The sequence below is a fragment of the Oncorhynchus tshawytscha genome, linkage group LG18 (assembly GCF_018296145.1).
Source record: "Oncorhynchus tshawytscha isolate Ot180627B linkage group LG18, Otsh_v2.0, whole genome shotgun sequence".
Taxonomy (NCBI): Eukaryota; Metazoa; Chordata; class Actinopteri; order Salmoniformes; family Salmonidae; genus Oncorhynchus; species Oncorhynchus tshawytscha.
In genome coordinates, this window is record NC_056446.1 from 2,305,155 (window position 1) to 2,593,512 (window position 288,358).

Consider the following 288,358-nt stretch of genomic DNA (forward strand, 5'->3'; position numbering starts at 1 on the left):
ACAGTGGGGCAAAAAAGTATTTAGTCAGCCACCAATTGTGCAAGTTCTCCCACTTAAAAAGATGAGAGGCCTGTAATTTTCATCATAGGTACACTTCAACTATGAGAAAAAAAAATCCAGAAAAAATCAGACTGCATCCAATTTGCTGAGTAGAGTGTTGGAGGCTATTCTGTAAATTACATCGCCAAAGTCACGGATCGGTAGGATAGTCAGTTTTACGAGGGTATGTTTGGCAGCATGAGTGAAGGATGCTTTGTTTTGCGAAATAGGAAGCCGATTCTAGATTTAATTTTGGATTGGAGATGCTTAATGTGAGTCTGGAAGGAGAGTTTACAGTCTAACCTGACACCTAGGTATTTGTAGTTATCCACATATTCTAAGTCAGAACCGTCCAGAGTAGCGATGCTGGATGGGTGGGTAGGTGCGGGCAGCGATCGGTTGAAGAGCATGCATTTAGTTTTGCTTGCATTTAAGAGCAGTTGGAGGCCACGGAAGGAGAGTTGTATGGCATTGAAGCTCGTCTGTAAGTTAGTTAACACAGTGTCCGAAGAAGGGCCAGAAGTATACAGAATGGTGTCGTCTGCGTAGAGGTGGATTAGAGAATCACCAGCAGCAAGAGCGACATCATTGATGTATACAGAAAAAAATTCGGCCCGAGAATTGAACCCTGTGGCACCCCCATAGAGGCTGCCAGAGGTCCGGACAACCAGCCCTCCGATTTGACACACTGAACTCTGTCAGAGAAGTAGTTGGTGAACCAGGCTAGGCAGTCATTTGAGAAACCAAGGCTGTTGAGTCTGCCGATAAGAATATGGTGATTGACAGAGTTGAAAGACTTGGCCAGGTCGATGAATACAGTTGCACAATAATGTCTCTTATTGATGGCAGTTATGATATCGTTTAGGACCTTGAGCGTGGCTGAGGTGCACCCGTGACCAGCTTGGAAACCAGATTGCATAGCGGAGAAGGTACAGTGGGATTCGAAATGGTCGGTGATCTGTTTGTTAAATTGCCTTTCCAAGATCTTAGAAAGGCAGGGTAGGATAGATATAGGTTTGTAGAAATTTGGGTCTATAGAGTGTCTCCCCCTTTGAAGAGGGGGATGACCGTGGCAGCTTTCCAATCCTTGGGGACCTCAATAAATAGGCCATAGAAGCGAAATAATTACAATTTAACATTAACACTGGAGTGAAAGATGTGCAGATGATGATGTGCAAGTAGAGATACTGGGGTGCAAAAGAGCAAGAGGGTAAGTAATAATATGGGGATGAGGTAGTTGGGTGTGCCATTTACAGATTGGTTGTGTACAGGCACAGTGATCGGTAAGCTGCTCTGACAGCTGATGCTTAAAGTCGGAGAGGGAGATATAAGACTCCAGTTTCTGTGATTTTTGCAATTCGTTCCAGTCATTGGCAGCAGAGAACTGAAAGGAAAGGCGGCCAAAGGAAGTGTTGGCTTTGGGGATAACTAGTGAAATATACCTGCTGGAGCGAGTGCTATGTGTGGGTGTTAATATGGTGACCAGTGAGCTGAGATAAGGTGGGGCTTTACCTAGCAAAGACTTATAGATGACCTGGAGCCAGTGGGTTTGGCATAATAGAGAGATACAGTGTACAAAACATTAAGAACACCTGCTCATTCCATGACCTAGAATGACCAGATTAAATCAAATATATTTGTCACACACATGGTTAGCAGATGTTAATGCGAGTGTAGCGAAATGCTTGTGCTTCTAGTTCCGACAATGCAGTAATAACCAACGAGTAATCTAACCTAACAATTCCACAACAACTACCTTATACACACAAGTGTAAAGGGATGATGAATATGTACATAAAATCTATGAATGAGTGATAGTACAGAACGGCATAGGCAAGATGCAGTAGATGGTATCAAGTACAGTATATAAATATGAGATGAGTAATGTAGGGTATATAGGATATATAAACATATAAAAGTGGCAACAACGGTTGCTTTTTTGTGTCAACCAAAGATTTATTTATTTTTTATTTAACCTTTATTTAACCAGGTTGGCCAGTTGAGAACAAGTTCTCACTTACAACTGCGACCTGGTCAAGATAAAGCAAAGCAGTGCGAGAAAAACACAGAGTTACACATAAACAAACGCACAAAAAATAACACAATAGAAAATAAAAATTGAAAAATCTATGTACAGTGTGTGCAAATGTAGAAGAGTTGGGATGTAGGCTATAAATAGGCTATAGAGGAGAAATAATTACAATTTAGCATTAACACTGGAGTGATAGACGTGCAGATGATAATGTGCAAGTAGAGATGCTGAGGTGCAAAAGAGCAAGAGTGTAAGTAATAATATGGGGATGAGGTAGTTGGGTGTGCTATTTACAGGTTGGCTGTGTACAGGTATAGTGATCGATCGGTAAGTTGCTCTGACAGCTGATGCTTAAATAGAGAGGGAGATCTAAGACTCCAGCTTCAGTGATTTTTGTCATTCGTTCCAGTCATTGGCAGCAGAGAACTGGAAGGAAAGCAACGGGTGGGTGTTGCTATGGTGACCAGTGAGCTGAGATAAGACGGGGCTTTACCTAGCAAAGACTTATAGATGACCTGGAGCCAGTGGGTTTGGCGACGGATATGTAGTGAGGGCCAGCCAACGAGAGCATACAGGTCGCAGTGGTGGGTATAATATGGGGCTTTGGCGGCACTGTGATAGACTACATCCACTTTGCTGAGTAGAGTGTTGGGGGCTATTTTGTAAATGACATCAACAAAGTAAAGAATCATCAGGATAGTCAGTTTTACGAGGGTAAGTTTGGCAGCATGAGTAAAGGAGGCTTTGTTACGAAGTAGGAAGCCGATTCTAGATTTGATTTTGGATTGGAGATGCTTAATGTGAGTCTGGAAGGAGAGTTTACAGTTTAACCAGACACCTAGGTATTTGTAGTTGTCCACATATTCTAGGTCAGAACCGTCCAGAACCGTCTAGCCCAGATGACTTGTGGGGATCCAGATTTTGCAGCTCTTTCAGAACATCAGCTGTCTGGATTTGGGTGAAAAGAGTGTGGGGCTTGGGCAAGTTGCTGCAGTGCTGAGATGTTGGCCGGAGTAGGGGTAGTAGGGGTAGCCAGGTGGAAAGCCTGTCCATGCCGTAGAAAAATGCTTTTTGAAATGATCGATTATCATAGATTTATCAGCGGTGACAGTGTTTCCTATCCTCAGTGCGGTGGGCAACTGGGAGGAGGTGCTCTTATTCTCCATGGACTTTACAGTGTCCCAAAACCTTTTGGAATTAGTGCTACAGGAAGCACATTTCTGTTTGAAAAAGCTAGCCTTTGCTTTCCTGACTGACTGAGTATATTGGTTCCTGACTTCCCTGAAAAGTTGCATATCGCGTGGGCTATTCGATGCTAATGCAGAACGCCACAGGATGTTTTTGTGCTGGTCAAGGGCAGTCAAGTCTGGATTGAACCAAGGGCTATATCTGTTCTTAGTTCTACATTTTTTGAATGGGGCATGCTTATTTAAGATGGTGAGGAAAGCACTTTTGAAGAGCAACCAGGCTTCCTTTACTGACGGAATGAGGTCAATATCCTTCCAGGTATAACGTGTAAGATCAATTAGTAAGGCCTGCTCGCTGAAGTGTTTTAGGGACAGTGATGAGGGGTGGTCATTTGACTGCGGACCCATTACGCATGTAGGCAATGAGGCAGTGATCGCTGAGATCCTGGTTGATGACAGCAGAGGTGTATTTAGAGGGCAAGTTGGTCAGGATGATGTCTAAGAGGGTGCCCATGGTTACGGATTTAGGGTTGTACCTGGTAGGTTCCTTGATAATGTGTGTGAGATTGAGGGCATCTATCTTAGATTGTAGGATCCCCGGGGTGTTAAGCATGTCCCAGGGCACAGCTGGGGGCTGAAGAGGGTCGAAAACAACGGTGAGAGACGTGTTTCTGGAAAAGTGGATTTATTAAAAGTAGAAGCTCGAATTGTTTGGGCACAGACCTGGATAGTATGACAGAACACTGCAGGCAATCTCTGCAGTAGATTGCAACTCCGCCCCCTTTGGCAGTTCTATCCCGTTAGAAAATGTTATAGTTAAGGATGGAAATTTCAGGATTTTTAGTGGCCTTCCTAAACCAGGATTCAGACACGGCTAGGACATCCAGGTTGGCGGAGTGTGCTAAAGCAGTGAATAAAACAAACTTAGGGAGGAGACTTCTAATGTTAACATGCATGGAACCAAGGCTTTTACGGTTACAGAAGTCAACAAATGAGAGCAACTGGGGAATGGGACTGATGCTGAGGGCTGCAGGGCGTGGGTTAACCTCTAAATCACCAGAGGAACAGAGGAGGAGTAGGATAAGGGTACGGCTAAAGGCTAAAAGAACTGGTCGTCTAGTGCATTTGGAACAGAGAGTAAAAGGAGCAGATTTCTGGGCATAATGTACAGACAAGGGTATGATATGATGTGAGTACTGTGGAGGGAAGCCAAGGCACTGAGTGATGATGAGAGAGGTTTTGTCTCTAGAGGCACCATTTAGGCCAGGTGAGGTCCCCTGCATGTGTGGATAAGATTAAGACGAATAAGAATAAGAAAAAGAAAAATAAGAAGGGGAGACCAGATGAGTTTGGTCTGCAGTATGCATGTTGAAGGTGGTGTGGCATCTACGATCATTCACTTCTGGAGGTTTACTCAAAAGATGAGTGAACTGTTCCTTCACCTCATTTTCTTATATCATCTTTGGACAGACGTTTACGTGACACCCAGAATGCATTGTTTAATGTCAACAAACATGGCCCACAAACATCTGGCAAATAGCTTAGCATTAGTTCATCATAATCAGTACAACCCTCAAAAAAGTATTTTACACACATCATTGGTGTCCATTACAATCTATGCAGTAATTGAAATGCATGATTTGTCACCAAACATGTGAATAACACTGCAAATACATTATTCTCCATATATAAAGTGCATTTGGAAAGTATTCAGACCCCTTGACTTTTTTTGCACATTTTGTTACTTTACAGATATATTTTAAAATGGATTAAATAAATGTTTTCCCTCATCCATCTACACACAATACCCCATAATGACAAAGCGAAAACAGGTTTATAGAAATGTTTGCAAATGTATAAAAAAGCAAAAACAAAAATACCCGATTTAGTATTCAGACCCTCGAAATTGAGCTCAGGTACATCCTGTTTCCATTGATCATCCCTGAGATGACTCTACAACTTGTTTGAAGTCCACCTGTGATAAATTCAATTGACTGGACATGATTTGGAAAGGCACATACCTGTCTATAAAAGGTCCAGTTGCGGTTAAGGTTCACCTTTCAACAGGACAACAACCCTAAGGACACAGCCAAGACAACGCAGGAGTGGCTTCGGGACAAGTCTCTGAATGTCCTTGAGTGGCCCTACCAGAGCCCAGACTTGAACCCGATATAACATCTCTGGAGAGACCTGCAAATAGCTGAGCAGCAATGCTCCCTATCCAACCTGAGAGAGCTTGAAAGGATCTGCATAGAAGAATGGGAGAAACTCCCCAAATACAGGTGTGCCAAGCTTGTAGCATCATACCCAAGAAGACTTGAGGCTGTAATCGCTGCCAAAGGTGCTTCAACAAAGTACTCAGTAAAGGGTCTTAATACATATGTAAATGTTATTTTCTGTTTTTTCATTGTAATAGATTTGCAAAAAATTCTAGAAACCTATTTTTGCTTTGTCATTATGGGGTATTGTGTGTAGATTGATGAGGAGAAAAAAAACAATTGAACCAATTTTAGAAAAAGGCTGCAACCTAACAAAATTTGGAAAAAGTCAAGGGGTCTGAATACTTTCTGAATATCCTGTACATACGATAAGCTACAGTAGAAGCAACAACATGATTTACAGAAAATAAGGCACTTACTTGGATATGAATGCACAAATGTCCAAAGTTATCATTTGTAAGGAAAACAACAATTAACGCAATGCGAGCGCCAGACACAAAATGTGCCAGGGGGAAAAGTTTGTTCAAGACTGCGCAAATGTCTGCATACTTGATCTGCTCAGCAAAACCTCAAACATCAAATCAAATTGTATTGGTCACATACACATGTTTAGCAGATGTTATTGTGGTTGTAGCAAATGCAACAGTGCAGTAATATCTAACATTTCACAACAATACACACAATAAAGACAAACCTAAAAGTAAAAGAAAATTGTCTGCAATAGTGATATGGACTACTTCTATGTAAATTAATGAGCAGGTGGAACACACCTCAAACTGTTGTTAGAAAATTAAACTTGTTAAATTGATAAATTGAAATATAGACTAAGTAATTAGTAGGCAGCCTCTCTTGGTTTGAGGGCATTCTGACATCACGTGTATAAAAAAACTGTTTGAGATATTTGTAACTCACGCGTGAAATGGTTAATAGCTGCATATAGTGAGAAAGCCTGCCAACCTATAGGCTGGAGATTTTCTATCAATCTTGTTTTTTAGTCTAGGACTAGGCTTAATCTGTGTCCGGGGAAACCTCCACATAATGTTTAAATGAGTGAAATGAAATAATGACTTACATGAATCCTAATCAGCCCATCCAATGTGAGTACATCTATTGGTGAAGTACAGTAAATGAATAAAGCTACAGTACTCTAGCAATATTCAAGCTGTTAATGCTGAAAAGCCTTGTTTGTCATGGTTCCACCTGTCACCAGAGGGCGGCAAAGACCGTTCTAGAGACATTAACGACACTTACGTGTGTCCTATTTACTTATTACCTTTTCATTTTAAGAGGTGTGTTTTCTGTTGTCCTTTGCTGAAGCTTGAATTGTGTACCGTGTGCGTTTGTCTCCCGAGTGAGATTTCGAGACAGTGTTTGGTGTTTTTCCAGTGTTACTGTGCTTTTCTCTGCACCTGGGTCCAACCTCACCATGTCACAGCAAGCTTCAGCCAACACCATGGACCCAGGAAAGATCACCATGATCAAGCATGTTGTAACCCACCTTAAGCACTGCTGGGGCGGCAGCAAGAACAACTCTTCCAGATATCAGAAACCCTCTGGGCACTTACCAACTCCCTCCAACCACAGTCAGACCCCAACCCAGGAGGAGCCAATGTCCAAGTCTCATCACCCAGTGCTACAGGCATCGCCATAGTTCCTCCAGGGAACATGCACGGGCAACTCAAGATCCCAGCTCCCGGGCGGTATTACAGACACCCGGGAGGATGCAAGGGATTCTTCACCCAGTTCTCTCTGGTGTTTGAGATAAAGTCCTCCTCGTTCCACACTGATCGGGCCATGATCACCTACATAATCTCTCTACTCTCGGACAAGGCACTGATGTGGGCAACGGCAGTGTGGGAACAGCAGCCACCATCCTGCAGCTCCATATTAACCTTCACTGCCGAGCTGGGACGAGTATTCGACCGTTCAGTTGATGGACGAGAAGCAGCCAGCCGACTGTTCAGCAACCGCCAAGGGGCCAGACCAGTGTCTGACTTTGCCATTGAGTTCTGCACCCTCGCCGCCGAGAGTGAGTGGAATACCTCAAGTCAGGACCTCACAAGTCCCTGATAACACTGGCAATCAGGATCGACAACCGCCTCTGAGAATGCGTGAGACAGCGCTTTTTTGACACCACCCAGTATCCCCGTTTCCTGAGCACCCCAAACCCCCCCGAACCCAGCATTGAGGAGCTCATGTCACGCGGAATGATGCTGGAGAGTCGAAGCAGGTACGGGGAGTAACATTTAATAAATAACGACATATAACGAGACAGGAACAGCGTCAGCAAACAGAAAACAAAGACAAAAAACAAATCAATGCAGCAGCGAGGAACAGAGCTGGGGAACAGACAAATATAGCAGAGGAAATTAATATGTGATAAATGAGTCCAATAACGCTGATGCTAGTGACGAGGGAAGGCAGGTGTGGGTGATGGATGGCAGGAGTGTGTGATGCAGGGTAATCTGGCTCCCTCAAGCGCTAGGGGGAGGGAAGAGCAGAGACGTGACAGCCCATGCAGCTGAGACGCACACATTTGAGCCCACAGCAGTGTGACAGGCGCATGCGTGAAGGCTGCTGACTCTACTGCGGAGGTCTCGGCCCCCTCTGTGCTACTCGCCCAGAGCTTATGGGAAACGGCAGGGCTCGCCAGGACAGGGGGAGACCCTGACGAGCTGTGCAGTTACCTCCCGGCTATCCAGTCACGGACAACCGTCAGCACCAGATTCAAGCCTTTGTGGACTCCGGGGCCGCGGATATTTTCATTGATCAAGACTTCGCCAGAGAGTTACAGATCCCCTGAGTGAAATGTACCATCCCTCTGCAGAATCAAGCCCTCAATGGATGCCCCATTGGCTCCGGTCAGGTGGAATATCAGCCCAAGCCCATTCTACTGCAGGTTGGGGTGAACCACTCTGAGCCTTAGTTTTCTGTTGATCACTGCTCCCGAGAACCCCTATATCCTAAGGTACCCATGGCTAGCGCTACATAAGGTCAAGAAACCCCACTCATGCGCCTTTCTCTTCAAGTGGTTCTCGCCAGCAGAACACAACTACGATGTAGGCAACCGGGAGTTCTTGGCAGGTAAGTGGGCTCTTGAGGGGTGGAGATCCACTAACAGACTTTACATTCCGCGATCAGCCCAGTCCCAAGTACTACAAAAGTGACACTCCACTAAATTAACTGGGAATCCAGGGGTTAATCGGACACTGGAGTTCCTGAGATGGAATTTCTGGTGGCCCAACATGGAGGATGTGAGATCCTTTGTTGCGACCTGTTCCATCTATGACCAAAAAAAAGTCTTCACGTTGCTCCAACCTCTGCCAATCCCCATCCGGTCCTGGTCTCATCGGTCTGTAGACTTTATCACAGGGTTACCTCCATCTCAAGGCTCACCACTATCCTGGTGGTGGTCAATCGGTTCTCCAAGGCAGCCCATTTCATCGCCTTACCCAAGTTGCCTTCAGCAAAGGAGACTGCTGATCTCATGGCTACCCATGTCTTTCGACTACACATACTTCCCCAGGACATTGTCTCATATCATGGGCCCCAGTTCGTCGCACGGTACTGTTTCCTGAACGAGAGGCCGAAGCGGGGGTGCCATCTGCCGGGGCGTCGAAGTTGCCGCACCTGGGTCAGAGCACAATCCTCCTTGCTCTGCTCATGTGCCCAACACCAACACCAAGCAAACCGGCAACAAAGGCCTCTTCGGCTCCTCCGACCGGGTCAACGTGTCTGGCTGTCCACCCGGGATCTTCCCTTAAAGGTGGACTCGTGGAAGCTTGCTACATAGGACTATTCAAGATCCTGAGTCTCATCAACCCGGTCAACTATCATCTCCAGCTTCCCATGTCTATGAGGGTATGTCCATCCTTCCATGGCTCCCGTCTCAAGCTGGTAAGGACCAGAACCTTCTCTCCCCCCACACCTGTCCCTCTGCGCCCTCAACTTGTCGATGGTTGCCATGGCCTACACCGTCCGGAGTCTGTTGGAGGCTCATTGGGTCCGAAGCACTCTGCACTACGAGGGCTATGGCCCTGAGGAGCGGGCATGGGTGCCTGCCCAGGACATCCTGGATCCGGGTCTTCAACCAACTACGTGGTGGTCTCCCTGGCTCCGCGGCTGGAGACACTTCTAGAAGGGGGGAGGGGGGTACTGTCAAAGTTCCACCTGTCACCAGAGGGTGGCAGAGACCGTCCTAGAGACATGAACGACACTGTGTCCAATTTACACTTCATGATTTCTTTGTTAAAAGAGGTGTGTTTTCTGTTGTCCTTCACAGAAGCTTGAATTGTGTGCCGTGTGCGTTTGTCTCCTGAGTGAGATTTCGATACGGTGTTTGTTATTTTCCCTGTGTTAATGTGATCCTTCCATTACCGTTTCTTAGTAAAGTATTATGTTTATCCTTAACCACTGATTCCTCGTCTGGTCTCTTCTCTGCACCTTGGTCCAACCTCACCATGTCACATTGTTAGGTCAAATTAGCTTTTAAATTTCCTGTACTTTTCAGCTTCAGACAAAAGCTAGTATTTGCAAAACAGAATATCCATCCATTTCAGTTGCTCAACAAAATAAGATACCAGAACTGGGTCAAATATGTATGTCGAATAAGTATTGGGTTTGTACTTTTGAGACTATTCCATTGGTTCAAGCTGACGTTTTTGACACAGGTCTGTAAGATGCATGTTGTGCAATTGTTTTGTGTAAAATAAAGTTGGACTATGCAGCATTTCGAATTGACCATCTGTTTACCTCAGCCAGTCAAAATAAACAACTACATTCAGATATACAAAACGTCCATACTATCTGCTAACCCACTCTAGCTGTCAGGGAGAATAGGCAGACAGATCTAACAAGCTCGTGTCAGATGCAAGACGGAGCTGTCTAGGCGGCTGGCGCACATTAGAAGTTTCCACATAAAACAAACATAAATAAACTAAATAAAATACTCCATTGGGACAATGTGTAGAGTGCTAGTAGCTAACGTGAATCACTTAGCAAGCTGTGTTCTCCCACTCTGCTGCCATCCCACCACATCACGTCACAGGAAGAGTACATTCCTATGTGAGGGGAGTTAGAAGCTTTATCCTTCCCCTGAGCATGTGTGGGAAATATATTAACCCCCATGCAGGAACAGTGAATACTGCAGATAAACACAAACAACGGCAGACACACACATGCGCGCGGACACAGGGGCAGGCAGGCAGGCAAAGCACACACACACACACTTTTAAATCCATTTAATTTATTTGTGTGAGCCTAATGGCTCCTCCACCGTTGTCCCCATGCTATCTCTGCTCAGACACATGCTGCTGCTAAGAAAACCCCTAATGCGTACCAAATCATCACATTTAAACCAACAGTGCTTGCCTAGCTCAGCTAGCTGCTGCAGCAATCCCCCTTTCTATTGCATTTTCAAATTGAAAATGCTGAACCATCCCAAAATGGAGGAAAAGCATATTAACAGACAGAAAATGGCTGGGAAAGATGTTGTCATGCATGCATTGTTTGAGACTGACTTGGACATCTATCCTAATGAAGTATTCTATGTCACTATGTGCTGACATATTTAAGCATCACTTGTGTCCTTCCAACCTACCAAAACAAATCAAAAGATAGTTCAGGCCATTTTTCCTGGTTTTTAGAATGATAACTGCAATTTCTCAATTTCTCTTTCTTCTCTGAACTTTTCATGTTCTTCTTGGTCATGACCAGTTGGTAGGCCTACCAATTGGGAACATTATTAACTGAAAGACATATACGGCACTTGATATCCTGCCTGTTTGTGTATAACGAGGATACTTTCACAAGGGTACTTTCCCAATAGCAGCCCACAGAGAAGCCATAATGTGATGGAAATAAGTGTGACGGACTCACTCGCTCTCCACCGAACGCCTTCTCTGACCTTCCCTGTCATTTTGGAGGGCAGAGCGGGTGGCGATGTCTGTTCCTGTTGCTCTCTGTTGTTGTGCCTTGGAAACGCTTTTAAATCATTCATTTCAGAATGTACACTGTCAGAAAACCCCTGAACTGCCACCCATTTGATGGGAGAAATAACAACCTTCAAGATATCCACTTCTCAGATTACACTTACCTCGGCGGCTGCACAGATGGTCAGACTGACTGACAAACAGACGTGAAGACAGTTGGATGAGCATAGATGTAAACAGGCAGATAAAGAGACAGACAGAGACTATTTCCATTATCCCTTATTTATATGTTAGGCATGATTTTCGTTAATACATGACATCCATTGTGGTGGTGATGCAACACCATAGAATAAACAGTAATCCCGCTGGTTATATAAATGTATCCTGGGAGGCATGTTAAACACCTATGGGCTCAGCGACCACGGAGAGGATATGACACAATGACCCGTATCCCAACAGTGCATTCTGGGAGATGTTTCCACAGAGCCCACAGGCAGTGGCAGGTGGAGTGTGGCTTCAGACACCTGGTCCACCTAGAGAGGCCTGAGGGCCTGCCACTGGACCACTTCCCCCAGCTCACCTCTCACCCAATCGTAGTGGAGGACTACAAAACCCCCAGCTGGATACAAGTGCACCACTTCCTGGCGGTGTTCAGGGACGTTCATGCCAGAGGGGAGGTATGCATGTGCTTATTTGGTACCACTTTAGCTGAAGCTTACCTACATATAGACAACATAACACATTCATGTAACATTGCATATTGGATTCATAAGCATAAACATACTTTTCCCCCAACCTCAATACATAATAAACAGCATAAACCTGCTGTTGTGGACATATGCATTTCAGAACTTTGTACTGCTTATGAATGTGGTATGTTTGGGTTATGAATGTGTTATAAAACCGTATGTAGTTGGTAAGTACCCTCCATGTAAAGTGGTACCACTATGTATAGGTACTCTTCCCATAAACAAATCAATACATTTCATAATATGACATTACTACCCCCACCCCCCTCTGATAAGTAACTGTTCTCTGATGTTGTTTCCAGCCAATGGCTGTCCTCCACTGTAAGGCTGGTGTGGGGAGAACAGATATTTTACTTAGTTGACACAATTGATTTGATCTCAGGCACGCACGCACGCACACACAAAGAGACCTAATAGTATCAAAGGTTTGGAAACAAATGAATAGTTATTACTTTTTTAATGATTACATTTTTTTGTAAAACCTTGCATCAATGTCAAATACATTCTATTATCTAATGTTTTGGTTGACAATACAGTTGGATATTTTCTGATGAATATTCCAAATTATTCAACCATTTACACTTTGTACCACTGAATCTAGCAGGGTAGAAAATGGCAAGCAATACTGGTAAAAAAAAAATGTAAAAAAAAAAAGCAAACTAGGTCTCCCCCTGTATATTTTATTAATGGTTTCTTGAAATTACTAAAATTCTACATTAATTTATTAATGTACAGAAGAAATATTTTAAGAAACATGGACCTTGTATTGTTGTATTTTCTTTTCTGGGGATGGACCCATTTGGGCATTTGGGATTGTTTGAGACACTCCAGGATGAAGTTTTCCCTAGGCACAGATGTAGGATCAGCTTCCCCTCCCCTGAACCTACACTTAACCTTTAGTGTGAAAATGCAAAAGTGACCCAAGATCAGCATCTACGGGCAACTTCACCCTACTCTGAATGAGCACTCTGACTGAATGCTCATCCTTCAATATCACTGATAGATAAGAAAAACTGGATAGGTTTCTGCTATATTGCTTCCACCTGTCATGTCCTACAGTATCAGTGGTCATAGAGGAAAGTACACAAGGAATGGAGAGTTAAAACTATTGAGACACAGTCACTGTACAGCTACAGTATGTAAGCTAGGTTTAGTAGGGAGATGAGGGCAGCTCTAGAACGTCCAGATATGCTTGTCATCTCACAACAGAAACATGGGCCCTATTGAGGAGACAGTATGGACGACAGAGGAGAGAGAGGGCATGGCACAGTGAGGGGCCCCCGGAGGCCCCAGATCGGGGGCACCCCTAAATCACCTGTAGTCAGAATGAGGGTGGAGGGGAGCTCCCACCTGCTACATATGTGAAGTCCACAGAGAATGCTAGACTGATAGAAAGCACTACAAAACGTTGTCCGTATACAAAAACAAACATATCTTTTTTTGTAGAAATCTTGCCTTTAAACAGTAGATATTAACTCAAAATGACAGACTGTCATGTGATTTTGGACACCGTACAGCATGTTTGTGGAGTCATTGAAAGTAATATGTCAGTGCCTTACGTCGCCGAACTTTGGCACGATAAACGCATTACAGAAGATAAACCATGAGTATTAGGGAGGTCAAGCCAAATCAATGATTACAAATTAAATAAAAACATTATCATCTCTATTTTCTTCATACAGTTCTTATTCAACATTGTGGCACTTTGTAACATTCCTAATCATAACGACCTGTTATATGAGCTCCTTTTTTAAAAATCAACTGGACACACACATGGAGATTTGACAAAAGTGTAATTGGGGTCTCAATTGGGGTCTCAAGATACAGTGTGATGCTCTGAACAGGTGTGTGTGCATGTGTGGCAAAGTCACTGACTGTGAAGTGAACTCAAAGGCAGTCTCAACAGACATGCATTTTGAGTTCTCCTCTTCGAGTCCCTATCGAGATCCATCTCAAAGATCCATCATTCTCACAATCCTTCAACTTGCCCCCTGCAAAAGTCCCTCTTGAAAACTGTTGGCCACCATGAGGTGACGCATCATCTCCAGGCATGTCCACACATCTACATTTCCACAGGAAACATGTCTACCATACTACCAAAGCTGGGGGCCAATGCAATATAGTTTCAGGTTACGTTAACATTACATTAAAGTTCATTCAATCCCTCCAGATCTTCTGGCTGTTTTTGGACCTTTTCAGGGCTATTTTTGACCTTCGACCCCAATCACGCCATGGTCTCCTTGCCTGGCAGTCTCCTATCATTAAATGTGTGCATGTTGATGACCTCCTCAGTTTTGACGATGACTGGTGGCTGCGGCTTCTGCTTGAGCCGCCGCTGGCACTTCAGGGAGCCACGTAGCTCTTCCAGCATGGCACCGCAGAAAGAGCGCTGAAGAGGGGGAAGGAGTGGAGAGGGAGGTTGGGAGCAAAATACAGACAGAACTGGCAACAGTAACTGACAGATATAGTCAGTATACAGTATGTGGTCCATGCAAGAACAACGCTAGAGGTAAGTTACTAAATATAGTCTAACATTCTCTATGAATTGGGCTTTTAAATTGTGTGTCATTTAATGTAGTGAACTTTGAAAATATTGATGTATGTCCATTTTAAAGTGGTTAAAATACATTGACAGTCTTTTTTTTGTTATGGATCCCCATGCTGCCAAGGCAGCAGCTACTCTTCCTGGGGTCCAGCAAAATTAAGTCAGTTTATAACATTTGTTATGATAAACTAAAGAAAATGTACATTTTCATAAAGTTTTTTACATTTCTATGTTTACCTTTTGAAAACACTTCATATTAATCGACCAAAATACCAACACATTTCCAAATCTAGATGCAAAAATGTAATTTCCGCCTTTGGTGCCTGGCGGTAAAAAAAATTCTAATATTTGTGGTGTTTTAAGTAGTTAATTACTTTTTTTGCAATGTAGTGGTGTAGCTAACTACTGGAACTACACACTACTTTTTGTGTGAAAAATAACATTCTGAATTGAAACATAGTTGTTGTGTTTAATAGGCTAAATTACATATTCTGTTAACATCTGACTCCAGAACCAGAGTGATCTGTTCTTTCAATGTGTGGTCTATGTCATTTCAGTTTTACATGAGTGCTTTAGTGTAGCTTAACTTCTTCCAGTGTGAAGTAATTTGTTATCAGAGAAGCTTTCCCAACACTAATACATAGTTTGGGAAGCATTTACATCAGGGCTCTCCAACCCTGTTTCTGGAGAGCTCCAACCCCAGTTGTAAATAACCTTTATTTATCACATCACGGACAAACTAAAACGGTCCATCCACACAGACGGTGTGGTGAAGAAGGCACAGCAGCGCCTCTTCAACCTCAGGAGGCAGAAGAAATTTGGCTTGTCACCAAAAACCCTCACAAACGTTTACAGATGCACAATTGAGAGCATCCTGTCTGGCTGTTACACCGCCTAGTACGGCAACTGCACTGCCCTCAACCGCAAGGCTCTCCAGAGGGTGGTGCGGTCTGCACAACACATCACCGGGGGTACACTTCCTGCCTTCCAGGACACCTATAGCACCCGATGTCCCAGGAAGGCCAAAATGATCATCAAGGACATCAACCACCTGAGCCACTGCCTGTTCACCCCGCTACCATCCAGAAGGCGAGGTCAGTACAGGTGCATCAAAGCTAGGACCGAGAGACTGAAAAACAGCTTCTATCTCAAGGCCATCAGACTGTTAAACAGCCATCAATACACAGAGAGGCTGCTGCCTATATACAGACTCAAATCATTGGCCACTTTAATCAATGGATCACTATTCACTTTAAATAATGCTACTTTAATAATGTTTACATATCTTACATTACTCATCTCATATATATATATATATATATACTGTATTTTATAACTTCTTGCTTATGCTGCTCAGTCATCGCTCATCCATATATTTATATGTACATATTCTTATTCCATCCCTTTAGATTTGTGTGTATTAGGTAGTTGTTGTGGAATTGTTAGATTACTTGTTAGATATTACTGCACTGTCGGAACTAGAAGCACAAGCATTTCGCTACACCCGCATTAACATCTGCTAACCTTGTGTATGTGACCAATAAAATTTGATTAGAACTAGGCAAGTCAGTTGATAACAAATTCTGATTTACAATGACGGCCTACTCCGGCCAAACGAGGATGACGCTGGGGTAATTGTGCTCCCAATCACAGCCGGATGTGACAGCCTGGATTTAAACCAGGGACTGTAGTGACACCTCTTGCACTGAGATGCGGTGCCTTAGACCGCTGTGCCACTCGGGAGCCCTGAGCACTTATTAACAAAACACCTACAGGAAGGTAGCTCTCCAGGAACAGGGTTGGAGAGCCCTGATCTACATAGTGTTTCAGCAGACTTCATAAATATTTGACAGTCTCTTTAAGGCTACATAAACCTCACCTTCTCTAGCTCTGCGTTCTGTTTAGACTTGTACAGGACCTCCCCAACGGCCACGAATAAAGACAGGACCAGCCCTGCGGCCAGCACGATGAAGATGCCCCCGATGTTCTGCACCCCCAGAGCGCTGGCCTCCTTATTCTTCTCATCCTCCGGACAGCCGTTTCCCCTCCACCACTTCTCCTTCATCATGTGCAACTTCCCTTCTTCCTGCAGTTGCAGGATTGCTATGGTGATCTTGTCCCGGTACGGAGACCCTGCGGGGTACAAAAAGGACAGAAAATCAGATGATCAAAAACTATATGATTAGATTTATATACTGAACAAAAAATATAAACTCAACATGTAAATTGTTGGTCCCATGTTTCATGAGCTGAAATAAAAGATCCCAGAAATTGTCCATATGCACAAAAAGCTTATTTCTCTTTTAGTGAGCATTTCTCCTTTGCCAAGATAATCCACCCATCTGACAGGTGTGGCATATCATGAATCTGATTAAACAGCATGATCGTCACATAGGACAGTAAAAGGCCACTCTAAAATGTGCAGTTTTGTCACACAACACAATGCCACAGTTTAAGGAGCGTGCAATTGGCATTTTGTCTACCGTAAACCGTCTACATCGTTTTAGAGAATTTGGCAGTACGTCCCACCAGCCTCACAACCGCAGACCACGTGTAACCACGCCAGCCCAGGACCTCCATATTTTGGCTTCTTCACCTATGGGATCATCCGAGACCAGCCATCCGAGACCAGCTGATGAAACTAAGGAGTATTTCTGTCTGTAATAAAGCCCTTTAGTGGCTAAAACTTATTCTGATTGGCTGGGCCTGACTCCCCAGTGGGCAGACCTGGCTCACACGTGGGTGGGCCCATGCACTCCCAGGCCAACCCAAGACAGCGCCCCTCATGAAATCCATAGATTAGGGCCTAATGGATTTATTTCAATTGACTGATTTCCATATATGAACTTTAACTCAGTAAAAACATTCAAATTGTTTATATTTTTGTATAAATAAAACGTCATAGAGTGAATTAATTTGTTATGAAGTTAATTAATTCAAAGACTATTCATTATTCATGCTTTCATTAGTCATTATTCATGCGATTCTGTCCCGGCACAGAGAGCTTGCAGGGACCCAAAGGACAGGAGATCAGAAAATGTAGAAAGAAAGATCATTTTTTTGCATCAGATTGGCTTATTAAGTGAATAAATGCATGTTGACAAATTTCCCCTTTGGGGATCAATAAAGTATTAATATTATCTTATTTGATTTAGTCAAAAGGTATTAAGTACCAAAGGTATTGTTCAAAGGCAATTTTTTTGCATTCAATGGTGCACAGCAAATTTGCAATCATAATTTTAACACCCCACAGTGTTAAATTGAACCCTTTCTTAGAAATTATGTGACCATCTCAAGGAGTGTTAAACTAACACTTTTCAAAGTGTTGATAAACTAACACCTCCAGAGTGTTGGGTCCCTAACACCGTGGGTGTTGCAAATTCGGATTTAGAGTACATTTAAACTGTATTACAGCTGATGCTATGACACTTTTTCAGTGTTAGGGAATTAAAACCTGAGATTACAGTAACAACATTTTGTGTGTTGTTATAACACTGTTGCATGTAAAGCCTTACTTGTATATTTATTTCCTAGGGTGCCTTTTCAGTACCACCCATGACTAGTAACAGAGACATGATTGTTGCATTCATTGGTTTTCAGTCCTGTAGCCTTCACCAAGTGAGTGCCTAAGTAAATATTTTATCATAACATTATTATTTTTTTAATGACAATTACATTCCTGTTCTTGACAATACCATACCCGGACAGCGTATAGTCTTAACATAACACAGTGGTCTGAAACTCCTGGTTGGCAGGCCACATCAGCAAGTCACATTATGCTGACTTGCGAAGTGTGATATCATTCCTATTGGAATCCAGACAGTTAGAATATCCAACAATTGGAACTATTATTCACCTGCAATCTGCAGTCAGAATGACTGCCAAGGTAGGGAAGAATGACACTGCATCTCAGAGCAAGAGGCATCACTACAGTTCCTCGTTCATATCCAGGCTGTATCACATCCAGCCGCACGGGGGTAGGCCATCATTGTAAATAAGAACTGTTCTTAACTGATTTGCTTAGTTAAATAAAAGGTCAAATAAAAATATATATAAAAAAATGTTTTAAAATGAACTGGAAACACAATCTCAATAACGGGTGAAATAATTCCCACCATTTACAGATTGGATTAGTTTAGAGAAATGTATGTTATTTATCTTTGTGTAGTATAAGATCATTTAATCAATCAATGCATGCAGAAACAAAGATATTAAAACAAACTATTCTAAAAAGCAATCTGCAACAAAGCATGCTGGGAAATATGATAGAGGCCCCTCCCATGTCTTTTCCACTCAGAGTGAAGTCTTTTTCACTCAGTCGAGTAACAACAACGCCATGTGGTGTTGATTCCACTGTGATTCAAATAACACTTCATTTATTCACCGCAGGTGGCGTCAATTTCAATCCCACTGGTGTTAACGCCACTAGAATCCTTATACCTCAAAGCCAACTTTTTTACACAGACCAATTTGCTGTGTGGGTATGGGGATCAACTTGTTGGCCTCTTTAGTTTATGAGCATAACCTGTCATGCTATTGTGGTGTCTTCATAGAAACACTCCCTTGTAAGTCCTCCATCCTCCTATTCATCGCTAATCCTCAGAGTATCTTGGACAGGCTACAGAATTAGCATCTTGTTCTCAAGCGGGCATTACAACACTACAAGGCGTTGGTGACAATGGGCTTTGTTCCGGAGGAGCAGAGCTCCCGTTGATTCTGATGAATAACCACTGTGTGTGTGTGTGTCATAAATGGTGTACGTAAACAGAAGAGCCCGGTAGGGGGTTCACAGTGTGTGTGTGTGTGTCCATATGCGTGTGCCAACTCCCCAAATCTGCAGACAGTGGGAGAACGCTGGAATTAGCAACAGCGTATTGGGACACAGCGGGAGCCTCAGTGATCGAAGGAAAAGTAATCACTGAGGTTACCGAGTAGAACTGCTGCCTCACTCCCTCTCCTCTCCCTATTCCAGAGCATAACACTTCAACAACCTAGGCAGCTACTACACGCAGTCTCCCTCTGACGCAGTCAATACTCAATGAATGCTTACTGGGGTTTTTATTTATATTTCATGTTAGTGTTTTAGTGTTTTGTTTTTAGTGTTTTGTTTTTTGTGTTAGTGTTTTTATAATGTGATTATTTAACTTCTTCAGTCTTTTTTCTCAATTTGTTGGTGCTGAGTGGATCGTGTGTGTGATTGCGAGTACATGTGTGAATGCATACCTGAGTGTGTGTAGCCCCCAGGTAAGAGGCACCACAGAGGCTTTTGTTCATAAGACAGTTTACTATTGGGTCCTATGCTTCCCTCTACACCCCCCTCCTTCCATCTCCATCTTTCTTCATTTCATCTATCACTATCGTCATATTTTCATCTAATCTGCTCAAAAGTATTGAGCGCCTTTCTGATCTCTGACTGTTATAGAGACCTTGATTGGATGATTGGTTCAACAAGCTCTCACAGACTCAAGCAGAATTAGATGTGTTTTTGTTTCTCCCGTTGCCCTATATCGTTCTATTTCTCCAAACATCAAATTTCAAAGTTAAAGGTTAAGTTTAGGCACTCATTCCGAATAGTTAAGGTAAGGGTTAATGTTTGGGATAGGGCTAAACATTGTTTTTTTAAACAGCCTCCCTGACTGAGATCAAACACACAGCCTTCTGAGTCATGGGATTATACCCATCCACCATGCCCCTCACGTGGTGAACTTGAGCCCAAGGATCCAACCAGTTTTCTAAGTCTCCTGATACTTCTCAGCTTCAAATTATTCATGATGGGGGGTATTTTCCATGACGCAACGCGGAGTGCTTGGACACAGCCCTTAGCCGTGGTATACCACATACCCCAGAGGTGCTTAGTGCTATTATAAACTGGTTACCAACTTAAATAGAGAAGTAAAAAATACATGTTTTGTCATATCCATGGTATACAGTCTGATGTACCACGGCTGTCAGCCAATCAGAATTCAGTGCTCAACAACTCAGTTTATAAAAGCCTTGAGGGTTTTATCCCTACAACAGAGTGCAATGGGGATTTTAGAAAACAGCTAACAAAAGCTAACCAAGTTACATCAAACTCTGAAATGACAGCTAACATTCCCTTTTCATTTTCTTCAGCTGTTTTACATTGACATTTATATCCATATTAATGATGCTGCTGCATGATTTTGCCTGGTCAGAAAAACGGCTAGAAGACATCCGACACCCTTTGCTTTCTTTGGCAAGGGGAAGATCGAATGAATATTTTGCAACATTGTTGCCGAGGTCTGAGTGGCAAACATCAAGGTTCATACAAACACAGTCACACCCTGATCTGATAAACCTGTCTTTGTGCTGGTCTCCACCTAGCTCCAGGTGTCACCCATCTTCCCCATTATCCCCTGTGTTCTCTGTTGCCAATTCATTTTGTTTTGTAAAACCTACCGGTGGTTGTTCCCCTGCTCCAGTCTGTTCTTGCTCCTGTTTTCTAGTCCTTCCTGGTTTTGACCCCTCCCTGCCCTGACCCTGCCTGCCATTCTGGACCATTTGCACCTTCTCTGGATTACTGACCCCTGCCTGCCTTTGACCTGTCATTTGCCTGCCCCTGTGTTAGAAATAAACACAAATAAATTCTTTCTTTGACACTGTCTGCACCCAGAGCGCTTCAATGTAGAGTCGGGCACCTGTCGGGCATTTCTCGCTCAGTGTTCCCTAATCATCCAGCTGCAGCCTTCCTCCTTCCCGCTGATGTCCGGGAGGGCTCTCGCCTGGGCTACGGCAGTACGGGAACAACAGGCGGCCGTATGCTTTAATCTGGAGGAGTTCGTTGCAGAGATAAAGAAGGTTTTTCAATGCTCCATTGCCCGGGAGAGAGGCTGCCCGCAAGCTACTCCAGCTTTGGCAAGGCTCCCGCAGTGTGGCCAACTACGCAGTGGATTTCTGCACACTGGCAGCTGAGAGTGCCTGGAACCCGGAAGCCCTGTTCGACGTGTTCCTTCACGGATTATCGAAGGTGATTTAAAGACGAGCACGCAGCCCGGGAGCTGCCCCTGGACCTAGACTCTCTCATAGCCTTGACAATCCGGATCGATGAGCGGCTACGGAGACATAGGAGGGAAAGGGAGTCTGTTCCCTGTCGCCAACATTCGTCCTCGATTTCCACCTCGCCTCGGGAGGGATCATGGAAATCCCCGAACCCCACATTTCCAAGTGGATCCGATGTCCCCCGAATTCTCTCGGAGATGATTCTTCGCTGCCTGGTCCCCGCCAATCCCAACACCTGGAGACAGCCGCTCGTGTGGGTAGAGTATACGGGCAACACCCTCTCTTGCTCAGCCACTGGTCTCTCGCCTTTTGAATGTTCTCTGGGATATTAGCCCTGCTCTTCCCGGAGCAAAAGGTCAGCATACTTTCGGCCCAGATGTTCGTCTGTCGCTGTACCTGGAAGAGAGCCCAGTCGGCTCTTCTCAAGACTCTCCTGTGAAGATATGAAGGATCAGGTTACAGTAGGTCCGCTATACAGCACCCTTTCTCTCCCGCAGAAATGGAAGTTAAAAATCTCTTTGTTACAACAGAGAGATATTTTGTAGTACTGTAACATCTCCCCAGACCTGACTGCCCTTAACCAACACAAAAACATCCTATGGCGTTCTGCATTAGCATCGAACAGCCCCCGTGATATGCAGCTGTTCAGGGAAGCTAGAAACCATTATACACAGGCAGTTAGAAAAGCCAAGGCTAGCTTTTTCAAGCAGAAATTTGCTTCCTGCAACACTAACTCAAAAAAGTTCTGGGACACTGTAAAGTCCATGGAGAATAAGAACACCTCCTCCCAGCTGCCCACTGCGCTGAAGATAGGAAACACTGTCACCAATGATAAATCCACCAAAATTGAGAATTTCAATAAGCATTTTTCTACAGCTGGCCATGCTTTCCACCTGGCTACTCCTACCCCGGACAACAGCACTGCACCCCCAATAGCAACTCGCCCAAGCCTTCCCCATTTCTCCTTCTCCCAAATCCATTCAGCTGATGTTCTGAAAGAGCTGCAAAATCTGGACCCCTACAAATCAGCCGGGCTAGACAATCTGGACCCTTTCTTTCTAAAATTATCTGCCGAAATTGTTGCCACCCCTATTACTAGCCTGTTCAACCTCTCTTTCGTGTCGTCTGAGATTCCCAAAGATTGGAAAGCAGCTGCGGTCATCCCCCTCTTCAAGGGGGGACACTCTTGACCCAAACTGCTACAGACCTATATCTATCCTACCGTGCCTTTCTAAGGTCTTCAAAAGCCAAGTCAACAAACAGATTACCGACCATTTCGAATCTCACCATACCTTCTCTGCTATGCAATCTGGTTTCAGAGCTGGTCATGGGTGCACCTCAGCCACGCTCAAGGTCCTAAACGATATCTTAACCGCCATCGATAAGAAACATTACTGTGCAGCCGTATTCATTGATCTGGCCAAGGCTTTCGACTCTGTCAATCACCACATCCTCATCGGCAGACTCGACAGTCTTGGTTTCTCAAATAATTGCCTCGCCTGGTTTACCAACTACTTCTCTGATAGAGTTCAGTGTGTCAAATCGGAGGGTCTGTTGTCCGGACCTCTGGCAGTCTCTATGGGGGTGCCACAGGGTTCAATTCTTGGACCGACTCTCTTCTCTGTATACATCAATGAGGTCGCTCTTGCTGCTGGCGAGTCCCTGATCCACCTCTACGCAGACGACACCATTCTGTATACTTCCGGCCCTTCTATGGACACTGTTAACAACCCTCCAGGCAAGCTTCAATGCCATACAACTCTCCTTCCGTGGCCTCCAATTGCTCTTAAATACAAGTAAAACTAAATGCATGCTCTTCAACCGATCGCTACCTGCACCTACCAGCCTGTCCAACATCACTACTCTGGACGGCTCTGACTTAGAATACGTGGACAACTACAAATACTTAGGTGTCTGGTTAGACTGTAAACTCTCCTTCCAGACCCATATCAAACATCTCCAATCCAAAGTTAAATCTAGAATTGGCTTCCTATTTCGCAACAAAGCATCCTTCACTCATGCTGCCAAACATACCCTTGTAAAACTGACCATCCTACCAGTCCTCGACTTTGGCGATGTCATTTACAAAATAGCCTCCAATACCCTACTCAACAAATTGGATGCAGTCTATCACAGTGCAATCCGTTTTGTCACCAAAGCCCCATATACTACCCACCATTGCGACCTGTACGCTCTCGTTGGCTGGCCCTCGCTTCATACTCGTCGCCAAACCCACTGGCTCCATGTCATCTACAAGACCCTGCTAGGTAAAGTCCCCCTTATCTCAGCTCGCTGGTCACCATAGCATCTCCCACCTGTAGCACACGCTCCAGCAGGTATATCTCTCTAGTCACCCCCAAAACCAATTCTTTCTTTGGCCGCCTCTCCTTCCAGTTCTCTGCTGCCAATGACTGGAACGAACTACAAAAATCTCTGAAACTGGAAACACTTATCTCCCTCACTAGCTTTAAGCACCAACTGTCAGAGCAGCTCACAGATTACTGCACCTGTACATAGCCCACCTATAATTTAGCCCAAACAACTACCTCTTTCCCAACTGTATTTAATTTTAATTTATTTATTTATTTTGCTCCTTTGCACCCAATTATTTTTATTTCTACTTTGCACATTCTTCCATTGCAAAACTACCATTCCAGTGTTTTACTTGCTATATTGTATTTACTTTGCCACCATGGCCTTTTTTGCCTTTACCTCCCTTCTCACCTCATTTGCTCACATTGTATATAGACTTGTTTATACTGTATTATTGACTGTATGTTTGTTTTACTCCATGTGTAACTCTGTGTCGTTGTATCTGTCGAACTGCTTTGCTTTATCTTGGCCAGGTCGCAATTGTAAATGAGAACTTGTTCTCAACTTGCCTACCTGGTTAAATAAAGGTAAAATAAAATAAATAAAATAAACATCCAAGATTGGATTACAGAAATATTGCTTCATTATCCAAACAGTTGGAATGGTCCATTGGTTCCAATTATGTCAGATCAGTTGTTGTTTTGGAATCTCATTAAGGACAGTATAACAACATAACTGTCTCTCTGAATGTGTATATTTCCCATCCAAATGTTGTGGAACTTATAGGATTACATATGAAACTATTTGTGAGAAGATGAAATGTGATCTTGGCCATCTAAATGAGAAAATGTTTTTTCATGTAAAGTTTATCCAGTCAGTAACCACACCCACAGACATTATCCCGAACGTAATGGAACACCCTTTTCCCCCCAAGTGTTCAAAAAGGACCTGCTGAAGAACTCTCTATAGACCAGTTAAGTGCAGCACCAGCTGAATATGTTACAAATGGTTAAGAAAACTACAAGACTAAAGACCAAACAGGCGGGGGGTGTTGAACAGGATGACACGAATGGTTAGACTATGAGACCAGAAAAATGTGGAGAGTGGCTGCACGTTGAAATGGTAGGAATTGAAATCTCTAGAGACCAGTTAATTACCAGGTTGCTATGGGCGTGTTTCAATGGTTCTAGCTCTACAATAGACCAGCGTGACCGACAGTGAGCTGAAAGGTACGGAATGGTTAGAAACTCTGAAACTCTCAAAGAAGACTACACAGGAACATTCAGTTCATTCAGTCAGCTAGTTAGTTAAGTAGTACTTTAGTCTAGTAAACTCGACCAAAGACGAGAAGACAAAGAACAATTTACTCTCACCACCATAGATACCTCTATTCTAACGAACAGAGCCTGCTGAACAATGCGGGGTAGACCTATGGAGGATCCGTTCTCACAGACACTCCGAAACCTACAACTGCAAAGGGCAAGGTGACCTCTGGTGGACAACCAGAGGCTTTCTGTTGAAGTACTCCCAGTAGATGGATCGACTGTTTTCAGAGACAGCAAAGCCATACACATGTAAATATGTACATTGCAATTATTTTGAAAGAGTGACCATTCATGTGTATTCGTATTCCAATGATCAGCTGTATTTAGTGGAAGTCCTTTGTCTCCCCCTTTCTCTCTCGTTTGAATCCGACATTTTGTGTAACAAGCCGTCATATTGGTTTTGTCCACTAGGGACCTTTCATTGCAGTGTTAGTAACCAATAAACTATACCACGTGTAAGCTATCTTGTTTGTGTGTTTATGCAATTCTGTGTGATTATTTAGTTAGTAAATAAATAATTTAGCCAATTTGTATATTGCTGATTCATCATTTATGTTTGGGTTCGTGCAGATATCCAAGGGTTTTTCGACATTCAGAATGAGACTTAAGGTAAATAAAAATTAATTAATTGACTGATGTAAGAGATATTTATATCTTTAGAGTTTAGTCAGGAGCTAGTAACTCGTTAAATAACCTTTCCCGTGGTGCCCCAGATTACTACTTAACTAGTGTAATAATTGAATGTGGTATGTAATTATTGTATAAAATAACAGTCAAACACATTGATGATAGTCAAGACACCACAACCACCTCCAGGAATCGATGACAGGCGGACAGCCACAGGACCCCGGCTCCCCATTATCATCTCGGGCAGAGGGTATGGCTGTCCACTTGGGATCTGCCCCTCCGGGTAGAGTCCTGCTAACTTTCATCGGCCCTTTCCCCATCTCCAAGATTCTTAGGTCCTCTGCTGTTCTTCTTCTGTTGCCCCGTACACATCCTACTTTTCATGTGTCTAGGATTAAACCTATTTCTCACAGCCCTTTGTCTCCCATTCCCCTAAATCCCTGAGCACACTAGGTGAATAATCTGTTCATGTGCCCTTGAGCAAGAGCAAGGGACTTAACTGCTCATGTATGTCACTCAGGATAAGAGCATCTGCTTAACAACAGATGTAAAATGTAGGTGGGTGGGGGGGGGGGGCAAAACCAAATCTTTCTAAGGTTCCCTAAAAGGAAAGAGGCGCCCCTGTGTGTAATACATAAATAACTTAACTATTGAAATGCAAGCAACAGGTGATGAGACCAGCAACAGAAAGTATTACAATACAAGAACACAATATTTCCCTCAAGTCAACCATACCAAGATGATTGTAATACAGTCATCAGTACCATTCATATTTTTAACCTACTGGACCTCCTTAGCACAAACAAACAAGAACATTAAACAAATATGAGTCACTTTATTTTAAATGATGACGTAATGGTGAATGAATCACATTGTAAATGTGGTAGCTGCAAGCTGTCTTTACATCCCTCTCAGTCCAATCCCCACAGACAGCTATAGTAGAGGGGTTGAGATTACAAGAGAAGAGGGTGTGGGGACTAGGTGGAGGTTCAGATCTGCTGGAGAGTTACACTCCTATAGCTTATCAACCAGTTAGTTATTAGAATCAGGTCAAGTACACTGGATAAGGGTTGGACAAAACCTACGAGACGGTTACGCTCCAGGAGAGCCCTGTATCAGATCAAGCTGGATCTTGTGTCGAGTCTGTAGGTTCCATAGAGATCTGGTCATCCTCAACGTGGTACTCCAGCTCTCGGGGGCCTGACTGGTGTCACACTTTTTCCACTACCCCAGCTAACACACCTGATTAAACTAATTGCACTCCAAGGAATAGAGTCCTCTAGAGAATCACCTGAAAAACATAAAATGGTGTCACAATTACTTTGTAAAAGGTAGCATCATTGAAACTTTTTAAAAACCAAGCAATGTTCTCATATCGAACCAACATGCTTGTGGTTGGCAAAGAAAGCAAACAGCAAACATCCATTGAAGTATAGTCAATGTGTTCACAGAGTTGGATCATGTCCACATATGGTAGCCTGGGAGTCTAAATGTGGATTCTCTAGGGTCTTCTCTCTGGTCACTGCATGATGAATCATCAATGCTCAGGGTGGGGACCGACAGCCCATGTCAGTTTGTGGACCTATGATCTCATCGTTGCAATGTGAAAGGTAGATCTATATTTGCTGCAGCATAGCCTATGCTAATGTACAGTTGAAGTCGGAAGTTTACATGCAACTATATTTAAACTCAGTTTTTCACAATTCCTGACATTTAAACCTAGTAGAAATTCCCTGTTTTAGGTCAGTTAGGATCACCACTTTACTTTAATAATGTGAAATGTCAGAATAATAGAGAATGATTAATTTCAGCTTTTATTTCTTCCATCACATTCCCAGTGGGTCAGCAGTTTACATACATTCAATTAGTATTTGGTAGCTGATACTGTAATTTAATTATGCCAATGTGCTTTCATCAATTGAAAGCCCTTAATCTATTTTATGAGAATTTCTAAGATTTCTTGTTTGCATAAAATAGACGCAGACCAGTCTTTCAATAATAGGTAATTGAATTTATTCTCGGAGCGCGCTCCCACTTAATCACGTGTAGCAGTTTATATACAGATCATGACGTCATTTCATTGCTTTAACAGAATCCCCTCCTCTCGACCGGGACAAAGTAAGGTGAAAAGTTAATTCTAACTTACTAACACACTCCCAGATAACTTTTGACCCCTCAACATTATCGATCACCACTGAACTGACAGTTTTAATTAACAGAAAACCTAGGAATGCACTCACTGCCTTATCTAAAAACCCCAGAGCTAAGTTTCTGTAGGTCAACCATAGGCTAACGACCTTATCTGTTTTCACAGTCACAACCCATTAGTTTATTCCTAGTTGGAATGGTGTTCATTAACTTTTTATTACTCCTTGTCCGTGTCACACAATCCCTTCTTATGAACTCATATTGTTAATCACTTATAAAACAGAGTATAAGTTTACTTAGTTACAATTCTATTTAAAATGGGGATATTGTTTATTCATTTATCCATAATAAATCCAACAGTAGCATTGCTTTTAAATTGTTTAACTTGGGTCAAACATTTCCGGTAGCCTTCCACAAGCTTCCCACAATAGGTTGGGTGAATTTTGGCCCATTCCTCCTGACAGAGCTGGTGTAACTGAGTTAGGTTTGTAGGCCTCCTTGCTCGCATCCGCTTTTTCAGTTCTGCCCACAAATTTTCTATGGGATTGAGGTCAGGGCTTTATGATGGCCACTCCAATACCTTGACTTGGTTGTCCTTAAGCCATTTTTTTACAACTTTGGAAGTATGCTTGGGGTCATTGTCTATTTGGAAGACCCATTTGCGACCAAGCTTTAACTTCAAGACGGATGTCTTGAGATGTTGCTTCAATATATCCACATCATTTTCCTCCCTCATGATGCCATCTATTTTGTGAAGTGCACCAGTCCCTCCTGCAGAAAAGCACCCCCACAACATGATGCTGCCACCCCCGTGCTTCACGGTTGGGATGGTGTTCTTTGGCTTGCAAGCCACCCCCTTTTTCCTCCAAACATAACATTTTTTGGCCAAACAGTTCTATTTTTGTTTCATCAGACCAGAGGACATTTCTCCAAAAAGTATGATCTTTGTCCCCATCTGCAATTGCAAACCGTAGTCTGGCTTTTTTTATGGCTGGTTTGGAGCAGTGGCTTCTTCCATGCTGAGCAGCCTTTCAGGTTATGTTGATATAGGACTCATTTTACTGTGGATATAGATACTTTTGTACCGGTTTCCTCCAGCATCTTCACAGGGTCCTTTGCTGTTGTTCTGGGGTTGATTTGCACTTTTCACACCAAAGTACGTTCATCTCTAGGAGACAGAATGTGTCTCCTTCCTGAGCTTTATGACGGCCGCGTGATCCCATCTTGTTTATACTTGCGTACAGTCAACTTAGTGTAGGTAAACTTCTGACCCACTGGAATTGTGAGGCAGTGAATTATAAGTGAAATAATCTGTCTGTAAACAATTGTTGGAAACATTACTTGTGTTATGCACAAAGTAGATGTCCTAACTGACTTGCCAAAACTATAGTTTGTTATTAACAAGAAATATGTGGAGTGGTTGAAAATTAGTTTTAATGACTCCAACCTAAGTACTATGTAAACTCTTATTCACTTTTTTGGTGCCCACTCCTGAAAGAGAGGTTTTATTAGACTCCATTGAACAACAAGATAGGCCGGTCCAGTATATTACCCTCCAGCAGTCTCTAATAATGGTCACATTGTTTGACCATACACTACTGTTATACAGTCTGCTACATTAGCTTGTAACACCGTCCACTACATTAGACTAACTGATAATAAGTCTACATCATCGCATATTATAGTACATTCCCATTGACTTCCATTAGCCCGCTGTGTGCGTCAGTGGGCATGGCCGGTCGGTGTGTGTTCTTACACCAGCTCAGTTTGTACACCCACATCCACCCTCCTAGTAACAGTCTGACTGCAGGAGTAGCCTACCTCTCATTGTTGGTCATCCTATTCCTCTCCTTCTCCTGTGGTTGGTCAAAGATAGACTCCATCTCCTCCATATAGCCAGGGGTGTAGTGGGTCACCTCCTCCAGAACCTTCTCATAGCTGGCTCGAACCTGGGGGTGTCACATTGGTGGGAGATGTACACATTCTTACACACACCCACGTACGTAGATAAAGGCAGGTTTCCAGTAGAACATCGTGTTATTACACTATTGAGAAAAGTGTAAATATACAACAAAAAATGTATTCTGTACTTACTTTGATAGGGGGTTGTACTGTATTTTCAAATGTGTTGATAGATAAAAGGTGGATATCGATATCCTTGATCTAGAAAACTATTACAAAAAAATTCATATCAGATCTAGACTGCTAGAAACAAATATAACTTTCTAATACCAATGTTAATTAGCTATTTATTCATCTCTTCAAGTACTTAAAAAATAGGAAGTCAACCCGGCTGTTTACAACTAACAGACAACTAGCTAGGAATCGTAGCTAAGACCTCTCTGGTGGATGAAGTTAACTAGCTATGTCAAAGCAATGTATGATCATAAATAGCTAGCTGGCTACATAACTGGCTAGTTAACTAACGTCATAACTTTTAGGACCTAGACGTGTTTGCTGACAGGAAAAACTATTATTGGCTACTAGGAGGAGGAATGTAAAGCTAACTAGCAAGCCTGTAGCTAGTTGTTAACGGTGTGGCATTGCCGAAGAAGACCGAAGGTCGCCAGGGCCGGTTTCCCGATAGCGATGGAATTTAGACTTACCACTGTTTTAACAATGCATCTTTCCTACAACAGCCGAAGATGTAACATGCATTTTCCAAAACACCATGCAGAGAGAATATTCGCTAAGTGGGTCATTGAGTTGTGTCCATTCCGATAGGATCAAAAGAAAGGAAGCACTGCTCTCAGATTACCATTCTCCATCTAACCTTAGTGGCAATCAGCAGTTGCTACAACCATTTTTGGACTTATAAATTAATGATATGCACCCATTGATTCTTGAAGAATATAACTTATAGATGCAGTAGCTGTCGTACCCTATCAGAACCCAACATATGTAAACAAACACTATATAGACTCAAAATATGGTTAAAACTATCATTTTGTTATCATGGATAACTTGCATCCATAGCAAGGTTACATTTCTCCAGCCACATACCTCCGTTGAATCAGGGGTGGGGTGACGGCTTTCTTATTGTTTCTACTGCTGATTGCTGCCTTAACATGAGAATTATTCTACAAAACTGATGACGGATCAGCTCCTAGACAGATATAACCTATGGTTACAAATATTGAGACAACTTATTCCTATGCTTACCCTATAATAGTCAACTAAATCAAGATTTGGCACATCATTGCACACGTTACACATCATGAAATGCACTCAGTTTATTAGGTACACCCATCTAAACTCAGCAAAATAAGAAACGTCCTCTCACTGTCAACTGCGTTTATTTTCAGCAAACTTAACATGTGTAAATATTTGTATGAACATAACAAGATTCAACAACTGAGAGCTGCATTAAGTACTGCAGTGCATCTCCTCCTCATGGAGTGCACCAGATTTGCCAGTTCTTGCTGTGAGATGTTACCCCACGCTTCCACCAAGGCACCTGCAAGTTCCCGGACATTTCTAGGGGGAATTGCCCTAACCCTCACCCTCCGATCCAACAGGTCCGAAATGTGCTCAATGTGATTGAGATCTGGGCTCTTCGCTGGCCATGGCAGAACACTGACATTCCTGTCTTGCAGGAAATCACGCACAGAACAAGCAGTATGGCATTGTCATGCTGGAGGGTCATGTCAGTATGAGCATGCAGGAAGGGTACCAAATGAGGGAGGAGGTTTTCTTCCCTGTAATGCACAGCGTTGAGATTGCCTGAAATGACAAGCTCAGTCCGATGATGCTGTGACACACCGCACCAGACCATGACAGACCCACCACCACCACCAAATCGATTCCGCTCCACTGTACAGGCCTCAGTGTAACACTCATTCCTTCGACGATAAACGCAAATCCGACCATCACCCTTGGTGAGACAAAACCACGACTCGTCAGTGAAGAGCACTTTTCGCCAGTACTGTCTGGTCCAGCGACGGTGAGTTTGTGCCCATAGGCAACGTTGTTGCTGATGATGTCTGGTGAGGACCTGTTTAAAATAGGCCTACAAGCCTTCAGTCCAGCCTCTCAGCCTATTGTGGACAGTCTGAGCACTGATGGAGGGATTGTGCGCGTTCCTGGGGTAACTCGGGCAGTTGCTGTTGCCATCCTGTACCTGTCCCGCAGGTGTTATGTTCAGATGTACTGATCCTGTGCAGGTGTTGTAACACGTAGTCTACCACTGTGAGGATGATCAGCTGTCCGTTCTGTCTCCCTGTAGCGCTGTCTTAGGTGTCTCTCAGTACGGACATTGCAATTTATTGCCCTGGCCACATCTGCAGTCTTCATGCCTTCTTGCAGCATGCCTAAGGCATGTTCACGCAGATGAGCAGGGATCCTGGGCATCTTTCTTTTGGTGTTTTTCAGAGTCAGTAGAAAGGCCTCTTTAGTGTCCAAAGTTTTCATAACTGTGACCTTAATTGCCTACAGTCTGTAAGCTGTTAGTGTCTTAAGGACTGTTCCACAGGTGTATGTTGATGAATTGTTTATGGTTCATTGAACAAGCATGGGAAACCGTGTTTAAACCCTTTACAATGAAGACCTGCGAAGTTACTTGGATTTTTACGAAAGACAGGGACCTGAAAAAGGGGTGTTTCTATTTTTACTGAGTTTAGTACAGGGTTGAATTCTTCAGGGCATGGATTCTACAAGGTGTGGCATTCAAACGTTGCTCAATTGGTATCAAGGGACCTAACGTGTGCCAGGAAAACATTCCCCACACCATCACACCACCTCCACCAGCCTGTACTGTTGATACCAGGCAGGATGGGGCAATGGAATCATGCTTCATATGCCACAATCCTGACTGCCATCAGCATGACGCAACAGGAACCGGGATTTGTTGGACCAGGCAATGTTTTTCTACTCATCAATTGTCCAGTGTTGGTGATCACAGGCCCACTGGAACCGCTTCTTCTGGTCTTTAGCTGATAGGAGTGGAACCTGGTGTGGTTGTCTACTGCAATAGCCCATCCGTGACTAGGACCAACCAGTTTTGCGTTCCGAGATGCCGTTCTGCACCACTATTCAACTGTGCCATTATTTGCCTGTTTGTGGCCCGCCTGTTAGCTTGCACAATTCTTGCCATTTGACCTTTCTCATCAACGGGTTTTTGCCCACATGACTGCCGCTGACAGGATGTTTTTTGTTTGTCGCTCCATTCTCGGTAAACCCTAGACACTGTCATGCGTGAAAAGCCCAGAAAGCTGGGAGTTTCTGAGGTACTGGAATGGCGTGCCTGGCACCGACAATCACACCATGCTCAAATTAACCTACGTCACTTGTTTTGCCCATTCCCACATTCAATCGAACAGTCACTGAATGCCTCAATGGCTGTCTGCCTGCTTTGTATAGCAAGCTACGGTCACGTGACTCGCTGTCTGCAAAGCTAACCATTTTTGTGAATGGGGTGGTGTACCTAATTACAGACAGTAGCATACAAATCCCTAAATAAAACTTTTATATGAATATTCAAATATATAGGTCTATGTAGCCTATACTGTATTTATATTTTAATACAGACATCTCGGTCTAAGGCACTGCATCTCAGTGCTAGAGGCATTACTACAGACCCTGGTTCAATTTCAGGCTGTATCCGAACCGGACGTGATTGGAGTCCCATAGGGTGGTGCACAATTGGCCCTGCTGTTTAGGGTTTGGCCGGGGTAGGCCGTCATTGTAAATATGAATGTGTTATTACCTGACTAGCTTAGTTAAATAAAAGGTTAATTAATAAAGTATTTTTTTTTTTTATCTTTGCAAAGAAATGAGAAGCTTTTTATTTGTAGTCTGTAGGCAGGTTTCCAATGTTCCAGGTTTATTCAAAAAAAGCAATGTTGCAAAACAAAATGTTCTAAATGTGTAATCTAAACGGCAGGTGTAGGAGAAATGTTCTAAATGTGTAAAGGAAACGGCAGGTGTAGGAGAAATGTTCTAAATGTGTAAAGGAAACGGCAGGTGTAGGAGAAATGTTCTAAATGTGTAATGGAAACGGCAGGTGTAGGAGAAATGTTCTAAATGTGTAATGGAAACGGCAGGTGTAGGAGAAATGTTCTAAATGTGTAAAGGAAACGGCAGGTGTAGGAGAAATGTTCTAAATGTGTAAAGGAAACGGCAGGTGTAGGAGAAATGTTCTAAATGTGTAAAGGAAACGGCAGGTGTAGGAGAAATGTTCTAAATGTGAAACGGCAGGTGTAGGAGAAATGTTCTAAATGTGTAATGGAAACGGCAGGTGTAGGAGAAATGTTCTAAATGTGTAATCTAAACGGCAGGTGTAGGAGAAATGTTCTAAATGTGTAATGGAAACGGCAGGTGTAGGAGAAATGTTCTAAATGTGTAATGGAAACGGCAGGTGTAGGAGAAATGTTCTAAATGTGTAATCTAAACGGCAGGTGTAGGAGAAATGTTCTAAATGTGTAATGGAAAAGGTGGAGAAATGTTCTAAATGTGTAAAGGAAACGGCAGGTGTAGGAGAAATGTTCTAAATGTGTAATCAGGTGTAAATGTTCTAAATGTGTAATCTAAACGGCAGGTGTAGGAGAAATGTTCTAAATGTGTAAAGGAAACGGCAGGTGTAGGACAAATGTTCTAAATGTGTAAAGGAAACGGCAGGTGTAGGACAAATGTTCTAAATGTGTAAAGGAAACGGCAGGTGTAGGAGAAATGTTCTAAATGTGTAAAGGAAACGGCAGGTGTAGGAGAAATGTTCTAAAGTGTGTAATCTAAACGGCAGGTGTAGGAGAAATGTTCTAAATGTGTAATCTAAACGGCAGGTGTAGGAGAAATGTTCTAAATGTGTAAAGGAAACGACAGGTGTAGGAGAAATGTTCTAAATGTGTAAAGGAAACGACAGGTGTAGGAGAAATGTTCTAAATGTGTAAAGGAAACGGCAGGTGTAGGAGAAATGTTCTAAATGTGTAATGGAAACGGCAGGTGTAGGAGAAATGTTCTAAATGTGTAATGGAAACGGCAGGTGTAGGAGAAATGTTCTAAATGTGTAATCTAAACGGCAGGTGTAGGAGAAATGTTCTAAATGTGTAAAGGAAACGGCAGGTGTAGGAGAAATGTTCTAAATGTGTAATGGAAACGGCAGGTGTAGGAGAAATGTTCTAAATGTGTAATGGAAACGGCAGGTGTAGGAGAAATGTTCTAAATGTGTAATGGAAACGGCAGGTGTAGGAGAAATGTTCTAAATGTGTAAAGGAAACGGCAGGTGTAGGAGAAATGTTCTAAATGTGTAATGGAAACGGCAGGTGTAGGAGAAATGTTCTAAATGTGTAATCTAAACGGCAGGTGTAGGAGAAATGTTCTAAATGTGTAATGGAAACGGCAGGTGTAGGAGAAATGTTCTAAATGTGTAATCTAAACGGCAGGTGTAGGAGAAATGTTCTAAATGTGTAAAGGAAACGACAGGTGTAGGAGAAATGTTCTAAATGTGTAAAGGAAACGGCAGGTGTAGGAGAAATGTTCTAAATGTGTAATCTAAACGGCAGGTGTAGGAGAAATGTTCTAAATGTGTAAAGGAAACGGCAGGTGTAGGAGAAATGTTCTAAATGTGTAATCTAAACGGCAGGTGTAGGAGAAATGTTCTAAATGTGTAATGGAAACGGCAGGTGTAGGAGAAATGTTCTAAATGTGTAATCTAAACGGCAGGTGTAGGAGAAATGTTCTAAATGTGTAATGGAAACGGCAGGTGTAGGAGAAATGTTCTAAATGTGTAATGGAAACGGCAGGTGTAGGAGAAATGTTCTAAATGTGTAATGGAAACGGCAGGTGTAGGAGAAATGTTCTAAATGTGTAATGGAAACTGCAGGTGTAGGAGAAATGTTCTAAATGTGAAATCTAAACGGCAGGTGTAGGAGAAATGTTCTAAACGTGTAATGGAAACGGCAGGTGTAGGAGAAATGTTCTAAATGTGTAAAGGAAACGGCAGGTGTAGGAGAAATGTTCTAAATGTGTAATGGAAACGGCAGGTGTAGGAGAAATGTTCTAAATGTGTAATGGAAACGGCAGGTGTAGGAGAAATGTTCTAAATGTGTAAAGGAAACGGCAGGTGTAGGAGAAATGTTCTAAATGTGTAATGGAAACGGCAGGTGTAGGAGAAATGTTCTAAATGTGTAAAGGAAACGGCAGGTGTAGGAGAAATGTTCTAAAGATGGACAACATTTGTATCCATTCAACGGTGGGGTTTTTCTTTATCTAACACAAATGAGGATGGAAATGGTGTTTTCCTAATAATTGTGATTGCTGAATACTTTTGAAGATGTCATAATGTCATCACGTAAGCTCCACTCTATATTTAATTCTAAATGCCTACCATAAAACCTTTTCTTTGCAGGACAAAGATTGTCCTGACTTTCAAGAATGCTTTAATTGATCCACCATGTTTTTCTGGTTGCAATTTTCACCATCCAGTAATTTCAGGTCTACAGGAGTGCCAGTTTCACGACGGCACGAACTAGCCTAGGCAGCTGATTGTTTATGCTCATGGGCGCTAGATCAGTGGCAATACGTTGGCCCATGAGAATGATTAGAATATGGCAAATATTTGTCAATTATTGCATTCTATCCATGCTGGCTTTCAAGGGCTACCTGTGACATGACAGGTTGGTTGGAGGGCATATATGCTGTTGCCAATGTATTAATGAGTAATTTGCATAAATTGATTATTGAATCTTCAGCCACTACATTCTACGCTGTCATTAAAAAAAATGTGTAAACACACCCTAGCAGGCATTTGTCACATACATTATCTATTCCAATGTTATAAATATCTACAACAAAAATGTACTGGACAAGTTAATGGAAACATAGCTACTGTCACATTCATTCTGAAGCTGTCAGCTTGATTTTTTGTTTGGTGGAGATCTTGTGTGTTTAATGCGGCTGGGCAAAAAAATCTAGCTAACGATGTACTTAGCTGTTCTACGAGTGGTCTGAGGCAGTCGCTAAATAATTCACGTTTTCATTAGCATCTTTAGCATCACTTTAAACACAGAAGATCTCCACCAACGATGGTTATGGGAAACAGCTCGGAGACCTAACGATGATGCAACAAAGGTTCTAACAGTGAATTTAGCCTTAAGATGCTTTGGGAAACCAGGCCTAGCTAGTTAGATAACTAACTAACTAGCTAGGTAGTTGGACAAGTTGTCTGTGACCTAACATTAGCTAGATAGCTAATTTGTTAGCTAACGTGTCCGCTAATATCGGCAATACAACGTCAGTACCCAGCGACAAACAAAGCAACACATTTTTACCTTAAATAATTATTATCTTAATAAAATAGCTAGTTATCTATTTTAGTTTGGATTATTGTACCAGTGTTGAATATCCAATCTCTGAAGATGTCCTAATCTTATTTTTCTATGGTATTATGTTGGTCCGCAAGCAACGTTAGAGGTGCATGCCACACAAGTTGCATCAGGTTAAAAATGACCCTCTCCAGAAATAAGTCTCTCATTGTTGCCGTCTGCTATCGACCCCCCTCCGCTCCCAGCTGTGCCCTGGACACCATTTGTGAATTGATCGCTCCCCATCTAGCTTCAGAGTTCGTTCTGTTAGGTGATCTAAACTGGGATATGCTCCCCCCCGGCAGTCCTACAATCTAAGCTTGATGCCCTCAATCTCACACAAATCATCAAGGAACTCACCAGGTACAACCCTAAATCCGTAAACATGGGCACTCTCAGACATTATCCTGACCAACTTGCCCTCCAAATACACCTCCGCTGTTTTCAATCAGGATCTCAGCGATCACTGCCTCATTGCCTGTATCCGCCACGGGTCCGTGGTCAAACAACCACCCCTCATCACTGTCAAACGCTCCCTAAAACACTTCTGCGAGCAGGCCTTCCTAATCAACCTGGCCCGGGTATCCTGGAAGGATATTGACCTCATCCCGTCAGTCGAGGATGCCTGGTCATTCTTTAAAAGTAATTTCCTCACCATCTTAGATAAGCATGCCCCGTTCACAAAACAGAACTAAGAACAGATATAGGCCTTGGTTCACTCCAGACCTGACTGGCCTTGACCAGCACAAAAACATCCTGTGGCGGACTGCCATAGATTCGAATAGTCCCCACGATATGCAACTGTTCAGGGAAGTCAGGAACCAATACACGCAGTCAGTCAGGAAAGCAAAGGATAGATTTTTCAAGCAGAAATTAGCATCCTGTCGCTCTAACTCGAAAAAGATTTGGGACACTGTAAAGTCCATGGAGAACAAGAGCACCTCCTCCCAGCTGCACACTGCACTGAGGCTAGGTAACACAGTCACCACTGATAAATCCATGATAATCTAAAATTTCAATAAGCATTTCTCAATAAGCATAGCCTCCTGGCTACTCTAACCCCGGCCAACAGCTCTGCCTCCCCCGCAGCTAATCGCCCTAGCCTCCCCAGCTTCTCGTTCACCCAAATCCAGACAGCAGATGTTCTGAAAGAGCTGCAAAACCTGGACCCGTACAAATCAGCTGGGCTAGATAATCTGGACCCTCTCTTTCTAAAACTATTGTTGCAACCCCTATTACCAGCCTGTTCAACCTCTCTTTTGTATCGTCCGAGATCCCTAAAGATTGGAAAGCTGCTGCGGTCATCCCCCTCTTCAAAAGGGGGAGACACCCTGGACCCAAACTGTTACAGACCTATATCCATCCTGCCCTGCCTATCTAAAGTCTTCGAAAGCCAAGTTAATAAACAGATCACTGACCATTTCGAATCCCACCGTACCTTCTCCGCTGTGCAATCACAGGTGCACCTCAGCCACGCTCAAGGTCCTAAACGATATCTTAACCTCCATCGATAAGAAACAATACTGTGCAGCCTTATTCATTGACCTGGCCAAGGCTTTTGAATCTGTCAATCACCACATCCTCATCGGCAGACTCGACAGCCTTGGATTCTCAAATGATTGCCTCGCCTGGTTCACCAACTACTTCTCTGATAGAGTTCAGTGTGTCAAATCAGAGGGTCTGTTGTCCGGGCCTCTGACAGCCTCTATGGGGGTGCCACAGGGTTCAATTCTTGGACCGACTCTCTTCTCTGTATACATCAGTGATGTTGCTCTTGCTGATAGAGTCTCTGATCCACCTCTACACAGACGACACCATTCTGTATACTTCTGGCCCTACTTTGGACACTGTTTTAATAACACTCCAGGCGGGCTTCAATACCATACAACTCTCCTTCCGTGGCCTCCAATTGCTCTTAAATACAAGTAAAACTAAATGCATGCTCTTCAACCGATCGCTGCCTGCACCTGCCCGCCTGTCCAACATCACTACTCTGGTTGGCTCTGACTTAGAATATGTGGACAACTACAAATACCTAGATGTCTGGTTAGACTTTAAAGTCTCCTTCCAGACCCACATCAAACATCTCCAATCCAAAGTTAAATTTAGAATTGGCTTCCTATTTTACAACAAAACATCCTTCACTCATGCTGCCAAACATACCCTTGTAAAACTGACCATCCTACCAATCCTCGACGATGTAATTTACAAAATAGCCTCCAATACCCTACTCAATAAATTGGATGCAGTCTATCACAGTGCCATCCGTTTTGTCACTATATACTACCCACCACTGTGACCTGTACGTTCTCGTTGGCTGGCCCTCGCTTCATACTCGTCGCCAAACCCACTGGCTCCAGGTCATCTACAAGACCCTGCTAGGTAAAGTCCCCCCTTATCTCAGCTCGCTGGTCACAATAGCAGCACCCACCAGTAGCACGCGCTCCAGCAGGTATATCTCTCTGGTCACCCCCAAAACCAATTATTGCTCTGGCAGCCTCTCCTCCTAGTTCTCTGCTGCCAATGACCGGAACGAACTACAAAAATCTCTGAAACTGGAAACACTTATCCCCCTCACTAGCTTTAAGCACCAGCTGTCAGAGCAGCTCACAGATTACTGCACCTGTACATAGCCCAGCTATAATTTAGCCCTAACAACTACCCCTTTCCCTCCCTACCTATTTATTTATTTATTTGAGTTCCTTTGCAACCCATAATTTCTCTCTACTTTGCACATTCTTCCACTGCAAATCAACCATTCCAGTGTTTTACTTGCTATATTGTATTTACTTCGCCACCATGGTCTTTTTTTGCCTTTACCTCCCTTATCTCACATGCTCACATTGTATATAGACTTCTACTGTATTATTGACTGTATGTTTGTTTATTCCATTTGTAACTGTGTTGTTGTATGTGTCGAACTGCTTTGCTTTATCTTGGCCAGGTGGCAATTGTAAATGAGAACTTGTTCTCAACTCTCCTACCTGGTTAAATAAAGGTGAATTTTGTTTTTGCCGCATGTGACAAATAAAAACTTTGATTTGAAATATTTTTACTTAAGTATTTTACGCCACTGCAATTTCAAATAGTAATAATGTTTGGTGGCAGGACTATTATCAGCCCTTCTGGGGAAAAAACCCTGCAAATGAATACAAAAAAACTGCGTTTTAAGTGAAATATTAGCTTTTGTTTGAAGTCGAAAAAAAGACAGGCAATTCAAAAGCTAATTTGAACTATGCACTAACATGGCTTTCATTATAAGCAGCTAGAGTACTGTAACTTTACTTCAACAACAGATGGACTCATATTGGATGGGTTGATTAAGATTCAACCTTCTCTCAAACAGCTTAATACTCTTAGAGTAGGTTTACACCATCAATGTACCAGTTAATGTAAACAGGTCTTTATGTAAGACACACGCAATCTGCCATCTGGGATTCTGTTCAACGTTCCTAAGCTTGATATACCCATTGATTCTTCAAGGATCAATCTGCAGTTCAAACAACAAAGCCAACACCCCACCCAAGAATTGGTGGTGGAGAAATAATAATAATATTAATGTAACCACTCAAATTCATCGATAGCGCTATGGATACAAAATGATCATTTTAACCATATTCCGAGGCTAAAGTGTTGGTTTCTAATTACATTGTTTACAAACAATTGAGTAGACCAAGCATATATTTTTGGGTTCTGATGGGATATGACAATCGGACTAAGCTCATGAGGCATTTATTATACAAGTTATATTCTTAAAGAATCAATGGGTGTGTGTAAATCATTTTAAAGTAAAATATATATTAAGCAATTACAAATTTACCCTTTAAATACTATAACTTATAAATGTCTCAAGTGCACAGCGCAACTGCCTGTCACGACTTCCGCCGAAGTCGGTCCCTCTCCTTGTTCGGGCGGTGTTCGGTGGTCGACGTCACTGATCCATTTGTCGATTGGTTGGAACACGTTGTGTATTTAAACCTGTTTACAACTCTTGTCCTTGTCGGAGAATGTTTGATTGTATGTATTATGTGTTGGTGCGCAACGTGTTTTGTACCCACTTTTTAGTTATTGTGTAATTTTGGTTTTGGAGTTTTGTTAAGTTTATTAAACCACTCCATTTATACCAAGTTCGATTCTCCTGCTCCTGACTTCCCTGCCACCAACACACACCCATTACACTGTCTTACCCTATCATAACCCAAAATATAAGGTTGCATTACTCCATTGTTTATAACAAGAACATAAACCATGTGTAGCTTCAAAATACTGTATGTACAAATGCTGTCAACTACCTTGTCTCCGTAGGCTTATGTATTAGGCTTGGTCAAATGTCGGGTAAAGGAGCTGTTTTGCAGACACAGATTACACCTAGTCTTGGACCCTAAATAATTTAGATTTTCCATTGATCTGGATTTTTTTGTCCAGAACTAGGCTTAATCTGTGTCTGGGAAACCCTCCCCATAACATTTAAATGAGTGGAGTGGGATTGAAATAAGTTTACATTACAAGTACATTATTGGGGTAAACCTACTCTAAAAGCATGTATTCGGCCATTTGAGAGAAGGTTTGAATCCTAATCAACTCATCCAATGTCAGTACATCTGTTGAAGTACAGTAGATCAGTAAAGCTACAGTACTCGAGCAGTAGTTCAAACTGCTAAAGATGAAAGCCTTGTTAGGTCAAATGAGCTTTTGAATTTCCTGTCTTTTTCGGCTTCAGACAAAAGCTAATATTTCACTTAAAAAAGCTAATAACCTTTATTAATAGATGTATAGAAGAAAAAACATGTCACATCAGGCATGCAATAGGAGATAATTTAGCAATGTGTGCGATGGAATTCCTTTTTTAATGATTATTTTGTCATTTTACCCAATTTTTCTCATCGCTGTAACTCTGCAATGGGCCACGGAGAGGCGAAGGTCGAGATACGTGTCCTCCAAAACATGTCCCACCAAGCCACGCTGCTTCATAATAAACTGCTCGCTTAACCAGGAAGATAGCCGCACCAATGTGTCAAAAGAAAAATCTTTGACTGATGACAGCTTGCAAGCACCCGGCCCGCCACAAGGAGTCGATAGAGCGCGAGGAGCCAAGGAAAGCCCTCTGGCCGAACCCTCCCCTAACCCAGACGGCGCTGGGCCAATTGTGCATCACCCTATGGGATCGAGCCCCAGGGGTAGCAGTGGTCTCTGCGGCCCCATCATGAACACAATAACCCCAGTGACACTGGGATTAGAAAACACCAGCAACAGCTGTCCCGCCCGTTTCCCCTGGAGTCCATGAGATCTGACACAGCATATAAAGGGCCTTCGGAAAGTATTCAAACCCCTTGATTTTTCCACATTTTGTTATCAAATCAAATGTATTTATAAAGCCCTTCTTACATCAGATGATGTCGCAAAGTGCTGTACAGAAACCCAGCCTAAAACCCCAAACAGCAAGCAATGCAGGTGTAGAAGCATGGTGTGTAGGAGAAACTCCCTAGAAAGGCCAGAACCTAGGAAGAAACCTAGAGAGGAACCAGGCTATGAGGGGTGGCCAGTCCTCTTCTGGCTGTGCATGACATCATTTTTGGGAATTTTCCAATCTGTTTAAAGGCACAGTCAACTTAGTGTATGTAAACTTCTGACCCACTGGAATTGTGATACAGTGAATTATAAATGAAATAATCTGTCTGTAAACAATTTTTGGAAAAATTACTTGTGTCATGCACAAAGTAGATGTCCTAACCGACTTGCCAAAACTATAGTTTGTTAACAAGAAATTTGTGGAGTGGTTGAGAAACAAGTTTTAATGACTCCAACCTAAGTGTATGTAAATTTCCAACTTCAACTGTATGTTTATTTTTTTATTTGACCTTTATTTAACCAGGCAAGTCAGTTAAGAACAAATTCTTATTTTCAATGACAACCTAGGAACAGTGGATTAACTGCCTGTTCAGGGGCAGAACGACAGATTTGTACCTTGTCAGCTCGGGGGTTTGAACTTGCAACCTTCCGGTTACTAGTCCAACGCTCTAACCACTAGGCTACCTGAGCTCAATTTAGAGTTTCATTACGAAGCATCTGAATAAAGTATTTCAGTTTTTTTATTTGCAAAAGTTCGCAAACATTTCTGCAAAACTGTTTTCCCTTTGTCATTATGGGGTATTGTGTGAAGATTGCTGAGAAAAAAATCTATATTTAATCCATTTTTAGAATGTGGTAACGTAACAAAATGTGGAAAAAGTCAAGGGGTCTGAATAATTTCCAAAGGCACTGTACATTATGGGCCGTACATATAAAGCGACAGAGTAGGAGTGCTGATCTAGAATTTGGTACCCCCTTTCGATGTGATCTTGTTCATTACATTCCAAAAGCTAAAACTGATCTTAAATCAGCAATCATACTCTGAGATGCTCCAGGAATACGGAACCAGAACCTCCTCTGTGGTACATCATCTTTATATGCCAGGCAAAAATGTTGCCCCAACACAAAAGGCTGGGTATGTCTGGTGTATTATGATGCACTGTATGTGTCAAGTGGAACAGTGTTTACACATACCAACTGAAATGCCAGAGAAAAAACTGATTTGTGATCCTGCAGCTATCTATGTCAGGCATGGTATTTTCAAATGTCAATCTGTACAATTGTCTTAATGTGTGGGGAAATACTAGATTCTGTGTAGAATTCCTATAAATATTGTCCATTTCCCCTTCACTTGAACCCTTACCTCTAAAAACTCAGTCATAACAATTCAGTCTTCTACCCTTTCAAGTATGCATAGAGTACATTACATTATCCATATCTGTCTCAAACCTCCAAAGTCCAACCTTTATCTGCTTGCCCTGATATACATGGTCATTGTCAGGTAGAACGTGAAATGGGTGATATGGTCAACATGGGCAATATAGGAGATCTGGGTGATTCAGGAGATATGAATGGTGTAGACAATAAGCAATATAGGTGATAATAGCGATAATAGCGATATGTGCGATATAGACGATACAGACTATAAGGACAATATGCGTTACCCATGGGTGTTCCCACTCCGTAGGCCTTGGAGTCGATGAGGCCCCCTATCTGGGTAAGGTTGCAGTTGCGCTGGGTGACAAACTCAATGGTTGTGGACTCCATGAGGAAAGCGTAGTCAGAGGTGAGCACGCGCTGGATGCCCGTGTCTATGTTTTTCACAGACGTTCGCCGGCTGTTCATGAACTCCCACATCTTGTCGTAAGTGGAGATCTTCGTCTTCTGTCAAACCACCGGAGGAAGAAAAGGAAGATTAATGAAATCCACCTCTTCTAATAAGAATTGATTTGGTTCATATAGCATTGGCCTTTCCAGTGTCAATCAATCAATAAAATTGATTTATAAAGCCATTTTTACATCAGCAGATGTCACAAAGTGCTTATGCAGAAACTCAGCCTAACACCCAAAAGAGCAAGCAATGCAGATGTAGAAGCACGGTGGCTAGGAAACACTCCCTAAAAAGGCAGGAGTCTCGGAAGAAACCAGAATCAGAGGGGTAGCCAGTCCTTTTTTGGCTGTGCCCGGTGGAGATTATCCATGGCCAATACTTAAGTACCTTGAACAGAGGGGTTTATTATATTTTCTTGCTGTCTTTCCCTACAGCAGGTCGCTATTTGAGTGAAACCCACAACCACAACACCGCAGATGACCACTTATCCCAGTGAGCCCAATGGTGTGCTAGCTACCTTGAAAAAGGTCATGGTAGATCCATCCTCCACCACTCCGTACAGGATCTTGGTCTGTTTGGCCAGGTCATCGGCCGAGTTGATGGGTGACTCCATGCGCTCCACGGTGAGGAAGGCAGCCAGGTTGGCCGTGTAGGAGGAGATGATAATGAGGGTGAAGAACCACCAGATGCCCCCCACGATCCGGGTGGACAGGGCCTTAGGCATGAGCTCTGAGCCTGGGTACAGAGGGGAGGATAGGGGTGTAGGGAGTGGAGAGATAGAATTCCAGAAGTTACAGCAAGGGTGTATGGTGAAGAAGTCTACATAGGCAGCATCCACAAAGGACTTAGTGAGGGGTGATATTGTGCTCTGTGGATCATCCGGAGTAGCCTGATTGGGACTTGAATCCAAGCCACTGGGACTGTCCATCGATTAGTAAGAAAGGTTGCTATGTGTTGTACTTAAGCCGCACCATTATGTATTGGGAGTTGGACAGTAGGGGGTTGGTTTCACGGACCCAGATTCAACCTACTCCTGAACTAAAAAGCATGTTGAATGGTGAATATCCATTGACAGAGCGTTTTACACATCCTTAAAATAGGATTTATCTGGGTCCAGGAAACTGGTCCTAAAAAGTATACTCAATTAACTTACCGTCCGTCAACACAGATCAGTCACTTCTTTAAAGTTACACGTTTACATTTCAAAATAAAAACTTTAGTGGAAACTGACAACCTGGTTGGGTCTGACTGTCATGTACCCAAGGCAACCTCACATCCTGACCCCACATCCCACTACTCTATGGGCACTGATTTGTTGCGGGCAATGGGGAGAGGACTCTGGGTAGTGGCACCTGACACAAAGCTGTTCTTGTTGAATAAGTGCAGCATGGCTAGTTGGTAAGAGATAAGTTATACCTAAAGGATAGTTCACTGGTTCGTCATTCTCCTTTTCACACTATCATGTTTTGATAGGAAACTATCACTTTGTCCATTTCAGCATGGTTCCAGCAAATTTGTTGGATGCGTAACCAGGCCAGCACAGACTCTGCTCAGTCATATGAAAAGGGTATCTGTTACACTGAGACCCTTACCAATTATTATAATTTTGTTTTATACTGGGGGGAGGGTTGCAATGCAACCCCACTTAATCTATATACAGTTGAAGTCGGAAGTTTACATACACCTTAGCCAAATATTAATTATTGACATTTAATCCTAGTAAAAAACCCTGTTTTAGGTCAGTTAGGATCACAAATGTCAGAATAATAGCTTTTATTTCTTCCATCACATTCCCAGTGGGTCAGAAGTTTACATATACTCAATTAGTATTTGGTAGCATTGCATTTAAATTGTTTAAATCGGGGCAAACATTTTGGGTAGCCTTCCACAAGCATCCCACAATAAGTTGGGTGAAGTTTGGCCCATTCCTCCATGCTCACCTGAAAGAGCTGGTGTAACGGAGTCACGTTTAGAGGCCTTCTTGCTCACACACGCTTTTTCAGTTCTCCCCACAAATTTTCTATAGGATTGAGGTCAGGGCTTTGTGATGGCCACTCCAATACCTTGACTTTGTTGTCCTTAAGCCATTTTGCCACAACTTTGGAAGTATGCTTGAGGTCATTGTCCATTTGGAAGACCCATTTGCGACCAACTTCCTGACTAATGTCTTGATGTTGCTTCAATATATCCACATAATTTTCCTTCCTCATGACGCCATCTATTTTTGAGAAGTGCACGAGTCCCTCCTGCAGCAAAGCACCCCCACAACATGATGCTGCCACCCCCGTGTTTCACGGTTGGGATGGTGTTCTTCAGCTTGCAAACCTCCCCATTTTTCCTCCAAAGATAACGATGGTCATTATGGCCAAACAGAACTGTTTTTTTTTTCATCAGACCAGAGGACATTTCTCCAAAAAGTATGATTTTTGTCCCCATGTGCCATCGCAAACTTTATTATGGCGGGTTGGAGCAGTGGCTTCTTCCTGGCTGAGCGTCCTTTCAGGTTATGTCGTTATAGGACTCGTTTTATTGTGGATATAGATACTTATGTACTTTCCTGCAGCATCTTCACAAGGTCCTGTGCTGTTATTCTGGGATTGATTTACACTTTTCGCACCAAAGTACGTTCATCTCTCGAAGACAGAACGTGTCTCCTTCCTGAGCAGTATGACGGCTGTGTGGTCCCATGGTGTTTATACTTGCAAACTATTGTTTGTACAGATGAACGTGGTACCTTCAGGCATTATGGAAATTGCTCCCAAGGATGAACCAGACTTGTGGAGGTCTACAATTGTTTTTCTGAGGTCTTGGCTGATTTATTTAGATTTTCCCATGATGTCAAGCAAAGAGGCATTGAGTTTGAAGGTAGGCCTTGAAATTCATCCACAGGTACACCTCCAATTTACTCAAATAATGTGAATTAGCCTATCTTGGGATAGGATAAATGCTCACCAACAAGGATATAAACAAATTTGAGCACAAAATTTGAGAGAATTAAGCTTTGTGTGTATGGAACATTTCTGGAATCTTTTATTTCCGCTCATGAAACATGGGACCAACACTTGACATTTATTTTTTTTGTTCAGTATATTTCCCTCTGTACATTCATTTCGATCAGAAAACGAGGTAGCAACATTATTCTTGTTCCCACTTTAACCCAACTACAACGTTTAAGGTTAAATGGTGCCTTCCTAAACCCTTTCTAAGTCTTATATAGATGCTTCATAACTTTTCCACCATGCAGCACACACCCAGAGGCCCCTGTGTCGCCCGGAGCCTGGCCTAAAACCTTGGACCCCAGAGAGAGTGGGACACGGAGATAGCCACAGCACCAGCAGGCTGAGGCAACTACCTTGCTGCATGAGAGCCCCGACGCCGAACCAGAAACTATTGAGCAACGTAAAATTGTTTTCCACCACGTCCGAGTCTGGGTTGCACGGATGGGGGTTGTACCACTCGTACGGGCTGAACCTGTGGTGGAGAGAGCAAACAAGACACTAAGATCAATCAAACAAAATAACATTAATGGCCAGATGGTCTAGTGGTTAGTGCCTACACATCTGTCGGTGTCGGCATGGGTTCAAATCCGGCCGACTGCTTTTGACACACACCCCATCTCCTTCAACAACCTGTCCAATAGAACACACACACACACACACACACACAATAACTTTACATTAAAAAAACAAACAACGTTGAGCTTCCCTAAAAAAAAAAAAGTGAAAATCGTGTTATTGTAAGGCGACCAAAACAGCTCCTATGATCCTCTACTATGCCCTATGGGTCCCTCGCTCCTCTTGAGACCAAACACAAATCATTTCCCCCAACATATTGACGTATTCAAATGCTTTCAGTTTGTTGTGAGAGGCCCAATCGATGGAGTGGAATAACATTGTCACTGGAGAGAACGTCCCCATCCCTGATAATCTTTGGAGCTCATTGAGATTTATCGACTGGAGGATCCTTTCTGATTCCCCCTTGGTGGTTTGAGACCCCATCACCCCTCCCCAATTCAGCCAATATGCCTTCTTCCATCCATAGACTTCCTTGTGTATGTCTAATCCTCCTCCCCCTCCATTGCCTGACTCACCCTCTCCCCTTTTCCTCCCCATCACTGCCTCCCTCCCTTCTGGCTTCTGTGCCCCCTAAGGGTGACTAGGGATATTCCTCATTTAATATCTGAAGTGAGAGTGGAGTCACATTAGCAGTGGGCAATTGGGTTAGCATTAAGCATCAGAACCTGATTCAGTTTGTGCTAGAGGATTGGAGGGAAGAGCAGAGCACCCGGCTCATATTTGTATAATTTTTTGGGCAGATGCGAATAGAGTGACTGTCACACCCTGATCTGTTTCACCGGTCTTTGTGATTGTCTCCACCCCCCTCCAGGTGTTGCCCATCATCCGCAATAACCCCTGTGTATTTATACCGGTGTTCTCTGTTTGTCTATTGCCAGTTTGTTTTGTTCGTCAAGCCTAACAGCGGTTTTTCCCTTGCTCCTGTCTTTGCTATAGTTCCCGTTTTCTTGTTTCCCGGTTTTGACCATTCCTGCCTGACTGCCCGCCCTGATCCTGAGCCTGCCTGCTGTCCTGTATCTTTGCCCCATCTATCTGGATTACTGACCTCTGCCTGACCTGACCCTGCCTGCTGTCCTGTATCTTTGCCCCACCTATCTGGATTAGTGACCTCTGCCCGCCCTTGACCTGTTCTTTTGCCCACCCCTGTTCGACAAATAAACGTTTGTTATTTTGACACTGTCTGCACCTGGGTCTTACCTTAAACGTGATAGTGGCAATCGTCACCTACAAAACATCAAACATACAGAGAGCTATAGACACCCATGGGGCTGGGGATTTGAAAAAAACATCAGGGCTTTGTTCCAATCTCCATACTACCTCTAGAATGAATGTACTCTAAGTGGTAAGACAGTATAGACATTGGAACACAGCCCAGGTGTAATGTCCTGCTCATTGTTTCAGAATAAATTCCTAGTAGTAACTGATGTTTGACATTGATATATATACTAGACTATGCTGTTTGCTTCCATGAATAGGATCAGGGAAGTAACAGAGGGTAAATGCATGTAAAAAATAGTTTATGCACCTTTTACACCAAGTTAGTGTTGTTTGGATTAATGTTGTTGAGCATTTACCAACCTTTGCGTTTACCACTACATCCCTGATTAGCATACATTGTAAACTGTAATCAGAATTACTTTGCCAAGTGTTTATGGTTCTCTGTATAAAAAAAGTTTATTACACAAAGAGGCTGTCACGTTCTGACCTTAGTTCCTTTGTTCTTGTCTTTGTTTTAGTATGGTCAGGGCGTGAGTTGGGGTGGGCAGTCTATGTTTGTTTTTCTGTTGGTTTTTGAGTTCGGCCTAGTATGGTTCTCAATCAGAGGCAGCTGTCAATTGTTGTCCCTGATTGAGAATCAAATCAAATTTTATTTGTCACATACACATGGTTAGCAGATGTTAGTGTGAGTGTAGCGAAATGCTTGTGCTTCTAGTTCCGACAATGCAGTAATAACCAACAAGTAATCTAGCTAACAATTCCAAAACTACTACCTTATAGACACAAGTGTAAGGGGATAAAGAATATGTACATAAAGATATGAATGAGTGATGGTACAGAGCGGCATAGGCAAGATACAGTAGATGGTATTGAGTGCAGTATATACATAGGAGATGAGTATGTAAACAAAGTGGCATAGTTAGTGGCTAGTGATACATGTATTACATAAGGATGCAGTAGATGATAGAGTACAGTATATACGTATACATATGAGATGAATAATGTAGGGTATGTAAACATTATATTAGGTAGCATTGTTTAAAGTGGCTAGTGATATATTTTACATCAATTCCCATCAATTCCCATTATTAAAGTGGCTGGAGTTGAGTCAGTGTGTTGGCAGCAGCCACTTAATGTTAGTGTTGGCTGTTTAACAGTCTGATGGCCTTGAGATAGAAGCTGCTTTTCAGTCTCTCGGTCCCAGCTTTGATGCACCTGTACTGACCTCGCCTTCTGGATGATAGCGGGGTGAACAGGCAGTGGCTCGGGTGGTTGCTGTCCTTGATTATCTTTATGGCCTTCCTGTGACATCGGATGGTGTAGGTGTCCTGGAGGGCAGGTAGTTTGCCCCCGGTGATGCGTTGTGCAGACCTCACTACCCTCTGGAGAGCCTTACGGTTGTGGGCGGAGCAGTTGCCGTACCAGGCGGTGATACAGCCCGACAGCATGCTCTCGATTGTGCATCTGTAGAAGTTTGTGAGTGCTTTTGGTGACACTCATACTTCGGTAGCCCGGGTTTCACTTTTGGTTTGTGGGTGTTTGTTTCCGTGTGAGTGTTTGGGCCACACTGTACTGTTTCAGTTTTGTATTTCACGTCATCGTTTATTGTTTTGATTCAGTGTTCAGTGCTTTCTTTTATTAAAATCATCATGAACACTTACAACGCTGCACTTTGGTCTCCAGACGACATTCGTTACAGAGGATGAATTGCAGGCTATTTATTTAAAAACCAGTTTGGTACGTGGATGCATTCCAAATGGAACCATGTTCCCTAAATAGTGCACAACTTTTGACCAGAGCTTCATGTTCAAAAGTAGTGCACTATATTTGGGATGTGGATAATTTAGCCTTTTCTTTACTGCTTCTCCATATACACTCCACATGGGAATCATTTCTCTGGACTTCCTCGGCCCCATCGGGCCGCCTGATTGTCTGGAATGTCAATGAGCTCTGTCTACTTCTAAACACCAGAGACCATGCGCTGCTCAATGTCCCCTGTAGTGTGGTGTGTGACATTGTGTGACAGTGTGAAACTGTGTGTGAAAGGAACCGATTGTGTGCGTGAGGTTTCTCTGTGAGGTTTCTCTAAACTAAGTCTAGTAATACGAGAGGTGCGTCTTTTTCTTTTTTGCATCGACGTCGTCATCCCCACAGTGACCGTACGAACATATTCCAACCAGAAACCATGGATTTACAAGCAACATCTGCATCGAGCTAAAGTCTAGAGCTGCCGCATTCAAGGAGCGGGAGACTAATCCGGACGCTAATAAGAAATCACGCTATGCCCTCAGATGAACCATCACAGGCAAAGAGTCAATACAGGATTAAGATTGAATCCTACTACACCGGCTCTGATGCTCGTCGGATGTGACAGGGCATAAAAACAATTACAGACTACAAAGGGAAACCCAGTGACGCGAGTTGCCCAGTGACACGAGCCTGCCAGACAAGCTAAATGCCTTTTATACTCGCTTCGAGGCAAGCAACACTGAAGCATGTATGGGAGCACCAGCTGTTATGGATGACTGTGTGACAATGCTCCCGGTAGCCGATGTGAGCAAGACCTTTAAACAGGTCAACATTCACAAAGCCGTGGAGCCGGATGGACTCCCAGGACGTGTACTCAAAGCATGCGCGGACCAACTGGCAAGGGTCTTCACTGACATTTTCAACCTCTCCCTGACCGAGTCTGTAATACCTACATGTTTCAAGCAGACCACCATAGTCCCTGAGCCCAAGGAAGCAAAGGTAAAATGCCTAAATGGCTACCGCCTTGTAGCACTCACATCTGTAGCCATGAAGTGCTTTCAAGGGCTGGTCATGGCTCACATCAACAGCAGCATCCTGGATACCCTAGACCCACTCCAATTTGCATGCCGCCCCAACAGATCCACAGATGACGTAATCTCAATCACACTCCACACTGCCTTTTCCCACCTGGACAAAATGAACACCTATGTGAGAATGCTGTTCATTGACTACACCTCAGCGTTCAACACCATAGTGCCCACGAAGCTCATCCCTAAGCTAAAGACCCTGGGACTAAACACCTCCCTCTGCAACTGGATCCTAGACTTCCTGACGGGCCACCCCCAGGTGGAAAGGGTAGGCAACAACACGTCTGCCACGCTGATCCTCAACACTGGGGCCCCTCGGGGGTGTGAACTGAATCCCCTCCTGTCCACCCAAGACTGCATGGCCAAACATGACTCCAGCACCATCATTAAGTTCCAAAACACACCATGACAGTTGTGAAGCGGGCACGACAAAATCTTTTCCCCCTCAGGAGACTTAAAAGATTTGGCATGGGTCCCCAGATCCTCAAAAAGTTCTACAGCTGCACCATCGAGAGTATCCTGACCGGTTGCATCACCGCCTGGTATGGCAACTGCTCAGCATCTGACCATAAGACGCTACAGAGGGTAGTGCGTACGGCCCAGTACATCACTGGGACCAAGCTTCCTGCCATCCAGGACCTATATAATAGGCGGTGTCTGAGGAAAGCCCATAAAATTGTCAAAGACTCCAGTCACCCAAGTCATAGATTGTTTTCTCCGCTACCGCATGGCAAGCGGTACCGGAGTGCCAGGTCTATGACCAAAAGGCTCCTTAACAGCTTCTACCCCCAAGCCATAAGACTGCTGAACAATTAATAAAATGGCTACCAAACGTTTTACATTGACGACCCCCCCCTCCCCTCCATATGTTTTGTACACTGCTTACTACTCGCTGTTTATTATCTATGCATAGTCACTTCACCCCTAGATACATGTCCAATTACCTCAACTAACCTGTACCCCCGCACACTGACTCGGTACCCCCTGTATAAAGCCTCGTTATTGTTATGTTACTGTGTTACTTTTTATTATTTTTTACTTTAGTTTATTAGATAAATATTTTTCTTAACTCTTCTTGAACTGCACTGTTGGTTAAGGGCTTATAAGTAAGCATTTCAAGGTAAGGTCTACACTTGCTGTATTTGGCACATGTGACAAATAAAGGTTGATTTGATACGAACACACACACGCCGAGTTCCACACAGAATAACAAAATTATTCCTCTGCCTCTTCTCCTCCTCTGATCTTCTCTCATCATCCTCCTCTCCTATCCAGGGTCACAATAACCCAACAGGCATCAGCTGTCGGCTGGATTAAATTACTCTAGCCAGCTTTATAGATCGGTTTCTTTACTTGTCTCAGGGCATCTGAGGAGAGGTGTGTAAGAGAGAGAGAGAGAGAGCACGAGTGTGTGTGTGTGTGTGTGTGGTGTACATTGTGCGGCAGGCGCACGGTCGCCAGCGGTTACAAGGAGACAGTGTGTGTGTGTGTGTGTTGAAGAGAGAGCCCGAGGTGACACTGATATATACTTATCTAGGGTGTAAGCTGGCATGAGGAGCAATTACATGTTTACATGTAATGACAGGGGCCTTATTGCAAATGTCACATGCATAGTTTTCTGTGATATACACTGCTCTTTAAAATAAAGGGAACACTTAAACAACACAATGTAACTCCAAGTCAATCACACTTCTGTGAAATCAAACTGTCCACTTAGGAAGCAACACTGATTGACAATCAATTTCACATGCTGTTGTGCAAATGGAATAGACAACAGGTGGAAATTATAGGCAATTAGCAAGACACCCCCAATAAAGGAGTGGTTCTGCAGGTGGTGACCACAGACCACTTTTCAGTTCCTATGCTTCCTGGCTGATGTTTTGGTCACTTTTGAATGCTGGCTGTGCTTTCACTCTAGTGGTAGCATGAGACAGAGTCTACAACCCACACAAGTGGCTCAGGTAGTGAAACTCATCCAGAATGGCACATCAATGCGAGCTGTGGCAAGAAGGTTTGCTGTGTCTGTCAGCGTAGTGTCCAGAGCATGGAGGTGCTACCAGGAGACAGGCCAGTACATCAGGAGACGTGGAGGAGGCCGTAGGAGGGAAACAACCCAGCAGCAGGACCACTACCTCCGCCTTTGTGCAAGGAGGAGCAGGAGGAGCACTGCCAGAGCCCTGCAAAATGAACTCCAGCAGGCCACAAATGTGCATGTGTCTGCTCAAATGGTTAGAAACAGACTCCATGAGGGTGGTATGAGGGCCCGACATCCACAGGTGGGGGTTGTGCTTACAGCCCAACACCGTGTAGGATGTTTGGCATTTGCCAGAGAACACCAAGATTGGCAAATTCGCCACTGGCGCCCTTGTGCTCTTCACAGATGAAAGCAGGTTCACACTGAGCACATGTGACAGTGTGGAGACGCCGTGGAGAACGTTCTGCTGCCTGCAACATCCTCCAGCATGACCGGTTTGGGGGTCAGTCATGGTGTGGGGTGGCATTTCTTTGGGGGGCCGCACAGCCCTCCATGTGCTCGCCAGAGGTAGCCTGACTGCCATTAGGTACCGAGATGAGATCCTCAGACCCCTTGTGAGACCATATGCTGGTGTGGTTGGCACTGGGTTCCTCCTAATGCAAGACAATGCTAGACCTCATGTGGCTGGAGTGTGTCAGCAGTTCCTGCAAGAGGAAGGCATTGATGCTATGGACTGGTCCGCCCGTTCCCCAGACCTGAATCCAATTGAGCACATCTGGGACATCATGTCTCGCTCCATCCACCAACACCACGTTGCAACACAGACTGTCCAGGAGTTGGCGGATGCTTTAGTCCAGGTCTGGGAGGAGATCCCTCAGGAGACCATCCGGCACCTCATCAGGAGCATGTCCATGCGTTGTAGGGAGGTCATACAGGCACGTGGAGGCCACACACACTACTGAGCCTAATTTTTGACTTGTTTTAAGGACATTACATCAAAGTTGGATCAGCATGTAGTGTGGTTTTCCACTTTAATTTTGAGTGTGACCCCAAATCCAGACCTCCATGGGTTGATAAATTTGATTTCCATTGATAATTTGTGTGATTTTGTTGTCAGCACATTCAACTATGTAAAGAAAAAAGTATTTAATAAGAATATTTCATTCATTCAGATCTAGAATGTGTTATTTTAGTGTTCCCTTTATTTTTTTGAGCAGTGTATTTTGCGACTGTATACGTATGTGCTCTATGATTGAAAACACCCTCTGAGTGAATAAAGAGAGTAAAGAAATAACAAAATGTTGGAGGAAACCGTTTAGGAATGTGAAAAAATAGAATTCTGCCGATTATAGGAAAATAAGTTAGTTCCTTTTAGCCCTTCAAATGTAGGTGGAATGAGCTTTTAAACCCTTAGAGATCTGAAGTTTACCTGCTTTACCACTGACATATCTCCATCTATGGCTACACTACCGACTCTATTTGTAGGGGGTTAAAGAAAACGATATCCTTCACATATAGGGACTCAACCAGTCTGTCTGTAGGTCAATACTACAATTATGAGAGAGCAAGTTGACGCCTGGGCAGAAATCAGTACATCAGGCTTAGAGCTATTGCACATCAACACCCATATGGAGGACAGAGAGGAATAGTTATCTGATAAAGAAGACTATAGTACGGGCAAGATTGGTGTGATTTACTGGGTTCAAACCCAGGTTCCCTTAATTGCCATAGCACTGTTTAAGCCTGCTGAGCTAAAGTCTCTAAGACCAAGTCATCATGTTTCAAGCAAGGTTATTCATCACTAGAGTGTGGTTAAGGAAGTTTGTTATAATAAGTGAATCTGTTATACTAAGCACACTTTCATACACACACAATGTTGACACACAAACATGCTTGTACGCAGACAATGTTGCAGCTATATCTGAGTTCATTTGACTGTGTTTACTGTGTAAACTTAAAACCATGTAAAGGCTACATTGAACATATAGAGAAGCTTACTCAACATACCTTTGATAAAGATGACAATAAAATAAGTGCATATTCTGAACCAACTTAGGTGACAGTTGTTGCCTTCCTTTCAGGTGATCAAAAGGCCAGTAACATTTGGAAGACGTGTATTAACCACAAAACTCTTGGGGTCTAACCAAAGATCAATCAACAGCTGGCAACCTAGAGTTCTGGGGTTAATGAACACTTTTCTACACTAGCAAAGGCTCCAGGGGAATTCTACCAAAAAGCGGGCAACATTGGGCATGGGATGTCATAATGGCATCATATTGTTATTGTAAACTGGTTTTACGGATGCCGAAACGTCAGATAACAACCATCTAAAGATGTATTTTTTGCAACCAGAAAAATAAGTATTACTCTACTTATAATAGCTGTATAAACACACTGTACTCAGATCCTAACACTGAACAAACCAATATATAACCAAAGGCCAGGCAAGGTCATAGGTTACTTATATAGTGCTTTAGCTCTACCTCACTTGATTGTTTCATATTTCCCTCAGTCTGGGGTTAAGCCAGGGCATGTCCACAGTACTTTACATAAGATAGCTTTACATGAACTTAAGGGCATATGTACTGCCTCAGTCAGCCGGACTTAATCCACACACTGTCAAAGCTTTCCTGTGGGGCATAGAGTTGGTTTCACAGGTAGAATAACTTCACACTCTGAGCTTGTACTAGTATCGTAAGACAGAGAGAAAAGCCACTGTCTGGGTTGTGAAAGCGAGCGGTGAGGGATGCATGTTACCTGGCTATGACAAACAGCACACAACTGACACCCAAGTAAGCCAGCAGAATATACATCCAGATATCGGGTGAGAGGGGGTTGAGGAAGGAGAAGACACCCGGGTTGGTTCCGTTGGGCTTGCGGTAGAGGATACTTATCCCCAGGGTCATGAAGGGCTTGGAGAAGTCGATGACCTTCTCCCTCACATAGGTAATGGCCAAAGGAGCCACCACTAGGTCTGCTTTCTGTGGACAGAGATCAGGGAAGGAATTGGAGTCCACCAATCAGAAGCTGTGGTATCACATCAAAACCAATCAAATTAGGACACACATTGGGAGGTGGGTGTAGTCCACCAATTAGGGGATATGGTATCAAATTAGAACAAATACAATTTGGACATAGATTGTGGGGTGGAGATAGTCGACCAATCAGGGGCTGTGGTATCACATTAGTTTCTTGTAAGCCCCGGTTTCTATCAGATATAGGATCTCCTCTCTGTCAACACTTTGACCAGTCACTGAGAATGTGTGGAAGATCCTAGGACAAGGGAAAAATCAGTGAAGTCATTTAAAACTAGGTTGTTATTGTAAATTAGTTTAGGTCCTGGATGCTGATTGGCTGAAAGCCATGGTACATCAGACAATATACCACGGGTATGTCGCAAAAATACATGTTTACTGTTCTGTTTATGTTGGTAACCAGTTCGTAATAGCAATAAGGGAGTGTGTGGTATATGGCTAATATACTGTGCCACAGCTAAGGGGTGTATCCAGGCACTTCACTTCGCGTCGTGCCTAAGAACAGCCCTTAGCCGTGGTATATTGGCCATATACCTCACCCCCTCTGGCCTTATTGCTTGAATTTAAAACTTGTTCTCAATGACTTACCTTGCTAAATAAATATGCAATATGAGAAATGTGCAAGACTTGGTGGGAACTGGGAAGTCAAAGGACTAAAAATCGTCCTTATTATAATTGGTGCACTGTAGACCCAAACAGACCCTATAAAGTCAAAATCTCTGGACCTATTCAAAGCCCATTCTCCATTGTATCCATTATCTTCCAAACCGTATCCATTATCTGCCAAACCGTATCCTCATCACCACAGCAACACACCAATAACCACCACAGGAACCATGAGACTCCTCCACTCCACTACTCACGTGGTCCATGAGCTCCCTGACCATGCCATTCCACTGGCCCGTGCTCTCCTCCAGCGCCCCATACTTGCCGTCCTCCACCAGGTGCACCTAATAATAATAATATTATTATTAATTAATTATTATTATTATTATTATTATTATTATTATTATTATTATTATTATTATTATTATTATTAACCCTCTATTATTAATAATAATAATAATAATAATAATAATAATAATAATGTGATATTAATTATAAAAGTAACAAGAAAAATAATATATGCCATTCAGTAAACACTTGTAGTATGTGCATTCATTTTCATACTGTTCCCCCATGGAGATCAAACCCATAACCCTGGCATTGCAAGCCCCATGCTCTACCAACTGAGCCACATGGAAAGCCACTCACCTCATAGTGAAAGCCCAGGATCCCCGAGAGCTCGCGGAGCAGGTCGATGCAATAGCCCTCGAAGCGGTCGTTTCCGTACAGTGGCTTGTCGGACTTTTTGAACATCACATAGGGCTCCACCTGTTAAGGAAAGATGGGGGTGGGAGGGATGGGGAGAAGGTAGAGTGAAAGAGGGAGGAGGAAGAAAGGAGGGAGAGGGTGGAAAGGGGGCGAGAGGTAGAGACAGAAAGGAGGAAGAGGCAAAGGGAGGGGTTATGAGTAGAGAGAGGGGGATGAGAAAAGACCAAGGAGAGTGATAGAAGGAGAAGAAGAAAGGAAGGAGAGGGAAATGAAGGGGGTAAAGACAAATAGAGTCGGTAGGAGGCGAGAGAGAGGTAGAGATAGGGATGAGAAAAGACAAAAAGGACAAGAAAGAGAATGATGTCAAAAGAGAGCAGAGAAAAAAATACATGATACTCCAGCTATGGGGCAGCAGGTAGCCTAGCAGATAGCATGGCAGTTAAAGTGGAACTGACAACATTTTAGAAACCTGAAATTATATTCAAATATGTATTCAGACCCCTTCCCTTTTTCCACATTTTGTTACGTTTCAGCCTTATTCAAAAGGATTGTGTCAAGGCACAGATATGGGGAGGGCACCATGTCTGCAGCATTGAAGGACCCCAAGAGCACAGTGGCCTCCATCATTCTTAAATGGAAGTTTGAAACCACCAAGATTCTTCCTAGAGCTGAGCAATCAGGGAGAAGGGCCTTGGTCAGGGAGGTGACCAATAACCCGATGGTCACTCTGACAAAGCTCCAGAGTTCCTCTGTGGAGCTGGGAGAAACTTCCAAAAGGACAACCATCTCTGCAGCACTTCGGCAATGATTGTAGAGTTGCCAGACGGAAGCCACCCCCCAGTAAAAGGCACCGGACAGCTTGGAGTTTGCCAAAAGGCACCTAAAGGACTCAGACCATGAGAATCAAGATTATCTGGTCTGATGAAACCAAGATTGAACTATTTTGGTCAGGTTGAGGGAAAGATGAACAGAGCAAAGTACAAAAAAATCCTTTACATTTTTTTTTTTTTTCGTGGTATCCAATTGTTTTTAGTAGCTACTATCTTGTCTCATCGCTACAACTCCCGTATGGGCTCGGGAGAGACGAAGGTTGAAAGTCGTCCGATACACAACCTAACCAAGCTGCACTGCGATCCAACCCGGAAGCCAGCCGCACCAATGTGTCAGAGGAAACACTGTGCACCTGGCAACCTTGGTTAACGCGCACTGTGCCCGGCCCGCCACAGGAGTCGCTGGTGCACGATGAGACAAGGATTTCCCTACCGGCCAAACCCTTCCTAACCCGGACGACGCTAGGCAAACCTCCCGGTCGCGGCCGGTTACGACAGAGCCTAGGCGCGAACCCAGAGTCTCTGGTGGCACAGCTGGCGCTGCAGTACAGCACCCTTAACCACTGCACCACCCGGGAGGCCTACAGAGAGATCCTTAATGAAAACCTGCTCCAGAGTGCTCAGGACCTCAGACTGGGGCGAAGGTTCACCTTCCAACAGGACAATGACCTTAAGCACACAGCGAAGACAACGCATGCGTTGCTTCGTGACAAGTCTCTGGCTGGGCCACTCAATGTCCTTGAGTGGCACAGCCAGAGCGTGGTCTTGAACCCGAACAAACATCTCTGGAGAGACCTGAAAATAGCGTCATACCCAAGAAGACTACAGGCTGTAATTGCTGCCAAAAGAGCTTCAACAAAGTACTGAGTAAAGAGTCTGAATACTTTTGTAAATGTTATTTCTTTTTTTCATTTTAATACATTTGCAATGTCTAAATACCTGTTTTTGCTTTGTCAGTATGGGGTATTGTGTGTAGATTGATGAGGGAAAAAACGATTGAATCAATTTTAGAATAAGGCTGTTACGTAACAATATGTGGAAGAAGTCAAGGGGTCTGAATACTTTACGAATGCACTATACATTGTTTACATTGTCTGACAAGCAAGCACTTGGATATGGTCATTTTCACGTTTTCATAAAATGTTTGGGGATGACGAAAGTAAAGCATTGGTGAAGATTCTATAGCAATATAGAGTGGGAAAGCGGTTGTGCATTTGGACAATTTATAGACACCGCAGTAAATAAAACCTAATAAAAACATATCAGTCTTGTCCAGGACTGGACTCAGACTGGTGCGCCATAGCTAATCAGAGCTTCAGTAGGCCTATATGCATGCATTACGTTTGGGGGAGAGGAGGTAACATGAAGATCCTACTACTACAAAGGTTGGCTTACTGGATATCCTCTAAAAACATTGACCCCTAGTGGTCTGAATATTGACTTGGATCTCAGGCCCTTCTTATGACCACATTTTCCTATATGAACAAGTCTTATAAATGTAAAAAAAACATTTTTACATCTTATTAGAGTACACCTGATAGGCCCCCTGTTGATGCTCATTATATTTTAAAGTTGAACCAAAAGATTACAAAAATGAAATACCACATTATGTGAAATTGAATGAAACAATAATATGTTGATGCTAATATGACGTACAATATTCCATTATGTTTCTATATGATAACAGTACCGTAATATATTTAATATGTCATATACTATTTTTTTAACAGTTTCACTAATTAATTTTAATGAACTTAATCATTATGACACACCCCTCACTACTGTCATTGGTTCCACTAATTGCACAGTGTGTCTACATAACCTGGTTCAAGTATTCATGACATTACCCTGAGGAAGACACAGTGATGCCGAAACGTTGGTAAATACCCATTAAATTGCTGGGAGATTATACATGGAGTGTGCAACTTTTTGATTTTGATAGTTTAGTTTATTCGCCGTTAGTAAGCACCTCCACACAAACTATTATTCTGGGTGTGGGCCAGCTCATGTTTTTTATTTTTATGAAATACATTTTACCAAGACAAATAATATTCTTCATGTCTTGAATTATTCAGTAGAGTCTCTCTCTAACATGGGATTAACATTATATCCAAAAAGTCATATTTCGTAACCTAATACATCCGACAATAAGCACCGAGCTCTGTTGACAGAGCGGTGCTGCTCCCTCACAACTTTTAAATTTTACATGTTGTGGTGGTTGTCTGCAAAGTTGTTTCCGTGGGTCACAAAAAGCTAAATTAGCATGAATTAAGCGAGCTGAATTAAACGTAAAAGGCTTTGAAAATAAAAAGTACGCTCAGTGCCTAATTTACATTTCACCGAGATACAAAAACAAGCGAGAGACAACTTCTAAAAAGAACAGGAATTTAGCATAAAGAAAAGTACTGAAATATGAAAATACAAGTTATGTCTCAAAATCTTACTTCTACACAACTGTTAAAAATGAGAAGGCACTTCACTTTTAAAGAAAAGCACATTTTTGGTCCAATTAAATAACATCAAATTGATCATAAATACAGTGTAGACATTGTTAATGTTGTAAATGACTATTGTAGCTGGAAACAGCTGATTTTTTATGGAATATCTACATACGAGTACAGAGGCCAATTATCAGCAACCATCACTCCTGTGTTCCAATGGCACATTGTGTTAGTTAATCCAAGTTTATCATTTTAAAAAGCTAATTGATCATTAGAAAACCCTTTTGCAATTATGTTAGCACAGCTGAAAACTGTCTCTAACCAGAATAGAAAGAGTGGGAGGCCCTGGTGCAGAACTGAGCAAGAGGACAAGTGCATTAGAGTGTCTAGTTTGAGAAACAGATGCCTCACAAGTCCTCAATGAGCAGCTTCATTAAATAGTACCCGCAAAACACCAGTCTCAACTTCAACAGTGAAGAGGCGACTCCGGGATGCTGGCCTTCTAGGCAGAGTTGCAAAGAAACTTCCTCCTACAACAGGACAATGACACTAAGCTCCAAACTATGCAAGAACTATTTAGGGAAGAAGCAGTTATCTGGTATTCTGTCTATAATGGAGTGGCCAGCAGTCACCAGATCTCAACCCTATTGAGCTGTTGTGGGAGCAGCTTGACCGTATGGTACGTTAAGAAGTGACCATCAAACCAATCCAATTTGTGGGAGGTGCTTCAGGAAGCATGGGGTGAAATCTCTTCAGATTACCTCAACAAATTGACAACTAGAATGCCAAAGGTCTGCAAGGCTGTAATTGCTGCAAATGGAGGATTCTTTGAAGCACATTAGCACATTTCTTTGACCAGGGTGCATAGCATGGTGCCATTGACAGAGATATTATAGAAAGGAGATAGGAACCCACTAAATGAAGGAACGTGTAACACCCCACACAGCAGACTGTCGACCAATCGCGTGCAAATGGTCATGCTATGTCATGCGGTTGCTAAACTAATCCCCTCTCATATGTCGAGAAACGTGCCTATTTTCCTGGAAAGTACGTAATGTCACACTTCCAAAGCTATACGATATTACACAGCAAGTTCATTATCTCACATCTCGGAAAATATTTGTAATGTTGTACTTCTTGTTGATGAAATTCATGCTAATGTTGGGTTTTTGAGCTAGCGTCCAATAGACAACCATGCACTCCTTGTCCCAGATTCGCCCAGAATGCACCGCACGACCAATACCGTAGCATGGGCATTGTTTCCCATCTCCTCAAAAGTATATCTGCCACTGTGAATGTCACCCTGTTGGGAACATCGACCTGCAGGTTGAACATGGTGAGATTGTAGACTCCTAAATTGATAGTGCAGTTTGTTTAGGCGATTTTACGTCACCAAAATTAAACATTTGTTCACAAAAAATATTGTTCTGACATATTAGTGTTATTTAACACTGTAAATCAAAGGAATGAGTTGTTTCGGGTGGATTTTCCCCCTAAAATACTATTTGACCCATTTGTCGTTTTTTGATTGGGCACCCGACTGATTCACTCTCTCCTCTTAGTCGTCATGACTTCAGTGATCCTGCTGTGTGCAGATGTGAGGCCGCAGAAAGAAAGAGAACTAGCCAAATGTACGTTTACCAGTATGGTGGAGACGCGGAGGGATTTGTTAGCCAGAGAGTCAGTGATGTTAGTCGTCTTGCTCTTGTGGTTCTCTGTCATGTTCAGCCCACTGGGAGGGTCCCATGTTCCAATCTGTTGGGGAAACATATGATCCCTGCATGTGATAAAATGGTACTGTATATGCATACACAGACAGACATGAGTTGTGAACACACGCACCAGTGGTATAAAGTCGCTAGGGAAAGTCTACACACCCCTTGCACGGTCTTCACATTTTAATGCCTTAAAATGTCATCTAAAAAGGGATTACATTGGATTACTCCTACCAATCTACTCCACATTTTCAAAGTAAATGACAAATTATACAACATTTTCCAAATGAATAACAAAAATATAATTGAAGATGTATTGATTGATTGAAAATACAGACGATCAACAACACTGCATTCACTCCACATTACTGGCCTGTATGGCAAAGTTAAAAGGAAGCATGTGTTAAAGAATCCACTCCAAATCTTTCATTCTGTTTGCAACAAGGCCCTTAAGTAATAAGGCAAGACAACATATGAAATATGGTTTTTGGGGGCCATAAAGAAAAAAATCCAATACAACACAAAAGCCTACAATACAAATGCCAGGAAAGCCTGTCTTTTCAAGTATTGTGGTGGCAGCATCGCGATATGGGTATGCTATCACCAGCAGGGACTGGGGAGTTTGTCAGGTTCAAAATAAATATGAAAGGAGCAGAGGGGGCTGCAAATGTTCTTATTTTACAAGTTGGATTTGAAGATGAAAATTCAAAATACACAAAATAATAAGAACATTCATATTTATTCAATGATATCTGTATGTATTTTGTTGTGCTTGATATTTGAGCGATTTAATTAAGCATTTTCTTTTTATAAAATCGCTTTTTTAAAATAAAAGCTACAATTCTAAACTGTTTGAATGACAAGAGTGATGATCAAGGGGGCAGAGTTTTTACCACCATCATTGGGCTTAGGGCCAAAGTTTGGCCACAGCCTCAGTGAAGCAATGGCCAGTGAAAGAGTAGATACTGTATGAGATCTAACCTCCACATCATAGAAGGATACCTGACCCTCCTCATAATCCAAAAATTCTCCCACCTTCTGGGGCTTCTCTCTGAGGAGTGGGACAGCATGTTTATCAAGAGCTTCATGCTAATTTCCCTTCATCAGCCATATCGTCCAGTAGCCATTCTCAAGTCTCAGACAAATGTTTCTCTTCCTGTTGATGGACTCTTTTGTCACTCCTAAACCCCAATCAGTCTCCCCCTGCACCTCATAGTAAAATTGAGGAGAAGCCCTTCTTTCCTAGGACACACACACACACTCTTTTGGGGTTTTCAATGAGATTGTCTTCTGGTTGAAAACGTCTTTACTGTCCTCAGAATAAGAGTGGGGTGTGCTGTACCAGGGTCAGCTCCAAGTGATTTTCATTTTCAAAATCTGTTCCAAATTATTCCCACGCATTTGTTTTTTTTGTTTTTTTTCACCTTTATTTAACCAGGTAGGCCAGTTGAGAACAAGTTCTCATTTACAACTGGCCAAGATCAAGCAACAAAAACAACAGTTACACATAAACAAAGTCAATAAAACAAAAGAAAAAAATAAATATGTACAGTGTAGTGTGTGCAAATGTAGAAGAATAGGAAGGTACGCAATTTTTATTGATTTATTTCACCTTTATGTAACCAGGTAGGCTAGTTGAGAACACCTTTATGTAACCAGGTAGGCTAGTTGAGAACACCTTTATGTAACCAGGTAGGCTAGTTGAGAACACCTTTATGTAACCAGGTAGGCTAGTTGAGAACAAGTTCTTATTTACCACTGTGACCTGGCCAAAATCAAGCAAAGCAGTGCAACACAAACAGAGTTACACATGGAATAAACAAACACACAGTCAATAATACAATAGAGAAAGTCTAAATGCAGTGTGTGCAAATGAGGTAGGATAAGAGGGGTGAGGCAATAAATAGGCCTTAGTGGTGAAAAAATGACAGTATGGAAAATTAAACACTGGGATGATGGATGTGCAGAAGATGAGTGTGCAAGTAGAGATACTGGGGTGCAAAGGAGCAAAATAAATAACAGTATGGTGATGAGGTAGTTGGATCGGCGATTTACAGATTGGCTATGTACAGGTGCAGTGATCTGTGAGCTGCTCTGACAGCTGGTACTTAAAGCTAGTGAGGGAGTTAAGTCTCCAGCTCCAGTGATTTTTGCAGTTCGTTCTAGTCTTTGGCAGCAGAAAACTGTTTGGAAAGGCGGTCGAAGGAGGAATTGGCTTTGGGGGTGACCAGTGAAATAGACCTGCTGGAGTGCGTGCAATGGGTGGGTGCTGCTATGGTGACCAGTGAGCTGAGATAAGGCGGGGCTTTACCTAGCAACGACTTATTGATGACCTGGAGCCAAAGGATTTGGCGACGAATATGAAGTGAGGGCCAGCTAACGAGAGCATACAGATCGCAGTGGTGGGTAGTACAGTGGGGCAAAAAAGTATTTAGTCAGCCACCAATTGTGCAAGTTCTCCCACTTAAAAAGATGAGAGGCCTGTAATTTTCATCATAGGTACACTTCAACTATGACAGACTAAATGAGAAGAAAAAAAATCCAGAAAAATCACAGACTGCATCCAATTAGCTGAGTAGAGGGTTGGAGGCTATTCTGTAAATTACATCGCCAAAGTCAAGGATCGGTAGGATAGTCAGTTTTACGAGGGTATGTTTGGCAGCATGAGTGAAGGATGCTTTGTTTTGCGAAATAGGAGCCGATTCTAGATTTAATTTAGGATTGGAGATGCTTAATGTGAGTCTGGAAGGAGAGTTTACAGTCTAACCTGACACCTAGGTATTTGTAGTTATCCACATATTCTAAGTCAGAACCGTCCAGAGTAGCGATGCTGGACAGGTGGGTAGGTGTGGGCAGCGATCGGTTGAAGAGCATGCATTTAGTTTTGCTTGCATTTAAGAGCAGTTGGAGGCCACGGAAGGAGAGTTGTATGGCATTGAAGCTCGTCTGTAGGTTAGTTAACACAGTGTCTGAAGAAGGGCCAGAAGTATACAGAATGGTGTCATCTGTGTAGAGGTGGATTAGAGAATCACCAGCAGCAAGAGCGACATCATTGATGTATACAGAAAAAAAAAAAAAGAGTCGGCCCGAGACTTGAACCCTGTGGCACCCCCATAGAGACTGCCAGAGGTCCGGACAACCGGCCCTCCGATTTGACACACTGAACTCTATCAGAGAAGTAGTTGGTGAACCAGGCTAGGCATTCATTTGAGAAACCAAGGCTGTTGAGTCTGCCGATAAGAATATGGTGATTGACAGAGTCGAAAGCCTTGGCCAGGTCGATGAATACAGCTGCACAATAATGTCTCTTATCGATGGCAGTTATGATATCGTTTAGGACCTTGAGCGTGGCTGAGGTGCACCCGTGACCAACTTGGAAACCAGATTGCATAGCGGAGAAGGTACAGTGGGATTCGAAATGGTCGGTGATCTGTTTGTTAAATTGCCTTTCCAAGATCTTAGAAAGGCAGGGTAGGATCGATATAGGTCTGTAGAAGTTTGGGTCTAGAGTGTCTCCCCCTTTGAAGAGGGGGATGACTGTGGCAGCTTTCCAATCTTTGGGGACCTCAATAAATAGGCCATAGAAGCGAAATAATTACAATTTAACATTAACACTGGAGTGAAAGATGTGCAGATGATGATGTGCAAGTAGAGATACTGGGGTGCAAAAGAGCAAGAGGGTAAGTAATAATATGGGGATGAGGTAGTTGGGTGTGCCATTTACAGATTGGTTGCGTACAGGCACAGTGATCGGTAAGCTGCTCTGACAGCTGATGCTTAAAGTCGGAGAGGGAGATATAAGACTCCAGTTTCTGTGATTTTTGCAATTCGTTCCAGTCATTGGCAGCAGAGAACTGAAAGGAAAGGCGGCCAAAGGAAGTGTTGGCTTTGGGGATAACTAGTGAAATATAGCACTGCTCCAGCAGGTATGTGTGGGTGTTAATATGGTGACCAGTGAGCTGAGATAAGGTGGGGCTTTACCTAGCAAAGACTTATAGATGACCTGGAGCCAGTGGGTTTGGCATAATAGAGAGATACAGTGTACAAAACATTAAGAACATCTGCTCTTTCCATGACCTAGAATGACCAGATCAAATCAAATGTATTTGTCACACATGGTTAGCAGATGTTAATGCGAGTGTAGCGAAATGCTTCTAGTTCCGACAATGCAGTAATAACCAACGAGTAATCTAACCTAACAATTCCGAAACTAGTACCTTATATAAACACACGTGTAAAAGGGATAAAGAATATGTACATAAAGATATGAATAAGTGATGGTACAGAACGGCATAGGCAAGATGCAGTAGATGGTATCGAGTACAGTATATACATATGAGTAATGTAGGGTATGTAAACAAAAGTGGCATAGTTTAAAGTGGCTAGTGATACATGTATTACATAAAGGTGCAGTAGATTATATAAAGTACAGTATATACATATGAGATGTGTAATGTAGGGTGAAAGCTATGACCCCACATTGATGTCACTTGTTAAATCCAATTCAATCACTCTGAAGGGGAGGAGACGGGTAAAAGAAGGATTTTTAAGCCTTGAGACAGCTGAGACATGGATTGTGTATTTATGCCATTCAGAAGGTGAATGGGCAAGACAAAATATTGAAGTGCCTTTGAACGGGGTATGGTGGTAGATGCCAGGCGCACTGGTTTGAGTGTGTCGAGAACTGAAACGCTGCTGTGTTTTTCACGCTCAACAGTTTCCCGTGTGTCCCTTCCCGGATAACGTAGGCTAATACAATTAGCATTAGGTAACAAGAACTTTTCCCAGGTCATAGACATATTCGATATTGGCAGAAAGCTAACTGCACTGTCCAATTTACAGTAGCTATTACAGTGAAATAATACCATGCGATTGTTTGAGGAGAATTGAGGAGAGCACAATCTGGAACATGAAAAGTTATTAATCTTAGAACTACCCATCCCGGATCCGGGAGAATTGTCATCAACTACCCTAATTAGCATAGCGCAACGGTCAAAAAAATATTACTAGAAAATATTCATATTCATGAAATCACAAGTGAAATATAGTGAATGTCATCTCAGATTTTGAAATTATGCTTTACAGCTAAAGCAAGACAAGCGTTTGTGTAAGTTTATCGATAGCCTAGCATAGCATTATGTCCAGCTAGTCCAGCTTATTGACCAAATACTTATTTTCCACCATAATTTGCAAATACATTCATTCAAAAAATCCAGAAAATCACATTGTAGGTTCTCTAATTTTGTCTGTCATAGTTGAAGTGTACCTATGATGAAAATTACAGGCCTCTCATCTTTTTAAGTGGGAGAACTTGCACAATTGGTGGCTGACTAAATACTTTTTTGCCCCACTATAATAGGCAGTGTCAGAGGAAAGCCCATAAAATTGTCACCCAAGTCATAGATTGCTACCGCACGGAAAGCCGTACCGGAGCGCCAAGTCTAGGACCAAAAAGCTCCTCATCAGCGTCTACCCCCAAGCCATAAAACTGCTGAACAATTAATAAAATCGCCACCGGACAATTTACATTGACCCCCCCTCCCTTTTGTACACTGCTGCTACTCGCTGTTTGTTATCTGTGCATAGTGACTTCACAGCCAACTTTTTTACCTTTATTTAACTAGGCAAGTCAGTTAAGAACAAATTCTTATTTTCAATGACGGCCTAGGAACAGTGGGTTAACTGCCTTGTTCGGGGGCAGAACGACAGATTTTTACCTTGTCAACTCGAGAATCGGTTACAAGTCCAACGCTCTAACCACTAGGCTACCTGCCTCTCCACCTACATGTACAAATTACCTCAACTAACCTGTACCCCCGCACACCGACTCGGTACCGGTGACTCTTGTATATGTTATTGTTATTCTTAGTGTTACTTTATATTATTACTTTGTTTGTCTACTTGGTAAATATTTTCTTAACTCTTCTTGAACTGCACTGTTGGTTAATAAGGTCTTGTAAGTAAGAATTTCACGGTATAGTCTACACCTGTTGTATTTGGCGCATGTGACAAAGCTTGATTAGATTTGATATCCTCTGTTGCTCCTCAGAAGCAAAACGAGGAGGCAAAAAGAGAAATAGCTCAAATCTAAGGACACGTAGGCCATAGTGATGACTTTCAGGGCAAAGGCCACATTTGGGCAAACTGAGTACAGGAAGGGCGTAGGGAAAACGTGTGGATGTCCCAAACAACTTTAGCCGAGGCCAAAGCCATGAGCAGGGAAGCTGTGTAGGAGATCCACCGACTCCAGAGGCTCAAAGGGCACACTATGCCTCAAACTAGCGGCAAGCCCCATGTGGGTGTGATAGGTTTACAAACTGGCGTGACCCAACATACACCTTATAGGAACCACACAACCTGGGGGTGAGCCCCCATGTGGCTCCATCAACTCCCACATGACATGTGGAGATAGCGGCCAAGCACACTTTTAAAGAGAAACCAGCTCTTTATCTTGTCACCAGAGCTCAAACACTTGCCACTTATACACATACAGCCCTCTCGTGGAAGACGCCCAAGCGGACTGAATGGTAGAAATAACATTCGGAAGTAAACCTCTAGCTATCAGATTGGCCCTCTCAGGGGCCAAGCCCATAGGAACCAAATATTTGGCTTGGGCCCCCGAAGGCATGTTGGGGACTGGTTTAGGTGGTGAGATGCATCCAAGCGCGTGGCTAGCACCCAGAAATGAAACAGCCACATTAATAATAGTCCCAGGGGAATGACCAATATCTTAGAAGCCATCATCTCCAGTAGGCGCAGGAACTGGAGACCCAGGAATGGAATGCACGGCAATGGGGTTAAACAGCTCTTTTTCCCTTTTTTTTTTTTTTTTTTTTTTTAACAGAAAATGGGACACCACCCTGGATGTGTGTAACACTGCTTGATCTCTTCACTCTGTTGCTATTAGCCAATCGTCCAGATAGGCCAACACCCCCTCAGACCGTGGCCCCGAACGGGTGCCAGAGCCGCCTCAATCACCTTTGAAAAGATGCAAGAGGAGAGGGACAAGCCGAACAGGAGGACCAAACACACAGAAATATTCTGTAACTAGGCCACATGCAATTATATATCCTTTTGAGCCGGGACATATGGACCGTAACAGCCGCTGGTTTGTGAGCATTTTGGAGGTGCAAACTGAGATGCTCGCCGAGGACACATTCGTCTCGGAAGGGGAAGAAAAAAAAAATTGTCCCGACCCAGAGAAACTCTGGAGCTATGTCAGATTGACAATCGGGTTCTTGGTCACCTCCCTGACCAAGGCCCTTCACCCCTGAATGCTCAGATTGGCCTTGCAGCCAGCTCTAGGAAGAGTCTTGGTGGATCCAAACTTCTTCCATTTAAGAATGATGGAGGCCACTGTGTTCTTGGAGCCCTTCAATGCTGCAGAAATGTTTGGGTACCCTTCCCCAGATCTGTGCTTCAACACAATGCTGTCTCATAGCTCTACGGACAATTCCTTTCACCTCATGGCTTGGTTTTTGCTCTGACAACTGTGGGACCTTATAGACAAGTGTGTGCCTTTCCAAATCATGTCCAGTCAATTGAATTTACCACAGGTGGAATCGAATCTCATAGCAAAGGGTCTGAAAAAGCAAAAACGGGGTTTCAGACATTTTGTCATTATGGGGTATTGCTGATGATTTTTATTTAATCAATTTTAGAGTGTGGCTGTAACATAACAAAATGTGGAAAAAGTCAAGGGGTCCTTAGACTTTCCGAAGGCCCTGTATTTATTTTTAAATTTACAGTTCCGTTCAAAAGTTTGGGGTCACTTAGAAATGTCCTTGTTTTTGAAAGAAAAGCACTTTTTTGTCCATTAAAATAACATCAAATTGATCGGAAATACAGTGTAGACATTGTTAATGTTGTAAATGACTATTGTAGCTGGAAACGGCAGATTTTTTAAATGGAATATCTACATAGGCGTACAGAGGCCCATTATCAGCAACCATCACTCCTGTGTTCCAATGACACATTGTGTTAGGTAATCCAAGTTTATCATTTTAAAAGGCTAATTGATCATTAGAAACCCTTTTGCAATTATGTTAGTACAGCTGAAAACTGTTGTACTGATTAAAGAAGCAATAAAAACGGGCCTTTTTAGACTAGTTGAGTATCAGCATTTGTGGGTTCGATTACAGTGTAACGGTTTTGACTTGAGGTTATTATTTATAGGGGTGCCAGGTAGGTTGTGCCTACCAGAGAAAAACATTGGTTTCTCCTTTTGGTTTGGGAGGGAATGAGTCCCATCTGGTCCGTCAAGTCTACACCAATACAAAGGACTTATGTAAAAGTCAGGATGGAAATAAACTTTTCATAAACTTCAAGAACAACTATTCTTTTGCGTGGGTTGTATTATCAACATAAATGATTACACATACATATAATATAACACAATCAGTTCTGGTTCCTCCAGAAATGTCCTGTACCTCGGGCTTAAAAAGAGTCCAGCCCGGTAAAGGAGTTCAGGGAACTCAAGTGACCTTAGTCACGCAATGTTTGTCCGTTCATACAAGTGTAGCGTAAACCCAGTATTAAACATACAATCAATATAACAATTATTTTACCACAACTATAAAGCGTATCAACTCTTACTAAGTCCTCAACTACAACTAACTACACAAATTATCACAGTATACATCAAATCAAATGAAATACCGTATACAAAAAGGTTGTAGTCAGACAATCCAATCCGCCAACAGATCTCCAGCGGAGAAAAGGCCACGAAGAACAGAGAGGTGTAGTCCACGGACGCAAAGAGTGGATCCGATCCTGGGTAAACTCTATTAGGCTACAAAACACACGTTAAAGGCAACAAAACAAACGGAATAGAGACGCTTCGGAACTTAGGGTTGAACTCATTCACGTCGTCTCCATCACAACCCCACTGTTGCGCAGCTGATGCTGGCTATTTAATTGGGACTTAAAGGGAAAGCACCCCATTGGAAGGAGCTGCACTGAGACGGTTCAGAAACATTCAGGGCCGTCACAACAGGGTCAAAATGGCCAGAAACAGATATATTTCTTCTGAAACTTGTCAGTCTATTCTTGTTCTGAGAAATTAAAGCTATTCAATGTAAGAAATTTCCCAGAAACTGAAGATCTCGTACAAAGCTGTGTACTACTCCCTTCACAGAACAGCATCAACTGGCCCTAACCAGAAGAGAAAGAGGAGTAGGAGGCCCCGGTGCACAACTGAGCAAGAGGACAAGTACATTAGAGTGAGAACTAGATTGAGAAGCAGACCCCTCACAAGTCCTCAACTGGCAGCTTCATTAAATAGTACCCGCAAAACACCAGTCTCAAAGTCAACAGTAAAGAGGCGACTCCGGGATGCTGGACTTCTAGGCAGAGTTCCTCTGTCCAGTGTCTATGTTCTTTTGCCCATCTTAATCTTTTCTTTTTATTGGCCAGTCTGAGATGTGGCTTTTTTTTTGCCGCGAAGTGGAAACGTCTAGGAGCAACAACAACTCAGCTGCAAAGTGGTCGGCCACACAAGAGCATAGAACGGGGCCGCTAAAAATGGCCTGTCTTTTGATGCAACACTCACTACCGAGTTCCAAACTGCCTCTGGAAACAACGTCAGCACAAGAACTGTTCATCGTGAGGTTTATGAAATGGGTTTCCATGGCCGAGCAGCTACACACAAGCCTAAGATCACCATGCGCAATGCCAAGTGTCGGCTGGAGTGGAGTAAAGCTCGCCACCAGTGGACACGGAGCAATGGAAACGTGTTCTCTGGAGTGATGAATTACGCTTCACCATCTGGCAGTCCAATGGACAAATCTGGGTTTGGCGGATCCCAGGGGAATGCGACCTGTTCCAATGGATAGTGCCAACGGTAAAGTTTGGTGGAGAAGCATTAATGGTCTGGGGCTGTTTTTCATGGTTCGGGCTAGGCCCCTTAGTTCCAGCGAAGAGAAATCTTAACGCTGCAGCATACAATGACATTCCAGACAATTCTGTGCTTCCAACTTGGGGTAACAGTTTAATGAAGGCCCTTTCGTGTTTCAGCATGACAATGCCCCCTTGCACAAAGCGAGGTCCATACAGAAATGGCTTGTCGAGATTGGTGTGAAAGAATTGACTGGCCTGCACAGAGCCCTGAACTCAACCCCCTTGAACACCTTTGGGAAGATTTGGAACGCCGACTGCGAGCCAGCCCTAATCGCCCAACATTAGTGCCTGACCTCACTAATGCTCTTGTGGCTGAATGGAAAAAGTCCCTGCAGAAATGTTCCAACATCTAGTGGAAAGCCTTTCCAGATGAGTGGAAAGGCTTCGCCTACAGTTCTGACTGTTCTACTGTAGCATATAACCTATTTCAGAGAAATGTAATCATACAATATTGTAAGAGCTTTCACTGTCTTATATGCCCCTTTTTTCATCCTATGGTTCTAACTTGGTGTACATGGTGAACACTGTAATAATGGCCTATGTTCTGAATTCTGTCACTGTACATTTAAAAAGTACTAAACAAATAGTTATATTGGAAAATGTTACGTCCGGATTGCCTCTTATCCACTTGTCGTCCCTTTAGGCCATAGTTTGTACATTTCAACTGTCAGTAGAAACCACATTTGTTTAAGGAAGTCAGTCATTTCAGCTATGTTTTTTTTAAAGGAAGTAAATGAGGATGAATGAACTGTTTCGCTGCCAGACAAGGCTGCTCTTATAGCCAGGTGTAATAGTGGTAAGGTGTTGGGGCTGCTGTTGGGACAGCTTTATGTAGACCCTTTGTGGGTTTGTGGGCACCGTTTGTCACCGTTATAGTGCAATTAATGTATTGTTTAGTGTTGTGTAGTGGCTTTTCTGGCATGCATTCCACTTTTTTGTTTTTTGCCCCACCAAGATTTACGTGCTAAAATGGCCAATGAACATGCGTCTGGTCAGTCCTTCAGAACAACTCAAGGAGTTTGTTGTGCTCCTTACAAAACCTGTTTTCTAGGTTCTCCACAGGGTTGATGTGTGTCTTCAAGTCTGCAGGGCTGGGGCTATCTGATGAGGCTGCAGGTGAGTCTCACAGTAATAGGTCAAGTACTCCATGCATACGTATATACTGTACTCTATATCATCGACTGCATACTTATGTAATACATGTATCACTAGCCACTTTAACTATGCCACTTTGTTTACATACTCATCTCATATGTATATACTGTACTCGATATCAGCTACTGTATCTTGCCTATGCTGCTCTGTACCATCACTCATTCATATATCCTTATGTACATATTCTTTATCCCCTTACACCGTGTATAAGACAGTAGTTTTGGAATTGTTAGTTAGATTACTTGTTGGTTATTACTGCATTGTCAGAACTAGAAGCACAAGCATTTCGCTACACTCGCATTAACATCTGCTAACCATGTGTATGTGACAAATAAAATTTGATTTGATTTGATTTGATTTGACTTCAGGGCCTTGAGTTTCGTCCCGGTACATGCATCATAGGCCACTTCTCCAGGGCCGGCATGGCTTTGGTCTGGGCTGCTTGTAGCTTTTACTTGACCTGACTTCCTGAACGAAGGAGCAATCTCAGAAATGAAAGTATTGATGCGAAGCTCAGATCTCCTGTAGAATTTATCCTTAAACAGTGGACACTGGCACAGGCCATTACTGTCCCAGTACTTTCTGATGCAGACCATCCAGAAGTTGTCTCCACATGAAGTGGAGAACACAGGAACTGTGCTTCTGACAGGAGACTGCTAGAGGATGCCATATCTAGACAATGAGTCCAAATGTGAAACCATGAAGCAATTCCTTGAATCTCTCGCTCTTGATATGTATGACAATTTCCAATGACACTGAAAATGGTCATTAAGACAACAGGTTAAGACACGAACACAGTAGTTCATCAGTTGTCTCGGCTTACCTGTGTGTGTCTGTGACTGCGATCTCTGTTCATTCTGTTTGTGAAAGAGGTCTGGAGAACCTATAGTTACTTATCACTAGAAATAGCCATAGTTTTGGTTAATAAAATACATTTTTATATTAAATGTAGGAACTGGGTTCTAAATTTTGAACCCCTGCTATTTCTTGGGTTCGATCCTTCAGGAGGACAGGCAGATGCTATCGGAAAAATAATATTTTGGTTGTGTTTTTTAAGGTCTTGGGTCACATTATATTAAGACTTATTTTTACTGTAGGTTATCTATTGCCTCGTGCTCAAGTGTGGAGCTCATGGAACAGTGTTCTTTTTTTGGAAAAAGTGAGATATTGAAACCTCATAATCTGCACTTTCTGATGCTATATAGTAATCAAAACATCTTACCTGCATGTGACTCTATAAGAGGATTAGAAAAAGTCGCATTTTGGTGCTCACAACAAAAAAGATATCCTCTTAAAACAATTCTGTTTAGTCGAGGTAATTGAGATAATATGTACGTTGGTAGAGTTAAAGTGAAAAGTGACGATGCATTGATAATAAAAAGAGAACAGCGTAAAAATGGAGGGTGGGGGGGTCTTATGGCTTGGGGGAAGAAGCTGTTAAGAAGCCTTTTGGAGCTCAGGTACCACTTGCAGTGTGTTAGCAGAGAGAACAGTCTATGACTAGGGTGGCTGGAGTCTTTGGCAATTGCTAGGGCCTTCCTCTGAAACCACCATGTATAGAGGTCCTGGATGGCAGGAAGCTTGGCCCCAGTGATGTACTGGGCCGTAGGCACTAACATCTGTAGTGCCTTGCGGTCGGAGGCTGAGCAGTTGCCATACCAGGCTGGGATGCAACCTGTCAGGATGCTCTCAATGGTGCAGCTGCATAACCTTTTGAGGATCTGAAGACCCATGCCAAATCTTCTCAATCTTCTGTGGGAGAATAGGCATCGTCGTACCCTCTTCACGATCATCTTGGTGTGCTTCGACCACGACAGTTTATTGGTGATGTGGACACCCAGGTACTTGAAACTCTCAACCAACTCCACTACAGCACCGTCAATGAGAATGGGGGCGTGCTCGGCCCTCCTTTTCCTGTAGTCCACAATCCTCTCCTTTGTCTTGATCATGCTGAGGTAGAGGTTGTTATCCTGGCACCACAATGCCTGGTCTCTGACCTCCTCCCTATAGGCTGTCTCATCGTTGTCTGTGATCAGGCCTACCACTGTTGTGTCATCGGCAAACTTAATGATGGTGTTGGAGTCGTGCTTGTCCATGCAGTCATGGGTGAGCAGGTAGTACAGGAGGGGACTGAGAACGTACCCCTGAAGGGCCCCCATGTTGAGGATCAGCGTAGCAAATGTGTTGTTACCTACACTTACTACCTGGAGGCAGACCGTCAAGAAGTCCAGGATCGAGTTGGGGAGGGAGGTGATTATTACCAAGGTCCTTGGCTTAGTGACGAGCTTTGAGGGCACTATGGTGTTGAATGCTGAGCTGTAGTCAATGAATAGCATTCTCAATATAGGTGTTCCTTTTGTCCAGGCGGGAAAGGGCAGTGTCGAGTGCAATAGAGATTGCATCATCTGTGAATCTGTTGGTACGTAATACGTATGCAAATTAGGTGGGTCTAGGGTTTCTGGGATAAAGGTGTTGATGTGAGCCATGACCAGCTTTTCAAAGCACTTCATGTCTACAGACGTGAGTGCTACAGGTCGGTAGTCATTTAGGTAGGTTACCTTGGTGTTCTTGGGCACAGAGACTATGGTAGTCTGCTTGAAACATGTTGATATTACTGACTTGGTCAGGGACAGGTTGAAAATGACAGTGAGGGCACATAGAAGTAATTTAGCTCATCTAGTAGGCTCGTGTCACTGGGCAGCTCGTGGCTGTGCTTCCCTTTGCAGTTCGTAATAGTTTTCAATCCCTGCCACATCCAACGAGCATCAAAGCCGGTGTAGTAGGATTTAATCTTCGTCCTGTATTGACGCTTTGCCTGTTTGATGGTTCGTCCGAGGGCAGAGCGGGATTTGAAGGAGTGAGTTAGAGTTCCCACTCCTTCAAAGTGGCAGCTCTATCCTTTAGCTCAGTGTGGATGTTGCCTGTAATCCATGGCTTCTGGTTGGGGTATTTACGTACGTACGGTCACTGTGGGGACGACGTCATCAATGCACTTATTGCTCCTCAATGCCATTGGAAGAATCCCAGAACATATTCCAGTCTGTGCTATCATCTGCGTCATCTGATCACTTCCCTATTGAGCGAGTCACTGTTACTTCCGGCTTTAGTTTTTGCTTGTAAACAAGAATCAGGAGCATAGAATTATGGTCAGATTTGCCAAATGGAGGGTGAGGGAGAGCTTTGTATGTGTCTCTGTGTGTAGTAAAGGTGGTCTAGAGTTTTTTCCTCTGGTTGCACATGTTACATACTGGTAGAAATGAGGTAAAACAGATTTAAGTTTCCCTGAATTAAAGTCCCCGGCCTCTGGATGAGCATTTTCTTGTTTGCTTAGGGCCTTATACAACTCATTGAGTACGTTCTTAGTGCCAGCATCAGTTTGTGGTGGTAAATAGACAGCTATGAAAAATACAGATGAAAACTCTTGGTAAATAGTGTGGTCTACAGCTTATCATGAGATACTTTACCTCAGGCGAGCAAAACCTTGAGACTTCATTCATCTTAGATTTCATGCACCAGCTGTTATTGACAAATAGACACAGACCGTCATCCCTTGTCTTTCCGGAGGCAGATATTCTATCTTGCCGATGCATGGAAAACCCAGCCAGTTGTATGTTATCCATGTCGTCGTTCAGCCACGACTCTGTGAAACAAGATATTACAGTTTTGTTGGTAGGATAGTCTTGATCGGAGCTCATCCATTTTATTATACAATGATTGCGTGTTGGCTAATAGGACTGATGGTAGAGGCGGGTTACCAACTCACAGTCGGATCCTTACAAGGCACCCTGACCTACGACCCCCATATCTCTGTCTCTTCTTCATGCAAATTGCAGGGATTTGGGCCTTGTCCGGTTTCTGAAGTAAATCCTTTGCGTCCGACTCGTTAAAGAAAAATCTTCGTCCAGTACAAGGTGAGTAATCGCTGTCCTGGTATCCAGAAGCTCTTTTTGGACTTAAGAGATGGTGGCAGAAACATTATGTACAAAATAAGTTACAAATAATGCTAAAAAACACAAACCATAGCCCAATTGGTTAGGAGCGGTTAGGAGCTAAACTGCTTGTCGTAAGCTGCTTGCTTTACGCTGTACTGCGTGATAGTAAACCCACAATCCCATCCATGTGTTCAAACGGGCTAGTTTTAGTAGCTATGTTGGCTATAACACTAGTTAATATGGTGACAACAATGTAGGCTGTTTAGCGGTTATGGTATGAAGGTTTGGCCACATTTGAAGGGAAAAAGTTAGAGGAGGACAGTACGTAGATGGGAAAAGGAATTATTCAATGAGCAAAGTGATGATGCTGTACGTGGCTGCAATGAAAGTGAATGTGTGTGCTGTTGATCAGGGGTATATTGATTCCGTCAATTCCTTTGCAAAACCTTTCTTAAATGTAAGCAAATGGAACAAAACAGGGATGGACGTACCTGACTTTGTCCAATAGAAACGTTGGTTGTAGTTGGGCTAATGATAACACCCAAGATCAGCTAGACACATGCGAGAGTGTGCAAGGTAGCATTGCACACTGTCTGTCACCTTGAGTACTCCAATTTGTCTGCCGACCTGTGCACCTTCGTTATAAACTTTAATTTGTAGGCTAGGTTGTAGTAACCTCATGAAGGGTATAGGGCAAATTTGAGTATAATGTAGTAGCCTAAACCTATCGATGTTACGTTGAGCTGGGTGAATAGAATATGAATTACAATCATCCAATATGCTGTAATAGAAATAAGGTCATGTTAATAAAAATCCTCCTCCTAATCTGAAACACCCCCGACCACCACACACACAAACTCACTTTTTCCAGTCCTTCCTCCTTTAGACTGATTACATCCAGGTCGAAGTCTGTCCTCAATCCGTTAGTTTTGTTGAAGAGGATGTGTCCAGTCAAGCCATCCCAATGGGCCTATAGAGAGGGGCATACACACACACACACACACACACACACACACACACACACACACACACACACACACACACACACACACACACACACACACACACACACACACACACACCAACCACCTAATTAAACTAAAAAACAAAGTTCAATGTGTCCAAATTGTATCCCTCAATTACCCATAATACCACATATACTCCTTCATTATATTTTGATCCACAAACCAAAAGCCTACAATGTTTTAATTTCAATTAGCTAGACCTTCCGCCTGGCTCTCTCCACACAGTCTGCATTTAAATACAACAATAAACTTTGAGAGACGAGTACCACAGAGGCTTGTTTGACAGGTATTGGAGTTCATTACACTCTGAAGTTGGTTGTGTTTGAATTTTTACTTCAAAGTGATTGGAGGATCAGAGAGACACGTCGCTGGGAGAGATATGAAAGACTAAAGTGGGGGGCAGTACATTTGTATTTAAGCAGGGAGTCAAGCTGAGACCATGGCATCTTTTCCAGCTCTGAATGAACACATCAATAAACAACAAGTACACTTTTTTTACACAAGTTTTGAGAATACATTAATTTTCACAAAGTTTTCATTTTCACAAAGTCTGATGCCTTAGTTTGTATAATGGCAATTTACATATACTCCAGAATGTTGTGAAGAGTGATCAGATGAACAGCAATTAATTGCAAAGTCCCTCTTTGCCATGCAAACTGAATCCCAAAAACACATTTCCACTGCATTTCAGCCCTGCCACAAAAGGACCAGCTGACATCATGTCAGTGATTCTCTCGTTGACACAGGTGTGAGTGTTGAGGACAAGACTGGAGATCACTCTGTCATGCTGATTGAGTTTGAATAACAGACTGGAAGCTTCAAAAGGAGGGTGGTGCTTGGATTCATTGTTCTTCCTCTGTCAACCATGGTTACCTGCAAGGAAACATGTGCCGTCATCATTTCTTTGCACGAAAAGGGCTTCACAGTCAAGGATATTGGTGCCAGTAAGATTGCACCAAAATCAACCATTTATCGGATCATCAAGAACTTCAAGGAGAGCGGTTCAATTCTTGTGAAGAAGGCTTCAGGGCGCCCAAGAAAGTCCAGCAAGCACCAGGACCATCTCCTAAAGTTGATTCAGCTGCGGGATCGGGGCACCACCGGTATAGAGCTTGCTCAGGAATGGCAGCAGGCAGGTGTGAGTGCATCTGCACACACAGTTAGGTGAAGACTTTTGGGAGGATGGCTTGGTGTCAAAAAGGGCAGCAAAGAAGCCACTTCTCTCCAGGAAAACATCAGGGACAGACTGATATTCTGCAAAAGGTACAGGGATTGGACTGCTGAGGACAGGAGTAAAGTAATTTTCTCTGATGAATCCCCTTTCCGATTGTTTGGGGACATCCGGAAAAAAGCTTGTCCGGAGAAGACAAGGTGAGCGCTAACATTAGTCCTGTGTCATGCCAACAGTAAAGCATCCTGAGACCATTCATGTGTGGGGTTGCTTCTCAGCCAAGGGAGTGGGCTCACTCACAATTTTGCCTAAGAACACAGCCATGAATAAAGAAAGAATGGTACCAAAACATCCTCAGAGAGCAACTTCTCCCAACCATCCAGGAACAGTTTGGTGATGAACAATGCCTTTTCCAGCATGATGGAGCACCTCGCCATAAGGCAAAAGTGATAACTAAGTGGCTCGGGGAACAAAACATCGATATTTTGGGTCCATGGCCAGGAAACTCCCCAGACCTTAATCCCATTGGGAACTTGTGGTCAATCCTCAAGAGGCGAGTGGACAAACAAAAACCTGCAAATTCTGACAAACTCCAAGTATTGATTATGCAAGAATGGGCTTCCATCAGTCAGGATGTGGCCCAGAATTTAATTGACAGCATTCCAGCGCGGATTGCAGAGGTCTTGAAAAAGAAGGGTCAACACTGCAAATAGTGACTCTTTGCATCAACTTCATGTAATTGTCAATAAAAGCCTTGTGACACTTATGAAATGCTTGTAATTCTACTTCAGTATTCCATAGTAACATCTGACAAAAATATCTGAAGACACTGAGGCAGCTAACTTTGTGGAAATTAATATTTGTGTCATTCTCAAAACTTTTGGCTGTACACACACACACTACCGTTCAAACGTTTGGGGTCACTTAGAAATGTCCTTGTTTTTGAAAGAAAAGCATGTTTTTGACCATTAAAATAGAATCAAATTGAAATACAGTGTAGGCATTGTTAGTGCTGTAACTGACTATTGTAGATGGAAACGGCTGAATTTTAATGGAATATCTACGTAGGCGTACAGAGGCCCATTATCAGCAACCATCACTCCTGTGTTCCAATGGCACGTTGTGTTAGCTAATCCAAGTTTATCATTTTAAAAGGCTAATTGATCATTAGAAAACCCTTTTGCAATTATGTTAGCACAGCTGCAAACTGTTGTTCTGATTAAAGAAGCAATTAAACTGGCCTTCTATAGACTAGTTCAGGCTCAAAATGGCCAGAAACAACTATCTTTCTTCTGGGACATTTCAGTCTATTCTTATTCTGAGAAATTAAAGCTATTCCATGCGAGAAATTGCCAAGAAACTGAAGATCTCATACAACACTATGTACTACTCCCTTCACAGAACAGCACAAACTGGCACTAACCAGAAGGGAAAGAGGAGTGGGAGTCCCCGGTGCACAACTGAGCAAGAGGATAAGTACATTAAAGTGTCTAGTTTGAGAAACAGACCCCCCAGAAGTCCTCAAATGGCAGCTTCATTACTCACTAAACACCAGTCTCAACGTCAACAGTGAAGAGGTGACTACGGGACGCTGGCCTTTAGTGAGTCACTAAATAAACTGAGTAGTGGTAACTTAAACACAAGCCATAGGCATATTAACTTAATTACATGAAGTCATACTTACTGAATTCCTCCTAATCTGTATTTCAATGAAATGCTAACATTTGAAGTTTTACGGTACCTCTTTGATGAGGCTTATAAAGCGCGCTCCGAAGCGCCAGGGTTTGTGGCGGTTGCACTGCAGCGAGCTGACAGTGATCTGCTGCGACTGCTGCACTGCCACCGCTACCACGTGCACCGCGTCGTACATCAGCGCTGCGTCTGTCTGCACAGAGAGAGAGATATGATGTCAGAGCATTATTACATCATGAGACAAAAAGGTGTCTCTTGCTAAATAGATTTGATTAGATTTCCATTACACAACCTGTATAAGGTTAAATACAATACATTGTTATGTCAGAGCATGATTACATAATAAAGTGCATTATGATGTCAGATCATTATTATATCATGAAGGGCACTATAATGTCATAGCATGTTTTATTAAACCTGCACTGCGTAACTATGTGGGTACAGGTGTTTTTGGACCCTTCTGACAAGAATGTAGTATTTCTTTGAGATTTGAACACGTATCCCAGAAACCTCAGCTCTCATTGGTCGGATGACGTAGCATCAACATCCGCTCTGAGACTTTGTGGCTATTTTATCTCGTGGAATCCCAGTGTTGCCAATTTTGACATTTTCAGGAAATATGAGACTGTGGATGCATGCGATGTGATAACAGTTATGGACAACATTGAAGATAACTTGATTCTACTTGAGAAACAATGTCTTACAAACAAGTGCATTATTTTTTACATGTTAAAATATTCACGTTGTCAGCCAAAAAGGTAGGTAACGTTAGCTAGCTAAATGGTTGTCAATAGCTACAGTGAATTTCCCTGTCTGGTAAAATATATCAATATGACAATAGCTTTTTACATTAGTTAACAGACTTTTGTAAATAAAAAAGTGTAAAATAATGAATTTTGACTATCATTGCTCTGCATTCATTGAAAATAACTTTGGTTTTGGCTAGTCCTTTGCCCTTCATGCACGCCTCCAACTCAATCGACACAACAGTAGTAGGCTTGATTACCAACAACAATGAGACAGCCTACAGGGAGGAGGTGATGGCACTCAGTGTGTGGTGTCAGCAAAACAACCTCTCACTGAACGTCAACAAAACAAAGGAGATGATTGTGGACTTCAGGAAACAGCAGAGGGAGCACCCCCCTATGCACATAGACGGGACAGCAGTGGAGAAGGTGGAAAGTTTTAATTTCCTCGACGTACACATCACGGACAAACTTAAAATGGTCCACCCACACAGTGTGGTGAAGAAACCGCAACAGCGCCTCTTCAACCTCAGGAGGCTGAAGAAATTCGGCTTTTCACCAAAAGCACTCACAAACTTCTACAGATGCACAATCGAGAGCATCCTGTCGGGCTGTATCACCGCCTGGTGATACACTGCTCCGCCCACAACCGTAAGGCTCTCCAGAGGGTAGTGAGGTCTGCACAACGCATCACCGGGGGCAAACTACCTGCACTCCAGGACACCTACACCACCCGATGTCACAGGAAGGCCATAAAGATCATCAAGGACAACAACCACCCGGGCCACTGCCTGTTCACCCCGCTATCATCCAGAAGGCGAGGTCAGTACAGGTGCATCAAAGCGGGGACCGAGAGACTGAAAAATAGCTTTTATCTCAAGGCCATCCGACTGTTAAACAACCATCACTAACATTGAGTGGCTGCTGCCAACATACTGACTCAACTCTAGCCACTTTAATAATGGAAAAATGTATGAAATAAATGTATCACTAGCCACTTTAAACAATGCCACTTTATATAAAGTTTTCATACTGTATACCATCTACTGCAACTTGCCTATGCCGTTCGGCCATCACTCATTCATATATTTTTATGCACATATTCGTATTCATATTCCTTTACACTTGTGTGTTTAAGGTAGTTGTTGTGAAATTGTTAGGTTAGATTACTTGTTAGATATTACTATTATATTATTATTATATTATATTGCATGGTCGGAACTCGAAGCACAAGCATGTTGCTACACTCACATTAACATCTGCTAACCATGTGTATGTGACAAATAAAATTTGATTTGGTCTGATGAAACAAAAATAGAACTGTTTGGCCATAATGACCATCGTAATGTTTGGAGGAAAAAGGTGGATGCTTGCAAGGCAAAGAACATCATCCCAACCGGGAAGCATGGGGATGGCAGCATCATGTTGTGGGGGTGCTTTGCTGCAGGGACTGTTGCACTTCACAAAATAGATGGCAACATTAAGAAGGAAAATGATGTGGATATACTGAAGCATCATCTCAAGACATCAGTCAGGAAGTTAAAGCTTGGTCACAAATGGGTCTTCCAAATGGACAGTGACCCAAAGCATACTTCCAAAGTTGTGGCAAAATGGCTTAAGGACAACTAAGTCAAGGTATTGGAGTGGCTATCACAAAGCCCTGACCTCAATCCCATAGAGAATTTGTGGGCAGAACTGAAAAAGTGTGTGCGAGCAAGGAGGCCTACAAACCTGACTCAGTTAGACCAGCTCTGTCAGGAGGAATGGTTCAAAATTCACCCAACATATAGTGGGAAGTTTGTGGAAGGCTATCCGAAACGTTTGACCCAAGTTAAACAATTTAAATGCAATGCTACCAAATACTAATTGAGTATATGTAAACTTCTGACCCACTGGGAATGTGATGAAATAAATAAAAGCTGAAATAAATCATTATCTGTACTATTATTCTGACATTTCACATTCTTAAAATAAAGTGGTTATCCTAACTCACCTAAAACAGGGCATTTTAGGTGAGTTAGGCTAAGGCTAAGGTGAATATAAACTTCCGACTTCAACTGTATCTAGCAGTCTAGGCACACTGAAATCTCTTAGCTACAAATGTGTAAAATGAATTTAAAAAAATGAAAAATACTAATATGCTGCATCCTCCACTTCCCTCTCCATATCCGTTCTGCCCCTGAACAAGGCAGTTAACCCACTGTTCCTAGGCCGTCAATGAAAATAAGAATTTGTTCTTAACTACCTTGCCTAGTTAAATAAAGGTAAAATAAAAAATAAAATAAGAATCCTTTGGAGGAATATCAGGCTCTCTGGCCGGCCAGCTTGTCACCGTGGAGACTAATGGCTCCTGATAGCCATGCCCACTCCCTGGAGAGCGTGGGTAGAGCGGGTGCTGCTGCAGATGGCACAATTGGCAATAGTGCCAATCAACTCCACTCCAAAACAACACACTCTACATGCCATATCATGTGCACTCTGAATGATACCATGTGAGTGTATGATCCTAGAAACAGACAGGCAATATGACTTGATCAAAAATAAGTTTCACAATGGTTAGGTTGTTCCTTTTTCTCACCAATGTCATGGTATCCAATTGGTAGTTACAGTCTTATCTCACCACTCCCGTATAGACTCAGGGGAGGCGAAGGTCAGGAGCTGTGCGTCCTCCAAAACACAACCCAACTGTTTTGATACAATGCCCACTTAACCCAGGAGCCAGCCACTGCACCCAGCCCGCCACAGGAGTCGCTAGTGCACAATGGGACAAAGAAATGCCTGCCAGCCAAACCCTCCCCTACCCCAGATGACGCTGGGCCAATTCTGCAGCGCCCCATGGGTCTCCCGGTCATGGCCGGCTGCGACAGAGCCTGGACTCTAACCTAGAATCTCTAGTGGCACAGCGATGCAGTGCCTTAGACCACTGCGCCACTCGGGAGGCCAATGGTTAAGTTGTTACGAATGCACTGATATAAGTGGACGCATGTGGCATTTCTGCAACTTTGAAAAAAATATACTTTATATCAGAGTTGTGCATGTTGTTCACATGCATATCTGCCCTCCCATTGGCTAAAATGGTCCCACCTGCTCTCACCTCACGCCTGCCTTCCATCTTTGAGGACATGCATTTCCATTGTTAGAGTGGTCACTCAAGACTAATAGAAAATCTTTGTAGTGGGAAGCCATCTTGACTAAAGGCTGAAGTCAGAAATGATTTTAAACTAGGAAACTAGTAAGGGATATTGTATTTTTTTTGTGTTGACTAGTGATGCGTGGGTTGAATCTTAAAATTGCGTAAGCAGGTTTAGGGTTGTGAAAAGCTGGAATGGATGAAGGGCTGTGGGTTGAATAAAGAGAATAAAGAGAAAAAGTTCACGTTGATCCACTGATACAAAAGTGACAATATCAGCGTTTAATTCAACAAGAGAAAAGCTGCGAAATTGATAGATGAAAATAAATAGAAAGGAAAAGAATAGTCTCATGTTTGGAAAGGCTTTGGTGAGGTGGTGAAAGAGGATGATAGCAGTGTTATGTGTGATGGTTGTGGTTGTGACAGTCACAAGACGGTGACTTCAAAATGTGTGTGCAGTTAGGGACCATCTATAAAGGTGCTATCTTTTATATATATTTTTTTTAAATCTTTATCAGTGGCATATTTCAACCACATAAAAAATGCTTCCAAGCCGACCGATCTTATCAAAAACATGTTGGGTCGTCCTAACAGCTTTTCATTTGCTTAGAACCAGTCAAACTAATGTCAATTTGAAATTATGCACAGGACATTTTTCCATAGATTTTTTTTAACTGCATTTTCTCCCCACTCCCTTACTGTCTTTGCTGCAGGAGAGAAGAGATAAGACATGACAGGAAAGAGAAAGACTTCAAGTCTACAGATGATAACTAGATAGCATTCATTCTATCATTTATGACATTCTGGTGACCAAGGGTTTATTTTACACTTCTAGTGTAACAAGTAGGCTAATGACAGAAGTTGACTAACAAATAGCCTACCAAAATGTCAGAAGTTCAAAGCAGGAACGTAGGCCTATCTAAAAAAAAGAAAACATGTAAATAAATAAAACCGGTCCTATATCTGACTAGTCTGTGTGTCGTCTGTTCATTGGTTATTTGATTAAAAATATGACGTGGAAAAATGGAAAACTGCAAGTTTTTTCATTTTTGGTTTCTGATTTTTAAAAACGAAAATCTGAAAAATCTACTTGTTTTCTAATTTATGTCAAAATTGGACATGTAATGACAGAAAACAAATCACAACAACATTTAATACATTTTAAGATTTGAAACATTATAATTATAACAAAGCAATAGAACAAACTCAACAACAACGAAACAAAGTTAGTTTATTTGGCTAGCTAGCACTGGATGGCTACGTCTGTCTGTCTGTGTGTGTGTCTGTGTGTCTGTGTGTTCCAAACCTCTTTGTGTACAGTTAAGGTGTTGGATAGACAGTCACTGCATTTGGGTTCGAGTCCCTGTCGAGAATACCCCCTGAATTCGCTACAATATACTCCAATGGTTGGTTTCAATGACCCTTCCCTTTAACTACCCCCAAATTGACCCATTTTTAGCTACAACTTCTGAGTCTGTTGGAGAGGATCAGCTTGAGCAAAGTGAGGTAATCACTGATCTACAAATAGTATTCCCTGCCAAATAATCATTTTTTTATGTGATTAAGACTCACCTCACCAAAAAAAAACAGCCAAAAAGCACAGCCCAATCCTGGGTCAGATCTCCAATATGGCTGAATTGTAGTGTATTTACTCCTATGTTGTACACTTCATAATCAACTATATTGCAGTAATGTGCTACTACCTCTACTAAAAGTTGACAGATGTCACTTGTATGTAGTTAGCTGTTTCAAAGTGTAACATAAGCACAATGCCCTTGTTTCAGTTGGTTTTTGGCTCAGAGTAAAATAAAACACACCAATCCCAGTCATAATTTCAATGTAGTAAATCTGGTTCATTTTCCCCTGGTTGTGAAACGGAGCCAAACTAAATTATGAATGGGAATGTATTTTTGTGCCAATTTGGAGAAAAGTTTGTCTCACTATGGCTCTGCCACTACTCACACCTACTCAGTGCATTATTTATGTTGCTGCTAATGGATTTATGGACAGTTTCTCAGACACAGATTTAAGCTTAGTCCTAGACTAAAAAGCAAGATCAATGAAAATGATGAATTGAAGGTGCTTTTTAGTCTAGGACTAAGCTTAATCTGTGTCAGGGAAACCTGCCTGACTGTAGTGTACCACTAGTGTATCTAGTTGTTTTCTTGACATTTCCTGGTGCAAGTATATAGTGTTGAATATTGTTGTGTCTGTTTTTGCCCTTTTTACGGTTGAATTGCTTTCTTCTTGAGACCATGGGTTCCTTGTACTAACACTGCATTTAACCCTTTAGACCCCAATATAATTCTAGAATGCTGCTGTAAATGACTTAGAATTTTCAAGATAAAATTGCTTTATCACACATTTCAAATAAACAGACATAGCTCAAAAATAAACAAATGACATTTACAAGTTAACTTACAAGTTAAAGCACAACCTAATCTTTAATGACACCACTTACATGTCAATAGGAATAACACTCATTTTGTCATCCATTGATTAAAGATACTCACTATCAAAAAACAATTAACACTCAACACAACAAAAAACATGACTATTTAAATTGCTGTACATTTGACTAAATTACTCACTTAAAATTGACCAAGTATAATATATTATATGGTGCATTCAGAAATTATTCAGACCCCTTGACTTTCTCCACATTTTGTTCGGTTACAGCCTTACACTAAACATTTATTAAATAGTTTTCGCTTGTCAATCTACACACAATAATACCCCATAATAACGAAGCAAAAACTGTTCTTTAGAATTTTTGCAAATGTATAAAAAATTTAAAAAGGGAAACATCATGTTTACATAAGTATTCAGATCCTTTACTCAATACTTTGTTGAAGCACCTTTGGCAGCGATTACAGCCTCGAGTCTTCTTGGGTATGACGCTGTAAGCTTGGTACAGCTGTATTTGGGGAGTTTCTCCCATTCTTCTCTGCAGATCCTCTCAAGCTCTGTCAGGTTGGATGGGGAGCATCGCTGCGCAGCTATTTTCACGTCTCTCCAGAGATGTCTGGGCTCTGGCTGGGCCACTAAAGGACATTCAGAGACTTGTCTCGAAGCCACTCCAGCGTTGTCTTGGTTGTGTGCTTAAGGTCATTGTCCTCTTGGAAGGTGAACCTTCACCCCAGTCTTAGGTCCTGAGCTCTCTGGAGCAGGTTTTCATCAAGGATCTCTCTGTACTTTGCTCATTTCATCTTTCCCTCGATCCTGAATAGTCTCCCAGTCCCTGCTGCTGAAAAACATCCCTACTGTAACGATGTGCACTGAGAGTTGGGAAGCAAGTTCAGGGAGTGAGTGCTTTAGTAAATAAACACAACATAATACAAAATAAGAAACCGGAACAACGCACAAACATGACACAGGAACAGAAACAATAACGCCTGGGGAAGGAGTGACATATATAAGGAAGGTAATCAGGGAGGTGATGGAGTCCAGGTGAGTCTGATGACACGCAGGTGCCCGCAAAGATGGTGACAGGTGTGCGCCATAATGAGCAGCCTGGTGACCTAGAGGCAGGAGAGGAAGCACACGTGACACCTATAGCATGATGCTGCCACCACCATGCTTCACCGGTTTCATCAGACCAGAGAATCGTGTTCCTCATTCCCCACTCTACCATAAAGGCCTGCTTGATGGAGAGCTGCCGAGATGGTTGTCCTTCTGGAAGGTTTTCCCATCACAACAGAGGAACTCTGGAGCTCTGTCAGAGTGACCATCGGCCTGACCAAAGCCCTTCTCCCCCGATTGCTCAGTTTGGCCATCTCTAGGAAGAGTATTGGTGGTTCCAAACTTCTTCCACTGTGTTCTTTGGTACCTTGAAAGCAGCAGAAATGTTTTGGTATCCTTCCCCAGATCTGTGCCTTGACACAATCCTGTCTCGGAGCTCTACGGACAATTCTTCCATTTAAGACTGATGGAGGCCGCTGTGTTCTTCGGGACCTTGAAAGCAGCAGAAATGTTTTGGTATCCTTCCCCAGATCTGTGCCTCGACACAATTCTGTCTCAGAGCTCTACGGACAATTCCTTTGATCTCATGGCTTGGTTTTTGATCTGACGTGCACTGTCAACTGTGGGACCTTATATAGAGGTCTGTAAATCATGTCCAATCAATTGAATTTACCACAGGTGGACTCCAATCAAGTTCTACAAACATCTCAAGGATGATCAATGGAAACAGGATGCACCTGAGCTCAATTTCGAGTCTCTTAGCAAATGGTCTGAATAGGTTTGTAGATAAGGTATTTCTGTTCTAATTCTTCATAAAAGTGCAAAAATTCATAAAAACCTGTTTTCGCTTTGTCATTATGGGGTATTGTGTGTAGATTGATGAGGAAAGAAAATGATTTTATCCCTTTTAGAATGAGGCTGTAATATAACAAAATGTGGAAAAGTGAAGGGGTCTGAATACTTTCCGAATGCACTGTACTTATAAATATTATTTACATATAAATAACAATTATCCCACATGTGACAAGAGGACAAAACCCACACAAAGTAGACTATTTGTTACTTCTGTAACAATGTAAAAATGCAAACACCTATTCAGTGTCTCACCCTGATCTGTTTCACCTGTCTTTGTGCTTGTCTCCACCCCCCTCCAGGTGTCACCCATTTTCCCCATTATCCCCTGTGTATTTAGAACTGTGTTCTTTGTTGCCAGTTTGTTTTGTTCGTGAAACCTACCAGCGTTTGTTCCCCTGCTCCTGCCCGTCTCTTGCTCCTGTTTTGTAGTCCTTCCCGGTGTAGACCGTTCTGCCTGTCCTGACCCTGACTGCCATTCGGTACCTTGCCCCACCTAACTGCCCTGACTCAGCCTGCCGTTCTGGAACCTTTGCTCCCTCTCTGGATTATTGACCCCTGCCTGCCCTGACCCTGCCTGCCGTTCTGGGCCCTTTGCTCCCTCTCTGGATGATTGACCGCTCCCTGCCCTGACCCTCCCTGCCGTTCTGGACCCTTTGATCCCTCTCTGGATTATTGACCCCTGCCTGCCCTCACCCTGCCTGCCGTTCTGGACCCTTTGCTCCCTCTCTGGATGATTGACCCCTGCCTGCCCTGACCCTGCCTGCCCTGACCCTGCCTGCCCTGACCCTGCCTGCCCTGACCCTGCCTGCCCTGACCCTGCCTGCCCTGACCCTGCCTGCCCTTCTGGACCCTTTGCTCCCTCTCTGGATTATTGACCCCTGCCTGCCCTGACCCTGCCTGTCCTGACCCTGCCTGCCCTTCTGGACCCTTTGCTCCCTCTCTGGATTATTGACCCCTCCATGCCCTGACCCCGTGCCTGCCGTTCTGGACCCTTTGCACCCCTCTGGATTATTGACCCCTGCCTGCCCTTCTGGACCCTTTGCTCCCTCTCTGGATTATTGACCCCTGCCTGCCCTGACCCTGCCTGTCCTGACCCTGCCTGCCCTTCTGACCCTTTGCTCCCTCTCTGGATTATTGACCCCTCCATGCCCTGACCGTGCCTGCCGTTCTGGACCCTTTGCACCCTCTCTGGATTATTGACCCCTGCCTGCCCTGACCCTGCCTGCCCTGACCCTGCCTGCCCTGACCCTGCCTGCCCTTCTGGACCCTTTGCTCCCTCTCTGGATTATTGACCCCTGCCTGCCCTGACCCTGCCTGTCCTGACCCTGCCTGCCCTTCTGGACCCTTTGCTCCCTCTCTGGATTATTGACCCCTCCATGCCCTGACCGTGCCTGCCGTTCTGGACCCTTTGCACCCTCTCTGGATTATTGACCCCTGCCTGCTCTTCTGGACCCTTTGCTCCCTCTCTGGATTATTGACCCCTGCCTGCCCTGACCCTGCCTGTCCTGACCCTGCCTGCCCTTCTGGACCCTTTGCTCCCTCTCTGGATTATTGACCCCTCCATGCCCTGACCGTGCCTGCGTTCTGGACCCTTTGCACCCTTCTGACCTGGACCCTTTGCTCCCTCTCTGGATTATTGACCCCTGCTGCCTTTGACCTGTCGTTTGCCTGCTCCTGTATTATAAATACTTGTTTGTTTGTTCAATACTGTCTGCATCTGGGTCATACATGAAACGTGATAATTCAGAGACTATTTCAACATTTAGGTAACCTATCTAAATAAGATTTAGAACAGACCAGGCCTGACACAAAATGTAGAAATAGTAGCCTACTTTGACAACAATTCAATGAATGCAACAAGTATTAGATAGAGACAGATAAAGATAGAAGACAAACAACTGTTCAGTGACAATAACATATTAAGGAAAATGTCATATTTCACACTGTCACTTTAGTGTTTGCATTTAGCCTACAACATGTCATTGAACTTCCGGAAGCACGCCCCATCCTGCAAAGCGGCAAAGAACACCTAGAGCACCCTAAGGAGGTACCTAGGCTCTTTGCCTAGTGTCCACTCTGGATGCACACCACACTCTTGGCTCCCCTCTACCTGCCACTGTGGCCATATCACAAAGTGAACACACGAGCTGCATTTTGAATGCCTTCAGGGACCTGCAGTTTCTGGGAAGGGGCCTTTGCAGGGTCCACAACACAAAGTATACATTTATGACAGAAATGTTGAGCATCCCCCAAAACACATACTTCCATAATTTTAATAGGTCCTCAGTTTGTCAAGATGGTCAAACCTGCCCATTTTCTTGTTGTAATCCATTACAATCTCTGGAACAGATATAACTTCCTACCACTTTTACAGCTCTGGTCAGGAACATAACCTCTCTCTCTCTCTCTCCCTCTCACACTGTCAATTCAATTTCAATTTAAGGGATTCAATGACATGGGAAACATATGTTTACATTGCCAAAGCAAGTGAAATAGATAATGAACAAAAGTTAAACAATTACAAATTAACAGTAAACATTACACTCACAAAAGTTCCCAAAGAATAAAGAATAAGAATTATGTCTATATACAGTGCCCTTTGCCCTTTTCTTGTGGCAACAGGTCACAAATATTGCTACTGTGGTATTTCACCCAATAGATATGGGAGTTTATCAAAATGTAATTTGTTTTTGAAATCTTTGAGGGTCTGTGTAATCTGATTCTCTTCCTTACTCTTTTTCCTCACCTGTACCAACCAAGTTATCATGACATGACTTGCTAATCTGCGAGCTATTCCCCAAGTTTTACAGAATCAAACATCGACAACACCAAACATATATCTGCTGTTTACTTACTTCATTCAGCTTGACTTCATCGCCTTTCAAAGTGCAAGGACATGTGCAAATCTGTATCACCAACCAACATAGATAAAGCCTCTTTCACAGTGAAAAGCCATGTTTGCTTCGGCGCTGTCATTTTGAGTAATACATTTTTTTTTAACCGTAGAAAACTCAAATGACAGCATGCCCTGTTTACAGTTTCTGGTTGATGACAACAGCCACGCAACTACGACAACAGGTTGTTAGCAAGTTACTTTTGCCATATTGACACAGATATTGTTACAAATACATTTAGGTTAGTATTGTGTAGTAACGACAATGTTGGTGATCCATCCTCAGTTTCTCCTCTCACAGCCATTCAACTCTGTAACTGTTTTAAAGTCACCATTGGCCTCATGGTGAAATCTGAGAGGTGTCCTTCGTCTCCGGCAACTGAATTAGGAAAGACACCTGTATATTTGTAGTAACTAGGTGTATTAATACATTTTCCATGCTCAAAGGGATATTTAATGTCTGCTTTTGTTTTTTTTACCCATCTACCAATGTGTTCTTTGTAAGGCATTGGAAAACCTCCCTGGTATTTGTGGTTGAATCTGTGTATTTGATTTTGGACACAGGTCAAATGCAGCAATCACATCCACTTGTATTAGTCATCAGGAGAAGGAAGGGAGGTAGGGGGGGACCAAGGGTTAGTTCAGGGAGGTAGGGGGGAGGGTTTAACCAAACACATCTACACCCATTTATTCCCCCCACGCCCACATCCCTCCCATCTGTCAACTTCCAATAAAAAACCCTTGTATTAGTCATCAGGAGAAGGCAGGGAGGTAGGGGGAGAGGGTTTCTTTAACCAAACACATCTACACCCATTTATCCACTCCCCCCACGCCCACATCCCTCCATAGAAGTGCCATCTGTCAACTTCCAATAAAAAACACACTTGAAGATTTACATTGAATTAAACTGATTTAATCAAAGAGCAGTTTGTACTCAAAATGTAGGATGAGGAGGTGCCAACAGCAAAGAAGCTTCTCCTAATGTATTCTGGAGAGAAAGAGAGAGAGAACATTTGAGGGATCATTCATATTCGGTGAGAGGGACACACTAGGTAAACACACAAGTAACAATTAAATAGCCTGATGTGGACAACCATTCACCGGGAAACAATTTGAAAGTGTCTAGTAGTCATCTATAGGTAATACTACACGACATGAGAGAGATACACCTTGAACACAAAACGCCATACCAGGAAGTGTAAAGGGGTTTTCCTTGAACGACAGGGAAGGAGAGGATCTCAGCTGAGGTCCAAACATTTTGATGTTCTGTGAGTGAGAGAGGTGGTAGGGAGATCAGTAATCAATTCATATCAGATTGTCTCCGTATCATTGATCATCAGCCTCCCCCTCCCCCAGAGAGAAGTATGTATACATTCTGAGAAGTAGGCCAATTGACGTAGCAAAGGTCATGTTCACAACAGAAGAGTGTAGCCTGCACCTGCCTTTCAGTGAGCAGGAAAGGATGTTTGAAGTATACCCGTACCAATAAAAAGGCACATTTTAACTGTATTGGCTAAATTAAGCTTTATGATGATCTGCTCAGATGCCATACTGTGCCCCTTCTGTTGGAACACACACACACACACACACTTCATTGGATAGTGTTGCATATGTAACAATAGCTAAATTAGCTATGCAAAGTGCCAAATAGGTCAAAGTGCCAGATAGTAACTGCAGTGCATTATTACTCAGTCAAGAAGCACAGTAATGAAGAAACCTCACCTTTCTTCAGCAGGTAGATCTGGCCTGGCAGCTTCATCTTCTAGCATGTTGAGGGACTAACTTACTTCCACTAGCTAGCATGACTATAGCCAGTAGACAGGTAGGCCCAGCTAGCTAGTCAGTAGCCAGCCTGCTAGCTCGTCAGTAGCCAGCCTGCTAGCTCGTCAGTAGCCAGCTTGCTAGCTAGCCAGTAGTATAGCCAGCCAGTGCTAGCCAGTCAGCTAGTGCAAGCCAACTTTGTTCAGTTGTTGTTGAGTTTTTCTATTGGCATGGTAACTTCATGATAAATTTGATATCTTAGCTAACATTAGTGTTTTTATCTTCCTGTCACACTCACACATTCTAATCCATTCTTTGTGCTGCCGACCTAAACTGTAAACACACACCCTAAACCATGTGAAAATTGCATGAGGGGCTTTCTTTTATTTCATGTTCAATTTTGACACAATAAATTACAAAACGAGTCGATTTGGTTGCGGATGGGTTATTAACAATTGCGGGCAGGTGCGAGTAAACAAACATCTGATTATTTAGATGTTTGCTTATTTGTGATTCTTTTTTCTGCTGAACTTTGGGACTGAACTGAATTGAACATTTACTTTCATTGGGAGATAGGCATTGTTGATAAGCTAAAACGGAGACAAGATTTTGCATTTTCATTTGTGAATCAGACACTGAAACTATATATTGATTTTGGGGAATTTTGCTTTGATTCTGTATGCCAGCTGATTCATTTATGAATACATGTCATTCTTTACATACTCGTCCCCTTCCTAGTTTTGATTAGGTTTAGAGCTAACTGACCGTTATATTGTCTGATTTAATCTTTATATCCAAATCATATAAACTCCAAAAAACTCAAATTCCATGTTGACAAGTGCCTTTTAATTTTTGGGTGTTGGACTCATCGAGAAGCTGTTCCTTCTAAAATGAGAAGTGCCTCGTGCCTCTGCCATCCCACATGAACTCTAGTGAAATCATCCACTTCCAAACCCCAATTCAACTGAAGCTATTGTGGGCGTAGCTCCTTGGAGCTGTCATTGTAAATGGATCCATCAGAGGAGGGTCAGGCAGAAGGTCGGGGTGTACAACAGGGAGTCGACTCAGCCTTGGCACAACTCTGCTACTCCATTTTCTAGTTTATCTCTATAGGCACAAAGGAGCCCCCATGTTATCTGACAGCTTGAGAGGAGAGAGGAGGGATAGAAGGGAGGGAGAGCGAGGAGGAGGGAAGGAGAAGGAAGGAAGGAGAGAAAGAGGGGGGGACAGAAGAGGGAGAAGGAAGGAGGGTGAGACAGAAAGGCAGAGATAGAGGGAGAGACCGGAGAGGACAGTCAGCATTCATCCCCTTGCCAGTCTTCCACTGTCGGCTTTGCTTTGGAGTTTGAGCCCTCGTGTCAGAGCCCATATCAGACGTTCTGATATCCATTTGTCCATCACTCCTCCATCCCCATCCCTTGTAATGAGGCCAATGGTGACTAACACAGTTACAGAGTTTAATGTCTGTGATAGGAGTAAACTTAGGATGGATCAACATTTTAGTTTCTCCATAATACTAACCTAATTGACAGAGTGAAAAGATTTTCCAAACATGCATCCTGTTTGCAACAAGGCGCTGAATGAAGCATTACTGTAAAAAATGTGGCAAAGCAATTCACTTCATGTCCTGAATACAAAGTGTGATGTTTGGGGCAAATCTAACACAACACAGAGTACCACTCTGTATTTTCAAGCATAGTTGTGGCTGCCTCATGTTATGTGTGTAATCATTAAGGACGGGGGAGTTTTTCATTATTAGTAACAGAATGGAGCTCAATCAAAATCCTAGTGGAAAACCTGGTTCAGTCTGCTTTTTTACCAGATACTGGGCCATGATTTCACCTTTCAGCAGGAAAATAACCTAAGACACAAGGCCAAATCTAAACTAGAGTTGCTTACCAAGAAGACATTGACTGTTCCTGAGGGACCGATTTACATTTGACTTAAATCTACTTGAAAATCTATGAAAAAAAAATCTATGAAATGTCTGTCTAGTGATGATCAACCGATTTGACAGAGCTTGAAGAATTTAGAAAATAACTGGGTAAGTGTGGAAAACACTTGGAAATTTACCCAGAAAGACTCTCAGCTGTAGTCGCTGCCAAAAGGTGCTTCTACAAAGTATTGACTTAGTGGTGTGAATACTCTAATGTCTGTATACATTTCTTCACTTTGTCATTATGGGGTTTGTAGATGGGTGAGAATGCCATATGTAGGAAATAGGATGACATTTGGGATTCAGACAGGATCAAGGGTGAGATAATAGCTCACAGCTCTGGCAGATTGAATTCAATTTAAAAACCATCTCTATATTTATTACAGAGCCCTGTTACCGGGTCCTGTGAGGCCCTTCAAATGCTTTGAGTGAAAGTGATCTTGGCCCACCGACAGAAGTGTCATCGTTGTATGAACGATTGGAGATAGGCGCAGGAATAGGAAATAGGAGAGGGGGGAGGGGGGGGTGTTTAATTTCTCAACCCACAATTACAACATGCCATGAAAAGGCACGGGGACGAGCCCAAAACTAAAACACACAGGGATGGGACCCGTAATAACAACTGTACAAAACACGCAGCACGAAAGCCAAAACACAGGTACTCACAGCACCAACGGACATGGTAACAATAACCAACCAGGACAAAGGGGAACAGAGGGCACATATATACAATTACTAATCAGGGGAAATGGGAACCAGGAATGCGTAATTAGACAGTTCAGTGAAGCCTAGAAGGCGGGTAATGTTGAACTCTGGAACTGGTGCACGGGAATGAGCAGCAGTACCTGGGAATAATGGTAGCTGGCTACGGCCCAACCCCAACCATTGTTCTGCCTTGGCAACTCTCTTTCACTATTCTTTCTTTCTTTCTCTCTTTTTTATGTGCCTATGTAGCTCCCCCTTCTCTCTCTCTCTCTCTCTCTCTCTCTATGCACCTCTGTGACTGCATTTCTTTAATTCTCTCCCTCTCTCATCCACTCTCTTTCTCTTCCACCACCTCTTTCCTTTCAACCTTCTCTCTCTTCGTACCTCTAAAACTCCCTAGCTCTTTCTCTCTCTTTCCACCTTTCTCTTCTTCTGTATCTTTATGATACACACACACACACACACACACATCAGGGTTTGATTAGGTTGGAGCGAAACAGTATAATGTCTTAAGTGCATGACTTAACTGTAATGGCCTACTACCACTCCTAGGAAACCGTGTCCCTGCTTTTGAGTAATGCTGCCATCTGTGAACATATTTCATATAGGATAGCTGAGCAGACAATGCAACGCTCTCATAAGTTCATGGCACGCAAATAAAATCGAAAACAATCTCATTTTATTGATTGAGTACACATATTTTGCAGGTGCAGCAGAATGCTTGTGTTTCTAGCTCCAACAGTGCAGTAATACTGAACATTACAAAACAATACACCCAAATCCCCCCAAAATAAATTAAGAAAATAAGAAATATCAGGATGAGTAATGTCTGAGTCCGAGAATATATATACAGTGGGGCAAAAAAGTATTTAGTCAGCCACCAATTGTGCAAGTTCTCCCACTCAAGATGAGAGAGGCCTGTAATTTTCATCATAGGTACAATTCAACTATGACAGACAAAATGAGAAAAAAAATCCAGAAAATCACATTGTAGGATTTTTCATGAATTTATTTGCAAATTATGGTGGAAAATAAGTTTTTTGCCCCACTGTATATAGGATGAGCCTGGACTAGAATACAGTATATGAAATGAATAAAACAGTATGTAAGCATTTTTAAAGTACCAGTGTTCAATGACTATTTATTCCCGGCCATGAACAGTAATTATGGTTCAGGGCAGGGTAATGCACAGAGGCCAGCTAGTTGTGACTATTTAAAGGCCGATGGCCTGGAGATAGAAGCTGTTTTTCAGTCTCTCGGTCCCAGAATTGATGCATCTGTACTGTCTCCACTTTCTAGATAGTAGCTGGGTGAACAGGGTGTGGCTAGATCGTCTTGGCTTTCCTGTGACACTGGGTGCTGTAGATGTCCTGGAGGGCAAGCAATTTTACCCCTGTAGATGCGTTGGGCTGACCTCACCACCTTCTGGAGAGACCTGCTGTTGAGGATGGTGCAATTGCCATAACAGGCAGTGATACAGCCCAACAGGATGTTCTCAATGGTGCATCTGTAGAAATTCACGAGGGCCTTAGGGGCCAAGCCACATTTCCTGAGCCTCCTGAGGTTGGACGTATCATTTCAGGTGGTCAGTGATGTGCATGCCGATGAACTTGAAGCTTTTCACCCTCTCCACTGCGGCCCCATTGATGTGGATGGAGACGTACTCTCTCTCTGCTGTCTCCTTAAGTCCAGGATCAGCTCCTTCATTTTGTTGATATTGAGGAAGAGGTTATTTTCCTGGCACCACTCCGGCCTACCACTGTTGATGATTGAGTTGGATATGTGCATGACTGCATGGCCACGCAGTCATGGTTGAACAGGGAGTACAGGACGGGGCTGGAGCCCCTGTGTTGAGGATCAGAATAGAAATTAGCGCTGCGAGGTGATAGTCATTTAGTTCAGTTACCTTCGCATTCTTGGGTACAGGAACAATGGTTGACGTATTGCAACAAGTGGGGACAACCGACTGGGGTAGAGAGAGATTGAATATGTCCGTAAACACTCCATTCAGCTGGTCTGCACATGCTCTGAGGACGCGGCTTGGGATGCCGTCTGTGCCAGCAGCCTTGCGAGGGTTAACACACTTAAACGTCTTTATCATGTCTGCCACAGAGAACGAGAGCTCACAGTCCTCGTGAGTGGCGGTGGCCCGCGTCTGTGGCTTTGTGTTTGATTCGAAGCGAGCGAAGAAGATGTTCAGCTTATCTGGAAGTGAGGCGTCGGTGACCTTTCCCTTTATAATCCGTGATTGTCTGGAGTCCACATGTCTCGTGTCTGAGCCTTTGAATTGAGACTCCACTTTGTCCCTGTACTGTTGTTTCGCCTTTATGATTTGCCTTACGGCGGACATAGCTGGTCTGCTTGTAAACGTCCATGTTCCCAGTAACATTGCTGTGGTTAAATGCGGTGGTTCGCGCTTTCAGTTTTGTGCAAATGCTGCGATCTTTCAACGGTTTTTGGTTTGGATAAGTTCTAATCATCATGGTGGGAACAACATCCTCTATGCACTTAATGATGAACTCAGTCACAGAGTCAGTCAATATTATTTTCAGTGGCAACCTGGAACATTTCCCAGTCCGCGTAATCAAAACTCACTTATGGGGCATTACATCCATTCTAACCTGATTAGCCAATTTCCAGGTACAGAGTACGGAGTTCCCTCAGTACAGTGTAACCAGTCTTGGCTTGGGTCTATTGTGTCAAAGGGACTATGGTTTTTTGGCTGACCCCAAGGTGGATGAACAACCAGGCAGTCATTTTTGGGACATCCTTGGGCTTTGGCATCATGTGTTTGGGTGAGGCTAGCATGTCCGTGGGGATCAGTGTCTCTAAAATGCCTTTTTCTCTCTCTCTCTTTTTTTCTGTCTCTGTCTCTCCTCCCTCGTTTTCTCTCTCCCCTTTACTCTCTCATACAATTCAACTCATTGCACCATGTCCGGATATCTGAAAAGAAAAGGATGACTGTGAACATCCTCATCTAATCCTCTGGATCCTCTGTCTCTCTCTCTCCCTCGCTCCCCCTCTCTCCACCCATCCTGTTCTATGGTTTTCCAAGCTTCCACTGTCCCTGTCAAAAACTGTTGTATTCTCTATAGTGCATTACTTTTGACCAAGTCCCATAGCTAAACCCACTGCCCAGTCGTATGCAGTTTCCTCATTTAGGTAAACCGCAGACCCCACAGTGCTGGCTGCCAAGAGTGTCTCTGTGTGGGTGTGACGGACCTGCATTTTGTGTGTATAGGACCTAGATTTGTGTGTGCTCTCTGAGAATATGTACAGTACCAGTCAAAAGATTGAATGAGTAGGTGTGTCCGTTTTTTAAACTATTTTCTGCATTGTAGAATAACAGTGAACACATCAAAACTATGAAATAATGCATATGGAATCATGTATTAATCAAAAAATTGTTAAACAAATCAAAATATATTTTATAATTGAGATTCTTCAAAGTAGCCACCCTCTGCCTTGATGACAGCTTTGCACACTCTTGGCATTCTCTCAACCAGCTTCATGAGGTAGTCACCTGGAAGGCAGTTCAATTAACAGGTGTGCCTTGTTAAAAGTTAATTTGTGGAACTTATTTCCTTCTTAATGTGAGCCAATCAGTTGTGTTGTCACAAGGTAGGGCTGGCATACAGAAGATTTATTTGGTAAAAGACCAAGTCCATATTATGAAGAACAGCTCAAATAAAGAAAGAAGAACAACAGTCCATCATTACTTTCGTTTTTTTTCACATCACAGCGTTTTTTATGTTTTTGCGACTGCACTTGAAGAAACGTTTAAAGTTCTTGACATTTTCCACATTGACTGACCTTCATGTCTTAAAGTAATGATGGACTGTTGTTCTTCTTTCCTTATTTGAGCTGTTCTTCATAATATGGACTTGGCCTTTTTCCAAAAAAGGACAACAATAAGAAGAAGAGACTTGATTGGGCCAAGAAATATGAGAATTGGACATTAAACCGATGAAAATCTGTCCTTTGTTCTGTCGAGTCCAAATGTGCAATTTTTGCTTCCAACCACCGTGTCTTTGTGAGACGCAGGTGTAGGTGAACGGAGGATCTCTGTATGTGTAGTTCCCACCGTGAAGCATGGAGGAGGAGGTGTTATGGTGTGGAGGTGACTTGCTGGTGACACTGTCTGATTTATTTAGAATTCAAGGCCCACTTAACCAGCATGGCTACCACAGCATTCTGCAGCGACACGCCATCTGGTTTGGGCTTAGTGGGACTATCATTTGTATTTCAACACCTCCAGGCTGTGTACGGGCTATTTGACCAAGAAGGAGAGTGATGGAGTGCTGCATCAGATGATCTGGCCTCCACAATCACCTGACCTCAACCCAATTGAGATGGTTTGGGATGAGTTGGACTGCAGAGTGAAGGAAAAGCAGCCAACAATTGCTCAGAATGCCAAGTGTGTGCAAAGCTGTCATCAATGCAAAGGGTGGCTACTTTGCAGAATCTAAACTATCAAATATTTGTTGTTTTGTTTGTCACGGCCCCTCCTCTGCATTGCAGGGGCGGTTCCTCCTGCAGGCAGAAGAGGGTCGTTAGTGATTGGAGCCACCTGGGCTAAGGGTATTTAAACTGCCCCACTAACCACGTGTCTCTCTCTCTGCTCCTTCAGGTATGATCCTGTTTAGTTTGTTCCTTTGTAGTTTTGAATAGTTTTCACTCAGTCATATTCACACACACAGATTCACGCATCCCTGCACTTTACATACACCCTACATTATGATACTTTCACACCTCATTCATTTTTCTTTGTTTAGAGTTAATCGTTTTTTGGTTTATAATAAAGAACCTTGTAGATTGGCCTATACCTGTTGTTCGTGTCCCCTCATTTTTTCCACAGGCTATGAGCCAGCCTGTGACATGTTCAACACTTTTTTGGTTACTACATGATTCCACATGTGTTATTTCATAGTGTTGTTGTCTTCACTATTATTCAACAATGTAGAAAACAGTAAAATAAAGAAAACCCTGGAATGAATAGCTTTGTCCAAACTTTTGACTGGTAGTGTATGTGCATGATTATGCATGTGCGCATACTGTGTGTGTCTGCATCAACCATCACATTAGTATTCTCACCCGGTCCACAGTTGGGTGCATCATTTCATCATTCCTGCATGATAATGCAACTCGGTGAATAATGACATGCCCCCCTCCTTACCGGTTCCCCCCTCATACTAAAACACCCCTCCCACAGCTTACAGAGTCCTGTATGTGTGTGTGTATGTCAATGACTGTGTGTGTGTGTGTGTGTGTGTGTGTGTGTGTGTGTGTGTGTGTGTGTGTGTGTGTGTGTGTGTGTGTGATGGTACTGTGTTTGTGACTGTGTGGGTGTGTCTGTGTCTGTGGTATACAGTACAACTATTTAACTAACCACTTAGCAGTCTTATGGCTTGGGGGGTAGAAGCTGTTCAGGGTCCTGTTGGTTCCAGACTTGGTGTATTGGTACCGCCTTCCGTGCGGTAGCAGAGAGAAGAGTCTGGCTGACAATTGTTAGGGCCTTCCACTGACACTGCCTGGTATAGAAGTCCTGGATGGCAGGAAGCTCGGCCCTTGTGATGTACTGGGCAGTATGCATTACCCTCTGTAGCACCTTGTGGTCAGATGCTAAGCAGTTGCCATACCAAATCAAATCAAATCAAATTTGATTTGTCACATACACATGGTTAGCAGATGTTAATGCGAGTGTAGCGAAATGCTTGTGCTTCTAGTTCCGACAATGCAGTAATAACGAACAAGTAATCTAACTAACAATTCCAAAAAACTACTGTCTTGTACACAGTGTAAGGGGATAAAGAATATGTACATAAGGATATATGAATGAGTGATGGTACAGAGCAGCATAGGCAAGATACAGTAGATGATATCGAGTACAGTATATACATATGAGATGAGTATGTAAACCAAGTGGCATAGTTAAAGTGGCTAGTGATACATGTATTACATAAGGATGCAGTCGATGATATAGAGTACAGTATCTACGTATGCATATGAGATGAATAATGTAGGGTAAGTAACATTATATAAGGTAGCATTGTTTAAAGTGGCTAGTGATATATTTACATCATTTCCCATCAATTCCCATGATTAAAGTGGCTGGAGTAGAGTCAGTGTCATTGACAGTGTGTTGGCAGTAGCCACTCAATGTTAGTGGTGGCTGTTAAACAGTCTGATGGCCTTGAGATAGAAGCTGTTTTTCAGTCTCTCGGTCCCAGCTTTGATGCACCTGTACTGACCTCGCCTTCTGGATGACAGCGGGGTGAACAGGCAGTGGCTCGGTGGTTGATGTCCTTGATGATCTTTATGGCCTTCCTGTAGCATCGGGTGGTGTAGGTGTCCTGGAGGGCAGGTAGTTTGCCCCGGTGATGCGTTGTGCAGACCTCACTACCCTCTGGAGAGCCTTACGGTTGAGGGCGGTGCAGTTGCCATACCAGGCGGTGATACAGCCCGCCAGGATGCTCTCGATTGTGCATCTGTAGAAGTTTGTGAGTGCTTTTGGTGACAAGCCGAATTTCTTCAGCCTCCTGAGGTTGAAGAGGCGCTGCTGCGCCATCCTCACGATGCTGTCTGTGTGAGTGGACCAATTCAGTTTGTCTGTGATGTGTATGCCGAGGAACTTAAAACTTGCTACCCTCTCCACTACTGTTCCATCGATGTGGATGGGGGTGTTCCCTCTGCTGTTTCCTGAAGTCCACAATCATCTCCTTAGTTTTGTTGACGTTGAGTGTGAGGTTATTTTCCTGACACCATACTCCGAGGGCCCTCACCTCCTCCCTGTAGGCCGTCTCGTCGTTGTTGGTAATCAAGCCTACCACTGTTGTGTCGTCCGCAAACTTGATGATTGAGTTGGAGGCGTGCGTGGCCACGCAGTCGTGGGTGAACAGGGAGTACAGGAGAGGGCTCAGAACGCACCCTTGTGGGGCCCCAGTGTTGAGGATCAGCGGGGAGGAGATGTTGTTGCCTACCCTCACCACCTGGGGGCGGCCCGTCAGGAAGTCCAGTACCCAGTTGCACAGGGCGGGGTCGAGACCCAGGGTCTCGAGCTTGATGACGAGCTTGGAGGGTACTATGGTGTTGAATGCCGAGCTGTAGTCGATGAACAGCATTCTCATATAGGTATTCCTCTTGTCCAGATGGGTTAGGGCAGTGTGCAGTGTGGTTGAGATTGCATCGTCTGTGGACCTATTTGGGCGGTAAGCAAATTGGAGTGGGTCTAGGGTGTCAGGTAGGGTGGAGGTGATATGGTCCTTGACTAGTCTCTCAAAGCACTTCATGATGACGGATGTGAGTGCTACGGGGCGGTAGTCGTTTAGCTCAGTTACCTTAGCTTTCTTGGGAACAGGAACAATGGTGGCCCTCTTGAAGCATGTGGGAACAGCAGACTGGTATAGGGATTGATTGAATATGTCCGTAAACACACCGGCCAGCTGGTCTGCGCATGCTCTGAGGGCGCGGCTGGGGATGCCGTCTGGGCCTGCAGCCTTGCGAGGGTTAACACGTTTAAATGTCTTACTCACTTCGGCTGCAGTGAAGGAGAGACCGCATGTTTTCGTTGCAGGCCGTGTCAGTGGCACTGTATTGTCCTCAAAGCGGGCAAAAAGTTATTTAGTCTGCCTGGGAGCAAGACATCCTGGTCCGTGACTGGGCTGGGTTTCTTCCTGTAGTCCGTGATTGACTGTAGACCCTGCCACATGCCTCTTGTGTCTGAGCCGTTGAATTGAGATTCTACTTTGTCTCTGTACTGGCGCTTAGCTTGTTTGATAGCCTTGCGGAGGGAATAGCTGCACTGTTTGTATTCAGTCATGTTACCAGACACCTTGCCTTGATTAAAAGCAGTGGTTCGCGCCTTCAGTTTCACACGAATGCTGCCATCAATCCACGGTTTCTGGTTAGGGAATGTTTTAATCGTTGCTATGGGAACGACATCTTCAACGCACGTTCTAATGAACTCGCACACCGAATCAGCGTATTCGTCAATGTTGTTGTCTGACGCAGTACGAAACATCTCCCAGTCCACGTGATGGAAGCAGTCTTGGAGTGTGGAGTCAGCTTGGTCGGACCAGCGTTGGACAGACCTCAGCGTGGGAGCCTCTTGTTTTAGTTTCTGTCTGTAGGCAGGGATCAACAAAATGGAGTCGTGGTCAGCTTTTCCGAAAGGGGGGCAGGGCAGGGCCTTATATGCGTCGCGGAAGTTAGAGTAACAATGATCCAGGGTCTTTCCACCCCTGGTTGCGCAATCGATATGCTGATAAAATTTAGGGAGTCTTGTTTTCAGATTAGCCTTGTTAAAATCCCCAGCTACAATGAATGCAGCCTCCGGATAAATCGTTTCCAGTTTGCAGAGAGTTAAATAAAGTTTGTTCAGAGCCATCGATGTGTCTGCTTGGGGGATATATACGGCTGTGATTATAATCGAAGAGAATTCTCTTGGTAGATAATGCGGTCTACATTTGATTGTGAGGAATTCTAAATCAGGTGAACAGAAGGATTTGAGTTCCTGTATGTTTCTTTCATCACACCATGTCACGTTGGCCATGAGGCATACGCCCCCGCCCCTCTTCTTACCAGAAAGATGTTTGTTTCTGTCGGCGCGATGCGTGGAGAAACCCGCTGGCTGCACCGCTTCGGATAGCGTCTCTCCAGTTAGCCATGTTTCCGTGAAGCATAGAACGTTACAGTCTCTGATGTCCCTCTGGAATGCTACCCTTGCTCGGATTTCATCAACCTTGTTGTCATGAGACTGGACATTGGCAAGAAGAATGCTAGGGAGTGGTGCACGGTGTGCCCGTCTCCGGAGTCTGACCAGAAGACCGCTTCGTTTCCCTCTTTTTCTGAGTCGTTTTTTTGGGTCGCTGCATGTAATCCACTCCGTTGTCCTGGTTGTAAGGCAGAACACAGGATCCGCGTCGCGAAAAACATATTCTTGGTCGTACTGATGGTGAGTTGACGCTGATCTTATATTCAGTAGTTCTTCTCGGCTGTATGTAATGAAACCTAAGATGACCTGGGGTACTAGTGTAAGAAATAACACGTAAAAAAACAAAAAACTGCATAGTTTCCTAGGAACGCGAAGCGAGGCGGCCATCTCTGTCGGCGCCGGAAGTCTGTTAAGCGGTGATGCATCCAGTCAAGATGCTGTCAGTGGTGCAGCTGTATAACTTTTTGAGGATCTGAGGGCCCATTCTGAATATTTTCAACATCCTGAGGGGGAAGAGGTGTAGCATTATTCTTGACTGTGTTTGTGTGGACCATGATAATTCCTTAGTGGTGTGGACACTGAGGAACGTTAAGGTCTCGAACCGCTCCAATACAGCCCTGTCGATGTGGATGTGGGCGTGCTCTCCTGTTGCCCACAATCAGCTCCTTTGTTTTGATAACGTTGACGGAGAGGTTGATGTCCTGGCACCACACTGCCAGGTCACTGACCTCTTCCTACAGGCTGTCTCATTGTCGTAAGTGATGAGGCCAACCACCGTCGTGTTGTCAGGAAACTTAATGATGGCGTTGGAGCCGTGCGCGGCCACACAGTCGTGAGTGAACAGGGAGTACAGGAGGGGACTAAGCACACACCCCTGAGGGACCCCTGTGTTGAGGGTCAGCGTGGTGGATATGTTGTTTCATTCCCTCACCACCTGGGGGCAGCCAGTCAGGTTGTCCAAGATCCACTTGCCGTGGGAGGTGTTCAATCCCAGGGTCCTGAGCTTAGTGATGAGCTTGGAGGGCACTATGGTGTTTAACGCTAAGCTGTTGTCAATGAGTAGCATTATTATGTAGTTGTTCCCTTTGTCCAGTTGGGAGATGGCAGTGTGGAGTCCAAAAGAGATTGCATCATCTGTGGGTCTGTTGGGGTGGAATGTAAATTGGAGTGGATCCAGGCTGTTTAGGATGATGGTGTTGATGTGAGCCATGACCAGACTTTCAAAGCACTTTGTGCTACGGGGCGATTGTCATTTAGACAGTTTACCTTAGCATTCTTGGTCACAGGGACTATGGTGGTCTGCTTGAAACATGTAGGTATTACAGGCAGGGGCAGGGAGAGGTTGAAAATGTCAGTGAAGACACTTGCCAGCTGGTCAGTGCATTCGAGGAGTACATGTCCTGGTAATCCGTCTGGCTTTGCAGCCTTGTGAATGTTGACCTGTTTAAAGGTCTTACTCACATCCGGTGCGGAGACCGAGATTGTCACACCCTGGTCTGTTTCACCTGCCCTTGTGCTTGTCTTCACCCCCTCCAGGTGTCTCCCATCTTCCCCGTTATCCCCTGAGTACTTATACCTGTGTTTCCTGTCTGTCTGTCTGTGCCAGTTTGTCTTGTTTTGTCAAGTCAAACAGCGTATTACTCCGTGCTTCTGCTTTTTCCTTTTCTGTTTTTGGTTTTGACCCTTGCCTGCCTGGACTCTGAACCCGCCTGCCTGACCATACTGGCTACCCTGACCTCGAGCCTGCCTGCCACTCTGTACCTCCTGGACTCTGACCTTGTTATGATCTTTTGAGTGTCCACGACCATTCTCTTGCCTGCACGACCATTCTCTTGCCTGCCCCTTGGATACTAATAAATATCAGAGACTCGAACCATCTGCCTCCCGTGGCTGCATCTGGGTCTCACCCTGTGTCCTTTCAGTGATCACATATTCATCCACAGCAACTGGTGCTCTCTTGCATGGTTCTGTGTTGCTTGCCTCGAAACGAGCATAGAGGAATTTAGTTTGTCTGGAGTCTTGCCTCACTGGCAGCTCACGGCTGGATTTCCCTTTATAATCTGTGTTAGTTTGCGAGCCCCGTCACATCCGTCGAGCGTCAGTAGGATTCGATCTTAGCTCTGTATAAGTGTTTTGACTGTTTGAAGGCTCATCGGAGGTCATTGCTGGATTTCTTTTAAGCATCCTTTTTAGTTTCCCACTCCTTGAATGCCGCAGCTCTTGCCTTTTGCTCAGTGCGGATGTTGCCTGTAATCCATGGCTTCCGGTTGGTGTATATACGTACGGCCGCTTTGTGTGTGTGCTTCTGTGTGTGTGTTGTGCATCATCCTCCTCCATGTTAGACCACTGTTTATACATATCACATACTGTGAATAGATACAGTAGAGCCCGACCGATATGGGATTTTTGGATTCAATACCGCTTTCCCCTTTTATAGTTGAAATATTCACAATAAACAATATATCTGCCGATATTTATGTTATTATAGCTGGAATGAAGAAAAACACTTTTTTTATGGATTGTGCTTACAATATCCGTACAAAGACACTCAAAGTTGAGTTCCTAATTTTGAGGAAAGAACATTAATGTCAGCACCACATAAAATTTAGGAGCACCAGAAAACAAGATATTATTATGGAAAAACTATGTTACTCTAGGGAAAGGAAGATAAACTGCTCCGATTCCAGCAAAACAATGACAGAGGACACATTTTAAATGTATTGGTATTTAGCTATGTTTTTATCAATTGTATTGCTGTAGCCACGGAATTCTGGTGGTTGAAAGGAAAAACATCAATCACAAAATTTGTCCCTGGCACTGCGTTGCCTCTTGCTCCAATCATTGCCTCAGTGAACGGTCCTTGCTATCTCGGGATCCTTGGGACGTCCCTACCCCATTGCCTCAGTGAACGGTCCTTGCTATCTCGGGATCCTTGGGACGTCCCTACCCCATTGCCTCAGTGAACGGTCCTTGCTATCTCGGGATCCTTGGGACGTCCCTACCCCATTGCCTCAGTGAACGGTCCTTGCTATCTCGGGATCCTTGGGACGTCCCTACCCCATTGCCTCAGTGAACGGTCCTTGCTATCTCGGGATCCTTGGGACGTCCCTACCCCATTGCCTCAGTGAACGGTCCTTGCTATCTCGGGATCCTTGGGACGTCCCTACCCCATTGCCTCAGTGAACGGTCCTTGCTATCTCGGGATCCTTGGGACGTCCCTACCCCATTGCCTCAGTGAACGGTCCTTGCTATCTCGGGATCCTTGGGACGTCCCTACCCCATTGCCTCAGTGAACGGTCCTTGCTATCTCGGGATCCTTGGGACGTCCCTACCCCATTGCCTCAGTGAACGGTCCTTGCTATCTCGGGATCCTTGGGACGTCCCTACCCCATTGCCTCAGTGAACGGTCCTTGCTATCTCGGGATCCTTGGGACGTCCCTACCCCATTGAATTTGAAATGTAAAATGGTTATGTTAAGGCTTAAGTTTTGGTTTAAGTAAAGGTTATGGTTAGGATTAAGGTAGGGTTTAGCGTAGGGACATCCCAGCGAGCCCGGTCTTACTCACATCCGGTGCGGAGACCAAGATTGTCACACCCTGATCTGTTTCACCTGTCCTTAACACTAATCGTCAGTGTATGGCGTGAAGTACTCAGGGTGTTTTCACATCATTTTTTGTGCAGAGTGAACACTCCAAAGGAACTGAGACCCCTCAAAAGAGCCCCCTATCAGGGCACAAGGTGAGACCCAGATGCAGACACAGGAGGCAGAAGAGACTCTTAGATGTTTATTGATCCAAAAAGTGATAGGCAAGAGAATGGTCCTGGACAGGCAAAAGGTCAAAACCAGTTCAAAGTCCAGGAGGTACAGAGTGGCAGGCAGGCTCGAGGTCAAGGCAGGCAGAATGGTCAGTTAGGCGGGTACAGAGTCCAGAAACAGGTAAGAGTCAAAACAGGGAGAACTAGTAAAAAGAGAATAGAGAAGGCAAGAGAACGGGAAAAACACACTGGTTGACTTGGATATACAAGACGAGCTGGCACAGAGAGACAGGAAACACAGGGATAAATACACTGGGGAAAACAAGCAACACCTGGAGGGGGTGGAGACAATCACAAGGACAGATGAAACAGATCAGGGTGTGACACCCCCCTTTTTTAGGGCAATGTGAACTCAAAGCTCCCCAGGTTCGCTTGTCATTAGTCCTACACCACACAATAGACTACTGCAACACCATTTCCCCTGCCATAACCCCTCACATTGGTATCACAAAAGAGAAAAGATGATGATGTGCGGGTTCACAGAAAAAACGTGTGCGGTTTTTAGTTCAAGGTGATTTGTTTGTAATATGTGATCTATAGGCTAAGAGCGCTTCATAAGCTGCTTATTCCATTGTCGGGTTTGAATAGTGTGAGAAGACAACATATTTGGCAAGACTAACAGCAGGGTAAAAAAATCAGTTCTAGCTCTTAAAGGGGCAGTAGCCTACATTTGATGTTGAATTTTAACATTATTTAGTCTTCTGCTATTTATTTATTATTATTATTACCAATAATATTCACATTTTAAAACCTCTTGGGGCTAGGGGGCAGAATTTTCACTTTTGGATAAATATCGTGTCCAATTTCAACTTCCTGCTACTCATGCCAACAATATAAGATATGCATATTATTCATAGATTTGGATAGAAAACACTAAAACTGTTTGAATCATGTCTGTGAGTATAACAGAACTTATGTAGCAGGCAAAATCCTGGGGGCTAACTGTTCAGAATTTTTTTACCTCTCTCTGTTCCCTTAGTTGTCATTACCAAGGGATATTTCTTAGGAACCTGTTTTCAGTTCCTACCGCTTCCACTGGATGTCACCAGTCTTTGGAATTTGGTTGAGGTTATTCCTTTGTGCAATGAAGAATTAGGCCAATTAGGCACTGGGTAACACTTTTGTGAGTTGCACAAGATGTGAAAAGCAGTGCTGCACTACCGAGTACAGCACTTCACCTTAGTGACTGTTCCCTCTGCTCTATACAATACATATCTGTTTATTTTATGTGATGATAAAAGGCTCATACAATACAAATATTTTTTTATGTTTTCTTTCACAGTGATAGCGACTCCGACTGGGAGCCCCCGGTGCCAAGCTGCCCGCACTACCTGTGCCCCCAGTGGTGTTCATATGCCACAGTTCATTACTGCAGGCATGACTGTGCCTCAGGGCCAAAAGGGCACAGCATGGAGGCGTCGTTGTGTTCTGTGTCACATGAAATGCATCACTTGTTCAGTTTGCCTCTGCTTTACATCAGAAAGAGACTGCTATGGGACATGGCACAGGCAGCAAAATATTATGACGAGGACTTCCAAGGGGTGTACTGTTTTAAAAATATATATATTTTCTAGTATAAAAAAATATAAAAAATGTTGTGTGTGTGTTAGAATTGCTTTTTGATATGTTGTATATAGTTATTTGCACTGCTGTATATAGTTATAGGTCATTTGACCAATTCGGCCACTTGGGTACATTTGGGCAACTTGTGTGGGACACCTGGGTGACTTCATGCTAAATGTCATGTAGCTCACCCATTCCTGAAGTTATCAGTTTGAAACTTTGCACACCTACAGTTGCCCTCTTGTGTTATCCATCATAATGATCTTCAGCATCCTATCTGACTGTGTGGCTATTCTAGTACATGTGAAAGATGATGCTACAACAATAAAAAAACAGAACATTTATGCTCTTTCTCTTTTCTTCCACCAGATCTACTGTGTTATATTCTCCTACATTCAATTAACATTTCCACAAACTTCAGAATGTTTCCATTTAAATGATACCAAGAATATGCATATCCTTGCCTCTGGGGCTGAGCTACAGGCAGTTAGATTTGGGTATGTCTTCTGCCTCTGGGGCTGAGCTACAGGCAGTTAGATTTGGGTATGTCTTCAGGCGGAAATTGAGAACAAAGGGATGCAGCCATAACAGGCTAAAACCCAGAGTGCATTGAGCGCAATGTGAACACAAAGAGGACTCGGACCACAAAACAGGTGAAGTGAACTGGCAAAAGTTCAAAACTCATTCAAAGTTACGGGCAGTGTGAATACAAAGATAACTGAGTTATTTAGCTTTTTCTTACCCCAGGGATCACTTTAAATAGGACTGAGAATGATTATTTTAAAGAGGACTACATGAAAACACCCTCACACAGATAGTTAGCTGGCTAGATGGGGGTGGCAAAAATGTCGACCAGTCCCTGACAAGTGACAACCCATACATCAAAACATAGCTATTACGTGCTGTTTTGTAACCATGTTTTGTATCTGAAAAGCTCTGTCATTCAGATGTTGAGGAATACCCTTCTGTAAAGAGCAAATATAACACACCTGTCACGCCCTGACCTTAGAGAGCCATTTTATTTCTCTATTTGGTGAGGGTGTGATGTGGGGTGGGCATTCTATGTTTTGTATTTCTTTGGTTTTGGCCGAGTATGGTTCCCAATCAGAGGCAGCTGTCTGTCGTTGTCTCTGATAGGGAATCATACTTAGTTAGCCTGTTTTCCCACCTATGTTGTGGGATCTTGTTTTTTGTTAACTCTGTGAAGCCTGCAGAACGTGACGTTCGTTATTCTTTTTTGCTGTTTTTGTTTGGTGTTCTGAGTAATTAAAGAATCATGAACACTTACCACGCTGCACCTTGGTCTCCTTCTGACGACAAACGTTACAACACCTGATTTCGCAGGCTTCACTAAAGGGCACAAACATTAACATTACCACAGAGTTCTCAGCATGGCACTTGCTTTACATTTGTGCATCCATTGTTTGTCATGACACCCTACCCTACCATGACACTTTATGTAACAGTATATGGCCAGTGCTCATTTAAAGTACTACTTAAGTCGTTTTTATGGGTATCTGTACTTTACTTTACTATTTATATTTTTGACAACTTTTACTTCACTCCATTCCTAAAGGAAATAATGTACTTTTTACTCCATACACTTTCCCTGACATCCAAAAGTACACCCAAATTTTAGCAGGACAGGAAAATGGTCCAATTCATGCACTTTTCAAGATAACATCCCTTGTCATTCCTACTGCCTCTGATCTCGCAGACTCACTTAACACAAATGCATTGTTTGTAAATGTTGGTGTGTGCCCCTGGCTCTCCGCAAATGTTAAAAAACAGGAACATTAGCTTAATATAAGGAATTTAAAATGATTTTCTACTTTTGATGCTTAAGTATATTTAAAACCAAATACTTTTAGACTTTTGCTGAAGTAGTATTTTACTGAGTGTCTTTCACTTTTACTTGAGTCATTTTCTATTAAGGTATCTTTACTTTTACTCAAGTATGACGTCTGGGTACTTTTTCCACTTCTGGGTTCATGGTGATTCCCTCTTCCCTCCAACTGGTGTAGTTGTGTTGGGTCACTGGTAATATGTCAGAATATAAACAATGCAGTTATTCACTCCGCAAGGCAATCAAACAAACTAAATGTCAGTATAAAGACAAAGTGGAGTCGCAATTCAACGGCTCAGACACGAGACATATGTGGCAGGGAATACAGACAATCACGGACTACAAAAGGAAAACCAGCCACATCGCAGAGACCGACGTCTTGTTTCTGGACAGGCTAAACACATTCTTCGCACACTTTGAGGATAACACAGTGCCACCGACCCGGCCCACTACCAAGTACTGTGGGCTCTCCTTCTCCGTGGCCGATGTGAGTAGAACATTTAAACGTGTTAACCCTCGCAAGGCTGCCGGCGCAGACGACATCCCTAGCCGCATCCTCAGAGCACGCGCAGACCAGCTGGCTGGTGTGTTTACGGGCATAGTCAATCTCTCCCTATCCCAGTCTGCTGTCCCCACATGCTCAAGATGGCCAACATTGCCTTCTTGGGTAAAGGAACAAATGTAACTGCACTTAATGACTATCGCCTGTAGCACTCACCTCTGTAATCATGTCAAACTAGTCAAGGACCATGTCACCTCTTCCTTACCTGACATGCTAGACCCACTTCAATTTGCTTACCGCCCCAATAGATCCATAGACGATGCAATCGCAAGCACTCTGCACACTGCCGTATCCCCATCTGGACAAGAGGAATACCTATGTAAGAATGCTGTTTATTGACAGTAGCTCAGCAATCAACACCATAGTACCCTCCAAGCTCATCATTAAGCTCGATGCCCTGGGTCTGAACCCCGCCCTGTGCAACTGGGTCCAGGACTTCCTGACGGCCGCCTCCAGGTGGTGAAGGTAGGAAACATCACCTCCACTCCGCTGATCTTCAACACTGCGGCCCCACAAGAGTGCTTGCTCAGCCCTCTCCTGTACTCCCTGTTCACCAATGACTGCATGGCCAAGCACGCCTCCAACTCAATCATCAAGATTGCAGACAACACAACAGTTGTAGGCTTGAATATCAACGATGATGAGACAGCCTACAGGGAGGAGGTAAGGGCGCTGAGAGTGTGGTGCCTGGAAAACAACCCCTCACTCAACGTCAACAAAACAAAGGAGGTGATCGTGGACTTCAGGAAACAGAAGAGGGTTCACCCCCCATCTACATCGACAGGACCGCAGTGGAGAAGGTGGAAAGCTTCAAGGTTATTGGGGTACACATCACTGACATACTGAAATGGACCACCCACACAGACAGTGTAGTGAAGAAGGCGCAACAGAGCCTCTTCAATCTCAGGAGGCTAAAGACCCTCACACATTTTTACAGATGCACAATTGAATGCATCCTTTCGGGCTGTATCACAGCCTGGTACGGCAACTGCACTGCGCGCAACTGCAAGGCTCTCCTTGGTGGTGCGGTCAGCCCAGCGCATTACCGGGGACAAACTACCCGCCCTCCAGGACACCTACAGCACCCGATGTCACAGGAAGGCCAAAAAGATCATCAAGGACATCAACCACCCTAGCCACTGCCTGTTCACCCCGCTGTTCATCCAGAAGGCAAGGTCAGTACAGGTGCATCAAAACTGGGTAAAGCATAAATTTAGCATCAGCAAAATGACTGGAAGTCTAAAGGAACAGCTCGCATGCTAGCAATTGCTATAATGCTAGTTAGAAACGTCCTTCAAATTCAACGCAGAGACATAAAATGGTATCCACTAGTTAATTTGACTCTGAGGAAGTAGATAAACGGTTTCATTGCCAAAATCCCAAAATATCACTTTAACACTAATGACATCATTGGTGACCTGCAATCCACCCTGACTAACCAGCTAGCTACTGCCTCGGAGGGAAGTGAGTGTACACTCAACACCATATATTACTTTGTACAGGGGAAACGTAAACAAGTGAGTGCATAGAAGGGGGAAAGTGGCTCATTATAATAATATGGGGATTATTATTATTATTGGAAGGTGTTTGGTAAACATCGCTGTCCCCTTAGCATATACAGTAGCTCCTGGACAAGTAGTGTGATGAAAACAAAGGGAACAGTTTTCCTAATAAGTAGAATTGTGTCTAGTTTACCTATTTCTATGCACACAGCATACCAAACATTTAGAACACCTTCCATATATTGATTTGCACCACCCCTTTTATATACGACCACATACACTGAGTGTAAAAAAACCTTAAGCCCGCCATGGACTCAAAAAGAAGGAGTCTGTCACACCCTGGCCATAGAGGTTTTTATTCTCTATTTCGGTTAGGCCAGGGTGACTAGGGTGGGATTCTATTTTTTTTATTTCTATGTTGGTGTGGTTCCCAATCAGAGGCAGCTGTCTATCGTTGTCTCTGATTGGGGATCATATATAAGTTGTCCTTTTTCGTTTGGGTTTTGTGGGTAGTTTTTTTCTGTTTAGTGACTGCACCTGACAGAACTGTTTCGGTTTTCCCGCTGTTATTTTGTTTGAGTGTTTTGAGTATTACATTTATCATGAGAACTTACGATACTGCGATTTGGTCCACTCCTTCATCCCATGACGATCGTTACAGAGACTCCAATGCTTCCCACAGTTGTGTCAAGTTGGCTGGATGTCCTTTTGTGTTGTGGACCATTGTTGATACACAAAAGGAACTGTTGAGTGTGAAAAGCTCAGCAGCACTGCAGTTCTTGACACAAACCTACTATCGTTTGTCTTGCCCATTCACCCTCTGAATGTCCCACATACACAATCCATGTTTTAGTTGTATCAAGACTTAAACAATGATTCTTTAACCCGTCTCCTCTCCGTCATCTACACTGATTTGAAGTGGAATTAACTAGTGATAACAATAAGGGATCATAGCTTTCACCTGGATTCACCTGGTCAGTCTTTGTCATGGAAAGAGCAGGTGTTCTTAATGTTTTGTATACTCAGTATATATTTTGTGACAGTGACATTTCTTCACAATCTTCGTTATGAGAAAAATATTATCTATTTTATCTAGTTTATCAATTTATATGTCTATTCTAGAATAGTTATTTCTAAACATGTCACTGTACATTTACTTGCAGAGACTTGATGGTTCTCTCGTAAGTACATCATAATAACATAGTAAGTAAATATAAAGAGTAGAATATTCTCTAGGTCTTATCTTTTTCTAACCCTATTCTATTTCCAAACATGTCACGTGACATTTCCTTGCTGAGACTTGATGGTTCTCTAAGTACATACAGTACTGTAGCATGCTGTTTTTCTGACCATCAAAAGACCGTTGATGTGACGTAAATCTTATGATGAATGTGAATTATGGAGAATGTCAGAGCTGTTTCAGATAAGAGAGAAGACGAGAGCTCTCTCTCCATTGGCTCTGGTAGATTGTTTCGGCGGGAAACAGCCCCAGAGTGACAGGAAGTATTTTGGGGGGGGCTGGATCACCCTTTTTCTCTTCTCCCCTTCTTTTGCTTAATTCTCTTTCATTCTCTCACTACCTGTCTCTTGCTCTCTCTCTCTTCTTCTCTCCCTCCCTTTCTCTACCCAGTCTCTATCTCCCTTCCCACTCTATTTCTCTCTCCCCCCCATCCTCTCTCTCTTTTTAACTGAGCTCAAGGCTGAATGTGAGAGCGTGTGGATGAGAAGGCCATCTCCTTTTCTGTTGCATAATCCCTTCATCACATTGTATTTCCACATGCCGTAACAGAGCAGCCCATCGCGTTTGCTTACTCAAATTAGTTCTTCCCTTTTGCTTACTGATATGATGCATAGGGAATCAAGGATAAGCAGCCCCTTCATTGAGCAACCCAGGGGGAAAAAACTATCTGTTACCTGGAAGAATGTGAGGAAGAGCGCAAAAGGAAGAGAATAAAAGAATACATTTTGATAGACAGATTAAGAGAGAGAACAGGGAGAGCACTTTGTGAGGGAGAGTGAATTGAAGATCGGCATTGAGGAACAGAGGTCATGTGTTTTTTCGTTCGCTCGCTTGTTCATTCATTCGACTGAGTTAGACAAAGGGGCTTGCCAGATTTCAGAGCTCGTTTCCAGTCCCTTCCGGGGACAGTGTGTTATTTGGCAGTGATGCCCACTTCCGCGGCCTTTGTCCAATTAGCATTATGCTGCTCAGCCTGTCTCTGATTAAGAGGGCATTTAACCATGCAACCTCCCTTCCATGCTAGCCTAGCGAAGTTAGCAGGTGCTTAAATCAAATCAAATAAATGTTTATGTGTCAGATGTGCCGAATACAGCAGGTATGCTTACTTAAAGTGAAATGCTTACTTACAGTGAAATGCTTACTTACAGTGAAATGCTTACTTACAAGCCCTTAACCAACAATGCAGATTAAAAATGAATACCTAAAAAAAATATGAATAAACAAATGTAAAAAAAGTAACATATTCCAGTCTGTGCTAGCAAAACAGTCCTGTAGCTTAATATCTGCCACTTCTTCTTTTCTTTATCTGCCACTTCTTTAACATCTGACCACTTCTTTATTGACTGAGTCACTGGTGCTTCCTGCTTTCATTTTTGCTTGTAAGCAGGGATCAGGAGGATAGAATTATGGTCAGATTTGCCAAATGGAGGGCGAGGGAGAGCTTTGTAAGTGTCTCTGTGTGTGGAGTAAAGGTGGGAGCGGCGCCTAGGCGCCTCTGGATGAGCGTTTTCCTGTTTTCTTACGGCGATATACAGCTCATTGAGTGCGGTCTTAGTGCCAGCATCGGTCTGTGGTGGCATGTAGACAGCTACGAAAAATACAGATGAAAACTCTAGGTATATGGTGCGGTCTACTGCTTACCATGAGAGACTACCTCAGGCGAGCAAAACCTTGAGTCTTCCTTAGATATTGTGCACCAGCTGTTGTTTACAAATATACATAGACCGCCACCCCTTGTCTTACCAGAGGCTGCTGTTCTATCCTGCCGATACAGTGTATAATCCACCAGTTGTACGATATTCATGTTGTCGTTCAGCCATGACTCGGTGAAACATAAGATATTACAGTTTTTAATGTCCCTTTGGTAGTTTAATCTTGCTTGTCGGTCATCGATTTTATTTTCCAATTATCGCATGTTTGCCAATAGAACAGATGGCAGTGGGGGTTTACTCACTCACCTACGAATTCTCAGAAGGCAGCCCAACCTCCGCCCCCTTTTCTTCTGTCTTCTCTTATCGCAAATGATGAGGATTTGGCCCGGGAAAGCAGTATACTCGTCTCTCATGGACTCGCCAGAGTCACTGTCCATGACAATGATAACACTGGCTGCTCCTATGGGTGGTGAGAGAAGAAAGGGAATGCATTCAGTTGCACAACTGAATGCATTCAACCGAAATGTCTTCCACATTTAACCCAACCCCTCTGAATCAGAGAGGTGCGGGAGGCTGCTTTAATCGATGTCCGCATCATAGTCGACCATGGAGCAGTTGGTTGTTGGGGGTTAACTGTCTTGCAGGAGGGCAGAACAACAGATGTTTCCACCTTGCCGGCTTGGGGATTCAAACCAGCGACCTTTCAGTTACTGGTCCAACGCTCTTAACCGCTAAGGCGAGAGGGATGGAAGAAGAAGAGGGTCAGGACTGTCAGTGGGTGACTGTGTGCTTCTGAGCTGATGATGGCTCTAGGCCAGTCGCTGTAGACCTAACACACAAGACCACTCTTCTTTAAACAAGCAGGATGACTCTCCTCATATAGTCTTTTTGAGATGTGTGTGTCTGTGTGTGTGAAGCAAGGGGGATGCTTAGGATTCTCTCTGATACTCTATTTTTTAACACCTTTTTGCTTTGACTAAGGTCTCTCTCGCTGTGTTCTCTGTCACACAAAGGTTCTCTGGAGTGAGGTGCGTGTGCCACCAATAACGTTGATGCTCTGCCAAGCCCAGCTGGTGGCGCCCAGCACAGGGCAGAGTGTGTCTGCACTCCGCAGTCATTCGCTTTAAAAGGAGCCACATCACAGGAACCGTAATGGCCGCAAAGAACCCCGCCAGTCCAGCTAAAAGATCCAAAGCACATATCACAGGAACCGTAATGGCCGCAAAGAACCCCGCCAGTCCAGCTAAAAGGTCCAAAGCACACATCACAGTCCGCAAAGCTGTCGCTTGTTTTCTAGCCTGACAGAGGGTGGGCTTGGGTCGGACTCAGATCAACCGAGCGTGGGTTGCCATGGCAACGGGAGTGCTCCGTTACATTTCCCCATTCAGTAAACTGTTGCTGCATGAGGGCCCAAGGCCTTACACGGAAGGATGGAGAGTATGGAAGCCAGAATCTATCCATGTAAGTTCCAGGGAGGGTAGGGTCTGTGCCAAGTCCTTCCCCGCCCGAGGACACCTCGTGCTGGGGGAACATCTCCCCCTGCTTGGCATTGAGTAGTTGTAAAACCCAGTATATCCCATCTCCTCCTCTTCCTCCTCCCTCAAAAAACTATGGTGGATTCATTTGCAATTTTTCTTCAGCAATATTTTGTCAGCAATCTACCTCCATATCAAACCTCCAGCTTGTTTCAGGTTAACGCTGCTAATCAGAGCGTGACTGTGGCTGTAGCTGTGGCTGTGGCTGTGGCTGTAGCTGTGGCTGTGGCTGTGGCTGTGGCTGTGGCTGTGGCTGTGGCTGTGGCTGTGGCTGTGGCTGTGGCTGTGGCTGTAGCTGTGGCTGTGGCTGTAGCTGTGGCTGCCATATAGAGCAGGTTCCTCCATCTCTCACTGTGTGGGTGGTTCTCCTTCCCTCCTTTTCCTCTGGTCCCAGCAGGGCTTGTTAATACTGGGAGGAGAGCTTGTTCTCCCCAGCTAGAGCCCTCCCTCCTGCCATCTGTGTTTACTGTACTGGAGGCACTGCATGAGGCGCTATAGCTGTAGTTTCTCTACACTCTGGTGGAACGCACACACAGTCACGAAAAGGAGGGATGTTTACTCTATCGTGTTGTCGTATTGACACATTTTTACAGTTATTGGTCAATGCAATGTATGTGTGTGCTAAATTTGACAATGTTTTTATAGGTGTGGTGTGGCCAGGTGTGTTTTTTTTGCCTGTTAAGCGTTTCACCTCGTTAGCATGGTGCACATGTCTGTGTTGTTTAGCTACACTGTGACTTTAGGGTCGAGAGCACTGAGGAACACTAACAGCTGCTGTAGGATGAAGTATACACACATATACAGTACACAAACACACACGCATATACAGGCACACACACACATTCAGCAACACATACCTGCATTCATAAACACACACAAACAGCCACCCAAAACACACAAGTTGGTTTAATTCGTATCCCTACCTGCATGCATGTCCACGCACACATGCACACGGACACACACATGCAAGCGCACACACACACACGCGAGTTGGTGTAATTATGATCCCTGCTCTTATTATGCATTCATACATGTCATAAATATCAAAACATGACAATCTGCCAAACAAAGTGTGTGTATGCTCTAATTTGCTTTTGTGTGTGGGCTTCTTGTCCTGGCTGAAACACACAGTATACACACAGTTTATTATACAGTTTATTCACACACTGTTGGACTAACCCAGAGAACTCAGCATTCATGTGATTATACAGTATATACTGCATCAATTCAGGGGCCAGTAGAGTGAGCCAAACACTGCATGCATATCTGCATGTTTTACTGAGACTGAAACAGAATAAGGAGGACGTCTATAGTCAGTCTATCAATCAGCCATGACACCACAAGGTGACTCTGGGATGGTGTTGTCCTGGCAACCATCTGCTACAACACTGGTCACTGGATATAGAGAAGCGTTAGGGAGGCTTGACACTCTGTATTCTGGAGATGGAACAAGATATGCTACGGATACTTTGGAAGGTCATATAAGTTTGTTCTGCACATTTCCTTCGGTTCGTTCCTAATTTACTGATTCCCTTCACGATGACAGAAGGCTACTGGCCACACACTAGAAAGTGCTGCTGATTTTAGAACACCTTTTCCAATCCTATTCCTATTTTTTATTTTTTATAAAAATATATAACACTGAAAGGATGTTATTTCCAAGGACCGAACAAAGAAAAAATAGGTAGATGTTTATATTTTTGAAAGGTTTGGATTTGGGTTGGATAGAGCAGTATTGTTGTTGTGCCTTAAATGCTGTGTGTATATTATGGTGTGTGATTACCATTTCTGTGTGATCCTGCATATTGGCAAGAATTGTCTAAATAATTCCTGGGAAAAAAAAGAAAAAACTCTCTGTAGTCAGAAACAGTGAAGATTAGTATTCCTGCAACATCATTGTTAAAATATATATATATATATATATCTCTGAGAAAGTAAGCTAAATGATCACGCCCAAACTGGCCATTTTCATTTATAGGATTCATATACTTTTTTCCAACAATGAGTAAGGAATCCACAGAAATGGTGAAAAGCCACCCGCGAACACTCCAAACCAATTCCAACCAATGGTGGAAAAAGTACCTGTCGCGCCCTGACCTTAGAGAGCCTTTTATTCTCTAATTTGGTTAGGTCGGGGTGTGACTAGGGGGGGTACTCTAGTTTTTGTATTTCTATGTTGGCCTGGTATGGTTCCCAATCAGAGGCAGCTGTCTATCGTTGTCTCTGATTGGGGATCATATTTAGGCAGCCTTTCCCCACTGTTTTTTGTGGGATCTTGTTTGTGTGTGGTTGCCTGTGAGCACTGCATGAGCGTTCTGGTTCGCTTGCTGTTTATGTGAGTTTCCAAATCACGCTGCACGTTGGTCTGAGTATATTTCCAGTTCGTGCGACGAGCAGTACCCTTCTTTTCTTCTAAAGATAACTTACAAGAAAATGACTCAAGTAAAAGTCACCCAGTAAAATACTAATGTACTTAAGTATCAAATGTAAAAGTAAATAATTTAAAATGCCTTATATTAAGCAAATCAGACAACACAATTTTTTATTTTTTATTTACAGATAGCCAGGGCCACAGTTCAATTTAAAAACAAAGCATTTGTTTTTAGTGAGTCTGCCAGATCAGAGGCAGTAAGGAAGACCAGGGATGTTCTCTTGATAAGTGCATGAATTGGAGAATTTTCCTGTCCTGCCAAGCATTCAAAATATAATGAGTACTTTTGGGTGCCAGGGAAAATGGGGGGGCTTGCCTGTTTTGCATGTTATTTTGGCATTAATACGTGTCACATATCAGTTCGCAAACAATGTAAAAATATATATGTATATATATCATTGAGTTATTAAAGCCGGACACGGTTTCTTTTTTTGTTTTCTTGACTGAGGCAGCTCCAAAATGCAGGTGGTTCAGCCTAGCTCAGTGCTTTCTGTGGTGGTGGGGCGAGCCAGCAGAAAATAGGAGCTTCGCTCTGTGATTGGCTCAGTGTTCTGTCACTCATGGGGACACTACGTCATCACCAAGTTTAAGTCCTTAGTAAGGACAGACATCCAAAATTGTAGCCCTTTGGGTCCTGCCATAGAGTTATATTACAAGTGCCCTTCCAAGAAGGCTCAAGGTCATTGGCCACAGATAAAATGACGTGTAATCACGTTATATGTACGGTAGCTTTGATTGGACTGATAAATGTCAACATCATACTTTCAATGTCTTAGCTAGCAGTCATCATCATGAAACAAGTCGGCAATCTACTGGCAAATCCTTTTTACTACATTTTTTTAACTACATGATTCCATTTGTGTTATGTTATAGTTTTGATGTCTTCACTATTATTCCACAATGTAAAAATTTGTACAAATAAAGAAAAACCTTGGAATGAGTAGCGGTGTCCAAACTTTTGACTGGTACTATAGGTGTTTGTTTTGTCCAGGTGGGAAAGGGCACTGTGGAGTGCAATTGAAATTGCCTCATCTGTGGACCTGTTGGGGCGGTGGGTCTAGGGTTCCAGGTGAAAGCAATGATCACTTATTGATGTCCATCGTTAAATCAACTGTGTAGATCATCAACCAGACCCAGTCCATCACAGCAAATCTCTACCAGACCAGTTCGCCTCAGCACAGCTCTGCCAGACCGGCCCATCACAGCATAGCAAACCAGACCCAGCACGCCTCAGCACAGTTCTATCATACCTGGCCCATCACAGCACAGCTCTAATAAACCAGGCCCACTTCAACTCAGCCCAGCTCTACACAGCACCGACCACTACCCTGTTGAGGGTAGTGCACCACATGATGCAGTCTATACCATGTATCATTCTAATAATCAGCCCTTATACTGTATACTGAGAGTTTGGAGCTTCGCCACAGTGCTCTTCTCCCCACACCCTCCTTCCCAGGCTAGGTTTGGTTACCCTCCCTACTCTACTCCCATCCCCATGGCAGGCCACTGACACTTCTGCCCCCAATGGCAGCACTAACCCTGCAACAGAAACAACACCAAGGACTCCTTTGCACACCCAGAATGGAGCATTGGCAGCCACTCCGGTCCCCTCCAGCAACTCTACTCCTTTGGCGGGAGCTTCATCCAGGTGGACTGAGCTCTGCCAACACTGCTCTCCCAGTTCCAGCCCCAGCATCCAGCAACTTGAGGGAGGTCTGTCAAATGCTCAGTCTGCTCTGCTCACACGCTGTTAGCCAGTGACCTTGGAAAAGTCTCAGCTCACTCAACAAATATCTGATGACCCTATGCCTGTTAGCTCTAATGGGAATGAGCTGCATATCCCCTCTGACTTTAAATCTTGTAGGGAGGTTGGGCTAATGCACCTACATGTGCAAAGTATGATTTAAAAAATGGGGGGACTCGAAATTGAGCTCAAGTGCATCCCGTTTCCATTGATCATCTTTGAGATGTTTGTACAACTTGATTGGATCCAGCAAAATCCGTCAGTTTAAGCTAGAGATAGTTTTTAAAAAATGGGCTGCGTCTCAATCGACCGCATCAACTTATGCTGGCCTTCCGCATCTGTCATGGAAGATGACCGATCTACAGCAGTGTATGTCAGGCCACGAGACAGCCCAAAAATCTGTCTTCTCACAAAAACGTACAGTGGGGCAAAAAAGCATTTAGTCAGCCACCAATTGTGCAAGTTCTCCAACTTAAAAAGATGAGAGGCCTGTAATGTTCATCATAGGTACACTTCAACTATGACAGACAAAATGAGAAGAAAAAAAAGACAGAAAATCACATTGTAGGATTTTTAATGAATTTATTTGCAAATTATGGTGGAAAATAAGTATTTGGTCACCTACAAACAAGCAAGATTTCTGGCTCTCACAGACCTGTAACTTCTTCTTTAAGAGGCTCCTCTGTCCTCCACTCATTACCTGTATTAATGACACCTGTTTGAACTTGTTATCAGAATAAAAGACACCTGTCCACAACCTCAAACAGTCACATTCCAAACTCCACTATGGTCAAGAACAAAGAGCTGTCAAAGGACACCAGAAACAAAATTGTAGACCTGCACCAGGCTGGGAAGACTGAATCTGCAATAGGTAATCAGCTTGGTTTGAAGAAATCAACTGTGGGAGCAATTATTAGGAAATGGAAGACAAACAAGACCACTGATAATCTCCCTCAATCTGGGGCTCCACGCAAAATCTTGCGCCGTGGGGTAAAAATGATCACAAGAACAGTGAAAAAAATTCCCAGAACCACACGGGGGGACCTAGTGAATGACCTGCAGAGAGCTGGGACCAAAGTAATAAAGCCTACCATCAGTAACACACTACGCTGCCAGGGACTCAAATCCTGCAGTGGCAGACGTGTCCCCCTGCTTAACTTCTTGCGACTCCAAACCCGTATCCGGGAGCGTAATCATAGCCTCAAGCTCATTACCATAACGCAACATTTCCTATTCATGAAAATCGCAAATGAAATTAAATAAATATACTGAAACACAAGCTTAGCCTTTTGTTAACTTCTTGGATATAGGGGGCGCTGCCCGTTTTAAGCGCAATATTTTGTCACGAAAAGATGCTCGACTATGCATATAATTGGCTTTGGAAAGAAAACACTCTAAGGTTTCCAAAACTGCAAAGATATTATCTGTGAGTGCCACAGAACTCATGCTACAGGCGAAACCAAGATGAAACTTCAACCAGGAAATGGGCAGAATTTTTGAAGCTCTGTTTCCCATTGTCTCCTTATATGGCTGTGAATGCGCCGGGAATGAGCCTGCACTTTCTATCGTTTCTCCAAGGTGTCTGCAGCATTGTGACGTATTTGTAGGCATATCATTGGAAGATTGGCCATAAGAGACTACATTTACCAGGGGTCCGCCCGGTGTCCTTTGTCTAAATTGGTGCGTAATCTACAAGCTGCACGCAGTCGTCCAGTGATTGGGAGGAGCGAGGAGGCTTTCAACGAACGATATATCATGAAGAGATATGTGAAAAGACTGAATTTTCGGATTTTTTTGGAAGCCAAACGTGACGCACCAAACGGAGCAATTTCTCCTAAACAAATAATCTTTCAGGAAAAACTAAGCATTTGCTATCTAACTGAGAGTCTCCTCATTGAAAACATCTGAAGTTCTTCAAAGGTAATGATTTTATTTGAATGATTTTCTGGTTTTTGTGAAAATGTTGCCTGCTGATGCTAACGCTAAATGCTACGCTAAATGCTACGCTAGCTGCGCTAGCTGTTACACAAATGCTTGTTTTGCTATGGTTGAGAAGCATATTTTGAAAATCTAAGATGACAGTGTTGTTAACAAAAGGCTAAGCTTGAGAGCTAGCATATTCATTTCATTTCATTTGCGATTTTCATGAATAGTTAACGTTGTGTTATGCTAATGAGCTGCGGGGATAATTACACTCCTGGATACAGGTTTTTTTCGTAGCTAATCGTGACGCACCAAACGGAGCGATTTCTCCTAAACAAATAATCTTTCAGGAAAAACTAAGCATTGTTAACAAAAGGCTAAGCTTGAGAGCTAGCATATTCATTTCATTTCATTTGCGATTTTCATGAATAGTTAACGTTGCGTTATGGTAATGAGCTTGAGGCTGTATTCACGATCCCGGATCCGGGATGGCTCGACGCAAGAAGTTAACACTGTCATCTCAGATTTTCAAAATATGCTTTTCAACCAAAGCTACACAAGCATTTGTGTAAGAGTATTGATAGCCTAGCATAGCATTAAGCCTAGCATTCAGCAGGCAACATTTTCACAAAAACAAGTAAAGCATTCAAATAAAATCATTTACCTTTGAAGAACTTCGGATGTTTTCAATGACGAGACTCTCCGTTAGATAGCAAATGTTAATTTTTTCCAAAAAGATGATTTGTATAGGAGAAATAGCTCCGTTTTGTTCATCACGTTTGGCTAAGAAAAACCCCCGAAAATGCAGTCACTACAACGCCGAACTTTTTTCCAAATTAGCTCCATAATATCGACAGAAACATGGCAAACGTTGTTTAGAATCAATCCTCAAGGTGTTTTTCACAATTCTATTCGATGAAAAATCATTCGTGGCAGTTGGTTTCTCTTCAGAGGCAAACGGAAAAATACTGCAGCTGGAGATTATGCAATAATTGCGACGGAGGACACCAAGCAACCACCTGGTAGATGTAGTCTCTTATGGTTAATCTTCCAATGATATGCCTACAAATACGTCACAATGCTGCAGACACCTTGGGGAAAACGTGGAAAATGTAAGCTGACTCCTAGCTCCTGCACAGCCATATAAGGAGTCATTGCCATGAGGCGGTTTCAAAAAATGCGGCACTTCCTGATTGTATTTTTATCTGGGTTTTTTCTGTAACATCAGTTCTGTGGCACTCACAGACAATATCTTTGCATTTTTAGAAACGTCAGAGTGTTTTCTTTCCAAAGCTGTCAATTATATGCATAGTCGAGCATCTTTTCGTGACAAAATATCTTGTTTAAAACGGGAACATTTTTCATCCAAAAATTAAAATAGCGCCCCCTAGTTATAAAAGTTTAAGCCAGTACATGTCCAGGCCCGTCTGAAGTTTGCTAGAGAGCATTTGGATGATCCAGAAGAAGATTGGGAGAATGTCACATGGTCAGATGAAACCAAAATATAACTTTTTGGTAAAAACTCAACTCGTCGTGTTTGGTGGACAAAGAATGCCGAGTTGTATCCAAAGAACACCCATGAAGCATGGGGGTGGAAACATCATGCTTTGGGGCTGTTTTTCTGCAAAGGGACCAGGACGACTGATCTGTGTAAAGGAAAGAATGAATGGGGCCATCTATCGTGAGATTTTGAGTGAAAACCTCCTTCCATCAGCTAGGGCATTGAAGATGAAACGTGGCTGTCTTTCAGCATGACAATGATCCCGAACACACCGCCCGGGCAACGAAGGAGTGGCTTCATAAGAAGCATTTCAAGGTCCTGGAGTGGCCTAGCCAGTCTCCAGATCTCAACCCCATAGAAAATCTTTGGAGGGAGTTGAAAGTCCGTGTTGCCCAGCAACAGCCCCAAAACATCACTGCACTAGAGGAGATCTGCATGGAGGAATGGGCCAAAATACAAACAGTGTAGACTTACAGAAAACGTTTGACCTCTGTTTGACCTCAGATAAACTTTTGTTATTGACCTAATACTTGTTTTCCACCATAATTTGCAAATAATTTCATTAAAAATCCTACAATGTGATTTTCTGTCTTTTTTTTCTCATTTTGTCTGTCATAGTTGAAGTGTACCTATGATGAAAATTACAGGCCTCTCAACTTTTCAAGTGGGAGAACTTGCACAATTGGTGGCTGACTAAATACTTTTTTGCCCCACTGTATGTAGTAAACATCAAGCACTATGATTAAACTGGCTCTCATGCAGTGGGGACCAGTCATTCAGAGCAGGTGGGGCAGAGCCACCCTTTGCCTTGATTACAACTTTGCACACTCTTGGCATTCTCTCAACCAGCTTCATGAGGAATGCAATACAAAAGTCTTGAAGGAGTTCCCACATATACTGAGCACTTGTGGGCTGCTTTTCCTTCACTCTACCGTCCAACTCATCCCATCTCAATTGAGTTGAGGTCGGGTGATCGTGGAGGCCAGGTCATCTGATGCAGCACTCCATCTCTCTCCTTCTTGGTCAAATAGACCTTACACAGCCTAGAGGTGTGTTTTTGGGTCATTGTCCTGTTGAAAAACAAACGATAGTCCCACTAAGCTCAAACCAGATGGGATGGCGTGTCGCTGCAGAATGCTGTGGTAGCTATGCTGGTTAAGTGTGCCTTGAATTCTAAATAAATCACAGAAAGTGTCATCAGCAAAGCACCCCCACACCATCACACCTCCTCCTCCATGCTCCCTGATGGGAACCACACATGTGGAGATCATCCATTCACCTACTCTGCGTCTCACAAAGACATGGCGGTTGGAACCAAAAATCAGAGGTCCTCAACTGGCAGCTTCATTAAATAGTACCTGCAAGTCACAACGTCAACACTGAAGGAGCGACTCCGGGATGCTGGACTTCTAGGCAAAGTTCCTCTGTCCAGTGTCCATGTTCTTTTGCCCATGTAAATATTTTATTTGTATTGGCCAGTGTGAGATATGGCTTTTTCTTTGCAACTCATCCTTCATCCAGCATCCCGGAGTCACCTCTTCACTGTTGACGTTGAGACTGGTGTTCTATTTCTCAGAACAAGAATGGACTGACGAGTTTCAGAAGAAAGTTATTTGTTTCTAGCCATTTTGAGCCTGTAGTCAAACACACAAATGCTAATGCTCCAGATACTCAACTATTTTAAAGGACAGTTTTATTGCTTCTTTAATCATTAATTGCAAAAGGGTTTTCTAATGTCAATTAGCCTTTAAAAATGATAAACTTGGATTAGCTAACACAATGTGCCATTGGAACACAGGAGTGATGGGGGCTGATTATGGGCCTCTGTACGCCTATGTAGATACTCCATTAAAAATCATCGGTTTCCAGCTACAATAGTCATTTACAACATTAACAATTGTAGTAGTGGAAATTACCACAATGTTCCCACCCTCAATTGCTGAATATGTATTAGCAGCCTGCGTCAGCCTTCGAGAATGAACCTAAACAAAACTTTTTGCTCTAGGATAGGAATTACTCTAAATAGGTGTGGCAACTTTAATCCTTGCATACATGAATAACATAACAGCGTTGTTGTTTTATCTTGGGTATACGCCTAGGGGAATTGCTTTAGGGGTGGTATGCTTCCTTATGTGGCAATGGGTCTTTCTCTGGCAAGACATCAGAGCAGATTCCCGAATGAATGACCCGAATGAATGCAGTTAAATGTGCATTGGATAAGCTTGAAAGGATAGTTGTAGAGCCTACAGTGTCTTTGCTTTGAATAAGCATACAGACAGTGTTTGACATGCATGTGCTCTAGTTTAGGGGTGGCAGCTTCCATGACAAACAGAGAACTACAGTATGACATGATATCACATTGCACATTGTGCAACCATAAGTAAGCAAGATAAGGGTAAGACTAAAATTCCAGTTCACAAGCATACATTTCAGTTTCTGACACTGTGTTATTGCTTTCTGCATCTCTAAAGATTCACCATGGATCTACTGCCATCCTATACCCAGACATAGGAAAGAGATACCAAACAGAAAAACACAGGCACACATCTCCCAGGGACTTCACATCATGCTAGCGAAATTAGGCAATTGGAGGTTTCAGACAAATAAATACAGAGAAAGACCTTGAATGACCATGCCTGGGTTCCACTTCTTTTTTTCCACTTTCAAATTACCTCACCGTTGCTGGCTTTTTTTTGGATGGCACCCCGAAAAAAAGGTAGAGCCCATCATTACCGTCCAATTTGCTCTCTCTCTCTCTCCTTACACTGACAGATTGTCATATTTTGGCAGGGTTCCCAGCAAGGAGGCGAGTGAAGGAGTGCAGATAAACGTCCATTACCATCCACATCGTCTCATTAGAGCGCATTTAGACCCAGGAGCTTCAGCCCCAAAGCTCCAGACGGGATTACTTCCCAACCTTGGTGCCCTCCCAGAGAGCCTCTCACTGGACTAAAGCCCTGGCTATCCTGCCCTGTTACCCCTAAAAGTAACTCTCTCCTTACATTGTCATATTTCACATTTCATATAAACTGACCATTCCATACACAATGGCTTTACAAAGTGTGTGTACTAGAAAAATCCCATAAATGTAGCAATATAAGTTGATTAAGTACCGCAATAAACATGTTTGTGCATGCACAGCATAACAGAGGCATGAGCAGTTTGAACCATACCGTCATGAATCCGTCCAGGAGGCCTGAGTCCGCTTTGGGTGGGGCTTGAAGGCGTTCCATGGACCACTTCTCGATGATCGATGACACCTGAGAGTTTTCAGTGTTTAGGATCCGGAAACCCGTCAGGTTGACTCCGCTGTACCGATACGGCTCCATATCCAAAGCGAAAAGATCCTAGAATAAAAAATAGTTGATTCATGCTTGATACTTAATTATTATTTTTATATAAAGGACAAGTCAACAGTCTGGACACACTCATTTCAGGGTTTTTATTTGAACTATTTTTTACATTATAGAATAAGTCAAAATATATTTTATTTTGAGATTCTACAAAGTAGCCACCCTTTGCCTTGCTGACAGCTTTGCACACTCTTGGCATTCTCTCAACCAGCTTCACGAGGTAGTCACCTGGAATGCATTTCAATTAACAGGTGTGCCTTGTTAAAAGTTAATTTGTGGAATTTCTTTCCTAATGCGTTTGAGCCAATCAGTTGTGTTGAGACAAGGTAGGGGTGGTATAAAGAAATAGCCCTATTTGGTAAAAGACCAAGTCCATATTATGGCAAGAGCAGCTCAAATAAGCAAAAAAATAAATAATCCATCATTACATTAAAACATGCATATCAGTCAATGCGGAAGATTTCAAGAAATGTTAAAGTTTCTTCAAGTTCAGTCGCAAAAAAACATCAAGCACTATGATTAAACTGGCTCTCATGCAGTGGGGACCAGTCATTCAGAGCAGGTGGGGCAGAGCCACCCTTTGCCTTGATTACAACTTTGCACACTCTTGGCATTCTCTCAACCAGCTTCATGAGGAATGCAATACAAAAGTCTTGAAGGAGTTCCCACATATACTGAGCACTTGTGGGCTGCTTTTCCTTCACTCTGCCGTCCAACTCATCCCATCTCAATTGAGTTGAGGTCGGGTGATCGTGGAGGCCAGGTCATCTGATGCAGCACTCCATCTCTCTCCTTCTTGGTCAAATAGACCTTACACAGCCTAGAGGTGTGTTTTTGGGTCATTGTCCTGTTGAAAAACAAATGATAGTCCCACTAAGCTCAAACCAGATGGGATGGCGTGTCGCTGCAGAATGCTGTGGTAGCTATGCTGGTTAAGTGTGCCTTGAATTCTAAATAAATCACAGAAAGTGTCATCAGCAAAGCACCATCACACCTCCTCCTCCATGCTCCCTGATGGGAACCACACATGTGGAGATCATCCATTCACCTACTCTGCGTCTCACAAAGACATGGCGGTTGGAACCAAAAATCAGAGGTCCTCAACTGGCAGCTTCATTAAATAGTACCTGCAAGTCACAACGTCAACACTGAAGGAGCGACTCCGGGATGCTGGACTTCTAGGCAAAGTTCCTCTGTCCAGTGTCCATGTTCTTTTGCCCATGTAAATATTTTATTTGTATTGGCCAGTGTGAGATATGGCTTTTTCTTTGCAACTCATCCTTCATCCAGCATCCCGGAGTCACCTCTTCACTGTTGACGTTGAGACTGGTGTTCTATTTCTCAGAACAAGAATGGACTGACGAGTTTCAGAAGAAAGTTATTTGTTTCTAGCCATTTTGAGCCTGTAGTCAAACACACAAATGCTAATGCTCCAGATACTCAACTATTTTAAAGGACAGTTTTATTGCTTCTTTAATCATTAATTGCAAAAGGGTTTTCTAATGTCAATTAGCCTTTAAAAATGATAAACTTGGATTAGCTAACACAATGTGCCATTGGAACACAGGAATGATGGGGGCTGATTATGGGCCTCTGTACGCCTATGTAGATACTCCATTAAAAATCATCGGTTTCCAGCTACAATAGTCATTTACAACATTAACAATTGTAGTAGTGATCAATTTTATGTTATTTAAATGGACAATTTTTTAAATTTTCTTTCAAAAAGAAGGATGTTTCTATGTGGCACCATACTTTGAACAGTGGTGTACATATTCAAACCAGAAGCCATGGATTAAAGGCAAAATCAACATCGAGCTAAAGGCTAGAGCTGCCGCTTTCAAGGAGCGGGACCCTAATCCGGACGCTTATTTGAAATCCCGCTACGCTCTCAGACAAACCATCAAACAAGCAAAGTGTCAATGCAGGATTAAGATTGAATCCTACTACACTGGCTCTGACATCGTGGGATGTGGCAGGGCTTGAAAACTATTACAGACTAAAAATGGAAACCCAGACGTGAGCTGCCCAGTGATGTGAGCCTACCAGATGAGCTAAATGCCTTTTATGCACGCTTTGAGGAAAGCAACACTGAAGCAACACTGAAGCATGCATGAGAGCACCAGTTGTTCTGGACGACTGTGTGATAACGCAAGACCTTTAAACAGGTCAACATTCATAAAGCCACGGGGCCAGACAGACGACCAGGACGTGTTCTCAAAGCATGCGCTGAGAAACTGGCAAGTGTCTTCACTTTTCAACCTCTCCCTGACTGAGTCTGTAATACCTAAATGTTTCAAGCATACCTCTATAGCCCCTGTGCCCAAGGAAGCGAAGGTAACCTGCCTAAATGATCACTGCCCCATAGCACTCACGACAGTAGCCATTAAGTGCTTTGAAAGGCTGGTCATGGCCCTCATCAACAGCATCCTCCCGGATACCCTAGACCCACTCCAATTCGCATACCGCCCCAACAGATCCACAGGTGACGCAATCTCAATCGCACTGCACACTGCCCTTTCCCAACTGGACAAATGCAACACTTATGTGAGAATGCTGTTCATTGACTACAGCTCAGCGTTCAACACCATAGTGCCCACAAAGCTCATCACTAAGCTAAGGACCCCAGGTGGGGGTCCACGCTGACCCTTAATACTGGGGTCCTTCAACCTCTCCGTCAATGTGAGCAAGCAAAGGAGCTGATCGTGGACTACAGGAAAATGTGGGCCGAACGGGCCCCCATTAACATCGACGGGACTGTAGTCCAGTGGGTCGAGAGTTTCAAGTTCTTTGGTGTCCACATCACCAGCGAACTTTCATGGTTCAAACACACCAAGACAGTCGTTAAGGCATGACAACACTTTTTCACCCTCAGGAGACTAAAAAGATTTGGCATGTGTCCCCAGATCCTCAAAAGGTTCTACAGCTACACCATCCTGACAGGTTGCATCATCGCCCGAGGTGGCAACTCCTCAGCATCTAACTGTAAGGTGCTACAGAGGGTAACACATACAGTCCAGTACATCACTGGGGCCAAGCTTCCTGCCATCCAGGACCTATATACTAGGCGGTGTCAGAGGAAAGCCCAAAACATTTTCAGAGACTCCAGTCACCCAAGTCATAGATTGTTTTCTTTGCTACTGCACGGCAATTGGTACCGGAGCGTCAAGTCTAGGACCAAAAGGCTCCTTAACAGTTTCTACCCCCAAGCCATAAGACTGCTGAACAATTAATCAAATGGTCATTGGACTATTTATATTGACCACCCCCCCTATCTATTTGTTTTGTACACTGTTGCTACTCGCTATTTATTATCTATGCATAGTCACTTCACCCCTACCTACGACTTACCTGTACCGGTACCCCTTTTTACTTTAGTTTCTTTGGTAAATATTTTCTTTACTCTCTCTTGAACTGCACTGTTGGTTAAGGGCTTGTAAAGTAAGCATTTCAAGGTAAGGTTGTATACGGCGCATGCGACAAAAAGTTTCCTTTGATTTGCTTTGAAGAAACTTTCAAAGTTCTTGACATTTTCCAGATTGATTGACCTTCACGTCTTAAAGTAATGATGGAGTGTCATTTCTCCTTGCTTATTTGAGTTGTTCCATAATATTGACTTGGTCTTTTACCAAATAGGGCTATTTTCTGTATACCACCCCTGCCTTGTGACAACAACTGATTGGCTGAAAGGTATTAAGAAGGAAAGAAATTCCACAAATGAACTTTTAACAAGGCACACCTGTTAATTGAAATGCATTACAGGTGACTACCACGTGAAGCTGGTTGAGAGAATGCCAAGAGTGTCCAAAGCTGTCATCAAGGCAAAGGGTAGCTACTTTGAAGAATCTCAAATTTAAAATATATTTTGATTTGTTAAACATTTTTTTGGTTACTCCATGATTCCATGTGTTAAAGTTTTGATGTCTTCACTATTATTCTACCATGTAGGACCCTGCAATGAGTAGGTGTGTCCAAACTTTTGACTGGTACTGTATATATAATATTTTTATTACACTCCAAATAGGAACTTATACAGATGAACAACAACTTACAGTCGCACACAAAGGCTACATCTCATCTGCCCACACCCGCATGCTCACACCCCCATCTCTAATCCCAGCATTACCCTCGATCACACCAACTGCGTCCTTGCATTTTCGTACACCAGTAGTACATTAATTTCCGTTTGCCTTGCATCATTGCATTGCAGAGGCAGTTATAGTGCATTCTGTGTCGTACATACAATTGATTATTCTAATGTATGTGTCAAACTTAGACGGCTTGACAGAAATAGTAGCAGAAGGTGAATGTTGTACTTTTGTTGCAGACATATCCAGATGATGCTGCTTACCATTTTGCGTAATGATGCTGTCAGTGTGATCAAGGTGTTATTGTTAGCCACTTGACCTTGAATTGTACAGATTCATTTTTCTTGGTTGCCCATGTTGTTTAAATATTTAAATAATAAATATTAAATAATAAATAATAAAAGTTTACATTGTAATACTTCTGACAGACAATTTTCTAGCTCCACACAACTTTTGGACTTCATAGCATTCCCGGAAAGCATGGATTATTGAGTCAATTTGGGAATTTGATCTCTTAGACTGGATTAAGAGCACATTTTTAGTTAACTGTAATTTGGTTAGTTATGCTCCAACTTTCCCTCTATTTTGTGCCAACATCAGTTATTTTTAAGTCTTGGTTGCAGTAGTAATTCCAAGAGATTATCAGTTGGATATGCTCTGTGCAAGGTTCTGTAAATCTTCCTTATCATATGAACATCCTTTTCTGACTCAAATAAGGTTGCTCTGATGTCCAAAAGATGTCAAATGAACATTTTGCGATATGAAACTTTTAAATTGCATTCCCGCATAAATTGCAGTCCCGCACTTTGTCCCTCAAACATACAATCATTTCCCACATTTAATTAGCAAATTCAAACACTACTAATTTAGAAAGAAAGGTTCTCGTATTTCAGTCAGACATCCCAACCCTTCTCTTGCAGTCACCTTGCACTAAAATAAATATATTATAAGGATGTGGTACTGGTGATTTTAAATACTTCTCCAATCGTTAAGATCTGATATTCTGCACAGAGCAAGGTGACATGGTAGGCCAATGTCATAGGCCTAGCATCAACCAATCACATTTCTCAAATCTTTTCGGGATTAACTACTATCAAAAAGCATGCTTCTGACGAAGAGCTACACAAGTTATTAAACAGCTATATTAGACTAAAAGATAAGGTAATGATGTCATACTTGAGTCTCTCCATGCTCATGAGTTGCTCATTGAACATTATATGTGCAGGTACTTCACTCAATCCCATTTTAAATCTCCCTTCCTAACAGTTTTTCATTCGATGAGAGCTTAGACCAACCAGCAAAGAGTCCTTGGCCAAATATTCCCAGATTTTCACACGTGGTCTCTCGTTTCTGTATCACCAAATTTTGCACGAGGCAGAAGAGTAAACTAGGTATGGATCAATTAGCTCGTTCGGTGCAGCAGGAGCAGGGTTGGTGTACTGGCGGAGAGCAAGCGCCACTTCTCACGGTGCTCGTTTAGTAAAGTAAGACCAAAGCTGAATCAATGAAAGATCTTAAAAGATCACATAATATTTCATTTGTATTCTACAATACATAACCAAATAGTATAACATTACTTGCTCTACCTAATTTCTTATGAGACTTTAGAATGGTTAGCTGAATAGTCCCCAAAAAAACTAGGCAGAATGTGCCCCCCAAAAATGTATGTAGGCTTCACTGTCCCGCGAATGTCCCGCAAAATAATTTACCGCATTTGGGTATTTTAAATGTGGTAACCCTATTTACGGTTTGTATGCCATTAGTTTTCCATGTGGACCAATTTATAATTTCTGAAAAGCTATCCAAGGAGTGTTTGTGTTTTTAAGGAGTGATATTGATTCTTGTAGAATACGTTTATTTTCTCCCATATCCTTATAGCGTTCTTAACTATGTGATAAAATCATTTCAATGTTGAAAGATAATGAAATAATGCCACTCTGAAACCTTAGAATTGTATGAAATTGATTAGAATCATAAAATTATAATCTGATGATGTGTGTAGTTTTAGTCAGAATTAGGTTAAACAAGGTATCTGTATAGTGGAAAAACAGACTGTCTGAGCAAGGCGTAGCTTCGGTGCCGACCTGGCTAGGCCTCTGAGACTTGGGAGAGGACAGGGAGTACTTCTCAAGGTCTCAGGTGGGCTAGGCCTCAGAGATTTGGGAGAGGACAGGGAGTACTTCTCAAGGTCTCAGGTCAGCTAGGCCTCTGAGACTTGGGAGAGGACAGGGAGTACTTCTCAAGGTCTCCCTAATCTCGGTGGAATGGATCTGTCGGCTGGGTAGTGATACAGTATGTGCGTAGGATACCTAATGTTTGTGTGTGAAGGTATGTGCGTAAGGAGCCAGTATAAAAGGGATGGTTTTGTACAACAGACTAGGACGTCCTCATGAATAAACACTTAGATTTTTGTAGGCTGGGACTCTTGTCTGCTTCATTCAACCAGAATCTTACAAACTCTGGGTTGCAGACTGAGTAGATTAATTGAAGTTTAACGAAATTCTCATAACACTATGAAGTTGTTAATGTTCTTAGCTTTATTCTTTGAAAATAGACACATAAAATGATTCTGGGGATGAGCAACTTCAATATGTACCCATTGTTCCTCTTTAGTGCATTTAACTATATGTCACAAGTAAAAGGCTTGGGTAGCGAATTATTAAAATTCCAAGTCTGGAAGGTTAAAACCACCCTCAGACTTAGAAAGATGGGGGCGGAGCTAGCATGTTGGAGTGAATGGCTCCTGCAACTTTTTTGCGAAATAATCTAATTTAACCTACTTTGGCACTTTTTACAACAAACCTTTCTTTCTAATACAAGATTGTAACTTTTTATATGAAAATGCCGAGTAATAAGCGACCAAAGGGCAATAAATCCACAGCGGAGGCCTACTCCCCACTAAACAACGAGACAGACATGGCGGAAGGCATATGCAACAACGTGACACTTACAGATCTTACCCGAGCTTTGGGGTAGCTACGTGTTGCTATAGCTGAGGATCTGAAGGCCACTATTGCTGAACTGGACACCAAAATCGAGAGCATCATTTGAACGGTCGCTTCGCATGGCCAGAGTATTGTGGACCTTGAAAAAGCTTCTGAATTCAATGCTGGTAGGATCGACGAGTTAGAGAAGCTATGCACGTCATTGCAGGATAGTGTGCAGAGGCTTTCTGTGAAAGTGGTGGACCTGGAGGGCCGATCCAGACATAATAACCTTTGCGTTGTTGGTCTGGCAGAGGGAGGGGGTGGAGGCGGGCTCTCGCCCCACCGACTTCTTCGCTAGCTATTGAAGGATGCAATGGGATCGGATGTTTTGGCTTCTGATCCCCAGCTTGTCCCAGTGCCTGGACCGGGCCAACGTCCTCGCCCAGTAAACATCTGTTGTCACAGTTTCAAGACCAAGGATCTTATCCTGCGTGAAGCTCGAATGAGGGGCAACCTGTCACATAAAGGGCACCCATTCCGTGTCTATGAGGATTATGCGCCCGATGTGGCAAAGCATCGCACCGGCTACAGAGATGTCATGACCACACTCCAAACTCAATCTTCACCCAGCCTTGCAAGACTAAGAATTACCCAGCCTTCCGGTGAGAAAATGTGGCTCTCCTCGGTTTTGGATGCAGAGAAGTTTATCCGGGAATATACGCCACTCCCCCGTACAGGTTAGAGTGCCTTGTCATTGTGTGTTAGGGTCTGCTCATGGACTCGAATCCATACTATACCATAATGGGTGAAACCGTATTAAACGGGCTCAACAAGGGCTACCGAACATGTAAGATGCTGAGCCGACCAATGGATGGCGGTCAGAGCTCTCATTTAATGTTAAATTCACTTTCATCCCAGCTGTGCTCAAGGCAATGCATATTTTTCCTTCCAGGTTTGATCACTGACACCTTCAGATGGATATACTTATATTCCCCCGTTGTTTTGTTTCGTTATTTTACAATCCTTACATTATTCTTATTACCATACAATTTATTTATTGCTTGCAGGGGACTGGGGGTGATGGTTGGGAAGGGGCAGATGCAGACACCTGGTTAGCAAGTTCATGTTTTGTGCCGTTCTGCCTTTGTCTAGCCGTGGGCCGCTCTCCCGACTAGAGTCCCACCAGCCCTCTGTAGTGCTTGTGTCTGTGTACATATAATTACTATTTGTACTTTATTACTATTTTCTCTTAGCATTTTAGTATTATGTATGTGTATATTTTAAATCAGTGTAGATTGTTATTCTGGGGTATGAATGTTTGTATATACATATTTTTTTACCTGTTATGGCTGGATCCCTTTGTTCTCAATTTCCGCCTGAAGACATACCTAAATCTAACTGCCTGTAGCTCAGCCCCAGAGGCAGAAGACATACCCAAATCTAACTGCCTGTAGCTCAGCCCCAGAGGCAAGGATATGCATATTCTTGGTATCATTTGAATGGAAACATTCTGAAGTTTGTGGAAATGTTAATTGAATGTAGGAGAATATAACACAGTAGATCTGGTGGAAGAAAAGAGAAAGAAAGAGCATAAATGTTCTGTTTTTTATTGTTGTAGTATCATCTTTCACATGTACTAGAATAGCCACACACTCAGATAGGTTGCTGGAGATAATTATGATGGATAACACAAGAGGGCAACTGTAGGTGTGCAACGTTTCAGACTGATAACTTCAGGAATGGGTGAGCTACATGACATTTAGCATGAAGTCACCCAGGTGTCCCACACAAGTTGCCCAAATGTACCCAAGTGGCCGAATTGGTCAAATGACCTATAACTATATACAGCAGTGCAAAAACTATATACACACACACACACAACACATCAAAAGCTATTCTAACACCCCAAAAAACATGTAAAAAAAAACATTTGAAAATAAATATAGAAAAAATAAATAATAATAATAATAATAATAATAAATAAAAAAGTACACCCCTTGGAAATCCTCGTCACAGTATTTTGCTGCCTGTGTCCTGTCCCATAGCAGTCTCTTTCTGATGTAAAGCAGAGGCAAACTGAACAAGTGGTGCATTTCTTGCGACACAGAACACAAAAAAATGCCCTTTTGGCCCTGAGGCACAGTCATGCCTGCAGTAATGAACTGTGGCATATGAACACCACTGGGGGCACAGGTAGAGCGGGCAGCTTGGCATCGGGGCCTCCCAGTCAGAGTCGCTATCACTGTGAAAGAAAACATTAAACAAATATTTGTATTGTATGAGCCTTTTATCATCACATAAAATAAACAGATATGTATTGATTGTATAGAGCAGAGGGAACAGTCACTAAGGTGTTCCATTCAACTCCGGCCATTGTTGTATATATATATATATATATATATATTACACACACAAAAACAAACTACACATTTCATTGCAAAAATGTTTTTTAAATGTTTTATATATAATATATATATTTTTATATTTCATAAAACGGCATTAGCACTTACCCGTCCAGAAGTACGTCCTGTCCTTGCAGAAACAGCTCCTCAGTTCGTTTGAATCATAACACTCCAAGATTCCTCAAAAAAAAAATCGTCTCACTTTCACTTTAGAGTTTGACTTCGCTTTTACATGATGTATTCGCCAGGATATCTACAATGAAATCGTTGAAACTACAACTTTCCGAAATACAGCTGCGCGTAAAAAGCCTTACAGCAACTGCTCTGATCGTCAAGGCGAAAATAGAGTTCCCTGCGCGTGCGATTACAACCAAGGAATTGTGGTCCAACCCAAACCATTACATACTGGCGTTTACCTCAGCTCATTGGCTATCTACCCAGCTAGATTTCAAGAAGATCGGTGGTCATTGTGCAGAAATAGTCAATCAATGAAGCTTCGCTAAAATTATTGCTGCGTCAGGTAGTCATTTATCGTCGTCTTCAAATCAACTCACTTCTGTCAATTCTCCCCGCAAAAAAAACAATGTTTGACTGTGTTGCAAACATCCAGAGGAATGCACTGAAACCCACTATGACTATATAAACTATTGTTTACAGGGGCGAATCACGCCGAATGCGCCGTAAAAAAAATTATAGAGTTTGAATTCACAGCACAAATAGTTTACAAAATGTTTAGATTTAGGCTATAAAAATGGATTTTATCAAAGAAAACAGCACTTCATTTGATCAATGGGATACTCAGGAAGAGAGAAATAAGAGCAAGATATCAGAATGTAGTCATAATTTTACCTTCAGATGTGAATGTCTAAAAACTGTCATGGCGGAAAATGTTTGTTCTTGATTGCTCTTCTCAAACAAAAGCATGGTATTTGTTCTCTGTAATAGCTATTTTAAATTGGAAAACGTAGTTTGATTACCAAGATTCTAATCTTTTGAAGGGTGTAAGACACTTGCATTTAAGAATGTTTAATGTTCCGAAATTGTATTTTTAGTTGTCACTGAAATGTCCCCTGATGTTGGTCCCTGTACGGGGTTAAATATATATTTTTATATATGCATTTTTGTGTGTGGATATATATATATATATATATATATATATATATATTTTTTTTTTTTTTTTTATTGGGGGGGTAAGTTTAATTTAGCAAAATCCTTGTTCTCCTGACACACAGTATGTAAAGGTACGGCTGTCTATGTCGGTTGCGGATGGTTTATGTTTTTACCGGCATTGCTTAGCAATTAATATAATCTTGTGAGGCTAGATCTTGCTTATCTCTGGGATTGACCCAGGATGACGCTTAAGTGCGCAATATGTTTAAATTGCAACTTATTCTGTTTAGGTTTATTAGATGCTAACTGAACACAATTCGCGGGAGCCTCAGTTCATATGTTAGTAGAAGTTCCAGGATAGTGAGAGGTGAACGTATAGTTGGGATTTTATTTTTGTTTTACCTGTTGTTCGAGGTCGCGCCGTGCTTCTTTGGCATCGGCCAGACAATGTGTTTATTTAGATTTTTCCTTTTTTTTCTGTTTGTGCATGCCTGTTAAATGTGGGTTGATGGGGGGGGGTAAGTGTTGGGGAAATTAGGGGAACAGGGTGGGAAGTAAAAGGTGCTACATATGCTGATCGTGATGGCTTGGTGCGCTTTCTTACATTTTTATCAAGTTACATGTTATGCAGGCCACCATAGGAACTACAAACGAGGAGGGCGGGGCTTACATTCACTTCCTGGAATGTCAAGGGTTTAAACAAACCAATTATGAGAGGCAAGGTCCTAGCCCACTTGAAAGCACTCTCGTCTGATATTATATTTTTGCAAGAAACCCATCTGAAAAATAACTCTCATAGCAGACTTAATTGTAGGTGGGTGGGGCAAGTGTATCAATAACTTCTCTGCCAAAACGAGAGGCACAGCGATTCTGGTACGGATAGGAATTCCCTTTCTACATAAAACCACTATTGCGGATAAAGAGGGTCGGTATGTGATCGTAATAGGAGAAATCCACTCTACTTCAGTAACTCTACTAAATATCTATGGGCCAAACATCGATAACCCCTCTTTTTTCAAAAGAGTCCTTGCCCTAATTCCAGATATCTCCCATACTAACCTGGTCATTGGAGAGGACCTTAACTATGTGCTAGACCAATATTTGGATAGATCCTCTACCCGGCGAACCCCTACCCCCTATTCAAGCGAATTATTGAATACCTACATAAAAAAATTCTAACTTATTTGATATATGGAGGATCGCTAACCCTACGGGTAGGGAATACTCCTTTTACGCTCATGTTCACAATGTTTACACTCGAATTGACTACTATTTGGTGGATGCTAGAATACTCCCCTATACCTGTAATGTGAGGTATCATGATATTATAATCTTGGACCACAGTCCACTCACCTTCTCCCTGAGATTGGGTGACATTGTATCAAACGAGAGGGTCTGGAGGTTGAATCCTCAGCTCCTCACAGAACAAACATTCTGTGAATATCTTAAAGACCAAAATTACATTTTTCTTTGATACCAACGACAACACAGAGACTTCCCAGCATTATTGTGGGAAACACTGAAGGCTTATCTGAGAGGCTGAATCATCTCCTTTCAGGCTGCCAGGAGTAGGCAAAACTGGAAGAATAAATTCACTTACTGGATAGGGAGAATGCTAGCCATCCATCTATGGAGAAACATTTAAAAAAGTAACTGTTAAAAATTTGAATATAATCAGATTCTCTCAGCTAAAATTGCTAAATCTTTTCTCTATGCCAAGCAAAAATATTTTGAGATTGGTGACAAACCACACAAATTACTCGCCAGACAACTTCGAAAAAAAGTTTGTGACCGAATGATTCAAAGTTTAATTCCCAAGATGCAGATTTCTCTCTTCCCCCAAAGACATCAATGACAGATTCCGTCAGTTTTATGAGACTCTAAATACACACACAGCGGATCCTAACCCCTTAATTATGCAAACATTTTTGGAGGACTGTAATCTTCCTGCCCTGAACCAGGAAGATTCTAACATCCTGAATAAGGAAATAGCTCGATGAAATTCGAGAAACAATTCAATCTCTAAAGAGTGGCAAGACCCCGGGCCCAGACGGATACCCTGGTGAATTCTGTAAAACATTCAGCAACATGCTCTCTCCCTACCTGCACAAAATTTTGGTTCAGGCCAATGAGGATGGAGCTCTCCCTTCTACTTTGGATGAAGCATTCATTACAGTTATACATATGGGTAAAGAGTCAGAAGAGGTAGGGTCATACAGACCAAAAGATTTTAGCAAAATCTCTGGCTAACAGGCTTAGCACTTTAATTGGCAAATTGGTCCATTCGGACCAGATCGGTTTTATCCCTAACAGAAAATCATTCTTCAATCTCAGGCGCCTCTTCAACATTATGTATTCTCAGAGGTTACCCAACGTGGACCTTGCCGTCATATCTCGACGCCGAAAAGGACTTTGACCAAGTTGAGTGGCCCTATCTATTCAAGATCCTACAGAAATGTAATATTGGAGATGGGTTCATAAATTGGATCCAGCTTTTATATAGGAACCCCTGTGCCAGAATACTCACTAACCAATCATTGTCGCCCTGATTGAACTTTTACAGAGGGACAAGGCAGGGTTGTGCGCTGTCGCCTATGCTCTTCGCCCTAATTATCGAACCGCTCGCTCAGACGATTAGATCTCATGCAGCAATACACAGCTATAATACTAAAGATACTCTAAATAAGATTTCCCTATACGCAGATGACATCCTCCTCTATGTAACAGAACCCCAGGCTAGTATCCCAGCTATTCCTGATGTGATCAATTTGTTTGGTACCTTCTCGGGATACAGAATAAATTGAAACAAGAGTGAATTAATGCCCATACGGAAAACACCTTCTGGCTAGAACATCTCCCAGTTAGGTAGGTAAATGTTTCTGAAGATAACCTAGGAATTGTAGTTACCAAACAATACTCCTTACTATTTAAAAGAGAATTTCCCCTCTGATGCAAAAACTCAAGGCAAACATACTACACTGCTCAAAAAAATAAAAGGGAACACTTAAACACCACAATGTTACATTTGGGTCCTGTCTAATTCTTTCTTCAAGCGGTTCAATTGCCAGTGTGAACAATAGGGGGGAGAAGGGACATCCCTATCTTATGGCCCTTTCTACAGCAATTTTGTCAGATAATGTACAGTATTATTCATGTATATTTTTGCTTTTGGACAGTTATACAATATTTGTATTACATTTATTATTTCAGCTGGAAAGATGAACCCTTCCAAAGTTTTGAATAGAAAAAGCCATTCAAGACGGTCTAAAGCTGTTTCTGCATCAACAGCCGTTATTGATGAATCTATATCTTGTTGCATATTGTATTCACCTGAAACATGTTCTTGTATTTGTTTGCGTCTATTTTTAACAAAGCCTGTTTCATTGACATGTATCACGTCTGTTAAGGCTTTTGCCATTCTATGGCTTATACACTTTGCTATTATTTTATTGTCACATTTTATTTAGGGTATGAGTCTATGATCAGCAGGGGACTCTCCAGATGTTCTTGGTTTTTAAAATAACTGAAAAAAACTGTTTGATACATGGAGCTATGAAGTACTGAATTGAGTGACGTGTGTTGTCATTTGCGTAAATCAGGGGGCTACTTTGTCACAAAATGTTAAATAGGATTCTATGGAAAAGCCACCTATTCCTGGTGTTTCCATGCAAATGTTTTAAGAGTCTCTAATATTAGCAGAGAGAGGCAGTACATTAGGAAGTATTTTCAGGAGGCATTTCATATTGTTTCAGAGGCAGTGGCCTTGATCAAGCTGACATTTTCAAGGTTACCAGGCAGGGCCTTGGTGCGTTGCCATCTATCATGTTGGTAGGGACAGGACATTGCAGTCGTCAAACGAGCCACATGTCTGGCTTATGACCGGGTAGATGTCTATAGGTTGTATAAGTGTACTGTGTGTGTGCATGTGCGTGTACGCATGCACGTGCGAGGGAGCATAATAGACAATGTTTGCAGCACTCCTGTAAGGGCAACACTCTGGATAGCAGTTGTATTGCAGCATTGGCCAGCACTACCGCCACTTTCTTGCCAAACTGGCCTATGTTCTTGGAACAAGCAGGAGCCCAGACTAACAAGTAACAGCATGCCTCTGAAACAGCCTTATAATCTCAGCTCTATTTAGTTTTCCCATAACAACAGATTTAAATTCAGCCTTTCTCTACCCTTGTCCTAACCTTAACCATAATGATCCAAATAGGACAACAGGCCCAGTTGTTGTCTGGGCCATACTGAACCGAAACGATAATAGCCTCAAACTGTCTGAGCTATTATCTGAGCTCTCAGTCTCTCTCTCGATCCAGGTAAGACAGGCTTTTCATCCAGTGTGAACAGCAGGACTCTTTGGTGGATCAAAGGAACTTTGGAGAACTTCAATCTCAGAATAGACGCACATATCAAGTGGCTTTAGTTTTCCCTGATAAAAACTTTTAGAGGTTTATGGACAACAAATTGGGGGTGGGTAGAGAATGGCTAAACATTGTTTAAAGAGTCAACAAAATGCTATCGAAAAAAATAAGAGTTTAGACTGATACTTTGACAGCTATTATCCTTTTCAACCCTTGGTCTTTAAAGGGTTTTGTCTAAATATTTTTGACTTCAATAGCACATTTGCATGTGCATTGCCACCAGGACCAAGTATTTAGGTGTCAATATAAAGGAGATGATGATGTGACCTCTACGGTGTCCATATTAGGACAGCATCTGCAACTTCCATGGATGCTGTCCTAATATGGACACAGTAGTTATCAGTAAGAAAACTCATTTTAATAAGGTGTCGGTGAACATACCAGCGTGGTGAAGATGTAGTGGTAGTACTCCGTCATCATTCCCATGGCTAGAGCCTGTGGGAAAACCACAATACTGACTATGGTCAAAGTGCCTAAACAAATATACAGCATGTGTGAGTGCAGAGTAAATCATTTTTGTGGGGGATGTGGGAGAAAATCATTTACATGATTATAGTAATACAACAAAAGATACATGTATGGGTTAATTTCCTGTTCTGGTAAAATGCATTGTCTATTGTATAGGACAGAAAGCCGAGAAAGACCATGGGAGTATGGAACAGCCGGGAACACTAAAGGAATGCAGACACATAGACGCCTAGAAATGACTGGACATACAAAGGTCAGAGTGATATACGAAGGAGGGGGTCAGCCAAATGACCCCAGATGAATTACAGATATCAGTTACATCACAGGGGAGACACAAGTCTGTTTAATCTTATACAAACATATGAAGAGAAGGCGACCAGAACAGCTAGTCACAGGAAAGGGGGATGTATATTATCTTTAGGTCAAAAGAAGGGTCTTGTCATCATTTTTAATCTGACCGAAAGCAGATGTGGGCGTTACTGGGCTGAACAAGCAGGATGCACGAAGTAGGATTGACTCATGGATTGTGTGTATAAAAAGTCAGAGCGAGTGCTCTGAAAATGTGTGTGTTCCGCGGACCGCTCCGGCTTAAGATACTGTTGTATTAAAAGTATATATTGATTTTTACAAAGTTCTTGTGTGCGTCATATTTGAGCCGATTTGCCACTACAGGGACAACTTACACAATGTCGGTAGGAATGCTGTATTTAATTAGCAAACTGAACACTCGACACAATGTCACTTACTCTGTCTGAAAATGTGTGTTTTGGTTATGGATATGAGCACTTCTCATTGCCTCATTGTTAGAGTTGCTAATTAAAACTGTATTTTGGCATAGAGCATTCATTATGGAAACACAGTAATGGAACTAATATTCTAAAAGGAGATAAAACAAAGAAAATTCCATATCCAATTGAGTCTGATTCAGATGAACAGGAAATGAATTATCAACTTGCAGGTACTGGACCTGTATGAGGTATTCAAGGAGGGATCATTCTGGAGCTAATTCATATACAGTGGGGCAAAGAAAAGTATTTAGTCCGCCACCAATTGTGCAAGTTCTCCCACTTAAAAAGATGAGGCCTGTAATTTTCGTCATAGGTACACTTCAACTATGACAGACAAAATTAGAAAAAAAATCCAGAAAATCACATTAAATTCATTAAAAATCATACATTTGCAAATTATGGTGGAAAATAAGTATTTGGTCACCTACAAAAGTTTCTCAATACTGATATACCCTTTGTTGGCAATGACAGAGGTCAAAACGTTTTCTGTAAGTCTTCACAAGGTTCACACACTGTTGCTGGTATTTTAGCCCATTCCTCCATGCAGACCTCCTCTAGAGCAGTGATGTTTTGGGGCTGTTGCTGGTCAAAACGGACTTTCAACTCCCTCCAAAGATTTTCTATGGGGTTGAGATCTGGAGACTGGCTAGGCAACTCCAGGACCTTGAAATGCTTCTCACGAAGCCACTCCTTCGTTGCCCGGGCGGTGTGTTTGGGATCATCGTCATGCTGAAAGACCCAGCCACGTTTCATCTTCAATGCCCTTGCTGATGGAAGGAGGTTTTCACTCAAAATCTCACGATACATCGCCCCATTCATTCTTTCCTTTATACGGATCAGTCGTCCTGGTCCCTTTGCAGAAAAACAGCCCCAAAGCATGATGTTTCCACCCCCATGCTTCACAGTAGGTATGGTGTTCTTTGGATGCAACTCAGCATTCTGTCCTCCAAACACGACGAGTTGAGTTAACAAAAAGTTATATTTTGGTTTCATCTGACCATATGACATTCTTCCAATCTTCTTCTGGATCATCCAAATGCTCTCTAGCAAACTTCAGACGGGCCTGGACATGTACTGGCTTAAGCAGGGGGACACGTCTGGCACTGCAGGATTTGAGTCCCTGGCAGTGTAGTGTGTTACTGATGGTAGGCTTTGTTACTTTGGTCCCAGCTCTCTGCAGGTCATTCACTAGGTCCCCCCGTGTGGTTCTGGGATTTTTGCTCACCATTCTTGTGATCATTTTGACCCCACGGGGTGAGATCTCACGTGGAGCCCCAGATCGAGGGAGATTATCAGTGGTCTTGTATGTCTTCCATTTTCTAATAATTGCTCCCACAGTTGATTTCTTAAAACCAAGCTGCGTACCTATTTCAGATTCACTCTTCCCAGCGTGGTGCAGGTCTACAATTTTGTTTCTGGTGTCCTTTGGTCTTGGCCATAGTGGAGTTTGGAGTGTGACTGTTTGAGGTTGTGGACAGGTGTCTTTTATACGGGTAACAAGTTCAAACAGGTGCCATTAATACAGGTAACGAGTGGAGGACAGAGGAGCCTCTTAAAGAAGAAGTTACAGGTCTGTGAGAGCCAGAAATCTTGCTTGTTTGTAGGTGACCAAATACTTATTTTTCACCATAATTTGCAAATAAATTCATTAAAAATCCTACAATGTGATTTTCTGGATTCTTTTTTCAAATTTTGTCTGTCATAGTTGAAGTGTACCTATGATGAAAATTACAGGCCTTTCATTTAAGTTGGAGAACTCGCACAATTGGTGGCTAACTAAATTATTTTTTGCCCCACTGTAAATACATCTCCAAGTCCAAGAAATCTGACAAAGTCCAACCCGTCTCTGGATTTCAAAATCGTTCTGAGAAAGACCTAAGACAGACACTGACCTGTTTCAGGATCCAGGCAGCCATTTCGTGGCCGCAGTCAAAGATCACGTGGAACTCCTTTGCTTTCTTCATCTCTTTCAGAAGTGGCTTGGCATCCTTGGTCTCCGCCGGCAACTGTCGGATCTTCAAACGAATGTTGTATCGGGAGGGTGCCTTGATCAGCTCTTGCAACCGAATAAGACCTGGAGACAAGAAATGTACATCTTATTTGAAACATAAGTATGACATTGAAATTAATATAAGTGTCATTGGTAAGGCATACAGTTCAGATACAAATCTTTTAAATAAAAACAGCCCAAATATATGGCTCTCTTCCATAGTTTATTTGATTGTCCCACGCGGCAAACATACACATAGGGCAGTATTCTGAATCTTCTGATCGTGGGCAAATCATTCAATGGTGTCAATGGAAGACTTCAGAATACCACCCATACAGTACTGAAGAACTGTCAACAGAGCTCTGTACCAACTCAACATATACTCTTCTCATACACCAAAAAGCACTTTACATCAGCAGAGTCCAGCTTCATCCAAGAAGCACCTTAAAATGCTAATTCGAACACTACTCTATTCTAGCGTGGAATTACTTAAATATATACAGAGTCAATTATTTTTTATTTTATTTAACCTTTATTTAACCAGGTAGGCAAGTTGAGAACAAGTTCTAAATTACAATTGCGACCAGGCCAAGATAAAGCAAAGCAGTTCGACAGGTACAACACACATGGAGTAAAACAAACATACAGTCAATAATACAGTAGAAAAATAAGTATATACAATGTGAGCAAATGGGGTGAGATAAGGGAGGTAAAGGCAAAAAAGGCCATGGTGGCGAAGTAAATACAATATAGCAAGTAAAAAATTAATTTAAAAATAAACACTGGAATGGTAGATTTGCAGTAGAAGGAGCAAAATAAATAAATACAGTAGGGGGAGAGGGAGTTGTTTGGGCTAAATTATAGATGGGCTATGTACAGGTGCAGTAATCTGTGAGCTGCTCTGACAGCTGGTGCTTAAAGCTAGTGAGGGGGATAAGTGTTTCCAGTTTCAGAGATTTTTGCAGTTCGTTCCAGTCATTGGCAGCAGAGAACTGGAAGGAGAGGCGGCCAAAGTAAGGATTGGTTTTGGGGGTGACCAGAGAGATATACCTGCTGGAGTGGGTGCTACAGGTGGGTGCTGCTATGGTGACCAGCAAGGTGAGATAAGGGGGGACCTTACCTAGCAGGGTCTTGTAGATGACCTGGAGCCAGTGGGTTTGGCGACGAGTATGAAGCGAGGTCCAGCCAACGAGAGTGTACAGGTCGCAGTGGTGGGTAGTATATGGGGTTTTGGTGACAAAACGGATGGCACTGTGATAGACTGCATCCAATTTATTGAGTAAGGTATTGGAGGCTATTTTGTAAATGACGTCACCGAAGTCAAGGATCGGTAGGATGGTCAGTTTTACAAGGGTATGTTTGGCAGCATGAGTGAAGCATTGTGAAATAGGAAGCCAATTCTAGATTTAACTTTGGATTGGAGATGTTTGATGTGGGTCTGGAAGGAGAGTTTACAGTCTAGCCAGACACCTAGGTATTTGTAGTTGTCCACATATTCTAAGTCAGAACCGTCCAGAGTAGTGATGTTGGACAGGCAGGCAGGTGCAGGCAGCGATCGGTTGAAGAGCATGTATTTGGTTTTACTTGTATTTAAGAGCAATTGGAGGCCACAGAAGGAGAGTTGTATGGCATTGAAGCTCGTCTGGAGGATTGTTAACACAGAGTCCAAAGAAGGGCCAGATGAATACAAAATGGTGTCGTCTGCGTAGAGGTTGATCAGAGACTCACCAGCAGCAAGAGCGACATCATTGATGTATACAGAGAAGAGAGTCGATCCAAGAATTGAACCCTGTGGCATCCCCATAGAAACTGCCAGAGGCCCGGACAACAGGCCCTCCGATTTGACACACTGAACTCTGTCAGAGGAATAGTTGGTGAACCAGGCGAGGCAATCATTAGGGAAACCAAGGCTATTGAGTCCGCTGATGAGGATGTGATGATTGACAGAGTCGAAAACCTTGGCCAGGTTAATGAATACGGCTGCACAGTATTGTTTCCTATCGATGGCGTTTAAGATATCGTTTAGGACCTTGAGCGTGGCTGAGGTGTACCCATGATCAGCTCTGAAACCAGATTGCATAGTGGAGAAGGTATGGTGGGATTCGAAATGGTCGGTAATCTGTTTGTTGACTTGGCTTTCGAAGACCTTAGAAAGGCAGGGTAGGATAGATATAAGTCTGTAACAGTTTGGGTCAAGTGTTTCCCCCCATTTGAAGAGGGGGATGACCGCAGCTGCTTTCCAATCTTTTGGAATCTCAGACAACACGAAAGAGAGGTTGAACAGGCTAGTAATAGGGGTTGCAACAATTTCGGCAGATAATCTTAGAAAGAAAGGGTCCAGATTGTCTAGCCCGGCTGATTTGTAGGGGTCCAGATTTTGACACCATTTCAGAACATCAGCTGACTGGATTTGGGAGAAGGAGAAATGGGGAAGGCTTGGGGGAGTTGCTGTGGGGGGTGCAGTGCTGTTGACCGGGATAGGGGTAACAAGGTGGAAAGCATGGCCAGCCATAGAAAAATGCTTAGTGAAATTCTCAATTATAGTGGATTTATCGGTGGTGACAGTGTTTCCGATCCTCAGTGCAGTGGGCAGCTGGGAGGAGGTGTTCTTATACTCCATGGACTTTACAGTGTCCCAGAACTTTGAGTTTGTGTTGCAGGAAGCAAATTTCTGCTTGAAAAAGCTAGCCTTGGCTGCCTGTGTGTATTGGTTACTAGCTTCCCTGAAAAGTTGCATATCACGGGGGCTGTTCGATGCTAATGCAGAACGCCATAGGATGTTGTTGTGTTGGTTAAGGGCAGTCAGGTCTGGAGAGAACCAGGGGCTATATCTGTTCCTGGTTCTACATTTCTTGAAAGGGGCATGCTTATTTAAGATGGTGAGGAAGGCATTTAAAAAAAATAACCAGGCATCCTCTACTGACGGGATGAGGTCAATGTCCTTCCAGGATACCCCAGCCAGGTCGATTAGAAAGGCCTGCTCGCTGAAGTGTTTCAAGGAGCGTTTGACAGTGATGAGTGGAGGTCGTTTGACCGCTGACCCATTACGGATGCAGTCAATGAGGCAGTGATCGCTGAGATCTTGGTAGAAAACAGCAGAGGTGTATTTAGAGGGCAAGTTGGTTAGGATGATATCTATGAGGGTGCCCGTGTTTACGGCTTTGGGGTGGTACCTGGTAGGTTCATTGATAATTTGTGTGCGATTGAGGGCATCAAGCTTAGATTGTAGGATGGCTGGGGTGTTAAGCATGTTCCAGTTTAGGTCGCCTAGCAGCACGAGCTCTGAAGATAGATGGGGGGCAATCAGTTCACATATGGTGTCCAGAGCACAGCTGGGGGCAGAGGGTGGTCTATAGCAGGTGGCAACAGTGAGAGACTTGTTTTTAGAGAGGTGGATTTTTAAAAGTAGTATTTCAAATTGTTTGGGTACAGACCTGGATAGTAGGACAGAACTCTGCAGGCTCTCTCTGCAGTAGATTGCAACACCGCCCCCTTTGGCCTTTCTATTCTGTCTGAAAATGTTGTAGTTCGGGATGGAGATTTCAGAATTTTTGGTAGTCTTCCTAAGCCAGGATTCAGACATGGCTAGAACATCCAGGTTGGCAGAGTGTGCTAAAGCAGTGAATAAAAGAAGCTTAGGGAGGCGGCTTCTAATGTTAACATGCATGAAACCAAGGCTATTACGGTAACAGAAGTCATCAAAAGAGAGCGCCTCGGGAGTGGAGCTAGGCACTGCAGGGTCTGGATTCACCTCTATCACCAGAGGAGTAGTATGATAAGGGTACGGCTAAAAGCTATGAGAATTGGTCGTTTAGAACGTCTGGAACAGAGAGTAAAACAACGTTTCTGGGGGCGATAAATAGCTTCAAGGTATAATGTACAGACAAAGGTATGGTAGGATGTGAATACAGTGGAGGTAAACCTAGTTATTGAGTGATGAGAGAGATATTGTCTCTAGAAACATAATTGAAACCTGGTGATGTTATGTTGCATGTGTGGGTGGTGGAACTGAAAAGTTGGATAAGGTATAATGAGCAGGGCTAGAGGCTCTACAGTGAAATAAGCCAATAAACACTAACCAGAACAGCAATGGACAAGGCATATTGACATTAAGGAGAGGCATGCTTAGTCGAGTGATCATAAGGGTCCAGTTAGTAGTGAGGTTGGTTGGGGTAGCGGCGATTCAGACAGCTAGCCGGGCCATCAGTAGCAAGCTAGCATAGGACGGTGTTCTTTTTTTAGTCACTTTGTGCGTTTCCATTAGTAGATTAGTGGGGTTCCGTGTGGTAGAGGGGATCAATCCAATTGGTAAAATGGATATAGTTTGTGACCCAATAAATAAATTGTCAGAAAATGTTCAGATAGAAGCCGATATGACAGCTAACGATTAGCGGGCCGCAGATGGCGTTCAGGTAACGTCACGACGGAGGAGCCAGTTGGATAACTCCCACGTGCAGATAACGTCGGTAGTACAGTCGTGAAGGCCCGGTGGGGCTCCGCATCGGCACTAAAACAGGTCCGGATAGGTGATTGTAGCCCAGGAGTGGTTGATGGAACTCTTCAGCTGGCTAGCTCCGGAATAATTGAAGTTTGCTCCGGGACCGACGTAAGCCAATGGTCACACGGATAGCAACTAGCTAGCTGAGAGATCCAGGTGTAAATGTTCAGAGCTTTCGGTTGAAATCCGGGGATATGGAGAGAAAAATAGGTCCGGTATATTCTGGTCTGAGTTGCGTTGTACAAAACTGGCGATAGCTTTTCGAGCTAAAGGATAGCTGATGACCATCAACTGTGGTTAGCTGAATACTACCGTTAGCCAGTAAACTGGCTAGCTCCTGGTTAGCTTCTATTGTGGATTTCAGAAGCACCTTAAAAATGCTAATTCTAACACTACTCCTCTATTCTAGCGTGGAATGACTAAAATATATAGAGTCACTACATCAGCAGAGTCCAGCTTCATTGATGAGGCACATTAAAAATGCTAATTCAAACACTACTTCATTCTAGCGTGGAATGACAAATATATAGTGTCACTATATGAGCAGAGTCCAGCTTCATCGTAAAAACACCAATTAAAACACTACTCTATTCTAGCGTTATAGGACTTAAATATGTTAGTGTTGGAAAGCAGCAGTCAATCCATTCTCACTTTCTCTCTCCCAAGATTCTGTTCGGATTTGAGTTTCTGTTTGCCTTACTACTCCCCACTAGATAGGCCCCATGTAACCTTACCACCGCCTCATACTGAGCAACAGTCCGCACCTTTCATTCTCCCACCCACACTCAGCTAGAAACCTCTCAGAGACACTGATGGGATTACAATGAGTTTCTCCTCTCCACCGAGGACTTCTGAGCCTTGGAATGAAATAGGGCTGGATTGATGGTAGAAATTATTACTTGTCATGGGTCCAAAAATGGATGGGATTGGGAGGGAGTCTGGGAGAGAGAAGAAAGGGGTTTTGAAGATGCACTTTTGGACTGCTCAGACCTTTTTTGTTGGGATGAAGTGCTGTGTGGGCAATTTAAAGGTCTTACTTTGAGTGGGGGCTGATTCTCCCTCTGGAGTTTCAATAGGGATTGCTGTGAAATAAGAATAAGGAATGTGTTCTTTCATGTTAGAAGTAAATACTATAGTTTTTTGTGAGTAAGGTAGGTATTTCCAAACACCCTACTCCAGGGTCTCTCTCCCTTCTCTGTTTTGCTCCATACAGACACTTGGGAGGCGTTAAGCGGAAAATGGTTCCGGGTGGAGCTCAGCATTTGGGACCCACTGTCAGGGCCGATGTTTGTGGGGCTCTGAATAATGCCTTCCGACTTTCCCTCCCCGATCCTCAGAGGGCTGTGTAAATATTTAATTTTATCCCCTCTGATAGTTCTTTCCACCAGACGTCAGATAGGCTCCATATAGGGATAAACGTCCTGGAGCATGACGCTGTGTGATTACAGACGATGTGTGTGCATGCGTGTGTGTGTGTGTAGTTGACATCACCCAGTCACTGTGAGGCGGTGTGTTAACCTAAAAAAACGCTCCCCCGAGGAGGAAACTCAGGTTTACCTGGTTGAGTAACCTTACCTTTAAATAATGTCTAACACCTTCCCTAGAGCCCTTTTTAAGGGAATCAATGCAAGCTAGTGGACAGTGTTATGGAGATGAGGTTGATGATAAATGGATGCATCCCAAATTGCACCTTATTCCCTTTAGAGTTGACTACTTTTGACCAGAGCCCTATGCGCCTTAGTCTGAAAGCAGTCCACTACATTGAGAATATTGTGCCATTAAGGACGAGCGGAACAGTTGCAAATCAGATGACTCATTGCAGCGGATGGTGAGTTGGACCATTCACCGTGACCTTAGCCAAAGGTTAATACACTGTCACCATGCTACAGTGCCGGCTCTCTGCAAAGTGAAATGGATGTGACAAAAACATGGTCACGAACCATTCATTTCTAGGAACACCGAAGAATAAATCCTGATGGTTAATCTATCCTCTTGGTCATACTAGATCTACCAGTTGATTGTAAAAGGTAAGACAATCCCTAAATCAACCTCTAGCCCCTATGGACTTGTGTAGATAGAACCAGATTGAATAGGTGTAGTAGCTTCATAATGCCCTCTGAAAGGACAGTATGAGCTAGGGGTTGATGTGTGATTCAGGGTAAGACACCAACATTTTAAAAAGAGTTGTAAAATGTGCCCAAAAATACAGACCTTCAACTGAAGAAACCACCACAATGGGACATAGTCGGCAATAGACTCACCATGCAACCCATGTATTCGTAAAACAAAGTATGCTCAACAAGTAATTCCGTTCAATGAAGTGGACAACCTTGTCCTTCCAAGGGATCGTAAAATAAGAGACAGACATTGCATCTTCTTTCTCAAGTCGATGAGCACTCGCACTTTGGATGCAGTAGGCCTTGTTAAAATATAACAGTACTCAACGGTGTAAAATATTATTGTGCTTGTAAAAATGCAAATCATGAGCCACTTCGCAAAGTCAGAGCAGGCGATCTGGCAGACGGATACAGGAGTGGAGGAGGACCCTCAAAGGACGAGTCTGTCTTTTATTCATTGACGCTGTCAGCTTTCACATTCATTCTGCATGGCATTAATCTGAGGAGACTCGAGGAGAGGGTGATTCTGGGCAATGTGTTTTTTCAGGGCAGCTCACTCATGTAGAGGGCTCCAGTTTTGACATGGAGTACACCTGGAGGACTTTGAGGGGGCTAAAGATTTCATGGCCAGACACTCAATGCTAAACTCTCAGGGGAAAGAATCGAACAGTTCTACTCTTCTGTACCTAAACACATTTTTGGGAGGAGCACATTTAAGCCGCAGAACCCCTGGATTTATGCAGGATATAAGTGCCTTGCTCAAGTGCATGACAATTCATCTCCTGCTTTTATTGCCCAGCCCAAGACTCAAACCGGCAACATTCAAGCTACTAACCTTTTGGCCACCTACCACCCCGATAAAATAGTTTGTTTGAGTCGCAGTTTGAGTTTATACTCAAATCTTTTTTTGTCTTTCACCTTTCGATCATCATCATCAATCATCCAAGATATCTGTACCTGTGCTGTCGTCATAGACCACAGTGACCGTCCTCCATTTGAAGAAGTGGACCAGTTCCAGGATGGCCCGGCTGAGGGACTGGAAGTCCGGGTAGAGGCTGACGTAGTACGAGTCCCTGTTGTCCGACACCTGGTGCTTCCACTTGGTCTGGATGTGGGGCACCCCCAGGGCATTACAAATGGACTGGACTGCGTTAGCTGATGAGCTGTGGGAGGGGCCAAAGATGGCTGCCACCCCCAAGGACAGCTGGTCACAGGCTGGGGGGGGTAGGAGGCAGAGAGAGGTGTTTGTTAGATTTATGTTTAGGTGGAAGCCTTCGGCTCCTCTCAGCTCTACTGTCCACGCAATGCACCATGGGAATACTGATCAAGAAAGACCCTATTCTATCCCTCATTAGATCAAGATGGATGGCATTGAATCAAGAGGAGTATCGGTCCCACTTTGCATCAAACCACATGGATACTAGTAGGCAGTATCCATGTTCAACTAGTAATTTAACTATATTTTGCAGTAGCTTGGTTCAATTCAATTAAATTATATTTTTCTTAAGGGTAGTTTTAGTGTAGCTTAACTTGTTCCAGTGCAAGGTAGTCGGTAACTTTGTAAACTATTTTCAGAGCAGCTTCCCCATTACTGCTGGTAGGAGTGTAATGGATTTCCTCCTCTTCGTCTGAGGAGGAGTAAGGATCGGACCAAAGCGCAGCGTGGTAAGTGTTCATGATGATTTTAATTAAAGAAACCACTGAATCAAACCGATAACGTGAATTCACAAAACCGAAACAGTACCGTGTGGCCCAAACACCCACAAACTAAAAGTGAAACCCAGGGTACCTAAGTATGATTCTCAATCAGAGACAACTAACGACACCTGCCTCTGATTGAGAAACATACTAGGCCGAACACAAAAACCAACATAGAAAAACAAACATAGACTGCCCACCCCAACTCATGCCCTGACCATACTAAAACAAATAATAAAATAACAGAACTATGGTCAGAACGTGACAAGGAGTAAGTACATAGCATCTTGATTTACCTAACTAGACTATAAAGCTTACTATAATATAAAAGTTCTCAGCCTGGACTTGATACTTTTTTTGTTGCCATTTGTCACTTATTTATTACAACATTTCTAATCAAATACTATAACCATATTTCTTGTGTATAACTTCATTGAGCACATCAGATGCAATCAGTTTGTAGGTAGCATCAGCAAAATATTTCTCAACAGCTAAACAGAGTCATTCTCAATAAATGTCTATTCCCACATTTCACGCCTGCAAAAAAACAGTCACCCTTATTTTTTGTCACAATCTCCCACAAACAAATAAACAAACATAAATAACTACTCCCAGAGATACTCAGAATTAACAATTCTAATAACAGATTTAGCTGTCCTACTATTACAACCTGTATCATTTAGACCACCCTCTTGCAATTATTCATGATAACCTTTTTTCATGGTAGATGAATAATCATTCATTAATAAACAAGGGAGCCTTACTCAATCTATCATAATTCATGTGAAGTCTTCCAATCACAACTTTGATCCCTACCACCATATGCTCCCACCACACCAGACTAAACTGTAACAGATCCACTGCAGGACTGAACGGTTCCGTTTCAGCACCATCCCAGCCATGGTTTGCATGCTGAACAGTTGACAATCAACATCATTTTTGCCTATATCTGTTGTTTATTGTATTTTAATACGATCAATTGTACTCACAATTCAGCATTTGGCTGACATTTGTCCTACAATGTTCTGTTGAAAAAACTGAAAAATAAACTCTCTCTCTCCCCCCTCCACACACACATTCTCTCTCTCTCTCTCTCTCTCTCTCTCTCTCTCTCTCTCTCTCTGCTTTATTGGCATGACGTAACAATGTCCATATTGCCAAAGCTTATTTTAGATATTTACAAAATAAAAAATAAATAAAAATGAGAATCAAAATTGTCAACGGGACAACAGTAACAACAATAACCAAGTGTCAAAATAACCATACATTCAACAATAACATTAAGCATACAGTAGAGTACATGTGCAGGTTGATTGGTCTGTCAGACACTGTCCCTCAATTTATGGCAGGCAGCAATGTAGTGCGCTGCCAACCCACAGCTCTCTGTGTCCTCCCCCAACAGGACGGGTAGCCTATCCTCATCAGAGAGGTCTTAGCCACGGTGTACTGTCGATTTAGGGCCAGATAGCACTGCATTTTGCTTTGTGCTTGTGTTTGTGTTTGTGTTTCCCAATAAGCAATATAGTTTTGTTTTGACTGTGTTGTAATTTGGTTTATCCTGATTGATTGGATGTTCTGGTCCTGAGGCTTCAGTGCGTTAGTAGAACAGGTTTGTGAACTCAGCCCCAGGACCAGCTGGATGAGGGGACTGAGGCTTCAGTGTGTTAGTAGAACAGGTTAGTGAACTCAGCCCCAGGACCAGCTGGATGAGGGGACTCTTTTCTTTGCTCAGCTCTTGGCATTGCAGGGCTTGGTAATGATATGAGAGGGGGTCACTGTATTTTAGATGTTTCCAAAACTTAATGGCTCTTTTTTTAGTTTTTATTATTAGTGGATATTGGCCTAATTCTGCCCTACGTGCATTGTTTGTAGCTTTCCTCTGGACATGTAGGAGAATCTTACAGAACTCTGCATGCAGGGTTTCAATGGGGTGTTTGTCCCATTTGATTAAATCTTGTTTTGCAAGTGGACCCCACACCTCGCTGCCATAAAGTGCAATTGGTTCAATGAAATCTTAAATTAGTTTTAGCCAAATTTTAATAGGTAGAATGCCCTGCGTGCTTTCTCTCTCAGGTCATTCACTGCCTCATTAAGATGTCCAGTTGAGCTTATTTTTAAACCTAAGTAATTGTAGTGTGTACAGTACTCTATATATTTTGTACCAATGGAGAACTTTGGTCTAATTCCCTGAGATCTGGATCTTCTCTGGAAAATCATAATTTTAGTATTTTTGGGGTTTACTGCCAGGGCCCAGGTCTGGCAGTACTGCTCTAGCAGGTCCAGGCTCTGCTGTAGGCCATGTGCTGTGGGTGACAGCAGGTATAAGTCATCTGCAAAGAGTAGGCATTTAACTTCTGAATTGTGGAGACTAAAATTTTTCTAGAATAGTGGCCAATTCGTTAATGTAAATATTGAGGAGTGCAGGGCTCAGATTGCAACCCTGGCGAAGGCCCCGCCCCTGGTTAAAGAATTCTGTTATTTTCTTACCAATTTTAATGCTGCACGTATTGCCAGTATACATTGATTTAATTGTGTCATATGTTTTACCCCATACACCACTTTCAATAACTTTGTAGAACAGTCCTGTATGCCAAATAGAATCAAATGCTTTTTCGAAGTCGATAAAGCAAGCGTATATTTTGGTATTATTTTGGTGGACATATCTATCAGGGTGTGTAGGGTGTAAATATGATCAGTTGTGCAATGTTTTGGTATAAATCCAATTTGGCTTTTACTCAGACATTGTGCTTATTATTAAGGAAGTTTAGAACTCTTACATTTACAATACCACAGAAAACCTTCCCCAGGTTACTGTTCACACAAATTCCTCTGTAATTGTTAGGGTCAAATTTGTCTCCGTTCTTAAAGATTGGGGTTATGAGTCCTTGATTCCAGATGTCAGGGAAATAACCTACACTCAGGATCAAATTAAACAGTTTTAATATAGCCAATTAAAATTTTGCACCAGTGAGTTTGAGCATCTCATTTAGGATGCCATCAGGTCCGCATGCCTTTTTAAATTTGAGAGCCTGAAGTTTCTTATAGAGCTCCTGGTCAGTAATTGGGGAGTCCAATGGATTTTGATTGTCCTTTATAGCTTTTTCTAATCCATTCAACTTCTCATGAATTTGGCCTTGTTCTGCGTTTGTGTCAATTTGAACGGTGTTGTAGAGGGTTTTAAAATGGGTTCTCCATATGTTACCATTTTGTATCGCTAATTCCTCTTGTTTAGATTTTTTAACGTTTTTTCCAATTTTGCCAGAAGTGTGTGTTTATGGACTCCTCAATTAGAGTCAGCTGCTTGCTGTTGTACTGTGCTTTTTTGGTTCTGAGTGTACGTTTATAGAGTTTTAAAGTTTCACAGTAATGAAGGCGTAATTCACCATTATTTGGGTCTCTGTGCTTTTGGTTCTGAGTGTTACGTTTATAGAGTTTTAAAGTCTCACAGTAATGAAGGCGTAATTCACCATTATTTGGGTCTCTATGCTTTGGGTTCTGAGTGTACACTTATAGAGTCTTAAAGTCTCACAGTAATGAAGGCGTAATTCACCATTATTTGGGTCTCTGTGCTTTGGGTTCTGAGTGTACACTTATAGAGTCTTAAAGTCTCACAGTAATGAAGTCGTAATTCACCATTATTTGGGTCTCTGTGCTTTGGGTTCTGAGTGTACACTTATAGAGTCTTAAAGTCTCACAGTAATGAAGGCGTAATTCACCATTATTTGGGTCTCTGTGCTTTGGGTTCTGAGTGTACACTTATAGAGTCTTAAAGTCTCACAGTAATGAAGGCGTAATTCACCATTATTTGGGTCTCTGTGCTTTGGGTTGGAGGTGTTCTAAGTTTATTCCTTATAATATATTTATTTTAATCAATTTCAATTGTGCTTCTTTTGCCATTTGCCTGAATATATAGTTGATGCTTTGTACTGCCAGATTGATGCCTTCTTCACTGTGAGTGAATGTGGTATCCAGAAAGTTATCTAAGACTGTTTGGATATTTTGGTTCCAGGTTGCTTTCTGGTATTCTTCTGTGCTGTTTTGGGCCCATCTGTATGACTTTCTGATGTTGTACAGCTTACTGGGCTGTGAATGTGTGGTTGTTTCCATGTCTGTTCTTTTGAGGAACAAGGTCATTTGGCTGTGATCAGACAGAGGTGTTAGTGGCTTGACAGTGAATGAGCTGAGAGAGAAAGGGTCCATGTCTGTGATCATATAGTCTACTGTACTGTGACCAAGAGGTGAGCAGTAGGTGAATCAGAGCTGAGCTGCAAAAGAGCTGCAAAAGATCCCTTCCGTTTTTGTTGACGGTGCTGTCACTGTTGTTTTATGGGGGAGATTAAGACAGTTAGAGACAATATGGCCTGCTCTCTCTCTCTCTCTCTCTCTCTCTCTCTCTCTCTCTCTCTCTCTCTCTCTCTCTCTCTCTCTCTCTCTCTCTCTCTCTGTCTCTCTCTCTCTCTCTCTGTCTCTCTCTCTCTCTCTCTCTCTCTCTCTCTCTCTCTCTCTCTCTCTCTCTCTCTCTCTCTCTGTCTCTGTCTCTCTCTCTCTCTGTCTCTCTCTCTATCTCTCTGTCTCTCTCTCTCTCTCTCTCTCTCTCTCTCTCTCTCTCTCTCTCTCTCTCTCTCTCTCTCTCAGCCTGTCTCTCTCTCTCTCTCAGCCTGTCTCTCTCTCTCTCTCTCTCTCTCTCTCAGCCTGTCTCTCTCTCTCTCTCTCTCTCTCTCTCCCCTTTAGTTATGGAATTGTCCCAAAAATTCAAACCCCGCCCATCTTACACTCCAGGCAGGCTCAAACAACCGCTCAGAATTTATTTTAAGCCAAGGGTGTATTCACTAGCAACCAAACAGAAGCAAACGGCTATAACAGGGAGGGACTAACTTGAACATGTCCAATAAGAAAGGCTTGTTTTCTTTGATTATATTTTCCCGATGCAAAACATTTTGCTACGGTGTGCACTAATGAACACACCCCAGGTCTGCTTCCTTTCCTCCTCAGCCAATCACCTTTTCTGGAGGCCTCAAAGCTGTCAAAGATGTTTATTCTCTGGATGTCATATGTGAGTGTGGTGTTGGGCAGCAGGGTGCGGTTCCTGTTGATTGTGTTCAAGGCAAATTTAAAGGCGAGTTCTTCTGCTCCCGACGGACCGCTTTCGATGGATTCAAATATTCCTCCTGAAGGATAAAAGAACAGGCGAAAGAACAACAAGGTTAAATCTCAATTTCCTCCTCCCATAATTACAATGGATTCTCCTCCAACACAACATATGTGACATTGAAGTGTGGGCAGATTATGGATATTGCGAAGGCTATTATAGCTGTGCATATTCTTTCCCAGGACATTGTAACGATTATTTTCTCAGCTTCCGTCATGCCCTTACCTATTAAACAACGGTGTCATAAACGACATGCGTTAATTGATATGAGCAGTGGAATGAGAGCTAGCTTTATTATGGTGTTTTGGACTGTCACCTGAGAAGAGCTGCATTTGCATTCACTTACTGGTCTGTGTAATTAACAACGATTAGAGGGGACGGGAGGTGAGTTAAGGGGTCATGACTCCCTCTTTCTCCCTTCTAGTTCAGACACCTTATCAGGGAGGTTCAGTTTGTAGACCGTGGACGGTAACGGTTAGCACTACCACAAAGCCCAAGGATCCTTCCACCCACACCATCCATACCTCTCAGTGAAGTGCAGTTACCATGGTGATTGGAGGTCTCTCTCTCTCTCTCTCTCAGTAGTGAACTAAGCCCCTTTGAACTTTTTAATTATTTACAATCTCCATGATTGGAAAATGCTGTCCAGATGCTTCGCTTTCATGCTGTTCAGAATCATGAACCGAATTGACAGCAACTAATGTATAGTATTGAAAGGACTCTAAAATCGATTACAGATAATGTTATTATGTAGTTGTAGTTTAACATCCAAATACCTCAATAAATAATCCATAGACCTCCTAATAATCCCAATAACATACATGTATTAGATGACAGTACCATCAACAAAAAACTTTTATGCAAACTCCCCTCAAAATTCAAAGTCCACCATTCAACAAAGAAATAGCATACCAGTGAGAATGGACTTTGACTACATCTGACTAGATCTGTTCTGCACCACCCAAAAGCTTTACTCGAGACTTCAAATTGAATGACTAAATGGGGAGGATGAATGAAACTCAAATAAACATTTTCAGATGCATCATTCCAGAGTTTCTTCCCCATAGCTTTGTTTCCTGGGCGAGCTGAGAGTTTGACGTGATCCAAGCTGAAAGAGTTTCACTGAGCATTAAAGCTGGTTTATTGATTCAATTATAGCAGAGGAGAGAGAGAGGGGGAGTGAGAGGAAGAATGAGAGAGGGAGTGAGGGAGAGAGCAAATGAAAGAGGACCAAAGCCCGTTGTCCCAGACCCTCTGCAAAGGGAGAAAGGAGAGAGAGAGACGGAGAGAAAGTGTGAGAGACCAAAGGAAGAGAGCATAGGAAGATGGGAAGGGAAGGAGTGAGGAGGACAGATAGAGGAAGAGAGTGAACAACGAGAAGACCTCCTAGCAGTGGCAGGAGCATAAGCAATGACCGAGAGAAGAAGAAACAGGCCCTACCAGCTAAAGGCTTGATCGATAATTGTCATCACCATGCACAATTCTTCTGTGGATTGAACATCACAATAGTCATGCGTCATTTACAAATGCTTAAAACCTCTTGCGACGAGCAATCCCGGATCCGGGAGCGTAATCATAGCCTCAAACGAATTAGCATAACGCAGCGGACATAAATACCCCTAGAAACTTTTCCTATTCATGAAAATCACAAATGAAATGAAATAAATATATTCAAACACAAGTTTAGCCTTTTGTTAACAACACTGTCATCTCAGATTTTCAAAATATGCGTTACAGCCAACGCTAGATAAGCATTTGTGTAAGTTTATCATGGCATAATGCTATGCTAGGCTCTGCTGGCAGCAGGCAACATTTTCACGAAAATAAGAAAAGCAACCAAATTAAATCATTTACCTTTGAAGAACTTCGGATGCTTTCACTCAGGAGACGCCCAGTTGGATAGCAAATGTTCCTTTTTTCCAAAAATATTATTTTTGTAGGCGAAATAGCTCCCATTTGTTCATCATGCTTGGCTGAGAAATCGACCGGAAAATGCTACCTATACAACGCCAAACTTTTTTCCAAATTAACTCCATAATATCGACAGAAACACGGCAAACGTTGTTTAGGATCCATCCTCAAGGTGTTTGTAACATATATATTCGATAATATATCCGTCGAGGCAATTGGTTTCTCATAAGAAGCGATTGGAAAAATGGCTACCTCAGTATTTTACACAAGATTTTCTGCGGGAGACACCATGTGACCACTTGCTATATATGGTCCCTTATGGCTACTCTTCAATGGAAATGCTTAAAAAGACGTCACAATGCTGTAGACACCTTGGGGAATACGTGGAAAACGTAAACTCATTCGTAGCTCATTCACAGCCATATAAGGAGTCATTGGCATGAGGCGGTTTCAAAAAATGCGGCACTTCCTGGTTGGATTTTTATCTGGGTTTCGCCTGTAACATCAGTTCTGTGGCACTCACAGACAATATCTTTGCAGTTTTGAAAACGTCAGAGTGCTTTCTTTCCAAAGCTGTCAATTATATGCATAGTTGAGCATCTTTTCGGTGAACAAAATATCTTGTTTAAAACGGGAACGTTTTCCATCCCAAAATTTTTATAGCGCCCCCTAATGCATAACTGGTTTTAACCGACACATCAGACTGCAAGCTATTGCATCACTGAGAGAGGTGATCTCAAAAAGCTACAGTAACTAACGAGAACAGAGTCCTGCATGGAGTTACAACACCATGCTATGCCCCTTCAAATTGAGTTGACCTGCTCAGTGAGTCCCAAAATGAGTGCTTCCTGCACTGTACTATATAGGTCATGCCAGTGAAAAAGCTATGCAGAGAGGGGAAAAGCAGTTGATACAGTCTCTTTAACAGAGACTTGGAGAGGGCGTTATAATTAATAATTATAATGAATTATAATAATTATAACGGTAAACCTTTTAAAAATATTTTGGTTAAACAATCCCCAATTCTATGGAATTGCAACCCTCTGCATGCACAGTGCATTCTTCCATCACATGTGCAGATGATTCTCAAGATCTGGTACACTAATGAGATACTATTGAGCCCACACTACTACATGGTCTGAGCCAAGGACTACATGCTTTCTGGTAAGTTTTGATTACAATACTGGGTGGGGAGAATATAAGAAGCCCCGTCGAGGGGCAAACAGGTAGACTCTTAGAAAAAAAGGTGTTATGTGGAACCTAAGAGGCTTATTCGGCTGTCCTTATAAGAGAATCTATGGGGGGAAACCTTTTTGTTTCCAGGTAGAACCCTTTTGCGTTCCATGTAAAAAGGGTTCTTTCTACTCCCTCGCATGCTACAAAGGCTAAGGATGCATGAATGAATTACCATGATGATTATTTTGGTTGTGGATTCAATTCATTTAAGGGATCTACTTCCATGAAAGGAATTTGATAGAGCACCATTTCTAAATCCAGGCAGTTCCTAGAAATATATATGTTCATGTTTCACAGAATGGTGTATGATTCAAACAGCACAGACAGAACTGGTGTGAAATACTAATTGAAGCAGAAAAGATTGAATATAAAATTGACTTCTGTTTCAAAACCACAAATTCTCTTTAATGAAAAGTACTAATGCAACAGATTCATTTTTGTCCCCTTAATATGTGTTAGGTTAAGGTCTTATATAGACTGAATAGCTGCAATATAAGCGAATGGTTAATTATCCTCGTATGAAAGAGAATACAATTAGCTGGATCCACTCAAGGATAAGCTTGTGTTGTGAGGATGGGAGAGATGGGGTTCAGAGAGGTTGGCATGGCAATTGTCTCTGATTCTGCGACCATGGCGAGGAGATATCACCCTTTTGGGAGTCTACGAAGTTCATTCGCTGAAGGAGGGCCGTTACGAGTGGCATGGAGGGATGGTCTGTCTCAGAGACTAATTGGGTAAGTGGTACAGATGTGAGACAGCCGTGTGTCGAGCGCCATGGCAACAGCCGAGAAACCCTGTCGCTAGGGTTGGTAGGCTGGTGGCACAGGTACACCCAGTCACTCAGCTACAGGTCCAAGTCTCTGCAAAGTCAATGAATAGCCTTCTCCTGTAGGTGTTTGTTTTATCCAGGTGGGAAAGGGCAGTGTGGAGGGCAATAGAGATTGCATCATCGATGGATTTTTTTGGTGCGGTATGCAAAATGGAGTGGGTCTACGGTTTCTGGGATAATGGTGTTGATGTGAGCCATGATCAGCCTTTCAAAGCACTTCATGGCTACGGATGTGAGTGCTATGGGTCAGTAGTCATTTAGGCAGTTTACCTTGGTGTTCTTGGGCACAGGGACTACGGTGGTCTGGTTGAAACATGTTGGTATTACAGACTCGGTCAGGAACAGGTTGAAAATATCAATGAAGATACTTGCCAGTTGGTCAGCACATGCTCTGAGTACACGTCCTGGTAATCCGTCTGGCCCTGCTACCTCGTGAATGTTATGGGCGGCAGGTAGCCTAGTGGTTAGAGTGTTGGACTAGTAACCCGAAGGTTGCAAGATTGAATCCCCAAGCTGACAAGGTAAAAATCTGTCGTTCTGCCCCTGAACAAGGCAGTTAATCCACTGTTCCTAGGTCGTCATTGAAAATAAGAATTTGTTCTTAACTGACTTGCCTAGTTAAAAAAAAAAAGGTTGACCTGTTTGAAGGTCTTACTTCAGTCGGCTACGGAGAGTGCGATCACACAGTCATCTGGAACAGCTGATGCATGCTTCAGTGTTGCTTGCCTCGAAGTGAGCATAGAAGTGATTTATCTCATCTGGTAGGCTCGTGTTGTAGTTAACTGCTCATTAGAACCTGCTGAGTGATCATGTTTAAGATGCATATGCAGGCACTGAAATGCAGTCACTCCACAACATTTTGGTGTAGAAGTCAGTCACATGCGCTGAATACAACAGGAGTAGAACGTACAGTGAAATGCTTACTTACAAGTGCCTATTGGGCTTGAAAATGTACAGTGCCATAAGAGAAGTGTGTTAATATAGTCAAGCTTAAATGGTTTGCTGTCTTCCAGTGAAATAGTCCTGCCAAAAGTGGAGTGGCACTATGCAAGGTAGAGTGTGCTAAAAGCCTTTTAGATTGTAATGATTAAAATTATATGTACAGGGAGTACCTGGTCCAAGATCATCACCCTTATTCCAAGACTCCTTTTGTAGACGGACCAAATGAAAGACTAATGGAGAAATGGTTAACCCTCCCTAGTGGCTAACTCCATTTAAATAGTGCTGTGTCACAAAGCTCGTTCCTCGCAATCTTACAGTGTGTCAGAATATTTCACCCTGTCAGGAAGAAAACTACAATATCCGTCACAAATTAGGCCAGTGTGTGTGGCAGGGGAATGTATCGCTATCTCCCTCCCTCGGACTCATCGCAGAGTCGGAGCCAAAGGTCAACCATTAACTCGGCGGGAAGCTCGTTTAATGTTCACAGCTGGGCTCCGGACGAATCAACGGCCAGCAGCAAGGGAAGAGTGGAAGAGATTACTGTGGTGTAGTCTCCATCTTGACTAGAGTGATAATTATCAGATAAGGTGAACAGTAATGGTGATGGGGATGACTAAAATCTGAGGGCTCTTGTTTTACAGTCCAAAATGTTGGATTTGAATGGCGATTAGGATCTATGATCCAATAGTTAACTGCAGATAATCAATTCCAGGGGGGCATTTTCACACGTGTAGTTGACACTTAGAAGAAATTAAAAATGGTTAATGTGGACTTAATCTGAGATCATTTAAACTTTAATGTATTCATGAAACATGTCTTTAACTTTAAAGTAACAAGTAATTAAAAAGCATCAGTAAAATAACAATAGTGAGACTATATACAGGGGGTACAGAGTCAATGTGCGGGGGCAGCGGTTAGTCAAGGTAATTGAGGTAACATGCACATGGAGTTATTAAAGTGTTAAAGTTTCCACATATGCTGAGCACTTGTTGGCTGCTTTTGAACTCATCCCAAACCATATCAATTGGGATGAGGTCGGGTGATTGTGGATGCCAGGTCATCTGAAGAAGCACTCCATCACTATCCTTGGTCAAATAGCCCTTACACAGCATGTTTTAGGTCATTCTCTTCTTGAAAAACAAATGAGAGTCCCACTAAGCGTAAACCAGATGGGATGGCGTATCACTGCAAAATGCTGTGTTAGCCATTCTGGTTAAGTGTGCCTTGAATTCTAAATAAATCACAGACAGTGTCACCAGCAAAGCACCCCCACACCATCACACCTCCTCCATGCTTCACAGTGCTTTCCCTGTGGTGATCCTCATGAGAACCAGTTTCATCATAGTGCTTGATGGTTTGAAGAAACTTCCAAAGTTCTTGAAATGTTCCGTATTGACTGACCTTCATGTCTTAAAGTAATGATGCACTGTCCTTTCTCTTTGCTTATTTGAGCTGTTCTTGCCATAATATGGACTTGGTCTTTTACCAAATAGGGCTATTTCTGCATACCACCGCTACCTTGTCACAACACAACTGATTGGCTCGAACGCATTATGAAGGAAAGAAATTCCACAAATTAACTTTTATAAGGCACACCTGTTAATTGAAATGCATTCCAGGTGACTACCTCATGAAGCTGGTTGAGAGAATGCCAAGAGTGAAAAAGCTGTCATCAAGGCAAAGAGTAGCTACTTTGAAGAATCTAAAATGTATTTTCCTTTGTTTAAGTACATGATTCCATACGTTATTTCATAGTGTTGATGTCTTCACTAGTATTCTACAATGTAGAAAATAGTAAAAAATAAAGAAAAACCCTTGAATCAGTAGGTGTGTCCAATCTTTTGACTGGTACTGTATATCTCTAATTTATAACTCCAAAAATGGATTTAGCAACTAAGGATTCTAGATGGTAGATAATTATGTAATCACCAATTGTTAAAGAACAGGAGTCCAAGCAGTCTTATCTGTTTTCTCTGGTCTACTTTCAGTACAAATTGAGAGCGTACATAATTTTAAAAAATCTGAATGAAAATGATTCAGATGTTGGGGAAGAATTGAATCATGACATTTCTGATGATTATTCTTCTGATTCTGAGCCTCTGCCTGAAACCTACCCCTCCGAGGCCTAAGTGCAGAAAAGCCAGAACGATGCACACTGAGCAGTTGCCCGAGACACCAACAAATGAAACAGTGAGGCAGGAGAGAACAAGCCAGTTACAATGCTATGGGCCGATTATCAGCACAAAATGTCATCACTGAGAGAGCAGACTACATCTCAAGTAAAAAGCAACATCAGCAACGCACTTTCGTTTTTCGCTGTTTCATTGTTAATGTGACATGTGACATGGACAGCCTGACAATTGACTATTTTTGACTGCTGTCATATCACCACAAATTCATAATGACATTATTACTTTTTTGTGCAGATTTTCATTATTCATCAGGCACACTTTGCGCATGTTGTTTTTCATAATTTGACTGCGCAACTTGCTGACCGTGCATTTTGGTGGTTGAGTATTATATGTATATTTTATGTCATAAAAAGACGCCATTACCAAATCAAACTTTATTAGTCACATGAGCCGAATTCAACAGCTGTAGACCTGACAGTGAAATGCTTAATTACAAGCCCCTAACCAACAATGCAGTTTAAATAAACATTTTACATTTCAAAAATTAAAGAGCAGTAGTAAAATAACATAGAGAGACTATATACAGGGGGTAGCGGTACAGAGTCAATGTGTGGCGGCACCAGTTAGTCGAGGTAATTGAGGTAATATGTACATGGAGTTATTAAAGTGACTATGCATAGATGATAACAACAGAGAGTAGCAGCGGTGTAAAAGAGAGAGGGGGGGGACAATGTAAATAGTCTGGGTAGCCATTTGATTAGATGTTCAGGAGTCTTATGGCTTGGTGGAAGAAGCATCTTGGACATAGACATGGCGCTCCGGTACTGCTTGCCGTGCGGTAGCAGAAAAAACAGTCTATGACTACGGTGGCTGGAGTCTCTGACAATTTTTAGGGCCTTCCTCTGACACCGCCTGGTATAGAGGTCCTGGATGGCAGGAAGCTTTGCCCCAGTGATGTACTGAGCCGAATGCACCGGGCAGTTGCCATACCAGGCAGTGATGCAACCAGTCAGGATGCTCTCGATAGTGCAGCTGTAGAACCTTTTGAGGATCTGAAGACCCATGCCAAATCTTTCCAGTCTCCTGAGTGGGAATAGTTTAACTCGTCTGGTAGGCTCGTGTCACTGGGCAGCTCTCGGCTGTGCTTCCCTTTGTAGTCTGTAATGGTTTGCAAGCCCTGCCACATCCGACGAGCGTCAGAGCCGGTGTATTAGTCCTGTAGTTCGATCTTAGTAATGTATTGACGCTTTGCCTGTTTGATGGTTCGTCGGAGGGCATAGCGGGATTTCTTATAACCGCATTACAACATATGCTTTCTGTTTCATAGTTGTAACAAAGGCACTCCAGGAATAAAATTGATTGAACACTTGGTTTTTTTGTTTTTACATATAGCCTACAGTAACATAAACTAATGAAAATGCTATTGTGTTATTTAAAAATATATATTTTTTATGTTACCTAAGAACTTCATAAACACAACCAAAGATTTACTTTTGCAATAGCATACATTAAATGTATTAATTACACTGTTAGAATGTTGCAGTCAGACTGCTCATTAGTTTGAAAGGGGGGTTGGGGGTCCCTCGAGGGCCAGCGGTTCTAGTGTTAAGCCTAGTCCTGAACTAAAAAGCACCTTTGGTGATTCTCCATTGAGCATGCTTTTTAGTCCAGGACTAGGCCTAATCAGTGTCTGAGAAACTAGTTAATTAAAGTGACTATGCATAGATGATAACAACAGAGAGTAGCAGCGGTGTAAAAGGGGGGAATGTAAATAGTCTGGGAAGCCATTTGATTAGATGTTCAGGAGTCTTATGACGTGGGGTAGAAGCTGTTTAGAAGCCTCTTGGACCTAGACTTGGCGCTCCAGTAACGCTTGCCGTGCGGTAGCAGAGAGAACAGTCTATGACTACGGTGGCTGGAGTCTTTAACAATTTTTAGGAGCTTCCTCTGACACCACCTGGTAAGGAGATTCTGGTTGGCAGGAAGCTTTACCCCAGTGATGTACTGGGCCATACGAACTACACTCTGTAGTGCCTTGCCGTCAGAGGCTGATCAGTTGCAATACTAGGCAGTGATGAAATCAGTCAGGATGTTCTTGATGGTGCAGCCGTAGAAACTTTTGAGGATCTGAGGACCCATGCCAAATATTCTCAGTTTCCTGGGGGGGGATTAGGTTTTGTCGTGCCCTCTTCATGACTGTCTTGGTGTGCTTGTTTGTTGGTGTTAGTTTGTTGGTGATGTGGGTCCTCTCAACCTGCTCCACTACAGCCCCGTCGATGAGAATGGGGGAGTGCTTGGTCTTCTTTTTCCTGTAGTCCACAATCATCTCCTTTGTTTTGATCACGTTGATGGAGAGGTTGTTATCCTGGCACCACACAGCTAGGTCTCTGACCTCCTCCCTATTGGCTGTCTCATCGTTGTCGGTGATCAGGCCTACCACTGTTGTGTCATCGGCAAACTTAATAATGGTGCTGGAGTCGTGCCTGGCCGTGCAGTCATGAGTGAAAAGGGAGTACAGGAGGGGACTGAGCACGCACACCTGAGGGGCCCCTGTGTTGAGGATCAGCGTGGCAGATGTGTTGTTACCTACTCTTACCACCTGGGGATGGCCCGTCAGGAAGTCCAGGATCCAGTTGTAGAGGGAGGTGTTAAGTCCCCGGGTCCTTAGCTTAGTGATGATCTTTTAGGGCACTATGGTGTTGAATGCTGAGCTGTAATCAATTAATAGCATTCTCACATACAGTAGGTGTTCCTTTTGTCCAGGTGGGAAAGGGAAGTGTGGAGTGAAATAGAGATTGTGGATGTGTTAGGGAGTAATACAAATTGGAGTGGTTCTAGGGATTCTGGGATAATGGTGCTGATGTGAGCCATGACCAGCTTTTCAAAGAACTTCATGGCTACAGACATGGGTGCTATGGATTGGTAGTCATTTAGGGACGTTACCATAGTGTTCTTGGGCACAGGGACAATGGTAGTCTGCTTAAAACTTGTTGGTATTACAGACTCGGACAGGGAGAGGTTGAAAATGTCAGTGAAGACACTTGCCAGTTGGTCAGGGCATGCTCACAGTACCCATCCTGGTAATCCGTCTGGCCCTGCGGCCTTGTGAATGTTGACCTGTTTAAAGGTCTTACTCACATCAGCTGTGGAGAGCATGATCACGCAGTCTTCCGGAACAGCTGGTGATCTCATGCATGTTTTAGTGTTATTTACCTCGAAGCGAGCATAGAAGTAGTTTAACTCATCTGGTAGGTTCGTGTCACTGGGCAGCTCTCGGCTTTGCTTCCTTTGTAGTCTGTAATGGTTTGAAAGCCATGCCACATCCAAGGGGCGTCAGAGCCGGTGTAGTCCTTTATTGACGCTTGCCTGTTTGATGGTCCATCGGAGGGCATAGCGGGATTTCTTATAAGCTTCCAGGTTAGAGTCCCACTCCTTGAGAGTGGCAGCTCTAGCATTTAGCTCCGTGTGGATGTTGCCTGTAATCCATGGTCTCTGGTTGGGGTATTTAGGTACGGTCACTGTGGGGACGACATCATCGATGCACTTATTGATTAAGCCAATGACTGATGTGGTGTGCTCCTCAATGCCATCAGAGGAATCCCAGAGCATATTCCAATCTGTGCTAGCAAAACAGTCCTGTAGCTTTGCACCTATTTCATCTGACCACTTTTTTTTGATTGAGTCGCTGGTGCTTCCTGCTTTAATCTTTGCTTGTTAGCAGGAAACAGGAGGATAGAATTATGGTCAGATTTGCCAAATGGAGGGCAAGAGAGAGCTTGTATGCATCTCTGTGTGTGGAGTAAAGGTGGTCCAGTGTTTTCCCTCTGATAGAAATTTGTTAAGACCGATTTAAGTTTCCCTGCATTAAAGTCCACGGCCGCTAGGAGCGCCATTCTGGGTGAGTGTTTTCCTGTTTTCCTGTATGGTGGAATAAAGCTTGTTGAGTGCGGTTTTACTGCCAGCATCAGTCTGTGTTGGTATGTAGACAGCTACGAAAAGTACAGATGAAACCTCTCTAAGTAGATAGTGTGGTCTGCAGCTTATTGTTAGATACTCTACCTCAGTCGAGTAAAACCTCGAAACCCCTTTAGATATTGTGCACCAGCTGTTATTTACAAAAATACATAGTCCACCGTCCATTGTTTTACCAGACGCCGCTGTTCTATCCTGCCGATACAGCGTATTACCAGCGTATTACCAGCCAGCTGTATGCTGATAATGTCGTCATTCATCCATGACTCTGTGAAGCATGAGATAATACAGTTTTGAATGTCCCGTTGGTAGTTTATTCTTTCGCGTAGGTCATCAATTTTATTTTCCAAAGATTGCAGGTTTGTTCATAACCATGTTCATCTCAAATTAAGATTCAGTCCAACATGACAAAGAAAAGAGAACAATCTCATTTGTGAGTGGAGGGGGAGAGGGGACAAAGAGAAGCTGAGCTGAGAGAGAATAAGGAGGACAGATAGACAAAGACGAGAGGGGTACACAAACAGACAGAGACAGACAGAGACAGACAGAGACAGACAGAGACAGACAGACAGACAGACAGACAGACAGACAGACAGACAGACAGACAGACAGACAGACAGACAGACAGACAGACAGACAGACAGACAGACAGACAGACAGACACTAGCTAGCTAGATTTCCATCAAATGGGTGACAGATTTTCATGTAAATATTCTAAAATGTGTTTTCATCAAATTGACTTGTTGCGTATAAAAGGCTGTGCGTGATGGCGTAGTGCACATAAAAATATTACCGATTAATAAAAAACAAGTTAAATGGGTTTCCATTGCATTTTCAACTCAAATGATGTTTTTTCACCAAAAATGTTGCATTATATAGCAAGTGTGCCCACTCTGTTATTGGCCCATGCCCTCTAGCCAACAGGTAGTAGATACAGTGCGGGTATAGCTTACATTATTAAATTATTATGGACAAAAAAACTAGATCATTTTTATTTGTCAAATGGCAGCCAAGCATTGATGATCATGTCTCCTGAATAAGACCATCAATATTTATTGGAAAGGAGCATCAAGCTCATCACCTTGCACTTTCACCATCCTGTGAAGTTAATTTGATATTATTTTATCTATAGCCTAATAAACTGCATGCTTTCCCGATGAGGCACTGTGTGGGGAACACACTCCAAGTTATATAAAAAATAAAAGTGTTTCCACAGATATTTCTTGCATCATTTATTTTACAGAGAGAAAAACATCCCACCTTGTCTAGCTTATTTTTCTTTTGTCAACATATGAAAAGTTCTGTTTCCATCAACCCTTAATTGTTTTTATCCGACATGAACTTTACTTGCAGAAAAAGGTTTGATGGCAACCTGGTTAGAGAAGGAGAATAAGGCAGAGAGAGGAGGAACGAAAGAAAAAGGGAGAGAATAAGACAACCTTTCCCTAAATCCTCAGGGTTATAGAGGAACTGATGAAGGTTCCTCTCCCTGGCTTTCACAGTCCGTTTCCATACAGAGCATTAGACATTAGACGGTGATGGCAGTTTGCTAACATGAGGAGCTGGGTGCCTAGCCTGTACAGAAGCATGCAGACACCACTGACCAGAAGGAGAGAAGGGGGGGGGATTGAGCGTGTGCGGGAGAGAGAAAATGAGCGAGAGAGTGAAAGAAAAGAGAGAAAACAAGGAGAGAGAGGAAAAGAGCAAGAGAGTGAGAAAGAGACAGAAATGGAGTGAAGAAGAGTGAAGAAGAGTCAGAAATGGCTAAGACTGAGGAAGAGTCAAAGCAAGACAAAGCGTAAGAGACAAACAGAAAGAGTGTGTTTGTGTGAGAGAGAGAGCTGGAAAGGAAAAGAGCAAAGAGAGAGAACAAATGGGAAGAGAGGTCAGTGGAGGCAGACAAAAGGCAGTCAATTAAAGGGGAGAAATGGATGGCCTAATAGCCCTGAGAGAACACCTGCATAAACCTCTCCCGCTCTCCTCTCCTCTGTCTCCCTTCTTTCCAGGGGAAGAACATTTCAGCTTTTGGCCCTGGTTCACCCCTCTCACATCAGAACACTGTTGTACACAACAACTAACTGTACTCTGAAACTCAATACTGTCCGAATGTGTGTGTGTGTGCTTGTTTGCATGTGTGGACGTGCTTGTGTGTTCATGCATCTCTCTCTCTCTCTCTCTGTGTGTGTGTGTGCGTGAGTGTGTGCGTGCATGTGTGTGTGTGTATGTGTGTGTGTGTGTGTGTGTGTGTGTGTGTGTCAAAACAACAAGTGTCGATACTGTAAGCAATTCAGACAGGCATCTGCAATAGGGTATAGTACCAGTCAAACGTTTGGACACACCAACTCAAGGGTTTTTCTTTATTTTAACTATTTTCTACATTGTAGAACAATACTGGTGACATCGAAACTATGAAATAACACATATGGAATCATGTAGTAACCAAAAAAGCATTAAACAAATCAAAATACATTTTAGATTTTAGATTCTTCAAAGTAGCCACCCTTTGCCTTGATGACAGCTTTGCACGCTCTTGGCATTCTCTCAACCAGCTTCATGAGTATGATAGAAAAATTATGTATTTACCTGATTTGTTTGATATTAATAGTTAACAATTATATACTTAACTTCTTGCGTCGAGCAATCCCGTATCCGGGAGCGTAATCATATCCTCAAGCTCATTACCATAACGCAACGTTAACTATTCATGAAAATAGCAAATGAAATGAAATAAATATATTGGCTCACAAGCTTAGCCTTTTGTTAACAACACTGTCATCTCAGATTTTCAAAATATGCTTTTTTTTTTATATGCTTTTAATATACATTTTTAGGTCCTATATAAGATCTCTGTTTTTTCATTATCAGTTAAGCTCTCGGCAACACACATTTCCGAGCGTGGGGTCAACGGTTTCATTATTATTATTAATCAATATTAATTAAAGATGATTGTTTGAAGAACTGACAAAGTCTCTCTCACTTTTTTAGAATACTCCACTACATGAGGTAGTCACCTGGAATGCATTTCAATTAATAGGTGTGCCTTGTTAAAAGTTCACTTGTGGAATTTCTTTCCTTCTTAATGCGTTTGAGCCAATCAGTTGTGTTTTGTCAAGGTAATTGGTGGTATACAGAATATAGCCCTATTTGGTAAAGTACCAAGTCCATATTATGGCAAGAACAGCTCAAATAAGCAAAAAGAAACGACATTCCGTCATTAATTTAAGACATGAAGGTCAGTCAAATCCAAATCATTCGAACAACCTTGAAAGTTTCTTTAAGTGCAGTCGCACAATGAAACTTGCTCTCATGAGGACCGTCAAAGGAAAGGAAGACCCAGAGTTACCTCTGCTACAGAGGATAAGTTCAGTAGTTACCAGCCTCAGACATTCCAGCCAAAATAAATGCTTCACAGTGTCCAAGTAACAGACACATCTCAACATCAACTGTTCAGAGGAGACTTTGTCAATCAGGCCTTCATGGTTGAATTTCTGCAAAGAAGTCACTACTAAAGGCCAGCCAATAATAAGAAGAGACTTGCTTAGGCCAAGAAACACAAGCAATGGACATTAGACCAGTGGAAATCTGTCCGGTCGTCTGATGAGTACAAATTTGAGATTTTTGGTTACAACTGCCTTGTCTTTGTGAGACAGAGTAGGGAACGGATGATCTCCTCATGTGTGGTTCCCACCATGAAGCATGGAGGAGGAGGTGTGATGGTGTGGGGGTGCTTTTCTGGTGACACTGTCTGCAGAGACATGCCATCCCATCTAGTTTGAGCTTTGTGGGACTATCATTTGTTTTTCAATAGGACAATGACCCAACACACCTCCAGGCTGTGCAATGGCTATTTGACCAAGAAGGAAAGTGATGGAGTGCTGCATCAGATGACCTGGCTTCCACAATTACCCAAACTCGACCCAATTGAGATGGTTTGGGATGAGTTGGACCGCAGAGTGTAGGAAAATCAGCCAAAAAGTGCTCAGCATAAATAAATTGGAACTCCTTCAAGACTGGTTGAAAAGCATTCCAGGTGAAGCTGGTTGAGAGAATTCCAAGAGTGTGCAAAGCTGTCAAGAAAGCAAAGGGTGGCTACTTTGAATAATCTAAAACATTTTAAATACTTTTTTGGCTACTAAATGATTCCATGTGTGTTATTTCATAGTTTTGAGGTCTTCCCTATTATTCTACAATGTAGAAAATAGTAAAAAAATTAAGAAAAACCTTTGAATGAGTAGGTGTGTCCAAACATTTGACTGATACTGTATGAGAGGACAGGCTAGTTTGTAAGGTTTACGAGGTTAGCATGAATTACCATAAACTGTTTACCAGGTTTAATGTTTGATTTGTTACATTAAATATTTCAGTAATGACTCAAAGAAATTATGGCAATCATTATTTTTTATTGCTAGTAAGAAACTGTTAACCATTGGCTACTAGCTGAGAACTGCTAGCTAACTAGCAAGCTCAAAAACAGTCAACAACCTCTACAGACCCTTAGAAATCCGCGGGTCACCCTCCACTGGTGAAAGTGAGAATTGCCGAAAATGTAGTCAGGGGAGAATAATTATTCTGTCAAGGAAAGTTTTTATTTATTTAAAGAGGCATACTAAGACAAAATAAATATGACACAGTGTTCAAATTATAACACATTAGTGCAGGAAAAGAAGAAAAGTATTAAAACACTGGTAGTGGATGCTGGAATTAAACAATTATCTATGCAATTGAGCAAAAGGTGTGCATTAAGGAAACAGACACCTGCCTGAAATAGAAGCCCGTCTCTAATAAGCGCGTGTTGTGTTCAGGGATTTAATCAATTAAATGCCTGTACTATCAATTGAAGTTTTACGGTAAAATACTAGAGTGGAAAGGTATTCTCTGTTACATTAGCCAAACTAAAACCCGACCAGAGAGATATACAACATTTAAGTGACTATTAGCCAAATGACACACTCCCCATCATAGAAATATTTAATACTAGAGTGGCTTGCCAAACAACAAACAGAATAAAGATATCCAATCCTTGCGTGCCTATGTATTCATTGTTACATTAGCTAAATAAAACACTTTCAAAGCTAGAGACATATAAGACTAGTGTGGCAATGCCATGATCCAACATAACTCTAGAAGTCTTCTATTTTTTCAGTGGTCAATTTTTTTCTAGCGTGCTCCTTGCCCCTTCCTCTCAGAATCTGTCCCCATGACAAAGAGACACATAATACTAATTTCAAGAACAGGCTAAAGATATGAAGTGGTAGTGCAGAAGCTGAACATGAAAGAGAAGAGAAAGAAATTATTATTCCAAGACCAGTCACCCAATGAAATTTAGCATAGCTTTCAAGGATCGTGGACAATTACACTGCTTGTTGATAGATTTCAGTGAAAGGACACATTTTGAAGTGAGCCTCCTCAATATGTCTTTCTAGTGAATACATGTTTTCCTGTGGCTTTGGGACACAAAGATAACATTCATAATGTACAGTACATCATTGGAACTGTCAATGAAAGTGAATGTTCTTCCTTTCACTCTCTCTTCCCTTGCTAATTTAGACCAACAATCCTGGGGGTAAGTCACCATTCTAACCCGGGTTTAAGGAGGGATCAAGTGCCTGCGTCACAAATGGGACCCTATTCAACCAGGTGAGGGAGTTCCTTGCTAATTAATGACCTTAATTCATCAATCAAGTACAAGGGAAGACAAAAAAACAGCTGACTCTCAGCCCTGTGTGGAAGGAGTTTGACTAGTGCCTTACATACCTTAAGGGAACATTTTGACATTTGCTGTATGGTTAGTGAGAAAGTCCATATTGCAAATGTACGGTCCCTTACTAGACGTCCAAAAACGTTTGTAAAATTCGCGTCGGCGTCGGGCCGTGCGGCTGGGCCGGACCTACCGGGAAGTCATCAAATGAACTTTCTCGGACATTCGGTTTCCGTTTTATAAAATAATCTAATTTTGGTCATTTTTCCGCTGTCCCGGAAAATCCCACAAGAGGGCATAAGCAATCATATTGCAAATGTACAAAACATCACGAATCACGACGGGGCCTTATCTCCAGAATGGAAAATATTTCGAAGCCAAAACTTGGTGAGCGTAGGTTTGGCATAATGGGCAGTTGGCCCCAAACAAGATGGCGTCTAGGCCTCAACGGTTTTTGAGTTATGGCCATTTCTCTGGGATTAAAGGTCCAAAATGAAAATAGATAAATAATTTTTCCACTTCACGTCAAAGTCAAGGAGCCTCCGGTGTCAATGAAAAAAGAACCAGCCATTTATCTATCGTCATTTAAGAGAAATCGGACAAATTGGTGATGTTCAAAGATAGGTGTTTTTTTTTAAACAGTTACAGATCCAGTTGCAGGGTGTTCATACGAATCTTTTTAAATTGTGCTGCGGAGCTCTGCGAGATTTCTGTGATTTTCTATGATTTTCTGAAATAACACACACTCACTAAACCCTCCGTAAATAACTCAGTTCTTAACGTAAAGACTTATAACTCAGGATTCTGTAAAGGCATACCCCAATCAGGATATGAGTTTATTTATAGCTTCCTGTGCCAACCGGAAGTGCCTTAAATGGTGTCATAGTGACTGTTTCCAAGGGTTAAAAAGGTCAGATATTTTCAAAACTTCATATGTGTGATTCGGCAACCCCCATTAACTGTAAGTCAGTCATTTCTCCCAACAGATGTCAAAGAAAAGCTCTCTCACACACACACACACACACACACACACACACACACACACACACACACACACACACACACACACACACACACACACAGCAAGGATGGAGTGACAAAGTGTGGTGCTTAAAGACACAGAGAGCAGGCAATGGCATTACCATAATCCCTAGGCCGTGCCGAGTTCAACGAGATATCCCGCTTGACCGTAACTTGCTCGGTCTAAGCGCAGCGACCATGAGAAAAGTAGGCCCAAAATGAAGCCTGCCCCACAACGTCATTTGCTTTTGGGTGACAGTGAGAGAACCGTTAGGGTGAGAAGCACAATTTGACCTCAGGTACGTTCCTAAGGTCCTCCCGATCTGTGCAAGCCTAACCTTGACCGTGTAGCATTAACCGTTAACAGTAAAACAGGGTTTTTTGATCTCACAGATTACAATGACATCTCTCCCCATAGGAATACATTGCCTGCTCCTCTAAATTCAACCTGAGGCCTGTGTGGGTTATGAATGCCTTATGAACCTGTCTTCGATGACAGTCCATCAGGACACTATGAGGTCTACCTGTGTCGATTCTAAGCTTCCTGGACCAACCGGAAGTGGTTAAAATCACCCTAAAAGTGTACATCCATACCCTGCCTGCAGTTTGATAGACATAGTGCATTCAACCCTGTGTAAATCAGTCAGTTCGTAACGTAAAGACTTAAAACTCAGGATTCTGTAAAAGCATACCCCAATGAGGATATGTGTTGACTTATAGCTTCCTGTGCCAACGGGAAGTGCCATAATTGGTGTCTCAGGGGCTGTTTCGAAGGGTTAAAAAAGTCAGATCTGTCCAAAACTTCATATGTGTGATTAGGCAACCCCCATGAACTGTAAATCAGTCATTTTTCCCATAAAATTTCAAAGGAAAACTAAATCACACACACACACAGCTTGGAAGGAGGGACGTATTGGGGTGCGTAGAGACATACACTGCCTGCATTAGTTAACCTTGTTGGAACTTTTAAAGAACCGTCAGACCTAGAGTTCCGAAACTTTAGAATCCTGTTCTAGACCTCAGGTCGATAGTGCGTGGTGAGTTACGTGGCTCTAGAAGGTTCTCGGACCAAGAAACAGCCTCGTACATTTGTAATGACTTCAATTCATTTTTGCATCACGAAAATGACGACATTTAGAAATGTCCCAGAGTCTCAAGACTAGGTGCATTGCGACCGTCTCGGCCCATATAGACGGACCCCAACGTTCCTGTCCGATAGCTCATTGAAGGACCCCGTAGCAAGTCATGGAAAAAAGTGGATTTTCAGCACCAATTAGGGTCTTGCTCGGACACCAAATGACCTATCGAGCCGAAACTTGGGATTCGGGGTTGCCTCAGCTAAGCCTACACATAATATCAGAACTGGACCCGCAGCTAGAACGTAACTACGTGTTTTACGTTTTTTTAATGGTTTGAACCGAAGGCGTTGTGAATTTTGGGCCAGCTCTGAAGTATGTGATAGCTGGCTACTAAACGAGTTGGAAAAAGTGGGTTTGGTGTCAGTTTGTATCAGTTTGGTGTCAGAATGATATCTAATTGACTGATGGACGGTGACTTGCTGGTGACTCTTGTCCATTTACAATATGTTTAAACAGTGAGGTACCATCACCAAAGTGACATTCTGAAATCAACCCTAACGAGCGATTGAGATGAACTAGAATCTCTGCCCAGCCATCCCGAGTTCATCGAGCCAGTCAATTTCACATTCCTGCAGGATTTTTATAGCATGACAAATTCGTGATGGTAAATGCCCATTGAACCATATTGCAAATGCACAGTGACTTTGCAAAAGTGAGAAAACATAAACAAATGGATATGATGAAGTCAACACAATGAGCGATGGAGAAGACCCACTATCAATGCCCGGCCATCCTGTGTTCATCAGGCCAGTCAATTTTGCATTTCTGCAGGATTTTTGAATATGTCAAATTTCTTATGGCATTTGGCCCCAAAAAAAGTGATTTCTGAGCATGACAAATTTGTGATGGTAATTGCCCATTGAAACATATTGCAAATGCACGTGCACTTGCAATATGATTCTATAGTGAAAAAAACATCACCAAATGGACATGATGAAATCAACACAACAAGTGATGGAAAGGAACAACTATCACTGCCCGGCCATCCCGAGTTCATCAGGCCAGTCAATTTTGCATTTCTGCAGGATTTTTGAGCATGTCAAATTTCTTATGGCATTTGGCCCCCAAAAAAGTGACTTTTGACTTTGACTTTTGACTTCCTATGAAATCATATTCCAAATGGAGAAAACATATGCACAAGTAAAAAATAAAAAAAAATTATTATGATAATAAAATACAACTAAAGTATGTTGATACAGTTCTTATACGTGTGTAATTGACACAAAATTCGAAAGAATTTCGAAAAACGGTCCAGAAAGGACTTTTTTAAGGGTGTGTGAAGTTTTTTATAAAATGTAGCTATTTTTGACTTTTGACTTTTGACTTCCTATGAAATCATATTCCAAATGGAGAAAACATATGCCTTATGCACAAGTAAAAAAAAAAATGGTGATAATAAAATATGACTAAAGTTTGTTGATGTCTTGTATTCAACATCCTAAATGGCCTGGCTCCCCCTCCACTCAGTATTTTTGTTAAACAGAAAACCCAAACATATGGCAGCAGATCCACAAGATCTACCATGAGCGGTGACTGTATAGTTCCCTTAAGGAAAAGCACCTTTAGTAAATCCGCTTTCACTGTGAGAGCTTCCCATGTCTGGAATACACTGCCATCAGACACACATAACTGCACCACATATCACGCTTTCACAAAATGCATGATGACATGGCTAAAGGTCAATCAGATTTGTGAACATAATCCCTAGCTGTGTATTGCTGCTTTCCATGTTGTCTGTTGTCAGTAGCTTGTGAGGTGTGGAAACACTTTGTTTCTTTTATGAATGTAGTCTTTTTGTCCTATGTTGCTCTGTCTGCATGCTATATCTTGCTTGTCCTATGTTGCTCTGTCTGCATGCTACAGTGCCTTGCGAAAGTATTCGGCCCCCTTGAACTTTGCGACCTTTTGCCACATTTCAGGCTTCAAACATAAAGATATAAAACTGTATTTATTTGTGAAAAATCAACAACAAGTGGGACACAATCATGAAGTGGAACGACATTTATTGGATATTTCAAACTTTTTTAACAAATCAAAAACTGAAAAATTGGGCGTGCAAAATCTTAATAAAAAAGTTTGCCTTGGCCTGTCTGATTTCTTTCATCACCTTGTTTCTCAATATGGTAAACCTATGTCTGTCATGCTCTAATTTGGATTTTAGGGCTATTTTTAGAGCATAATCTTGTTCTTTCATCAATTTCCAGATTTCTCCATTTAGCCAAGGAAGAGTGCTCTTTTGGCCAGGTTTGGATTTGATTTGGATTTCTTTAGGAAACCATTTATTGTAGTCTGGATTGTGGATAGAAGACTATCAGCTTCCACGTCTGTATAGGACAATAGATCATTCCAGTTAATTCCCTTAATTGCATTTTCAAAATAGTTTAATTCACTCTTAGGTATTCTTAGTTGATCCGGCTTTCTAACAGTAGAGAGGTTAAACCTGCTCTTAGACAGCTTTCTGACTATAAGTGTCAGATTATGATCAGACAGCCCAGTAACCATATTGAATGATTTAGTCACTCTCTCTGGTTTATTACTGAACACCAACTCAATCTGTGTTTTTAGAGCAACAAGTCACCCTGGTTGGCCCTTTAACTAGCTGTGTAAGGTCAATGGTATTAGTGATCCGTTTGAGGGTTTTCCTACAAGACTTGTCTTCATAATTAATATTAAAATCTCCCATTAAGATGAACTCTTTCCCAAAATCACATTCCCTAAGCATGTTATTAAACTGATCAAAAACACACTTTTGGTGGAAGGTAAATAAGGGTAAAAGACATTTGGGGAGACAGTGTAATGTTCAGGCCAATACATTCTAGTTCATTATCACATGACCACTCCATTTGTTTACATTGGATATGTTCTTTAATGTAAAGCATTCTCCTCTTCCTTCAATCCTGTCTCTCAGTTTATTATTTGGTTTATATTGACCATTCATTGACAGTAGAGACACAGTAGTGCATTGGGAAGCAAAAGCATAATCAGTGCTCTAACTCCCTCTTGGTCGTTAGGGCAAATCTGTTCTGTGATAGGATGGGTGGTTTTCACCCCTAGCTCAGCTATTACACTATTCTTTAGTAATGGTTGAGTATGCTATTGTTCAGCTATTAGCCCCCCTCTCCAACTTGTCTTTTTGTTGAGAGTAAAAAAAAGTTTTAAAAAAGTTTAAAAAAAAACTGCAATCAAATATGTTTTAATGGAGCGCAAAACGTTAATAATTTTATTTCCCCAAAATATTTTGGGAACAAAAAATGTATTTGAAAACAAAACAAAACTCGCTATCAACCACCCTCCATTTTGGCCATTTGTTGAGTGTCAGTTTGGCTACAACCAATACAGCCTTTCCTTTCCGACACAAAGGAAGAAGAAGGACCTACGAAGAAGGACTGTGTGATGATGGCATCTCAGTTAAGCAGTACTGGGCGCTCTTCCATCCAACATTTACATAGCTTGTAGTTAGCTTCTACGATTCAGTGTTGGTTCATAACATTCTACTATATTACATACATAAATAACGTAGAATGATAAATCATGCAATTATTATTCCCAAGCTAACCAAAAACATTTACCTATGAATGCCTGTTCTCGCCATTTTCAGTTGAATTAATCTAACTTTCTATCATGGCAACTCATAAGCAGGCCATGTCCTATTTGTTTCATAGTCAATACATATTTCATGAGTGTAATTGTCACGCCCTGGTCAAAGTATTTTGTGTTTATCTTTATGTATTTGGTCAGGCCAGGGTGTGGCATGGGGTTTTTGTAATTGTGGTGTGTTTGTCTTGGGGTTTTGGTGGTGGTATTGGGATTGTAGCTTAGTGGGTTGTCTAGCAAGGTCTATGGCTGTCTGGAGTGGTTCTCAATCAGAGGCAGGTGCTTATCGTTGTCTCTGATTGGGAACCATATTTAGGCAGCCATATTCTTTGAGTTTGTCGTGGGTGATTGTCCTTAGTGTCCTATGTGTACTCTCGGTTAGTTTGCACTAGATAGGCTGTTTCGGTTTCGATTACGTTTATTGTTTTGTGTAGTGTTCGTGTTTCTTTATTTGGTTAAACATGAATCTCAATCGACACGCTGCAGTTTGGTCCGACTCTCCTCCATCACCACTAGAAAACCGTTACAGAATCACCCACCAACCAAGGACCAAGCGGCGTGGTAAACAGAGGCAGCAGCAACAGCAGCAGCAGGAGAAGCGACAGGTGCAGCAGGAGCAACAGCAGCAGCAGCAGCAAAGGCAGCAGCAGGAGCAAAGGCAGCAGCAGGAGAAGCAACAGAGGCAGCAGCAGCATTGGGAGAGGCTGCACTCTTTGGATAAATGGACTTGGGGGGAGATCCTTGATGGACAAGGACCCTGGGCAGAGCCATGGATGGAATTGGAGCTGTCGGCGAAGCAGAGTGCTGAGTCTGAGAGTGTGGAGGATGTATTGACAGAGTAGAAAGAAAGGTGTGGGCTTGGCATAGCATGCACGGCATACCAGTGCCAGCACCACGCATCAGGCCTACAGTGCGTCCCACATGTTCAGCGCTGCCGGAGCCTTTATCCTCTACAGCGCTGCTGGAGTCTCCAGCCTGTTCAGCGCAGCCAGAGCCTTTCTCCTCTCCTGCGCGGCCAGAGTCTCCCGCCTGTTCAGCGCAGCCGGTCTGCACGGAGCTGCCGGTCTGCACGGAGCTGCCGGTCTGCACGGAGCTGTCAGTCTGCAAGGAGCTGTCAGTCTGCACGGAGCTGCCAGTCTGCACGGAGCTGCCAGTCTGCACGGAGCAGCCAGTCTGCACGGAGCTGCCAGTCTGCACGGAGCTACCAGTCTGCAAGGGGCTGCCAGTCTGTAGGGAGCTGCCAGTCTGCACGGAGCCGCCAGAGCTGCCAGTCTGTAAGAAGCCGCCAGAGCTGTCAGCCTATATGGAGCAGCTAGTGCCGCCAGTCTGCCCAGCGCCGCCAGTGCCCCCCGTCTGCCCAGCGTCACCAGTCTGCCCAGCGCCGTCAGTCTGCCCAGCATCGCCAGTCTGCCCAGCACCGTCAGTCTGCCCAGCACCGTCAGTCTGCCCAGCGTCGCCAGTCTGCCCAGCGCCACCAGTCTGCCCAGCATCGCCAGTCTGCCCAGCATCGCCAGTCTGCCCAGCGCCGCCAGGCTGCCCAGCGCCGCCAGGCTGCCCAGCGCCGCCAGATCTGCCAGTCAGCCAGACTCTTCCAGATCTGCCAGTCAGCCAGACTCTTCCAGATCTGCCAGTCAGCCAGACTCTTCCAGATCTGCCAGTCAACCAGACTCTTCCAGATCTGCCAGTCAACAAAACTCTTCCATCTGGAAGAGTCTGATCTGGAAGAGTCTGGTTGACTGGCAGATCTGGAAGAGTCTGGTTGACTGGCAGATCTGGAAGAGTCTGGTTGACTGGCAGATCTGGAAGAGTCTGGTTGACTGGCAGATCTGGAAGAGTCTGGTTGACTGGCAGATCTGGAAGAGTCTGGTTGACTGGCAGATCTGGAAGAGTCTGGTTGACTGGCAGATCTGGAAGATCATGGCTGACTGGCGGATCTAGCTGCTCTGGCTGCTCCATGCAGACTGACAGCTCTGGCTGCTCCATGTAGATTGGCAACTCTGGCTGCTCCATGCAGATTGACAGCTCTGGCTTCTCCATGCAGACTGACAGCTCTGGCTGCTCCATGCAGACTGACAGCTCTGGCTGCTCCATGCAGACTGGTGGCTTTGTGCAGACTGACAGCTCCATGCAAACTGGCAGCTCAGGCTGCTCCATGCAGCCTGGCAGCTCTGGCTGCTCTATGCAGACTGGCAGCTCTATGCAGACTGGCATCTCTGGCTGCTGCATTCAACCTGGCAGCTCTGGCTGCTCCATGCAGACTGACAGCTCTGGCCACTCCATGCAGACTGGCAGCTCTGGCTGCTCCATGCAGACTGGCAGCTCTGGCTGCTCCATGCAGACTGGCAGCTCTGGCTGCGTTGAACAGGCAGGAGGCTCCGGCAGCGCTGTAGAGGAGGAAGGCTCTGGAAGCGCTGAACAGGCGGGAGACTCCGACAGCGCAGGAGAGGAGGAAAACGCTGGCTGCGCTGAACAGGCGGGAGGCTCCGACAGCGCTAGAGAGAAGGATGGCTCTGGCTGTGCTGAACAGGCGAGGCGCACTGAAGGCCTGGTGCGTGGTGCTGGAACTGGTGGTACTGGATCGAGGACACGCACAGGAAGCCTGGTGCGGGGAGCTGCCACCGGAGAACTGGTGTGTAGAGGTGGCTCTGGATAGACCGGACCGTGCAGGCGCACTGGGGCTCTTGAGCACCGAGCCTGCCCAACCTTACTTGGCTCGCTGCCCACTCTAGCCCGGCTAATACGAAGAGCTGGTATGTACCGTACCGGGCTATGCACCCGCACTGGAGACACCGTGCGCACACTAGCATAACACGGTGCCTGCCCGGTCTCTTTAGCCCCCCGGTAAGCACATGGAGTTTGCGCAGGTCTCCTACCTGGCATCGCCATACTCCCTGTGAGCCCCCCCCAATAAATTTTTGGGGGTGACTCTCAGGCTTCCATCCGCGTCACCGTGCTGCCTCTTCATACCAGCGCCTCTCCGCTTTCGCCGCCTCCAGTTCTTCTTTGGGGCGTCGATATTCACCGGGCTGTGCACAGGGTCCTTTTCCGTCCAATATCTCTTCCCAAGTCCAGAAGTCCTTTGATCGCTGCTCCTCACGATTAACAGGGAGAGTTGGCTCAGGTCTGACTCCTGACTCTGCCACTCTCTCCCTGAGCCCCCCCCAATACATTTTTGGGGCTGACTTTCGGGTTTCTTTCTGCGCCGCCGTGTCTTTCTCTTCGACTCCATATAGCCCTCTTCGCACTGCTCCAGCGAATCCCAGGCGGGCTCCGGCACTCTCTCTGGGTCGACCGCCCACCTGTCTATTTCCTCCCAAGTCATATACTCCATACTCCTGCTGTCCATAACGTCCTCCCATATCTATTCCTCCTTTCGCTGCTCCTGCTGTCGCTGCCTGTTACCACGCCACTCGGTCCGGGTGTGGTGGGTGATGCTGTAACGGCGTTCGTCTGTTGAAGGAGAGTCGGACCAAAATGCAGCATGATGATGATTCATGATATATTTTAATGAAGGAAAACCTATACATGCAGAAACTACAAAACTAACGAAATGAAATTATGAAAACCGAAACAGCCTATCTGGTGAAATACAAAACACTAAGACAGGAACAATCACCCACAAAATACACAGTGAAACCCAGGCTACCTAAATATGGTTCCCAATCAGAGACAACGAGAATCACCTGACTCTGATTGAGAACCGCCTCAGGCAGCCAAGCCTATGCTAGACACACCCCTAATCAGCCACAATCCCAATGCCTACCAAAAAACCCCAATACGACAACACAATAAACCCATGTCACACCCTGGCCTGAACAAATAATTAAAGAAAACACAAAATACTAAGACCAAGGCGTGACACGGTGGTGTTTTTACATTTGTATTTGAAGAGATGGTGATTGGGTCTTGAGAAACATTGTACTGTACTGCCAATGTTATGTGTCAGCTAGCACTACCGCCTGTGTCTAAGGAGGATGTGTAGGGTCAGGGTGTATGTCTGGTGATTATGTGTGTATGGCAGATTTTTTGCATCGGATGTCCCTGCCGTAATGTACACTTCCATGTACATTTATCTGACTTATCAGCTAACCAGAAGTTACTCAATCTTAATCTTTTAGCAATGCAACTCTACCTAATTCACATTCAAACAAAACCCTAATCACCAATACATGCACTTCAGTATTTCTAATTTCACAGCTTACATATATTTCCCATTTCAAAATGGTACTAGGGGGAGTGTGCCGACCTTCAATGAATCATTATATCTAACACATAACACACACATACTCACACACACAGAGCCCCTTAAAGGCCCATAAACACATATACAGGAATCCATCTCGATCGTTCTCGTTCCGTTAGCTTTAAAAGCCTCACACATGGCACCTTATTTTAATGCAACGCAGATCCCCCTCTTTGTTTCTGAAAGCCTCATCTGGGGTATTTTTAACCCGCGGAAAGGATTTCTCAAAGTGAGTGAGCTGCAAGCCCAGATAGTGCGGAATGACACATGAATAGGCTATTTTAAGCAGCTTCGTGCCTATTTAAATGTACACTGAGTGTACAAAACATTAAGAATACATTCAGAATATTCAGTTGCACACCCCCCCCTTTTCCCTTCAGAACAGCTTCAATTTGTCGGGGCATGGACTCTGTAACTGTTGAATGCGTTCCACAGGGATGCTGGCCCATGTTCACTCCAATGCTTCCCACAGTTGTGTCAAGTTGGCTGGAAGGCCTTTGGGTGGTGGACCATTCTTGATACATACGGGAAAGAGTTGAGCTTAAAAAGCACAGCAGCGTTGCAGTTCTTGACACATACCGGTGCGCCTGGCACCTACTACCATAACCCGTTGAAAGGCACTTGAATCTTTTATCTTGCCTATTCACCCTCTGCATGGCACCACTTCATCTACACTATTAAGTGGATTTAACAAGTGACATCAATTAGAGATTGTAGCTTTCACCTGGGTTCACCTGGTCAGTCTAGGTCATGAAAAGAACAGGTGTTCTTAATGTTTTGTACACTCAGTGTATTTTGCTGTGAAGGTGCGGGCAGGGAGCCGTGACACAGGGTAATTAATATGTATAATGCCTGCATTTACAAACTAAACTCCAACGAGCAGCTGGTAATTCAGACTGGCGGCGCAAATGCGAATAAAGTCAATGAACTATCTGCTCCCTCCCTGAATTCATTTCCCCTTTCACCCTTGCCTTTCTCACGCTGTAATTTCCCAAAGTGAAACTGAACAGAGGGAAATGTGTTCAATATGGCCAAAATATGAAAATACCTTAATTTATCCTAAACCTGGCATTGTGAAAGCAGCTCTGGATAACTCAACTCTCAAAAGAAAGGCCACTTTCCCCCTAAAAGACCAGAACAGCTCTCAATTAAATGACTCAAATGAAACTCAAATGATGCGTCAGCCAAAAGTACTCCAAAAAGACTGTCATATGTAGGCCTAGCTGAAATAAAAATAGAGTAAACAAACAAGGGTTCTTATCAACAAAGCAGAGCCTTGAAACGACATGAGGTTTGACAGTGTAAACATTGCTTCCAGCCATTGTTGAGATCCTGGGGATGTGCTTTGGGCACTTAAGTGAAACGATGGTACAGATAATAGTATAAAAGTACCACTCTCGAGCTCTACAGAAGCCTGGTATCCCTGGTTATAGAAATTACTGCACTCGCTCAATGTCATCGCGATCACGTTTTCCCATAGATGCTCTGTGTTGAGAGATGAGATGAATAGAAAACGTGCCTGCCTGTAAAACTGAAAGAGAGTGAGGAGAGAGAGAGAAATGGAATTGAACTGTGAGTCATGCATTGAAAGCATGCCAAAACACTTAGTATGGAGAAGACAAACAGAGATATTCCAAACAGCTTTGGAAAAAGGATCATAAATATGTAGGCCTACGGATGATGCCTCAATTTAGATCATCCATATGCAATGTACCTGTGCTTAGTTTGTATTACCTAACATGCTACAGCTACACTGTGTGCGTGCATGTGTGCATTTGTGTGTGTGTGCACGTGTGTGGGTGTGCACAACCAATTGCAGGATAATATGACTAAAAGCACTTCACACAACATCTCATATACAATAGGTACTAAAGTAGCCATATACCTAGTGCTGTTTGATGCTCAATTAGCTTCAATGCCATTTGAACAACCATAATTTCTGGACAATATGTGAATATGTGAATTTCAGGAAACTGGGCATCTTTCACGGGTCACTACTTCACAGGAGAGCCGTTTGAACATAAACTTGAATTTTTTTATCAAAATGTGTGTTTTTTTTGGCAGAAATGCTCGAACATGTGACCTTTCATTTGCCTTCATAACAATCTTGTCTGTAAATACTAATAAAATTGATAAATTACGAGCCTAGTTGGTTAAGCCACAGAAAAAGTCAGCAACCTTCCCGTTAGCCATGATAATGAGTGGGCTGGACATGCCGAGAGATGAGTTTTGATTGGTCTGCCATATATCACGCTTCTGTCTATATGAGCTGGTCAGTATGTGTAGGTAATCCTGTCTAATGTGGCTTTAAAAAAATATCACCTGTAAAACTGCATAAGTGTTGCTCTCCACTTTCTGGAGGACCGAGTTTTGAAAGACCTCTGCCTGCCTTTGACCTGTCTTTTGCCTGCCCCCTGTTGGGTCAAAAAACTTCTGTGACTCTAGCTGTCTGCATCTGGGTCTTATCCTGAGTTGTGATAGTATGAACTGGGCATGACTGACCCAGCAGACTCAGACCAGCTCCACAATGCTGTCTCCCTGCAAGGAGCCACCATTGGAAGACACAAGGAGTCTACGAGTCTGGGTGAACCCGACGTCACCGAGTTCTCTCGGAAATCACAGAGGGCTGCCGACTCGCCTCCTTCGTAATCCATGCACCTGAGCAGGGCTAGATTGACTCCGGCTGGGTGCTTACACCGACTCCACACCCAGAGCTGTCTATATTCTAGAGCTACAGGACATTTCTTAGATACCTGCCCATTAAAATCCCAGTCTCATCTAGAAGGGGCGAGTACTCTGGTGGGCCATACAGAGAACTTTTCTTCGCCCCTTACTTGCACCCCTTTACATGCCATCCTGCTGTGGGGGAATCAGTCGAAATCTCTCCGGGTACTCATTGACTCTGGGGCTGATGAGAGTTTTTTGGACGCTACACTGGCGTCCGAGCTGGGCATCCCCACTCAGCCCCTCTCCATTCCCATGGACGTTAAAGCACTGGACGGGCAATCTATAGACCGGGTCACTCACAATACCACTCCCATCAACCTACAAGTGTCAGGGAACCACAGCAAGGCAATCCAATTCATGCTGATTAAGTCCCCTCAGGTTTCTGTGGTATTCGGAGTCTCTTGTCTCCAGCGATACAATCCCCTCATAGACTGGATTGCTGGTGCCATTATGGGCTGGAGCTCCTTCTGCCACGCCCATTGCCTGAAGTCAGCACAGCCTGCCCTGGGACATCTTCCTGTGAGCTCGGAAGTTGCCCCGGACCTCTCTGCCATTCCCGCGGAGTACCAGGACCTCCAGGAGGTTTTCAGTAAGGCCTGGGCCACTTAACTTCCTCCACAATGGAGGAAGATCCCTATGACTGCGGGATCAACCTTCTCTCTTCTCTGACCACACTGCTCCGGGTACGACTGTACTCTCTGTCGGATCCGGAGAGCAAGGCTATGGAGACCTACGTCAATTTTTTACATTTTATTTTTATTTCACCTTTATTTAACCAGGTAGGCTAGTTGAGAACAAGTTCTCATTTGCAACTGCGACCTGGCCAAGATAAAGCATAGCAGTGTGAACAGACAACACAGAGTTACACATGGAGTAAACAATTAACAAGTCAATAACACAGTAGAAAAAAAGGGGAGTCTATATACATTGTGTGCAAAAGGCATGAGGAGGTAGGCGAATAATTACAATTTTGCAGATTAACACTGGAGTGATAAATGATCAGATGGTCATGTACAGGTAGAGATATTGGTGTGCAAAAGAGCAGAAAAGTAAATAAATAAAAACAGTATGGGGATGAGGTAGGTAAAAATGGGTGGGCTATTTACCGATAGACTATGTACAGCTGCAGCGATCGGTTAGCTGCTCAGATAGCAGATGTTTGAAGTTGGTGAGGGAGATAAAAGTCTCCAACTTCAGCGATTTTTGCAATTCGTTCCAGTCACAGGCAGCAGAGAACTGGAACGAAAGGCGGCCAAATGAGGTGTTGGCTTTAGGGATGATCAGTGAGATACACCTGCTGGAGCGCCTGCTACGGATGGGTGTTGCCATCGTGACCAGTGAACTGAGATAAGGCGGAGCTTTACCTAGCATGGACTTGTAGATGACCTGGAGCCAGTGGGTCTGGCGACGAATATGTAGCGAGGGCCAGCCGACTAGAGCATACAAGTCGCAGTGGTGGGTGGTATAAGGTGCTTTAGTGACAAAACGGATGGCACTGTGATAAACTGCATCCAGTTTGCTGAGTAGAGTGTTGGAAGCAATTTTGTAGATGACATCGCCGAAGTCGAGGATCGGTAGGATAGTCAGTTTTACGAGGGTAAGTTTGGCAGCGTGAGTGAAGGAGGCTTTGTTGTGGAATAGAAAGCCGACTCTTGATTTGATTTTCGATTGGAGATGTTTGATATGAGTCTGGAAGGAGAGTTTACAGTCTAGCCAGACACCTAGGTACTTATAGATGTCCACATATTCAAGGTCGGAACCATCCAGGGTGGTGATGCTGGTCAGGCGTGCGGGTGCAGGCAGCGAACGGTTGAAAAGCATGCATTTGGTTTTACTAGCGTTTAAGAGCAGTTGGAGGCCACGGAAGGAGTGTTGTATGGCATTGAAGCTCGTTTGGAGGTTAGATAGCACAGTGTCCAAGGACGGGCCGGAAGTATATAGAATGGTGTCGTCTGCGTAGAGGTGGATCAGGGAATCGCCCGCAGCAAGAGCAACATCATTGATATATACAGAGAAAAGAGTCGGCCCGAGGATTGAACCCTGTGGCACCCCCATAGAGACTGCCAGAGGACCGGACAGCATGCCCTCCGATTTGACACACTGAACTCTGTCTGCAAAGTAATTGGTGAACCAGGAACGGCAGTCATCCGAAAAACCGAGGCTACTGAGTCTGCCGATAAGAATATGGTGATTGACAGAGTCGAAAGCCTTGGCAAGGTCGATGAAGACGGCTGCACAGTACTGTCTTTTATCGATGGCGGTTATGATATCGTTTAGTACCTTGAGCGTGGCTGAGGTGCACCCGTGACCGGCTCGGAAACCAGATTGCACAGCGGAAATGGTACGGTGGGATTCGAGATGGTTAGTGACCTGTTTGTTGACTTGGCTTTCGAAGACCTTAGATAGGCAGGGCAGGATGGATATAGGTCTGTAACAGTTTGGGTCCAGGGTGTCTCCCCCTTTGAAGAGGGGGATGACTGCGGCAGCTTTCCAATCCTTGGGGATCTCAGACGATATGAAAGAGAGGTGAACAGGCTGGTAATAGGGGTTGCGACAATGGCGGCGGATAGTTTCAGAAATAGAGGGTCCAGATTGTCAAGCCCAGCTGATTTGTACGGGTCCAGGTTTTGCACCTCTTTCAGAACATCTGCTATCTGGATTTGGGTAAAGGAGAACCTGGAGAGGCTTGGGCGAGTAGCTGCGGGGGGGGGGCGGATCTGTTGGCCGAGGTTGGAGTAGCGAGGCGGAAGGCATGGCCAGCCATTGAGAAATGCTTGTTGAAGTTTTTGATAATCATGGATTTATCAGTGGTGACCGTGTTACCTAGCCTCAGTGCAGTGGGCAGCTGGGAGGAGGTGCTCTTGTTCTCCATGGACTTCACAGTGTCCCAGAACTTTTTGGAGTTGGAGCTACAGGATGCAAATTTCTGCCTGAAGAAGCTGGCCTTAGGTTTCCTGACTGACTGCGTGTATTGGTTCCTGACTTCCCTGGACAGTTGCATATCGCGGGGACTATTCGATGCTATTGCAGTCCGCCACAGGATGTTTTTGTGCTGGTCGAGGGCAGTCAGGTCTGGAGTGAACCAAGGGCTATATCTGTTCTTAGTTCTGCATTTTTTGACCGGAGCATGCTTATCTAAAATGGTGAGGAAGTTACTTTTAAAGAATGACCAGGCATCCTCAACTGACGGGATGAGGTCAATGTCCTTCCAGGATACCCGGGCCAGGTCGATTAGAAAGGCCTGCTCACCGAAGTGTTTTAGGGAGCATTTGACAGTGATGAGGGGTGGTCGTTTGACTGCGGCTCCGTAGCGGATACAGGCAATGAGGCAGTGATTGCTGAGATCCTGGTTGAAGACAATGGAGGTGTATTTGGAGGGCCAGTTGGTCAGGATGACGTCTATGAGGGTGCCCTTGTTTACAGATTTAGGGTTGTACCTGGTGGGTTCCTTGATGATTTGTGTGAGATTGAGGGCATCTATCTTAGATTGTAGGACTGCCTGGGTGTTAAGCATATCCCAGTTTAGGTCACCTAACAGAACAAACTCTGAAGCTAGATGGGGGGCGATCAATTCACAAATGGTGTCCAGGGCACAGCTGGGAGCTGAGGGGGGTCGGTAGCAGGCGGCAACAGTTAGAGACTTATTTGTGGAGAGAGTAATTTTCAAAATTAGTAGTTCGAACTGTTTGGGTATGGACCTGGAAAGTATGACATTACTTTGCAGGCTATCTCTGCAGTAGACTGCAACTCCTCCCCCTTTGGCAGTTCTATCTTGACAGAAAAAGTTATAGTTGGGTATGGAAATCTCAGAATTTTTGGTGGCCTTCCTGAGCCAGGATTCAGACATGGCAAGGACATCAGGGTTAGCAGAGTGTGCTAAAGCAGTGAGTAAAACAAACTTAGGGAGGAGGCTTCTGATGTTGACATGCATGAAACCAAGGCTTTTTCGATCACAGAAGTCAACAAATGAGGGTGCCTGGGGACATGCAGGTCCTGGGTTTACCTCCACATCACCCGCGGAACAGAGGAGGAGTAGAATGAGGGTGAGGCTAAAGGCTATCAAAACTGGTCGCCTAGAGCGTTGGGGACAGAGAATAAAAGGAGCAGATTTTTGGGCATGGTAGAATATATTCAGGGCATAATGCGCAGACAGGGGTATGGTGGGGTGCGGGTACAGCGGAGTTAAGCCCAGGCACTGGATGATGATGAGAGAGGTTGTATCACTGGACATGCTGGTTGTAATGGGTGAGGTCACCGCATGTGTGGGAGGTGGGACAAAGGAGGTTTCAGGGGTATGAAGAGTGGAACTAGGGGCTCCATTGTAAACTAAAACAATGATAACTAACCTGAACAACAGTATACAAGGCATATTGACATTTGAGAGAGACATACAGCGAGGCATACAGTAATCACAGGTGTTGAATTGGGAGAGATAGCTAAAACAGTAGCTAAAACAGTAGGTGAGACAACAACAGCTAATCAGCTAGCACAACAACAGCAGGTAAAATGGCGTTGACTAGGCAGGGAGGGTCGGATTAACTACACACAGAGCCTGAGTGCGGCTGGGGCCGACAGATAAAACAAAAACAAGCAGAATGGAGTACTGTGATTAATGGACAGTCCAGCATGCATCAGCTATGTAGCCAAGTGATCAGTGTCCAGGGGGCAGCGGTGGATGGGGCAGGGAAGCTAGACTGGTGAGTATTATCCAGGTAAAAAAAACTGGCTGGCTGTGCAGAAGGTAAAAGGTAAAAGCCGCTAGCAGTGGCTAACAATGACTAAATAGCTTGTAGCTAGTTAGCTGGTTAGCTTCTGGAGGTTCTTGAGTGTGTTCTAAAAATTAAAAATAATAGCGATTCCGTATCACATTGGGTGAGGCAGGTTACCGGAAGGTACGAACATATTAAAAATCGAAAAGAGATTGAAAGTAAATACAGTGCCTTGCGAAAGTATTCGGCCCCCTTGAACTTTGCGACCTTTTGCCACATTTCAGGCTTCAAACATAAAGATATAAAACTGTATTTTTTTGTGAAGAATCAACAACAAGTGGGACACAATCATGAAGTGGAATGACATTTATTGGATATTTCAAACTTTTTTAACAAATCAAAAACTGAAAAATTGGGCGTGCAAAATTATTCAGCCCCTTTACTTTCAGTGCAGCAAACTCTCTCCAGAAGTTCAGTGAGGATCTCTGAATGATCCAATGTTGACCTAAATGACTAATGATGATAAATACAATCCACCTGTGTGTAATCAAGTCTCCGTATAAATGCACCTGCACTGTGATAGTCTCAGAGGTCCGTTAAAAGCGCAGAGAGCATCATGAAGAACAAGGAACACACCAGGCAGGTCCGAGATACTGTTGTGAAGAAGTATAAAGCCGGATTTGGATACAAAAAGATTTCCCAAGCTTTAAACATCCCAAGGAGCACTGTGCAAGCGATAATATTGAAATGGAAGGAGTATCAGACCACTGCAAATCTACCAAGACCTGGCCGTCCCTCTAAACTTTCAGCTCATACAAGGAGAAGACTGATCAGAGATGCAGCCAAGAGGCCCATGATCACTCTGGATGAACTGCAGAGATCTACAGCTGAGGTGGGAGACTCTGTCCATAGGACAACAATCAGTCGTATATTGAACAAATCTGGCTTTTATGGAAGAGTGGCAAGAAGAAAGCCATTTCTTAAAGATATCCATAAAAAGTGTTGTTTAAAGTTTGCCACAAGCCACCTGGGAGACACACCAAACATGTGGAAGAAGGTGCTCTGGTCAGATGAAACCAAAATTGAACTTTTTGGCAACAATGCAAAACGTTATGTTTGGCGTAAAAGCAACACAGCTCATCACCCTGAACACACCATCCTCACTGTCAAACATGGTGGTGGCAGCATCATGGTTTGGGCCTGCTTTTCTTCAGCAGGGACAGGGAAGATGGTTAAAATTGATGGGAAGATGGATGGAGCCAAATACAGGACCATTCTGGAAGAAAACCTGATGGAGTCTGCAAAAGACCTGAGACTGGGATGGAGATTTGTCTTCCAACAAGACAATGATCCAAAACATAAAGCAACATCTACAATGGAATGGTTCAAAAATAAACATATCCAGGTGTTAGAATGGCCAAGTCAAAGTCCAGACCTGAATCCAATCAAGAATCTGTGGAAAGAACTGAAAACTGCTGTTCACAAATGCTCTCCATCCAACCTCACTGAGCTCGAGCTGTTTTGCAAGGAGGAATGGGAAAAAATTTCAGTCTCTCGATGTGCAAAACTGATAGAGACATACCCCAAGCGACTTACAGCTGTAATCGCAGCAAAAGGTGGCGCTACAAAGTATTAACTTAAGGGGGCTGAATAATTTTGCACGCCCAATTTTTCCGTTTTAGATTTGTTAAAAAAGTTTGAAATATCCAATAAATGTCGTTCCACTTCATGAGGTCGCAAAGTTCAAGGGGGCCGAATACTTTCGCAAAGCACTGTATGGGTCCAGTGAGTGGTTGGGACGCGGCGATTCAGACGGTTAGCAGGCCTGTGCTAACAAGCTAACAGTTAGTAGGCCGGGGCTAAACAAGGTAGCAGTTAGCGGACCGGGGCTAAACAAGCTAGCAGTTAGCAGGCCGAATTATCAAGCAAGGAGATAGCAAGGGCTAGAAAGTTAGCCTTTGGGGGACGTCGCGATGGGGTGAGTCTGTTTATGCCTCTTCATGCGGTGACATCAATAGACCGGTCGTGGGTCCGGATATTGTAGCCCAGGAGTATGCTTCGGTGGTAGCACAGGAGCTCTGGCCGGGCTAGCTTCAAGCTAAGTCGGTGGAAACGCTAGCCAGTAGTAATCATCCGGGGTTGCGTTTAGCTAGTTAGCTAGTTGTGAAGATCCAGCTGAAAATGTTCCGTTTGCGGTGGGAATCCGGTGGGAATCCGGGAATAAAAAAATAATAGGTCCGTTATGCTCTGGTTAGAGTCGCGTTGTTCGAACTGGCGAGAGCTTTCCGAGCTAAAGGTTAGCTGATGACCGGTTAGCTGAAGACCGCTAGCAATGGTTTGCTGACTGAGCTGGTAGTTAGCTGGCTAGCTTCAGTTGAGGGGTTCCGGATCCGAAGTAAATATAAATACTTTAGACAAAAAAGCAGATCCGCGCTACATTGGGTGAGGCGGGTTGCAGGAGAGTGTTTAGAAATTGAGGTTTAGCAAAATGTTTTAAAAGATATGCGAAGAAAAATATGTAAAAAAACGATATATACAAGGGACACGACACGACAAGACGTCTGACTGCTACGCCATCTTGGATGTAGACCGGGAAGGATCGTCTTGGGGCCGAAGGGTGTAAGAAGCGAAGTACGGAGGAAGTGAAGTGGAACGGGCCTTACTGAAAACCTACCCGCATATCTTTTAAAACATCTGCCTCCCCCGCCGGCACAGGGATCTTCTTTGTGGCGAAGAAGGACAAAACCCTGCACACATGCATCGTCTACCGGGGCCTCGTTGATATCATGGTGAAGACGGCTACCCATGGAGTACCAGGACCTCGGGTAGGTTTTCAGTAAGGCCCGTTCCACTTCACTTCCTCCGTACTTCGCTTCTTACACCCTTCGGCCCCAAGACGATCCTTCCCGCTTTGTGTCTGGCGACGGCACTCAGCTGGGGAATAGGGAAGCAGGTGAGTGAGATGCAGCATTCCCATAACTGGATGTTTGTGCCTGATGCTGTCCACTCCTCTGTCCTGTAGTGGACTCACTCGTCCAGGCTTGCCTGCCACCCAAGCTCCCGTCGAACCCTGGCCTTGGTGCAGCAACACTTTTGGTGGCCTACCATGGTTCCAGACGTCTCCACGTTTGTCGACGCCTTCACGGTCTGTGCGCAGAAGAAGACAACTTGGGAAGCTCCAGCTGGTCTCCTTCAACCACTGCCGTCCCTCTCCGTCCCTGGTCCCTCACCATCCCTGGTCTCACATATCCCTGGACTTCATCACGGGTCTTCCCCTGTCTGATTGCAACACTGCCATCCTGACAGTAGTGGACTGGTTTTTCAAAGCTGCCCACATCATTCCTCTCCCCAAGCAACCCTCTGCCAAAGAGACAGCCCAGCTCATGGTGCAGCACGTCTTTCGGATCCATGGACTCACGGTAGACATGGTCTTCGACCGGGGTCCTCAGTTCTTGTCCCGGTTCTGGAAGGCATTCTGGATGCTCATTGAGTTGTCGGCCAGCCTGTCCTCCGGGTTCAATCAAGACCTGTCAAGACCTGGAGACGACTCTTCACTGCCTTGTCTCCACCCTCCCCACCACCTCGAGCCAGCAACTCGTGTGGGTTGAATACGCCCGCAACACCCTCCCCGGCTCTGCCTCTGGGCTCTCGCCTTTCGAGGTTTCCCTGGTATATCAGCCCCCGCTCTTCCCGGAGAAAGTGGAAGAGGTCGGCATAACCTTGGCCCAGAAGAAAATGGCGCTGACTTAGATGGTCGCCTCACTTCGCGTTCTTAGGAAACTATGCAGTATTTTGTTTTTATGTATTATTTCTTATATTCTTATCCCAGGAAATCTGAATTTTTATTACATAAAGCCGGAAGGAACTAATGGATATAAGAGCAATGTCAATTTACCAACATTACAACCAGGAATACGATCTGATCCCAGTAGACGACCCAAAACAACGGCGCCACAAAACGGTCAGACGGAGCAGCCTTCTGGTCAGGCTCCGTAGACGTGCTCACCGCTCCTTTTTATTTATTTTATTTATTCGTTATTTTACCAGGACTGAGAACACGTTCTCATTTGCAGCAACGACCTGGGGAATAGTTACAGGGGAGAGGAGGGGGATGAATGAACCAATTGTAAACTGGGGATTATTAGGTGACCGTGATGGTTTGAGGGCCAGATTAGGAATTTAGTCAGGACACCGGGGTTAACACCCCTACTCTTACAATAAGTGCCATGGGATCTTTAATGACCTCAGAGAGTCAGGACACCCGTTTAACGTCCCATCCGTCCCGTCCCGCTCCTGAGTATACTACTCGCAATGTCCAGTCTCTGGACAACAAGGTAGACGAAATTCGAGCAAGGGTTGCCTTCCAGGGAGACGTCAGAGATTGTACCATTTCCTGTTTCACAGAAACATGGCTCTCTCGGGATATGTTGTTGGAATCAGTTCAGCCACTGGGCTTCTCGATACATCGCGCCAACAGAGATAAACACCTCTCTGGGAAGAGGAAGGGCGGGAGTGTATGCTTTACGATTAAAGACTCATGGTGTAATCATAACAACATACAGGAACTCAAGTCCTTCCGCTCACCCGACCTAGAATTCCTTACAATCAAATGCCAGACATTTTACCAACCAAGAGAATTCTCGACAGTTATTTTTTAATTATTTTTTTTATTTTACCTTTATTTAACCAGGTAAGCTAGTTGAGAACAAGTTCTCATTTGCAACTGCGACCTGGCCAAGATAAAGAATAGCAGTTCGACACATACAACAACACAGCGTAACACATGGAATGAACAAAACATACAGTCAATAATACAGTAGAAAAAAAAGAAAAAAAAGAAAACAAAGTCTACATACAGAGTGCAAATTAGGTCAAATAAGGGAGTTAAGGCAATAAATAGGCCATGGTGGCAAAGTAATTACAATATGGCAATTAAACACTGGAATGGTAGATGTGCAAAAGATGGATGTGCAAGTAGAGATACTGTGGTGCAAAGGAGCAAGATAAAGAAATACAGTATGGGGATGAGGTAGATAGATGGGCTGTATACAGATGGGCTATGAACAGGTGCAGTGATCTGTGAGCTGCTCTGACAGCTGGTTCTTAAGGCAAAGATAACTGAACTAAATGACTACTACCCTGTAGCACTTACTTCTGTCATCATGAAGTGCTTTGAGAGGCTTTGTCATGGATCATATCACCGCCACCTTACCGGCCACCCTAGACCCACTTCAGTTTGCATTCCACACCAACAGGTCCACAGATGACGCACTCGCCATCACACTGCACACTACCCTATTCCATCTGGACACAAAGAATACCTACGTAAGAATGCTGTCCATTGATTACAGCTCAGAATTCAACACCATAGTTCCCTCCAAGCTCATCATCAAGCTGGAGGACCTGGGTCTCAACCCCGCCCTGTGCAACTGGGTCCTGGCGTTTCTGACGGACCGCCCCCAGGTGGTGAAGGTAGGAAACAACATCTCCACTTTACTGACCCTCAACACTGGGGCCCCACAAGGGTGTGTGCTCAGCCTTCTCCTCTACTCCCTGTTCACCCACGACCGTGTGGCCATGGACGTCTCCAACTCAATCATCAAGTTTGCAGAAGACACAACAGTTCACCCACAACGTCGTTCACCAACAACGCCGAGACAGTCTACAGGGAGGAGGTGAGGGAACTGGGAGTGTGGTGTCAGGAAAACAACCTTTCACTCAACTTCAACAAAACAAAGGAGATGATCGTGGACTTCAGGAAACAGCAGAGGGAGCACCCCCCTATCCACATCGAAGGGACAGCAGTGGAGAAGGTGGAATGTTTAAAGTTCCTGGGGGTACACATCACAGACAAAATGAAATGGTCCACCCACACAGGTTAAGAAGTTGCATCAGCGCCCATAACCCTGACAAAACTTTACAGATACATCCTGTCGGGCTGTATCACAGCCTGGTATGGCAACTGCACCGCCCTCAACCGCAAGGCTCTCCAGAGGGTTGTGCGGTCTGCACAACGCATCACCAGGGGAAAATACCTGCCCTCCATGTCACCTACAGCACCCAATGTCACAGGAAAGCCCAAAAGATCATCAAGGACAATAACCACTATAGCCACTGCCTGTTCACACCGCTATCATCCAGAAGGCAAGTTCACTACCTGCATCAAAGCTGGGACCAAGAGACTGAAAAACAACTTCTATCTCAAGGCCATCAGACTGCTAAACAGCAATCACTAACTCGGAGAGGCTGCTGCCTACATTAAGACCAGATCATTAGTCACTTTAAACAATGGCACTTTAAATAAGGCCACTTTAATATTGTTCACCTGTATTACATTACTCATATCACATGTATATACTGTATTTTATACCATCTACTCCACCTTGCCCATGCCGCTTGGCCATCACTCATCCATATACTTATCTACTAATTCTCATTCACCCCTTTAGATTTGTGTGTATTAGGTACTTGTTGGGGAACTGTTAGATTACTTGTTAGATATTACTGCACTGTCAGAACTAGAAGCACAAGCATTTCGCTACACTCACATTAACATCTCATATATTATGTTCTTTAAAAAAAGGTTTTAAATTCTCCAGTACAGCCAACATTGAAAGCTATCAAATGCTTCTTAATGATGCCCTCTGGTGGTCAAACTAGCACTAACTAGCATTAATGGAAACAATGGCTGACAATTAAAGAACGTGCAATAGAATTCTGCGGCAGCCAGCAAAGGGGGGTTGCAGTTTGACGTAACTTTTAAAGGAAGAACCACTGTAAGCAACAACACGTTCACAGCCCATTTTCCCAAAAGTGAGGTAACAAGTTTATCAACTTTCAAAGCAGAATGACTTTCCCATTGTTCCTCAAATGCAGTGTATGATATACCATTTTGTAGCTCTGAGTCTCTGTTTACATTTAATGTAAAAACAGAATTTCCAATTTGGCTACATAAGACGGAATCAAGGCAGTCGGTCACATATAACTAACCTGTCATTCAAGCAAACTACCTTTTTATGTAATGAGGGAGCTCAATTAATATGGTAATTTAGTTGCTGAATTTGGCATATGCCTTTATCGAAAGCAACACAAAAAACTGTCAAGGTTGACAAATATTCAGTTTATTTGGCACATTAGTGATTCATAAAACATGCTTTTATCCAGAGCAACATACAGAACTACCAGCATGAGACACACGTATACATGAACCATGTAGAAATCAAATATGTGTGTGTGTAGTGTGTGTGTGTGTGTGTGTGTGTGTGTAGGTGTGTGTAGGTGTGTGTGTGTGTGTGTGTGTGTGTAGGTGTGTGTAGTGTGTGTGTGTGTGTAGGTGTGTGTGTGTGTGTGTGTGTGTGTGTGTGTGTGTGTGTGTGTAGGTGTGTGTGTGTGTGTGTGTGTGTGTAGTGTGTGTGTAGGTGTGGTAGGTGTGTGTGTGTGTAGGTGTGTAGGTGTGTGTGTGTGTAGGTGTGTGTGTGTAGGTGTGTGTGTAGGTGTGTGTGTGTGTGTGTAGGTGTGTGTGTGTGTGTGTGTGTGTGTAGGTGTGTGTGTGGTGTGTGTGTGTGTGTAGGTGTGTGTGTGTGTGTGTAGTGTGTGTGTGTGTGTGTGTGTGTGTAGGTGTGTGTAGGTGTGTGTGTGTGTAGGTGTGGGGCAGTAGAGGGACACAGCATCACAGGAGAACTGACCTCTCCGTACACAGACTCCACCAGAAGGACTAGCCAAGCAGGAAATGCTGAACAAGCAGCTATAGTAATGGAGTTGAGGTGAGGAAATTGTATTATTGCTTCTGGTTTCCTCATTAGATTTCTCTCTCTCTCCCCATATCAATTAAAACAGCGGAGAAAACACCATCTCACATCAGCTCTGCTTTTGATCCCAGCTCCTCAAGATTCTTTGTGAAACCGAGATATCCTCCACAACCAGACATTGATATTGCACTCTAACACAGTATTGGCAACAAAAGAGGGGATAAGTAAGATAAACCGACAGTGATAAATATGGCCTTAAAAAGCCAGAAATATAAATAGTCTCCAGGGAAATGACAAACGGTTTCACATAGTCAAACTTTTTCAACGTTGCCTCAAAATGATGAAAGAGCGGTTGAAACATTAACAGGGCCCGCTCGCGGCTGTGGCAAGTCGCTGTCCATGGTGCTGATCTGAGCATTCCCACTTGTAGATCACTTTATCTAGTCGTTCCAGCGGCACAGTATGCCTTGTGGCGCATTTGCACTCTGACCTCGTCCATAGGGAAAATGTTGTGTCTGTACCAACGAGCACGCTGTTGAGCCCTGAAGTCTCAAGATATGGCCATGAATCACCCGCGTAGGCGGAGATCTATCTCCTGTGTATCTCTCCCGAGCTATTGATGAAGGCAAACATGCGCACTTGCCTGCAGAGCCAGCCTCCCTGTCAGACAGTGTGCGAGACCGGAAATCGGTGAGTGTGTGAGGACATATAGGAGAAAGCTGCAGCAGTAACAATAGCACATCCCTGTACCATATTGGCGGCTCATGCAGACCCGGGCTGATTTTTAAACAGGAGCCTCAGGGGGGATTAAGATTGTCAGAGTGTGTTGTCAACATAAAATGAAATACGCTTTGAGGAACAGCATCACTCGAAGGCGGTCTCGCAACCATGCAAACATTGACTGACAAGACACTAGTTATTTAGGCCTATATATGCTATCAGATGATGGTAGGCAACCTTTTTTATCAATGGATCAAAAATGAGTGCCCCGTGTGGGATTGATTGAGCCCCGACTCCCGGGCAATGTTTACATTTATGGCGGAGGACATGTTGGGGGGGGGCTAATATGTACCTAATATGTAACAGGCCTAATATGTACTTCTAAACAGAAGTTTACTGCAAGTCAAGCAACAATCTTTATGCCATTTATATCACAATACACTTTTATCAATTGAATGTAGACACGAATATAATCCAAAATATTTGATTACAATATGCATATTGGACATTTTTTCAAGAAAATGTTATCTAGGATAACATTTACTACTATAGATCAACAATTCCCCCTGGGCCAGTCCATAGAATATATCTAAGAAAAACCACAATTTGGTGAATGCAGATGCTTCTGAAGCTGGGAAAAAAGAGTTGGCGTGTGGGAAGAATCTGACTTTTGGGAAATGGAAGTTGGAAGACTACCAAATGCCAAATGACTATTAAGACCCAATCACCATCTCTTCAAAGTAACTTACTAAATATAGTCCGGTTTGGAACATTCTCTATGAAATTGGCTTTTTTTACATTATGTGTAATTCAATGTAGTAAGCTTTCAAATGGTAGATGTATCTCCATTTAAAGTAGTTAAAAGTCATACAAAAAATGTATTCAAGTAGTATGATAAACATAATAAAATATTTGAGTTTTTGAAAATCTTTTTTTAAGCTGTATATACACAGTACCAGTCAAAAGCTTGGACACACCTACTCATTCAAGGGTTTTTTATTTGTATCATTTCTTTTACATTGTATATTGTAGAATAATAGTGAAGACATTAAAACTCTGAAATAACACATATGGAATAATGTATAAAGCAAAAAAGTGTGAAACAAGTCTAAATATATTTTATATTGGAGACAACTGTAAATGCTTCACTTAGTGCAAGTAACATACACATCTCAACGTCAACTGTTCAGAGACTGCAAGAATCAGGCCTTTGTGGTCGAATTGCTGCAAAGAAACCACAACTAAAGGACACCAATAATAAGAAGAGACTTGCTTGGGCCAAGAAACATGAGCAATGGACATTAGACTGGTAGAAATCTGTCCTTTGGTCTGTTGAGTCCAAATTTGAGATTGATGCTTCCAACTGCCATGTCTTTGTGAGACAGAGTAAGTGAACCAACGATCTCCTCATGTGTGGTTCCCACCATGAAGCATGGAGGAGGAGGTGTGATGGTGTAGGGGTGCTTTACAGGTGACACTGTCTGATTTATTTAGAAATCAAGGCACACTTCATTTAACCAGCATAGCTACCACAGCATTCTGCAGGGATACGCCATCCCATCTGGTTTGGGTTTAGTGGGATTATCATTTGTTTTTCAACAGGACAATGACCCAACACACCTCCAATTAGAGTGATTGAGTGCTGCATCAGATGACCTGGCCTACACAATCAGCTGACTTTAGCCCAATTATGATGGTTTGGGATGAGTTGGACCACAGAGTGAAGGAAAAACAGCCAACAAGTGCGACGTAACGACATGCTCTGAGAGTCAGGAAGTTCAGGGAGTGAGTGTTTTAATAAATAAACAGAACATAAAACATATGTCATTCCCACCGAAACAAAAAGATAAATACACTCCATGAAGCTTCCCTTAGTTGAGCCATTATTCTGTAACAACGTGCACTGAGAGTCGGGAAGCAAGTTCAGGGAGTGAGTGTTTTAATAAATAAACAAAATAATAATACAAAATAAGAAACACGGACAACGCACAGACATGAAACAGAAACAATAACGCCTGGGGAAGGAACCAAAGGGAGTGACATATATAGGGAAGGTAATCAGGGCAGTGATGGAGTCCAGGTGAGTCTGATGACGCGCAGGTGCGCGTAAAGTTGGTGACAAGTGTGCGCCATAATGAGCACACGTTACGATAAAATATATTTGGATTAAATGTGGAAGACACATTTAAGTTGTTGGCATTCAGTTGTATAGTCCCTATTTTGATATGTTTAACACTTTTTTTGGTTACGAAATGTTGTATTTGTATTTATTATGGATCCCCATTACTACTCTTCCTGGGGTCCAGCAAAATGAAGGCAGTTATACAATTTTAGAAACATTACAATACATTCACAGACCCTGTGCCCTCAGGCCCCTACTCCACCTCTACCACATACATACAGTACAAAATCAATTGGTACGCTTGGGTATAGTGTGTACACTACATGATTCCATATGTGTTATTTCATAGTTTTGATGTCTTCACTATTATTCCACAATGTAGAAAATAGTACAAATAAAGAAAAACTCTTGAAACAGTAGGTGTGTCCAAACTTCTGACAGATACTGGTCCAAAATACCAACAAATCTCAAAATGGATAGGTAGATACAAAAATGTCATTTCAGCCTGTGGTGCCTGGACTTAAGGGGAACCCCAAAGCAATTGATAGCTATTATAAACAATGGCTCTGGAGCTTTTGGTCGGCTAGTTGCTGTGTTCATTTAGCCTTTATTTTAATTGAATTGTATGAAAGACAATTATGACCAATAACAGGATTAAGCTTCCTTTCTCTAAATTGAACCTTACCCTGTCGAGTGACGGAATCTCATACATCCCTGGTACTATAAGCCTAACCAACATCCTACAATAGTATTAATATAATGTTTGATTTGATTTGGTGCTCTGCCTCAAGCTGTTTCATATAGATATGGAGTATCTGGACTAAACAGGTTTACATAGGCCCATGACTGAGTAAGCAAAATAAGGGAATCCAACCATTCATCTCATGTTATTCCACCAACCCTCTGTTTCTCAGTGTAAGGGCACGTATACAGACCATTCAGGGAATATGCTTGTTTGCTTGACTGCAAGGTCATGCAAAAGCCTGCAATTTCATAATTTGGAGGAAAAGCATGTGATTAAAATGTCCATTTCAATCTGTAATGTACAGTGGGGCAAAAAAAGTATTTAGTCAGCGTCCAATTGTGCAAGTTCTCCCACTTAAAAAGACGAGAGAGGCCTGTAATTTTCATCATAGGTACACTTCAACTATGACAGACAAAATGAGAAGAAAATTCAGAAAATCACATTGTAGGATTTTTTATGAATTTATTTGCAAATTATGGTGGAAAATAAGTATTTGGTCACCTACAAACAAGCAAGATTTCTGGCTCTCACAGACCTGTAACTTCTTTAAGAGGCTCCTCTGTCCTCCACTCGTTACCTGTATTAATGGCACCTGTTTGAACTTGTTATCAGTATAAAAGACACCTGTCCACAACCTCAAACAGTCACACTCCAAACTCCACTATGGCCATGACCAAAGAGCTGTCAAAGGACACCAGAAACCAAATTGTAGACCTGTACCAGGCTGGGAAGACTGAATCTGCAATAGGTAAGCAGCTTGGTTTGAAGAAATCAACTGTGGGAGCAATTATTAGGAAATGGAAAACATACAAGACCACTGATAATCTCCCTCGATCTGGGGCTACACGCAAGATCTCACCCCGTGGGGTCAAAATGAAGAAGAACGGTGAGCAAAAATCCCAGAACCACACAGGGGGACCTAGTGAATGACCTGCAGAGAGCTGGGACTAAAGTAACAAAGCCTACCATCAGTAACACACTACGCCGCCAGGGACTCAAATCCTGCAGTGCCAGACGTGTCTCCCTGCTTAAGCCAGTACATGTCCAGGCCCGTCTGAAGTTTGCTAGAGAGCATTTGGATGATCCAGAAGAAGATTGGGAGAATGTCATATGGTCAGATCAAACCAAAACATAACTTTTTGGTAAAAACTCAACTCGTCGTGTTTGGAGGACAAAGAATGCTGAGTTGCATCCATACCTACTGTGAAGCATGGGGGTGGAAACATCATGCTTTGGGGCTGTTTTTCTGCAAAGGACCAGGATGACTGATCCGTGTAAAGGAAAGAATGAATGGGGCCATGTATCGTGAGATTTTGAGTGAAAACCTCCTTCCATCAGCAAGGGCATTGAAGATGAAACGTGGCTGGGTCTTTCAGCATGACAATGATCCCAAACACACCGCCCGGGCAACGAAGGAGTGGCTTCGTAAGAAGCATTTCAAGGTCCTGGAGTGGCCTAGCCAGTCTCCAGATCTCAACCCCATAGAAAATCTTTGGAGGGAGTTAAAAGTCTGTGTTGCCCAGCAACAGCCCCAAAACATCACTGCTCTAGAGGAGATCTGCATGGAGGAATGGGCCAAAATACCAGCAACAGTGTGTGAAAACCTTGTGAAGACTTACAGAAAACGTTTTGACCTCTGTCATTGCCAACAAAGGGTACATAACAAAGTATTGAGATAAACTTTTGTTATTGACCAAAAACTTATTTTCCACCATCATTTGCAAATAAATTCATAAAAAATGCTACAATGTAATTTTCTGGATTTGTTTTCTTCTCATTTTGTCTGTCATAGTTAAAGTGTACCTATGATGAAAATTACAGGCCTCTCATCTTTTTAAGTGGGAGAACTTGCACATTTGGTGGCTGACTAAATACTTTTTTGCCCCACTGTTTCTCATTGTCCTTCAAATTAATGTGTAGGTATCCAAATCACCATATCCCTCCTCTTTGAAGAAAGGGTCAACACAGTGTGCCACTGACAAAGGATCAAACCAACATACACTGCCATTCAAAAGTTTGGGGTCACTTAGAAATGTCCTTGTTTTTGAAAGAGAAGCAAAAAAATATGTCCATTAAAATAACATAAAGTTGATCAGAAATACAGTGTAGACATTGTTAATGTTGTAAATGACTACTGTAGCTGGAATCGGCAGATTTTTTAATAGAATATCTACATAGGCGTACAGAGGCCCATAATCAGCAACCGTCACTCATGTGTTCCAATGGCACATTGTGTTAGCTAATCCAAGTTTAGAATTTTTAAAGGCTAACTGATCATTAGATAGCCATTTTGCAATTATGTTTGCAAAGCTGAAAACTGTTTGTTCTGATTAAAGAATCAATTAAACGGGACATCTTTAGAGAAGTTGAGTATCTGGAGAATCAGCATTTGTGGGTTCGATTACAGATTCAAAATGGCCAGAGACAAATAACTTTCTTCTGAAACTCGTCAGTCTATTCTTGTTCTGAGAAATGAAGGCTATTCCATATGAGAAATTGCCAAGAAACTGAAGATCTCATACAATGCTGTGTGCTACTCCCTTCACAGAACATCACAAACTGGCTCTAATCAGAATAGAGAAGAGTGGGAGGCCCCTGTGCACAACCGAGCAAGAGGACAAGTACACTGCTCAAAAAAATAAAGGGAACACTAAAATAACACATCCTAGATCTGAATGAATGAAATATTAAATACTTTTTTCTTTACATAATTGAATGTGCTGACAACAAAATCACACAAAAATTATCAATGGAAATCAAATTTATCAACCCATGGAGGTCTAGATTTGGATTCACACTCAAAATTAAAGTGGAAAACCACACTACAGGCTGATCCAACTTTGATGTAATGTCCTTAAAACAAGTTAAAATCAGGCTCAGTAGTGTGTGTGGCCTCCACGTGCCTGTATGACCTCCCTACAACGCCTGGGCATGCTCCTGATGAGGTGGCGGATGGTCTCCTGAGGGATCTCCTCCCAGACCTGGACTAAAGCATCCGCCAACTCCTGGACAGTCTGTGGTGCAACGTGGCGTTGGTGGATGGAGCGAGACATGATGTCCCAGATGTGCTCAATTGGATTCAGGTCTGAGGAACGTGCGGGCCAGTCCATAGCATCAATGCCTTCCTCTTGCATGAACTGCTGACACACTCCAACCACATGAGGTCTAGCATTGTCTTGCATTAGGAGGAACCCAGGGCCAACCGCACCAGCATATGGTCTCACAAGGGGTCTGAGGATCTCATCTCGGTACCTAATGGCAGTCAGGCTACCTCTGGCGAGCACATGGAGGGCTGTGCGGCCCCCCAAAGAAATGCCAACCCACACCATGACTGACCCACCGCCAAACCGGTCATGCTGGAGGATGTTGCAGGCAGCAGAACGTTCTCCACGGTGTCTCCAGACTCTGTCACGTCTGTCACGTGCTCAGTGTGAACCTGCTTTCATCTGTGAATAGCACAGGGCGCCAGTGGCGAATTTGCCAATCTTGGTGTTATCTGGCAAATGCCAAACGTCCTGCACGGTGTTGGGCTTACAGCCCAACCCGCACCTGTGGACGTCGGGCCCTCATACCACCCTCATGGAGACTTTTTCTGACCGTTTGAGCAGACACATGGACATTTGTGGCCTGCTGGAGGTCATTTTGCAGGGCTCTGGCAGTGCTCCTCCTGCTCCTCCTTGCATAAAGGCGGAGGTAGTGGTCCTGCTGCTGGGTTGTTGCCCTCTTACGGCCTCCTTCACGTCTCCTGATGTACTGGCCTGTCTCCTGGTAGCGCCTCCATGCTCTGGACACTACGCTGACAGACACAGCAAACCTTCTTGCCACAGCTTGCATTGATGTGCCATCCTGGATGAGCTGCACTACCTGAGCCACGTGTGTGGGTTGTAGACTCCGTCTCATGCTACCACTAGAGTGAAAGCACCGCCAGCATTCAAAAGTGACCAAAACATCAGCCAGGAAGCATAGGAACTGAGAAGTGGTCTGGTCACCACCTGCAGAACCACTCCTTTATTGGGGGTGTCTTGCTAAATGCCTACAATTTCCACCTGTTGTCTATTCCATTTGCACAACAGCATGTGAAATGTATTGTCAATCAGTGTTGCTTCCTAAGTGGACAGTTTGATTTCACAGAAGTGTGATTGACTTGGAGTTACATTGTGTTGTTTAAGTGTTCCCTTTATTTTTTTGAGCAGTGTACATTTGTGTCTAGTTTGAGAAACAGACACCTCACAAGTCCTCAACTGGCAGTTTCATTAAATAGTACCTCTCAAAACACCAGTCTCAACGTCAACAGTGAAGAGGCGACTCCGGGATGCTGGCCTTCTAGGCAGAGTTTCTCTGTCCAGTGTTTGTGTTCTTTTGCCCATCTTAATCTTTTATTTTTATTGGCCAGTCAGAGATATGGCTTTTTCTTTGCAACTCTGCCTTGAAGGCTAGTCTGTTTCTCAAACTAAATACTCTAATGTACTTGTCCTCTTGCTCAGTTATGCACCGGGGCCTCCCACTCCTCTTTATATTCTGGTTAGTGCCCGTTTGCACTGTTCTGTGGAGGGAGTAGTACACAGCGTTGTACGAGATCTTCAGTTTCTTGGCAATTTCTCACATGGAATAGCCTGCGTTTCTCAGAACAAGAATAGACTGATGAGTTTCAGAAGAAAGTTTATTATTTCTGGCCATTTTGAGCCTGTAATCAAACCCATAATGCTGATGCTCCAGATACTCAACTACTCTAAAGATGGACAGTTTTATTGCTTCTTTAATCAGAACAGTTTTCAGCTGTGCTAACATACTTGCAAAAGGGTTTTCAAATAATTAATTAGCATTTTATAATGATAAACTTGGATTAGCTAACACAACGTGCCATTGGAACAGGAGTGAGAATATTCCATTAAAAATCCAGCTACAATTGTCTACATTGTATTTCTGATCAATTTTATGTTATTTTGAAGGACAAACATTTGTTTTGTTTTTTCAAAAACAAGAACATTTTTAAGTGACTGAAACTTCTGAACGGTACATGAAGAGCAAACAGGGTTCCCTGAACCATTGAATGCTATGAATAGATAGCCTACACTGTAATGGAAAGCAGTCATTTATTCAGTTATTTTAGTTATCACTAAAAGTCAAAAACAACTCAAACGTTTTACAGCATCATATTGTAAATGATGGTGCATTGTGGGAAAATGTCTGTATTTCGAATGGTACAGTAATTCTACCCCACAGAATACAATAACATATACTGTATCTTTTTGAGTGCCGAAAACCTTTTGACAACTAGTGGGTAAATGGAATTGTTGTTTCTGTCTCATTGCATATTTTGAGACGTGCCTTGTAAAAGGCCACATGTGTTGCACCCCTGAGGGGGAATGCTATACCAATTTAACTTTCATGTGGTTATAGAGCCCCATCAATTTAAAATGGATAGGCTACAGATTGGAGTGGCAGCTAGTCTTAAACCTTAAATTGTTGTTTTTTGATGTTCTTTTGGTATGTTTTGCCCTGTAGTTGCTGCCAGTTTGAAAGCCTTTGTTAAGGCCTCTAGAAATGCAAGTGATATAGAACACCAAATATTAATCAAAATGCTGTAATGTGTAAACAGTTAGCAGCCAATCTGCTTGCACAAACCCCTTGTAATTGGAGTAAAATACTGAGAAATACAAACCCATCGCCTCCATGAAATATAATTAATTCCGATAACAGTAGCATTTACTTCCCCCCCCCCATTTTTTACAGTATAATACAGGCTTACGTGCTTGATACCATATTCACCGAACTGCATGTAAATTACTGTCAAATTCAGGGTAACCCCTTTACAGTGTATGAGAGGTTCACAAATACTTGTCTCCTCTACAAACAACAAAGTATCTTACCAAATCTTAAAACATGTGGCATCCCGCGAGAGTATCCAAGAAACAGCAGCAGAAGCAGCAGCCTGAGGTTGAACCTGAAAACGAGACTAGTTATCAGCAGGGAAGTAATCTTCATGTTGTTTGTAAAATGCACAGTGGTGATCCCCCGTACGCGTTTGAGTCCCCCGGAATTCTGTTTACAGTCGTTCGGCAGGGTGACGGCAGCCCAGTCGCAGGATCACGGCATGGTCACTCGAGCTTCCCCTAAACCCATTAGCAGTCCCGGCCTGATTTCCGACTTGACTAAGCCAAGAAAATATCCTCCGGTTCACGAGACGGCGGGACATCCATGTCGGGCGGTACAAATCCGGTAGGGGCTCATACATGGGCTGGCGCCTGGCTCAGGTGAGACACGAGGAGTCGGATATCCACACGGGAGGTGTGTCTGTAGAGGAGCAGAGAGCGCCAAGCAGAGCAGAATCGCGATAGCAGCCTATGAGGCATTTATGGTTGCATACGCTCCCATTATACTGCACTGCTGCACAGCCTCTGACGTTGAGCCAAGGTTAGTTCGAGCGCGCGAGCCAGATAGAGAGAGTCTACAGAAGAGGAAGGGTGAGAGAGAGAGAGAGAGCGAGAGAGAGAGAGTGAATGTGAGTGTGTGCGTGTGCGTGCTTGCGTGTGAAAGAGATATTGTCACAGGTTCCGCCGAAAACCGTGTGCCACAGAACCCTATCTGCATCCCAAAGGAGCTGCTATTTTACAACAGCATGATTTCCTTCGGCTAATTTCATCCACCCACACGTTGTAATTATGTAACGCGTGTGCTGCGCGTTTTACATCGCTCTGCAAGTAGCCACACAAACCAAAACTGTTCCACCAGATCTTAAACAGTGTAATGATGTGACTGCGAGACATTACTGGTGGATTTTGCGGCTCCGCAACAGTTTACCCATTCATAAAAATAATTGCATTGCTTTGTTATAGCCTATTCATATGCTGGAGAGTAACAATTCCACATACACCATTACGTTTTACAATGAATACCCTAATTTTACTCACAGATTGTCCCAATTTGCGACTAAATCAATTGGATCGTCATGTATTATGTCTATTTTTTCTCATCAGTAAATGAAAGTTGTGATATTGAATAATAAACATAGTACTTTTAAAGCACAAGCAGTTGAGCATTGTTGTTTGAAGAGAAGTGGAGAAAAAAGCTGGCGGCCCCTTGACTAGTAATTTCAGCTCCACTCGCTGTCCCTCTGCGAATTTCAGCACCATGGACAGCGCCGCACTGAACCAGGTTTGGTGGCGGGCTCTGTAACAAGGGCAATCCGACGTTTACACTGGCAACGCAGCATTTACGTAATATGGCCTCCGCAGAAGTCAGGACATTCATACTTCTTGATAATTGTATGTTTTATTGTACAAACTTGAGAGGGGGAAGACTTGAGAGAATTGTGAGAGTTGAAATTGGCAGAGAGGAGCAGGTCCATAACACAGCTATCGATATTACGTGCTCGGAGGCACGAATATTTAACCAATATGCAAATAACTTCACTTTAGACTTCAAAGCCTTCGCTCCGTGTGTATTAACCATGTCACAACCGACTCCAGCAATAGAAAGCCAAAGCCTTAAGCACTAACGGCAAATAGAGATACATCCCTGACAACCGATTACAATCTGTGTAGATATAGAAACTCAATAATTGCTAAGTGTTCATGGTTTACTGTGTATTTCAAGTATCACGTTTCTATGTGAGTACTCCAACAACTGGAGTGTACACGTAAAGGTTTGTCGAATTTTACAGTGTGCGCATTATCAGCTCCCGGGCCCTGCACGTGTGGCTTCAGATTCAGCCAGGTTTGATGATGAGCCGCGGTAAGTACAACAAATAGGCCCTGCTACGAACGGGTGGAGTGGCGATGAGAGGGATCTAATCTTCAGCACCGAATGGATGGATATATGAAATAAATTTTTTGATCCTTCCCTAACCCCCACCCCTCCGCCATAGTCCCAAACCACGGGATGAACAGTGTTATTGTATGTGGTATCAAGAGTGAAGAAGTGAATGACTGGCCTGTGTGTGTGTTAGAGAGAAAGAGTGTGTGTGCGTGATTGCGCACGTGTGACAGTGCGCGTGTTTCCTTGAAACAGAAGCCAAGGTGCAACAAGTGTGGGTTAATCAGATGCAAATATAATTACATCAACCAAGACATTTCTTCTTAACCTTTGATCATTGGGAAAGTCAATGGGTCTCTATTCAAGCATATTCTGAATATATAAACATCTAGATAGCAAAATATTTTTGCCAAAGACACATGATCGTGGGGAGCAGTGTCAATGTTCATACAACACTGGGTTTGGAATGTGCTTTGGGTTGCGTGGGTCTACAAACAAATACTCTGACTGCAATGTGAGAATATCAAACACAACGAGGCACTCACCATCCCACCATCTGTTCTACTAGCATAATTATGGAGAAACGCTGGGTTTCGCTAAGCCTGCGAAGCCTTGCACCCAGCATGAAAGCAATGCTTACTGAGCCGAGGTAAGAAGACATCGATTGATGGAGAGAAAATTATGGTAAATCTGCTACTGGTAAAACCCCCTTCATGTGTTTTTATGTGTCTATGGAGTGGAATTACATGGAGTGTAGCAGAGGATGGTCTTTGAGTTTTAGCCCTGTGGTTGTCACGCCCTGGTCTAAGTATTTTGTGTTTTTCTTCATGTATTGGGTCAGGCCAGGGTGTGGCATGGGGTTTTTGTATTGGGGTTTTGGTGTGTATGTATTGGGATTGTAGCTAGTGGGGTTATCTAGCAAAGTCTATGGCTGTCTGGAGTGGTTCTCAATCAGAGGCAGGTGTTTATCGTTGTCTCTGATTGGGAACCATATTTAGGCAGCCATATTCTTTGAGTTTGTCGTGGGTGATTGTCCTTAGTGTCGTTGTTCCTATCTCTTTATTGGTTTACACAAGTATAGGCTGTTTTCGTTGCGTTTATTGTTGTTTCACGTTTTTCACGTTGTTCATTAAACATGGATCGCAATCTACACGCTGCATTTTGGTCCGACTATCCTTCACCACAAGAGAACCGTAACAGTGGTCTAGTAGGGTGAAGTCTGCATGCCTCTGTGTCTTGGGATTTTATACTTCTAGGCCTACATTAGTCCAGTATGTCTTCTAGGATTTTCTAGTTTTAAATGCTTTAGGGCATACACAAATCAAGTGTATATTTTGGGGTTGTATAGTTCTAATCGTTTGAGGGCCTAGATAAACCCAGTGTATTTAGGATTTTGTAGTTCTGATGACTGTACATAAATCCAGGCATGGCTGTAGCTTTAGAAGAGGGGTTCAATGAGGTCTGTTTGTACAAATCCACTTATTAATACTGTAATATTGGAGTGGCTCTTGTGACTGGGCCAATTACAACTGTGGGTTTAAAACACTTTCCATAATGTGTTTGAGGGTTTTTAGCCTATGGTACGCTAAGGGAAAGAGAACATGCATGGAAAGCCTTCCTCTCTCTCTCTCCCCCCTTTTATTTCTCCCTTTCTCTCTCTCGCTCTCCCTAATAATTCCTATTTTTATTTTAAGGGAAAGATAACATGCATGGAAAGCCCTCTCTCATCCCCTTTCTTTTTCCCTCTCCCTATATTTCTCTCTCCCTCCCAAATTCCTCTCTCTCTCTCTATGACCTGGTGGGGAGACAGTGATGACAGAGGCAAGAAAACCATGGAAACGGGAGACTGATGCACTGTGAATGGTGAGAAGACCCTGAAAGAGAACATGCTCGTTCACGGTAGCCACACAACATGCTGAATGGGCCCTTCTAGTGCTACAGTATTCTGTTTAGTACACATGCTAGAGGTAATGCTAAAGATGGAAATTCAACAGCTTTTCAAATGCGCAAGGTTATATTTTCCCTTACACAACTGAGCAGAAAAATGTTTTTTCACCTTTATTTATATATTTTCATATTTATTTATATTCTTGCCTCATTTGGCTTGGCCGGCGCCCACTCCACGTCCTGCTTCAGCATGTTCGTCAATTAAGAACAATTTATTATGTACATTGATGACCAGTCAGGGAGCAGTCGTAGCACGTGTAACACACAAATAGGCTAAACAATATCATAGATACAACATTCAAAAATACACAATGCACAGTCAGTAAGACATTCAGTAAGTGTCACGCCTGCTCCCGCTCCCCCTCACTGGCGCTTGAGGGCAACAGGCTGCCCTTCATTACGCGCACCTGTCACCATGCGCTGCTGCGCAATATTGGACTCACCTGGACTCAATTACTTTGTTGATTACCCCTCTATATCCATCTGCTCCTCAGTTTGTTCCCTGTGTCAGCATTGATGTCGTTATTTTTCCCCTGTCCAGACACTGTTCCTGCTCTGTTTCATGTCCGTTGTTTATTAAATGTTCACTCCCTGTACCTGCTTCTCCACTCCAGCGTTGATCCTCACAGAATGCTGATACCACTTATGGAAGCACTATTGAGATTTTGGTTTGGGTTAGTGACATCGGGTCCAGGTGTTGTCGCTGATGGAACCGGGTGTGCTTCAGCTTGCTCGTCGAGCATCTTGCCTCCTTTGGCATGGCCGGCGCCCACCCCACGTCCTGCTTCAGCATATTCATCAGGCTCCCATGCCTCGGTCGGTTCGTCAGGCTCCCACACCTCAGCCAGCTTGACCAGCACCCATGCCTTAGCCGGCCCATCAGGCTCGCCCAGGTGGTACACCAGTTGGGGCCCCTAGAGGGGGTACTGTCACGCTTGCTCCAGCTCCCCTCTCTGGCGCTCAAGGGCTTCAGGCTGTCCTTCATTACGCACACTTGTCACCATAATTATGCGCTGCTGTGCAATATTGGATTCACCTGGACCATTACTTTGATTACCCCCTCCATATCCGTCTACTCCTCAGTTTGTTCCCTGTGTCAGCATTGATGTCGTTATTTTTCCCCTGTCCAGACGCTGTTCCTGCTCTGTTTCATGTCCGTTATTAAAAGTTCACTCCCTGTACCTGCTTCTCGACTGGTGTTGATATTCACTGTAAGACACACAGTAATAGGCAGCGTTTGAGGCACGGGGGAAATCTACAGTACATGGTCTACCAATAATATGTTCTGATCGTCAATAGTGTACGGATACGATAATGTACTGATAGTTAGAATGCAGAATTCTTCTCAGCGGACAAATTGGTGATACATGATCTTGGATAGGAAGCAAATTGCCTACTGTTGTTCACAAAAGACTACCGATATTTCTACGAACCATTTCGCTCCCCTTCTTCCGAAGATATCAATCAACAACCCCTAAATGACTTGACCCATTCCAGATCCCTCTGATCTCGCGTTAGTACACCACTGACAGAATGTGTAAAGGCTGGTGTGCAATGTATTATTGTAACGGTTGTCGTCTGGAGAAAGAGAGGAGGACCAATGCGCAGTGTGGTAACTGTCCATTATTTTAATAAAACTGAACAAAACAAAAATGACAAACGAACAGTCCTGTAAGGTGATGAAGAAACACTAAACAGAAAATAATCACCCAACACTAAAATGGGGAAAACATGCTACCTAAGTATGATTCTCAATCAGAGACACCGACACCTGCCTCTGAGAACCATACCAGGCCAAACAAAAAAGAACAGACTACACACCCCAACTCACACCCTGACCAAACTAACACAAACACTTAAACTAAGGTCAGACCGTGACAACTATCTATGTGGCTTTTAAGTTATCACTAGTCAGTTTATTTAGTGATAGTTGTGTTTCACATGGAATGTGTATGTGTTGAGCAGTACTGTGTGTCCAAGACCATTTCCCCCCTTCGAACAATGTAGTCCTTATACACCATCCAAGCTTACACCAAATCCATTTGACAGAATACGGTAACCCTTTACTTTACAGCTCGGTAAGTACTAGAATGTTCTAGTACTTTCCAGTAGTACTAATTGAAATAGTTACCATTTAAATAACTTTTGTTACCAAGTATTGACATAGTAAATACCTATCTCCTACCGGGCTGTAAAATAAAGGGTTATTGGTTCTTCTACACTATGGTTTGAGTATAAACAGTTAAAGTAATACCTTTGAACACATGGCCTTCACAATGATGGCACATATGTCTTAAGCTGCCCGAGACAGTGATTAGGACCTCTCAGCGCATTGTCATTTTGAGTTAGCGCTGACGAATGCCAGCTGATACCCTGAGTCTTCTCTTGCTCTCTGTGTGGCAGGCTAACAATTTAATACATAGTTGTAGTGAGATTTGCGGTAATAGATCTTGGTGTTTGGTTATGTTTGTGAGAGACAGAGAGAGAGAGCAATAGAGAGAGACAGTGGCGAGCCGGGGCGATTAAATGGTGGGGTACTGAAGTTGAGCAACCAGCAGTGTCTGGTTTGTATAATGACTTCTGCAGACATTTGTCAGGATCAAAATGGGGCTTAGATGAAGGTTGTGGCCATGGCCGCAGACAATGGTACGGTCACCAAACTAAAATGTTCAAGGCCCTCGTTGGCAGCGTTGACATAGTTGAGCTATTTTAAAGCCAAATTCCTGCAATTCTATACATGTCGCAATGGCTTATGCTATCCGAGTGACTCATGGCCCCATGCCATGAATGCATCATGTTTTGAATTTTAGATTCTCCCTGACCAAAGACTTCTGTGCAGAAAAAAAACCCTGGAACAGAATGAGAAAACACTTCCCCAGTCAGTGTGTGTGCTTGTGCTTGTGCATGCAGTCTAGAACACAAACCCAATCATTTGGCAAAGCTGTCGAAAGTCTCCCAATTCAAATACAGTAAATGCCAAACCCTGCAGAGGAATTGAGAAAAAGGAACACCGTTACAATGGCTGGGTTGACCACAAAATAAATAACATCCTGCCCTGGATGTCTGTTTAATAGCCTATTCTCCTCTGTACTACAGACCAGTCTATTCTCCAGCCATGAGCACTGCTCAAACCCTGGTCCCAGATCTGTTTGTGCGGTCTCACAATGACCATAGGAGTTGGCTATTATAATCCAACACCTGGGACATGCCAACCACTTCCCAGGGAAATGGACTGGGAACACAGGGCCACCTGGAATTAAAGGTTGCATCCCAAATAGCACCCCATTTCCTATTGCACTACTTTTGACCAGAGCCCTATGAGCCCTGGCCAAAAGTAGTGTACTAAATAGGGGTAAGGGTACCATTTGGGATACAACCATAGTACAGACAACATACAGTTTGTAATGAGGAATCCACAGAGGGCCTTTTAGTTCAGACCTGGTTTGTGTGTAGGATATAGCCGACTGTCTCCAGGGAGAGGTCAGAAAGCGAGACATGCCTGAATACACACTCAAAAACACATTACAAGAATGAGTTGATGACTTACTCTTTCTATTGCATAAAGACACTGAAAGCACCAGGCTAGAGAGAGCTAGGGCTCAGCTTCACTGATTGGGAATGACAAGGTCCTAACTCCCAGCCTTAGACAGTGGACCCAGCTCCCCAAACTGTGACTGAAAGAGCCCAACACCCAGCTCCCCAAACTGTGACTGAAAGAGCCCAACACCCAGCTCCCCAAACTGTGACTGAAAGAGCCCAACACCCAGCTCCACAAACTGTGACTGAAAGAGCCCAACACCAAGCTCCACAAACTGACTGAAAGAGCCCAACACCAAGCTCCACAAACTGACTGAAAGAGCCCAACACCAGCTCCACAAACTGTGACTGAAAGAGCCCAACACCCAGCTCCACAAACTGTGACTGAAAGAGCCCAACACCCAGCTCCACAAACTGTGACTGAAAGAGCCCAACACCCAGCTCCACAAACTGTGACTGAAAGAGCCCAACACCCAGCTCCACAAACTGTGACTGAAAGAGCCCAACACCCAGCTCCACAAACTGTGACTGAAAGAGCCCAACACCCAGCTCCACAAACTGTGACTGAAAGAGCCCAACACCCAGCTCCACAAACTGTGACTGAAAGAGCCCAACACCCAGCTCCACAAACTGTGACTGAAAGAGCCCAACACCCAGCTCCACAAACTGTGACTGAAAGAGCCCAACACCCAGCTCCACAAACTGTGACTGAAAGAGCCCAACACCCAGCTCCACAAACTGTGACTGAAAGAGCCCAACACCCAGCTCCACAAAATGAGACTGAAAGAGCCCAACACCCAGCTCCACAAAATGAGACTGAAAGAGCCCAACACCCAGCTCCACAAACTGTGACTGAAAGAGCCCAACACCCAGCTCCACAAACTGTGACTGAAAGAGCCCAACACCCAGCTCCACAAACTGTGACTGAAAGAGCCCAACACCCAGCTCCACAAACTGTGACTGAAAGAGCCCAACACCCAGCTCCACAAACTGTGACTGAAAGAGCCCAACACCCAGCTCCACAAACTGTGACTGAAAGAGCCCAACACCCAGCTCCACAAACTGTGACTGAAAGAGCCCAACACCCAGCTCCACAAACTGTGACTGAAAGAGCCCAACACCCAGCTCCACAAACTGTGACTGAAAGAGCCCAACACCCAGCTCCACAAAATGAGACTGAAAGAGCCCAACACCCAGCTCCACAAACTGACTGAAAGAGCCCAACACCCAGCTCCACAAACTGTGACTGAAAGAGCCCAACACCCAGCCAAGAACCAGCTCCATACAACTGGGAAGGACAGTGTCTCATCACACACAACCCATGATCGTTTTCCCAGGATCAGCTCTTGGCTGGAAACGAAACAGCCATCAAACGGGAACATCGACAAAGACGAGCTAGCAAGGGTAATATCACTGTCAGATTGTAAATAGCCTGAGAGTTCTCCCACCGCCTATCACAACACAAGGCGAGACCCAGATGCAGACACAGGCAGCAGATGGTTTGAGCTCTGGTATTTATTATAACCCAAGGGATAGACAAGCGTTCATAGCCATAGTCCAAAACGGTACAGGGCCGCAGGCAGGATCGAGGGCAGGCAGAGTGGTCAGTCAGGCAGGCGGGCTCAGAGTCAGGACAGGCAAGGGTCAAAACCAGGAGGGTGAGAAAAGGCGAGACTGGTGAAAACCAGGCGCTAAGAAAACAACACTGGTTGGCAAACAAGATGAACTGGCACAGATAGACAGAAAACACAGATATAAATATCCAGGGGAGAAGAGGGGAAGATTGGCAACACCTGTAGGGGGGTGGAGACAAGAACAAGGTCAGGTGAAACAGATTAGGGTGGGACACTTTATAAGCCCAATGTGTTTGCCCCATTCACCTGTCAGCATCCATGCTCTAATATCTTTTCAGCCCAATATTCCCAGGTAAGCAGAATTCTTACAAGGTTGTTGTTCTGATGGGCAGAAGAGTTGCTTGACTCATGTTCACATCTAACGCATGCTTTACTGCTTGATAGTCAATTTGTAACGGGTTTGTTTGTTTTTTTAGATCAAAAGGTGAAGGTGTAGGGCAATAATTAGATTTATCTAGCTGAGTAAAGTGTAGATGGGGGGGGTGGTTCTTAGACAGTTGGGCCATAGCAATTGCCTTAATGTTTTATGGGAGGTTACAGGTATGTACCATGTTAGAACAGATGGGTGAGAATGGCGATCACAAATCCTTTGGGATTGACATGTAAATGTTTCAAAAATCTATCTAGGACCTACAGAAAGACACGATAAGCACCGTTACTTACAAAATAAGATATTATGGTGGATGTAGCTGGTAAACTTGAGTGATGAGAGAAGAATGGAAGACAAAGTAGTTGGATTTCATTGTGTCCCCTCTGTTCTGTGTGCCATAATGAGGTCTGTTGAGCCTGGTGCGGCTAGTGCTCTCCTCTCCTTCCCCCTCTCCTCCATAATTCACCTTTGCATACAGTCCTTGGGTCCGGGACTACTTCTCAACGAGGACACCTGTACGAGGACACTAACAGAAATTGAGTCCACGTGTGTGCATGAATGCATAATGTGTCGTCTGTGTCCTCCCTCCAGCTTTCACTGGTCAAACTCCATTTAAACTCATCAGAATATCTTACACTCCCCCACGTGTCAAACATAATTTGACTGAGAATGGAACACAAATAAGTTAAGTTGACCAAATCTGGATCCCTTCTAGCCGTGACCAGCTGCCCTGGCCTTATGACCATTGCATTTGCTTGTGTATTCATTTGGCCTGCATATCTCTGCCCTGTCCCCTTATGGAGCTGTTGTGGCGCTCTTTAGTTATGTTACTTGTAATATTATTTTAGTGCTATCCTGATTTGATATTAATTACTAGTAATTCATCTTTATACTGTACTTTTAGAAACTACACTCGCATACAGTATTAAACATTAACTTGGCAACAGCCGGAACTGTACATATTTCGTGCAGGAGATTGACGACAGCTTTTGTATGCTAGAAATGTACTGTTTGGAGAGGGAGTGGGGAGGTGGGTGAGACATTGTCGATTATAATTGCATAATGGAACTCTATTTGATTTGTATGTTCAATCACAAAAAGCCTACGTGACCATTGAGGACAGCAGTGTCGCTCAGATGGAGAAAAGATCTTCTTATGCCACTCGGTGGTTTTCCAAGCGCATGCCACAAAGCTGTTCATCGTGTACACCTTATCCACTGCCCCCATTTTGTGATTATAGTCAAGCACAGTTTGGTTTGATCTTTCTCTCCCATCAGGTGGTCCACCTTCCCTGTGGTGCTCTCATCTCCTGTAGCTCCAAGGCATAGCGATTGGTCTCCTCCACTGTGTCTCCCGCCAGCTCCTCTGTCAGAAACAGCTTGATGCACTCTGCCTCAGAAGGAAATGGCAAGGGGCTTTGCACTCCAGACTGGGACTCATCAAAGAGAACAGCAGGGCCAGGTGGGCTGAAATGTCTGGAGGCCTTCCTGCTACCACAGTCCTCCCGTACTTCACCCACTGTTGGTGTTTCTCCATCTCCTTTGACAGACTAATGTTACAGATTAGCCCACTAGCTACATGCATAAACACTAAATGGCTCCAAAGAAGTGTCAAGGGTGATGTAATTGGCTGCCAGTATGGTGATACTGATTTGTCTCCACAGATGGTTTGTTTACATAGCAGGTTAGGATAATTAACATGGCAGGTTTGGATACACAAAGGAGGTTAAGAGAATGAGGGTTAGCGTTAGGTTTAACGACATTGCTAGTTATCAACTGTTGTCCCCGACGTGAACACTAGATGGGGATGTTGTAGGCTTAACTCATCTAGCCACAAAGGTAAAAACGGAAACAAATCCTCTGTGGTGACAAATGATTAGTATCATAACACCGGCACAGGCCACATGTATCATTAAATCACTATCAGAAAACGGTTTGTGTGCTACTCAATCCTGTATTGACTGTTTTAGTCTTGTTTTCAACTACTGGTGACAAATCATGCATTCTGATTCTTGCATAGATTGTCATGGACACACGATGTGTGTAAAATACTTTTTTGATGGTTGTACTGATTGATGAGCTAAGTATTTGCCGGCAATGTGTGGCGCCATGCTTGTTGACATCATTCAATGCATTTTGGGTGTCACGTACATGTCTGCCAATTCAAAATTGTTCTAACAAAACGAGTTGAAGGGATGGTTCACTTGTATTTCGAGTAAACTTCCAGTTGTGACTGAAGGGAACACACTTCGCCTTCAACAAACAGACCCCCAACTCAATTTGTCTCTAATCTTTGGTTGACCCAGAAACAAACATGGTGATGCGCACAAACACTACCCACCCTGGGATAACTTTTAGATGTATAACTCAAATATTTTAATCACTGAGCTCACCTGTGAATTGTAATACATAATTGCTATTAGCTAATTCAATTTGGGGTTTTTTTATCAGCGGAGAGTTGACAAAATATGACCGCTTACTCTTTACTCGGTTAGCGTTAGGACTAATGTAGCGTACATTTTCAGATTTTGTGAGAACTGTCAACAGTGGCCAGCTCAAAGGCTGACTTGCATCAATTGTAACTGGACTGTCTAATGAAGTTTTCTAATCACACCAGTTTGAGCGCATGCTGCAGTCAATGACAAAGCGCCCTCTTTGGCCTCATGGGTGGAATGTTAGTATTTCTCAAATCCTTTTTTTTTATACTTAGATCTTCAGATAACAGTACAATCGCAACCCCTCATTCTCCCATCCATCCCCTCCCTCCAAACCACCCATCAAGGCATCTATGTAGGAAAGAAAAACAGTAATAGAAACAATAGGATAAAACTGTTCAGCACAAATGGCCACTAGAACAGACACGACTGCTTACCAAACTATGCAAGTTACACTAAAAGACAGGTTCTCCACGTATTGTATTAAACTTCTTGGTGACAGGGGGCAGTATTTTCACGTCAGGATGAAATGCATGCCCAAATTCAACTGCCTGCTACTCATCCCCAGAAGAGAAGATATGCATATTATTAGTAGATCTGGATAGAAAAAACTGAAGTTTCTAAAACTGTTTGAATCGTGTCTGAGTATAACAGAACTTATTTAGCAGGCGCAACCTCGAGGACAAACCATTCAGATTTTCTTTTTGAGGTCACACACTTTTCAATGCGGTTTCATTGGGAATCCAGATTTCTAAGAGACCTTCTTGCGGTTCCTATCTCTTCCACTGGATGTCAACCGTCTTTAGAAATTGGTTGAGGTTTTTCCTTTGTGTAATGAAGAAGTACAGCCATCTTGAATGAGGGTAACTTGAAGTGTACTGTTAGATAGAGGCGCGTGACCAGAAAGCATGCTTCAGTTTGTTTTCTTCCTGTATTGAACACGGATCATCCCATCTTCAATTGTATCGATTATTTACGTTAAATACCTAAAGTTGTTTTTACAAAAGTAGTTTGAAATGTTTTGGCAAAGTTTACAGTTAACTTGAGATTTTGTAGTCACGTTGCGCAAGTTGGAACCAGTGATCTTTTTTTTTTCTGGATCAAACGCGCCAAACAAATTGATATTTTGGATATATATCGACGGAATTAATCGAACAAAAGGACCATTTGTGATGTTTATGGGACATATTGGAGTGGCAACAAAAGAAGCTTGTCGAAGGTAAGGCATGAATTATTTTTATTTCTGCGTGTTGTGTCGCGCCTGCAGGGTTGAAATATGCTTATCTCTTTGTTTACGGAGGTGCTATCCTGAGATAATAGCATCGTTTACTTTCGCTGAAAAGCCTTTTTGAAATCTGACATGTTGGCTGGATTCACAAGTGGAGCTTTAATTTGGTATCGTACATGTGTGATTTAATGAAAGTTAGATTTTTATAGTCATTTATTTGAATTTGGCACTCTGCAGTTTCCCTGGCTAGCGTCCGACATATCCCAGAGAGGTTAAGAAACCCCTCACCTGCTCTTCACTAACAGCTCTCTGTGTCAATACTGATATTCCAAACGGAACCGTTGGCTAGGATACTCGCAGACGCTGCAGGGCCAAAATCATGAGGAGACACTCCTCCTACACCGTTTTAGCTAGAAATGCCGTTCCAATATCAACAAATTCGCAACGGTCTCAATCAAGTTGTTTGTATAGAATTTTTGATATCTGTTATACTGTTTCCGTTTTTCACTTTCTTGTCCTATGTCCTCCCCCTTTCAATGGATCTCTCAAACTCAAGTGCCCCATTGTGACATCACTTCCAAGTGACATTCTCTGTAAGTGAAATCAAGCCATTTTTGACAAATCAGCTAATAAATCCAATTTGCAACCACTTAGACAAGAAATGTCAAGTGTTACAGCTTCGTCTACTTCTCTGCTACTCAAATCTGGAGTTTGGAGACAAAAATGATATTCGCATCAAAAGTTACAGGAGTTTAAGTAATGGCACCAACATCAGTTTCTGTAACATTTTGGCAAGCAGTGTCTATTTTGACCAATATTGCAACAAGTTAGACAAGAAGTTAGACTGAATGGGATATTTGTCTACTTCTCTGCTATTCATAGCTGTGTGCAGAATCAAAATATTCCATACGGAACTTACGGTACAGCCATTTTTGAAACGCGTGGTAATGCAGTTATTCAAACTTTCCCAAACAACGGTCGTTTTGACCACTTTCGGCGCATTTTTGAGGAAAAAAGTTTGACAAACAAATCTTCCCCTGCTTCTCTGCTCTTCATAGAAAATTTCAAATCGGGGCTACCAATCTGTAACTACATAGCAGTTTTCGTAACCCATCGCCTCACTTTCAAGTGTCTGTAAATCATGCCAGCAGCAAAGGCAATTCATTACTTTCCAAACAACTATCGTTTTGACCACTAAACAAACAGTTACACAAACATAGTTTGGCATAAAATCTTCCTCTGCTTCTCAAGGGCGGAAACGCTTTTAAATTTGGGTCTACCGTTCGAGGGAGAGCGATTTAACTTGTAACTCGCATCCCGTGAACAGGATCATTGTTATCTGACACTAATTAGCATAACGCAACGGACATAAATCTTCCTATTCATGAAAGTCACAAATGAAATATATTGAGACACAGCTTAGCCTTTTGTTAATCACAGTGTTATCTCAGATTTTCAAAATATGCTTTACAGCCAACGCTAGACAAGCATTTGTGTAAATTTATCATGGCATAATGCTATGCTAGGCTCTGCTACCAGCAGGCAACATTTTTGCGAAAAGAAAAGCAATCAAATTAAATCATTTGCCTTTGAAGAACTTTGGATGCTTTCACTCAGGAGACTCCAAGTTAGATAGTAAATGTTCCTTTTTTTCCAAAAATATATATATTTTTGTAGGCGAAATAGCTCTGTTTGTACTCCGTTTGGCTGAGAAATCAACCGGAAAATGCGGTCACTACAACACCTAACTTTTTTCCAAATTAGCTCCATAATATTGACAGAAACACGGCAAACGTTGTTTAGAATCAATCCTCAAGGTGTTTTTCACATATCTATTCAATAATATATCCGTCGGTACAATTGGGTTTCTCATAAGAAGCGATTGGAAAAATGGCTACCTCCTGTATTTTACGCAAGAATCACTCTGAGCCATCAGGTGACCACTTGCGCAATGTAGCCGCTTACGGGTATTCTTCAACATAAAGGCGTGAAACTACGTCACAATGCTGTAGACACCTTGGGGAATACGGAGAAGAAGTAATCTGGTTGATAGCCCATTCACTGCTCAATAGGGACGCATCGGAACACAGAGCATTCAAAACATGAGTCACTTCCGGATTGGATTTTTCTCAGGCTTTCGCCTGCAATATCAGTTCTGTTATACTCAGACAATATTTTTATAGTTTTGGAAACTTTAGAGTTTTCTTTCCTAATATATGCATATTCTAGCATCTTGTCCTGACAAAATATCCCGTTTACTTTGGGAATGTTATTTTTCCAAAAATGAAAATACTGCCCCCTAGTCACAACAGGCTAATAGGGCCAGGTTAAGTTGATCTTTTGTCGCGACCCAAGCACAGTGTACCTAACCTTCTCCAGAGGCAGAGATGACATCACCTCCTTAACCCACTGCACAAAGGAGGGCGGCTTTGCAAGACTTCCAGTGAAAGAGGACAAGGCGGCAAGCTAGCAGCGAAGCAAATGCTTTCTCATTCACCTGATGTGTGGTAGCATTTTGGTCTAGGGGAAGTACCCCCAAAATAGCAGTGCCCAGGTTGGGGCTAAAGGTTGTATTACACATATGTGTGAATGCCTCTGGGACCCCATTTTTGTGGCCACTCAAAGAGTGTCCCACAGTCACTGGACTCTTGGGGTCAACATTTGGGTATATGTTTGCTAATCTGCCATTTGAGTAATGGAGACAGTGCAAAACCTTCAACTGAATTAGCCCATGCCTAAAGCAAAATGATGTGTGGATACGCTCAACTTTGTTGCCATATATCATCGGGTAGCTTGCCACCTTTGTCTTGCTCCCATGCAGATATTGTATTTGCAAAGGAAGGTGGATTAATGTTCTGTATTATGTCATATAATCTGGAGATTGTGGCCTTCAGATAAGGGTTAAGATCTAAGCACCTCTCGACTGGACACTTAGTGGGTTCGAGTGGAAATTAAGGGAAGCTGTGAGTTTGCCGGTATCTAAAAAATTGGTTATTGGGAATATTACGGTCAACCCTCAGAATGAAACTAATATGTTATCAACAAAAAGGTCACACAAAAAACAGCAGACCGTTCCTATGCCAGAACTGGAATGCAGTGTCAATCTGCAACGCTGCAAAGAGATTAAATGTCAATGGAGAGAAGCAGCTTCCTTGTTTTAAGGCTAAAGTGATTTTGGAATTGAGACTAGATTTTAAGGGAGTTCTTAACAATGGGGTTCAAAACATGGGTGCCAAGGTTCATGGGCAGTGGGGAGCACAGGAGCGAGACCCGGTGAAGTTGACTGTAACTCCATGATGGCCCAAGTTGGGCCATCGTTGTTTTCAAATGTAGAAACATTTAGATACAGTATATTTGCTGACCAGTAGTGGTGTAACAAATTGGTAAGGCCCTAGGTCTCTCTAGAAAGACCTTTCTCATTCTTGGATTTTACTTGTTCTAAATGAAGTTGGAAATGTAGCTGTCCAGTTGTTTGAACATCGACTTTGTGTACCTGTTTGTTCTTCATTAAATGTTCAACTCCCCGTACCTGCTTCGCATCTCCAGCTTTGGTCCTTACAAAAATGATATTCAGACAATACGGCACTTACTTTGGTAGGAACGCACACGTCAAAGCTTTATTTGCAAGGAAAACAACATTGAAGCCAATGCGAGTGCCAGACAGAAAATGTGCAAGACTGTGCAAATGTCTGCGGTAACACTGGGGAAGTGATTGGGCTCTCGTTGAAGAGAAGTTTTTCCGGCTCCGTAAAGCCTCAAAAACAAATTGTCCACAACAGTGAAATGGGATACTTCTGTGTGAATTAATTAGCACACCTGAATTTAAACTGTTAGAAAAGATTCTGACATCACACCATTAAAACAACTCTTGCAGGGGTGACCATTAGGGATATATGGAACTCACACATGATCAGGTTCAATAACAATTACTGGATAAATAAACATACACGAATGTAATCATATACAGTGGGGTCCATAATTATTCAAACCCTTGATATAGATTTAGCAAGAAAGACTGTAGAAAATGTATAGTACAATAATACAGCTATATTGTATGTTCAAATTATAGTAACAATTGTTCAGAGAAAGCGAGGATAACAACACAACCTTTTTCTGAAATGTTTTGAGATTGGAGGAAATATTGGGAGGGATCTTAGACCTTTCCTCCATACAGAATCTTTCCAGATACTTTATATCCTTCGTCTGCGCATATGGACTGCCCTCTTCAATTCGAACCACGTTTTCAATGGGGCTCAAGTTCGGAGAACGAGATGGCAAATGCAAAATATAGATTTTTGTGGTCAGTTAGCGATTTCTTTATGGAATGTTACTAGTGCTTGTGTTTGTTATGCTGGAAGATCCACCTGCGGCCTAGTGTCAGCCTCCTGTCAGAGGCAATCAAGTTTTGGTTAAAATGTCCTAGTAGTTGATGAAGTTGTTGCCCTTAACAAGGGCCCCAGGAACAGTGGAAGCAAAATAGCCCCATATCAACAATGATCCACCACTATATTTTACAGTAGGTATGAGGTACTTAATTTATGAATTTTTTAATATATTACTTGTTAAGCAAAATGTATTTTTTTTTCTGAGCAATTGTATTAGTAAAAAATAATTGAGCCTTCACTATAGCTCAGTATTTGTATTTATTTCATATGGTCTTTTTTGCTTATATTTATATAGGGTACCTGAGGATTACATAGAAACATATTTTGACTTGTTTTATCAAAGTTTAGCGGTAGCTTTTGGATTCCTTTCTCTGCATGTTGAACGAGTGGATTACTCAAATCGATGGCGGCAACTTAGCAGACTTCTTGGGATATAAAGAAGGATTTTCTCTAACAAAACGACACTACATGTTATAGCTGGGACCCTTTTGATGACAAATCAGAGAAATGTTATATTTATTCGCTATTTGTGATTTTTTGAAGTCTGTGCAGTTTGAAAAATATGCAGACTGTGTAATAGCAGTTGTTATTAACAGTTGACATTAGAGCATATGACAACAGGATGAACAGTTATCTATAACTGGGTTTCGCAACCCTTTCCTTGGCCCGCCCAGATATTTAATTTTGTTTTTTAACCATAAACTGGCACACCTGATTCAATTAGTCAAAGGTTTGATGATTAATTGAATCAGGTGTGCCAGTTTTAAATTGAAAGTTTTTAATATCACATGCACAAGTGAAATGCCTTTTATTGCAAGCTCTAAACCCAACAATGCAGTAATCAATAACAATGTAATACTAAAAATAACAGAACAAAAACATACAATATAAATAAGAACATGAGAAAGTAAGCATACATGGTTGGTTAGTTCCAGCACCATATTTGCAATGTGCAGGGATAGTGTAGTGATACAGGTAGATGTCTTTAAGGATAGGGTGACTAGGCATCAGGATATATAATAAACAGAGTAGGAGCAGAGTATATGACGATTGCATGTGAGTGGGTGTGTGTTTGTAGAGTTGGTTTAAATGGATGTGCATATTATGAGCGAGTGTCAGTGTGCGTGAGTGTGTAGGGCCCTGTGAGTGTGCATCGAGACAGTGCAAAAAATTACATGGGGTCAAGTCAGTCTGTGTCGCCATTTAGTTAGCCATTTAGCAGTTTTTTGGGCATGGGGATAGAAGCTGTTCGGGAGCTTGTTGGTGTCAGACTACCGCTTGCCATGCGGAAGCAGAGATGACTTTGGTAGTTTGAGTCTTTAACGATTTTCAGGGCCTTTCATACCGCCTGATATAGAGGTCCTGGATGGCAGGGAGCTTGGCCCCAGAGATGTATAACACCCATTATAAGCCTGGTGGTTGCAGCATCATGCTGTGGGGAAGTTTTTCAGCAGCAGGGACTGGGAGACTAGTCAGTATCGAGGAAAAGATGAACGGAGCAAAGTACAGAGAGAACCTGGATGAAACCCTGCTCCAGAGCACTCAGGACCTCAAACTGGGGCGAAGGTTCACCTTCCAACAGGACAACGACCCTAAGCACAAAGCCAAGATAATGCCGAAGTGGCTTCTGGACAAGTCTCTGAATGTCCTTGAGTGGCCCAGCCAGAGCCTGGACTTGAACCCGATTGAACATCTCTGGAGAGACCTGGAAATAGCTGTGCAGCGATGCTCCCCATCCAACCTGACCGAGCTTGAGAAGATCTGCAGAGAAAATGGTACCTTTATTTAACTATGCAAGACAGTTTACAACAAATTCCTATTTTCAATGATGGCCTAGGAACTGCCTTGTTCAGGGGGCATAACGACAGATTTTTACCTTGTCAGTTCGGGGATTCGATCTTGCAACCTTTTGGTTACTAGTCCAACACTCTAACCGCTAGGCTACCAGCCGCACCCAAATGGGGGAAACTACCCAAATACAGATGTGCCAAGCTTGTAGCATCATACCCAAGAAGACTCAATGCTGTAATAGCTGCCAAAGGTGCTTCAACATAGTACTGAGTAAAGGGTCTGAACACTTATGTAAATGTGATATTTTTTTATTTTCTTTAGAAAAAAATCTAAAAACCTGTTTTGCTTTGTCATTATGGGGTATTTTGTGTAGATTGATGAGAAAAAAAAACAATTTAATCCATTTTAGAATAAGGCTGTAACGTAACAAAATGTGAAAAAGGGGGCCTGGGGTCTGAATACTTTCCGGATGCACTGTATGAGCCCAATAGGGGGGTTCTTGCTAAGCAAACAGTGGGGCGTCCTTTACACTTATCAATCAAATGAAAAGAGTAAATATATTTGGTCGTTTGAGTACTTTTATTTATTCCACTGTACATTTCCTTCACCCTTTTACACAATGTGCCTCGGTAAGAGGATGAACACGTGTTATTATATACCTGTACATGTTACATGTACACATATGACACTGTTAATGAGCAATGACTAACAAAAAAGCTATTTCCATACTTACACACCAGTCAGTGAAGATGCCGACAAAAGCCACAATAAGCCTAGTCTTATGCAATGCTCCTCTTCTGCTCTGCAGTGAGGTGTAAACTAATGAACCCCCACATTGACTCTCCAATAACAGCCTGCGATACTCCGTGCTATTCATTCATCAGCATTAAACTTTGTCATCTGAAGTGGCCGGCCTCATATTTTACACTAAATTGCGCTTTGGACTGGATGCCAAGGTCCAAATGACAATATGCAGTATACTCATTTATCATTCCCCTACCCCGTCCCTCCCCCCTCTTGTTCTGTCACCCTCTCTCTGTCTCCATGGAAATCAGTAGTGCCCTCTCTTACTATGGTGACTGAGCTGACTGTGGACATTCTGCTGACCGTGAACCTTATTTTCAGAGATGGGCACGGTAAACTACATTTTGGGAGAGCACACACACGAGCACAAGCGCGCATACACACACAAAAGCACATACGCAGGCACAAACACACACGTACAGGAAGACATGCACATATACAGGCACATGGACATATACAGACACATGCGCACAGACACGCATTACATTTAGGCATATGTGGCCGACCGCCTCGATTTGGTCTTATGTAGCAGCGTTTGAAATTGTTTTTTTTCTACATTGGATAAAAGTAGAGACTCGGAGCTAGAACATTTTATATCATACACTGCAGTTGAGGAACAATGGGAACTCATTCTGTTTTGAAAGTTCATAAACTTTTAAACCTCACTTATGAGAAAATGGACCTTGAATGTTTTGCGACACCTACTGGAGAGCTCTCCTATGTTTACACCCATTCAGCATTGTTCACACCTTCTTAAGCCTTAGCCCCGGCCATATCTTTAAGGATTCACATGAGGCCATGTGCTAAATAGTGAGTATGGTAGTGTAGAACCAAAGATTAAGACGAAAGTCTGGTTTATACTACTTCTATCAGCATGTCTGTATACAGTTGTTGCAGTGACATCATGAACATTCTACTGTCGTCCAACATCAAACTTGTCGTTATGAAGAAGTATGAACACTCACACCCTCAAACACATAGATCCCCTGAACGCAGCTCACTCTCCAGATCCCAATCACCTGAATTCTAATTACCTCTGTCATTATCACACACTATTTAGTTCAGCTCTTTGCACCCCATCACTGAGGTATTGTTTGTTTTGTGACACACGTCTTTCGGAGCTCTGGGTTTCCCGTGATTTACTCCTCCCGTGTATGATGTTTTTTTCCTGCCTCACTAATGATGCCTTTTGCCTTTTCCCTGCCTGTACTTTCCCTGCCTGATTTCCTGTTATCTACCTATTGCCTGATCTCCCAGACTATGTTACTAGCCTTCTCCCTGCCTGTACTGTTGGCCTTTTGGACCCCCTGTGTATGACCTTCTGCCTGCCCTTGGACCCAGCTACCTGCCTCCCCCTGTGGTCCTTTGCAATAAACACCTGCTGCGCCCTGCGCTTGAAACCAGCTCTCTGCCTCCCCTCATGCTCATTACATTAGTATATGTCAATCTAGCAAACCAGGCAACTAAAAGCTACTTTCTAAACAATGTTTTTTGTTAGTTTCTAGCTTGTTAGGTGTAAACAGTGAAATGGTTACTTGGAGTATTTTGTTTAGACATGAACCTAGCTAGCTAAACAATGAACCATAATCCCAACTGCTCACGTTACTACCCTGCAAGAATATACAGGTACCTAAAGACTAACCAAATAGCTAGGTTCAGTGTTAGCTAGCCCAACACAATAACATTAGCTAGCCAGCCAGCCAGCTAATGTTAGCTAGCTAACAGTACACTTTAACTTGCAATAAAAATGCTAGCGTCTCTTACCCATACAGTTCAAACCAACAGTTCTGCAAGGTGCAATACAGAAAACAGACTGAAAAACAGAATGCCGACCCCAACTCAAGCCCTGACCAAACCAAAATAGAGACATAAAAAAGGAACTAAGGTCAGAACGTGGTGCGGACTCTGGCCGCAAATCCTGAACCTATAGGGGAGGGTCTGGGTGGGCATTTCACCGCGGTGGTGGCTCTGGTGCGGGACGTAGACCCCACTCCACCTTAGTCTTGGCCCACTTATGTGGCGCCTCTGGAGTGGCGACCCTCGCCGCCGACCTCGGACTGGGGACCCTTACCGCGGGCTCCGGACAGGCGGGAGACTCTGGCGGCTCCGGACAGGCGGGAGGCTCTGGCGGCTCCGGACAGGCGGGAGGCTCTGGCGGCTCCGGACAGGCGGGAGGCTCTGGCGGCTCCGGACAGGCGGGAGGCTCTGGCGGCTCCGGACAGGCGGGAGGCTCTGGCGGCTCCGGACCGGACAGGCGGGAGGCTCCGGACAGGCGGGAGGCTCTGCGGCTCCGGGCGGCTCCGGACAGGCGGGAGGCTCTGGCGGCTCCCGGACAGGCAGGCGGGAGGGCTCGGGAGGCGGCTCCGGACAGGCGGGAGGCTCTGGCGGCTCCCGGACAGGCGGGAGGCTCTGGCGGCTCCGGACAGGCGGGAGGCTCTGGCGGCTCCGGACAGGCGGGAGGCTCTGGCGGCTCCGGACAGGAGGGGACTTGGTTCTAGGAGCAGGCACAGGACTCACTAGGCTGGGGAGACATACAGGTGGCCTCTTCCTTGGCCGAGGCACCGGATGCACTGGGCCGTGGAGGTGCACTAGAGGTCTCGAGTAACGAGCCTGCACAACCTGTCTTGGCTGGATACCCCCTGTAGCCCGGCAAGTGCGGAGCGTTGGAACAGGCCACACTGGGCTGTGCTGGCGAACCGTGGACACTGTGCGTAGGGCTGGTGCCATATAACCCGGGCCGAGGAGACGCACTGGAGACCAGATGCGCTGAGCCGGCTTCATTTCTCCTGGCTCGATGCCCACTCTAGCCCGGCCGATTCGAGGAGCTGTGATGTAGTGCACCGGGCTATGCGTGCGTACTGGGGACACAGTGCGCTTCACCGCATAACACGGTGCCTGCCCGGTCAACCTCTCGCCACGGGGAGTTGGCTCAGGTCTCCTACCTGACCCCGCCAATCTCCCCGTGTGCCACCCCCAATTATTTTTTGGGGCTGCCTCGGGCTTCCTTGCCAGCTGTGTTCCCTCGTATCGCTGGCTCCCTTTTCCTGCTGCCTCCGCTCTCCTGGCTGCCTCCACCTGTTCCCATGGGAGGTGATCCCTTCCAGCCAGGATCTTCTCCCATATGTAGGCTCCCTTCCCGTCCAGAATGTCCTCCCATGTCCATTCCTCCTTTTTACCACGCTGCTTGGTCCGTTGGTGGTGGGTAGTTCTTTAACGTCTGTTGTCGGGAGAAGACCAAGGTGCAGCGTGGTAAGTATTCATTATACCTTTTAATCAATACGAATACTTGAACAAAAAAACCCAACATAACAACAAACAGTTCTGCAAGGTGCAATACACAACAGACTGAAAAACAGAATGCCCACCCCAACACCCTGATCAAACCAAAATAGTTCCTTTTTTATGTCTCAAAGGTCAGAACGTAACATACAGAGGCCCATTATCAGCAACCGTCACTCCTACGTTCCAATGGCACGTTGTGTTAGCTAATCCAAGTGTATCATTTTAAAAGGCTAATTGATAATTAGAAAACCCTTTGCAATTATGTTAGCACAGCTGAACTGTTGTGCTGGCCCGCAAAACACGAGTCTCAATGTCAACAGTGAAGAGGCGACTCTGGGATAATAGCCTTCTAGGCAGAGTTGCAAAGAAAAACCAATATCACAGACTGACCAATAAAAATAAAAGATTAAGATGGAAAAAATAACAGTCACTGGACAGAGGAACTTTGCCTAGAAGGCCAGCATCCTAGAGTCTCCTCTTCACTGTTGACGTCGAGACTGTTGTTTTGCAGGTACTATTTAATGAAGCTGCCAATTGAGGATTTATGACGTGTCTGTTTCTCAAATTAGACACTAATGTACTTGTCCTCTTGCTCAGTTGTGCACCGGGGCCTCCCACTCCTCTTTCTATTCTGGATAGATCTAGTTTGTGCTGTTCTGTGAAGGGAGTAGTACACAGCGCTGTACGAGATCTTCAGTTTCTTGGCAATTTCTCGCATAGAAAAGCCTTCACGTCCAGCCCATCCATTATCTTAGCTAATCCTGGCTAGCGGGAAGGTTACTGCTGTTTTTGTGGTTATACCAACTAGGCTTGTAATTTTAAAAATGTAAAAGTTTTTTTTAATTATTTTTTTTACATGTGGCATACACGTTTTTAAGGCACATGCAAGTTCACATGTTCCAAAAATTGCATTTGAAAAAAATATATATTTTCAAATGCCTCTCCTTTGAAGTAGTGATGCGTGACATATGGCTAGTTTCCTGAAACAAGTCACATATATGCACACACGGACACACACACACACACACACACACACACACACACACACACGCTGGCATGTGCAGGTAACTGCCAAAATAAAGTAAACAAAGTGGTTGGGCCACCAAAAGCCCCCAGAACAGCTTCAATGCACCTTGGTAGAGATGGTGGTGGAAAACATCTCAGGCACCGCTCCAGAATCTCCCTTAAATTGGGTTGAGATCTGGTGCACACTTTTAAACGCTGTGCTCCTTTGACACCCTTCTTTCAAAGTCACTGAGATCTTCTCTACTAGCCATGGTAGCCCAAAACAAAAATTGGGCAACTAGGCATTTTACACATGGTAAGTAAATTACTTTATTAACTCAGGAATCACACCTGTGTGGAAGCACCTGTTTTCAATATATGCAGTTCTCTCTATCTGATATCAAACAACATTATGGATCAATTGCTTTGGATTTTGATACACATTGAAACGCTTACTAAGTAGGAGAGACATCAGAGGTTGTGCATTGTTAGATAACCTCTTCATTGATCAGGTCCATAGAGACAGAACGGGAGGCTGTGTGATGTTTTTACTCCTCAGCACAAATCATCTTTGTTCAGAGCGAGGAAATTAATTGGTTCTATGGCGAAAAGAGCGGTCCTGACAATCAGCTTACCTTTCTGCTCTTACATATATGACCTCAACTCAAGATTCTGTGGTGTAACGACTACAAATAGAGGCTTCTTATAGAGACTGAGGACAGTGAGAAACTGAGGACAGTGAGAAACTATTTAAAATCAGGACAAAAGCTAAAATGGGGTGGTGTGCTTGCTCCCCTGCAAGAGGTGATGTCCCATTTTTCTACTCTGTGTCTTCTGTACCCACCTACATATGCTTGTAATGAACACAAGGGGAGACAGCTGGCTTCAAAAGCAGCGGGTGTTTATTGCAAAGGACCACAGGAGGAGGCAGGTAGCTGGGTCCAAGGGCAGGCATGAGGTCATGCACAGGGGTCCAAAAGGGCAACAGTACAGGCAGGGGAAAAGGCTAGTGAAGTAGTCCAGAATATCAGGCAATAGGTAGATAACAGGAAATCCGATAGCTAAAAGAAATCGTTAGTTTTTTCCTGCCTCACTATCATACACAGGAGGAGTAAATCACGAGAAACCCAGAGCTCCGAAAGACGTGTGTCACAAAACAAACCTCACAGTGATGGGGTGCAAAGAACTGAACTAAATAGTGTGATAATGACAGAGGTGTGTGTGAACAGGTTATTAGAATTGAGGTGATTTTGATCTGGAGAGTGAGCTGCATTCAGGAGATCTATGTGTTTGTGAGTGTGGGCTGGAAAGTGAGCTGCGTTCAGGAGATCTACGAGTTGGAGGGTGAGTTGGAAGCAGACATTACAATGCCCGTATCTTTACACAACATCAAACTTAAAATGGCGGAATATCAGGATTCGTAATATCAGGAATCACTTATTTCATTTTATTTCCTTTCAATGTGTTGAATTAAGACCTAGAAAACCAGGCGAGGGGAGTCCTTGAGTACTCAGTGACCCTAACCGATCAATCAAGTACATGGGAGGAATGAAAACCGGCAGACACTCTGCCCTCTATGGAATGAGTTTGACACCTGTGGTCTAGACTTAGTTTTCGCCAGGGGGGCTGATAGGTAATTGACCGACATGGTTCAACTCAGTGGCGGCCGCTGATGGCCTGAATTCCCAGGATGCGAGGTGGCTGGAGTTGTCAACACACCGCTGTTGCCGTGACTGTATTACCGCAACATTGGTAGTCATGAGTCAGGACCGAAGGTAAAATTCCACATGACCTGTTGAGTCACTGCAATCTCCTCTTCTGCACGCTGGACATGTGTTGGTAGTTCCCAATTTGGTAATGACCATCAGGTCCTAATGGCCTGGTACTCGGGGCTCTATTGTCCCTCTAACTACTCTGACATCATTGCAAATGCAATATAAAATCGTGTCAAACTTATCATCAAAACAGTATCACGCTCTTAAAACTCACCTCACTGTTCTCGATCAAGTTGAAGAAGTTCAACAAATTTTAAAACTGAGTGGAAAACATGGTCATTATGGATGTTGTTTCAAAGCCTAGCACAAGGAAATTAACAACACTTTCTAAGGTGATGATTCATTAACACCCATACTATTAGAGCTTATGCATAAGCATAGACATACAGTTGTTAGTCAGAATTTACATACACTTAGGTTGGAGTCATTAATCATTTTCAACTACTCCACAAATGTCTTGTTAACACACTATAGTTTTGGCAAGTCGGTTAGGACATCTACTTTGTGCAGAACACAAGTAATTTTTACAACAATTGTTTACAGACAGATTATTTCACTTATAATTCACTGTATCACAATTCCAGTGGGTCAGAAGTTTACATACAGTAGGTTGACTGTCCCTTTAAACAGCTTGGAAAATTTAAGAAAATGATAGCTTTAGAAGCTTCTGATGGGCTAATTGACATCATTAGAGTCAATTGGAGGTGTACCTGTGGATGTATTTCAAGGCCTACCTTCATACTCAGTGCCTTTGCTTGACATAGGAAAATCAAAATAAATCAGCCAAGACCTCCTAAAAATCTGTACAAACAATAGTACGCAAGAATAAATACCATGATACCACGCATCCGTCAAACCGCTCAGGAACGAGACGCGTTCTGTCTCCTTGAGATGAACGTATGTTGGTGCGAAAAGTGCAAATCAATCCCAGAACAAGAGCAAGGGACATTGTGAAGATGCTGGAGGAAACACGTACAAAGTGTCTATGTCCACAGTACAACGCGTCCTATATCGACATAACCTGAAAGGCCACTCAGCAAGGAAGAAGCCACTGCTCCAAACACGCCATAAAAAAGCCAAACAATGGTTTGCAACTGCACATGTGGACAAAGGTTGTACTTTTTGGAGAAATGTCCTCTAGTCTGATGAAACAAAAATAGAACTGTTTGGCCATAATGACCATCGTTATATTTGGTGGAAAAAGGGGGAGGCTTGCAAGCCGGAGAACACCATCCCAACCGTGAGGCACGGGGGTAGCAGCATCATGTTGTGGGGGTGCTTTCATGCAAGAGGTACTAGTGCATTTCACAAAATGGATGGCTTCATGAAGGAGGAAAAATGATGTGGATATATTGAAGCAACATCTCAAGACATCAGTCAGGAAGTTAAAGCTTGGTCGCAAATGGATCTTCCAAATGGACAATGTCCCCAAGCATACTTCCAAAGTTGTGGCAAAATGGCTTAAGGACAACAAAGTCAAGGTATTGGAGTGGCCATCACAAAGCCCTGACCTCAATCTGATAGAAAATTTGTGGGCAGAACTGAAAAAGCTTGTGCGAGCAAGGAGGCCTACATACCTGACTCAGTTACACCAGCTCTGTCAGGAGGAATGGGAAAAATTCACCCAACTTACTGTGGGAAGCTTCTGGAAGGCTACCCAAAACATTTGACCCAATTTAAACAATTGAAAGGCAATGCTACCAAATACTAATTGAGTGTATGTAAACTTCTGACCCACTGGGAATGTGATGAAAGAAAGAAAAGATGAAATAAATCATTCTCAACTATTTTTCTGACATTTCTCATTCTTAAAATAAAGTGGTGATCCTAACTGACCTAAGACAGGAATTTTTACTAGGATTAAATGTCAGGAATTGTGAAATGCTAAGTTTAAATGTATTTGGCCAAGGTGTATGTAAACTTCCGACTTACTGTATATATGAGACCAAGCCCCCCCCGCCCCAAACAAACAATGTTAAAATAATGTTTGTACTGTTACACAACACACAGCCTATCGCATAATATGCACGGCAGAAAAACATTTAAAAAAAATGAAATATGTCTTTGATACATAATGGGTCTAGCCTACACTCCAAAAATAAACTAATTATATTAATCGCCTTTGAGCGTGAGCTGTATTTTAATGCATTATGGATGGGCTTATTCTATGCTAAAAAAGTTCTATCCCTGCGTATGGGAGAGAACATTTAGGCTTATAAGCGATGCTATTCGTGCGTTGACTGTGCAGAGTGTCTTACGGAGATCGCCTACAATTATAGTGAGATTGTATTTGATTTCGAGTAGCCTAGTCTCAGATTTTTTTTGTATTTTCATAATTAATAGGCTGACACACAACCTTTAGCGACAGAATATCTCAACACTGCATTTCTCTCTCCTTCATTCCTTTCTTGAGTGCGCAGAGAGAGGGGCTGTGTAGAGTTTATTAAAGAAATAAACATTTTTGGGGTGAAAACATGTTCCTAAATTAAGCACTGGGTAGCTGGTGGAACAGGGTTGGATAGCCCATGGCACAGAGTTTGGGCGGAATATCACCTATCGTGCACTGTGAGGCTGCTTGCTCCTCAGTGGTTGACACGTGGAGTGAAATAGGTATTCTTATAAGCATTTCTATATGCAATCCCATGTGAAAGCAGAATTTTGATGGTTACCACTAAAAAGAGGAGGATCCCAGCTGCTACTATATTTATTTCTCAGGTTAAGCACAGCTCCACTATAAAACCAGAGTAGACTACCGCATGATTGAAAAATGAACTGCAGGAAAGCTGCCATCTCACTGTCACTTGCATGACAATAACCGGCTGACAAAATATCATGACCACCCAGCCCTACCTAGGATCAGTTTTGCCTTTTAGATTATAATGACTTGAGCAGAGGTATCTCAGAAAGCCGGATTAGTGAGTTAGCGAAATCTGTCAAAACAGACTTTGAGCAAACTCACAATTTCTGATTCCAGAAAGAGAGCTCGACATATAGCCTGATTTGGAAATCTTAACAATGAACACTGTGAAAACCTGCTACCTACTAGGTTAACGTAGCATCTCCATCAGTCAGATTCTTGCCCATATAATCAAGAATGATTTTTACAGAGTTGCAGGTACCCTACAGAAGGCTGCGGTCAGTTGACTGCCAGCAATACTTTGCTAATTTCAAGTGAATAGGAGAGGCCAACATACCTTGTAGAGTCTTTCTTTCAGATACATTGAGCACTTGATTGATTCTGTCTGGAGTGCCATACGGTAGAGTTGCACATTTGGCCACATTTGAGACTCTAAATTGAGCTCAGGTGCATCTTGTTTCCATTGATCATCCTTGATGTTTCTACAACTTGATTGGAGTCCACCTGTGGTAAATTCAGTCGATTGGACATGATTTAGAAAGACACACAAACAGGTGTGTGTGTCTTTCTAAGGTACCACAGTTGACAGTGCATGTCAGAGCAGAAACCAAGCTATGAGAATGAAGGAATTGTCCGTAGAGCTCCAAGACAGGATTGTGCCAAGGCACAGATCTGGGGAAAGGTAACCAAACATTCCTGCAGCATTGAAGGTTCCCAGGAACAAAGTGGCCTCCGTTATTCTTAAGTGGAAGAAGTTTGGAACCACCAAGACTCTTCCGAAAGCTGGCCGTCCGGCCAAACTGACACCAAGAACCTGATGGTCACTCTGACAGAGCTCTGGAGTTCTTATGTGGAGATAGGAGAAACTTACAGAAGGAAAACAATCTCAGCAACACTCCACCAACCAAGCCTTGAGTGGCCAGATGGAAGACTCTCAGACTATGAGAAACAAGATCCTCTGGTCTGATAAAATCAATATTGAACTCCTTTGCCTGAATGCCAATCTGAAAGAAGCCTGGCAACATTATGCTGCCACCACCATGCTTCACCGTGGGGATGCTACGGTAAAGCATGGTGGTGGCCCTTCGGGGAAGCATGTTGGTGGCAGCATCATGTGGGGATGTTTTTCAGCGGCAGGGACTGGGGGACTAGTCACGATCGAGGGAAAGATGAACGGCGCAAAGTACAGAGATTCTTGATGACAACCTGCTCCAGAGCGCTCTGGACCTCAGCCTGGGGTGAAGGTTCACCTTCCAACAGGACAACAACCCTAAGCACACAGCCAAGACAACGCAGGACTGGCTTCGGGACAAGTCTCTGAATGTCCTTGAGTCTCCGATCGAACATTTCTGGAGAGACCTGAAAATAGCTAGTCAGATTCAATCAGCATTTTAAAAGCAGCAAAAGTCTGAAGCGTGACGAGTGAGAAGACCCTGTTAGACTGAATGGATGCATGGATATAGGATAGTTGAAATTCCTATAAAAACAACACCTGGGTTCAAATCGCATTGGTTTTCTTTCACATACTTTAACTGCGCTGAGCTTGACTGGCGCAATCGAACCAATGGAACAGTCACAAAAGTGCAAAATCCACCAGGCAGGTTCAATTTAACATCAAATGATTTAGAAGAGAAAACAAATACAACTTGAACCTAGGTCTGTTGGAGACTCATGTAAAAACCTCACCAGCTACACAAAAAATGCAGCCGCCAAGGACTGGATGGTACAGTAACTTTAAGGGGGAAATAACGTACTACATTATGCATGAGGAGTGTGAGAATAGTGGACAGTGTCCACAGTGGACAGTGTACATCCCCATAGGCGCATAGCGAATGTTGTCTGTGAATACTGTAGCTGTTGTGTTTCGTTGTAATACAATACGGCTGTGACTCAGAAGGCAGCTAGAGGAGTTTTTTTTTTTTTTTTTTTAAACCTTTTACCATAAACATACAATGTTTTATCGACAGAAGCATGGGTGGATTTGGCAGTGAAAGAATATACTGTTTTTACGTTATGTGTAAACTTTCTGCCAGTCACATTCTGTTAAAGGTCCCCAAAGCACACACATCCCTGGAACGAGCTGCAACAAAACTGTGCAGTTTGAGTGTTTATCTCAATCTTTTCACTCAAAGACTCAATCATGGACACTCTTACTGACAGTTGTGGCTGCTTTGCGTGATGTATTGTTGTCTCTACCTTCTTGCCCTTTGTGCTGTTATCTGTGCCCAATAATGTTTGTACCATGTTTTGTGCTGCTACCATGTTGTGTTGCTAGCTACCATGTTGTGTTGTCAGGTGTTGCTGCCTTGCTATGTTGTTGTCTTAGGTCTCTGGTGTATTTTTGTGTTATTTCTCTTGCCGGGATGTGTGTTTTGGCCTAATATTCATATATATTTTATTTTTAATCCCCGCAGGCGGCCTTTTTCTTTTTGGTAAAGAAGTTGTTCTGAACTGACTTGCCTAGTTAAATAAACATACCATGCGAGTGTGCTTGTTGAATGATATTTGTGGAGTTAATGGTTATGAAAAAGGTTAAGCTGTGTATAATTGAAAAGCTGTCCATTGGTTTGATTTACAACCTTATTGGCTGATTGTGCCAAAGTGCTGAGTCTGGTTATAATCCCAAGAGAGTGTGTGTGTGTGCGTGTCTTTGTGCATGTGTTGTGAGAGAGTGAAAGCGAGGGAGTACAGAGCGGAGAAGAGATGGAAAGAGACAGTTCAAAGGAAAAGACAAATTGCTGAACAAGAAAATGGGATGATCCCTGTGTGCATGAAGAAAAATGATTCACTGTATACTAACCTCACTTTTCCCCAATTGCCCTGCTTTTCAGGAATACCTTTGGGAATATCGAAATAAAACTAGGGTAAGTTACACAGATGTCAAAACTAATTCTTCTCATTGGGATACGTTGCTCGCTAGTTTGGAGGGCCTCAGAGACCCAAAAAGGCAGCTGTGTCTTCAGGCTGAACTATAACTAGCAGCAGATACCATGCTTTACCACTAGTAATCAGACCCAGGTTAGCCCCCTGTCGTGTGCACAAATATCTGTATTAAGGTCCCTGGGTTGAGGGCTGAGTCACTGCCTGAGGCTGCGTGGGTTTTATTTGGAGTACTACATGAAAACATGATTTTACATGAGGGAACACAATGTTCCCTTATGGCAAAACCCAAGGGTGAGCACAGAACAAACCTAGGCTCTCTGTCTTAAGAAAAGATGATACACAAATTTGTAAAAAGACATGCACAGATGCATACAACTGACACACATTCCCACACATGACCCCTAACCCTTCCAATAAGAGATCTCTCACTAACTGCTGGGCAGCAGTGATGCGTTGTCCGAGGTGTTCTGTGACGGATATTAATGACACCGTGTGGATCGTGATGGAATTACTTTATGATGCTGCTGCGTTCAATCTCCGGCTCCGGCTCGACCGGAGAGCCTGGCACATGAGACTTTTAATGAGTTCTAGAAGCATACAACTGACAACCAAGTGTTCCTCAGCGGCTTCTTTGGCTTAAACATTCAGATGAATACATAGGCTCCCAGGGAGGGCTGTAGAAGAACTATGTCCGCTTCCCAAATGGCACCCTATTCCCTACATTGTGCACTACAGTTGACCAGGGCCCTATGGCGCGCGCAACTACACACACACACACACACACACGGACACATGCACCTACACACACTTACCATAGCTTAGACGGTGAATGTGCCAGGGTTGATGACTATCACTGTGGGTTGAATGGAGCACATGAAAGAGTGAGAGAGCAGAGCACAGAATGAGGGAGAGCTCGGTTGGTTGTTTTGACATTTTGTTCCCCTTCCTGGGGCAAAATGAAGGCAGTTAAACAACTTTAAAAACAATACATTCATGACAGAGCCCTTAGGCCATTACTCCACTACCACATATCTATAACGCAAAATCCATGTGTACGTGTGTGTATGTTATCATGTGTTTCAAATCAAAGTTATTTATATAGCCCTTCTTACATCAGCTGATATCTCAAAGTGTTTGTATGCATGTGTCTGTGCTTACAGCATGTTTGTGTTACTTCACAGTCCCCGCTGTTCCATAAGGTGTATTTTTACCTGCTTTTTAAATCTGATTCTACTGCTTGCATCAGTTACCTGATGTATAGTAGAGTTCCATGTAGTCATGGCTCTATGTAGTACTGTGTGCCTTCCATAGTCTGTTCTGGACTTGGGGACTGTGAAGAGACCTTTGGTGGCATATGTTGTGGGGAATGCATGGGTGTACGAGTTGTGTGCTAGTATATTATACAGACAGCTCGGTACCTTCAGCTTGTCAACACCTCTTACAAAATCGATGTAATGAGGAAGTCAATCTCTCTTCCACTTTGAGCCATGATAGATTGACATGCATATCATTAATGTTAGCTCTTCATGTACTTCTTCAGGCTAGGGTAATTTTTTTTCTCAATTTCCGCCTGACTGACCTGCCCAAAGTAAACTGGCTGTTGATCAGGCCTTGAAGGCAGGATATGCATATAATTGCTACCATTGGAAAGAAAACATTGTATTAATGTTAAAATAATGTAGGCGACTACACAATAGACATGGTAGGAGAAAATCCAAAGAAAAACCAACCAGATTTTTATTTTATTTGGAAGCCTATGCTCAATTTGAAAGTATAGGGAAAGTATTCAATCTAGCTCCAGGTATGCAATTCCTATGGCTTCCACTGGGTGTCAGCACTCTGTTCAAGGTTTCAGGCTTGTTTCTTCCAAAACGAGTAAGAATAGTGAGTTGTACTACAGGGCCACAATATTGGAAATTTGTGTAATGCGCGCGCGATGAAGACAAGGTGCACCTGCTAATATCATTTCCTATTGAACACACTTCTTTCTATATGACATATTATAATTTGATTACATTCAATAGAAACTTATTTTGACTTGTTTTAACAAAGTTTAGTGGTAGATTTTTTTAGATTCCTTTCTCTGCATGTTGAACGAGTGACACTACACGTTATAGCTGGGACCCTTTGGATGATAAATCAGAGGAAGATTTTCAAAAAGTAAGTGAATATTTAATCGCAATTTATGAAACCTGTGCCCCACATATTTTGATGTGGGGCGCTGTCCTCAAACAATCGCATGGCATGCTTTCACTGTAATGGCTACTGTAATTAGATTAAAAATAATGTAAGCTTTCAACTAATGAAAGACACTTATATGAACCTAAATGTTTAATGTTCATCATTTGTAGGATTATTTATTTGAATTGCGCGCCCTCCAGTTTCACCGGAAGTTGTTCTGCTACCAGGACGCCTATCCTTCAGGCTAGCCGTGCTGCGTTGTCCGTGCTGCGTTGAGTCAACTGCAATTTTCCCAAGTCCCTCTTTGTGGCACCTGACCACACGACTGAAAAGTAGTCCAGGTGTGACAACCAGGGCCTGTAGGACCTGCCTTGTTGATAGTGTTGTTAACTTCTTATGGGCCAACATCCGGTGAAATTGCATAGCTCAAAATTCAAACTACAGAATAATAATGATTTAACTTTCATAAAATCGCAAGTGTAATACATCAAAACAAAGCTTAACTTCTTGTTATTCCAGCCGCTGTGTCAGATTTCAAAAAGGCTTTACGGCGAAAGCACACCATGCGATTATCTGAGGACAGCGCCCCGCATACAAAACCATGAAATACATATTTCAACCAGGCAGGTGCCACACGAAAGTCAGAAGTAATGATATAATAAATGTCTTACCTTTGACGATCGTCTTCTGTTGGCACTCCAAAAGGTCCAAGTTACATCACAAATGGTCCTTTGTTCGATAATGTCCTTTATATCCATAACTCAGTTTAGCTGGCGCGCTTCAGTCAATAATCCACCCAGTTTCCCTCCATCAAAATGCATACAAAATGAATGCCAAACATTACTAAAACTTTTCCAAACAAGTCAAACAACTTTTATAATCAAACCTTCAGTACCCTAATATGTAAATAAACGATAGAATTTAAGATGGAGAATCGTTATTGTCTTTACCGGAGGAAAATACCAAAGAACGCGCTCTCATTCATGCGCTTGGAAACACTACAGCCAAAATGGGAGCCACCTAGAAAAACAACAATTTCTGGCTCATTCTTCCACAACCCAGCCTGAAACTCTTTCTAAAGACGGGTGGCATCTAGTGGAAGCCCTAGGAACTGCAATCTCGGAGGACTTTGCCTTATAATAAAAGTGACAGCCATTGAAAATAGTGGTAGGTTGACATTTTTTTTGGGGGGGTGTTTGTCCTTGGGGTTTCGCCTGCCATATCAGTTCTGTTATATTCAGACATTATTTTTCACAGTTTAAGAAACTTTAGCATGTTTTCTATCCAAATCTACCAATTATATGCATATCCTAGCTTCTGGGCCTGAGTAACAGGCAGTTTACTTTGGGCACGCTTTTCATCCGGACATGAAAATATTGCCCCCTACCCAAGCGAGGTTAGCTAAGAAGGCAGATCAGCACTTTATTATGGGCAGACTTCTCCCCATCTTAGCTAGTGGTGTATCAATTTGTTTTGACCATGACAGTTTACAATCCAGGGTTCCTCCAAGCAGTTTAGTCACCTCAACTTGCTCAATTTCCACATGATTCATTATGAGATGTAGTTGAGGTTTAGGGTTAAGTGAATGATTTGTCCCAAATACAATGCTTTTAGTTTGGGAAATATTTAAGACTAACTTATTCCTTGCTACCCATTCCAAAACTAACTGCAGCTCTTTGTTAATTATGGCTGTGATCCCTGTACAGGCGAAATTTCAGAGTGACAACTAAAAATACAACATCGTAACATTAAACATTCTTGAAAATGCAAGTGTCTTACACCCTTCAAAAGATTAGAATCTTGGTTATCAAACTACGGTTTCCAATTTAAAATAGCTATTACAGAGAACAAATACCATGCTTTTGTTTGAGAAGAGCAATCAACAACAAACATTTTCTGCCATGACAGTTTTTACACATTCACATCTGAAGGTAAAAGTATGACTTACATTCTGATATCTTGCTCTTATTTCTCTTCCTGAGGGTCCCAGTGATCAATTTAAGTGCCGTTTTCATTGAAATCCATTTTTATAGCTTAAATTGAAACATTTTGTAACCCGTTTGTGCCGTGAATTCCATCTCTATAATTTTTTTACGGAGCATTCGACATAATTCCGTACGGTAAACCATCGTTTATCTAGTCATGGTTGGTTTCAGTGCATTCCTCTGGATGTTTGCCACACAGCCAAACATCATTGTTTTTTTTGCGGGGAGTATTGACCGAAGTGAACTGATTTGAAAGACAACAAGCAATGACTACCTTGCGCACCAATAATTTTAGCGAAGCTTCGTTGATGGACTGTATTTCTGCCCAATGACCACTGATGTTCTTGAAATCTAGCTGGGTCGATAGCCAATGAGCTGAGGTAAACGCCAGTATGTAATGGTTTTGGGTTGGACCACCATTCCTTGTTGGTAATCGCACGCGTAACGAACTCCATTCTCGCCTTGACGATCAGAGGAGTTGCTGTGAGGCTTGTTATGCGCAGCAGTATTTCGGAAAGTTGTATTTTCAACGATTTCATTGAAGATATCATGGCGAATAAATCAGGAGAAGTCAAAGTCTAAAGTGAAAGTGAGAGATTTTTTGTTTGAGGAATCTTGGAGTGTTATGATTCAAACGAACTGAGGAGCTGTTTCTGCAAGGACAGGACGTACTTCTGGACAGGTAAGTGCTAATGCCGTTTTATGAAATATAAATATATATATATATGCAGTGGGGCAAAAAAGTATTTAGTCAGCCACCAATTGTGCAAGTTCTCCCATTTAAAAAGATGAGAGAGGCCTGTAATTTTCATCATAGGTACACTTCAACTATGACAGACAAAATGAGGAAAAACAATCCAGAAAATCACATTGTAGGATTTTTTTATTAATTTATTTGCAAATTATGGTGGAAAATAAGTATTTGGTCAATAACAAAAGTTTATCTCAATACTTTGTTATATACCCTTTGTTGCCAATGACAGAGGTCAAACGTTTTCTGTAAGTCTTCACAAGGTTTTCACACACTGTTGCTGGTATTTTGGCCCATTCCTCCATGCAGAAAAGTTCCGTTACAGTCCTTTAGAAACATGTCAAATGATGTATGGAATCAATCAGTAGGATGTTTTTATTAACATAAAACATCAATAATGTTCCAACCGGAGAATTCCTTTGTCTTCAGAAAAGCACTGGAACGAGAGGTAACTCTGTCGGGAGCGCGCGTCATGAGACCAAGGCTCTCTGCCAGACCACTGACTCAGAGGTCTCATGAGCCCCTCCTTTATAGTAGAATCCTCAAACCAGTTTCTAAAGACAGTTGACATCTAGTGGAAGCCGTAGGAAGTGCATCCTCATCCATACCTCAATGTGTATTTGGTAGGCCAAGCTTTGAAAAACTACAAACCTCAGATGTCCCACTTCCTGGTTGGATTTTTCTCAGGATTTTGCCTGCCATATGAGTTCTGTCATGCTCACAGGCATCATTCAAACAGTTTTAGAAACTTCAGAGTGTTTTCCATCCAATACTAATAATAATATGCATATATAAGCATCTGGGACAGAGTAGGAGGCAGTTCACTCTGGGCACGCTATTCATCCAAAAGTGAAAATGCTGCCCCCTATCCCAAAAATGTTAAACACTGTTTCCCATGCATGTTCAATGAACCACAAACAAGCAATGAACATGCACCTGTGGAACAGTCGTTAAGACACTAACAGCTTACAGACTGTAGGCAATTAAGGGCACAGTTATGAAAAATTAGGTCACTAAAGAGGCCTTTCAACTGACTCTGAACAACACCAAAAGAAAGATGCACATGGTCCCTGCTCATCTGCGTGAATGTGCCTTAGGCATGCTGCAAGGAGGCATGAGGACTGCAGATGTGGCCAGGGCAAGAAATTGCAATGTCCGCACTGTGAAACACCTAAGACAGCACTACATGGAGACAGGATGGACAGCTGATCATACTCGCAGTGTAAGTCCACGTGTAACAACACCTGCACCTCAGCGCAATAGGCTGAGAGAGGCTGTACTGAGGGCTTGTAGGCCTGGTGTAAAGCAGGTCCTCACCAGACATCACCGGCAACTATGTTGCCTATGGGTACAAACCCACTGTCGCTGGACCAGACAGGACTGGCAAAAAGTGTGCTTCACTGACGAGTCGCGGTTTTGTCTCACCAGGGGTGACAGTAGGAATCACATTAATTGTCAAAGGAATGAGCATTACACTGAGACCTGTTCTCTGGAGCGAGATCGATTTGGGGTTGGAGGGTCCGTCATGGTCTGGGGAGGTGTCTCACAGCATAATCGGACTGAGCTTGTTGTCATTGCAGGCAATCTCAACGCTGTGTGTTACAGGGAAGACATCCTCCTCCCTCATGTGGTACCCGTCCTGAAGGCTTATCCTGACATGACCCTCCAGCATGACAATGCCACCAACCATACTTCTCGTTTTGTGCGTGATTTCCTGCAAGACAGGAATGTCAGTGTTCTGCTATTGCCAGCTAAGAGCCCGGATCTCAATCCCATTGTGCACGTCTTGGTGCCTTCTTGGTGCCTTTGTGGAAGAGCGGGGTAACATCTCACAGCAAGGACTGACAAATCTGGTGCAGTCCATGAGGAGGAGATGCAGTGCAGTACTTAATGCAGTTGATGGCCACACCAGATACTGACTGTTACTTTTGATTTTGACCCTCCCTTTGTTCAGGGACACATTATTCAATTTCTGTTAGTCACATGTCTGTGTAATTTGTTCAGTTTATGTCTCAGTTGTTGAATCTTATGTTCATACAAATATTTACACGTTAAGTTTGCTGAAAATAAACACAGTTGACAGTGAAAGGGTGTTTCTTTTTTTGGTGAGTTTATACTGTGATCACTACATCCTATGCATTTGGATACTGCTTTAAAGCAAATTTCTCCAGCATTAGTAAAAATGTGATCAATACATGTTGATTGTATTCCTGTGCTGTTTGTAGCTACCCTGGTAGGTCTGAGCCTGAGCCAGGTTGCAGACACTGGTTAGTTTGAAGTATTTTCTTCAGTGGGCAGCTTGATGAGAGCTAGTCACTTTTTAAAATCACCCAGAAAATATACTTCTCTGTTGATATAACATATATTATCAAGCATTTCACATATATTAGCAGGGTTTTCTTGAGGGCTTGAATGCAGCCCGCAGCATGATTATCCTTTGTGGCTGGGACCATGGATTGTCCCGGGCTTGTCCCGGGCTTATCCTGCCTGTTTGGCTCTGGCCGGGAGTATCGTTGGACAGGGCCACGGTGTCTCCCGACTCCTCCTGTGTCAGCCACCAGTATTTATGTTGCAATAGTTTGTGTCCAGGGACTAGGGTCAGTCTGTTATATCTGGAGTATTTCTCCTGTCTTATCTGGTGTCCTATGTGAACCTCTAATTTTCTCTCTTTCTCTCTCCTCTCGGAGGACCTGAACCCTAGGACCATGCCTCAGGACGACCTGGCCTGATGACTCTTTGATGTCCCCAGTCCACCTGTTCATACTGCTGCTCCAGTTTCAACTGTTCTGCCTGCGGCTATGGAACCCTGCCCTGTTCACTGGACGTGCTACCTTGTCCCGGACCAACTGTTTTGGACTCTCACTCTACTGCACCTGCTGTCTCGAACTCTGAATGATAGCAGGTGCTGACCTGTTACACCCTCTATAACCACTGTGATTATTATCTGACCCTGCTGGTCATCTATGAACGTTTGAACATCTGGGCCATGTTCTGTTATAATCTCCACCCGGCACAGCCAGTAGAGGACTGGCCACCCCTCAGAGCCTGGTTCCTCTCTAGGTTTCTTCCTAGGTCCCAGCCTTTCTAGGGAGATTTTCCTAGCCACCGTGCTTCTACATCTGCATCGCTTGTTGTTTGGGGTTTTAGGCTGGGTTTCTGTACAGTGCTTTGTGACATCGGCTGATGTTAATTTTTTTAAATATTTTTTTTCACCTTTATTTAACCAGGTAAGCTAGTTGAGAACAGGTTCTTTTTTACAACTGCGACCTGGCCAAGATAAAGCAAAGCAGTGTGACACAGCCAACAACACAGAGTTGCAAATGGAATAAACAAGTGTACAGTCAATAACACAATAGAAAAAAAAGAAATACAGTGTGTGCAAATGGCATAAGGAGGTAAGGCAATAAATAGGCCATAGTTGCGAAGTAATTACAATTTAGCATATTAACACTGGAGTGATCGATGAGCAGATGATGATGTGCAAGTAGTGATACTGGTGTGCAAAAGAGCAGAAAAGTAAATAAAAACAATATGGGGATGAGGTAGGTAGATTGGGTGGGCTATTTACAGATGGACTATGTACAGCTGCAGTGAACGATTAGCTGCTCAGATAGCTGATGTTTAAAGTTAGTGAGGGAAATGTAAGTCTCCAGTTTCAGCGAGTTTTGCAATTCGTTCCAGTCACTGGCAGCAGAGAACTGGAAGGAAAGGCGGCCAAAGTAGCTGCTGGCTTTGGGGACGACCAGTGAGATATACCTGCTGGAGCACGTGCTATGGGTGGGTGTTGTTATTGTGACCAGTGCTTTGGTAACAAAACAGATGGCACTGTGATAGACTGCATCCAGTTTGCTGAGTAGAATATTGGAAGCTATTTTGTAGATGACATCGCTGAAGTCGAGGATTGGTAGGATAGTTAGTTTTACTAGGGTAAGTTTGGCGGCGGGAGTGAAGGAGGCTTTGTTGCGAAATAGAAAGCCGATTCTAGATTTGATTTTGGACTGGAGATGTTTGAAATGAGTCGAAGGAGAGTTTACAGTCTAGCCAGACACCTAGGTATTTGTAGTTGTCCACATATTCTAGGTCAGAACCGTCAAGAGTATTGATGCTGGTCGGGCGGGCGGGTGCGGGCAGCGAACGGTTGAAAAGCATGCATTTGGTTTTACTAGCGTTTCAGAGCAATTCGAGGCCACGGAAGGAGAGTTGTATGGCATTGAAGTTCGTTTGGGGGTTCGTTAACACAGTGTCCAAATAAGGGTCAGATGTATACAGAATAGTGTTGGCTGCGTAGAGGTGGATCAGGGAAACACCCGCAGCAAGAGCGACATCGTTGATATACGCAGAGAAAAGAGTCGGCCCGAGAATTGAACCCTGTGGCACCCCCATAGAGACTGCCAGAGGTCCAGACAACAGGCCCTCCGATTTGACACTGAACTGTCTGCGAAGTAGTTGGTGAACCAGGCGAAGCAGTCATTTGAGAAACCAAGGCTATTGAGTCTGCCCATAAGAATACGGTGATTGACAGAGTTGAAAGCCTTGGCCAGGTCGATGAAGACGGCTGCAAGGTACTGTCTTCTATCGATGGCGGTTATGATATCGTTTAGTACCTTGAGCATGGCTGAGGTGCACCCTTGACCAGCTTGGAAACCGGATTGCACAGAGGAGAAGGTACGGTGGGATTCGAAATGGTCAGTGATCTGTTTATTAACTTGGCTTTAGAAGACTTTAGATAGGCAGGGCAGGATGGATATAGGTCTATAACAGTTTGGGTCTAGAGTGTCACCACCTTTGAAGAGGGGGATGTCCGCGACAGCTTTCCAATCTTTTGGGATCTCGGACGATGTGAAAGGGAGGTTGAACAGACTGGTAATAGGGGTTGCAACAATGGCGGTGGATATTTTTAGAAAGAGAGGGTCCAGATTGTCTAGCCCAGCTGATTTGCACAGGTCCAGGTTTTGCAGCTATTTCAGAACATCTGCTATCTGGATTTGGGTGAAGGAGAACCTGGGGAGGCTCGGGCAAGTTGCTGCGGGGGTGCAGAGCTGTTGGCCGGGGTTGGGGTAGCCAGGAGCAAAGCATGACCAGCCAGAGAGAAATGCTTATTGAAATGTTCGATTATCTTGTATTTATCGTTGGTGACCGTGTTACCTAGCCTCAGTTTAGTGGGCATCTGGGAGGAGGTGCTCTTGTTCTCCGTGGACTTTATAGTGTCCCAACACTTTGTAGAGATAGAGCTACAGGATGCAAATTTCTGTTTCAAGAAGCTAGCCTTTGCTTTCCTGACTGACTGCGTGTATTGTTTTCTGATTTCTCTGAACAGTTGCATATCGCGGGGACTATTCGATGCTAATGCAGAACGCCACAGGATGTTTTTGTGCTGTTCAAGGGCAGTCAGGTCTGGAGTGAACCAAGGGCTATATCTGTTCTTAGTTCTACCTTTTTTGAATGTGGCATGCTTATTTAAGATGGTGAGGAAATTACTTTTAAAGAATGACCAAGCATCCTCGACTGACGGGATGAGGTCAATATCCTTCCAAGATACCCGGGCCAGGTTGATTAGGAAGGCCTGCTCACAGAAGTATTTTAGGGAGCGTTTGACAGTGATGAGGGGTTGTCGTTTGACCTCGGACCCATAGCGAATGCAGGCAATGAGGCAGTGATCGCTGAGATCCTGATTGAAAGTGTATTTAGAGGGCAAGTTGGTCAGGATAATATCTATGAGGGTGCCCATATTTACAGATTTAGGGTTGTACCTGTTTGTTTCCTTGATAATTTGTGTGAGATTGAGGGCATCTAGCCTAGAATGTAGGACTGCTGGGGTGTTAAGCATATCCCAGTTTTGGTCACCTAACAGAACAAACTCGGAAGATAGATGGGGGGGCAATCAATTCACATATGGTGTCCAGGGTACAGCTGGGAGCTGAGGGGGGGGTCTATAATAGGCGGCAACAGGTAAAGACTTATTTCTGGAGAGATGTATTTTTTAAATTAGAAGTTCAAGCTGTTTGGGCATAGACCTGGAAAGTATGACAGAACTTTGCAAGCTATCTCTGCAGTAGATTGCAACTCATCCCCCTTTGGCAGTTCTATCTTGATGGAAAATGTTGTAGTTGGGTATGGAAATCTCAGAATTTTTGGTGGCCTTCCTAAGCCAGGATTCAGACACGTCAAGGACATCAGAGTTGGCGGAGTGTGCTAAAGCAGTGAGTAAAACTAACTTAGGGAGGAGGCCTCTAATGATAACATTCATGAAACCACATTTACTGAAGTAAACAAATGACTGCTCCGGGAGATAAGTGCCTGGGTTAACCTCCACATCACCCGAGGAACAGAGGAGGAGTAGGATGAGGGTACGGCTAAAGGCAAGCAAAACTGGTCGTCTAGTGCGTTGGGGAAAGAGAATAAAAGAAGCAGATTTCTGGGAGTGGTAGAATAAATTCAGGGCATAATGTGCAGTCAGGGGTGTGGTGTGGGTACAGTGGAGGAAAGTCCAGGCACTGAGTGATGATAAGAGAGGTTGCATCTCTGGACATGCTGGTTATACTGGGTGAGGTGGGAACCATACCAGGTGGGAGGTGGGACAAAGGTGGGACAAAGGAGGAATCTGATGCGTGTAGAGTGGGACTAGGGGCTTCGCAGTAAACTAAAACAATGATAACTAACTTAAACAACAGTAAACAAGGCATATTGACATTTGAGAGATATATAAAGCGAGGCATAAAGCAATCACAGGTTATTATTGGAAGAGCTAGCTAAGACAACAATGGGTAAGACAACAACAGCTAATCAGCTAAGACAACAACAACAGGTTAAATGGCGATAAATGGGCAGAGAGGGTCGGTTAACTACACACAGGGCCTGAGTTCGGGGCTAGGGCGGACAAATAAACAAAAGTAAACAAAGTGGAGTACCGTGATAAATGAACAGTCCAGCAGGCATCAGCTATGTTGCCAAGTAATCATAGGGTCCAGTGAACAGCAATATATGGAACAGGGAAGCCGCGGGGTAGTCGTGCTACGCTAGCATGCGGGAGACATGGCTTTTAAAGTTATCAGGCCGGGGCTAGTAGAAGCTTCTGCTCTGACATCTAGGTAGCTGTGATGATCAGGAGTAATGGTCCAGGGTTTACGGCAGGAATCCGGCGTTTAAGTGGAGAAAAACAGTCCAAGGCTGGCAGGTATTATCCAGGCTAAAAAACGTCTGATGCCTGTGCAGAGGGTAAAGGCCGCTAGCAGTGGCTAACAATGACTAAGTAGCTAGTAGCTAATTAGCTGGTTAGCTTCTGATGGCTAACTCCTGATAGAGGTTTTGGCTATAAGGTCCAAAAAAAATTGCGGATCAGTTTCACATTGAGTTAGGTGGGTTACCGGAAGGTATATTTAATTTAAAAATGGAAAAAATATTTATTTTTCAAATATATACAAAAAATACAAAGTAGACGAGAGGATGACAGACCACGTATGCACTGCTATGCCATCTTGGGAAAAAAAGGGCTTTATAAATAAATTTGATTGATCTGCCCTGTCTGAAATGCGAGAAGGAACCGTTGAGGACAGTGGTGTCTCTATCACAGGCGAAGGATATTTTAGAGAAATGAAAAGTTAAAAAATCAGTTACATCAACAAGAAAATAGCTGTCACGCCCTGATCATAGAGAGCCTTTTTTTTCTCTATTTTGGTTAGGTTGGTGTGACTAGGGTGGGTGATCTAGTGCATTTATTTCTATGTTGGCCTGGTATGGTTCCCAATCAGAGGCAGCTGCTTATCGTTGTCTCTGATTGGGGATCATATTTAGGCAGCCATTTCACCACTGTTTTTTTGTGGGATCTTGTGAAGTTGCCTGGGAGTAATGCATTTTCTGCACGTTTCATTTGCTGTTTATTGTTTTGTGAGTTTCATTTAATAAACATGTGGAACTCTATGTACACTGCGCCTTGGTCCGAGTATGATTACTACAACGATCGTGACAATAGCTTCAAGTGTTGTATCCATTACTGGTGGAGTCAACTTACAAAATAATGGACAACCTGACCAGAGAGGTCCAGGACCTGAAGAATAGTTTGCAGTTCTCCCAGGGTCCGCTTGATTACTTTAAACAGGAGAACATCAAGATGACAGCAATCTGTGAGTTATTCATATCAAATCTAATTTTAATTGTCACATGCGCCGAATACAACAGGTGTATACCTTACAGTGAAATGCTTACTTATAAGCCCTTAACCAACAATGCAGTTTTAAGAAAATACAAAACAAGTAAGGAAAACAAATAATTAAGGAGCAGCAGTAAATGACAATAGCTGTACTATATAGAGGGGTTACCGGTACAGAGTCAATTTGCGGGGACACCTGTGTCGAGGTAAATGAGGTAATATGAACATGTAGTTAGAGTTAAAGTGACTATGCATAGATAATAACTTGGTAGCAGCAGCATAGAAGAGGGGGGGGAACAATGCAAATAGTCTCGATGGCCATTCAATTAGCTGTTCAGGAGTCTTATGGCTTGGGGGTAGAAGCTGTATAGAAGCCTCTTAGACAGTACCGCTTGCCATGCGAGAGCAGAAAGAACAGTCTATGACTCGGGTGTCAGGAGTCTTTGACCATTTTTAGGGCCTTCCTCTGAAACTGCCTGGTATAGAGTTCCTGGATGGTAGGAAGCATGGCCCAGGGGATGTACTGGGGGTACGCACTACCCTCTGTAATGCCTTGCGGTCAGAGGCCGAGCAGTTGCCATACCAGGCAGGTACGAGACCTGGATGGAGTCTGAGGAGGGAAATGATCTCTGAGAAACTGAAGATTGAGATGGAGCACGCCCACAGGACTGAAACTCCACCACCCTTGTGACAGACCCAGGCAGATAGTGTCAAGTTCCTGAGGTTTAAGGACAAGGTAGCTGTTGTGGACAGAGCCAAGAACTTGAGAGGAATGTACATCTTCCTCAACAAGGACTATCCTGAAGCTGAAGCTTCCAGAGCGGGTAGGGACATTGCTTACATCCTCTATGACAGGCTCATTGTCCACCCTCCCTCCCAAAAGCCTGGAAGGGATGAGAGAGTCAAGCCTATGGGTTCGTAGCTTCAACTCCCACAGCACACGTACACACTTACACACACCAACTGATTAATGGACTGCTGAATGTATATTATTTTTTCTTGCTTTTCCATATTATGTCTATCTCTGATAAGCTACCCAGGAAAGGGCTGAAAATACCCCAAATTAATATATGTACCCTTAACATTATTTTTAAGGATATCGATGACTTGCTAACATCTGATAACATTCATATATTAGCTATTTCTGAGACTCCCGTAGATAATTCATTTGATGATACAGCAATAGCAATACAAGGATATGACATCTATAGAAGATACTAGAACGCTTGTATGGGAGGTGTTTCTCTCTATATATACACTGCTCAAAAAAATAAAGGGAACTATAAACAACAACACAATGTAACTCCAAGTCAATCACTCTTCTGTGATATCAAACTGTCCACTTAGGAAGCAACACTGATTGACAATACATTTCACATGCTGTTGTGCAAATGGAATAGACAACAGGTGGAAATTATAGGCAATTAGCAAGACACCCCCAATAAAGGAGTGATTCTGCAGGTGGTGACTACAGACCACTTCTCAGTTCCTATGCTTCCTGGCTGATGTTTTGGTCACTTTTGAATGCTGGCGGTGCTTTCACTCTAGTGGTAGCATGAGACGGAGTCTACAACCCACACAAGTGGCTCAGGTAGTGCAGCTCATCCAGGATGGCACATCAATGCGAGCTGTGGCAAGAAGGTTTGCTGTGTCTGTCAGCGTAGTGTCCAGAGCATGGAGGCGCTACCAGGAGACAGGCCAGTACATTAGGAGACGTGGTGGAGGCTGTAGGAGGGCAGCAACCCAGCAGCAGGACCGCTACCTCCGTCTTTGTGCAAGGAGGAGCAGGAGGAGCACTGCCAGAGCCCTGCAAAATGACCTCCAGCAGGCAACAAATGTGCATGTGTCTGCTCAAACGGTCAGAAACAGACTCCATGAGGGTGGTATGAGGGCCCGACGTCCACAGGTGGGGATTGTGCTTACAGCCCAACACCGTGCAGGACGTTTGGCATTTGCCAGAGAACACCAAGATTTGCAAATTCGCCACTGGCACCATGTGCTCTTCACAGATAAAAGCAGGTTCACACTGAGCACATGTGACAGTCTGGAGACGCCGTGGAGAACATTCTGCTGCCTGCAACATCCTCCAGCATGACCAGTTTGGTGGTGGGTCAGTCATGGTGTGGGGTGGCATTTCTTTGGGGGGCCGCACAGCCCTCCATGTGTTCGCCAGAGGTAGCCTGACTGCCATTAGGTACCGAGATGAGATCCTCAGACCCCTTGTGAGACCATATGCTGGTGCGGTTGGCCCTGGGTTCCTCCTAATGCAAGACAATGCTGGACCTCATGTGGCTGGAGTGTGTCAGCAGTTCCTGCAAGAGGAAGGCATTGATGCTATGAACTGGCCTGCCCATTCCCCAGACCTGAATCCAATTGAGCACATCTGGGACATCATGTCTCGCTCCGTCCAGGTTACGGATCATCCAGACCGTCCAGGTTGCACCACAGACTGTCCAGGAGTTGGCAGATGCTTTAGTCCAGGTCTGGGAGGAGATCTCTCAGGAGACCATCCACCACTTCATCAGGAGCATGCCCAGGTGTTGTAAGGAGGTCATACAGGCACGTGGAGGCCACACACACTACTGAGCCTCATTTTGACTTGTTTTAAGGACATTACATCAAAGTTGGATCCGCCTGTAGTGTGGTTTTCCACTTTAATTTTGAGTGTGACTCCAAATCCAGACATCCATGGGTTGATCAATTTGATTTCCATTGATAGTTTTTGTGATTTTTGTTGTCAGCACATTCAACTATGTAAAGAAAAGAATTTAATAAAAATATTTCAGTCATTCAGATCTAGGATGTGTTATTTTAGTGTTCCCTTCAGAGGCATATCCCTGTAATGCTTAGAGAATATATTATGTCAAGTGCTATTGAAGATTTGTAGTTGCAGGTTCACCTGTTACATCTAAAGCCTTTTTTGATATTTTGATGTGTTGCTATAGGCCACCAAGTGCTTACAGTCAGTATGTAAATAATATGTATGAAACACTTGATGGTGTATGTGATGTGAACAGACTGGACCTACTTTGTTGGGGACCTGAAAATTGACTGGTTTCCGTTAAGTTGTCCACTCAAGAGGAAGCTTCTCACTGTAGCCTGTGCCTGTAATCTGTTTCAGGTTATTAATCAACATACCAGGCTGTTTATAAACACTACAGGAACAAGATCATGCACATGTATTGGTCACATTTTTACTAATACTGTAGAACTTTGTTCTAAAGCTGTATCCATACCCATTTGATGCAGTGATCACAATATAGTGGCTATATCCAGGAAAGCCAAATCTCCAAAAGCTGGGCCTAAAATAGTGTATAAGAGATCCTGCAAAACATTCTTGTGGATGATGTTAAGAATCATTTTAAACATGTTTGTTTGTCTGATGTGATTAATACGGATCATCCAGACTCTGCACTTGATGAATTTATGAAATTGCTTCATCGAATTATTGATAAACATGCACTAACGGAATGTTAGAACTGTTAAGGCTCCGTGGATTGATGAATAATTGAAACTGTAGGGTTGAAAGAGATTGGGCAAAAGGAGTGGCTAGTAAGTCTGACACATCTGACTGGCTTAACATACTGCAAACTGAGAAATGATGTGACTAAACTCAACAAAAATAAGAAAACTGTATTATGAAGCCAAGATAAATGATATAAAGAATGTTTGAAAAACACTTTGGAGTACTTTAAATGAAATTATGGGCAGAAAGACAACTTCAACTCCATCTTTCATCGAATCAGATGGCTTATTCTTTACAAAACCATTTGATATTGACAATTCTTTTTAATGATTACTTAATTGACAAAGTGGACAAACTTAGGCAGAAAAGGCCAACAATGAAGAATTGTACTCATGCATTTAAAAAAAACTAATAATGAAAGAAAAGCATTAAGTTTGAATTTTATAAAGTTAGTGTGGGAGAGGTGGAAAAATTATCATTCCAAAATCATGGTCAATAATATGGAGTTGTTTCCCCTTTTGCTGCCATGACAGCCTCCACTCTTCTGGGAAGGATTTCCAATAGATGTTGGACCATTGATGGGGGGACTTGCCTCCGTCAGCCACGAGCATTAGTGAGGTCGAACACTGATGTTGAGCGATTAGGCTTGGCTCGCCGTTGGTGTTCCAGTTCATCCCAAAGTTGTTTGCTGGGGTTGAGGTCAGGGCTCTGTGCAGGCCAGTCAAGTTCTTCCACACCGATCTCGACAAACCATTTCTGTATGGACCTCGCTTTGTGCACGGGGTCATTGTCATGCTGAAACATGAAAGGGCCTTCCCCAAACTGTTACCACAAAGTTGGAAGTACAGAATTGTCTAGAATATCATTGTATGCAGTAGCTTTAAGATTTCCCTTCACTGGAACAAAGGGACCTAGCCCAAACCATGAAAAACAGCCCCCTCCTCCACCAAACTTTACAATTGCCACTAAGCTTTGGGGCAGCGTTCTCCTGGCATCCCCCAAACCCAGATTGTTTCATCGGACTGCCAGATGGTGAAACCTGATTAATCACTCCAGATAATGGGATTCCATTGCTCCAGAGTCCAATGGAGGTGAGTATTATATTTCTCTAGCCGACGCTTGGCATTGCGCATTCCGATCTTAGGCTAGTGTGAGACTGATCGGCCATGGAAACCCACGACTCTCTCTATAAACTGACGTAAATTTAGACCCTGACCTCTCAGTAAATATATATGTCATAATGCATGATGATAAGAATACGCTTTTGTCCAAAGCATCTGCCTTTGTGTATGCAATCCTTACAGAAATTGAACCCACAACTGAGACACACAGGACCACACCACCTAGTTCAAATTGTTTCAGCATGAATCTGAAGAGACATCTTGTGGTGATGGTGAGACACTGACAACTGTAGGGAAATACTGGTGGTCTTAAAAAAATACAGAATGTGTAAATTGCATAATGAAACACTGGGTGGCGCTAGATCCTAATCTTAAAATAGTTTTGGTTAACTACTTCAATGCGATCAAATATTATTAACGCCTGAAATAAAAATACTTCTAGCAGTATAGCAGTAATATTAGGGACAGCAGTGGAGGCGTCACCAGCTTTTCATAACATTCAGGGCTCAGCTCCAAAGACCACGGGCTTCACCTATAAAATATAGCACTGCGTGCATATCATCTCATTTATGGGTCTGATAAATATTTAATTCAAACACACAAATATCAGGCTTCTCTGACACTGACGTATTGAGATCTATAAAAAGAAAGGCCCAGTCTTAAATGCAACTAATAGCATAGGCCAATATGAGGAGGAAATTCAAGTCCACCAACTTTCCAGTGGCACTCACTCATCCAAACAGTTTTCTCCTGCTGTTGTATTTTGAAATATTGTGGAAGGCCTTTTAGCTGCTGCCTGCTGTTCATTGACAGCCACGTTGACTGCCACAACTCAACAATCAGCTGTTTGTTATTTGCGTGCAGGCTGCCCAATTGCAGGCTTCCCAACTGTAGGCCTATATGAGCTCATGATGTGAGAACATTTATTCTTTTACTGATCCTCTGTTGCTAAATTATGCTCTCTGATGTAGAATGTTCAATGATTTCATTTATTTCTGTACTGACTTCATTTTATAATTTGGCAACTGTATTGCAATTTATTCTGCAGCACTTCCAGCACCCATTTCTGCAGCTATGTTTTTTTCCATGCAGTGTGCTCTTCCCAAGCCCAAATAATCAACAGTTCATATTATTACTTTAATGGATTGTGGACAGTAACACCATATGAGGTCATTGCGTAGGTAGGCCCACTGCTACGATAACATTTCAAATAAAATAAGGGGCCTACAATTTCAAGAGTATTGGAAAGTTCAGGAAAACATCAGGGAAGCTCATTAGGTATAGGCAATATAGGCCTAGTGTGTGTGTGTGTAGAGAATGTCTGCATTGCTTTCAGTTACTAAACTAATGATCATGAGCACTTAACTGAACCAACATTTTCCAGCATAATTGTAACCAAATGTCAATACCGAGATCTGACATTGATTGATTTATCAAGACAAGTTCCCATGCTTGTCTCAAAGCAGCTTAATGGAGCTGTCCCTATCAAAACGGTGCTCAAATTACCATCTAGTAGACCACATATGGCAATTGCTATATATGTATTATAACGGTGGGATGACTTTGGGAGTTTCACGTAACCACGGCTCTATGAAGTAAGTGGGGCATTCACCTGACAATTAGTTTCTTTACCCCATCGTAGTAGTGCAAAAGATTTGGGGCTGAACCAAAACCTGGTCCTGGTGATGATCCTGGAGAGCATAATCTATATCATTTTACAGGCCTATTATATTGTAAAATGTGAGGAGAGAGATATCTAAGATGTATGCATGAATGCATTCATCCAAGTAGCTTTGGATAAAAGCATCTGGTAAATGGCATATACTGTATATTATGAATGATGAACAGTACCTTGATGGTTGCAATTTGGTTTAATGAACACCTCATATTTACAACCTTGGCTAAATTGTGTGGCCTGGCCTTCATTGCCCAGTGGATGACCGGATTCCTCATTTCTGATCTACAGTGCATTCAGAAAGCATTGACCACTTGAATTTTCCATTTTTTTTTGATGTTACAGACTTATTCTAAAATGGATTAAATGAGTTTAATTTTTTTAATCTACACGCAATACCCCATAATGACAAAGCAAACAGGTTGAGAGATTTTTTTTTACAAATGTTTATATAAACTCAGCAAAAAAAAGAAACGTCCTCTCACAGTCAATGGCATTGATTTTCAGCAAACTTAACGTGTAAATATTTGTATGAACATAAGATTCAACAACTGAGACATAAACTGAACAAGTGCCACAGACATGTGACTAACAGAAATTGAATATTGTGTCCCTGAACAAAGGGGGGTCAAAATCAAAAGTAACAGTCAGTATCTGGTGTGGCCATCAACTGCATTAAGTACTGCACTGCATCTCCTCCTCATGGACTGCACCAGATTTGCCAGTTCTTGCTGTGAGATGTTACCCCACTCTTCCACCAAGGCACCTGCAAGTTTATTGCTGGGGTGTAATGGCCCTAGCCCTCACCCTCCGATCCAACAGGTCCAAAAGTGCTCAATGGGATTGAGATCGGGGCTCTTCTCTGGTCATGACAGAACACCGACATTCCCATCTTGCAGGAAATCACGCACAGACCAAGCAGTATGGCTGGTGTCATTGTCATGGAGGTTCATGTCAGGATGAGCCTGCAGGAAGGGTACCACATGAGGGAGGAGGATGTCTTCCATGAAACGCACAGCGTTGAGATTGCCTGCAATGACAACAAGCTCAGTCTGATGATGCTGTGACACACCGCCCCAGACCATGAAGGACTCTCCACCTCCAAATCGATCACACTCCAGAGTACAGGCCTCGATGTAACGCTGATTCCTTCAATGATAAACGCAAATCCGACCATCACCCCTGATGAGACAAAACCGCAACTCGTCAGTGAAGAGCACTTTTTGCCAGTCCTGTCTGGTCCAGCAACGGTGGGTTTGTGACCATAGGCGATATTATTGCCGGTGATGTCTGTTGAGGACCTGCCTTACAACAGGCCTACAAGGCCTCAGTCCAGCCACTCTCAGCCTATTGCGGACAGTCTGAGAAATGATGGAGGGATTGTGCATTCCTGGGGTAACTTGCGCAGTTGTTGTTGCCATCCTGTACCTGTTCCGCAGGTGTGATGTTCGGATATACCGATCCTGTGCAGGTGTTGTTACACGTGTTCTGCCACTGCGAGGACGATCAGCTGTCTATCCTGTCTCCCTGTAGCGCTGTCCTAGGCGTCTCACAGTACGGACATCGGCAGTCCTCGTGCCTCCTTTTTTATTTTTTATTTTACCTTTATTTAACCAGTTAGGATAGTTGAGAACAAGTTCTCATTTGCAACTGCGACCTGGCCAAGATAAAGCAAAGCAGTGTGGCACAGACAACAACACAGAGTTACACATGGAGTAAACAAACAAGCCAATGACACAGTAGAGAAAAGAAAGTCTATATACAATGTGTGCAAAAGGCATGAGGAGGTAGGCAATAAATAGGCCGTAGAGGCAAATAATTACAATTTAGCAGATTAACACTGGAGTAATACATGAGCAGATGTGCAAGTAGAGATACAGGTGTGCAAAAGAGCAGAAAAGGTAAATAAAATAAAAACAGTATGGGGATGAGGTAGGTAGATTGGGTGGGCTATTTACAGATGGACTATGTACAGCTGCAGTGATCGGTTAGCTGTTCAGATAGTTGATGTTTAAAGTTGGTGAGGGAAATAAGTCTCCAACTTCAGCTATTTTTGCAATTCATTCCAGTCACTGGCAGCAGAGAACTGGAAGGAAAGGCGGCCAAATGAGGTGTTGGCTTTGGGGATGATCCGTGAGATATACCTGCTGGAACGTGTGCTACGGGTGGGTGTTGTTATCGTGACCAGTGAACTGAGATAAGGCGGAGCTTTACCTAGCATAGACTTATAGATGACCTGGAGCCAGTGGGTCTGGCGACGAATATGTAGCGAGGGCCAGCCGACGAGAGCATACAGGTCAGTGGTGGGTGGTATGAGGTGATTTGGTAACCAAACGGATGGCACTGTGATAGACTGTATCCAGTTTGCTGAGTAGAGTGTTGGAAGCTATTTTGTAGAAGACATCGCCGAAGTCGAGGATCAGTAGGGTGGTCAGTTTTACGAGGGTAAGTTTGGCGGCGTGAGTGAAGGAGGCTTTGTTGAGAAATAGAAAGCCGATTCTAGATTTGATTTTGGATTGGAGATGTTTAATATGAGTCTGGAAGGAGAGTTTACAGTCTAGCCAGACACCTTGGTATTTATAGTTGTCCACATATTCTAGGTCGGAACCGTCCAGGGTGGTGATGCTAGTCGGGCAGGCGGGTGCGGGCAGCGAACGGTTAAAGCATGCATTTGGTTTTACTAGCGTTTAAGAGCAGTTGGAGGCCACAGAAAGAGTGTTGTATGGCATTGAAGCTCGTTTGGAGGTTAGTTAGCACAGTGTCCAAGGAAGGGCCAGAAGTATACAGAATGGTGTCGTCTGCGTAGAGGTGGATCAGGGAATCGCCCGCAGCAAGAGTGACATCATTGATATATACAGAGAAAAGAGTCGGCCTGAGAATTGAACCCTGTGGTACCCCCATAGACTGCCAGAGGTCCGGACAACATGCCCTCCGATTTGACACACTGAACTCTGTCTACAAAGTAGTTGGTGAACCAGGCGAGGCAGTCATTTGAAAAACTAAGGCTATGGAGTCTGTCGATAAGAATGCGGTGATTGACAGAGTCGAAAGCCTTGGCCAGGTCGATGAAGACGGCTGCACAGTACTGTCTTCTATTGATGCTGGTTATGATATCGTTTAGTACCTTAAGCGTGACTGAGGTGCACCCCGTGACCAGCTCGGAAGCCGGATTGCACAGCAGAGAAGATACGGTGGGATTCGAAATGGTCAGTGATCTGTTTATTAAGTTATGCATTAGGGGGCGCTATTAAAATTTTTGGATGAAAAACGTTCCCGTTTTAAACAAGATATTTTGTCACGAAAAGATGCTCGACTATGCATATAATTGACGTTGGAAAGAAAACACACTGACGTTTCCAAAACTGCAAAAATATTGTCTGCGAGTGCCACAGAACTGATGTTACAGGCGAAACACAGATAAAAATCCAACCAGGAAGTGCCTCATTTTTTTAAACCGCCTCATGCCAATGACTCCTTATATGGCTGTGAATGAGCTACGAATGAGCTTACGTTTTCCACGTATTCCCCAAGGTGTCTACAGCATTGTGACGTCTTTTTACTTATTTCCATTGAAGAATAGCCATAAGGGACCATATATAGCAAGTGGTCACATGATGTCTCCCGCAGAAAATCTGAGGTAGCCATTTTTCCAATCGCTTCTTATGAGAAACCAATTGCCTCGACGGATATATTATCGAATAGATATGTTAAAAACACCTTGAGGATTGATCCTAAACAACGTTTGCCGTGTTTCTGTCGATATTATGGAGTTAATTTTGAAAAAAGATTGGCGTTGTAGTGGTAGCATTTTCCGGTCGATTTCTCAGCCAAGCATGAACAAACGGGAGCTATTTCGCCTACAAAAATAATATTTTTGGAAAAAAGGAACATTTGCTATCTAACTGGGAGTCTCCTGAGTGAAAGCATCTGAAGTTCTTCAAAGGTAAATGATTTAATTTGGTTGCTTTTCTTATTTTTGTGAAAATGTTGCCTGCTGCCAGCAGAGCTAGCATAGCATTATGCCATGATAAACTTACACAAATGCTTGTCTAGCGTTGGCTGTAACGCATATTTAGAAAATCTGAGATGACAGTGTTAACAAAAGGCTAAGCTTGTGTTTGAATATATTTCATTTGCGATTTTCATGAATAGGAAAAGTTACTAGGGGTATTTGTCCGCTGCGTTATGCTAATTCGTTTGAGGCTATGATTACGCTACCGGATCCGGGATTGCTCGTCGCAAGAGTTAACTTGGCTTTCGAAGACTTTAGATAGGCAGTGCAGGATGGATAAAGGTCTGTAACAGTTTGGGTCTAGGGTGTCACCCCCTTTGAAGAGGGGGATGACCGATGAAGCTTTCCAATCTTTAGGGATCTCGTACAATATGAAAGCGAGGTTGAACAGGTTGGTAATAGGGGTTGCAACAATGGCGGCGGATTGTTTTAGAAAGAGAGGGTGCAGATTGTCTAGCCCAGCTGATTTGTACTGGTCCAGGTTTTGCAGCTCTTTCAGAACATCAGCTGTCTGGATATGGGTGAAGGAGAAGCTGGGGGAGGCTTGGGCGAGTAGCTGCGGGGGGTGGGGCGGAGCTGTTGGCCGGGGTTGGCGTAGCCACGAGGAAGCCATGGCCAGCCGTTGAGAAATGCTTATTGACATTTTCGATTATCTTGGATTTATCAGTGGTGACCGTGTTACCTAGCCTCAGTGCAGTGGGCAGCTGGGAGAAGGTGCTCTTGTTCTCCATGGACTTTACAGTGTCCCAAAACTTTTTGGAGTTAGAGCTACGGTATGCAAATTTTTGCTTGAAAAAGCTAGCCTTTGCTTTCCTGACTGACTGCGTGTATTGGTTCCTGACTTCCCTGAACAGTTGCATATCGTGGGGACTATTCGATGCTATGGCAGTCCGCCACAGCATGCCTAAGGCACGTTTACAGCATGCCTAAGGCACGTTATTTTGGAGTTTTTCAGAGTCAGTATAAAGGCCTTTTTAGTGTCCTAAGTTTTCATGAGTGTGACCTTAATTGCCTACCGTCTGTAAGCTGTTAGTTCCACAGGTGCATGTTCATTAATTGTTCATGGTTCATTGAACAAACATGTTTAAGCCTTTTTAAAATTAAGATCTATGAAGTTATTTGGATTTTTACGAATTATCTTTGAAAGACAGGGTCCTGAAAAAGGGACGTTCATTGTTTTGCTGAGTATAAAGAAATACCTTATTTACATAAGTATTCAGACCCTTTCCTATGAGACTCGAGTTCGAGCACAGGTGCAACCTGTTTCTATTGATAATCATTGAGATGTTTCTTCAACTTGATTGGAGTCCACATGTGGTAAATTCAATTGATTGGACATGATTTGGAAAGACACGCACCTGTCTGTATAAAGGTCCCACAGGTGACAGTACATCAAATCAAGCTCTATGGATTTGTCCATAGAGCTCCGAGACAGGATTGTGTTGATGGGGAAATGTACCAAAACATTTCTGCAGCATTAAAGGTCCTCAAGAACACGGTGGCCTCCATTATTCTTAAATGCAAGACATTTGGAACCACCAAGAATCTTCCTAGAGCTGGCTGCCAAACTGAGCAATCGGGGGAGAAGGGCCTTGGTCAGGGAGATGACCAAGAACCTGATGGTCCCTCTGATAGAGCTCCAGTGTTCCTCTGTGGACATGGGAAAACCTTCCAGAAGGACAACCATCTCTGCAGCAGTATACCAATTATGCCTTTATGGTAGAGTGGCCAGACGGAAGCCACTCCTCAGTAAAAGACACATGGCAGCCTCTTGGAGTTTCCCAAAAGGCACCTAAAGGACTTAGAACATGAGAAACAAGATTCTCTGGCCTAATGAAACCAAGATTGAACTATTTTAGCCTGCATGCTGTGTCAAGTCCAGAAGAAACCTGGCACCCCCCTATGGTGAAGCATGATGGTGGCATCATCATGCTGTGGGGATGTTTTTCAGCAGCAGGGACTGGGAGACTAGTCAAGATTGAGGAAAAGAAGAACGGAGAAAAATACAGAGATCCTTGATGAAAACCTGCTCCAGAGCACTCAGGACCTCAGATTGGGGTGAAGGTTCAACTTCCAACAGGACAACGACCCTAAGCACACAGCCAAGACAACCAGGGGATGTGCCAGGAGTGGCTTCGGGACAAGTCTCTGACTGTCCTTGAGTGGCCCAGCCAGAGCCCGGACTTGAACCCGATTGAACATCTCTGGAGAGACCTGAAAACAGCTGTGCAGCGACGCTCCCAATCCAACCTGGCAGAGCTTGAGAGGATCTGCAGAGATGAATGGGAGAAACTCTCCAAATACAGGTGTGCCAAGCATACCCAAGAAGACTCAAGGCTGTAATCACTGCCAAAGTTACTTCAAGGTACTGAGTTAAGTCTGAGTACTTATGTAAACATTTTTGCCACGCAATTTTCCATCTACGATGTTTGGTGCAGTATATCAAGTGAAAAAAATTGCATAAACTCTCCGTGAATGACAACAAACACTTGAAGAGATTCTCCAGTACTTTTGCATACTTTTTAGCCAGTAGTTCTGAGAGTAGCACTCATTAGCCAAAAGTGGCCCCCGAAAATGGTGTACTACGTCACATATCTGCAGATATGTTCACCACATTATTGCTTTCTCTCTCGCTCTGCTGTGTCCACTGAGCCGTTGGTCAACTTCATTGGATAACGCTGGGCAGACCTCCTGCTATCTGTCACTCAAATGCGAGGGGCTGATGCTCATTGGGTAGAACTCGATTTGCTAGTTGGCTGGCCAACGTGGGGGGAAATGTCAGGAAAATGGTGCGGCACAACTTAAAGAAAACAGTTGCTTGCTGAAACTATTAAACTACTAACTAATTTAGCTTTTAATTGAGGCAAGACAGTAATTCTACTCACAGATTCTGCATGTAAGCACTACACAGACACATCCAGCCAAAAGCGGAAGGTTTAAAAAATACTTTCCTAGCTGCCAAAGTATCATCTTTAATTGAAGAATCCTGTCCGTAGTTCCAACTCTTCCTATGAGTAGTACTGTTGACCATTTGCAGACGAATGGGCGTAGACTTCGACTACCGAACTTCGACTTGCCTCAAGAAAAAAATGTTGTGTACAAACAGAAAAAACATCATAATATATCCGTGAATTGACACGTTTCATCTGGGAAGCATGCGACAGGATTTAGGATGGACCACTCACCAGTCCACATCATATACCCCTCCCAAACCATTGTGCCTCGTCCTTTCCAGTATTGTTCCAGAAAATGTGACAGCTATGTAACCAGGCCAGCCAAGGACAGTACAGCTTGGCACAGTAGTTTGAAAGGGGTAATAGATCTCCATGGTGAACATGACTCCATCAGTGTGCACACAGACGTAGCCACACACACACTTCCTGTCCCCTTCCCTCACCTGTCCCTCTGGTCACCTCTCTGCATCTTTATTGTTCATCTCTGATGTGTAGCAGCATGCGTCGGAGAATGTTCCAACGCCGACGCACGATTTGCTGAGGCCCCCTGCTGCGTCTCCTCGCTCCAGGAAGTGAATATATCTCCACCCAGGCTCCCATCTTCCTCTGTGACCTCTCAGTCAATCATGTGCATATTTACGTCTGGGCAGAGCGAGAGAGAGTCACTTTAAATTCAGACAGGGGTTTAGGCCCTAATGACTGCATTGGAGGGACAGGGATGTCTGCTGAATCGTATTAGTTAAACATGGAGGCTTTGAGGGAGAATGGCAGGAGAGAGAAGGGCGGTTCTAAGAAGAAGCAAAAACGCAGGACTCTGAGTGATGTCAAATATGACAACCATAGGCTTTTTTCTACTTTAAATGCAACAGTTGGCCTTCGTAGCCCAGTGGGTCACCGGATTAGTTGGGTCATGTTCAGTAGGCATGAAACAGAAGAAAAAGGGGAGGTACACTCTGAACTCGTCCAATAAGATACAATTATTTCCATCTTCTGTTGCCAAGTGTGGCACTAATGAATTCCATTAATTGATTGGTCAAAGTGAGGAATGGCAAGGACAGACACACCAACTGATTATCGTAGTGTAAATCAATGGCTAATCCTCATTGACGTAGTGTGGTGAAACCAAACAGGCCTCTTGTGCCCTCTAGAGAGACCTCGTGATCCCACCACGGTGAACAGCTGTCCTACAGTGGGGGATATACTGTCATAGGAAGTTAAGAAAAATGAAGTCATAGACTCTCTCTTCTACCGCACAGCAAGCGATACTGATGCACCAAGTCTGGAGCCAACAGGACCCCTGAACAGCTTCTACCCCCCCAAGCCATAAGACTGCTAAATAATTAGTCCAGGTAGCTATTGGTTAACTATTTAACTATCTGCATTGACCCTTTTTTCACTAACTTTTTTGACTCTTCACATACACTGCTGCTACTGTTTATTATCAATCCTGTTTCCGAGTCACTTTATTCCTAGTTATGTACACATCTACCTCAATTACCTCGTAGCCCTGCACATCAACTCTGTACTGCTACAAGTTGTATTTACTCATTGTGTATTTATTATTGTATTTATTGTGTTGTACATTTTCTATTATTTCTCTATTTTCTTTCTCTCTGCGTTAATGGGAAGGGCCTGTAAAGTAAGCATTTCACTGTTAGTCTACCCCTGTGGGTGACAAAGTGTGATGAATATAATTGTATTAAATATTTGTATTTGATTTGAAGAGAAAGGTGGGATTCCAGGCTATCATTTTTTGTAATCATGTTGCACAAATGATCTGGAGTCCTATGTATAAAACGTTTCACATTTGACTGCTGATCTACACTCAAAGTTTCAATTGGATGACATATTTTACTAACACCTTGAATACTTGAGCAATGATTGATTCAATTTGTCCCATACAATGGAACGAATGGAATAGAAACTTCAAGCTCAATCAAGCTCACACAAATATGTTTGTAAAATACATTCAGGTAGGCTATTTGAGGTTGTAACGACTCTCGCGGGTTGAAGGAGACCAAGGTGCAGCGTGGTAGGCGTTCATGATTTTTAATTAACTGAACACCGCAACAAAATAACAAAGTAGAAAAAACAAGAGCGCACAGCTCTGTCAGGCAACAAAACAGCTAAACAGAAATTAACTCTCCACAAAACCCAAACGGAAAATCACAACTTATAAATGATCCCCAATCAGAGACAACGATAGACAGCAGCCTCTGATTGGGAACCACACTAGGCAAAAACAACAAAGAAATAGAAAACAGATTTTCCCACCCGAGTCACACCCTGACCAAACCAAACATAGAGAATAAATAAGGATCTCTAAGGTCAGGGCATGACAGAGGTGCAGCTTGAGGTTCCATTGTACCACGTAAACTAAGTGGAGAATCACACATTGTCCACATCGCGCCATTTAAAAGTAATTTCCAAATGCAGTCGCCGCGAATGCAGGAACATTGCCTTTTAAAAGCTGCATTGTCGACAAAGCACAAACGGATTGATTCCCAGCCTAAACCAATCACTGCTCAAGTATTTTAAAGTGCTTGAAAATGTATTTAACCCAGACCTGTTATGAGCCCACCCATCTCACTGGGCCATGGCTCTGGCAGACCTGTTCTGACTTGGAGCCAAGGCAAGGCACTGGGTACTTATGAGCTTTCATTAACATAACAATGGCTATCTGTTAACTTTGACACCTTCTCACAAGTCTTGAATGATGCAGAGGTTGTTGATTCTGCTCATCACAAGTATATCAAAACAAATTGTATTGGTCACACGTGCTGAATACAACAGGTGTAGACTTTACAGTGAAATGCTTACTTACGAGCCCATTCTCAACATTGCACAGTTAAAAAGAAATACAAATATTTGCTAAATATAAAAGGAAATAGTAACACAAAAACAATAACGAGGCTATATAGAAGGAGTAATTGTAGCGAGTCAATGTGCAGAGGTACGAGGTGGTGGAGGTAATTGAGGTAATACAGTACATGTGGGTAGGAGTAAAAGTGACTAGGCAATCAGGATATATAATAAACAGAGTAGGAGCAGTGTATGTGACTGTTAAAGTGTTTGTGTGGCGTCAATATGCATTTGTGTCCGTTTTGTGTGTGTGTGTGTGTGTGTTGGGGTGTCAGTGTAGTATGAGTGTGTGGGTAGAGTCTAGTGAGTGTGCATAGAGCCAGTGCAAGAGAGTCAGTGCAAAAACAATTAAGATAAATAAATAAATAATAAATGGGTCAATGTAAATGGTCCATGTGGCCATTTGATTAACTGTTCAGCAGTCTTATGGCTTGGTGGTAGAAGCTTTACAGGTGCCTTTTGGTCCCAGTATCAAGGCACAAGGTGAGACCCAGATGCCGACACATGAAGCAGATGGTTGGAGTATTACAATGTTTATTAATCCAAAGGGGTAGGCAAGAGTGGTTGTGGACAGGCAAAAAGGTCAAAACCATATCAGAGTCCAGGAGGTACAGAGTGGCAGACAGGCTCGTGGTCAAGGCAGGCAGAATGGTCAGGCAGGTGGGTACAAAGTACAGAAACTGGCAAGGGTCAAAACTGGGAGGACTAGAAAAAGGTGAATGCAAAAAGCTGGAGAATGGGAAAAACGCTGGTTGACTTGGAAACATACAAGACGAAGTGGCACAGAGAGACAGGAAACACAGGGATAAATACACTGGGGAAAACAAGCGACACCTGTAGGGGGTGGAGACAATAACGAGGATAGGTGAAACAGATCAGGGTGTGACACCCAGACTTGGAGCTACTGTACCGGTTACCGTGCTGTAGCAGAGAGAACAGTCTTTGACTTGGGTGGCTGGACTCTTGCAACATTTGTAAGGACTTCTTCTGACACCACCTGGTATAGAGGTCCTGGATGGCAGAGAGTTTGGCTCCAGTGATGTACTGGGCCGTACACACTACCCTCTGTAGCGACTTGTGGTCGGAAACCAAGTAGTTGCCATGCTAAGCGGTGATGCAGCCAGTTAAGATGCTCTCAATTGTGCAACTGTATAACCTTTTGAAGATCTGAGGGCCCATGCCTCCTGAGGGGGAGGAGGAGTTGTCGTGCCCTCTTCACGACTGCTTTGGTGTGCTGGGGACATGATAGGTCCTTAGTGATGTGGACACCGATTAACTTTAAGCTCTTGACATGCTCCACTACAGCCTCGATGATTTGAATAGGAGTGTGTTCAGCCCTCTGTTTCCTGTAGTCCAAGATAAGCTCCTTTGTCTTGCTCACGTTGAGGAAGAGGTTATTGTTCTGTCTCTGCACTGCCAGGTCTCCGACCTCCCTATAGGCTGTCTCATCATCGTCGGTGAACAGGCCTACCACCACTGCTACAGTGCAGAAGTCATTTAGACAGGTTACCTTGGCGTTCTTAGGCACAGGGACAATGCTGATTTGCTTAAAAACATGTAGGTATTACAGACTGGGTCAGCGAGATTGTTGAAAACGACACTTGCCAGCTGGTCAGTGCATGCTCTGACTACGTGTTATGATAATCCATCTTGCCCGGCAGTCTTGAGAATTATAACCTGTTTAAAGGTCTTACTCACATTGGCTACGGACAGCGTCATCATACTTTTTGCTTGTAAGGAATCAGGAGGATAGAGTTATGATTGAATTTGCCTAATGGAGGGCGGGGGAGAGCTTTGTATGCGTCTCTGTGAGTGGAGTAAATGTGATCTGGAGTTTTATCCCTCTAGTTCAGTGGTTCCCAACCAGGGCTACTAGGACCCCTGGGGGTACTTGGCCTATCCACAGGGGGTACTTTGGAAGACTTCTGAGACCATAGGCCTACTGTTAAAATGTACATGAGGGGTTCTCCGGGCAAAGCTAAATTCAGTTGGTGGTACAGTAGCCAAAAGGTTGGGAACAACTGCTCTAGTAGCACAAGTGGCATGCTGGTGGAAGTTAGGTAAAACGTGTCGTGGAAATTCACCACTAATAACTAAAACTCAATTTAAAATAATCAATCTTTATTATCACAGACAGAGTTTCACAAACTCAATTCAAGCTTGATGAAAACTCTTACAAGTGCGTTCTCTTTCAGTCCTTATATCCTGCCACACAAACAAGTCATAGAAGTATGATTTTCATTATTAACGTTGGTTCCTGCATGTGACTGACTGACACATCACAATGCTTCTTCTCTCAAAGCTGAGACCTTGAAACTGAGATACTCTTTTTGGTTGCCTGAGCAATGTTCTGGGCATACTGCCAAATTGCAATATTATATTAGCTATATATCAGCAATATTAAGGTTTTCTCCCATGTACAATCAATCATTCACTCGCATGTTACCAAAACAAAATATGTAAATATACAGAGCAGAATTATTCTAAACATACGATCTGATACAGAAAGAGAACATTTTAATCACAAATGGATTTTTTTTCATGCTTTAAAATCACTGGCCACTACGAGCGCCGCTTCTGGATCAGCATTTTTTTTGTTTGCTAATGGCCATATACAGCCCATTGAGAGTGGTCTTAGTGCCAGCCTCCGTTAGCTGTGGTAAATAAACAACTACGAAAGACACAGGTGAAAACACTTTTCACATAGTATGATCTACAGCTCATTAGGTATTCTAACTCAGGCGAGCAGAAAATCTTAACTTTAAGATCAGCACAAAAAATATACAAACTAGCACAATTGGTCAGGAGCCCATAAAATGTCCGCCATTCCCTCTGGCACCATTCTTCATTAGTGTCACACTCCTGATGGAAACAATAACACTAGAGCATTAACATAAAACACTGTCAACACCCTGGTATGGAGCTAAGTCTAGATGGAAAACCACAATTAGCACCTACTAGGAGTTTTACCTCATATCCCCTTCCCATGAGAACCTGGCGCTCAGGGAAAACCCTACAGACAGACCTCCCTCCCATCTCTCCATCTTCCCTCTCTTTCTTCCTCTTCCCAGCCTTAAGGATCCATGCCCATATCGTGCTTATTGGGGAAGAAGACGGAAGGAAAAGGGGCCTGAGTCACTAGGAGGAAGGAGGATAAATATTGGTTTTGTTGGCTCTCCGTGGAGCCCTGGACCTCTAAGAAAACTTTCTCGAGAGCAACCAAAGCAAATAGTCCCGCATCGGTGAGGTCTGGCTCGCCTCCGCTCGTGTGTTTGTTTACACAGACACGGAGGATGGCCGCCATGACAGACGGAGACCAGAGAGAGTGAGCGAGAGAGAGAGAGAGGTTTATACATACATACACACACACACACACACACACACACACTTGTCGTTCTTAGGGTTCAATACATGTATAAATGATGCTTTTGTTTGAGTAGCTCAGGGTGCTACACAGAACGATAATAAGGACATATGGCGCTTCCGATGCAACCTGCTTCTATCCTTCTTTTTCTCCACCTCCCTCTGCCCCAGTTGGTCCATCTGTATGTCTGTGATTGCGCCGCTCCCCTCAGCTCTGTGCGTTTCGTTGTGTAGGTGGGATCAGTGGCTTAAAGGAGCAGACCAAAGGATGCTGCTATGGATCACAAAGGGCCTGCGTCCCAAATGACACCCTGTTCCTTATATACTGCACTACTTTTGACCAGATCACTATGGGCCCAGGTCAAATGTAGTGCACTGCATAGGGAATGGGGTGCCCTTTGGAATACAGACAGGGTGTTGGAGTGAGATTAGTTCACTCACAGGAGAAGAATCAACCAACCAAACAACCAACCAGGCAACCTGGGAGAGTGGGAGTAATGCCATCAGAGGGACAGATGGGTGAGAGCCGTTGACCTGCTGACCTGTATGAGAATCTGGCTAGCTACTGCTAACACACACATGCAACAAGCGCACTAACGCGCAAGCGCACACACATATGCATTCACAAACACACTGACGCACAGAAATACACCCACACTCAAATATTCAATCTCTCTTTCTCTCACACACACACACACACACACACACACACACACAAAGAGAGAGAAACACACACCCTCCTTTGTGGCCTGCCCTCATGGTGGTCGGTCGCACTTCTAAAGGCTTAATCTGTCGGACCTTCCCCTCTGGTTAAGAGCACAAAGGCCCCTCTCGCCTGACACAATGACACAAAGCCTGCTCACATACCTCTGTACACATGTCCCGTTCCAGCCGAGACAAACAGACCACCCGTTCCCTGGAAACCAGCCCTCAGTCAGTCACAGGGGAGGGAAGGGCTAAGGGAGTGTCCTAAAATAGAACACTATCCCCTAGTGCACTACTTTTGACCAGGGCCCATTGGAGTGACAGGTAGGAGTGACAGGATGCATCCCAAATAGTACCTTATTCCCCATGTAGTGCACTACTTTTGACCAGGGTCCATACGGGAGGGAAGGGCTAAAGCAGTGACAAGCTGTCCCAGATAGCAACCTATTCCATGTAGTGAACTGCTTTTGACTATTCGCCTTATTTAGCCCCACCCACTTGACACAGTTCCAAACGAACACGTTTTTGTTTCCATTTCACAACTTCCGGCAACGCTAGCAACTTACCTCCGAGTGGTGGCTAGCTAATAATACAAAAACGTGCATCATTAACACATCTTGACACATAAACAAGCAGCTCCCATTTGGGAACACACACGAATGGATCTTCGGAGGTCGGACTCACCCCATCCGTCCATGGACATACCCTAACCATCCATGATTAATACATGGATGGATGACGTGATACAATGGCCTGAAATTACATATGGGGACATTTTTAATTACTTCGTGCTCTCTTTGGAAGTGGATGGTTCCACTATGAAAAATGACAGGAGTGCAGAGGCCTATCAGTACCTCCACAGTGGTAAAGTGGGCCAAGTTCTTCTTCACCAGGAGGAGGGGAAATGATTTTTGAAGCCAATCAAGCAGCTCTTACAACTCTGCTTAGGTGCTTGTATCCAACAACGGATCAGTAGAGACGGCTGGATGCACTTGCATTTCTGGCCGTGGAAAGTCATGCAGCCAGGTCGCCTAGTTTTGTGGAAGGTGGGTTGATAAGCAAAGTCACTTGCATTTCTATGTCTAACGTGACTTGACATAAGCGATTACAGCATGCAAGCAGCATACATGTGTTGTGGTGAGAGTTACTATAATCCGTAAGCTAATGTTATGATAGATTATTTAGTCAGCCACCAATTGTGCAAGTTCTCCCATTTAAAAAGATGAGAGAGGCCTGTAATTTTCATCATAGGTACACTTCAACTATGACATACAAAATGAGGGAATAAAATCCAGAAAATCACATTGTAGGATTTTTAATGAATTTATTTGCAAATTATGGTGGAAAATAAACTTTTGTTATTGACCAAATACTTATCTCAATACTTTGTTATATACCTTTTGCTGGCAATGACAGAGGTCAAACGTTTTCTGTAAGTCTTCACAAGGTTTTCACACACTGTTGCTGGTATTTTGGCCCATTCCTCCATGCAGATCTCCTCTAGAGCAGTGATGTTTTGGGGCTGTTGCTGGGCAACACAGACTTTCAATTCCCTCCAAAGATTTTCTCTGGGGTTGAGATCTGGAGACTGGCTAGGCCACTCCAGGACCTTGAAATGCTTCTTACGAAGCCACTCCTTCGTTGCCCAGGCAGTGTGTTTGGGATCATTGTCATGCTGAAAGACCCAGCCACGTTTCATCTTCAATGTCCTTGCTGATGGAAGGAGGTTTTCACTCAAAATCTCACGATACATGGCCCCATTCATTCTGTCCTTTACACGGATCAGTCGTCCTGGTCCCTTTGCAGAAAAACAGCCCCAAAGCATGATGTTTCCACCCCTATGCTTCACAGTCGGTATGGTGTTCTTTGGATGCAACTCAGCATTAAACATGACGCGTTGAGTTTTTACCAAAAAGTTATATTTTGTTTTCATCTGACCATATGACATTCTCCCAATCTTCTTCTGGATCATCCAAATGCTCTCTAGCAAACATCAGACGAGCCTGGACATGTACTGGCTTAAGCAGGGGGACACGTCTGGCACTGCAGGATTTGAGTCTGTTAATGCTGAACTGACAGTAATATCACAGCCAGTAGCATCCCAGGTAAAATTATTTATTTGTTGCTGTACCATTTTAATGTATTTGAACTGATGTGTGTCTTTTCTGTCCAATGCTTTCTAACTCCATATAATAACTTAATATAGATTCTCTACTCTTTCACAGCCACATGGAGAGCATGTCAATTACAACTACCAGAAGTGCCTGTCCTTTTACAATTCATTTGTGAAACATGACCCAACCCAGTCAACTGCTTTGGAACAGATCCCAAAGGTCAGAGTGCCTCACACTTGTGGCATGACTCAAGGAAGCTTAAAGTTACTGCAAGCTCAGCCAAGAAGGTCCCTGTCAGGAAATCCACCAACCCTGGTAAGTTTCTCCAAGAGCATCTGTATCCCAGGTTCCGAGGGAATGCACCCACACACTACAGGAAAGATAATGAGCTGATGGCCTCCAAGTGGCTGGAAGACTGTGGAGTCTCTGTGGACCACAGAGGCACTGTTGTCAGTGTTGAAGAGCCATGGCTATCAGCAAGCCCTGACCGAGTGCTGAACTCCAAGGAGCTGTTGGAGATCAAGTGTCCTGACATGGGGAAGGGCTTTGATCTCTGGATGATGTCTTCCATGGGAAAACACTGGGCCACATGGCTACTACATGCAGGTGCAAATTGGTATGTTTTGCACAGGACTGAGAGAAAGTAAGGTGCTCATCTGGACTCCATCCCAGCAACTTTTCATCCCTGTTCCCTATGATGCACAGTTCTGTGCAGAAGCTGTCCTGAGGTTGAAGGCATTCTACTTTACCCACATGCTGTCATTTATTGTTGAAGAGCATAAGGCAGGCAGATTGTCACCGAGTGACAAATATATGCAGCTCTGTAGACGTATGTAGTCAGATGTCTCTCCTGTTTGTAGTTACTGTTAACACATTGTTTTTCAATTGAAAAGCAATGCATCAACAGTCACAGTATTGTGTAAATTATTTTTATGGCTTTGTTTTTTATTCATATTAATGGGTATGGAAATAAATAATTTAGTCTAGTTGTTATATAATGAATTGAAATTTATTTAACGTAATTTTTTACACAACTTTAATTCATATTGTGAAATCGACCCCTGTGAATTGCGTTTGACTGGTCAGTTCATTCAGCATCTTCATGAATGATATCACCACGCAGGTTACTCAGGGCAGCACAGATTCAAAGTATTTTGTCCATTTTAGATGAGAGGTTGATTGGCACAGTCTGTGAGATGATTCTAAACCGTTGGGCCTTTGAATTACGCGTTCCACATGAACCCTCACGTTAGCTATCCTTCTTGTACATGTGGTGACCCCTTCTGACACCTGTGTGCTTTTTGTGAAGGCTGGAATTGTTCATTTGACCTTCCTCTCATGTAGCAGATCACGGATTGTGAAGCCCCGGTCAGCCATGAGCTTATCACCTGGACAGAGGTACTCCAGAAACCCAGAATCTGATGTTATATATTTGTCGCTACATCTACCTCCATATGCTGAGGAGTTGAACATCACTCGACCACAAGGTGCAATGACCACCAGCTACTTGATAGTGTTCTGGGCGTAGTAATGGCTGAATGACTCCCCCCTTGAATCCAGATTCTTGTTCTTCTGTAAAGCTGTTTCTGAGCAGTCGATAATGCAGGTTTTTCCTGGGTAGTTTTTCCTGGGTCCTTAAAACATTATGGCATTGTAGCACAGACGGTCTCCCTTGGCAGCCATGGAATGTACTCCCTCAGATGCTCTACCATCATGTCAATCCAATAACTAATGACTCGACTGACAATCCTCTGGGAAACACCGAACCTTCCTGCTAGGTTCTGCTGCAGCAAGTTGAGCTTCAGCTTCATCAGTGTCATCAGGAGTTGGTCTGTCAGGTCTAACTGAAAGCTGCCTTTGTAGATGGGTAGAAGATGTTCTGTCAGGGTAGAAAAGGCAGCAAGAGACAAGCCTGTATGCAGTCAACAGAGTGCAATAAAGCACCGTACTACATGGACGCTCCTAATAATATTTAACAATCATAATAATTAAGTATTTATAAAATGGGACTTTTATTGTTGAGTTGTAAAGGAAATAAAATAGCACTATTATGAGGCTGCTTAGCTACAAGAGCAAGAAGGAGACACAAAATGAGAGCAGGCAAACTGCTCTAGCGTTTGGCTTACCTGTCACTGATTACTGCCTGAGCAACACCCGACGCTTCTTCACGAGTGGAGCATCGTAGCCAAGCCAATTTTCTGGGTAAGGATGCTTCACTGTAGGCTTCTTGTCAAAGAAGTGGTAGGAGCACACAAAGGGACGTTTTGGTGTTTTTTTTTTATATTCAACGCTTTGAGCCAAAGCTTCAAAGACTCTGTGTCTTTAGGAGGTGGATGCAGGTTGTATGGGGCTCCTCAGGTACATTCAGATCGACGTGGATGTTGGTGTTCAAAACATTGCTGTTGTAAAGACTGCTCCTCTTCATCTACTTATTGTGACAGCCTCGAAATGAATATATAACGTCTATTATGGTGATAGATTTGAAGATTTTGTGCGGTTCTGTCAGTGTAAAACTATCGAGCCCTCAACAGAAAGTATCACTTTTGCATGTGCTAGCGTCACGCGAATGTTGCCGGAAATAGAAACACAATTGAAATGAACTTGCTGTGGCCACTGTGACGTTCCAGAATAAGGAGAATAGGGCTCTGATCAAAAGCATTGCACTATATAGGGAATATAGTGCCGTTTGGGATGCAACTATATGGGTAGGAAGGAACTCACCCCAGTGCTAGACAAAGAAAAAGGTTGCTTCTATGGCTCAGTTTCCCTGGTAACTAACATACAGCTGAAGTCGGAAGATTAAATACACTATGGTTGGAGTCATTAAAACTCGTTTTTCAACCACTCCAGAAATTTCTTGTTAATTAAGAAACTATAATTTTGGCAAGTCAGTTAGGACATCAACTTTGTGCATGACAAAAGTAATGTTTTCCAACAATTGTTTACAGACAAATTATTTCACTTATAATTCACTGTTTCACAATTCTAGTGGGTCAGAAGGTTACATACACTAAGTTGACTGTGCATTTAAACAGCTTGGAAAATTCCAGAAAATGACATCATGGCTTTAGAAGCTTCTGATAGGCTAATTGACATCATTTGAGTCAATTGGAAGTGTACCTGTGGATGTATTTCAAGGCCTACCTTCAAACTCAGTGTCTTTGCTTGACAGCATGGGAAAATCAAAAGAAATCAACAAAGACCTCAGAAAAAAATTTGTAGACCTCCACAAGTCTGGCTCATCCTTGGGAGCAATTTCCACATGCATCTGCACAAACAATAGTATGCAAGTATAAACACCATGTGACCACGTAGCCGTCATACCACTCAGGAAGGAGACGCGTTCTGTCTCCTAGAGATGAATGTACTTTGGTACGAAAAGTGCGAATCAATCCCAGAACAACAGCAAAGGACCTTGTGAAGATGCTGGAGGAAACAGGTACAAAAGTGTCTATATCCACAGTAAATCGAGTCCTATATCGACATAACCTGAAAGGCCGCTCAGCAAGGTACAAGCCATTGCTCCAAAATCGTACTAAAAAATCCAGACAACAGTTTGCAACTGCATATGGGGACAAAGATCGTACTTTTTGGAGAAACTGTTTGGCCATAATGACCATCATTATGTTTGGTTGAAAAAGGGGGAGGCTTGCAAGCCGAAGAACACCATCCCAACCGTGAAGCATGGGGGTGGCAGCATCATGTTGTGGGGGTGCTTTGCTGCAGGAGGGACTTGTGCACTTCACAAATAGATGGCATCATGAGGTTGGAAAATTATGTGGATATATTGAAGCAACATCTCAAGGCATCAATCAGGAAGTTAAAGCTTGATTGTAAATGGGTCTTCCAAATGAACAGTGACAAGCATACTAAGTTGTGGCAAAATGGCTTAAGGACAACAAAGTCAAGGTGTTGGAGTGGCCATCACAAAGCCCAGACCTCAATCCTATAGAAAATGTGTGGGCAGAACTGAAAAAGCATGTGCGAGCAAGGAGGCCTTACAAACCTGACTCAGTTAAACCAGCTCTGTCAGGAGGAATGGGCCAAAATTTACCCAACTTATTGTGGGAAGCTTGTGGAAGGCTACCCGAAACATTTGACCCAAGTTTAAATTGTTTAAGGCAATGCTACCAAATACTCATTGCGTATATGTAAGCTTCTGACCCACTGGGAATGTGATGAAAGGAATAAAAGCTGAAATAAATCATTCTCTCAACTCTTATTCTGCCATTTCACATTCTTAAAATAAAGTAGTGATCCTAACTGACCGAAGACAGGGCATTTGTACTAGGATTAAATGTCAGGAATGGTGAAAAACAGAGTTTAAATGCATTTGGCTAAGGTGTTGCCAAGACTTCCGCCGAAGTCGGTCCCTCTCCTTGTTCGGATGGCGTTTGGCGGTCGACGTCACCGGCCTTCTAGCCATCGCCGATCCACTTTTCATTTTCCATTTGTTTTGTCTTTGTTTTACACACCTGGTTTCAATTCCCCAATTACATGTTCATTATTTAACCCTCTGTTTTCCCCATGGTTTTTGTGCGTGTTTGTTGTATGTATTTCGGTCCTTTTGTGTGGGCTTAGTATTACTCATGTATTTGGTCATTTTGAGTAAAGTTACTTTTGTTACTCATCTCTGCTGCCCTGCGTCTGACTCCTCTGCACCAGCTACACCCAGACTATTTACAGGTGTATGTAAACCTCCGACTTCAACTGTACCTTATTTTGTTGGTTCACACACAGAAGATTGGGGATCAAACATCTATTTTATAAATGTTGCTGTTGCGGCTGGGTTGTTGGGAAAACATTTTTTCCACGTTACCTACAAGACTTTGGGGAACTCACCTCAGGATCATATCTGTGGGTTGTGTTTGTCGGAGCATACAGGACTTTTTTGGGGCATAAATTGACCATAAAGATACATCAAATGACAATAATTATGTATCTTTACCAGGGTTGAATGACTGTTTTCCAGCATTACACTACCGGAGATGTACATGTTAAAAACATCTTGGAAATACAATTGAAAAAATTATTACACAACAATACATTTTATTGTAACACAAATGGATTTGTAACATGTTTAACATACTTTCTACCTTGTCTTTCCTTTCACAAACACATGAAAAGCTTCTTTGGAGTTAATTTTTAGTTCCCAAATACATTTTAAATGTATTGGAAGCTGGTTATCAAGTCATTTCACATGCCGTGGAATTTTAAAATAGCAAACAGAATATGTTTGCCTATTCTTGTGTGAAATAAGGGTATCCCTACACACGTTTCTTTGTGTAGGCCTATGTTTGCCACACAAACGAAGCTTCACCCAGTGAGTGGCTACTCTGTAGTCCGCACCGAAGTGATCCTCAGGGGCCTAGACTCAGTTCTTCCAATGATAAGCTCTGGTTGTTAGCATTAGCACTGTTAGCATAGTATTAGCATTTCCCCTTTGCACTTTTAGCGTTAGCATCCCAGCTAATCCCAGTTGTCTGAAGACAGTGGCTGTGTTTGAGCTAAGCTTCCCCCCCCATGTACGCACAGTCCCTGCCAAGCTGCCTCCCACATCCCCGTAATCTACAAACAATTATCATATTTGCCTCTCCAGACAACTCACAGTTTGTTTACCCATGACAAATTAACAATTTACACAGCTGTGTATTTAGTCACGCTTCGCATTGGCTGGCACAGGTCCATACAGAATCAAAGCTGAAATATTTTGTTTGGATAATGACTTGGAATTGGAAAGGACTATCACTGTAGCCATGTACAAATAGATTAATATTGTTGTGGAAAACTTGATCCAAAGATTAGGCAGAGACTAATTTATCATTATAATAGTGAATCTTTAATACATATGAGCAGCTGCAAGGTAGATCCCTCTCTGATCGCAGTCAGGGAAGAAGGTCAGATAATAAATGGTTCCATGTCCCTTATATAGTGGGAGGTGATAATACAATCATATTGTTTACGTAACAGTTAGTTTATACAAGCAACCGTTCCAGAACACAATGGACTTGTTTTAGGATGCAGACATACCAGGAGTCTATGAAATGCATAACATTACAGTCCAATACTGAACACTAACATGACCCTTGAGAAGTTATAACAGAGCAACCCAATTCTGCAATAACAATGTGTTTGACCGATGGAGAGAATAGCTCTGGTTGGTTTTGTTTGAAAAAATATGTTTATGGATGTAGATCTTCTGAAAATGAAAAAGGAGAAGAAACCAGTGACTCATTCTATTTCCTCATGTCCATGTCAAAACAATTACCCATTCATACTCTACTATGGCAGCAGCAGAAAGGAAAAAGCAACAAAGCATTCCCAAAACATCGAAACTAGGAATTCTAACAATTACATACTTGAGTGACTATTTGATATTCATGGCTAGTTGACCTTTTCCTGTTTAAGCGATTGAGGAATAATGACTTAAGAGGCATAATTGTTAAGTGAGGCATGGAGGCAGAAGTGATAAAACTGTCAGACCACAGAGAGATGCAGGCTGAAACAGACTGGCCATAGGGCAGTTCGGGCATCTGCTAAATGGGCTGGTCCATCTTAGGCCCACTGGGCTGGTCTAAATTGTTTAGCATAACTCCTCGATGCCATTGAATGAATCCCCAAACTTATTCCAGTCTGTGCTAGCCAAACTGTCCTGTAGCTTAGCATACACCTCATAGTACCACTTCCGTGTCATCCCAGACACCCTGGACCAACTCCAATTTGCATACCTCTCCAAAAGATCCACAGATGACTCACTTTTGCTCTCAACAAGAGGAACACCTATGTGAGAATCTTGTTTCGTAGACTACAGCTCAGCGTTCAACATCCTCAACTGCGTGGCCACGCACGACTCCAACACAAACCATCACGTTTGCTCATGACACAACGGTGGTAGGCCT

General features: G+C 43.3%; 1 protein-coding gene across 3 annotated transcripts; it reads right to left on the reverse strand.

Moving 5' to 3' along the window:
- Positions 1-12,596: 12,596 nt before the first annotated feature.
- On the reverse strand, positions 12,597-214,937 carry LOC112217391 (glutamate receptor ionotropic, kainate 2-like). Of its 3 annotated transcripts, XR_006079246.1 has the most exons (19): positions 214,308-214,937; positions 162,802-162,969; positions 157,061-157,318; positions 149,391-149,572; positions 146,624-146,677; positions 131,112-131,285; positions 82,472-82,615; positions 79,397-79,504; positions 63,477-63,590; positions 58,505-58,624; positions 58,114-58,200; positions 56,973-57,196; positions 47,963-48,081; positions 45,128-45,345; positions 44,444-44,663; positions 30,229-30,305; positions 29,956-30,083; positions 27,072-27,277; positions 16,753-16,834 (listed from the first exon to the last, which is right to left on the reverse strand). XR_006079246.1 is itself a non-coding variant. In XM_042300585.1 (17 exons), the coding sequence occupies exons 1-17, from the start codon at positions 214,420-214,422 to the stop codon at positions 14,381-14,383; spliced, it is 2,724 nt and encodes a 907-aa protein (XP_042156519.1). In that variant the 5' UTR covers positions 214,423-214,932; the 3' UTR covers positions 12,597-14,380. The 3 variants fall into 3 exon arrangements, 1 of the variants encoding a protein (XP_042156519.1); XR_006079245.1 differs by lacking the exon at positions 16,753-16,834 and having other exon boundaries at positions 26,813-27,277; XM_042300585.1 differs by lacking the exons at positions 27,072-27,277; positions 29,956-30,083; positions 30,229-30,305 and adding an exon at positions 12,597-14,545 and having other exon boundaries at positions 16,581-16,834; positions 214,308-214,932.
- Positions 214,938-288,358: the final 73,421 nt, after the last annotated feature.

Coding starts and splice junctions, on each gene's coding strand:
- LOC112217391 (XM_042300585.1), bottom strand. CDS start 214,422: ATGAAGATTACTTCCCTGCTGATAACTAGTCTCGTTTTCAGGTTCAAC. Junction 149,573..157,060: donor GGTCTATGACGACAGCACAG/GTACAGATATCT, acceptor TCTTGTCTCCAG/GTCTTATTCGGTTGCAAGAG. Junction 57,197..58,113: donor TCAGGGAGCTCATGGACCAC/GTGAGTAGTGGA, acceptor CTCTGTCCACAG/AAAGCAGACCTAGTGGTGGC.